The sequence below is a fragment of the Pinus tabuliformis genome, chromosome 7 (genome assembly GCF_031772625.1).
Source record: "Pinus tabuliformis cultivar Carrire ecotype Pingquan chromosome 7, CPIR1, whole genome shotgun sequence".
Lineage (NCBI taxonomy): Eukaryota > Viridiplantae > Streptophyta > Pinopsida > Pinales > Pinaceae > Pinus > Pinus tabuliformis.
This window is the reverse complement of record NC_142293.1, coordinates 957,327,804-957,573,289: the sequence shown is the minus strand read 5'-3', so window position 1 is coordinate 957,573,289 and position 245,486 is coordinate 957,327,804. Positions and strand designations below refer to the sequence as shown.

The window sequence follows — 245,486 nt, the reverse complement described above, 5'->3', positions numbered from 1 at the left end:
AATATTATATTTTTGGGTGAAATTATGTTTTGGCATATGGAGATGGCTTTATGAAATTAATACAAATGTAAGTGCACAAAAATTCTAAGAAAAGGAAAAGGAAATGGGTGCCAAGGTAATTTTGGACTCATCATTGGGGTATCTTCACTTCTAAGCCATCAACTTTGTGGAAGACAAGTGTTTAAGAGAGGGAGTTAGTGTAGTCACTTATTATTTGTAAAGTGAGTTGAGTGAAATTTAAGTCCAAGTTCAAGAAAAGTTTGTATTGTAACAAAAAGGGTGCATTCCCAGTTGAACCTGACACCCAAGCCATGAATCATTAAGTGAGAATTGACAGTGGATTGAGTTTTCTTTTAAAGTCAAACAAGAAGTCATATACTTATTCCATTGTAAAACTTATTAAATTGGGAGCATTTTCGGTGGTAGATCACACCCTAAGCTTGTTAAAACAAACTCAAGCAAGCATGTTAAAGACCAAAATGGGTAAAGGAGGAAAATGTCTTCAAAGTGCAAAGCTAGAAATTAAAGAATTTTAAGGGTGAAATCATGAATTGCGCAAATTGAAGTACTTGAGTGGAATATAAAGTAAAATCAAAACATAATTTATCAAATGATTATCACGTTAGAAGCAACAAAATATCTTCAAAATGAACTAGATATGAAAGAACAACTCATTAATGCACTCTAAATAAAATTGAGGCAAAAACAAGATCTACTTGATGCAAGATGTACAGAAAAGATAGATGCAACCAATGAAATAGAATACCTCATCCAAACAACAAATGAAATTTATGAAATAGGTGACCTCATTCAGCGTGCTAATGAAATTTGTGACACAAATGATCTAATCCACTAGGTTGATGAAATTTGTGACACAGGTGATCTCATCTAGAAAGTTGTGATACTAAATAAAAATGATGCAACTAGTTATATTGAAGATCTAATTGAAAAGTTTGATGCAGCATGCGATACAAATGAATTGTTAATAAATATGATTGATACTCAATGTGGTATAAATGACTTAATGAATTAAACACAAAATATCAACAACAGTAGCAGGTGTGAAGAACAACATGTAGCAACCCAAAATAAACATATAATTAATCAAGTAATTTATATTCAACATGCAATTCAACTAATTAACTTCAAGTTCAAAATTATGATTAGAGCACTTATCTGTGATTTCGGTTGAAGTCTGCTATCTGCAACAAGGTTTTGGGGACGACTCTCCACCCAACCATAGGCTCAATTGTGCAACGTCTTGCTACAACTGGCCACCCCCGAGCCCTCAATCAACGTACTACTGTCAGTGCTCCTAAGTCTTAGTATACCATTCTCCCAAGAGAAAGAAAGATAGAATCTCGGAATGATAGAATGCAGGAATGCCTCCCATCTTCCTCACCATCTATTAAATAAAACAACATTGGAAGGGGAACCACATGCACACACTCCATGTGTCTACATGCAACTTTCTTTTGATTTTTAGCTTATTTCTTTACTTTTCTTTTGATTTTTAGCTTTCTTGTTTTATTTCTTTCTTTTTGATAGTTTTCTTGTTTTATTTCTATTTATTCTTATTTAGAGTTTTAGTATAGTTATTACTATTTTTATTTTTATTATTTTTATTTATTTTCTTGTATATTTTTAAATTCATTTATTATTTATGATTTATTATTTTTATTATTTATTATTTGTTATTAAGTGATTTATTATTTATTATTATTATTTATTTGTATTTTTTTATTATTTTTATTATTTATTATTTATTATTTATTATTTATTATTATATTATTATTTATTATGTATTATTAAGGGAAGGGATATTACATACTCTCCCCCTTTAAGGAACTTCGTCCCGAAGTTATGTTGAATTATGTATTATGTATTATTTTTATTATTTATTATTTATTATTTTATTTACTTCCTGTTTCCAACACCCTCTGCTGAACTAGTATAACCAGTAGTCATCGAAAGTCCCCAACACCCCGGGAAATCTCAAGGAATCTCTGTCCTTTTTCCCACTTTCGGCACCAGGCTAAGCCTGACCCGGTCTGTATCCTAGTCCAAGGCTGGCCCCAAGGCTCGCGCCTGACTCAGACCTCATCTGCCCCAAGTCAGGCATCCGGTCCTGTACTCAATGACCCTGGGCATCTCGCAAGGCTGGCCCACTCCCTCCACAACTACTAAGGCGCACAGCCCCAGGCATCGAAGTCCTTTACATCCCTTCCAGACTTCGGCATCCCAATCCAATACTAGGCACCAAGCCTAGAACATCAGGCACTTGGCCTCCTCAAGATGGTCTCATAGCTCTTCAAGAGCTATCCATCAAGAGCTATACACAAGACAAAAGGACCACTGGCATATGTAGTGTTGATTGAGTTTGTCCCCAGCCCATATGGTGTTACTTATTCTCCCTCGTGCGTATGGGCTCACACGAGATCATCAAATAAACCGGCCCTCTCGGCCCATTTGTGGAGTCCTGTGAATCCTCACATCTCCACATGCATCCAATGCATTAACCATATCATCAAATAAACAGGCCCTCTCGGCCCATTTGTGGAGTCCTATCAATCATCACACCTCAACATGCAACCAATGGATTAGCTATACCATCATAGTATCATAAAAAAAATAATCCACATGCCAAGTTTTGCATGTCATCATGAGAACATTCATCCTTGTTAATCGCAACATTATGAATAATGACGAACTGCATGCTCATGCATGTCATAAATTTGTATGCATATCACATGCTTCACCTCATGAAATACCCTCATAAGTTAGCACATCAACATATTTGCATCGGAGACATATCATGACTTCACATAATAAATGAACCACATGTCAATAAACCTCATATTACAGCATCACATTATGCATACCATATCCATCATGAGTATTCAACATCAAATACCTATCATCACTTAGTAAATGAATGTGTCAATATACATAATACCTATGCATATCGCTATTATCATATGGATACATTATCACTATAAGAACCATATGTAAATCATTATCTTCCTACCATGGAACATCGTCAATATGAGAACATCTCAATACTTTAGAATAATACTCTATAAGCATTCTTATCATGGCTCATCAAAAAATCAATTTCATTTACTTTACAAACATTCAACTATGAATTACGATTATTGAACATCCATCTAGGATCCATGTTATCTCATCAGTGTTATTAGTGTTATGTTTTCATCAAGATACCAACTACTTTTTCAATAATCATTTCCACTTTTTTTTCAACTAGGAAGTTTACCATTTACACCATAGGTATAATAATCTAAGTGCATCGTTAAATTTCACATGAGCCTCATCATCTTGAGTCTTAATCTCTCGTCATATATTCTTCCTTTCCCAAGGAAATTCTGGTGAAATTCATTGTTAAGATATTACTAGCTAAAATCCCTTGGTTTTACATCCACTCATCAATACCCTTAAAAGAACTTTCTTCTTGATAGAACATCCCTTCATTTCTTCCTACCCGATATTCATAGATATATTTTATTTTTCTCCTAGTCTTAATTTCCTAATGTTACTAGCTTCAAAAATGGAAACTTCTTCTCTTCATTCTATTTTATTAAATTGACTTTAATTGCTCACCTCCAGTCATTGTGGTTTCTTTTCCTCCTCTCTTAGAAGCATAGCATTGATACACTTTGGAAATGTTGTTACTATTTTCCAACTTGGGTAATACCCTATAAATAAATTCATTAAAATGGCTACCAAATGTAATCCACTTATCATTTCTCGTTTTAAGACATCAACATAATAAAATCGTCTGATCATACATCTTGTTATCCATAATTAATCCATATAATTAGTCACCTATGGAAAACTTTACAATGTAACCCTCCCATTAGAGGGAAGAACTATTATAAATATTCATGGTGGATATCTTACAATTCAAAAATTATCCTCTTTAAAACAAATTAATAATAAAATTCATTTATAACCATCACACATGTTAAGCATTCAACCAACAGTATAATAATAATTCTTTACGATCTAATTAAATTTATATAATACATCTTCTTTAATCTTCCCTTATCATGGTTGTTCAATCACCTCAATACGTATAAGAGTAAGTAAGAGAGTAAGTAAGACATGGACTTTAATTTATCTTCTATTGTATTCGTGGTCTTTTATATGCTCTCCATAAGATATGTCACACTTAAATATAGTTTTCCCTCACAAGTGAAATATTAATATAATATTAATATTATAATTTTTGAAAGCTAACTAATAATTTATATTAATATTAGTCAATACTAAAATATTCTCAACATACAAATTTATTGAAATGATAGCCCAAGGACTAAAAGTTTTGGTACTTACCACTAATGAAATGTTTAAACATCATGGTATAAATATTATAATTGAATCTATGAATTATAACAAAAAATCAATTAAATAGTTATTCACAAAGCATTACATTCTGCGAATGATGCAATATTAAGACTTTCAAGTTATAACTTACTTAAATGTTAGTAAATATTTATTTTCAGCCTTAAACATAATAACACAGTAATATAAATATATCTAACATTTAACAGTGAAAAGAATATAACAACACACTAATTTATGAAGTTAATAGAATGGTTTTCACATATAACTAGGAGAATTACATACTCGAACCATCAATAAGATATTTGATAAAATTCTGTTTCTTAAGTTTATCAGTTTTATAGGAAAAGCTTTTTATAACCTGAATGTTTTTGTTAGATGTTTTATGGGAAAAGCGATTTATAATCTGAATGCTTTAATGCCTTGCAAACAATGTTATCAGTTTTCAAAAGGTATAGTAAGCACACAGTTCAGTTATATATATAGTTTGCAAAAGGGTTTCGATAATCGATTTTCCTTCTTTTAACAAATATTCAAAAATTGTTCATCGGACTTGATTTAACCGTCATGATTTACATGTGTAAATTGAGATGCATTGGTTTTGTAAGAAAGATAATATGGTCAATTATATATCTAAACTTTACCATGTTGCAAAGAAGCAATGTCTCATTAAAATAATTCACCAGTTACATAGAGGTTTATATCCTAGAAAACCTAACTATGTGTATGTAGCATGCAATGATTTCAGAGTTATCATAATCTCTATTGTCTGTTTATCGAATAATTTCCATGAAATATTTAAGGAACTCGAGTTTGTTAGATTGGTCGCCGATAGCATGTTGAACTCTGCAAACACGTCCAACCCTTGTTGCATGTATTCTGAATTATCTAGGGCCACACCTGAGTTATATTTTAATTAGTGCGCACTATATATGGGTTTCCTTTCCCTCACGAGCATTGAATATCCTTGAGCAATGCCTCTTCTCTCCCGTAGATGGCAATGGTTTGGAATTAATTATCACCCAATCCAGATTGTTGAGTGCGGTATTTTTCCTTGTGTGTTTGCAGAGATTTACCGTTTAGAAATTTTGGATTACGTTTATATTACATAATTAAAACTTCCGAAATTCACACAACCACCAATCTGGGGTGCGCAGGCCTGAACGACTATCTCTGGTATAAGAATCAACGCGACCGACGCATTAATTAACATACTATTGCTTCAGTTGAATGAGGGAAGAGGTTTCCTCATACCGCTAATGGTTTAGGATTAACGGAAGTTTACTAATACGTTATCGATGGGGAAAAAACCGGGCTTGTAAGTTTAAGGGAAGCTTTAAAAGCATCCAAACAATAGTGTAGTTAAAAGCTGATTTTCTACTTAAGGATAAGTACGCATTATCCACGAATATGTTGGTAAAAGCGGTTAGAAAGGAAATTAAACGGAAATGGTAAGAGGATCTAAATAAGATCTATCTACAACCATTGTTTAACCACCATTGGTGTATAATCCATACCGATGAGAAGGCGGTTGTTTTTATTCTGAGTTTTATGAGTAAAAGCAGCAATGCATACCGAAAATTGCATCCTCACAGTCTATTAGATTATCCTAGCTTCGTCGGTTGCAGACATACTTACGATGATTGTGGGAAGCCTTACGACATTGGGATCTAGACATGCGTGTCTTCAGATTACCTGGAGGATGTGCATTGGAATGATTTTTACGAAATTACATCTGTAGAATTTGATAAAAAAGAATTGAGCTTTGTTCTGACGACATTGCTCAAGCTTCGAGCAAGTGTTGGGGCACTTGCTGGGCCACTGGGGAAAGTAGCTTTTCTTTCAAATATGATCATAAAGTTCTCAATCAGGATGTACCTGGGGTCGAATCCCATGGACTCCATAAAATTTAAGAACCATCCAGGCGCATGCATCTTTTCATCAGATCCATCTGAAAATAGCTTAAGAATTCCTCTGAAGCATTGCCCAATTGATCGATTTGGCTTCAGAATCACAGCAGTTACTCATAGATAAATTTATATTGAAGTGGTTGAATATTCTCTCAGGAATGATGTATGGCCAAGCAGTCACAACAGCAAACCAGAAGTACCATTATAGTGAAATTTGAATTTTGCGTATGATATATATGATATTGTACGAGCCGAATGTTACAAAGTTGAAGTGTCACCTATATCTCAGCGCTGGATTTTTATAGCTAATACTACCAAAATCAATGGGCTGTACCAAGAAAATTACCTATTATGGCGGCATACCTTAAGTAAAAAAAAAACAAGTAAAAATATCCCTTGGTGAGGCAGGCAAATACTTGAAACTTGATTTGACCTCGGGGTTCAGTCGTTCTACATATTAAATTGTGAGAATTGCATATTGTTTTGGTTAAATGCCTCAAACATCTTTTCTTGCGTGAAATCTGCAGATTTAGACGTTTAAAACCAGAAAAGCAGCATTATAGCGGCTTTTTGAAACAGTGAAAAACGCAGTCTGCGTTGATTTCCGCGTACAGAAGTTGGGATCGTATTGATTTAAGGGTTAACAAAGCTATTTATGGTTAATCTAATGGGGAGCAAAATATTAAGAGAGGCGCTTCTAGATTTGAAGCGGCGAACTACTCGTATAACCCTTTGATTATTAAATATGAACCTAATGCCATATAAGACATAGGATCCTTTTCTCTTCAGGCTGAAACCTAAAGAAATCCGTAAAGAAATCCTTTTCTCTTGCATCTTGGAAATTCTGCAAAAATCAGATCTCGAGGATATGCGTGGTTATTTTCTTTTACCTAATAAGTTAAAGTTTCCCCAGTCACACTCACTTAAAGAAGAGAGAACAGTATGCACTAAAATTTGAATACGTACTAAAAATTTCAAAATCGCCAGGCTTTAACTGCTCTTTATCAGATCTGATAACTATTCAAATATTCCAAAACAAGATACCCCAGTGTATTTTTGAATCTATCCTGTGTGTGGTGTATGTCCTCGTCAATATAAGTTTTGTCTTAATGATTATTAAATAATCTTAATTACTAAATTAAATCGGCACTCTGAGAGAGGATAAACTATTTATTTGAACGGAATAAATGAGAATAATGACATTTTGCGAGCCAGCTTAGCAAAATTATTTCTTATTAGTTCAAGAGGGTTTTGTAGGGGGATAACACATTTTTTTTTTCTTCTTTTGGGGCGAACCACTAAATACATGTTAGAAAATGAAGATAAGAAAGGCAGTAAACAGCGGAAACTTGGTATCAGTGGTTGAAGAGATATAGGGCAGACTCCCACATCTGTATAACGCTACTAACCTTAGCAAGATTGTTGAGGCGAATTGATCAACCATACTTAATACTCTCATCTGGGTAAAAATAAGTGGCTAATGCAAGGTTGACATAGGTTTAATAGCATACTAGCAAATTCAACCGAGACAGTGAAATACATATATCCCAATTCTTCTCTATCACCAAAAGGAATTCGGCACATAGTAACTGACAGCCGATTAAACTACTACATTGATAATTCTGCTCTACCATTTTCAAATGTTCAACAAATACAAAACATGCAGCACATACCTTAACATAGAGACAGACCAAAGCAAGATCCGCAGTGAAGTTGAAGCTTGCCAACACAATAATCGCACAAGTAGTTCAAATTGAACCCTACCAAAAAATAGTATTATATATATCAACGTGAAGGATATAATTGTTAGAAATGGCTAACGAATTAATGAAAACAAATTAGAATTGCGGAAATTTAGAAATCTCAATTCCAAAGTTCATTGACCGTAGAAATTAACTTGTAGGAAAATAAGCAACCTGTAACTTCAAAAAAACAAGTCAAGTTAAATATTCCGACAAGATAAAAAAAAAAAATTCTTTTAAATGCCCATAGGCCCTAAGGTTTGAGCCCTGCCTCTGATACCATATGTAGCAACCCAAAATAAACATGTAATTAATCAAGTAATTTATATTCAACATGCAATTCAACTAATTAACTTCAAGTTCAAAATTATGATTAGAGAACTTATCTGTGATTTCGGTTGAAGTCTGTTATCTGCAACAAGGTTTTGGGGACGACTCTCCACTCAACCATAGGCTCAATTGTGCAACGTCTTGCTACAACTGGCCACCCCCGAGCCCTCAATCAACGTACTACTGCCAGTGCTCCTAAGTCTTAGTATACCATTCTCCCAAGAGAATGAAAGATAGAATCTCGGAATGATAGAATGCACGAATGCCTCCCATCTTCCTCACCATCTATTAAATAGAACAACATTGGAAGGGGAACCACATGCACACACTCCATGTGTCTACATGCAACTTTCTTTTGATTTTTAGCTTTCTTGTTTTATTTCTTTACTTTTCTTTTGATTTTTAGCTTTCTTGTTTTATTTCTTTCTTTTTGATAGTTTTCTTGTTTTATTTCTATTTATTCTTATTTAGAGTTTTAGTATAGTTATCACTATTTTTATTTTTATTATTTTTATTTATTTTCTTGTATATTTTTAAATTCATTTATTATTTATGATTTATTATTTTTATTATTTATTATTTGTTATTAAGTGATTTATTATTTATTATTATTATTTATTTGTATTTTTTATTATTTTTATTATTTATTATTTATTATTTATTATTATATTATTATATTATTATTTATTATGTATTATTAAGGGAAGGGATATTACACAACAAGAAAATTGTCTTTCCAAGATGGTGATCAGACCTTGGGAATAAATTTTAGTCAACAAAGATCGACATGGCTTGGGATACAACAAAGAAAACAATTTTTATGTTCCAGATTTCTCAAAACCAATTCAGTTTATAAGTGCAAGTTTTTTAGAAAATACCCAGAATCTTGTTAAGTGTAACCATTGTAAAAGGAATGGTCATATGGAGAGTAAATATTTCAACCTCCATCCTTGTCTTCATTGTGGGAAGACAAATCATCTATTAGAGAAATATCGAATGCAGAAGAAGGCTAAAATGACAGTTAATTATGGATGGATAAACCCTTGGAAATGGAATCTAGAAGTAAAGAAGTTCATAAGTCCTACAATCTACTCAATAGAAAGGTAAATATAAATTAGTTGCCTGAGGAATTGAACAAAATTAAAAAGAGGAACTCTCCTACATCTTAAGGTGAGGATATTAAAAAAAATGCAGATGGTTATGGTCTCTCCTTTCAGTTGAAAACGAGGGGAATTGATGATGAAATTGAAATTGAATTGATGATGATGGTTTCGAGTCTAAAAGTTTCGATAACAACACAAATTTCCAGTGGCAATCAAAAATTTTCAATGGAGAAGCGATTAGGATGTTGATTAAGAGTGCATTTGTGGGCATTTTTTGTTCACTTAGGTGGTCATTGGACCCAGCAAAGGATATATATATCCTTTTTAATTGTAGCTTGGCATTAGATTGAGTTGTCAATCATTCTCAAGGATGTGTCAAACTTGCAGTTGATTCACTTCTCTTGGTTCGCTTTCTTCATATTGGAGTTTTTAGCATCCAGTTTTGGTGGTTTTTCAAGCAGTTTTTCATTGAGGCTCAGCTCAATAGTTTCAGCATGAAGACTTGGAGATGGTACCAAGTTCTTACTTTGGACTTATGATTGATGTGGGGAATGTTAGCCTCATACTCACAATCAATAAGCCCAAAATAATAAAATTATGAAATTTGGAAAATATAATTCCTATTTCTCTTTGATGTGCTCATCAATTCTAGAATGAGTCTGTTCCTAATACTTGGGATTTTGGTGAGGTCTACCTGGTTGAGAGATTCTCTCCAACTAGTTAGCCTCATAGATTAGTGTGTGGTTGAGATATTCATTCAACCAAGATATTGCATGTCCAAGATAAACTAACTATCTTGAGACATATCTTGATGTATTTATATTGTATCATCATTCTTTGTGAAAATACATTCAGGCTTAAAAGCCTTTTCTGCCATGTTTTTGTCTCTCTGATATTTATTTATTTATTTTCATTTATTATTCTTCATCATATCGCTACAAATAACCTCTTTCCCTTGACTACTACCCATTTTTCGCTTGCAACAAAAGAACACTCTATCACTAAATAACGTATTCAAATCTTGTTTCATTTTATAATTCTTTGTTTTCTTCACAAACGCCAGTTATTACTATTACTCATGTGAAAAGTGTTACACACAACACTCTAAATAAATAGCAATTAAAGATCGCAAAACCAATTTTTACGAACAGTAATAAGAAAAAAATTCGAAATTCCAAAAACATCATGCGCATTTACTTTGCACTTTGCTCCCACTTCAAGATAATTGATATATGTGTCATAAGAAATAGAAATTTACAAGATACAATAATAGATGTTGTCTACTAAACTGATAAGTTCACCCACACAGCTAAAAATCACCACAATATGGTCATTTTTTGTTTGTTTAATGAAAACCTAATAGCACGAGTGTTTAACAATGAAAATGGATTCAACGTCATCAAAAACCCCATCGGAAAATTTGTCGATACTACCAAAAAATCACTACAACCTGATTGTAATGCCCCACTTAAATCTTATCCTGTAAATTTTGTTAATGTTTACATTATCTGAAAATATTGATAAATATTGGTCTAATACAAAATTCATTATTTCCATTATTCAAATTCCCCACTTACCTTCTCAAATTGAATATTAGGTAGGATATGGTTTCCTTTCATTATTTCAAATAATATATGTATTTATCTCACATTCCCCAATGTACTCTCACATTTACTTAGAAGAAGACATGGTCCTCTCCAACTCATTATCAATATATATATTCATTTCACATTCCCCAATGTACCCTCACATTTACTAGTGTGAAGACATGGTCCTCTCCATGTAATTACATCTCACATTCCCCAATGTACCCTCACATTTACTTGGGAGAAGACATAATCCTCTCCAACTCATTATCAATATATATATTCATTTCACATTCCCCAATGTACCCTTACATTTACTAGGGTGAAGACATGGTCCTCTCCATGTAATTACATATCACATTCTCCAATGTACCCTCACATTTACTTGGGAGAAGACATAGTCCTCTCCATTTAATTATCAATATATATATTCATCTCACATTCCCAAATGTACTTTTCAGATTTACTTGGGAGAAGACATAGTCCTTTCCCATTAAATTCCCAATTTTATATTCATGTCACATTTCCAAATGTACCCCCAGCTTTATTTGAGAGAAGCGAAGTCAACTGTAAGGATGGATGAGAATTGAATGACATTAATGAGAGGTGGTTGAGATGGAGAAGGGAAGGAGGGTATAAAAAGGGAAGGAGGAAGGGAGAAAGGGGGATGTTGGGTCTTGCTTATGATAGTGGGGTTGGTTGTGATTGTTTGGACTTGTTGTGTTTTTTGGAGACCTTAGGAACCTGTGGAGCTTTCTTGGGTTGTTGAGAGGAGGGAAGTATTGTTATCTTGGGTATGGATCATGCATCCTGGACACACACACAGTACATCTAGTTGGACTTGGGCTCGGAGGGCTAGGGAACCGGTGGAGTTTCCTGGACTAGGGATTATTTCCTAGTTGGCTGGGAGGTAAATCCATTTGGGTCCGTCAAGAGGAACGTTTAGCAGGAGCAACAGGACAAAAGTATCTCCATCAGCCACTGGTATAGGTATTCCTCCATAGACTACTCTTGTAAATTTTATCATAATGAAATATTCACCTTAATTTATGTTGTTTAGAATGAAATGATAAAATTGTATTTGTTTAAAAATCGTGTAAGTAAGTTATCGCCTCTGATCGCATTTCATTTCAGAAGAAAGTAGATCTACTAACAGACCCTAGGGTAGGTATCTTACACTGATATTTTTCTGATATTTTGTTTTCTTAATAAAAATACGAAAACACAACTATTGACACCCGATTGACACCCCAGATCATGAAAATTGACATATGTAACCTTGAATTACAAAAAATCGCTATCATATTTTATCAGAAACATGCCTGAATTTCCTTTGTTTTCCAGTCATTTTTTAACACTGTAAAACTATCAATAATGTCATAGTCTAACGAGGCCACAAATTCGCCTAGAAAACAATGGAAATTCCCGCAAGAAATTTTTTTAAATCATTTTTACAGCGATCAAGGTTAATGATTTTTGGTGCCTCGGAGATTCTTCATGGTGTCGAATCCATTTCCATTATAAAAAAACGATTCAAAAACTAACAATGTAAGCTATCAAATGGGAATTGTAAGCTCAAAACAAGAACTCTAGCCAAAAAGCTCCAGGAAAAACATGAAAAAACATCTTGAAAATGAAAAGTGTAGATGTAGGAATATCGTTTTTTTTAGGGGGGTAAAATTTCAATATTTTTTAAAAATGACACTAAAAGTCAACTAAAACCAATTTCTTTTTCAAAAAAGCCATGAAAACAAAAAACATTGATGCTGGAATAATGTCTTTCTTTTTTCGATGTAAATTTTTGGCATTTTTTAGCAATGTCGTTAAGAAAAAAATATCATGACTTTGAAAAGCCTTAAAATTCAAACGATTTTCAAGCATGACATTAAAGATAAAATATAACGTCTCTAAAAAACCTTAAAATTCAAACAATTTTTAGCCACGGTGTTAAAAATAAAATACTTATAATTGTTTTCAACCATAGCATTAAAAATCAAATATCATGACTCAGAAAAACCTTAAAATTTTAACAATTTTTCAACCATAGAATTAAAGCCCAACATCAAAACTACAGAAAACCTTAGACTTTCAACATATTTCAACCATGGCATTATGGAATAAATTTATGACTAAAAAAACTTTCAAAATGAACACCTAAATGAAAGAGTCATTGTACCATGACTAATTTCTTTTCTAAATGTTAAAAGTATAACGAGTTTGAAATGTTAGCCTAAGACATCCACAAGGTCTTGGATAGGCGGTGATCGAGTGCTCTATTAAGGCACTCCTTGATGTGAAGTCATCAGTTCAATTCCCAGCCTCGGTCGGGGTGATATATTGGACATGATGAAGATGTAGTCCCACCAAGCTTAAAAAAAAATTCTAAGCCTAAGACAACATGACAAATTGCAACAAAAAGTTAAAAATTAATTATCAAATTGACACGCGTTGTAGGTGAATTCAACCCATTGTAATGAAAACTTAAAGACCAACCATGAAATTGACACGCTGTGAGGGCGGACTTGATCCATTATAACAAAAACTTTAAAATAAATTATCAAATTAACACATAATGGGATCGGGTTGCTAGTCCATGATCAAAATGAATCCTGCAAAGAAATAACAATAATAAATATATAAATAAATAAAAATGAAATATACAAAAGAAAACAAAAATTAAAACATTGAAAAAAAAACAAAAACACAAAAAGTTCAAATAAAAATATGTATTAAAACAAAAAAATAATAAATAAAAAAACACCGGAAAATAAAAACATTGAAATAAATAAAAACTAAAAATAATAATAATAATAATAATAAGTAAATAAAAATATATTAAAACATAAAAAATTAAAAAAACATGACCCAACAAAAAAAACAAATAAATAATTTGATACTTAATTAAAAAACAAACAAGCACACTAACTATAAAACATTAAAATAAATAAATAATATATTAAAATTAAATTAAAAACATACAAACATTAAAAAATCATTAAAAAACAACTTAAAAGCAATTAAAAAAAATAAAACATGTAACCCCACTGGTCTTGCCCGAGGCAAATCCAACCCTCGAAATCAGATTTGCCCTGCCTAGGACCGCCCACGGGCACTGTGCGGGCCAAGTCCGATTGTGGGAATTCGCACCCCTTGCCTCCCCCACCCCTAGGCCCAAAGTCCACGATCCTGGGGACATGGTGTTTTTTTTTTAATTCTATTTTTTAATTATTTTTTGTGTTTTTTTAACGTTTTTTATTTTTATTTTAATGGTTTTTTTTCAATTTATTTTTTTAATTTTATTTTTTAATGTTTCTTTTCCAATGTTCTTTTTTTATTTAATTGTATTTTTTATTTTCTATATTTTTATTTTTTATTTTTAAGGATTTTATCGTTTTTTTTAATTGTATGTTTTATTTTATTTTTACATTTTTTTGTCATTTTTACTTAAAATTTAATCTGAATCATCGTTTTTGGCAAAAAACACACCTTAAATGTCACCATCTTTGTATATAAAATTCATATATATATATATATATATATATATATATATATATATATATTGTTATTTTTCCGGCATTTTTAATTCAATTTTTCATAAAAATATTTTATTTAGCATGTCATTTTAGCAAAAAAAATCATGAAATACGTATTTCTTAATTATATCTAAAATGTGTATTTTTTGTCCAATGTTTAAAATTATTATTTTTTAGTTACAATTATTTTATGTGTATTGAAGTATTACTTAATGGTATATAAATATATAAAAAATCATAACTTCAAAATATTATTGTTATTATTTGTTTTAAACTTCACAACAACAAAAAAAAAATTATTATAAAAAAACATTGCAAAGAAAAACAAAAAAACACATGTTTGGAAAACTCCTATAAAACAAACATCTTACAACGAAAAACAAGAAAGAGGAATAAGAAAACTTGAAAAATAGTAAAATAATCAACATTTAAAAAAAAGTATGCATACTTAGGACATAAGAAAATTTAAAACGTCAAAAATATGCCTTAAAAAAAATGTTGATGTTTTTCAAAATACACGTGAAAATCACCAACATTTAAAAAAAGTATCCACACTTAATACATTAAAAAATTTAAGTGTCAAAAATAATCCCTCTAAAAAAAGGGGTTGATGTTGCATCAACACATTTCAAAATCAGCATGAAAATCACTACCGTTTTAAAAAAAAATGTTCATACTTGATCCATAAGAAAATTTAAAGTGTCAAAAATATGCTCCAAAAAATAAGGTGTATTCTGAATCAGCACCTTTCAAAATCCGATGATTTTTTGCTACCTAAAAAAAACAGGTACTCGGTACGGTTCCCTTTTGATAGTTTACTTTGTTCACTCTCAAGATTGTATTTTTTCCAATTTTTTTCACTCGATATCATAGAGAATTTCGTTATCTGATGAAATTGTGGCATTTGTAGAGAACGTCAACAATAATAGCTACAAATAGTAAACTGTTCAATGACATTCGCAAATAAATATTATGTCAACACGTATTCAGTGTAACATCTCTGGGTTAAAAGTTCATGTAATTAAGTTAATAAAGGTAAAATAAGGTCGAGGTCATGGGACACATATTCCAAGCTAAATGTTGGGAAAAACATCTTAGTGGGTGTTCATTTGGTTATTATGGCTAAAGGGAAATTGGAAAAGGCAATGGCCAAGGTTTTGGAAAGGCAAGAGTCATTAATTGGCATTTTATTTATGAAAATTAAGGAAGTTAGGAGAAAAGGAAGATGAAAGGTCTTAAGTTGCATGTGAGAAGGAAAGTGAAGGAAAATAATGGAAAATGAAGAAAATAGAGGCCTCATTAATAAAAAGGTTTATGAGGATCAGTTCACAAACTTTTGTCAATACAGTTTTAGAGCTCTTTCTCTATTCTATTTATTCTCTCATACTCTTGCACACATAGAACATTCTTGGAGCACTCTCGCATTGGACGAAGGAAGGCAAAGGAAGGAGAAAAAAGCAAAGGGAAGTAAAGATCAAGCAAGGAAGAGTTGGATCAAGCAACTACAATGGGATTACTTGCAGGTATCGAATTGCATGTGTGATTTCCTTGCTAGTTTTGGCATGCATGGCACATGCATGTGGGTATTTGGTTCTCTTGATACCATTGGCATGGGTTTTTCCAGGTGTGACAGTGGGTTTTATCCTTGCCTTGCCATTTTCGAATAGCCATGGTGTGATTGGGTTTCTCTTACTGGGTTGAGTTAGATTACCGGACGGTTTCAGAACTAATTGGGGTGGGCCTAGGAAAAATCACAGGACCTAGGAATCCCTTGACCGGTAATGGCGGGATACACGATAAATCCTATTTGTGATACCCTCGTTGGGCCTAGGAATCCTCAACACATAAATGGTGGGATAAACGGTAAGGCCTAGAGGGTGGATTCAGAAAAATTCCTCACAACTTAGGTGGAGAGATCTAGAGGCAACCATGTTTATACAGACCTACTGATCCCCTGACTAGTATATGGTGGAATTACAGTAAAGGTTGTAGTGTATGTTTATTGATTGGGCCTAGGAACCCCTTGACTAGTAATGACGGGATACATGATAAAGCCTAGTTATATAAATGAGGTTTTCGGTCCTAGGAATTGGCAGGATACACGGTAAAGCCTGCAGAAGCCCTTGTTGGTTTTTTTGTGAGTCCCACATTCATGCTTGGAATATGGCATGGGGGTGATTGACCGAAAGAAAGATTTGGTTCAGCCCAATATATGGTCAGGTGGTACGTGGAATTCCCTGACTTGGTTGGGTTTTACATATGTTAATAAAATCTCTTTTCCTATTGTATTTCTTGAGTAAATGTGCTTGTTATTATGTGGCTTTGATGGTTGTTCTATCATTTTTATTGTTGGTTATATGCTAGTTATAAGCATGGTTTCATGACAGATTGTAATTATGGATCTTAACATGTTTTGGTTGGTAAATGAATAACTAATAGATGTTATTGCAGCTATTATGAGAAGGTATTAAACCTTCTTGGTGATTTTCAAGTAAGAATCAGACCCTTATGTTTAGATATGCATTTATAGCCTATAGATTACATGTTCACAATGTGTTCGACGAAATGTCTATCATGGTTAGGCTTGGTTAGGCCAAGTCCTTGATAAAGTTTTGTGTTAGAAGCTTTTTATTTGTGTCATTTATTGTCTTGGAAAGTCTCATCAAGTTCTAGGCAGTGGTTTGGAGACTAGCCCTGAAAAAGTGGCTCAAATATCGTAGTAGCAGGCATAGAACAGGCTAAAAAAGATTGCAGTCTCTCCATTGCAAGCTTATGGGAGAAACTAGAGGACTACAGTCACATGGATGTCAGATTGTGCATGTGAAAGGGGTTTTTTTTGTGAAAAAACAAATTGACTCAAGGTTTGGGCACCTGGAGTGGTTAATTAGCTCTTGGGGGTCCTATAGCACCTGAGGGAGGTTTGTAAAGTGTTGGTTTATTGGTTCCACTTCCTTAAGGTGACCTAAGAGGTCAAATAATATCATAGTAGCTCTTCATCACATATTTACCCTGGTGGACTGATAAGCTTGGGTAAGTGTGGGAGGAGGGTGTTATAGAGTGGTAATATAGCATGGTTCAACCCTTGGACTGGATGGGCAGAATGTGGTTGTCATGCATGCATGTAGGTTTTATATGTGCTTGTTATGTAGCAGCATGGAGGTGGTCATTTTTACAGTTGTGTTGACATGTAGAAGTTGATGATGTTGTTGTTGGGATGTGCTTCTCATGAATGCATATCGTTTGTATATGCATTTTTTATGCATGTCAGTATTTACATGTTGTTGTGCATGCATTGTTATGGTTATGGTTATGCATGCATAGTAGGTTAGACATGCATCATGGTGGTCATTATGTAGTTTGTGTCATCATGATATGTTGTTATGTTATGATGTTGATATGTTAGCTGAGATAGAGCAGGAGAAGTAGATTATCAAAGTGAGGTTGTAGCATTGGACCTTGGGGTAAGAGTAGATCGTGATATAGGTTTATATGTTTGGCATGTATGTATGTTGGGTAATGGTTGTTATAAGCATTATGGTTATGTATGTGCATGTCATTCTATTTCTATTAAGGTTACATGCATGATAGATGTTGGTTGATCAGTGCGGTCATAAGCATATGTGTCGGATAGTCATGTATGGTAGTAGCTTGTTGTTATATGCATTGTGGTCGTACACATAATGATTATGGTCGTTGCAGCTAAGATCTTGATGTTATATGTATCATGTTAATATGGATTGACCTATGTAGATGGTTATAGTTATGGTATTCAGGGATGAGTCAATATATTTGTGATATTGTGTCATACTAATATGGACTGAATTTAGCAGATGTGATAGCCTCCCGTGAGATACATTTAGGTATGAGTTGATTATAGGCTATTTGGTTTATCTAACATGGTATCTTTACTAGTTGTTTAAATTTTTTATTAATTGCATGATATGAGTATGTGTTTATAAGATTGCATGAAGGAATGATCTTGTTTTAAGATAGTTGTACTAACACATATGTGTTGAGAGAACTTATATGTACTTGAGTGCAAGTGGGTGTTAGTTGTAGTATTATGACTTATGACTGTGATTTGATTATGACATGATTGTTAGTCTTGGTAAATTTTTATTTCAAATTAATAGACCTAATGTCTTGATCTTTGGAGCATGTAACTGATATGTGTGAGAAATTGTAGGGCAACATGCTTGCTATTAGCATGACAAGGTAACAGTTGATTTGTTTATATATAACTAACAATTGGATGATGTGAAAGCACTTAATAAGACTCAATTGCAGCAAGGAAAAAGGTAAAGGAAAGGAAATTGGTGAGATATAATTTGATTACATTTGGAAACCAAAATTCCAAATGAATGGGTGCTTTGCATGAATACAGGAAGTCTTCTTAACCTTGATTTTGTCTAACATTATGTGGATATCTACTATATTCATGAACATGTATTTGATAGGTATATTAGCTAGTTTCTAGTTATAATTGGATTCGTCAAGGGAATTGGAGTCCCTTGAGAGATGGCATGGAGGTGTTCAGTTATAGGCATTGTGCTTGGCACAAGGTAATATAACGGATACATTGTTATATTTACTTATGCACTAAAAATTATGTGTTTATGACAGTAAGATGTAGGGGATTGCATGGCAAAAGAGACTTCCATGAAATCTTGAAGAAGGCTCAGGTTGAGATTTCCCTTGGAGGCATTAGGAACCGATGGGGTTGAGTCATGGTGTTTGTTGCTAGTTTTATGCTTTCGATGTTTTGTGATTTGTTTGCATTTGACTTGTGGTTTTGATTTTGTCTTGTGCATGGCCACGCCACTTTGTTTGTGGTGTCGTATTGCTATTGGTGTTTCATAGTTTTCTTCTTGTTTGTTCCTTGTTCTTCGTTATGAAGCCAGCTCACAAAAAGATAGAAAAGATAGATCAATGCCTTAGAATTCAGCCTCTTCGAGGGGGAAACCTCCTTTACATTACACAAATGAATGATTCTTTGATGATTCAAATGACAAAACCTCCTTTCTATATATAGGAGTCTAAGGAGTCACAATATAACCCAGCCGACCTAACAATAATAATATAAAGCCACAAAAATAACAACAGAGGGATTCTATGGGGCACAATAATAACAATATGGGGACAAATAGGGGCACAACAATATTAATAAGGGATACAACTACAATAGTAATGGGGTAATCACTAGTATTATAGGGACCTAACATGCCCCTCTCCTTCAAAAAAGTGTTGTCCTCAATGCTTGAGTAGTTCTGGATGCTTCTATATAAAATTCTCATCCTCCCATGTGGAATCTTCAGCGGATAAATTTTTCCACTTGATGAGATACTCTGAAATTGATCGATTTCGTAGCTTTCAAGTTCTTGTTTCTGTGACTCCTTCCGGTTCTAATATAATTTATCCTTCCTCGTCAAGTTTTGGCAATATTGTTTGAACTAGGAGCTTGTCACCTATAACCTTCTTTAAACATGAAACATGGAAAACTGGTTGCACTCGAGAAGCTGCAGGAAGCTCCAATTTGTATGCCATAGTACCAATCTTTTGCAACACCTTATACGGACCATAATACTTTGGTGGTAAGTTATTATCCTTCTTAGCTTGCTTGAGGGACATTTTTTTATATGGTTGTAGTCGTAGGAATACCCAATCACGTACATCAAAACTTCTTTCACTGCGATGTTGATCTGCATGTTGTTTCATTCTATTTTGTGCCAACACGAGGTTATCCTTTAAGAGTTGTAGGACTTGTTGTTGATGTTCGATGTGATGTTCCACTGCTTGAACCTTATAATTTTCTCGTAAATATGATGTTATGGATGGTGGCTGATATCCATAAAGTGCCATAAATGGGGTCATTTTTGTTGCTATATGGAAGGAAGTGTTATACCACCATTCGGCCAGAGGCAACCATTTGACCCATTGTGTTTGTTTATCATATACAAAGCAATGAAGATATCCTTCCAAATATTTGTTTACTATCTCAGTTTTCCCATCAGATTGAGGATGATAAGATGAGCTATGAGCTAACTGAGTACCATGACAAGAAAATAATTATGTCCAAAAATTTCCAGTGAAAATGGGATCTCTGTCACTTACAATAATCTTTGGGTTTCCATGTAGCTTTTGAATTGTTTCCATAAATGCAGTAGAAATTGTACTTCTTTAAATGGATGTGATAATGCACAAAAGTGTGCATACTTGGTAATTCTGTCAACTACCACCATGATGACACTCTTTCCCTCAGACTTGCGTAAACCTGTGATAAAATCCATTGAAACCTCCTCCCAACATTGGCTTGAAATGGATAAAGTTTGTAATAGACCCGGGGTCTTAATTGTTTCAACTTTATTTTGTTGGCAAACCAAACATTCCGCCACAAACTTTTGAATATCCGATTTAAGGCCATCCCAAAAAAATTCCTTCTTAACCCTGTGGTAAGTTTTTAAAAATCCTGAGTGCCCTCCTAAGGGAGTAGTGTGCAATTCCATAAGAATCTTTTGTTTGAGTTGGAAATTCTTACAGAGGTATAAGCGATATGTGTACCATAACGAATCATTTTGCTAGCTAAATGTATCAGATGTACTGGAATCTTGTTGTAAATTTCGAATAAGTGCCCACACTTCTTCATCATTCTTCCATTCCTCCCTTGCTTCATTTATCCAATAGAAATGGCTCACAACAATGCTTCCACATCCTCATCCTTTCTTGAGAGTGCATCTGCCACCACATTTTGCTTCCCTTTTTTGTAGATGGTTTCAAAGTCATAACCCAACATCTGTGTGACCCACTTTTGTTGCTCTTCAGAGGATAATATTTGTTCTAAAAAGTATTTAAGGCTATCATGATCTGTTTTTACCTTGAAGTGTCTTCCCATTAGGTAGGGTCGCCATTTCTTAAGCGCATGTAGTATTGCCAACATTTCCTTCTCATAAATAGCTTTGTGTAAAAACTTTCCCTTGATTGGACGACTTTCCAAAGCAATGGGTCTTTCATCTTGCATTAAAACAGCACCAATTCCATTTTCTGAAGCATCACATTCCACAATAAAGGTTTTTGTGAAGTCTGGTGTAGCTAAGACCGGTGCTTGGCACATTGCCTCTTTAAGATGTTCGAAGGCCTTTGTTGCTTCTGGAGTCCATGAAAATGCATCTTTCTTCAATAATGTTGTTATAGGTGCTGCTATTCTCCCATAATTCTTAACAAACTTGCGATAATACCCTGTCAACCCAGGAAATCCTCGCAGATGCTTTATGGATGTGGGGATTTTCCATTCTTTAATGGCTTTAATTTTGCTAGGGTCTACCTTAACTCCTTCATGAGATACAATATGACCCAGATATTCCACCTCTTGGACTCCAAAGAAACATTTGGATCTTTTTTCATATAATTGTTTCTCCTCCAATAGTTTTAGCACCCTGTCAACATGTTCAACATGATCCTTCCAAGACTTGTTGTAGATTAGTATATCATCAAAAAATACTAACACAATTTGTTTAAGGAAGGGTTTGAAAATGGAATCCATCAAACCTTGAAATGTAGAAGGTGCATTGGTAAGGCCAAAAGGCATGACCAAAAATTCATAATGAGCCTCATGAGTTCTAAATGTTGTTTTTGGAATGTCTTCAGTCTTCATTCTTATTTTATGATATCCTGAATGAAGATCCAACTTGGTGAAGTAATTTGATCCATGCAATTCATCCAGTAATTCATCAATGACAGGAATGAGAAACTTATCTTTAATAGTGAGCTTGTTGAGCTCTCGATAATCCAAACACATGCACCATGATCCATCCTTCTTGTGCACCAATACTACTGGAGCAAAGAAAGAACTTTGACTAGGTTGAATTATACCAGCCTCTAGCATTTCTGCAACCATACATTCAATTTCACTCTTTTGGGCATAAGGATATCTGTACGGCTTGATGTTTGGAGGAACACTTCCTGGAATCAGATGAATAGCATGATCATGATCACGAATAGGTGGGAGACCTTTGGGAGTCTCGAATACCTTGGAATGATTGTCCAAGACTTTTTGGAGATCTGGAGAAATAGATGATTCCGATGTGGAAACATCTAGCGAACATAATTGTGCAATTACACCTCTTTGTTCCTTTTTTAGAAGCTTGGTCATACCGTTAGAGCTGATTATCTTTCCCGGTTTCCCTGCAATACCCCAAGGATTGTAGCAATTGGACTCCTAGTACAACATCAGCACCTCCCATTGGAATGGAAAGCATTGGGCTAGTCAATACATATTCTCCCATGGATAGCTTAATATTATGGCACTTTCCAGAGCAATTCATTGTTCCTCCATTTGCAATCATCACTTGACACTCTAGTGCTGGATATAGGAAGCAATTCAATTCTTTTGCTACCTTACAATGAATAAAATTGTGGGTACTTCCTGATTCAATCAACACTATTACCTTTTCCTTCTTGATTTGTCCTTCTATCTTGATGGTTTGAGGAGTGGTAATTCCAGCCAATGCATTACAAGATATGGTCGGATTCATTTCTTCTTTATCTAAGCTTTGTTCATGGAGTATGTACTCTTCTTTTGACCTTTCTTGCTCATTTTCTTCTTCCTCTTCACAATCTATGTAGAATAATTTCTTCTCAACACACTTATGACCTTTAGTGTATTTGCTATCACAACTATAACAAAGCCATTTTTCTCTTTTTTCTTCCAATTGTTGTGGTGTCAACCTTATAGGTTGTGGAAGACTAGGGGCAACAACACTTCCATCTTTATAGTTGTGAGTGGTATGATTCCTGGTTGCTATAATTTTGCTTTCCATTTTTCTTGCTAACTTGAATGCCTTCTCTAATGAATCAGGTTCCCAAAGGCAAACATCATGTTGGATATTATCCTTTAAAGTCCTTATGAACACATCAATCCTATGCTCCTATGGAATATTTTTTACCCTTGTGTTCAATTTTTGGAACTCCTCAATGTGCTCCATTATTGAACCCTTTTGTTTGAGACTTATCAATTGGCTAAAAAAAGTGTTGCTTTTTGTATCCTCATAATGTGTTGTCAATTCTTCCGTAAAAATTTCCCAAGTGATAATTTGTTTACGAGAGCAAAGTCATTGATACCATACAAAGTGATTTGGTTCCAAATATAAAGTTGCAATACGTACCTTTTGTGTGTTTTCCACATTATTGAGATCGAAAAATTGCTCCATCTGTAATATCCATGTTGCAGGATCCTTACCATCAAACTTCCTCATATTGATTTTTGGAATATGGTGGGTCTTTGATCCAACATTAGAGTCTATGAACTCATGATTAACATTTCTTTTGTTCGCATAATGAGTTTCCTTTACTACCCTTTCACCATTAGTAAGTATTTCTTGTAGGAAATTTATCAAATCTGTCTTCAAATCTGCCATGCCTGTCATCAAATTTTCTTCAAATCTATCTTCAAATCGTCCATCTTAGCTTCCATGCCCTTTATATTAGATTCCACACCATTTATATTAGCTTCTGTTAGATTTTGTGAGAATGACATTTGTTGCACTTGGTCTTGTAATTTTGATATATCATGTAGCATTTCTTCTTCTTCTTCATGAGTCATGCTAGAGCTTTCAGGTTGCTTACTAGGTGTTTGCATTTTCTTTCCTCGGGGCATCAGTTACCAATAATAGTGCTCTACTATGCCCTTTGAATTCCTTCAAAATAATTTTTTAAACCAAGATTAAGCAAAAAATTTAAAAAAATCTACACATCTTTTTTCACTTTGTAGGAGCTCGATATTGCCTCTGATGTATCTCTGTAATTTTGAATCATCCAGTTTTGAAATTGTGACCTGCAGTGGCCCTTTATGTCCTCTTTCCAAGCCCACCAGTCTCATCCAAATTGGATTCTCCAAGGAAGATTTATGCCAAATCTCCCACAGTGACCTAATTATAGACTAGTTCAGTAGAGCGAAATTGTACGATGTGCCACGTGTCCCTCTTTCAACCTTTGGCTCTGGATAATATATATAATAAACTAAAATCCATCCTATTTTTGTACCTTCTTATGAAATTTCAATCTGATGCTCAGAGAGAAAGTTATGATGATTTTCCCTCGGTCACCTGTTTGGAATGTAATTTAGGAGTCTGCAAAAAGACCAACTTCCTCAGATCATATCTCCGCAAATATAGCACGAAAAGCTCTGAAATTCGGACCCAAGGTTCAGTGTGATTTCGTCTCAAATGGGTTTTTGTTTCCGCTTCTGAAACGTTGCAAAAAAAAAAAACAAAAAACAAAAAACAAAAAACAAAACAAAACAAAAAAAGAAAAACAAAAAAAAAAAACAAAAAACAAAAAACAAAAAAAAACAAAAAACAAAACAAAAAACAAAACAAAAAACAAAAAACAAAAAACAAAAAACAAAAAACAAAAAACAAAAAACAAAAACAAAAAACAAAAAAACAAAAAAACAAAAAAAAAGTTATAGCAACAATGCCACGATGACCTATTTGGAGCAGCGAAACCCTAGAATCCAAAGCTCTGATACCAAATTTTATGAAGCCAGCTCACAAAAAGATAGAAAAGATAGATCAATGCCTTAGAATTCAGCCTCTTCTAGGGGGAAACCTCCTTTACATTACACAAATGAATGATTCTTTGATGGTTCAAATGACAAAACCTCCTTTCTATATCTAGGAGTCTAAGGAGTCACAATATAACCCAGCCGACCTAACAATAATAATATAAAGCCACAAAAATAACAACAGAAGGATTCTATGGGGCACAGTAATAACAATATGGGGACAAATAGGGGCACAACAATATTAATAAGGGATACAAGTACAATAGTAATGGGTTAATCACTAGTATTATATGGACCTAACATTCTTGCCTTTATGTTTTGAGTGCCTTGGGAATTGGTTGGGGAAGGTCGAAAGTTAATGGAGCTTGGGGAGAGTTGAATGAAACCCAACACGTAATGCAAGGCTCAGATGAAGCTTAGTGCATGAATATAGGGTGGTTGAAGGCAAGAGTATGACAACTGGTTGGATTGGATGGTTCCATTGGTGTAAATGGACGGTGGTGGGACAATCATGAGAAAGGTAATGGAAAGGTAAAGTATATGGATCTGAAGTGTCAGATTCTTTGGCTATGTTTGGAACTTTTCTCCTCAATGTTGTGCATGCGGTGCACGCATAAAGGGAGTTTTGTTAACCTTGACCTTATGGTATTTGGTAATTGTATTGTGATTGTGATTATGTCGATGTCTATATATGTATATATGCATGTACATATGTCATTTCTAACAAGGATGTTAGGGGTCATGATAATTTTATGCTAATGTTTATATGTGTGTGTGTGTGTTGTCTGATAGGGTTGTCAGGAATCATGCTTGTGGAGGAATGATTGCTTATGCAGGTGAATGGCATGAAGAGGTTCTTGTTCTTATGAGGAATCAAGTAGGAAGAGTAGCCCTGACAAATCTATGAGGTCAGTATCATGTGGATATAAATTGATATTATTTGTTTATACTATGCATGTGTTTATGCTTTAGTAGGTAACGTTGAGGAATAAAATAATGGAATGAAAGTAGTGTGATTTGCAGCATGTTGGACAAGCATAGATAGTGGAAAGACACTAGAAGCGAGGTTTCCTGGTAGAGACAGTGTGGTCTCTAGATGTGTGGTACTACTATTGTGCATATGTTGTACATGTTGTACCTGTGATGTTGTGTACATGTAGTGTTGTGTACAGATGGTGTTGTGTACATGTTTTTTATGCAATGTTGCATACAGATGGTGTTATGTACATGTTTTTTATGCAGTGTTATGTACAATTGGTGTTGTGTACATGTTGATTATGCAGTGATGTGTATAAATGGTGTTGTGTGCATGTTGGATATGCGATGTTGTGTACATGTTGTTTATGCAGTGTTGCATACAGACGGTGTTATGTACATGTTGTTTATGCAGTGTTATGTACAAATGGTGTTGTGTATATGTTGATTATGTAGTGTTGTGTATAGATGGTTTTGTGTGCATGTTGGATATACAGTGTTGTGTACATATGGTGCCTTTTGCATGTTGCATATGCGGTGTTGTGTACATACGGCATGGTGTGCATGTTGTACATATGGTGATATGTACATGTGGTGTTGTGTGCATGATTGTACATGTGGTGTTGTGTGCATGTTGTACATGGGGTGTTGTGTGCAGGTGGTGTTGTATACAAGTCATGCATGTGGTGTTGTGTACACATTATGTAGGTGGTGTTGTGTACATGTGGTGTCGTGTACATTTTGTGCAAGTGGTGTTGTGTACACGTTGTGCAGGTGGTCGTGTCTACAAGTGGTACATGTTTCACATGTGGTATTGTGTGCATGTTGTACATGATGTGTTGTGTACGTGCGGCACTATGTATGTGTATTGTGTAGTCATGGTATCATGACATGTGTATTCATTATGTTGTACTTTTATATGTATATGTATTGTGTTTTGATGTACATTGGGTGTAGGTGTATGTATTGTGTTGTATTGTACGTCGGGTTTAGGTGTATTTGTAAATACTGCAACGAGTTGTGTTATAAAGCTCCATGGACAGTATGTTTTGTTTTCAGTGGTTTTTTGGTTTATAGGTGTCATTGAAAACCGAGGATGGTGTTCCCCTAAGGGGAAGGGGTCTGTAACAGCCTCAGGTTAAAATTTCATGTAATAAAATTAATAAAGGTAAAATAAGACCAAGGTCATGTGACAAGTATTCCAAGCTGAATGTTGGGAAAAACATTCTAGTGGGTGTTCATTTGGTAGTTATGGCTAAGGGGAAATTGACAAAGGCAAAAACTAAGGCTTTGGAAAGGCAATAGGCATTAATTGGAATTTTATTTATGAAAATTAAGGAAATTATGAGAAAAGGAATGTGAAAGGTCACAAGTTGCATGTGAGAAGGAAAATGGAGGAAAATAAAGGAAAATGAAGAAAATAGAGGCCTCATTAATAAAAAGGATTTTAAGGATCAGTTCAAGACCTTTTGTCAGTTTAGTTTGGGAGATCTCTCTCTATTCTCCAATACTCTTGCACACTTAGAGCATTCTTGGAGGACTCTAGCATTGGAGGAAGGAAGGCAAAGGAAGGACAAGAAAGCAAAGGGAAGCAAATATCAAGCAAGGAAGAGTTGGATCAAGTGGCTACAACGAGATTACTTGCAGGTATCAAGTTGCATGTATGATTTCCTTGCTAGTTTTTGCATGCATTGTACATGCATGTGGGTATTTGGTTCTCTTGTTGTCATTAGCATGGGTTTTTCTAGGTGTGAAAATGGTTTCCAGCCTTGCCTTTCCATTTCTGGATAGTCATGGTGTGATGGGGTTTCTCTTACTTGGTTGAGATGGATTGTCGAATGGTTTCAAAATTGAGTGGGGTGGTCTTGGGAAAAACCACAAGGCCTAGGAATCCCTTGACCGGTAATGGCAGGATACATGGTAAAGCTTGGTCATGATACCTTCGTTGGGCCTAGGAATCCTCGACCGGTAAATGGTGGGATACACGACAAAGCCTAGAGGATGGAGACGAACAAATTATTCACAGTTTAGGTGGAGAGATCTAGAGGCATTCATGCTTGTATAGGCCTAGTGATCCCTTCACCAGTATATGGTGGGATTGCAGTAAATCTTGTAGTCTGTGTTTATTGTTTGGACCTAGGAATCCCTTGGCCAGTAATGGTGAAATACATGGTAAAGTCTGGTTGTACAGATGAGGGTTTCAGGCCTAGGAATCCTTTGATCGGTAATGGCAGCATATACAGTAAAGCCTTAGGAATCCCTGGTTGGTTTTGTTTTGAGTTCCACATTTATGCTTGGAATATGACACGGGGGTGATTGGCGAAAAGAAAGATTTGGTTTAGCCCAATCTATGTTCGGGTGGTATGTGGAAGTCCCTAACTTGGTTGGATTTTACATATGTTAATAAAATATTTTTTCTTATTGTATTTCATGAGTAAATGTGCTTGTTATTATGTGCATTTTATGGTTGTTCTATCATTTTTATTCTGTTGGTTATATGTTGGTTATAAGCATGGTTTCATGACAAATTCTAGTTATGGCTCTTAACATGTTTTAATTGGTAAATAAATAGCTATTGAAAGCATGATCTAATAGATGTTATTGCAGCTATTATGAGAAGGTATTAGACCTTCTTGGTGATTTTCAGGTAAGAATCAGATCCTTATGTTCATATATGCATTTATAGCCTGTAGATTACATGTTCACAATGTGTTCGACGAAATGTTTTTCATGGTTAGGCTTGGTTAGGCATAGTCCTTGATCAAGTTTTATATTACAATATTTACCTTTGTGTCATTTATTGTCTTGGAAAGTCTCATCAAGTTTTGGGCAATGGTTTGGAGACTAGGCTTGAAAAAGTGGCTCAAATCTCGGGGTAGCAGGCACAGAACTGGTTGAAAAATACTGCATTCTCTCCCTTGCAGGCTTATGGGAGTGACTGGAGGCATATAGTTGCATGGATGCAGGCTTGTACATGCGACTGGGTTTTTTTTGTTGTGAAAACGCAAGTTGACTTAGGGTTTTAGCACCTAGAGTGGTTGATTATCTCCTGGGGTCCTGTAGCACCTGAGGGAGGTCTATAAATTTTTGGTTTGTTGGTTCCACTTCCTTAAGGTGATCTAGGAGGTCGAATCATATCACAGTAACTCTCTGTCACATATTTATCCTGGTGGACTGGTAAGCTTGGGTAAGTGTGGGAGGAGGGTGTCACATTCAGCTACTCTCTGTGGCAAATCGACTTGACAGTTGATCCCACTACTTTGTAAAACCAAAACAAATTTGATTTACGAATAACTTGACACAGTTATTTCTTGCAAGATTTGACATGCAGTTATGATACAGTGCAAACCTTATTCCACACAAACGCATTTAATTTTAAACTCTTTGATTTTTGTAGATGCGAAAATAATTTAATTATTGAAAGTTAACAATTGTAACTTCGAGTTACTTTCGGTCAAATTTAGAGACTCATAAAACTATCAATAATGGCCACAAATAGTAAATTTACCTTATATGATGAATCGACTTGAAAACTCCCCACTACTTTGTAAAAGTGAACCAAATTGATTTACAAATAACTTGACACAATCTTTTCTTCTAGTATTGTAGAGAAAAGCTTGCAGGGTATTGTAGAGCAAACCAAATATAATCACAATCCACTTAGTTAATAGCAAAGTTATATGTTTCCTAAGAAACATAAATTTACCATACAAAACAAGTTTGAACTAACTGCAATCATGATAATTATCTAAGAAAGTAAAGAATACAAACAGGAAGTAGGCAAAGGTGAATTAGTTTAGAAGCCCGCAGTGTTTTCCAACTTTTGTATCTCTACACTATTGTTATCGTCTAAGCTCAACTTCACAGATAATATTTTGTGTAAGGGAACAAAAATTTTGGACAATACTTCAAGCTCTTAAATTCAATTTGCAAAGAAAAAGCACTACATGCCCCATTGTTTTTCTATCACTGTAAATAGCGTTTTTCCCCTCACCGTACTAGATATTTTAAATGTTTGTAGTCTCGTTTCCCTAGAAATCACCACCTGCCACTATTTTTGCGTATGAAACACGCTACAAAGATAAAGTCGCCATCCAGATTTTTCATCATCCCAATGTTTGTCCTCGGATTAATAAAAAAATAGAGCTACAGGTAAATACAAGTCATCTCAGCATTCAATTCACTAACTACACACCTGCTCACGCATTCAAAAAACCACATAAGCACCAAAACATCAAATGTAGAAACAAGATTATCGTATACTTTCAACATAACACAAATGCATGTGTGTGGAACCGTAGAGAAAATCTATTTATGCACAAAAATATATCACGCACAACCACTTCCACACTTAACAATTCCCTTCCACCAATCATTGACATTTAAAACTGATATTAATAAAAGTGGGTCCTGGATATTGTGGATAGGAAGCGTCTGTTCTGAAATAAAAGTTGGACAAAGCATTTGTTCTTCGCACACGCTACCTCCAAACAACACAGTCTGTTGTGTGCAAAATTCTTTCAAACTTTCATTGTATGCACTTCCACATTCCACAAAATTTATTAATAACAAAATAAGCAATGCTCTTGTGCACAATCTACCAATATCAAAACGCATTAAATTAAAAAATTTCCCTACACTTCCCTCATTTTGCACAAATTTTGCACGTGAATTTGTTCTATGCATAACCTCTGCACATGCATAACCACCTCCGCACAACTACTTCCGTAGTCAGTAACGCCCTCAGTCATTGACATTCAAAACTGATATTAAATCACCACCTGCCACTATTTTGTGTTTGAAACTTGCGACAAAGATAATGTCACCATCCAGATTTTTCACCATCCCAATGTCTATCCACCAATTAGTAGAAAACAAAGCTACAAATAAATACAATTCATCTCAACATTCAATTCCCCAACTACACACCTACTCACGCATTCATAAAACCACATAAGCACCAAAACATCAATTCTTAGAAACACGATTTTCATATACTTTCAACATAACACAAATGCATATGTCTAGAACTGCAGAGCATATCCATTTATGTGCAAAAATATCTCACGCACAACCACCCCCACACAACTTCATCCGCACAACCACTGTCGGACTAAACAACGCCCTTTTGTCAATCATTGACATTTGAAACTGATATTAATAAACGTGGGTCCCATTTATCATGGGCAAAAAGTATTCATTCCAAAATAAATGTTGGACAAAGCATTTGTTCTCAGCACACGCTACCTCTGAACAACATAGTCCATTATGTGGAAAAATCGCTTAAGCATTCATTGTATGCACTTTCGCATTCTAAAAAATCTATTAATAATAAAATAAGCACTACTCTTTTGCACAATATACTAATATCAAAACACATTACAATTAAAAGATCCCTTTGCACTTCCCTCATTCTGCACAAATTCCGCACATGCATTTATTCTCCGCATAACTTCTACACACGTACAACCACCTCTACAAAACTTCATCCCCACAACTACTTTTGCACCTAGTAACACCCTAAGTAATTGACATTCGAAACTGATATTAATTAATGATCATACATTCTGAAATATGTCCCTAAATAAGAATTAAAAAAAAGGATTTGTATATTTATTATTTTAAAAAAAATTGTACAATACTTTCGCATAACATCCGCACATGCACAACCACCTCCGCACAACTACTTCGATGCTCAATAATGCCCTCTGATTAGTCATTGGCATTCAAAACTCCACACATGCTACCTCCGAACAACCAGTTTCACACAACTACTTCTGTAGTTGCGAAAAACATTCCTGGATAATAACCTACAATCGCATTACTTCTCACATCAATCACAATAGCATTAATATAACAGTGTGCTACAACCGCATCAATCCTCGCATCATTGAGAAAAAGGCTAACATAATAGTGACACTGTCAGAGCACTCACCAACGCAATGGCCACTCAAAAAATTACCTTTATTTTAATTTTAAAATGAATTGTCAGGCACTGGAAAAAAACGATAATAAAAGGCCCTCCACCAAGGGAATTATGTCCCATCAAAGCTTCCTCATCCAATCTAAAATTAGAAATAACATTTACTAAAAATTCAAAAATTATTATTGAATTTATGCAAAAATAGAAATATTAAGCATTTTTCCTGAAATTTTGGTTAAAACTTCAAAACCACATTCAAATAATGAACAGCCAATGCAACCTACGCAACCTGACCGCAAAGCGGATGCTATAGTCCATGATGAGGCAGGGACTAATAATGGACTTTTTTCATTTTCTTTATTCACGTCCATAGAATAAATTCTAGCAATAACTCCAATACAACCTTACTTTAGGATGATTTCCAATCCATGTGAGTTAAGAGGGTGGAGATTTTAACTCATTTAATTCATATTCAATTCACTCTTCTTTAAATCTCATAAATGAATCATTATAGCTTCTAAAAACAATACGCAATGTACTTTGCCAAAGAATCCTTATAACCACATCTACTCCTCCAATAAGAATGGCATACAAGGCACTTGATATGTTGTAATATCTCATTCTAGGTTTTATGTTATGGAATTTTACATCACAATCAATACTTCTCCCATTAATATCTCATAATTGAAATTTAACATAGAGTACATAAAACAATTGATAAACTTTGTTAATCATTTATCAATAAAATTATAGATACTACCTAAATGAACAAAAACTAAAATTATAAACACTACCTAAATGAACAAAAACTACAATGTTTTTTCTTTTTCGGTTAATCTATCATCCCTTTCTTTCTATGATATTTAGGTAAATTGAGAAGTTTTCCTTAAGAGAAACTAATTTAGCTTTTCTTCTTAAATCTATTCCACTAATAAACTTCTAAATAACCTAAATTCATAACTTAGATAAATAAATAAATTAAAATAATTATAATTTGAAAAAAAACATATTTGAAATGCCCCATGAAAATATGTGATCTCAACTAAATTTAATAATTGAATTTAATTTAATTTAATTTGTATTGCCTTGTCTTCTACACCTCTTTAAAATGGGGCTACCTCCACATTGTTGCGATTGCGTTTTTCATTAGTTAATCACAAGCCTCTTTAAAATTAAGCAATATTGGCATGGTTGAGATTATTTTTTTCATTTTTTAATCATAACATATTTATACATCTATTTTTACTTAAATTTACAATTTGTGAGGGGAGATTTCACTTTGTGTTTTAGGTGATTGCGCACTACTCTAACCAAATATGAATTCAATGAGAAATAGAATGAATATCCCTGGAATCTCCTACCACATGACATTTCATTGTCACTACCATCACCAATCAATCAGCCTCCCCATGGGTTGGAATATTTCACTTTTTTTAAAACAAATGTTGCACTATAATTTAGTCTTTGCAGAAAAGTTAGGAAAAACATGATGAATAGCCAAACATAATATGAGTAAGTAGACTTTGTCAAAAAATAGTTATTTACTTATAATTATCGCAAAAAAAATCCTAAAAGTAAAAGATATTTCAGTATTTTGAAAAGCAAATTTATAGACATAGTTATCAATTGTAAATTAGAAATTGACACCTTTGTGACAAGTAAATATATCCATACTATTCCATATATATTATTGTGTAACTAGTAAAAGGTATAACACACATTTAATGTACATTATGTTGTCAAAAAAGATTACAAGATAATTAATTTTAAGGAATAAAACATTTGAAAAAGGTTTTTCCATTGGTTATAATTATTTTCTTATTTTCAATTTAGTTTTATTATCCTTTAATTATTTTTTTCTATTTTGTTTTTACTCTTGATTTTTCCCTTTTTAATTCAATTTAGTAGGATTGGATTAACAGTTAAAACTTCAGGTCTCTTTACCAATAAAATGATGTAAAAATAAAATTTGAATATATCACAAAAATAAAAAATAATTAACCTATTATTATATATTTACAGAATATCCATTTGTAATTAAATATAACTAATAAAATTAAATAATTAAAATGGTTGGTAAAATCCCGACCAGAAGAGAACAACGATCACTTTCATTAATTTTAATAAATTTCTTAAGTTAAATTAACATTTCAACTCTAAATAACAATTAACCATTCATTATTCATTAATCTCGTCCTGTATAATTATGAAAATATTCCAAACACCTTGGATTGCAAGACAACTTTGCTGTGAAAACCATGTGTTTACTTATGGAATTTGCATGGCACCTCCATTTGGAGAAACAATAAAATAGAGGAAGTATCCACGGATTGAACTTTGGGATAAGTCTGGCTGTGAGAGGAATGACAAAATTGAGACAAGCAGAGAAGCTAGTTGCTTTGGTTGTGTTAAATATTTCACATGAAGCATCCCATTGCTGTACAAACTCCGATATCGGCTAACCAAGCCCGATCAACCAAAATACTATGTTACATTCATATGAAAATACATTGCAGCAGCCCATTAGGCCATTACTTTACAATGACATGCACCGATATGACCTCTTTCTGGTTGCTTCAAAATTCAAATGACCTTGGGAATGGTAGAATCAGAGATCGGTATTAGGTAATCAGAGGTATTTGGATTACTATCAACAATATTTGATTGTGAAGGTGAAGGTGAAGATAAAGATGAATAGGACTGAGGAGGGTTGACATCTACAAAGGGAGGTTGCGTAAGTGGGGGAAGACTGGGGTCCTTGCAGGTGAGCAAGGAAGTAACCTGAGACATGGCAGGACGTAGAGCTGCAGAAGCTTGAGTGCACAGGAGAGCTATACGAGCAACGTTAATTGCCTCACCGTGGTGATGTTTCTCTATGTTGTCATCGATTATCTCTGAAAGTGTATGTGATATATAATGATTCCACACCTGCAAAACATGAAGAGAATTGTTAATTTGTTGTTAAAATTTCTTATTCAGATTCATTTAAATCAATTTTTTAACCTTTTTGAACAAGTGTTGAATTTAATATAAATTTTAGGTTTCAGGACTATTTTAGAATTCAATAGACAAAAGCCAAGTCAATTGTTTCACTTCATGTCCATCCAATTTTGAAATTTCCCAAAACTTGGAATCAAAATAAAATAGTACCCTAAAAGGGTTGGATCCAATGGTGAAAAGAAATGAGTTTTTCACTATTGGGCAAGGTTTGATTCTCACAAGGACTTCCCTAGAGCCATAGAACACCTTAAGGTTGAGGTAGTGGTTGAATGAGTCTTTGCACCTAGAGAAACAATATTAAATGGTTTAGTGACTGGTATACAAAGTCCACTCCCATGTCCTTTCAAAAGTCGAAAGATATTAGCTCAATTAGTGATTTGGTGAACAATTTGTTTGCAAACACCACAGATTCAACTCTCCCAAAACATGTTGTAATTAGTCCATTAAAAATAAAAATTTAAGATAGCTGAGAAGAAGATGGTAATGCAACCACTACCAAGGCTAGAAGAGAATGTGATGTATAAAACTGACTGTGGTTCTTTCTGCCACTAATAATTTCCAGAACTAAGACCCCAAAACTGATTAGTGATTTGGTAAACAATTTGTTTCCAAACACTATAAATTCAACTCTCCCAATTGCAGGGCAGCATTGTTAACGATGTGGGGTGCTCTCCAATGTTCTTATTGGCTTGGGATAGATAAGATTTTGATCATTAGAGATTCCTTTACTATGATCTAGTGGGTGCAGGGTCGTTGCTGCCCTATGTAATTGGATGTTGATTAGGAACATCATCCCCTCTCTCAGCATGTGAAAATTTTGGAGGTTGATGCTCTCTCTAAGCTTGGCCTCTCCCTGTCCAGGCTATATGTTTTTTGAAAAGTTATCTATGGGAAGAGTAGTGGTGTGGGAATTTTTGAGCTATAAATCCCCTATCCAGTTGCTGGTTTTTGGCTCTTCTGTCAGCATGTTTCGTGTGTTTCGTGAGGCTATTGTTTTCTGTAGGACTGCTCTGTTCTTTTATTTCTTCTTTTGTAGAGGAATAGACTTTAGTTTCGGATCTAGTTTGTAATGAAAGTGCTGACATGTATGAATACTTAGGTCAAGTAGCATAAAATTATATAGACATATGATCATATAAAACTTTATCAATTTGAATAAATGTTCTGTTTTTTAGTCTGAAAAAAATTAGCCCGTTAAACATAAAAATAAAAAATTGAAAAAAAATAGTAATGCAACCATTACCAACGCTAGAAGAGATTGTGATGTATAAAACTGACTGTGATTCTTTCTGCCACTAATAATCTCCAAAACTAACACCCCAAAACTGTACACATCAACTTTTTCGGTCAATTGGCCATGCATTACATAGTCTGGAGCTACGTAACCTCTGCACAATCAAAAGCATAAACATCAGAGTTCGATTTTTTATTTTATAACATGGTAGAAATCATAAATAGTTTCATATTCTTACAAAGTTCCAGCAATCCCCGTGCTCAGATGAGATTGATCCTCGGGAATGTCTCTGGCCAATCCAAAATCTGCAATTTTAGGTTTGAAATGTTGGTCTAGTAAAATATTGCTAGGTTTTATATCTCGATGGATGATGCGTATTTCTGATTGTTCATGAAGGTATGTAATCCCAGTAGCTATTCCTAATATAATGTCAAACCTCATCTCCCAATTCAGCAACATCTTTGCGTTTTTGTCTCCTGCCATCCATAAATATTTCACCTTAAATCATTGTCCCTCTTCTGTTACCCATAAAAACTTTACCTCAAACCATTTTCCTATTGAATATTTTGGAAATCTGAATATTTCTAAATCAAGTGAAGATAAAGGTTATCACTGAATAACACTGAAAATAAACCGATTAACTTTGCTCTTATTCATTAAATTTTTGAAAATGTTTCAATGAAAATAGAAATTATCACTAAATAATATTGAAAATAAAAATAATCACGGGGAAACAACAATGGCAGCGAGCTGAATACTAGTTATAATGAATATCATTCCCTTAACACAGAAAGCTTACCAAACAGAAAATGGTCAAGGCTCTTGTTGGGAACGAATTCATAGACTAAAAGTCTGTCTGGCCCATCGACGCTACACCCAAACAGTTGGACTAGATTTTTGTGTTGAACACGACTGACAAGATTCACCTCATTGAAGAATTCCTTAACCCCTTGCTCTTTGTGTGAAAACATTCTTTTCACTGCAATTTCCCTGCCTTGTGTCAAAACTCCCTGCTAAAAAGGAATGTCCCATCTATATTGCTCAGTGATGGAGATAAATATGATAATGGCCTTTCAAAACTTAGTAAATATATATATGAATATGGAGATAACCTTATAAACCGAACCAGAGCCTCCTTGCCCAACCTTGTTTGCATCGTTGAAATTCTGAGTAGCGACTTTCAGAGTGTGAAATTTGTAATTCAATTTTGATTTGGACATAGCTGTAGAAAATCCAAATGATGGGTTTGACAAACCTACAAAATAAATCACAAGTTCTTGTTTGTAAACATAAATAACAGGTTTATTGTTTGTCATTAACTATATGCTAAACACTCACAACACATCCTAAAACAAAGGACAATCATTGTTGCAAGACCTGGAGAAAAGCAAGATTCCAAAAATGGTAGGAATTTCTTATGAAAAACCTAACAAGAAAGACGAAAGCCAGGTTTTCTTGGATAAAAAAAGCAGTATTGCATTACATTGACAGATATGGTAACACAGCAATTTGTGATGAACAATAAGAAAGAACACATGGCAAGGTAGATTCCAGGCATGAAGAAGACAAGTCTGATAAAAACATTCTAAAGGCGAGAAGCTAGGAGAGTGAAGTTAGAAAAACAACTCTCTTCCTTCAACTTCCAATATGAAGTTTAAATTTCAAGTGAAGTTAATGTTAACATATTAAATAGTTGGTTAATATTAAAATAGTTGGTCTTCCTTGTTAAAACCTAACAAGGAAGACATGATATGGTAACACAGCAATTTGTGATGAACAATAAGAAAGAACACATGGCAAGGTAGATTCCAGGCATGAAGAAGACAAGTCTGATAAAAACATTCTAAAGGCGAGAAGCTAGGAGAGTGAAGTTAGAAAAACAACTCTCTTCCTTCAACTTCCAATATGAAGTTTAAATTTCAAGTGAAGTTAATGTTAACATATTAAATAGTTGGTTAATATTAAAATAGTTGGTCTTCCTTGTTAAAACCTAACAAGGAAGACATGAAAGCCAGGTTTTTCTGGATAAAGGAAAAAGGTAGCTCATTGATAGAAATGGCAACACAACAATTTATGATGAACAATAAGAAATAACACATGGTAGATGCCAAGCATGAAGAAGACAAAACTGAACCAGACATTCTAAAGGCAAGAAGCTTGGAGAGTAGGTTAGAAAAACAACTCTCTTCCTTCAATTTCCAATATTATGTTTAAATTTGAAAGTTGAAATAACAAAATATGATGGTAAAGTTAATGTTGAAAAGATTAGAGGATTATTTTAGATTTTATCAAATAAAAAAGGCAGGGTAGATTTCTTTTGCTTGTTTGAAGATGTCCAAACATGTTGTTGTGGTTGGAGAACTACATAGAGCATGAAAATGCTACCCAATTTTGTTGCAACAAGATTCTGTGTATATTTTCAGAAATGCAAGCAGGTTCTTTTTCTCGGCTTTGGCCTTTGTCGAACATGGATAGTTCAGAAATGTGCAAACATTATTTAAAAAATAACACTCTTTCTTAATAATAGACACGCATTCTTTAAAAAAAAATAACACGTGCTCACTCCTCTCTGCATAAAAAGAAAAATGGGCCATGGGGTTTTTATTGTTGCCCTTACGAAACCATGGTGATTTCTCGTTTTCCAGTATCTAGCCTCAGAGGCAGACCGTATCACTTTAAAGTAAGTCATTTTTCTTTTTTTCTTTTTTTCGTGGAAGAAAAAATTTAAGGAAATTTGCAATTATATATAACAGGGATGCTAAAAATCTAGAACCAAATCAAGAAACTATTCTAACACCCAGAAAACATTTAAAAAAATAAATTACAGAAGATTTAAAGATATTAGAAATATTGATTCAAGAGCTTAGGAACATAAGGGAACCCTCAAGAGTTTCATTAGCCACATCCTTTGATAGCATCACTACCTACATCATGCCCGTGGTTAATTGACAAATATAATTGAATATAGGGCCAAGATGAGAGAATTCTACTCCATTGGTATCATGACAAGTATAATTGGATATAGGGCCAAGATGGGAGAATTCTACTCCATTAATATCAGTAAAGAGCAAACTAAAGATTCGAATATCTCCAAATTGTGGGGTATTGAATGATGCTAGATCTATCCAACCCCCTAATTGGAGGAAGAGATATATTTCCAGTGATTTGTGCACATTTGATCCATGGAAAGTGAATTGGATGACTCAATGGTTTATGGTTTAAGAAGGTGCCACTATATTCTTTGCAAATTGTGGGTCATTTTTATGATTGGTCTTGATGTGAACTATTTTGATACTAGTGAGTTCTAGGGGGTTGGTCTTAGGTCTACCTAGGATCAACCAAATGCTAAGTGTAATCCATTGAGAGGTTCACCTACTCTTAGGCATATTCCTACCCTCCTATGGGCGCCTTAGCGTTTGGATCACCTTAATGACACTAACACTACAATAACATGTCTCATACATAGTCTAGTGCAACAAATTTCATTTCTAGTAGCCTATAGAAAATATCTATCATGAGTGTGTCTAAGACATCCAAATGTAGGTCCTTTGGGTGACACTAATTATAGACCATTGACTCCATGTAGCTAGGGTGGTGTTTCTAGTTTGATTTAGGTAGCACCATATTTATGCTCTCATTGCAATCATATTTTCCATGCCTCAATGGAAGATCCTATCCACAAGAGTTTTAATTGTAGAATTGACAAATATTCAATAAATATAACACTAAAGTACTTCTTTTTTACTAAATTGTTCTTTTGGCATGTACAGATGCAACAAGAGAATGCTTTACCATTGAGGTGAAAAGATGTTAGTTATCCCAATCTCAATGTAGCCATGGTTGTAGCATTTGGTATTGTGGCACCTCAGACATAGGTGTTTAAATGATTTTATGCTTATCCTTTTGCAAATATTCAAGTTATTTCGGAGTAATCAATCTTAATGTCGTTTTGTTTCCACATATTTCTACTAAAGAATTTAAACATCCATCTTCATTTGGGACCAACAAATCACATCAAACTCAAGTAGCGTGTGTTAGATAAAATCTACTTTTAATGTGAAATTCACTATCTTAGTCTAGTTCAATTTGATGTTTCTATACTAATCAAACAAATTACAAATGTTTATGCAAGTGTCATCATTCCCATTCGCTTCCTCTTGTATACCCCCCTAGTTTCATTCTCCACCCAACCCATTTATTTTGCATTACATGCCAAGTTTGACCATTGAGCAGCCACCCTCCTCCCACCCCCAAGTCCTTGGTATTCCCAATTTCTCCCCTAGGGTGTTCCCCCCATTGTACAGCCACTGGGGGCATATTGCCTCCAATTCCCATTACATTTTCCTTTAGACCCTTCCACCATACCCACATCCATTCACCCTGCACCACTCCATCATCAAACCCCTTTTTGTTAGTGCATCCATTGTTGTAGCAATAAGTATTGCATCTATTGTAGCTACATCTATAATGGATGAATCTACAATTACCGCAACTACATCTTCCCCAACCCCCATTGTTGTCTTGAAGTAGGTTGTCCAACTAAGTGCCGCATAATCCACTATTGTAGCAACTAGTATTGTATCTATTGTAGCTACATCTATAGTGGATGAATCTATAGTTGCTACAACTACATCCTCCCCAACTCCCTTCAAAATAGGTTATTTAGCCAATTTCTTCACCTCCAAGTCAGGAAGGGGAATCTTCTCCATTGCCTCAAATATTCATGATGAGACTAATTATTTTATCAAAATCTTATCAAGTGTAAGTGACGTTGATTTTACACATTTTGGTTTTTTCAATTAATTGATTGTTGTAATTGTTGCAGGGAGGCATTTCTAAGAGGCTTGGATCATAGAGGATAACAACCCCCCAACAATTTGCAATCTTGTCTAAGTTTAATTTCTTAATATTTGAATTTATTAAGTGTGTTAACTTATTGAACCATGGGAAAATGTCGATATGTTGTTTTTTCCCTTTTAGAGCTCAAAAATACATAGTACTTTGAGGCAAAAGTACCAAGGAGTTCCAAGGGTGGCAGTGGTGACTAAGAAATTATGTACATTAACCACAATATGGCATTTTGGGAACACAATGGCATTTGGTGTCTAGGGCACTAAATTCTATTCTCTTATTTTTGGGCATGAACTATTGTTATGTATGTTACGAATGAGATTCCATGATTTTTTATGAAAATGTTTAGTTGGACCAATTTAAATATAAATATATGGCTTTGGACTTATGTATATGACAATGTCTTTATCATTTTTTGTGTTCATTATATAGATTTCAAATGATATACTATGAATGTTACTTTGATTAAATGGTGAATGTGGAGAAATAGGGGTGGCAAGAGAGGAAGAGATAGGAAAGGATAGAGAAAGGGGTAGATAGAGAGAAGGGATTAGAGGGGGGGGTGAGGGGGGGAGAGAGAGAGAGAGATGGGGAAAGGAAGAGAGAGATACAAGCGATAGGAGGGAGAGAGAATGGAAACATAGAGAGAGTGAGAGAGAGAAAGAGGAAGGTGGGGAGAGAGGGAGAAAGAGAAAGAGGGAGAGGGGAGGGAGGGAGAGGGGGAGGTAAAAGGAGGGAGGAAGAGATAGGGGGACCTTGGTTCTAGGAACTTCGTCTTTCTGATATTTTTATTGGTTTTGTTGAAAAACACTAGGGTTCTTATTGAGAGGCCCTCATGTGCCAATGAAGGTTCACATAACCTAGACACAAAGAAGGGAAATAATGACAGACCCATGCACTAAAGTAATCATAATCATATGTAAACACATTAGAAATAATTTATTCATATTTCATATATATGCATTTAAAGTAATATCATAGCAATCCACCATCTCAATATAGAAGATAACGTTGAACATGCCATTCTACCTCTTCTATATAACTACCTAGTTTCACTCAAGTATACCATCTAAATCATCTATGTTGCTAATGGTACCCATTAGTCTCTCACATTCTAAATGAGGTAGGAACTGTAGCACCTTATGCTATCTCTTGATAGACATTGTTTGTAATTGGATGTTTGTACCAATGACTAAGTTTGTAATGTGGTATAACATTGAAACTGGTTTATATTCCATGAATACATAACCACCAAAGTTTCTTGAACTTCCATCTGGTGTTAATATATCCACCTTTAAAACCATTGAGACAATTGGAAATTTGTTTCCTTTATCGTCATTTGATGATGTATTGAGGGTTTGCTTCCCTTATAAGCATCATTCCAAAAAATAATCAATGCCCCATTCATTGCCTTTTGGGACAACAATTGCATATATGTGTCCTAAAAAAATGAAATGTATGGTCAAATGAAAATCTTAGGAGTTTGATAACATAGTTAAATCAACAACAAAAATGAAACCGAGATACGATATGAGATATCTGTAATTGGTTGTACAAGATCAGAGATACAATCATTTTCTATTGAAATCATTGATTGGCCCTCCTTTAGCTAGGTTATTTAAAATACACGTGGGTCAACTGTAAGTGGTACATGATAACATTCATTGACCCATTCTATTGATTCAAAATCATCCCATTCACCACTACTATATGCTCCACCCAAGCAAGTCAGTTTTCCTCTCCATATTTCAAACAAATGGTTATTCAAGCTTTGAAATAAATGAAATCCATGAGTTCCTTGTAATATGTTGCAATGATATGAATGTGATTGATCTATATTGACCACTTCCCAAAAATTTGTTAGCACTTGAACTCTCCCTATTGATGTATGTTTCTCATTTGCTCCATCTAAGAATATTGTAGAGCACCATTGGTCTATCTATTTTTCATCCTAGATATGAGTATTTCTCATAAACATCATCTCCTTGCACTATAGTGTAGTTTTGATGCATGCCCAAACCCCATCATGCTCATCTTTCCCATGCCTAATCTCAAAATAGTTCCAAATATGAGACACATTGTATGTTTTGTGCAATATACTCAACCATTGGAATACAAGGAAATTTTTTAACGATCCTACACAACCATATGACCAAATCCAATGTTGGTATGTTTGTATAATTCTATCCTTCAAGTGATCATAGAACATTTGGAAGAAGTGTTACACATAATATAGGTCGTGGCACCTATCATCACTTATGTAGAAGTTTGTATCTTTCACTATTATCCTCTTGCCATTGTTGATATATGGCCCATGGGCCATGCCTATATGTGATATGTACCATTATGCTAACTTGATATGAATGATAATATTGGCTCTGGATATCATTTTATGGTTGAAGGGTGTATTTCTCAACAAAATCCACAATTGACAATATAATTCCTAGGGAAAAGGTGTTCCTACATATTCTAAATTGTTCATCTTGCCATTGTGCTACATGCACATGTTGAACAATGTTAATTTTCCAATGTTCTATGCTATAACAATCACTTAGAAAAATTCTTCTTCTTTAGAAAGCACTTTATCCAATTATTTTCAATCACCTAATAACAATAAGAAATTGTAAATGGAACAGTACACCATATGCACAATAGAAGACAACCAAGAACAATAAAAACACAAAGATGTTTGGTCAAAGACTAGGGAAGAACCCCACAAGGGGGAAAACACTAGCCAGATTATTCTTCTATTAGATTTCCATCACATGTTCAGTAGAGAGATACATAATCTAAGAACATCAACAACTAGTGAAAGGTCAAAGCCTTGACCAACCAAGTCAACCAATCAATATCCAATCCAATATAGGCATAAAATTCAAATCTGGTCAAATACCAATTCTACAATTTTCTGTCAAAATCAATAGCAGTCAACGCAGCCCTAACCAGTCCTTGGTCAATTGTCAAATCAATTCCAAAAGATTCGATCAACTAGTGAAATAATGTGGCCTCTTTCTTTCAATCAAACTCAGTCAAAATAGTCAGAAAATTTTGCCCACAAAATTTCTGGTCAAAGTCAAAGTCAACCTTCATAAACCCTAGTTGTACTTCTACAGTCAACACTAGTCAAAGTGTCCAAAAAAGTTTTATCTTCTCTCTCTTGAATTCGGCCTTCCAAACAGATACAAAACCAAGTCAAAAACAAGTCAAACCATCTAAAGTCAACACTAGGCAAAGGTGCCAAAATTAAAAAAAAAAAAAGTCAACATTGCCATAAAATTCTCTCTCTCCTCTTCACGTGTGTGAGCTCGAACCGTGCAATTTTTAGACCAAATCGAACCAATGAAGAAGAATGAATGATGCGATGTGATGCCTCCAAGTGATGTGACCTTAGGTGTATTTATATGAGGTTTTGGTCGATGAATTTCCTCTTCCAAGCTGACTTGTACTTTTATGTTGACTTCGTCTAGCAACAAAAATAATATTTTCCCATGTGTAACTTTAATTCTTTCAAGGGAAAGTGGGGTTCCTTTAGGGGATTTTGGGCTTCTCCAGGGAGGGAATTACTCCCTTAGCTACCAATTTTCAACACTCCCTCTTAGTTAAGGAGGAATTTTTTACTGCATCATAAGTCTCATCTCAGATGTACTGGAATCGCCATCATCATTGTTGCATATGCTCATATTTTATCATCTATTGAACATTCTTGATCTAAATAAGAAGAGCCATCATAGGGGAGATCAATCTACCACCCTATATCGAATGAAAATAGGTGAGATACCACTTACTACGAGAGATAAGGATTAGAACCATCCTATTGTCCAATAACAATAGGCGAGATACCACTTACCATGAGAGATAAGGATCACAATCATCCTATTGTCCAATGAAAATAGGGGAGATACCACTTACCATGAGAGGTAAGGATCACAACCATCCTATTGTCCTTTATCTTCCCCTCTTTATCCTCAAGAATCAAGTGGTAGAACACTTGCATCCTCTACCTTTGGGGGAGATACCCAACTTACCAGTGGTAAGGATTACGCACACCCAAGTCTCCTCACCCATTGGCCAGATGGGTTGCAATCCCAACAATCCTAGCTTGTGGGTAGGACGCATACCGAGGTATACACTGTCAAGTCTTGAACTTGATAGTAGGGGGAGATACCCAACTTGCCACAAGTGACAAGGATCACACACACCTTATTTTGACGATAGGGGAGATAACCAACCTACCACAAAGGGTAGGGATCACACACACCTAATGTCTAGAGTTCCCTAAACCATAAGATCTCTTTGGCTCCATTCCAGTCAAGAAGGGGGGAAGAGCATAACCCAGTGTTCTTAATCAGTTATGACCCTTTCCTGGGAGGCTCATATCCACCAGTCCAAGCTTGTATCTGAAGACTAAGAATTTCCCTTTCAGTGAAGGTTTGGTAAGAATGTTTGTTATCCACTCATTAGTTGAGATGTGATGGAGTCTTACAGCTCCTTTCTACACCATATCTCAGATATAGTGATATCTAATCTCTATATGCTTGGACCTGTCATGGAACTCGAGATTCTCTTAAAGTCGGATCCCTCTCTTGTTGTTGCAGTATATCATAGTCGTATCTAGTAACTTCTCAAATAGATCTCCAAAGAGTTTCCTTAACCATATTGCCTCGCGATTATCCATGCTAGCAGCAATGTACTCAGCCTTGGTCATACTAAGGGCAATGAACTTTTGCTTTCTGCTCATCCAAGATAACATGGTAGATCCCAGGCTAAAACAACACCCTGATGTGCTCTTCCTATCAACAACATTTCCAGACCAATCAGCATTATTGTGTCCATGAAGTCTCACATCTTCAGCGGTGTGTCTTAATCTAAGATTAATAGCTCCTTGTAAGTATCTCAGCACATGCTTAGAAGCAACCCACTGTGCATGTAGAGGATCTGCCATAAATTGACGTAGAGTGTTGACTACAAAACATATGTTTGGTCTAGTGTTCACAAAGAACATCAGTGCCCCAATCATTTGTATATACTCAAAGGGATTTGCCGAATCAGGTCCCACAACATCACCACATAACATTTTGAAATTCATCTCCATCAGTGTGGCCATGGACTTGCTCTCCACCCTACCAAATCTCTCCAACATCTCGACAACATATTTCCCTTGAAAAAGGAAAATCTTACCAAGTCTTTGTCACACCTCTAAGCCTAGGAAGTAGTGCATCACACTAAGGTCCTTCATCTCAAACTCAAAGGCCATCTCCCTATTACATTGGAGAATAAGAGGCTCTACATCTATCAAGAATAAATCATCAACATATAATACCAAAATCAGGGGCATACCTTGGACAACTGTGAAGTAGAGATTCGGGTCTGCATTTCTTCTCATAAATCCAAACTTCATCGGGTAGCTATCAATGCGGGCATACCAAGCCCTGGGGCTTGTTTCAATCCATAAAGTGATTTCTTCAGCTTGTACACATGAGTCTTATTTTCATGCTCCTCAAAGCCTTTTGGTTGTTCTACATATACTTCTTCCTAGAGAAAGCTATGTAGAAATGTGGTCTTCACATCCACTTGATGAAGTGTCCATCCCTCGCTAGTAGCAAGAGAAATGATAGATCAAATGGTAGTATAGCAAGAAACTAGTGCAAAAAGGTCATCATAGTCCTCTTCCTATTTTTGGGAGAAACTTCTAGCCATAAATCTCACCTTTTATTTCTCGATACATCCATTTGCGCCATACTTAATTTTTTACAACCATTTAAAAGTCACAACAGACTTTCCTTCAGGTCTCGGAGCCACTTCCCATACATTATTCTTCATGATAGATTCATATTCTTCAGCTATAACATCCTTCCATACGCGTTCTTTCACCGCTTCTTCAAAAGTGTGTGGTTCAGCTTGTATAATTTTGCTCATTGCTACAACATATCCCTGATATCGGAATGGCTTCTTACCATCCTTGAAGGTTCCTCTTACAACAACATGTCTCTCAACATCTTGTAAAGTGTCACAAATCCATAGTGATCTCTCCTGGTGGGAGGATCACATGGAGGGGGATCCAAGGGGTCCATGGGTTCCAAGGGATCATAAGCAAGATCAGTCTCTAGTTATTCATAGGAGGGCCTTCCTGTACATCCATGGCATCATCCTTTCTCTCAACATTGGTAGAGAGAGGAGTGTCCCTTGCTTTCCTAGGGGCAACATCTTCATCACATGTCACATCCTTGCTAAACTCTATATTCCTTTGACCATGTACATATATTCTATAAGCTTTATATTTTTCACAATAACCAATAAACGTACCTTTCTTCCCTAAAGCTTCCAACTTATTCCTCTTGTCCTTCAGGCACAAGAAAGTAGGCAAGGCAACCAAAGATCCTCAAATGTCCAACTTCGGGCTTTACACCTGTAAAAACTTCTTCAAGAGTCTTGTCACCCAAGGCTTGATGAGGAATCCTATTTTGAAGATAAAAAGCAGCATTGGAAGCTTCTCCCCATAGAAACTTTGACAACTTTTGATCATGCAACGTAGCTAGGGTAGATTCCCTAATAGTCTTGTTTTTTCTTTTAGCTATACCATTTTTCTCTGGGTTATAGGGTAGGATGGTCTCCCTTTTTATTCCTACCTTATTGCAAAATTCAATGAATTCATTTGAAATGAATTCTCCTCCATTAGCAGACCTGAATATTTTGATCATCTTTCTTGTTTGATTCTCCACCAAGGCCTTGAAGTCCTTGAACATGTCAAATGCTTGGTCCTTGTTCTTCAAGAATAGAATCCATGTCTTGCAGGAGAAGTCATCCACAAATATTATATAATACAGGTAGCCACCAAGAGAATTCACTAGCATGGGTCCACATAGATTAGAACATATTAGTTGAAGTATTCCATTGGTCATGCTTCTACTTGAAGGGAATGGTCCCCTCACATGTTTTTCACTGTCACAACCTCGACAAACTCCATCATGATCAACTTGAATCACAAGCATTCCAAAAACCATCTTTCTCACATGAGGCAAGGCTTTGTAATGAAGGTGTGTGAATCTATGATGCCATAGCTCACACTGATGACTACTATCATGGATCAATGTTCAGGTTGGTCTTCCATTAACTTTGTAAAGGCATTCAATTCTTGAACCGAAGGTGAAGGCATCCCTTAAGCTAGATTCCATTGGCCAAGTGAGGACCTTTACATTTATAAAAGAAACCTTCATTCCTTGTCCTATAAGGCAAATATAGACACAAGATTCTTTTTTCAATCCCAGCACATATAGAACGTCTTGTAGATGTATAGTTTGACCAAAATCTAAATGAAGTGAAACAGAACCAAACCCCTTCATAGGATAAGTAGAATTGTCCCCAAGAATGATCTTCAAATCTATCTCAATCAGGTTTGGGAGGACTTCACGATAACCAGTGAAGTGTCTAGAAGCCCTACTATCTACTAACCAACTATCAAACAAATCCAGAGGAGAATAACTAGTAAGAGCATAAATGAGAAAATATTCAAATTGAGTCGCAATTGTATTATTATCATACCTTGAATTCATTGATCTCTTAGGAGGACAATGACCTTCTTCATGAGTAGCGAGAGCTTCTCTTATTCTATTATTGAACATGTTGTTGTTGTAGCCACGGTTGTTATCGTAGGACCTGGAAGCATTCCCATTTTCCGTACAGACTTAGGCATAGTGACCGCGCTGGTAGCAATTGTAGCATTGAACTTTTGACATGTTCCTGTCCCTTTTCACTCATCTATTGGAATCCCTGGATGCTAGTGTGGTCTTTCTTGAATTACATGGTACTCCTCTTCCTTTCCTCTTCTTGTCTTGAGAAGAAAATGTAAAGGGTTCTCCTTCTTCATTCTTTTGAATTATTCCTCTAGAAATCATCCATGTCTCTTCGTGAGTGCACTTGCCCAACAGCTTATCAAATGAAGGAAACTTGTCCTTGTTTCTAATGGTGGTGATAAATGTCTCCCAAATTGGATAAAGACCTCCAAGTGCAATTATTACTAGCTCTCTATCAGATGTAATTTCTCCAACAGACAACAATTGATCCTTGATATGGGATATCCTCATGAAATATGACTGCACAGTCTCCCCCTTGTTCATATTAATGTCCTTGAGTTTATTCTTTAAAGAAATAATATGGCTCAAGTTGTTGACTTCATACATCCTGACCATCTTATCATATATTTCCCTTGACTTCTTCAATTTCAAAACATAAGTGATCAAATGGTCTCTCAAGAATCAATAATAATTTTCTTAGCTTTTACCTCACCTTTCTTGTACTTGGACTTGGCAGTTACAATTGAATTATCTGGAGGGTCAAGTACCTTGCCTTCAAAATATTCCATGACATCATTCTCCTCCAAACCCTGGCTCTCCAAACAACATAGTTAAATAATTCATTCAACTTCTCTTCAATCTTGAAGTATGAGGTAGTCAAATTAACTTCAACAACGGATAAGATATCTTCAAAGGGTGATTGCTCTCGTCTCCTTGGGCTTGTCTTCACCTCAGCTCTAATACCATGTTAATTTTCCAATGTTCTACGTTGTGACAATCACTTAGACAATTCCTTCTTCTTTAGCAATCATTTTATCTAATTATCTTCAATCACCCAATAAGAATAACAAATGTAGATATAACAGTAAACCATATGCATAATAGAAGATAGCCAAGAACAATAGAGATATAGAGATTTTTGGTCAATGACCAAGGAAAAACCCCACAAGGGGGAAACCCTTAACCATATTCTTCTTCTATTAGATTGTCATAAAATGTTTAGCAGAGAGATACATAGTCCAAGTACATCAATAACTAGTCAAAGGTAAAAGCCTTGACCAACCAAGTCAAACAATCAATATCCAATCCAATATGAGCATAAAAGTTAAATCTGGTCAAATATTAATTCTACATTTTTTTTTCAAAGTCAATAACAGTCAATGCAACCCTAACCAGTCCTTGGTCAACGATCAAACCAGTTCCACAAGATTTGGTCAACTAGTCAAAGAATGTGGCCCCCTCTTAGTCAAACTCAGTCAAAATAGTCACAAAATTATGCCCACTAAATTTATGTTCAAAGTCAAAGTTAACTTGCAGAAACCCTAGTTGTACTTTTGTAATCAACAATAGTCAAAGTGTCCAAAAAAGTTCAATATTCTCTCCCTTGAATTCGGCCTTCCAAATAGATCCAGAACCAAGTAAAAAACAAGTCAAACCATCCAAAGTCAACGTTGGTCAAAGGTGCCAAAACAAAAAAGTCAACATTGCCACAATATTCTCTCTCTTCTTTACACATGTGAGCTCGGACCTTGCAATTTTCAAACCAGGTCGAATTAATGTAGAAGAATGAATGATGTGATGTGATGCTTCCAAGTGATGTGACATTAGGTGTATTTATATGAGGATTTGGTGGGTGAATTTCCTCTTCGAGGGTGACTTGTACTTTTGTGTTAACTTGGTCCAGCAACAAAAATAATATTTTCACATGTGCAACTTTAATTCTTTCAAGGGAAAGTGGGGTTGTTGGGCTTCTCCAGGGAGGGAATTACTCCCTCAGCTACTAATTTTCAAAAAATAAATGCTTTAGCTTTTATAAAAATTTCCTTCATGAAATCACATACTCATAGCTACTAACACAAAATTAAAGTGATAAGAAAAAAATGTGTTTAATTTGAAGGTACAATTAAAAAAAAAAGGTACCTTGAATTACTTGGAACTTCATCAACGCAATCATTTTTCTCTCTTTCCCACTATCTAGATAATATGCAACATATTTGAACCTCTACATATCTATTATCATCCTCCTTCTAGCTTCCATTAATGCATCGGCGTAGTAACGCACATCCACTACATAGAGCATGTCCCATATAAACAATAATATTCATAAAAAAATTGCTTTTAGGGTCTTGGACACATGATGCTATGGATGAATACTGTCGATAAAATTGGTGGTATTATGGATGACTAATCTTGCACAATGTTACTATGCAAAACATGATGGATGTGTACATGTGTCATAAAAATAACCAATTCTACATGGTATTTACAACATGTGTTACAATCTATGCATATTCTAATATATCGAGGTTTATATTTCTCAAAAGATATTTGATATAGGTTCAATTCCATGTGCTCATTCTTGAATCTCTCATAGAATTTTGCATGTGTCATATCAAGGAATTTATTAATGTGGGGTTGATCATCTTTATAACCTTTTGTCAACTTTAACACAATTTTTTATTGGATGAAATATTGGTATTTTTGTTCTAGAACTTTTGTAGTAGCTTGCAACAACAATTAAATTCATAGTTGAATGAGGAAACCTACCAATGAAGGACCAATAATCTATTTGACCTAGGTTGTCAAGGTTTTCTCTTACAATAGAATAATTTTGAAGAGTTTTTCTATTTACTTCAAAAAATATTGATGTGGGTGACATCAAATAATGTTGCCTTATGTACTTGTTTACAATAGAATCTAATAGTACATGATGAGCTATTTTACAATACTTTGAATACGTAGTCTTTCCAATTGTATTAAAATCAACTTGAAGATTTCTAACAACATGGCATTACTAGTGTCTAAGATAATAGCTCGCTTTATGCCTAAAATTCTCTTAAAAATAGCTAAACAATATGATTTTAACAAAGCCAAAAACAATTGACATTTTGTTGAATCAGTTTTTTATTAAAAAATGTGTTGCATTTCCAATAAATAATTTTCCTATGTAACTTCACTTCAAATCCCGCCAAATAATTTTCATCCACATGAATATGTCTAGAATTTCATCGTGCACTAGATAGCCAAGGTAAGGAAGATGGATACAAAGTGTGGATCCCTTCAACAATAGATTGTAGCACTTAATTCACTTGATAGTTGAGATTGGGAGTGCAATGGAAAGTTATCTAGGTTATATGTTTAAAATCTAATTATTTAAATTCAACTTACAGATGAGAAGCCTCTCCATCAAAAGGTTGCAAATCATTCAATTCTTTAATTTCTGCCTCTGGATACTCAACATTTCAAAAAAATTGAATGTCTTCTTCAACTATGTTATTGCATGTTGAAGGAATTTTGGCTAGAAATTTAATTGATGTTGAAATTTCAAGGGCACCCACTGAATGTACATGCTTCACTTGTGGCAACAAACTAGATTCCAACGTGGAATTCATTGTGCAAGGATTTGAGCTAGTGATTGGTGGATGTCTAAGTTTATCCATACCCAATATTTCCTCTTCTCTTAGATCTTAGACTTTTCTTAGGGGGGTAGTTATTACCTACTATATTTTTTTGATCAATTGCGTCAAGTTTCCCATCTCCAAAAGGTTCTAATACAACAAAATATGACAAAAAAAATCAAAGCAATCACTAAAAAAAGGCATGTACAACAAATTATTTTTTGCAATGTTTGCGTGATTGAACTAGCATGCGAGTGTTGTTAGAATACCAAACGATATGCAACAAAAAAGTATATGTTTGTTTTATACATACAAGAACATGCAACATGCTAATAATGTGTGTGCGATAATAATGTGTATGCATTATTACTGCAATGTTTACATCGAGGGAAAATGAGAGGGAGGAATGAAAAATAATAAAAGAGAGGGAGAATAAGGAGACAGAGAGATAGAGAGACGAGTGGTTAAAGAGAGGTGGGGAAGACAAAGGGAAAGGGATGGGGAGGGGGAGGGGGAGAGAGAGAGGGGAAAAGACAAACATAAAGGAATATAGGAGGGAAAGTGAGAGAGAGAGGAGGGAAACATAAGGGGGGTGAGAGGGAGAGAAAGAGGGAGTGGGGAAGTTAGGGAGAAAGAGAGGGAGGGAGAGGAGAGGCTTAGGGAAGGAAAAAGGAAAGGAAGGAGGGGGGTGGAGGGGGGGGAGAGAAAGTGATGGGTAAATGAAGAGAGATGGGGAATAGGGAAACCAAGATTGAGATAGAAAGATGGATGAGGATAAGAGAAATATAAAAGGATAAGAAAGGGGATACAGAGAGAGGAAGGCTTAGGGAAAGAGAGAGAGAGAGGGATATAGGAGAGACACATACAGAAAGGGGGGAGAAAGGTGGGGGGTGAAGGAGGGAGAAAAAGAGATGGGAAAGGGGGAGATAGAAATGGGGAAATAGGGAAATGAGGAGAGAGAGATGGGGAAGGAAGAGATAAAGAGACAATGGAATAGAGAAAGGGAGAGAGAGATAAAAAGATAGAAACATAGGGAGAGAGATAAAAATATGGAAATATAGGGGTGTTGAATTTTTACATGGTATTTCACACTGATAATTATTTTTTATCTTTTCAACTCTTATTAACATTCATCATTCAATCATTACATAAAAAGACATCAACAATATAACATATTAGTACAATAAGATCATAAAGAAATATCCACACAAGAACACAAGAAATTTACCCTGGGAAAAACCCAACAACCCTTTCATTAGGGAATTATTTAGACCAACAGAGATACATCTAATTCAATTATGTCAAACTTGGTCCATCCTTCTAGTCAAGTCAATTGGTTCATGCTCTTCTTCTTCATTAAGAAAAATCATCATTAGAATCTTGCCTCAGAAATGTGAGCCTTTGTGCCTCAGACTTTTCTTTTCTACTCTCTATGCTACCATATGAAACACTGAGATATTACATATTATTTCACATAGATGTTCCATACGTTGCCACAGAGATCATGTATTCACTGCCCCAGATCAACTCTTCACATGCCTCAGAACGTAGGCCTTAGAATAGGCTGAACCACAGAGAAAGGAGACCCAAAAATGATCTATGAGTTGCCTCGAGACAGTTATGCAAACTGTCTCAAAAGTTCCATATAAACTACCTCAGATACACCTTCTGAACTGCCTCAGATACACCCTACGAACTACCTCAAATGCACCCTATGAACTGCGTCAAATGCACAAGCTTACTTGGCCGAAGAGGTGCCTTTTTATAGGATTTCATGAAACCAAATAGGTGTCTCTATTTTGGAGCTGACTTGAGCTAATTGCATGGTCGACTTGATCTCATGGAGCCTACTAGAACATTTGAGAAGGTTCACTTGACTAGGATGAGACCAACCTTACATTTTGGAGCCAAAACTTTGATTCAAAAATTCAAATTTCTTATTTTGAAAGTCACAATGGGGCTTTGACTCAAAAAAAAATTCTTTTGACTCTTAGCATTTAAAATATGCTTTACAAATTCATAATGACTAAAACATACATTATGAAGACCAATCATAGTTACGAAAATCAACAAGGGGGAGAGATAGGTGGGAGAGCGAGAGATAAATGGAGAGAGAGAGGTATAAATGGGGGGAGAGAGAGAGAGATGGGTTGAATGTGTGGGGTTTGAGAAAGAAATGGGGTGAGAGTGTGGAGGATGAGAGAGAGATGGGGTGAGAGTGTGGGAGAGGGAATAAGGAAAGGGAGAAAGAGATGGAAATATGGATAGGAAGAAGGGGAGAGATAACAAAGCATAGATAAAGAGGGGACGCTGAGAGAGAGAGAAAGAAAGAGAGAGAGAGAGAGAGAGAGAGAGGAGGAGATATGGAAAGGGGGAGAGAGAGAGAAAGTGAATTATGTGGAAAGGAAAAGAGAGAGAGGAGTGGAATAGGGAAAATGATTAAAATATAGAAGGATGGATGGCAAGAGGGAGAGATAGAAAGGGATAAGAAAATCGGTAGAGAGAGAGAGAGAAGGTTGACATTAGAGGAGAGCGGGGGGAAGGGATAGGGAAAGACAAGGGAGAGATCGAGGGGGAGGCTAGAAAAGAGAGAGGGAGAGATTGAGAGAGCGATGGGGAAAATAAGAGAGAGGGGGGATAGGGAAAGGGAGAAAGAGATAGAATGAGGGATATGGAGAGGGGTAGAGATAGAGAGGGATATTAAAAGTGGTAGATAGAGATGAGAGCTTAGGGAAAGATTGGGAGAGGGATATAAGAGGGAGACATGTGGAGAGAGAGAGAGAGATAAATAGATAGGAAAAGGGAGAGAGATAGAAATAGAGATACATAGAACAAGAGAGAGAGAAAAGCATAACGTAAGGAGAGTGAGAGAGAAAGGGAGATGGAGAGATAGAGGGGGGAGTGTGGGGGTTAGGGAGAGAAAATCAAGAGATGGAGAGATGGGAGGCTTGGAAAAGAAGAGAGAGAGAAGGGGAACACACACACACACATAGGGGGGGAGTGGGGGGGTTAGGAAGAGAAAGCAAGAGATGGAGAGAGTGGATGCTTGGGAAATAAGAGAGAGAACAATATCGAAGGGAGACATAACGAGGGGGGGGGGAAGAGAAGGGGATTAGACAAAGGGGGAGATAGAATGAGAACATGATGGGGAAAGAAAGAGAAGGGGGGAGGATAAGGAAAGGGAGAGAGATGTATAAAGAGGGATAAGGATGGGGGTAGAGAGAGAGGGATATTTATGAAAAAATAGAGGGATATAGAGAAAGTGGGAAAGAGATAGCAAGGGATAGGGAAAGGGGTAGAGAGACAAGTTGAGGGCTTAGCGAAAAAAGAAAGAGAGTGGGATATTAGAGGGAGATAATGGGAGAAGAGATAGAAGGATAGGGAAAGGAGTAGAGAGATAGAGCATGGGAGATAAATATAGAGAGGGAAAGAGGGAGAGAGATAGAGAAATAAAGAGATACAAATATAGATGGAGTGATGGGGAAAGGAAAAAATAGAGAGGTGGGAGATAAAATATGGTTACCGTTAAACAAGGAAAGACTACATGGTCCTGGTAAGAAATCCAATGCTCTATGGTACGGTCCCTTTGAGATCTTGAAAAAGGTGGGAGATAACGTTTATAGACTTATTCTACCCCCATGCATATGCATTTACTTAGTTGTGAATGTACAAAATATAAAAATCTATGAGCCTTCCATGATAGATTAGGAAGGGAAACAAGTCCTACCTTCTGTAGTGTTGAAAATTGGCAGCTCGGGGATGAATTTCCTTAAATAAAATCTCGCTTCTAACAATTTTTGAGTGACTTTATAAAAATAGAAATTCATGTATAACATATCAAGTATGACTTTCCAAAAACAGTAAATCACCTTGCATCAATTGGTAATCAAGTATAGTTGAAGGAAAATCACTTAACTTATCATTAATCAATCCTAATAGTTCAATCTCAACTTAATCACCAATATTATTATTATTATCCTTTATGATACTATGATATTATTATTAAAAGGAATTACAGGTCACCTTACCTTCATCACCTCAATCACATCGTGCCTCTCTCTATGACTCACATGGCACTATGTAACTCTTAATGATATGTTACACTCTCTCGTATGCACTCGTTAAAGACATGGCATATTCCTCTTACACTCATTAAAGGCATGTCATAAAAGATTCATCTTATGCTCTCTTTAATGCATATGTTACACTCTCCTTTACTAAGGCATGTGTAACTCTCCTTAATACCATAAGTTACTAAGGCATGTGTTTCTCTCCTTAATGGCATGAGTTACACTCCCCTAAATGGAATATGTTACTCTTTTTCAAGGTATGAATATTGCTCCTTCTTTATGCCAAGAATTCATTGTTCCTCCTATATATGTGTCTCATGTCTTCTCACATAACTACTATTATTTGTGCATCATGAAAGAAGGATTTGAACTTGAGAGAGAGAGTTGGAGAGACTTGAAGGTTGTGAGAGAGAGAGACTTGGAGAGTAAGAGTAGAAATTGATGAGCCAAGGTTGATTGAGTGCTTCAATGTTTCAGTGTTGATTCAATTGAAGGGAAGGTTGATTTAGTGTTTGCATCTATTGTTGCTACCAATGATCATCATGCTACAACTTGTTCAAATTTGGGTGAACTTATTCATTCTCTTAGTCTCTCATTGTACTTTATATCTCTATTGAACAATTGATATCTAATAGAAGAAGAATCTGGTTTGGTTTTTCCCTTACAGATTTTCCCTAGTCATTCGACTTAAATTCTCTATGTCTCATTTTGTTCTTGGGTTCTTGGTTGTCTTCTATTGTGCATTTGGTTTATGTCCTATCAACAATTTCTTAACTAATATTGCAACCTAAAGAATAAGTAATTGTTTTAGCATAGAACATCATAATTTCAACATGGTATCAAAGATTTGGTGAATACAAGCCCAGGAAGATAAGAGTAATCACTCCTTTGTATATATCTTACTCACTGCTGAAATTTCTTGCCTAAGAAGATAATATTTATTACTCCTTTTTCAGAAATTTTACTTCAAAGAGATCTTACTTTCTGTTGAAATTTTTTGCCCAAGAAGATAAGAGTTATTGCTCCTTTTGTAGAAATTTTACTTCAAATAGATCCTACTTGTTGCTGAAATTTGTTTGGCTTGATCAAGATGTCTTCTTCTTACTTCAAGAATGAAGATAAGTTGAATGATGCTTCGAATTTTGGTCCATGGAAGGAAAGATTGGATACTACCCTTGAAGAACATGATGTACTGGAATATATGGAAGGAGAGGTAGCAGAGCCACCAGCAAATTTGAATGTTGTTGTCAAGGCTAGAGTCAAGAAGGGATAAGTCAAGGCTAAGAAGATTATCCTTGATTCTCTTAGAGACCATCTCATCAACTATGTCTCTAAGTGAAAGAAATATAAGGAAATGCATGACAAGCTAATTGGAATGTATCAAGTAAACAACGTGAGTCAAATCTTTGCTTTGAAGAATAAACTCAAGGACATTAAGATGAACAGAGGAAAGACAATTCAAGCATACTTCATGAGGATAAAAAAAATCAAGGATCGGTTATCAACCGTTGGTGAAATTGTATCTAATAAAGAGTTGGTGTTGATTAGGCTTAGAGGTTTTTCTCCAACTTGGGAAAATTTTATTACTACCATCAACAACAATAATAATTTTCCCACATTTGATGAGCCTCTAAGAAAGTGCAGTCAAGAAGAGGCCAGAATGATTTCCAGAGGAAGAATTCCCAAGCATGAAGAGGGATAACCTACTACCTTGGTTGTCCAAGGAAAGAAGCAAAAAGGAAAAAGAGGTCGCACATTTCAAGAAATCATGCTCCTATATCCAATGATTCCTATAAATAGAACATGGACTTTGTTGTCACTCACTGCTAAACGTGTTTTTAGCTATGAAAAGGGTGAGAAAGATAAATGAAGTGTGAATCCATTTCTCAAGCCATAGAATCTCTCAAATCTTAATCGAACCCTCTTCATTGGATACTTCTGAAAATAAGCTTTTCGACGGTATATGGAAGTCCAAAAATGGACTTTTGGGTCAGAAATTAGCGCAGATTGAAGCTGCCCTTTGAAAGCTAGAAAACCAAGAGGAAAAGACCAAGGTGAGGCTAATCGTAATCACAATTTCCTAAAGGCTGCAGCAGGGGAAGGACAGGGCAAACCTACTATTAGCGATCACTGATATCGGAGATCGCAAAAATCAAAGGTCCAAGGCGCGTATATCGGCGATCGGAGGCCCAAAGTCCCACAACATCGGCAAATTGTCGATCCAGCATATCGAGGGTCCCGCATATTGGAGATCCTACAATATCGGAGGTCATGGAATATCGGCGATCAGCGATTCAGGACAGGACAGAGTCCGAAAAGTTTCGAAATGGAAAATTCATGATATATTATTAAAGCATCAAGAGGGGCAGATTTCATTTAACAAAGAAATTCAGCGAAAAACCAAGGGCAATCGGACCCTTTTCTCTCTCCTCCAGGGGGCATGTGGTGGAATACCATTGGTCCCTAAGAATCCACATGGCAGCTAACATCATCATGACATGGTTGTACGCAAGATGTGTGGCATGCTAATCTGGCATTTTCAAGGGTCCTATGGGGGCTCCGATAAGGGGGTTGGACCACGATCACATGGAGGGTCGAATGACCAAGGGATAAGCACAAAAGGGGCCAATCTTGCACATCGGCAATCTCACAGGTCAAAGTTCCTCCTCCAACGAAGTCCCTTCTGGCTTGCAATTGTGATATGCGGGAACTCTCTCGAATGCGATAGTTTATGCATCCTGCTTTCTTGAAGTCTCGCATCCGGGCAATCGGCAGGCTCTATGTAATGTGATAGGAAGGTCCTCTCTTATACTCCGATTGTGATATCCTGGGTGGACCCAATCCCGCACATCAGTAGTCGCAGGTGTCAAGGGGAGATAACAAAGGTGACCACTAGAAACCACCAATATGTGGGATTCTATGCAACAAAGGAAAAAGCTCCTAGAAGGGATTCCAAAGGCCCTATCACCGGAGGAATAAGCCCCAAGTCACATCCCTCAGTCCTATGATGCAAAAACACTTATAGGAGGCTAATTCAGAGGGGGCTAAAGGCGATTGGGACCCACTATTCTGTGACGCCTTTTAGCGCAAAAGTCTCGATACAGTGATGCTTCTATAGCAAGGTACAGAGCTTTAAAGGTAGATGGGTCAACATCTGAGACTTTGAATAAAGGTATGGGGCAGTGGTAGAGTGATATGGGCTAATCCTATATAAGCCCCTGCAACAAGAAACCAAGGACTACACAGACCACTGAAATGAATTTGACTGCTTCGTCGTAGGACTTCAGACAGTAAATGGAGGCATGGGGCTCCACGCCAACACACAACAAAGGACTGTCAGGACATTCTCCATTTCTACTCCACAACAAGCATTCACAGTTGACCCACTCCCAACTCCGAAGAATGAGCTACTCAAGCAGTTAAGGCGAAAGTGACAGGAACCGGCCAAGCAACAGGAGAAGCGCATTATGGCAGAGATGTGGCTTGATCAAAGGCCTTCACAGGAATAGCAGAGGGGTAATTCCTCCCATCATCTTTTAGTTTTCTTTATTTCTGATTATTATGTGATTTTTGTTTGTTTCCAAGAAGGGATCAAATCTTGATTATAATCATTTTAGGCAGCAGAGCCTTGAACATCAAGAGAGCTAGTCTGTGATACAACTGGAGCTCAAGCGAAGATATTTTTGTAATTATAACCCAAGCTCCCCCCTCTTCTTATAAATGGGGGCAAGAAACACATTCACTAGGTTACGGAATTCTACACCTGAGGGTCTGAATTCTATGATTCCACTTTTGGTTCTACTTGCTTGTTCAGGAGGGACTTGAACGATACACATGCTGAATGTAATGGACTGGTTATTGGGACCCTTCAAGTATTAATGAAATTATTCTGGTGATTCCAAGCAGATCAATGCGCAGTATGTTTCCTCTTATGTTTATCACTTCATGTATGTTTTTCTCCCTTTGAAATAATGTAGTCAAGCTATCAGTTTCTCCCCTTATTCATGATTGTATATTTGTTACCAAGTAGCAACAGTACCTATGCTAGTTACAGATTTACTTAAGTACCTGTAATATGCCCATATTTGCTTGAGCTTTTGGATACAAATGTGCCCATGAGGTATATGGCCTGAAAACCTTCATTTGCACTCCATTGTTTCTACCATTCCACCTCTTCAATCTTCCATACCTCTGTCAGGACATTGGAGCTTAGGATTTTGTTACAACCTATGCATCGAATATCCCCCTTTCTCTCTTCCTCTTCACCTTTACTACAACTGCAATATTAAGCTGCGTGACTAGTCTATGTCGACCACCTGAACCAGACATTTCTCTTTAAGGTTGGCCCGATTTACCCCCTACATTTGGATACATGTATTGGCTTGAGTCTACCTTAATGAAGGCCTATTGAACCAAGCCCTTTTTATTATATTTTAACTATGTGGCAATTGGAGTGCTGCAAAAACCCCTCACTGGTAATCTCCTATGCACTCCGCTCTTTAAGATGTCGTAGACACTGGTCTACAATCAACCAGGAGGTTGTCTCTAGGAAGCTTTCTATGTCTCTCGAAGCACTCGTGTTGCAGGTGACATTAAAAGCGACAACAGACTTATCAAAAGTTCAATGCTACAATTTCCATAAGCATGGCCACTATGCTTATGACTGTATAGAAAATAGAAGAGCACCAAGATCCAACTACAACAATTGTAGCAACAATTTCATATCTGATTATAGAAGAATAAGAAATCTATAGTACTTCCAAGAGTTCAAGGAACCCAAGGTATGATAACAATGCAGCTTAAACACAATCACAGTACTTTCTTGTTTCTTTTCTTTCTAGTTCCTCTCCTATAGATTCTTGTGACAACGGGTTGGTTGATAGTGGTGCTTAATGACACTTTACTAGTCATAAATAAGTTCTCTCAAATTCGTTTGAGAAGGAGAAAGATCTGAAAATCATTCTTGGAGGTAACTCTACATATCCTATAAAGGGATCTTATTCTATTCATTTTCATATAGATCAAGGTAAAACTATATCTCTTCAAGAATTTCTGTGTGTGCCTGGTTTGAAAAATAATCTTGTAGCTATATCTGCCTTAGAATACAAAGGAATGAAATTTTCTTTCATAAATGGGAAATTTCTCACTTTTCCAATGAGATCTAGCATGAGATGCCTTCACTCTATGATCAATATTTGAAGGTATTTATAAATTCAATGGAAGACCAATCCATGTGTTGATTCATGACATCAATCATCAATGTGAACTTTGGAACTGAAGGTTCCCTCATTTGCACTATAAAACATTGCCTCATGTGAGAAAGATGGTTTTCAGAATGCCTAAGATTAGAGTGGATCTGGATGGGGTTTGCCCAAGGTGTGTAAGTGGAAAGCATGTAAAGGGACCATTCCCTTCAAGCAAAAGAAAAACTAGTTAGGTACTTCATCTCATACATTCTAATTTATGTGGACCTATTTTTGTAACTTCTCTTGGTGGCTACTTGTATTATATAATCTTTGTGGATGATTCCTCTTGAAAGATATGGATTTTCTTTTTGAAAAAAAAAAGTCAAGAATTTAACATGTTCAACGACTTGAAAGCGCTGGTAGAAAAACAAATTGGAAAGCAGATCAAAATCTTCAGATCGGACAATGGAGGAGAGTTCACTTCAAATGATTTTATTGACTTCTGCAAAGAACATGGAATTAAGAAAGAGACCATTGTACCATATAAACCAAAACAAAATGGTGTGGCTGAAACAAAGAATAGAACTATCATGGAAGCAGTCAAAGCTATGTTGCATTATTAAAAGCTACCAAAGTTTCTAAGGGAATAAATTGTTAACGTTGTTGTCTATTCTCAAAATAGATCTCCACACTAAGCCTTAAACAACAAGACTCCTGAGGAAGTATTCACTGGTGAAAAGCCCAAGATTTGGAACTTGAGGATTTTTGGTTGCCCTGTCTACTTTCATGTGCCAAAGGAAAAGAGGAACAAGTTGGAAGCTTCAAGTAAGAAAGGTATGTTTGTTGGTTATTATGAAAATTCTAAAGCTTACAGAATATACGTATCTGGTCAAAAAACTATAGAGTTTAGTAGCATATAACATTTGATGAAGATGCAGCTTTTGGAAAGGAAAGAGACACTCCTCTTCCTCCATCAAATGTTGATAAACAGGATGATGCCTTTGAAATTCAAGAAGATCCTGAGCTTGAGCCTAATCTTGTTGATGAAACCATGGAGCCCATGGACCCCTTGGATCCTCCTCTGTATGATTCTCCTGCTAGATAGAGACTATTATGGCTTTCTGACACTCTACAAGATGTTGCTAGACATGTTTCCCCCAGAGGAACCTTCAGAGAAAGAAAGAAACTATGTTGGTTCCAGGGTTATGTTGTAGCCATGAATAACATTATTCAAGTTTAACCATGCATTTTTTAAGAAGTAGTGAAAGATAAAGTATGGAAATATGCAATAGCCAAAGAGTATGAGTGCATCATACATAATTATGTATGGGAAGTAGTTCCAAGACCCGAAGGAAAGTTTGTTGTGACTTATAAATCGTTGTATAAAATTAGACATGGTGTGGATTGCAATATTGAACATTATGAAACTATATTTGTGGCTAGGGTTTCTCTTAGAAAGAGGGAATAGACTATGATGATATTTTTGCACCTGTTTCCCAATATACTACCATCCAATCTATTGTGGCTCTAGTTGTTATCCAGGGATGGACTCTTCACCAAATGGATGTGAAAATTGCTTTTCTACATGGCTTCCTCAAGGAAAAAGTATTTATGGAGCAAAAACAAGGATTTGAAGTACATAACCAGAAAACTGATGGGTGTAGACTGAAGAAAGATCTTTATGGATTAAAGCAAGCCCCAAGAGCTTGGTATGCCCGCATTCATAGCTTCTTGATGAAGCTTGGTTTTACCAAAAGCAATGTTGATCCAAATCTCTACTTTTAAAAGGTTCAAGGTATGCCTTTGATTTTGATATTATATGTTGATGACTTATTCTTAACAGATGGAGAACTTGTTATCCTCCAGTGTAAGAGGGAGTTAGATTTTGAGTTGAAATGAAAGATCTTCATTTGATGCACTACTTTATGGGCCTAGAGGTATGGCAAAGACCTAGTGAGAATTTATTTTCTCAAGTAAAATATGTTGTCAAACTATTGGAAATATTTGGTATGACAAAATGTAAGTCCATGAATACACCAATGGAAATGAGTTTCAATAAGTAATGTGTTGAAGTTGCAAGTCTTGATTTGACAAATCCTTCTGAGTATCGATAATTGATTGGGTAATTGATGTTCTTAGTGAACACTAGACTAGACATATGTTTTGTGGTCAATACTCTGAGCCAACATATGATTAATCCATCACATTCACACTAGATTATTGCAAAGCATGAGCTCAGATACCTATATGGGACCATCAATCTTGGATTGAGATATACTGTTGGAGATGTGAGACTACATGGGTACTCTAATGTTAATTGGGATGGTAACTATGTTGACAAAAAGAGCATATATGGATGTTGCTTTAGCTTGGGATCTTCCATGATATCTTAGATGAGTAGAAAACATAAGTTTGTAGCCCTTAGCATGACTGAAGTCGAGTAAATTATTGCTAGCATGGCTAGTTGTGAGGAAACATGGTTGAGGAATCTATTTAGAGAGCTATTTGAACATGTACTAGATATAATAGTAATTTACTGTGACAATAAGAGTGGGATTCAACTTGCAGAAAATCTCATGTTCCATGACAAGTCCATGCACATTGACATTAAATGTCACTATATCCGGGATATGGTGTAGAGAGGAGTAGTGAGACTCCATCATATTGCAATTGATGATCAAATAGTTGACATAATTACCAATTCTTTGTTGAAAGGGAATCTCTTGGTGTTCAAAGAGAAACTTGGACTAATGGATGTGACCCTTCCTGGTGGGGATGGTCATGGATGATCGAGAACACTAAGTTATGCTCTTCCCTCGTGTTTGAGCTCACAAGTTCAAAATGGAGCTAGGAGAGCTCCTAAGGTTGAGAGAAATCTTGACTATAGGTTGTGCACGATCCTTGTCATGTGTTAAAAAGTGGTAATCCCCCGTACCATCAAGTATCGAACTTGCTAAGTATACATCCTACCCACAAGTTGGGCTTGTTGGGATTTCCACCCATCTATCCAATGGGTGTGGTAAAGATTGGTTGTGCATGATCCTTGTCATGTGTTGACAAGTGGTGATCCCCCCAAACAAATATGAGACTTGGTTGTGCACGATCCTTATCATGTATTGACAAGCGGTAATCCCCCCAAAGTCTGTGGATGCAGGTGATCTACCACTTGACTCTTGAGGTGAGACTTGGTTGTGTGTGACACTTTTCATGTGTTGACAAGTGGTAATCCCCCCAAGTATGTATCAAGGTGGGAAGATCTGTGGATATAGGGTGATAGACGAATCTCCCTTATGATGATCCTTCTTCATTAGATTGATACATCATTGTTCCAGAGCAGAGATAAACAAAGATGAACAAAGAAAGAAGAGATATTTGTTGTAGAAAGAAATTCCTCCCTATCTAAGAGGGAATGTTGAAAATTGAAAGCTCGGCGATGAATTTCCTTAAATAAAATCTCATTTATGACAATTTTGGAGTTACTTTCTAAAAATATAAAGTCATGTCTAGCATCTCAAGTATGACTTTCCAAAAAATAGTAAACCACCTTGTATCAATTGGTAATCAAGTATAGTTAAAGGAAAATCACTTAAATTATCATTAATTAATCCTAATAGTTCAATATCGACTTAATCAAAAATATTATTATTATTGTCCTTTATGATAGTATGATATTATTATTAAAAGGAATTACAAGTCACCTTACCTTCATCACCTCAATCACATCGCGCCTCTCTCCTTTATGACTCACATGGCACTGTGTAACTCTCTCTCTCTCTCTTAATGATATGTTACACTCTCTTATGCACTCGTTGAAGACATGGAATATTACTCTTACACTCATTAAAGGCATGTCATAAAATATTCCTCTTACACTCTCTTTAATGCATATGTTACGCTCTCCTTTACTAAGGCATGTGTAACTCTCCTTAATGCCATAAGTTACTAAGGCATGTGTTTCTCTCCTTAATGGCATGAGTTACACTCCCCTAAATGGAATATGTTACTCTTTTTCAAGGCATGCATATTTCTCCTCCTTTATGACAAGAACTCATTGCTCCTCCTATATATGTGTCTCGTGTCTTCTCACCTAACTACTACTATTTGTGCATTGTGAAAGAAGAATTTGAACTTGAGGGAGAGAGTTGGAGAGACTTGAAGAAGTTTGTGAGAGAGAGAGACTTGGAGAGTAAGAGAAAAACTTGGTGATCCAAGGTTGATTCAGTGATTGCATCTACTACTACTATTGATGATCTTCATGCCACAAATTTTTCAGATTTGGGTGAACTTATTCTCTTGATCTCTCATTGTACTCTGTATCTCTACTAAAAAAAATTATATCTAATAAAAGAAGAATCTAATTGGGTTTTTCCATTGTGGATTTTTCCCTGTTCATTGGACCTAAATTCTATGTGTCTCATTTTTTTCTCGTTTGTCTTCTATTATGAATTTGTTTTATGTTCTATCTACAATTGTTTAACTAATATTATAGCAGAAAGAATAAATAATTGTTTCATCATAGAACATCAAAATTTCAACATGCAGAGGATTTGGTGTCAGAGGCTCGAGTAGAGTTGACAGAGAATATTATTTTTCAAAAGAAATCAAGAACTACAAGACAAGGAGAACATGACCTTTGGAATATTGGGTTGAAAGGACAACTTCCAGGAAAGGCTAAATGGTACACCCAAGAGAAGGTAGAGGAAAATTTTCCTCACCTCATTTAGTAGAAGATTTTGGGGACCAAAATCCTCCCAAAATGGGGAGATGTGATCCATATTTGATCATTATATTGTTTTCCATCCATCTCGATGTTTTTAGATTAGAAAATGGAGGAATCCTCTCATAGGACCATTTTTATCAGCAAAACTCATTTCGGGATCTAAAACCTTTCAAGAGAATTTTGAGACACCAATTGGTTTTCTTGGGGGTAAAACTTTGCTTCTTTAGTTTTCACCTCTTTTACCTATTCTAAACACAAATACCTTTCTATCAGTTGAATAATTGCCTCAATCAGAGTCTATATGCAAAAGTTATTCCACTTGTAAGTTGACCTTCTTGTTTTAAACCACCAAAATTCGAGAGGATGCCATGTCAACCCCCATTACTCATGGAAAAGGGGATAGCCACATGATCATGATGAAGATGACTCTAAAAGAGTCAATATTTTAACTCTAGCTAAGAGTTGAAGGAGTCAAACTTAACCACTAGTAGGCTTTTGGGTTGTGTTATAACTGGGCCACTAAGAGGAAAAGGGGTTCCATTCTTTTTTTAGTGCATTTTGTTAGCCGAGAGGAATAGTAAATGAGAGCATAAGGAGGATTTATACATCATAGTAGCCCATAGGCCATAGGCCTTACTTCTTTGTACTTGCATCAAATTTCTATTCAGAGAAAGAGAGTAGAGTGACATCACCTTCAAGCTGGGTTTTCTCCCAAAATGGTTTACCAAGATATATCTTGTGCCAATTAAGGTTTGTGATGTTTTATTTTACTTTTCTATATTTTTTGCATAATTATAATTTTCATGCATATGCAATAAACAATAATTTATAGATCCAAAAATCTAAAGAGAAGTAAAGCCTCATATTGTAGATTTCATATTTTTAAGTACAATTTTATCAAAGTCTAGTGGAATATCCATGATAGTTTATGGATCAAATCCACCAGAATGGGCATCTATTTGGAAGAGCCAATGGTGGTTGTAAAGTACCTCAAAGACCTATTTATTCATATTTAAAGAGGTCAAGAAGAAAGTTGTCTATGTGAGCTACAATCAAAGAAAGAGAAACAACAAATGTGCCAAGCAGAGACTAACAAAACAAATAGTAAGAAGATTGTAGCCATCATCCAAAAAGAAGATTTTGATAGGTGTTGCAATCATTCTAACATGGATGGGCACGTCGATTAAAAGTGTTAGAAACTTCATTTGGAACTGCTTCATGGTGGCACAAGTTCAAGGAAGGAGTGAAAGCAACTACAAGGATAAAATAAATAGTGGAAGACATCACCTTTAATGTGGATGAGTGTTACAAACAACAACAAATTAATTGAGCACACAATGTCAAAATCCATAGCAATGTGACAAATATTTAGAACAATGGAGCATGTAGAATACCCATGGTAAGGTGAAATTCTAATAAATATGGATTCAAGAATAATATGTGTTATTATCATTAATTCATTTAATGCAATGCGGTGGATCCTTTTTTATAATAGTTTTTGTGTATTTGTGATCCTGGTACATTTAAAAGCATTTGTTTCCCCCTTAGAGGCCACTGTTATCGGGAAATCTAGTGTCTATGCAGAGCTGCTAGTCCCACTAAGACTGGTAGCTATCTTAGAAACAAACAAACTAAAACTACTTTCGTTTTCCTTTATGAGAAGTAGATAAGAGGGGAACAAAGGAGACCAACCTCTGTCTTGCACTTGGTTCCTTGCTTGATTCCTCTCCCTTCTGATAGATCTTTGCCACTTGCTTCCTCATCTACCTAGCTTCAAAGAGCACCTGTGGAATCAAAGAAGCATAACACTATCCAAGAACAGAGATCTACTATCACAAACAATATAGGACCATATATATATTGACCACACAAATGCATATATCATCAATCATACAAGAATGTGGAGGAAAACTTGAATAGCTTTATTAATATCAAGAATAGCAAAGAGGATTACAACCAATTGTTCTGACCCAGTGTCATCCTCTCAGCAAGAAATCCCTTCTTCACCTCATGAAAAGCTTAGACCACCCAACACTATGATGTTACACCAAGAAACCAGCAGCACTTCCTTACAAGATACAAAATTCCAGCCCCTGGATCTCTAGGATGAGGGATCCATATATAGATGATTGCAAGGAGGTGAGTCAGCTTTTGAGATTTGATTAGTGTCCTCTCTCTGATAGTTCTTGATTCCACTTGGAGATTGATGATCTCTTACTCATCCCTGGGCGAATTCAGAGAGGCAAGTGTCATAGGAGAAGTTTCTGGAAGATTCCATGTCGAACCACCTTGCAAATTGTCTCTGCCATTTGTCCACTCTCTCTCATCGCACCCTGCAGAAGAGCTATCCAGTATGCATTGCACTTTTTACTCTGGGCAGGTGGGATGCATCGCACCTTCTGCACTTGGCAGTCTGTATGATCCAGATTTGACCAGTTCTGAGCAGTTTTCTATGGAGAACTTCTGGGAGATGATGTAATCAACTGACCTTGTTCCTTTAGGGTGTGAAACAACACTTTTAGGGACTTAGGAGCCCTTGGTTTATGGACATATATGATTGGGGTTGCAGTGCCCAAAAATGTCTATAACAGCCACAAGTTCAAAACCAAAGGGGGGTTAGAGTATATACACCTTTGTAGACTTTAGTATTAAAATCATTCCATGGAGGTGGATCCCTTATCACACAAACAAGGGTGTCTCGTACACCAATTTGGTGATTGACTTGGTCGTGACCTTAAAAATAGATTATTATTATTATTATTATTAGATTAACTAATTATATGAATGTGACTTTCTACATCAAGTAAACATTACATTCTAACAGCCCCTCTTAAGGCTTACAATACAATTAAAAGCATCAACTCAAACATTCAACATGTGCTTCTTTTTGACAAATATTACTTGGACTAAGTAACACTCAATCAATCTATTTCATAATCATAAAAAAGGCTTCTTGGATTCGAACTCCCGAATTATGAATCTTCCAAATTAAATCATTGGATAAAAATTCACGAGCATATCTGATATTTCATCATTGAGGGGTAGTTGTTAAGATCAACAAGTTCTTGAACTATCTCCACAACAATCCATATTGATTATCACCTAGATTCAATCCATTTCTTAACTACTAGGTGTGATTCACTTAAATCATGGAAGCATCATCAATTTTTGCTATCCTTTGCTTTAATCAAACACAATGATAAAGACTTTTCTTCTACTATACAATGTTGAACATCAAATTCCACTATGGAAATATCTCCATTTGTCCAATTACCAAAGTACCTATCTAGAGTGCTCACATAGTTCTCTATAAAGATATTATAGATATGAGGTTTATTCGTGTTAATCTTGCATCTACTAAAAATATATATTGCAGGTAATAAAAATAAAAATATTTATATTTTTCTACCCATTTCTAGAGAAATTTAAATAATTAAAAATATCGATTCAATAAACATGAAAATCGAGTATTTGCATAAATTTCCTAACATAGATCAAGTGGCTCTTCTAGTGAAAAACAAAATACCAATTTGTTATTTATTTCCTATGGGTAGTGATCTCCTCTTTTTGGTTATTATGACTAGTTATTCTCTCAGCGGCTTATTCAAAATACACTACTCAATGGAAGGTTTCAATTTTTGATCTCAAGGCTTGATACAACAAGGATAATTGATGTAGTGTATTTCTCCTTCCTCAGAGTGTAAGAAATTATGGATGGAAATTACTATATAAATAGTGATTTCGTGTCACTGAATGTTAGCTTCTCTTCACTCTGGCAATTGTGGCAAACTAAATCCCAGATTTAGGAAAGCATGTGAACCTTTGCAATAATAATACAAGTTCCAAAAGTAAATATAGCACTAGAATAATTCTAAAATGGTATCTGTTTAATCATATGATCATGCAATTTCATTTCATGATTCTGCTCCTAAAGAAGGTTTATAGTTCCTTATTCACACCTTCATGATCCATACGAATTTTCTTTTCAAATTCAACATCTAAATCTTTCTACTTTCATACCATGTTACAACAACAACAATTTAACCTAGTACACAATGCCAAAAACCCTAGGTTAATGTGATGGGTAGATAAAATAATGAAGCATGCAAAAAAGCATCAGCAAATTGAAACCCAAATATAGATGTACTTATTAATGATATTCTTTATTATCTTCAAGTCCTCTCATACAATGTGGTTGATTCCCTTTTATGTTAATTACTAGGTAGTTGTGCTCCTAATACAACCTAACTATGTTATTGTATAGTCTACAATTATTATTATATTATTCACCAATATGAATGTGCTTTTAGTACATCAAGTAAGCCTTACATTCGAATAGTGAATCCATGACCTACACCAAATTTCAATGACCAAGAACAAGTGGAGACAAGAACACACTATTCTAAATCAAAGTCCAAGTGAAGGATTGAAAGGTAAATGTTTTGTTTGGCAATTCTTTTCAACATAATCTAACTTTTGAATCTTTCATAGATGTGATTGGTTTAGAAACTCCTGATCCAATAAAACTATGTTCATTGATTTTCACCCAAGAGAATTTTTTATGAGAATCACAAAAAGATGTAAAATGAGGTTTGCAAATTATCATTAATGTTGATTATGTTAAATAGAATGCAAATTTGCATCACTAGATGCATGTAAAGTGATTTTAGCAGCCCATAGTTGTGGGATGGGGACGCAACTTTCTACAAGAAATAGAATAAATATCACTAAGAAAAATGATCAGGCCTACCTCATCAAAGCGCATATAGAGGGAGGAAGACATTGGTGATAACAACAAAACAAGTGTAGACTAACGACTTGATGGAGAAAACAAGAAGTAGGTATACTTCATAATTGGTAGAGTAATGGACTTGGACAAAAAAGTGGAGACCATGTTCTTCCATTTCCTCCATGGATCAGCTTTTGGAAACCAAAAGCCTCCCAATGGGAAGGTGTGATTTGAAATTGGATCTACACAAACAAAGTTGAATGGACTTAATGCTTGGTAATGAAAAAACTCTGTAAAATGAACATGTTGGCTATGGAAGTGAAGCTTTGGGCTATGATGTTGATAACCAAGTTGGATGATGTGATTGATAGTGAAAATGACCCCATGCTTATCAAATCCTCTATGACTTGCCTCCAATTGTTGCATTTCTAATGAAAGCACAATAATTGAATAATTGAAAGAAGAAAAAGGAAAATGACAAATGAACCATGAACTAGAATGTTTCCAGCAAGAGTAAAATAAAAAGAGGTACAAGGCTAGAGTTAGGAAGCTAAAAATTTGAGGATTCTTGGCCTTCCAACTAACCCAACAAGATAATTCGACCTATAAACTTTTTCCTGGTGTTAGAAATGAGTTCCTTCATACAAAACAGAAAAATTTCCTAAGAACTTTATGAGTTTGTAATCTGTAAAAGCTCTAGTGAGCCTAAACGTTGTTGTAATCTTAAAAATTTGAAGAAATGAATGCTATGCAAAGCCATTTGATATTATATTTCCATTTGGGTTTATAAGATAAATTATGTTGTCTTATGGTGTGTTAATTATTATGTTTTCATTAGTAGTTGTGTTTTTTCTTTACTTTTGGGGTATGTTGTGTTTATTCTAGATTACATAAATGTTTGTTGCACCTTGAAATCAACTTGTACAAGCTACTTGATGGCCAAAATGGTCAATTACTTCTATATAGCTCATCTAAGAGCTGGACAAAATAAATGGTGGAATGATTAAAACAATTGGCCAATGATTTCCTTTTCCAGTGGATATTCTGATTGATTTTATAGAAATAAAGGATTTATTTCTTCCTTGGCTATTGGTATTGTTAGTGGGAGGTCATACACACGTTTATATACTCAAATTAAAAAGGGAAGAAAAGAAACAATGTGTCTTGTCTATCACAAGAATGAACGAAACTACCAAATTTGATTGATACTAGATGTAATTGGTCTTGTAATTGTTATGGATGAAAATATGGTAGTGTGTAGTTGTAAGAAACTTGTTAAAAGTGCCAAAGAAATCGATTGTATGAAGGAAGTGAAATTCCTTATGTGTAATCATGGATCAACCTATCTGAAAACTAATGTGTGAGAGATTTTGTATCTTCATATTAGCATGCTCAGATGTGTGATGTGTGAATAGCCTATTGTTAATTTGTGTGTGTCAATTAGTGAATGATCTATTACCAAGCAAGTTAATTGGTGTGATAATTGTTTCTAGAAGAAAATACAAAACCTTATATGGTTAATATTGTTTCCATTACTTGATGCATAAGATATCCACCTTCTTCTTGCATATGAGTATTATTCATGTCATCTATGTCCAATGGTGTTACACCCAATGTCCATGTGACCTTCATGACTCATCTTCTGAATACCTAATGTTGTGCCCATCCAATGCATGCCCAAATGTGTATGTCAACGTGTAGCCAACTAATATGTGTTCAAGTATCCTCAAACAAGTGTTCCTCTCATTTTCTTCAATGTGATGGTCACTTGTGTCTAATGTCATCATTCCCGTCATTCACCAATTTGATGGGGCTTGGAGTGTTTGAGCCCCTTGGGTCCATATAGCATGGCGTCCACCTAGGGCCTCCAAGTCTATATAGGAAAATCAATTATTTTTCCAAACAATTCACCACTTTGCTCAACTTTCCCAACTTTTCACCAAGTCTATGACCCATTGTCTAAAATTTGTGACCTTTGGATAAAGGTCATAGTTTGTTGTGTATGCCAAACCAATTGTGCAATAGTGCAAATAACTACCCAAGCACCTATCCACTTATATTTTCTAAGTTTTTGGTGCTCCTTCCCTTTATTCAAGGTCATTGATCTATGTGCAATGTGACCAACTTCCATACAGGGAGTGTCCAATGCCACTATGTTGTGTCCCACCACCATGCAAGCACACTATAAGTAACTTGTCCAACTATACCACCATCTATTGCATCCATCTATAGTGAATGACCATTGAGACAATTGTGCAACATGTAGGATTTTAAACACAAGCTCAAGATCTATGTGTGAAAAAATACTAGGCTAGCTATTGCAAAACAAGAGAGAAAAGATAGAAAAATTGCTTAGCAAATTGACTAAGTAACAAAAGAGGAAATTCGAATTACACAAGAGAAATGATATGAAAATACAATATTATTGTTGCTAAACATGATTCAAGTGTATAGAATCTCTAGGACGAAGAACCAATTCGAATTAGGTTGGGATTCCATTGTGCATTCACTCAGATAACTAGAGTAGTTTTTTAGAATTGACTTGAAAGCCAAAATTGGAGTGGGATACCCTTAAATTAGAAAAATATCTAATAAAAGAGTTAATTGAAAGTAAATTAAGTTATAAATTAGTTAGAATTGATGTAGTAACTCGCACATGCAATTAGTACCCATGTAAACTTCAAAAACAGAACTGGAAGTCAACAAAAAGCTAGTAGGTGAGTGGATAAGGTAGTTTCCAAAACTAAGAGAGGGAATTCTTATTAGGGACCTTAGGGATGAAATAATGTAGAGGTAATTTCCATGCCATATCCCTATCACCACCTAGTCACTGGAAAATGTCATACTAGGTTTCACCACAACTAAAAATAGACTTACTAAAAATAGAAAATGCTAAAAATAGGAGATGATCCCAAATGGTATAGAATATTTAGTAGTGAAACAAAAGAGGTCATATGTGCCCCTAATAATTTATGGAAGAGGTTCAAATGATGTCCAAAGTGTAGGCCCTAATAAGGTCATGATGAAGTACTAAATGCAATATACCCCAACACAATGGAGGCACCCAAAACCATTCAAGACTATGGCCTTTCATCCTTCCTCACTTAAATTCATTATTGTCCCTCATGACATCCTTGAGAACCTATTGTATTGCAAGTATGTTTCTCATACTCATGCATCTGTTCATGATTGTTCCTTCAACCACTCCATCTGTCACTGCCAAAATTACTTGTGCATTTGTCAGTTGTTCATTCTTCCCTTCAACAAATTTCCTTTACCCATAATCAACAAAGTAAACTACCAAACGAGAATTGTACCAAATAACCATTTTTTTGAGGTAGCAAAGAGTCATTTGATTTTGAAAAGCATTGATTCAGAATACACCCTTCTTTTTAAGCATATTTTTTACACTTTAAATTTTCTTATATATCAAGTATGAACATTTTTTTTAAATGTTAGTGATTTTCAAGCTGATTTTGAAAAATGTTGATGCAGCATCAACCCCTTTTTCAGAGGGCTTATTTTTGACACTTTATATTTTTTTGATATAATTAAGTATGGATAATTTTTTTAAATGCTGGTGATTTTCATGCAGGGTCATGCAGACTTTCAAAATGATCAACCTTTTTTTAAGACATATTTTTTACACTTAAAATTTTCTTATGTCCTAACTATGCACAATTTGTTTTAAATGTTGATTATTTAACCATTTTCCAAGTTGTCTTATTCATATTCTTGTTTTTTGTGCTAAGATGTTTGTTTTTTAAGGTTTCCAAACTTGTGTTTTTTGTTTTTCTTTACAATATTTTTTTATAATCAAATTTTTAATTGTTTTTTGTAATTAATATTTTGAGGTTAGGATTTTTTATAAATTTATATATCGTTAATTAATGCTTCAATACATCCCGGATGCGGGTGAAAATGGTGGACGATGAAGTGGTCGCCAACTGGGTTGGCATGTGGAGAGCACACATGGCCTCCCACAGGGCGGCACAGAGATCCATACATGGAATTAAATGTGCCTCGAGTGAATACTGCCATTGCTCTGATAACCGACTTCACCCTCGGCTCATAGTAATGATGGGCTCTTTAGAAAACACCACCTCTGCTCCTGCCATTCCTCCTCTGCAACCTTGGCCCCTGCAATGCCTCTGCCTGCATGCAGTGGCGGCACCCAGCTCCTGCACCACCACTGGACGACGCTGTAGTCTTTATTTCTGCATCGACTTTGGCTCGGGCATCCATTTCACCCACACCTTGAATTTTCAAATCCTCATCCCCTCAGCCCTGGTAGTTCATCCCTCTGCAGAATTGCCTGGTAGCTCCGCTGCAACGCAGCAGCCCATTGCGCCTAATTTGGACCAAAACTCGCCTCCAATTGTAGAAAGCATGGTGCGCCATAGAATGCACAGCCTAAGAGGTGGGAACCGAGGGAGCCTAAGTTTCTCCAGGCACTCTTCTGCTTCGGAGACCACCTCCTCTCTAGCTGAGCAGAACATTGGCCGCTACCCCAACATGCGTAGTGGCAGAGGTCGTTTCCACATGGGAGCCTCTGCTATGCCTCCTTCCACTTCTGGCCCTTCTCCCAACAACAATCCGCCTGCTCCTCAGACTCAGTCCCAAAACGCTCAATTTACCTTTCGTTCGACCCTGAACCAGCCCCTCTACCATTAGCTTTCATGAGGAGAAGCAGAACTCGGAGGCACAAGACTCTGAGGTTGGCGGTCGATTCATGGCAGCTGAGAAAAAGAGAGCAATGGATGAAGGCTGCACTGAAGCAATGAGGCTCTCAGGCATTGATGTGGGAGGGCAAACCACTGCAAGAAGCAGTCAACACAAAGCCAAAATTGAACTGGCACAATCGAGTCTTCAGGGTGTAGGGGAGCGAAGCACAGAGTTTCCAACCAGACGCGTAGGGAAGGAAGTGGAAACAGCTCAGCAGAGGAGTTGGGTATTCGATGAATATTGCTGCATCATCGAAGAAGAGAAACTGGAGTTGCAGACGGGCGACACGGAGGCTACGCCACTGGCAAGTGGTGCCATGGACAAGTACAGATGCTTCATCATGGAGGAGCACCCTCTGTCGCCGCCACGTCCCTAGCGCCACCTCGCTGCCATGTGTTCGCCGCCTGGTTTGCCACCCTGATGTCATTCAACATGCCACGTGCCTGCCTCGTAGACCGCCACGTGCCTCAGGTTCACTGAGATTTTGTTCATTCAGTTTCTGGTTTTCACTGTTTTTTTCTTGAGGAATACTAAAATATTAGGCTCTACTGTTGGGTTTATTTTTAGTCTCCTCAGATACAATGTTGCAAAACTTGTTAATTTGTTGGTTTCCCTTGCGTGGGCAGCAAGACAATATTTTTGAAAAACCTCGGTTAAGAACTGGTTTCCCTTCTAGGCAGTTCAAATCTAGTTTTTTTGCTAGTTGATGCCTCTTCTCTGGCATAGCTAGGTACAGGCTTCGACTTCTGTGTATAATATTTTTCTTACCTTAATAGAATTAGCATAACTTAGAAAAAAATACTTCAATACATAGAAAATAATTGTCACTACAATTTAATAATTTTAAACACTTGACAAAAAATACACATTTTGCATATAGATATAATTAAAATAAAATACATATTTCGGGACCTTTTCGCTAAAAATAGCAAGCTAAATAAAAGATTTTTGTGAAAAGTTTGAATTAAAAATGTTGGAAAAATAGCAAATTTTATGAAAAATGATGAAACTTCATTAAATTATTCAAATACAATTTTAAGTAAAAATAATAAAATAAAACATACTATTTAAAAAAACGTAAAAACAAAAAAACAAAACAAAACAAAAAAAGAACAAAAAAAACAAAAAAAACATTAAAAAAAATAAAAATAAAAATAAAAAACAATTATAAATAACATTTTAAAAAATAAAATAAAATAAACGTTAAAAAATTTGTGTCATTGTGAGCTTGTTAGCTATGAACCAGCCAGCCCAGCTCAACCCCCTGAAACATTAAAAAATATATATCAAAAGAAAAATCGGCCATTAGGGAACCTTTTTTTTCAATTTTTTTTAATCTTTAATTATAATAAAAAATAAATGTTTTTTTATTTTTATTTTTTTAATGTTTTCTTTTAATTCATTTTTTTAATATTTTTAATGGTTAACATCTGATGATGATGGTCAACGGACGTTAACCACCGCCATCATCATCATCATATATATATTTGATTTTAATGTTTTTATTTATTTATTTATTTATTAATTTTTAATGTTTGTTTTAATGTTTTTTATTTTGTTTGCTTGCTTTTTCTTTTTTGTAATTCTCCCATTAGGTTTTTTTTTGTGTTAGTTTTCTAAAATTTTTCTTAAATTATGAAATATTTTCTTATTTTTTCATTTATTTATTTATTTATTGTTTTTTTTCTTATATTTGATTTTTTTTCTTGAGTCTTTTTTTATGTTTTAATATATATTTTTTATTTACTAGTTATTATTTTTCTATTATTTTTGTTTTTTTTGTTTGTTTTAGTTTTAATTTTTTTCAATGTTTTAATTTTTGTTTTGTTTTGTATGTTCATTTTAATTAATTAATTAATTTATTTATTTTTGTAAGGTCTATGTCGATCATCGACTAGCAACCCAATCCCATTATGTATCAATTTGATAGTTGATTTTAAGGTTTTCGTTATAATAAATTGAGTCCTCCCCCACAATATGTCAATTTCAGGGTTGGTTTTTAACTTTTCATTGCAATGGGTTGAGTTCGCCTACACTACGTGTCAATTTGATGATTGATTTTTAAATTTTTGTTGCAGTGCGTCAAGTTGTCTTAAACTAAGATTTTAAAATAGCTATACTTTTAGCATTTAAAAAATAAATTACTCTTGGCATAATGACTCTTTCATTCCCGTGTTCATTTTTTAAAAAAATGGTCATATATTTTTTCCATAACGTCATGGTTGAAATATATCAAAACTTAAGGTTTTCTATAGTCATGATCTTTGGTTTTAATTCCATGATTGAAAAATTGTCAAAGTTTTAAGATTTTTCTAAGTCTTGATATTTTATCTTTATCACCATGGCTGAAAATTGTTGGAATTTTAAGGATTTTCAAAGACGTGATATTTTATCTTTAATTCCATGCTTGAAAATCTTTGGAATTTTAAGGTTTTTCAAGTACTTGTATTTTATCTTTAACGAAATTGCTAAAAAGTGTTGAGAAATTATCTCAAGGGAAAAAAAGGGTGTTATTCCAACACCAACACTCTTTGTTTTCAAGGTGTTTTTTGCACACAAAAAATTTACTTTTATTGGATTTTACTACCATTTTTAAAAAGATATTGAAAATTACCCCCAACAAAATGTTGATGCAACATCGACACTTTTTGTTTTCGGGTTGTTTTTTCATGTTTTTTTTTTGGGTTTTTTGGCTAGAGTTCTCGTTTTGAATTTACAGTTTTCGTTTGATAGTTTACAATGTTAATCTATCTATAATGCCTCTTATTTTATGTTGTTTCTATAGTAGCAATATAATTCCAACATTGGAAACTCAAGTATCCAACACTACTATAGTTACCCACTACGAAAGCTACAACTCAAGTGTCAACACTACTGCAGCTATCTACTATTGTTATTGTAACTCAAGCACCATTGTTGTTGCAACTACCTCATGTTGCAACCTAACACTCATTAGGAAGGTCATGTAATAGTTTAAGAATTTCACCTCTCTAAACCTACTATGCCTTCAATACTTTAAACCATTCATCCATTCCTCTAAGCAATGAATTCTCCATGTCTTGAACTAGTTGGGTGATCAAACCAACGGTCACACATAACCTATGAGAATGCACTTCTTCATGCCCAAACAATCTTTACCTTCCAAATTCCAATCACTTTGTACAACCCTCTAGATAATGGAAAGGTCTCCAACCCTTTAGCAATTATCAAGTCACCTCTTATAACTTAACAAAATTTTCCAACGAAATTTTTCCACAAGTGCTCTAGGGTTCACTACCTAGACCTAGTCAATAAACCAACTTGTGAGATATCATTGAAAAGGATATGGCAAGTGGATACCATAGACACCACCAATCAAATTATCTAATTCATGCTTTGCATTGAAGTATTTCAAAACTTCATCCTTTTTCCAATGATTTGCAATCCAATTCTTCTAACCTATCTATCATCAACTAGAAATCATAGATCCCCATGGTTGATTTACAAAAATCTACAATGTCCACTACATTATGACCAAGGAAATACTTATCTCCTAGTTTTGCATCCAATTAGGAATATTGAACTACCTCTCCTATCAACAAAGGTACCTCAATCACCTTTTCCTGTTAAGTTATGGTATGTTCTATGCTTATAACAGTTTACTTCTTTTTCTTATTATATTCCACCGATTAGCAATCACGTGTACGTAAAGTAAAGTGCAGATAGAACATTAAACGATCGACAGAAAACAAGCCAAGACAAGAGACACAAGATGTGGCGGCTAGACAGGGACAAACCCCACAATGTGTGGGGAAACCCTTTGATCAAATCTTCTTTTATCTTTAATAATTCAGCAGAGAGAAATAGTACAATAAATCTGATTCATATCAGCAGTAGCAAACCCTAGATCAGTAGCATCAGCATTAGCGACTTCATTATCAAACTAGGGCAGACCATATCTCACAAACCGACAGTCGGATTGACTTCATTCCACCACCAAAAGTTTCGGCTTCCAGAGGAGGTTCAGATGAACCTACAGCGCAGTTCAGATGAGGAGATCTTCTAGGCCACGCAAGTCAATCTTTACTTCTGCAGTTGTAGCTTCAGTTTCAGCAGTTTCCGGCTTCAAGCTAGGGCAGTCGATATCTTGCAAACCGTTCATCGGATTGACTTCATTCCACCACCAAAAGTTGCGGCTTTTAAAGGAGGTTCATATGAACCTACAACACAATTCCAAAGAGGAGATATTCTAGGCCACGCAAGTCAATATTTACTTCTGCAGTTGCAGCTTCAGTTTCAGTAGTTTCCGGCTTCAAAGTAGGGCAGTCGATATCTTGCAAACCGTTTGTCGGATTGACTTCATTCCACCACCAAAAGTTGCGGCTTTCAAAGGAGGTTCAGATGAACCTATAGCGCAGTTCCAAAGAGGAGATATTCTAGGCCACGCAAGTCAATCTTTACTTCTGCAATTGCAGCTTCAAATTCAACAGCTTCCGGCTTCACATGTGTGAGAGAGAGAGACCCATTTTAGCGCAGTAGAGAAGAGACTCATATCTGCGCAGTAGAGAGAGAGAGATGTGATGAGATGAGTGAGTCTAAATGAAGAAAAGTCCTCTTATATTTATACACAACGTTGGTGGGTGAATAGATGCGATTGTTGGGCTTCTGAGCCTACATGAGTTGTAGGTCGGCTTGATAATAATTCCATAATCAAAGTAAATTCATATCTCCATGAATACTTATCGGAATTGGATGATCTTTATATCAATCTTACACCTCTCAACGAGAGGAATCTAATAAAAATATTATCAGCCATGAATAAGATGACCCACATGAAGTTTTGCCCTGGTTGCCAATTTTAACACTCCCTCTCAACCATGGAGAACTTCATCTGCAATCTGTCTATCGGTCATTACTATTCATCCATCAAATGCACTGTCTTATACAGCCTGGCCCTTGCCCTGCTCTGCTCTATTTTGCCTGTTCTACTTTGTCTTGTTCTGCCCTGCACTGATCTATACTGTTTTGTTTTGTTCTACTCTGCTCTTGCATTGTTCTGTTCTACTCTGCTTTTGTCCGAATTATGAAGAAGAAGAAATGATCGAGGATGTATCATACTGACTCAAAGTCAGTCTCAGAGTATGTACCACTGGTCCCAGACCAGTCTCAACCAACCCAAAGTCAGCGTCATAGTGAGTACAACTCCAATGGTCCCAGACCAATATCATCCTCCACTGACTCAAAGTCAGTCTCAGAGTATGTACCACTGATCCCAGACCAGTCTCAACCGACTCGAAGTCAGCGTCATAGTATGGTACAACTCCTACCACTGGTCCCAGACCAGTATCATTGATCCCAGATCAATGGAGGTCATCCTAGCGTAGGGAGTACGGTAGTTACAACGATGCGTCCATCGGTACTACTATGGTCACTAACTTCATTTCCCTGCTCATTGATCAGATGAGAGGTACTTCCCATGAGTCCCAGACTGCATGGGTAGGATGCCTCGACAGGAGAACTAATCAATCCTGTCCTCACAGGAGAACACATCAATCCTGCTACAATTGCCATGGGGAACACATCAATCCAGGCTGCCATGGAGAACACATCAATCCAGGCCTCACAGGAGAACTAATCATCCTGCTACACAGGAAAGCGAATCATCCTGTTCCACAAGAGAGCGAATCATCTTGTCCCACAAGAGAGTGAATCATCTTGTTCCAGTGTGCACCACCAGGGGAGGGTGAGTCACCCTGTGGTCATATGATGCTCCAGTAGGAACCGCAAGCCCTCAGAGCTCCCAGAGCTCAATGTATGCAACATGCAGGACCCTTGTACAAGGGTTTCTTGCCGACTCCAAGTCGTTTGGGAAAATCACAGATTAGATCTTTCCTCGGGGCTTTGACAAGGTGTATCAACCTGTACATAATCTTAATGTGATGGAGCTTCCTTGCTCATCGACTTACCATATCCCAGATGATGTCTATCTGCTGGAGCAATTGACGAATACAGGATTCCTCAATAATCGAATCCCACCTCTGGTTGTTACAGAGAATCACAGTGGTATCCAATGTAAATCCAAACAGCTCACTGAAGAGCTTTCGCAACCAGACTGCCTCACACGAGGTTATGCTAGCAACAATATATCCTGCTTCGGCAATGCTCAAAGCCACCGACTTCTGCTTCCTGCTCATCCAGGATATCGAAGCAGATCCCAAGGTGAAATAGTACCCGGAAGTGCTCTTACGGTCCACCACACTGCCTGCCCAATCAACATCAGTATATCAAGTAGTCTCACATCTCCAGCAGTGTATCTTAATCCATGAGAGATTGTGTTTTGAAGACATCTCAGAAGATTCCAGGCATCAATCCAGTGAGGCTCAACCAAATATGAGCTCACAATGCTAACTGCAAAACATATGTTCGGATGGAGGTTCACCAAGAACATCAATGCGAATGAGTTTTTGAAACTCAGAGGCATTTCCCAAGTCTGGTCCGACATCACTACCATATAACTTCTAAAAGTTAAGATCCTCGAGGTAGTCACAGGCTTGCAGTCCATCATACCGAATCTTTCCAATATATTTACCACATATTTTCCTTGAGATAGGAAAATTTCACTTGGCTTCTGCCACACTTCAAGTCCTTGGTCCTTCATTTCACATTCAGAAGCCATCTCCCTCTTACATTTGTGAATGAGAGGGTTTGCACCTGTTAGAAAGAGGTCATCCAAATATAGCACCAGTATGAGAGGCTTGTCATCTTCAACCTTAAAGTAAAGGTTAGGATCGGCTTCACTCCTAGTGAATCCCAGCGTCATCAAGTAGCTATCGATCCTCTCATACCATGCTCGAGGTGCTTGCTTCAGCCCATAGAGAGCCTTCTTCAACCTGCATACATGAGATTTTCAATCATAAATCTAAAATCCTTCAGGTTGCTCCACATAGACCTCTTCTTTGATAGAACCATGCAAGAACGCGGTCTTGACATCCACCTGATGTAGGTTCCATCCTTGTGAAGCCACAAGGGCTATGATCAAGCGGATGGTCATATATCTGGCAACAGCTGCAAATATCACATCACAGTCTATACCTTCCTTTTGGGAGAAACGACGAGCAACAAAACGATCCTTATACTTTTCCGTACTTCCATCTGCTGCATGCTTTATCTTGTAAAGCCATTCGGAAGTAACAACTGTCTTGTCCAGGGTCTGGGAACTACTTCCCAAACATCATTCTCCATAATAGACTCATATTCTATGGTCATAGCACCCTTCCATAGTTAATGCTTGATGACATCTGAGAATGATGAAGGCTCATTTTGTATGATCGTGCTCATGATGGTCAGGTATCCCTGATACCTGTTAGGTTTCTTACTTTGATGGAAGGTTCCTCAGGGTGCAGCATGTCCTTCAACATCATCAAGTATCCCCCTAAGCCATGAAGGCCTCTTCCTAGAAGAGGAAGGCTCATGTGGAGGAGGATCAATCAGATCCATGGGTTCTTCTACATCAGGCATTGATTCATCATCCTTTTCTTTCGGTTCCCTGGTGTCGGCTTCTTGAGAGCTCCTCAAAGTCAGAAGATTGATCACCTTGCTGAGAGCCATATCTTCATCAAAGGTGACATCATGACTAATTATGACTTCCCTTTGACCGACTACATAGATTCTATAGCCTTTAGTATTTTCACCATAGCCCACGAAAATTCCCTTCTTTCCAGATGCTCCCAATTTATTTGTTTTCTCTTTCGGCACATGAAAGTATACAGGGCTTCCAAAAATTTTAAAATGAGAAACATCAGGTTCCTTACTGGTGAATTTTTCTTCAGGAGTCTTGGAACCCAATGCTTGATGAGGGCATCGATTTTGTACATATACGGCAGTGTTTGCAGCTTCAGCCCATAGAAACTTTGGAAGTCTTTGATCATGTAGCATGGCCCGGACAGCTTCCATCATCATGTGGTTCTTCCTTCCCACCACACCATTCTTCTCAGGAGTATGTGGTGTAGTAGTCTCCCTCTTAATGCTAGCCTCAGATGTGCCTAAGTGAACCAACTGTAATATATCAGAGGTCTTGCTTTGGCTTGAGGGGAATGATCCCCTTTTGAGCTTTCCTTCAGCACATCCCGGACATACACCTTCTTTCTCTACTTGGAATTCGGGCATCCCTATTACCATTTGTCTTACATCGAGTATAGCTTTATAATGAAGGTGGGCAAACCTCTGATGCCAAAATTCGGACTAAAGAGTTGTGTCACAAGACATGACACCTAGCGGACTTCCATCGACCTGATATAATGAATCAACACTAAACCCAAGAGTAAAGGCATCTTTAACATTATTTTTCCATATACATACCTTGCCATTGCTGAAGGTTACCTTGTAGCCTCTGTCTTCCATTGCCAAGATGGACACTAGGTTCCTTTTGAGGTCAGGTGCATTTAATACATCCTAGAATTTCTAGCCTTCTTGAATGCTTGTCCTCTTCCTTGATTCCCAGCTCTTCTCTTACTTTTGTTGTTGAATTTTTCATTCCTTTGGTTGCCATCAGAGGGACTTCGAGTTGCACCACCGCATACTGTACCATGCTTCTCTAGTCATGATTATCATCATGCTGCCCATGTCCATGATTTTATCCATCATAATGCTGCTCAAACTAGTGTGCATCATCATCATGCTATCCTATATGTCCATGATCTCATGTTGCCCTTTATGTCCACGATCTCATTCATCATGATGCTCATGATCTCATACATAGTGACTTGCTTTATCGCAAATGTAACATCGTCATTTTCTTCTAGCCTTAGGTCCAGCCTTTCCTTTTGATTTAGTCCCGGAATTATTTCTTTTCTTTGCATGAGAAGAAAAGGCAACATGAGGACCTTTAGGCATGGGCATTTCTTGCACTTCTTCCCTTGTTTCTTCTTGAATGCATCTAGCCATTAATTCCTCGAAACCAGGAATTACATTATAGTTCAAAAGAGTAGTCCTGAACACATACCATTCAAATGGCAATCCTCCAAGAGTTGTGAGTGCCATTTCTCTGTTAGTAATAGTTTCCCCAATAGATAGGAGATCGTTCTTGATCTCGGTGATTCTTAAAGTATGCTTGCATACTTTCATCTTTACCCTTCTTGATTTCCCTTAGCTTATTTCTAAGAAACAAAACTTGATTTGCATCATTAACTTTAAATAAACTCACCAGTCTATCGTAGATTTCCTTGGAGGTGTCCAGTTTAGAGATGTAGGCCACCAAGTGCTTGTCGATAGAGTCCCGGATGATCTTCTATTGTTTTGACTTCTCCATTTTTTCATTTGTTCCAGGCAGCAGCGGATGCATTTGATGGAGGCTCAACAATATTGCCTCTCACATGATCCAACACTCCTTGATTCTCAAGGGTTAGATCGATAGACATCTTCCATCCGTGATAGTCAGCTTTCTCACGGAGCTTGTCTTCGGTAGAAAAGAGTGTTGAGGACCCCATAGTTCTTTTAGGATAGCCTTGCCAATCTTCTCTTCAATGATTGCTCTTGCTCTTGCTCGGGCTTTGTCTTCACCTCAGCTCTGATACCATGTTAAGTTATGGTATGTTCTATGCTTATAACAGTTTACTTCTTTTTCTTATTATATTCCACCGATTAGCAATCACATGTACGTAAAGTAAAGTGCAGATAGAACATTAAACGATCGACAGAAAACAAGCCAAGACAAGAGACACAAGATGTGGCGGCTAGCCAGGGACAAACCCCACAATGTGTGAGGAAACCCTTTGATCAAATCTTCTTTTATCTTCAATAATTCAGCAGAGAGAAATAGTACAATAAATCTGATTCATATCAACAGTAGCAAACCCTAGATCAGTAGCATCAGCATTAGCGACTTCATTATCAAACTAGGGCAGACCATATCTGACAAACCGACAGTCGGATTGACTTCATCCCACCACCAAAAGTTTCGGCTTCCAGAGGAGGTTCAGATGAACCTACAACGTAGTTCAAATGAGGAGATCTTCTAGGCCACGCAAGTCAATCTTTACTTCTGCAGTTGCAGCTTCAGTTTCAGCAGTTTCTGGCTTCAAACTAGGGCAGTCGATATCTTGCAAACCATTCGTCGGATTGACTTCATTCCACCACCAAAAGTTGCGGCTTTCAAAGGAGGTTCAGATTAACCTACAACGCAGTTCCAAAGAGGAGATATTCTAGGCCACACAAGTCAATCTTTACTTCTGCAGTTGCAGCTTCAGTTTCAGCAGTTTCCGGCTTCAAACTAGGGCAGTCGATATCTTGCAAACCGTTCGTCGGATTGACTTCATTCCACCACCAAAAGTTGCGGCTTTCAAAGGAGGTTCAGATGAACCTATAGCGCAGTTCCAAAGAAGAGATCTTCTAGGCCACGCAAGTCAATCTTTACTTCTGCAGTTGCAGCTTCAAATTCAACAGCTTCCGGCTTCACATGTGTGAGAGAGAGAGACCCATTTCAGCGCGGTAGAGAAGAGACTCATATCTGCGCAGTAGAGAGAGAGAGCTGTGATGAGATGAGTGAGTCTAAATGAGAAAAAGTCCTCTTATATTTATACACAACGTTGGTGGGTGAATAGATGCGACTGTTGGGCTTCTGAGCCTACATGAGTTGTAGGTCGGCTTGATAATAATTCCATAATTAAAGTAAATTCATATCTCCATGAATACTTATCGGAATTGGATGATCTTTATATCAATCTTACACCTCTCGACGAGAGGAATCTAATAAAAATATTATCAGCCATGAATAAGATGACCCACATGAAGTTTTGCCCTGGTTTCCAATTTTAACATTTCCCAATAACGAGTTTACATCTTAGCATACACAATCAACCCCTTACCAGTGGTTGAACCTCCTTAATTTCTTATTCTAACCTCTACAAGCCCTTTGAAACAATTAATATGACAGTCTCAATTTGGCATCTTCATGAAGTTGAAGTGCTCTTAACTCATGCCTAGTTTTGCAAACCTTTTCTTCAATCATTCCACCATCTTGCAATTAAATCTTTTTGGGTGAGTACCTACTTGCACTACCCAAACCCAATACTTAGATTATTTTTCATTGAAAATGAGACATCCATTTGACCTACCTCCTCTTTTGAACAATTTTGCACGTAATAGATCATGTCTTAGTGAATTCTTTTCTAGTGACCTCCATAACTACTGCTAGTACAAATTTAGCATTGCCTCCAACATCTTGGTTCTAGTTCTTCAAAGTGCATAATAGTTCAATCTTTTTCGAGAATAACTCCATTGATGTCTAAAATACTACCAAACTAATCTATATATGGTCTTCACCGTGTTGGGCACGCAAGGTTGTCAACTTCACCTTCAAAATTGGTTGCATTTGTATTTCTTCCAAATCTACCATCTTCTTCTTCAAATGTCAGTCTATGGAAAAATTATTCTTGTAACAAAGGAAACAAGAAACATTCCTACCTCAATACTTAGGAAATTTCAGTTACTTCCTTGCTATGACATTGGCATCCTTCCTTATGAATGATTGCAACTTTGGTTACAACCACAAGTATCCACCAACTTCATCACATGTCTTTGGTACAACTCACATATACCTTGATCCTAATGTTCCAAGGCCATAGTCGTGAATTACATATTGTTCTTCCATGACTCTTTATTTGTGCTTTCCATGTCACCAAAAGTGGATGAACCCTCTAGGAACATTTGAAAAACTTGTTCAAGGCTCAAATACTTGGATCACCTTATTACCTCAAGCCTACAATTTTAGCCAACATACCTAAAACAACAAGAGAACTTCTCTATGCAAATAAATTACCTTGGCTACTTGGTACAATAAGGCACTAAGTTTGTGATATTAGTCTTTGAGTTTACTCTTTTCCACCTACTTAAATTGTCACCAAATCTTGTTGCTCCCTTCCAAATAATAATGAGGAGAATTTGATCTTGCTTGAACCCACTTTTCATGGTAGGGATAATGGTGAAGATAATTGTTTTGAACCAAATATTCTATTTGGATACCAACTATCACACACCTATAGTTTGCTTAAATATTTCTTTGCAAACTTGGCATTTCCCCAAGTTTGTTTTGATACCTAAGGTCATGCAACATTACCTTTTCTTGAGCTTGGCCAATGTGCACCTACTACAACCACACTATGCATCTTCACTTAAGGTCCTCCCATAACTTTGTCCTAAGCTACAATATGTCAAATGCAGTCGTCCTACTCAACCAAGTTCATTCAATAATAGGCACAAGGTCAACCATAGCCTTTAAAACATCCCATCAATTCTTAGAATTAGCCAATATTCCAATACTTAGTCAACACAAAGCAATGCAAGAAACATAAAATTTTGTCCAAGCAACCACAATACATGAGTATGGGCAACACCCAAGGTGTATTCATTAACTTTATTTATGTGAAAAACGTTACAATATACAATAGAGGACCCAAGCCAACTACCTTCAATTTTTTTACAAACTACAACTACATAAGGCACTATGTACAAGATTTAGCAATCCAATCCCTCAAGCAACTACATGTCGACCTTTTGCACAACATATCTTCTTCTTCTCTTCACTCAACCAGTGCCAAGTTCATCCCATTGTGTCAACCCTGAGCTTAGCACAATTGCATAGAATTTTTCATTATTGTGCGAATGAATTTCTGAATTCCTTAGCAATCTTGAGACATCCTCCTTTTATAGTGAAATTTTCTTGCTCTTTCCTTCTCCTTAGGCATCATGCAAGCCCCTTCAATTCCAAGTGGATCTACATTTCTAATGGTTCCTTTGCACACTTCTTGACCTGTACACTAATGTTCATGCCCAATAATGTTACATCCAATGTGCACACACCCTACATGACTCGTGCACCAACTACTCAAAAATGTACACAACCAATATGCACCCATTTGAAATATGCCCAAGTGTTCCCTTTAAGTGCATTGTTACCGATTACCGATTACCCTAGATTCAAAAAAAAAAAAAAACATAATAGTAAATCAATTAATTAAAAATGAATAGTCAAAGGGCGCATACCCGTTAACTTCGTGACTAATCAATGTTATATAGCAAATCGTCATGAGGATTATTATATTAGAAATTCTCATTCTTATACAATAATAATAATTTACTTGCAAGTATTCCCTTGTAACATTAGTATCAAAGCCAACCTGGGTTGTCTATTTTATTGGTGTACTTGTGTGTCATTGTTGTACATGCCACTTCATATCTCTGTAGTCGTCTTTCGTCATTGTCCTTTGTATCACTCATGTTATGTTGTCAGCACCCTCCATGTCACTACCTATACTGCCATTATTGCACTCCGTGTCATTGTCTGTTCCCCATTGATGTGTTAGACCCACTATCCATTGCATTAGATGTTTCCCCTGTCATCGTGTCATATTTGGTAGTCATTGTTGGCACAAACCCTATCCCGCTACGTCACATTTTCTAGCCATTGTTACCAACCTATACGCGGAAGATCGTAAGGATGTCATACTGCAATTTAATTTTTTTAATTATTAAAATTTAGCTTTTATTAATTATTAATTAATTAATTGGTTTATAAATTAATTAATTAAAAAATTAATGTTTTATTAAAAAAAATTGAAGCAGGGTTCGTGAGAAAAAATTGGTTCACATCAAAGAAGTTCGTGTAGATCTTAATCAATACAGAGATGAATTCAATTGTGTAAGACATCATCTCGATAATGTTGAAAGAAATTTAGGTGAAGTTCGTGGAAGGACAAAAGGTGTTGATTGAGAAAATGAATCAGTCAATAGAACAAAGAAAAAAAACCAATAATCTACTGGTAGAGTATGAGGATCAATGGAAAACCACATTAATAATGGTGAACAATTAAAAATATGAAATGATTAGGACACTTAACTACCATGACAAACAAATTAATCAACTAACCAAAATAGTAGATGTACTAATGGCACAACCCTTAGTTTATAAAAGGTCGACACCTAGTCCACAAAATACAAGTGAATAGGACCATCAATAACCTTCTAAATTAGTTTTTTCAAATAGTTATTATCTCACAAGAATTCCAAATAGAAATTAATGAATTGAGAAGGAATTACAGAAGTATGATGGTAAGGACCATAAATGAGCAATTTTATCGGTCAACAAGATGGAAGGGATTTTTTAATCAAAACTCCCCGTTAAGTGAAGGGAAAAATAATGGTAGCTTCCAACAATTTAGAAGGGGAAGCTTATGATTGGTTCCTATGGTGGACAAAAAATGTGATGTTCATTCCTTTCATTGGCAAAGACTCACAACCTTATTAAAAAGGTTTCATGATGAAGAAGACGATGATTTGTATAACAAATTTGTACATCTCAAATAGAAGGGAAATTTAAATGGTTATACACACGAATGGGAAGTTTTGGAAACTAGACAAAATAGATTCATAGAGGAACAATCGCTAAAAATGTACATATGTGAACTAAAATATTATATTCGTAGTCAAATAAAGCTATGTAATGCTAAAACAATTGAGGGTGTCAGGCACACAACAAAATTGATCAAACAAAAGAACAAGTTCAATAATCCGTCTTTTACAAATATAGAAAAAACAAACAGATAATTGAATAAAAGTTCAAAAAAGTTCCCCACAAACAAGTCTAACAAGTATATACCTCCTCCCTTAGGAGAATAAGAGAAGTAACATTAGGGCTCAAACAAGAAATGGGTCAACAAATGTAGGTATTGTGGAGACAACTTGACACCCAAGCATGGATGCAACAAAAAAAAAACATATATGTGTGCAGGAAAGGTAGAATATGACACGTCTAGTTGCAGCTCAAAAGTAGAATGTAAGGAAGAAAATAATACTGAAAATATAAAAGATGAAGAGGCCATGCCTAAGATTTCGCTTGCTACAATACAGGAATAGCACAACCACGAAAATTGAAACTACAAGAGAATGTAAAAAAATAAAATGATACTATACTCATAAACATAGTGAGAACCCATAATTTTATAGATATAATTGTCACAAAAAATACTAAATCTATTTGTATATCCAATCGCAGACATAACAATGATGGTAACAAATGGAAAAAGAATTAGAGTCAGAAAATGCCACAAAGACAAACAACAAATAGAAGATTACAAATTAGAATCCAAATTCTACACCATGTCCCTCGAAGGAGTAGACGTCGTATTGGGAATTCAATGGTTGCAAAACCTGGTAACCTATTATGCAAATCACCAGAAACTATTTATCAAATTCAAATGGGAAAGAAGAAAATTTAAATTGTTTGGATTCCAGCCTCCACCAACTCAAATTGTATCATCTCGACAAATGACAAAACTAATTAGAAAGGGGGCACCAGTCTACATTGAACAATGCCATAAAATGGAGATAGTAGCACCAAAAATAGTGCATCCTCAACACCCAAATATTAAAGCATTAATACACAAATATGATAAGGTATTCCAAGACGTATACATGAAGCTACCCGCAAAAATAAGGATAGAACATATAATCAAAGTTAGACTAGATGTAGCGCCAGTGAATATCAAGCCATATCAATATCCTCACCGCCATAAAACATAAATAAGAATATTATTTCAAGTCCTACTATGATGTGGAGTTATTACAACGAGTAGGAGCCCATATGCAGCCCAAGTAGTATTGGTTCAGAAAAAGGATGGATCTTTCAAACTATGCATAAATTATCGAGGTTTAAACAAGATAATTAAAAAAAACAAGTTTATTATCCCATTTATAGATGAAATGGTGTACAAGCTCCATGGAGAAAAAAAAATCTCCAAATTATATCTAAGATCAAGATATTATCAAATTTGTGTAAGGATAGAAGATGTGGCAAATATCGCTTTCAGAACTCATGAAGGTCACTATGAATTTAAGGTGGTGTCATTTGGGTGAACCAATGCCCCTACCACCTTCCGAATAACTATGAATGAGCTCTTTAAACCCTACCTAAGAATGTGATTACTAGTCTTTTTTATGACAACAAGATGTGGAATAAACATCTTAAGCACCTGGAGCAAGTACTTTCACTCTTAGAAGAAAACCAGATCTTGACAAAATATTGAAATGTATTTTTGGTAAGGAAGAAGTTGAATGCCTTGGTAATATCATATCCATGGAAGGAGTTAAGGTGGATTCAAATAAAATCAAAGCAACCATGGAATGGCCAACACCAAATAACATATCAAAACTAAGAGGATTCCCAGGATTAGTAGGTTATTATCGAAGGTTCATCAAGGACTATGCTCAGTTAACAACACAATTATATAAATTGTTGAAGAGAAATTCCTTCCAATGGAATAAACCATAAAAAGAAGTGTTTTGAAGCATTGAAAAAAAATGTCTTCTATCTATATTAACAACACTGGATTTCATAAAACCCTTTGTGGTAGAATGTGATGCTTCAGGGGTTGGGATAGGTGTAGTATTAATGCAAAATGACCATCCAATAGCTTTTGAGAGCCAAGCCAAAAACTCAATAAAAGGGAAAGCTTAAAATCTACATATGATAAAGAGATGTTAACCATTATCCATATGTTAGCCAAGTGGCAATAATACCTCTTAGGTAGTGAATTATCAATACGTATGGATCACAACAATCTTCAATTCTTATTACAATAAAAAAACATTATCAACTAAACAACAAAAATGGATGGAAAAACTTTCCACCTTTGATATGGAAATATTACACAAAGAGAGGAAAGATAATGTAGTTGTTGATGCATTGCCATGAAAAGGATGATGAAATAACAACATGTGCAACAACAATGGTGATTCCCAATTGGTTAGATGAAATTCAGATTGAATATGCCAAGGATCTTGAATCTTATTCCATAATCAACAATTTGGACCAAAATCCAAAATTTGAATGGAAAAATGACATTTTATGGTACAAGAATAGAATTTACCTAATTTCACCTTCAAAGTTTAAAACAATAGTTTTAAGGGAGTCATATAATTTCCCAATGGTAAGACACGTTGAATTTTTTAAAACGTAATGTAATGCATGACAATCCTTTTATTGAAAGGGGGTGAGTAAAGATATTCAAAAGTTTGTTACTGAATGTGACATATGTCAAAGAAATAAAAATGAAAATATCATGACATCGGGATTGCTTCACCCCTTACACATTCATAACCAAAAATGTGAAGACATATCAATGGAATTCATCAAATGATTATTCATGTCCGATGGAAAAGATAAGAATCTTGTCATGGTCGAAAAATTAACTAATATGCACATTTTATGGCAATCAAAAAAACATATTCAATAAAATAGATTGTTGATGTCTTTTGTAAAAACATCTATAAATTACATGGTTTTCTAAAGGTCATTGTGAGTGATAGGGATCCAAAATTTAAAGGGAACTTTTGGAAATAATTTTGCAAACAAATCAAAATATCCCTTAATATGAGTTCAGCTTACCATCCGCAAATATATGGACAAACAAAAATTGTTAATAAATTCTTGGAAACTTACCTTTGTTGTTTTATGACAGATAAGCAGAACAAGTGTTTCCAATGGTTGCATTTAGTCAAATGGTGGTATAATTATACCTACCACACATCTGCCAAAATGACACCCTTTCAAGTCTTATATGGTTATGAATCACCAAAATGGAGATAATTTGGAAAACTTGACACTAAGGTCCATGCAGTGAAGAATCGCCTTAACAAAGTGAAAAAGATCATCAAAATATTAAAAGAAAATTTAGCTACAACTTGTAATAGAATGAAACAACAAGTAGACCAACATAGGTTAGAAGGTTCAAAGAAGGAAATTGGGTGTTTGTAAGACTCCAACCTTACAAGTAGTTATCACTTAAAAAACAAGGGAAAAACAAATTGGCTCCAAAATTCTATGGGTCTTTTCAAATCAACAAAAAAATTAGTGAAGTAACCTATAGATTGAAGTTACCGGACAACTGTCGCATCCATAATGTCTTCCATGTGTCTTTCCTCAAGAAGGTGTTGGGACAAGCCCAACTTGTTCAAACAGAGATTCCCGACTTTGATGACGAAGGAAGAATTATTTTAGAACCAGAAGGAATTCTTACAACTAATAAAAAAGTGTTACATTCCAAAAGCATCAAAGAATACCTTGTCAAATGGAAAAACCTTCTAGAAGAAGATGCATCATGGGAAATGGAGAATTTTTTACAACAATACCCCTCATTTCCCTTGCTTTGAGAACAAAGCAATTTAAAGGAGGCATAAATGTTATCAACATAATAATAAATTAATCAATTAAGAATGAATAGTCAAAGGGCACTTACCCCTTCACCTCATGCCCAATCAATGTTATATATAAAATGATCACGAGGGTTATTATTTCATCAATCCTCACTCTTATTCAATAATAGGAATTTACCGACAAGTATTCCCTTGTAAGATGCACTAATTTTATGTGCATCCAACCCATGTGCATGCCAACAAAGCACTCCCCTTGGTTTCTTTTCTCCTATTGCCACTTATATTCAATGCCATCATTCTCATACCTTGCCAAGTAGATGAGGCTTTGAGCATTTTAGCTTCTTGGGTCAACATAGCAATACATTCACCCAAGGCACTCCAAGTTTAACTAAGCCAACCAAATCTCTTGCAAAATTATTCACCATTCAATTCAACATTACCGAATTTTCACTAAGTCTATCATCCAGTGTTTAGCTCCATTGCCTTTGCTTAGTCTATTATTCATGCCAAAGTAATCATGCAAGGGTTCCAATCACTACCCAAGAATTTTCTCTCTCATGTTTTTGAATTCTTTGGTGTGCCTTTCCTTTATGCAAGGTAATTGGTTTATGTGTGACACATCCCACACCCATATGGGGAGTGTCCCATGCCATTAGGTTGCATCTTGCCACCATGGAAGATCACTCTAACCAACTTGTCCAACCATGCCACTATCTATCACATTTGTTTGCATTATTTAGTGACCACCAAGGTGATCATGTAATGGAGGTGCTTGAAACCATTCAAGGCTATGACCTTGCATTCATGTTCTTTACGAAATTATTTAAAGTTGAAGGTAGAGGGGGGTTTTTAATGAAATTCACCCAATTTTGAGAAAAAGGGGGAGTAATATCTGAAAGGGAGGAAGATGCGCTCATGAAAGGAAGGAAATGGACAACTGGAAAAAGGAGAGTAAACTTTGGTGGAGAGGGGGATGACCATCTCACGAAAGAGAGAAGGGGTAGTTCTAATTTTTGGAGTATAATTATTTATTCTAGTATTCAGTTTTGAATATTGAATCAAGTGTATCACAATCATTCAATTGATAGGTGATGAAGGTTTATTGAACCATCCAGTGTTGTCAAAATCGTGATTTAGTTGCGATTTTTTCATCAAACCGATTAATCATTTTTTTATTTTGAAAACATTGTGATTTAATCACTACTTTTACGAAAAAAAATCATGATCCAATATGAAAAAATTGTGGCCCATGGAAACAACGACTTTTAAAATGTTAATTTGGGTTTTTTTTAATTTCATTTTGCGATCAGAGGGCAAGGGTGAGAACTCTAGAAGAGGAGAACTAATATACAATTGATCATAGAAAGCCGAAGGAATTTAGGATCCCAAGCAAAGAAATTATGAATTTGGACTGAGTTTCTTCAGCAAAGCATGGATTTCAAGTATGGGCATCAAATTTGGCCCTATTGTTTTTGTTTCTTCTTAATTTTCCTTGGGTCTCAGACACCCATATATTTTCCATGACTTTTGCTTTAGTTTGAGTGTGTTTTTTTTCCATTTTTGTTGCATTTAGTAGAGGGGATTTTCTTTGGTAAAAAATTCAAAATGTTTATTGTTAATTTTATTTGTTTAAATTCTTTTTGTGCCCTAGGTCGTTTCCATTTTTGCTTGGGTTTGAGTGTGTTTTTTTCCCTTATTGTTGCATTGAGTGGAGGGTTTTCTTTTTGTCAAATTTCAAAATGTTGTTTGTTAATTTGATTTGTTTAACTTTAAATTATTCTTGTTCCCTAGGTTCAATCTTACATTAAGAACTCAACAAAGTTACAAACATGCCAATAAAATTGGACCCTATGTGAATGGGGCATTTAACAGATTAAATTTGACTTGCAAGTTATGTGGGTAGCATATGATAGGGGGAGTATACCGATTGAAATTCCACTCTACATAAATTCTAGGACATGAAGTAAGGATTTGCACAAATACAAAGATCATTCGTAGAGCCCTCAAATCATTGGAAGATACAGAGACAACCAAACTGACCAAGGCAGCTTCGAAGAATCAAACGGAAGGGGGTGTAGTGGTGGGAGGTGACCATGAGAGTGGTTCTTCTTCAGCATCAATTTCTAAACTCAAGCCCACAACTACCTCATCAGTTTTTGTTCCTAGAACCACACTAGGTGCACAACCATTTATCAAGTCAACACTTAAAAAAAAGGAGAAAGAATAAGTTGACAAGTTGTTGGGAAGGTGTCTGCTATGGAGCGGTGTTCCCTTTAGCATTGCCAAGAATAATCCATTTTTCCAATCTAAGATTGATGATAGTGTTATTATTGGCTCGGGGTACAAAGCCCCTTCTTATGATGACATTAGAGGGCGTATTCTTCAAAATGAAAAGGAAAAATGCACTGCAAGGTTAGAGGAGTTTAGGGCATCATGGGCATAGACAAGATGCATTGTGATGTCAGATGATTGGATTGATCAAAAGGGTGGAACCCTTATTATCTTCTTGATTAGTTGTCCCAAGGGGACAATGTTTATGAAATTTTTTGATGCATCTACGCATATCAAAGATGCATCATTATTATGTGATTTTATGGATGTGTTCATTCAAGAGGCGGGTCTACAACATGTTGTCCAGGTCACAACAGACAATGTTGCAAATTATGTTGTTGTTGGAAGGATGTTTATTGAGAGGCATCCTAACTTATTTTGAACATCTTGTGTTCCGCACTACATTGACTTCATGTTGGAGGACATAGGAAAAATTCCTTTTATCAAGGATATTGTTGAATCATCAACAAACATTACAAATTTTATATATAACCATGCATTTGTTCTTTATTTGATGAGAAAATTCACCGACAATAAGGAGTTGGTGCGCCTTGTTATTACACGATTTGCTTCTAGCTTCATATCTCTTCAATATCTCTTGAATTCTATGTGGGATGTGAAGAGAATGTTTCTTTCACATGAGTGGCGTTCTTTGTCATTTAGATGCAAACCAAAGGGAGAGGCCATATGCAGGATAGTTTCATACCAGGAAATCTTATGGGTGAGAGTGCAGGAGGTGTGTAGCATTATTGAACCTTTGGTAAAGGTTCTTTGATTAGTTGATGGAGACAAGCCCATAATTGGCTACTTGTATCAGGCCATGGATAGGGCCAAAGAATCCATTCACAGTTATTATGATGATAAGGGGGATGAGGGGTTTGAGAAACAACAACTGATATGGACAATGATTGATGAGAAATGGAACATTACACTCAATCGTCCCATTCGTTCTACAAGGATCTACCTGAACCCCACATTTTCTTACTCCTATTGTTTCATATTTTATGTTGAGGTCATTGATGGATTCTTCACTTGTGTTCAAAAGATGGTGTCCTCTCTAGCAGAACGCATAGAAATTTCTAAATAAATGGAGATATACAGCATGGAAGGTGGCACATTTAGCTTTGACATGGCTATTCATGATAGGACAACCAAAATGCCAGGTAAGATTTAGTTTGTTTCAATTTTAAAATTTCGTTGTCTCTTCATAATTTGCTTCAACTTTCAAATTTCAATTTTTTTCGTATGTTTCTCTTATTTTTTGTCGACGCATGGTGGAGAAGCTATGGTGACAGAGTACCCAATCTCCAAAATATTGTCATTCAAGTGCTCACCCAAACATTTAGCTCCTTTGGATGTGAGCGCAACTGCGTTGTATTTGGAAAAATACACACCAAGAAGCACAACAGGTTAAAAAAAATCCCATTAATTTTTTGAATTTATTAAATAATAATAAATACAATTTATTATTTTTATATTTATTAATTTATAATGTATGACCTTCGTAGAGGTTGGAGTCCCAGTGCATTAACGACATGGTCTACATCAACTACAATCTTTGATTATGGGTGAGGCAACTTGAGAGGATACCTAACGTGGAGGCCATCTCATGGGATGGGATTCACACCACTTTTGCATGGAGGGTTGAGGCCAAGAGGCCTATCATGGAATCAACCTCTGATTGGTTAGAGGAGGAGGTAGTGGAGGGAGTAACAACTATAGAGGAGGAGGAGGAGGAGGAGGTGACACCACCTACCATGGTCACCAATAGAGGACATAGTCTACCTCCTCCACCTCCTAGTTCTTTAGCTTCTATAAGACATTAGAGTTCAATGCTAGCCCTGGGGCCTTCCTCATATAGAGGGAAAGTTGTTACATTTTCTTGCCAGAATGATAGAGGGAATCATTAGTTACTTGGTTCATTTCATTGTATATGACTCATGAAATGAGATACATTATTATATTTTTTGTTGATATTTTGAGGCTGAGTCGAGACTCACGATTCAGGACATGATTCATTGTTATGTGTGATGTAACACTAGACATATTACAAATCTTATATATTAGTTTTGTTTTCATATTTATGTGTCAATGCATTTATTTTATTTTGTGGATGCTTTAGATACTAAAAAATTTGAAGAAAAAAATTTTCTTTTGTATTTTTTTTTAATTTTCCGATATTTACCGATTTTATCCTGATTTTTACATTTTTTCCTTTTTTGGACTCCAATTTAATCTCTATCATGATTATCGCAACATTGGAACCATCACATTGTACGTCTTAGCTTTTGGTAACTAGACTTAATGCACACACACACACCAGATTTGGTAACATTCTCAAATTAACTAATTAATTGAAATACACTAATGTGCCTAACCATAAACAAAGTTAGCACAAGTGAACTTATAAAACTAACAATTAGATCATGCACAGTAAACACATTACACACAAGTGTTTCACAATCAATAGTGCTTCATTAAATTCTTCTGAGAACCTACTCGGGATCCCTTAATGGGATAATGGCTATTGAGGAAACTACATATACAACAATTACCCTGGATCTAATCCAGTGGATCGATCCCTTGATACATCCTCAATCTAGATGATTTGGATCTCCTTTACTACTCCATGCTCCTTCCTCGGACCCAACACAACTAAGTAACTCACTCATAGAAAACCTACAATATTATTCATGAAGATTTCTTGCTTACTTGAAAGAATATCTCTCTTAATGTCTCATTCTCTTACATTTCTATGTTCCCTGCTAAGCCCTCTCAACCCTCCTGGCCCCGCTCATCCCTACCACCTCTCAAGCACAAGAATGAATCACTCACCCTTGTACTTGTACTTTTCCAAAGGGTGCACTACCATTGGTCTATACCATGGGTTATCAAAATACCACGGGTCTATGGGTGCAAGGCTCCATCACTTATCCCACTTGCTCCACAAGTGAGAATACTATTGATGCTACCCCAAACACCAACAATACATTGTCTCTAATCACTTGAAATGGGGTAAATGAAATCTAAGTTGCAATAGAAGCTAGGTTGTGAATAAGTCCTCAACCATCAATCCTCATTTACATCCATCAGGCATCAAACACTCATGCAGATTTTACAAATTGTGGTAGAATTGGGGTTGAGCCTTTAATCGCATTCTGTATAACCATTTGAATCATTCCACACAAATTTTCAAGCATTTGGGTTGACAGTTCATTGCTTTGCATGGGCTCCCTCACCATTGGATTCTCCATGCCTAGTACAATCGTGTGTGCCTTCCCTTGGCATCTATTATTATCACCTTGATGTTCATTCGGTTTCCAAAGCCCAAGGCTTAAGGTATATGCTCTCTTAGCTTTCATTGACAATTACAAGGTTGTTAGAAGGATGTCACTTCACATTGGTTAAGATGTTGAGCCTCACATTATTTATGAGGGGTTACTTGAAGTTAAAGGTGGAGGGGCCTTTGAAACATATTCACCAAGTTTCGAGAAAGGGGGGAGGAATATGTAGAAAGGATGAGAACATGTTCATGAAAAGAAGAGAATGAAGAGGTGGAAAATAGAGAGGAAGCTTTGGTGGAGAGGGAGATGACTTTATCTATGAGAGGGGGTAATTCAAGGAGGGAAAGGGTGGCTATAAAATAAAGAAGGAGATAAACATGAAAAGAAGGATAAGAGAAGAGAGAAAGAAGGACAAGCAGAACAATCATAAAAGTGAAGTAAGAAAATAAGAGAAGAACAAAGAGGAGAGGGAAATTCTAGCAATGTGTTGGGTAGAATTGTAGAGAAAGAAGAAACATAAAATAGAGAAAGAGAAGTATAAAAAAAAAGGGAAAGAAAAAGGAAGAAGAAGCTAAACAAGAGGAAAATCTCATAGTGACAAAATACCAAAAACCTAAATAAGATAAAATTATGTTTATAGATTCTTCTTGAAAAATATTGTAAGTCTCATTGAGACCTAGACCAATAGCCCTCCCAATTTTCTTTTTCTAGAGAAAAGAGCATTTGGCTCTATAATTTTATAGTAGTTGAATAACATTGAGGCATAAACACGTAAATTCATAAAATTGCAATTAATACAAGTGTTGGTTATGAAAATTTGGGTTTTCCACTTGTATGCTTGTGTCTTTTAAATAAATCTATGTGTGTGATCCCTACAATTTGTCTTATGAGTGTAGATTGGAAACTTGGTGTGGCTATATTTGGCATGCCATATTGAGATGTGTTAATTAGTATGACAACAAGAATATTTATGTTGTAATTTGCAACTCCAACAAAAGAAGAAAGACTAGTTAGACAAGATTTTTAGAATAACTCCAATTTTGTTGGATAGAGTTGTAGGGGAAGGAAAAAGCATACTCCAATTGGTAGTTTGGTATATGTTGTTAAGAAGTTTTTTAAGCCCTACATAAGCCTCATGTTAACCCTAAAACTCCTAATTAAGCCCTGGATATTGAGGTATTACATTTATATTGTTATATTGTTATGTTGGCTAGAACCTTTCATTGTACCATTTCATTATAATTGTACCTTTTGTCCCCTATATATATATATATATATATATATATATATATATATAGATATATATATATATATATATATATACATGAAGGAGGCCTAGTCTTTCATAAAATCTTATCTTATACATTGTATTCATTATAGAAGGAGTTTCCCCCCTTGAAGTGGACTGTAATTACAAGTTTCTTATCATTTTTAATGGCACAACATTCATAACATTTGGTATCAAAGTTATAATCCTAGGGTAATGCTACTTCTCATCTTGACATTTTAGCTATAAATTTTTCTTGGGAATGTTTCAAGCATAAAATTTTAAGAATATCAAGAAGACATATCAAGGTATTTCCAAAAGAAAAAGAAAATAGACTTTGGTTTGATATACTTTCAAAAATATGCCCTATGGAATTTATGGTTTGTGAATGGTCTTGAAATCAATTTCGAACAAGTGGTCTTGGAAATTTTGCTATAATTCTTTTTCTAGGAAGATTTGGATCATGAAATTTCGAGCATATAGAGAAAACATCTCAAAGTACATCTCATAAAAATTCATCCTGGTTCACTTTAACTTCAAACATATACTCTATGGAATTTAGGGTTTGTAAATGGTCCTTAAATCAGTTTCAAACAAGCGATCATGGAATTTTTGCTATGATATTTTTTATGGTAAAATATAGACTATTAAATTTTCAAAGATCGGAGGAGACATATCAAAATTACCTCAAGAAAAAAATTTAGAATCATATTTGAAAAATTGGACACATAGCACACCATACAAGTTTGCTCATGGGAAAAGGTAAAAAAATCAGAAAGTTTTGGTAAAGTTACCATAGCTTTCACTTGGCAGGTCAGATTATGGTTAGACCCATGGAATTGCAGAGAAGACATATCAAAGAATTATAGGCCAAAATTTCAAATACAGAAGGGCTCAAATTTCAGATTTATATCAGGAAAAATGTCAACCATCTAGGTATTCTACAAATTATGGTTTTGAAAGGTAAGTAACTTACAATTGGCATAACTTTTGATTAGAAGATCTACTTTTGGTGATTCAAAGTTTGCGATAAAGAGGAAAAGAAAGAGAAGCAATATTTTCTTACATGGCTCCTAAGGGTGATTCAAAAGTTATTTCACCACTTAACATGTAGAAAGTTCATTCATGACTCATAAAGAAACAAAATATGTCTAGTATCAAGTATCCAAGTTGGAAGGTTAGTTGTCACGTATGGAACAAAGTATGAAGGGAAACAAGGAAGAAATGAAAATTTCAAAGAAAGAAATATAAAAGTTCATAACGGAAAGTAAAGAGGAAATATAAAAATCCATGAATTCTACAAAAAGGCTTCTCTAGGAGATGCTTCCCAAAAGGGATATTGAGATCCAAAGAAATCATGAAAATAAGAAGAACAATTTTGTTGTAACTCAATCATATATGGGGAGTATTTTATCACAATTAAAGAGCACAAATAGTGAACCACATACCCATAATCATGATTTTTCACTTCAAGTTAAATATCATCAAGGCTTCAAGTCAACACCAAGGAACTACTACATTCTCAATATCAATATGAGCAAGTTTGATGACAATGATCCTATATCATGGATAATTCTAGATGGAGCAATTCTTTGATCTACACCAAGTATCAACGGCTTCATGTAATTAAAAGGATTTGGTTGTATCTTGGTTCATTTTTATAGATGAATTGATACCATATTATGGTGACACTAAGAGAAACACATTCTTTATTCAATTGGTAAATCTTTAGCAAAAAGGTCCAATTATAAAACATATAAAATAATTCCAAAAGTTGAGTCTCAAGTGAAAGAACATATAAAGGGATAATTTGTTAGACATATTTATGGGAACTTTAAAGTAGAGCATACCTTTAGTATAGCAAGGAAAGTTGAAAATAACAATATGGCTACTAGAAAATTGGTCACTAATAAGTATAGAGAACACCATGCTCCCTCTCCTCAAACGACAAGGTTAACACCTCAACAAATGGATTAAAGAAGAGAAAAGGGACTATGTTTCAATTGTGATAGCAAGTATAGTAAGGGGCATAAATGCAATGAGAAGAAATTATTCTACATAGATTGAGAAGATGAAAAAGATCAACAGTTGGAACCATCAAAAGATATAGAGCTAGAAGAGACTACTCCAACAACATATTATCATGCATTGGCTAACATTAATACTCTACAAACCCTCAAGATAGAAGAATTGTCAAAAAGAAAGAGGTAATAGTGTTGATTGATTCAGGTAGTACCCATAACTTCATCAATTACATTAGCAAAACTTCTTAATTTATTTGCATCCAACACAAAAATTTCAAGTAATGATTGCAAATGGAGGTACCATAAATTGTTCAGGGAAGTGCCATAGTATTAAGCTGAATATGAGAGAGTATATATTAGATAGCCCCATGATTGCAATTCAAATGGGTGGTGTTGATGTTGTATTAGGGGTCCAATTGTTACAATCATTGGGAAAAATGGGCCTTAATTTTGAAGATAGTTTCATGACATTTTCCTTTGAAAGAAAGGAAATTGAGCTTAGAGGTATCCAAAGGAAACTCAAGTGATAAGCTCTAATAACCTGGCAAAATTGCTAGAAAAAGAACAACATGGTGTAATTGCACATTTGTGTTCATTATATGTTCAAACACATATATCCTCTACTCTAATGGATCTATGAAAAGATATCAACAATCATTCCAAGGTATTTGGAGAGATACCTAAGGGTTCCCCCCTGCCCAAGATCATGACCATGATATTCATTTGTAACCTAGAAGTGTACCATCTAATATTAAGCCTTACAAGTATCCATATGCAAAGAAGAGTGAGAATGAGCATATATTTCAAGAAATGTTAGAGGTTGATACTATTTAACCTAACCAGAGTTCTTTCTCTTCACTAGTGGTGATGGTTATAAAAAAGGATGGTTCATGGCACATGTGTCGAGATTATAGAGAACTCAACAAAATGACAATCAAAGATAAGTTTCTTATTGTCGTCAGTTATGAATTATTAGATGAATTGCATGGATCAGTTTTATTTATTAAGTTGGATATCTATTTTGGATATCATCAAATCAAAGTGAGGCAAGAAGACATTCTGAAAATAGCCTTTAGAAGACTTGAAGGTCATTATGAATTTATGGTTATGCCAATTGGACTTACTAATGCACCTTCAACATTTCAAAGATTGATGAATTCTATTTCCAAACCCACCATTGGAAATTGTGTGTTAGTATTATTTGATAACATACTAATCTACAACAATTCTTGGGAATAGCATGTACAAGATATTGACAAGGTCTTAACACTATTGGAAGAGAAACATCTATATATAAATCCTTCCAAGTGTTCCTTTGGGGTTCAAGAATTGGAATATTTGGGTCATATTGTATCCCATGAAGGTGTCAAAGTGAACCCTGATATGAAATTTATTAGGGAATGGCCAGTCTCCAAGACTTTGAAGAAACTCAAAGGATTCTTAGGTTTGATAGGATATTTTTGCAATTTTTTTGAGAACTATGGTCAAATGGCACCACCTCTAACAAAATTATTGTAGAAGGAATAATTTTCTTGGAATAAAGAAGCAACCAAAACTTTTGTAGGACTTAAAGAGGAAATGTGTAAAACTCCCATTCTAGCCCCACCAAACTTCACAGAAACCCTCATGGCCATGGAATTCGTACAATTTTTGTGTAAAAAGGAAATCCCCTTACCTTTGAAAGTAGTGAACTTAAAGGAAAGAAATTAATCAGACCCGTCTATGAAAAATAAATGTTGGTAATACTACATGCAATTGAAAAGTAGCATCCATACCTAATTGAAAACACTTCAAGGACAAAACAAATTATGATAGTTTGAATTATTTCTTAGAGAAAAAATGATACTAGGTTATGACACTAAAATGATAGGTGAAATGATTACAAGGATGCTAGTTTATGACACTGAAATTATCTACAAAAAGGGTAAATCAAATGTCATGACAAATTCACTTTTAAGGAAACAAGAAGACACAAAGGGTTTACTATGTGTTGTCTCCATTCCACAATCTAATTGGGTGGAAGAGGCAAGGATAGAATGGAAGAAAAATGAGAAGGTATGTAAGATAATTTAGCAACTACAGGGGGACCCAATGTAGTAGAAAAATGTATGGGGAAGAATGGTTCATTGTGGTATCAAGATAACTTATACTTATGTAAGAATTATCAACTCAAATAGAAGTTCCGTTTGGAATTACACACTTCTCATGTACGAGGACATTTAGGGTTCTTGAAAACATACCATAGGATCAACAAATATTTCTATTGGGAGGATCTGAAAGTATATGTGCAAAAGTTTGTAGTTGAATGTGTGGTATTCCAACAGAATAAGGGAGAGACAATCAATACCCTAAGGATCCTACAACCATTAGCTATACCAAGCCAGTGTTGGGAAGAAGTTTCGATGAATGAGGTTTACCCAAATTTTAAGGAAACAATGTTATTATGGTAGTGATAGATCGAATAACAAAGTATGCCATTTTTTTCTTTCTTTCTCATCCTTTTAAAGCAAGTAAAATGGTAAAATAATTCATGGAAATAGTCCAAGACCTACATGGAATACTGAAGATTATTATAAGTGACAGAGATCCAATTTTCACAGGAAATTTTTAGACTAAATTATTTTCTTATTTGGGTACTCAGTTGACTCTCAACTCGTCTTATCATCCTCAATCTACTGGGAAAACCAAGATTGTGAATAAATGTTTAGTTCAGTATTTTCCTTGCTTTGCATTTGATAAATATACATAATGAGTCAAGTGGTTTCCCTTAGAAAAGTGGTGGTACAACACATCCTTCCATACTTAATCAAGATTCCCCATTTATGAGACTTTATGGATATCATCCTCCACCCATCACATCACCGTTAAAATGGACTATAAATACTTTATCAATATCATCCTCCATCCATCACATCAGCGTTGAAATGGACTATAAAGGGCCAAGCAATGGAGGACCACATAAGACACCAATAACAGGTTCTCAAACTATTGAAGGGCAACTTCGTTATAACACAAAATAGGATGAAACAACAAGCATATAAACATTGTAGTGAAAGAGAATTTGAAGTGGGGGATTGGATATTTGTGCGACTACAATTATATAAATAGATGTCCCTCAAGCAACCAAAAAAGGATATTAAATTAACATCGAGGCATGAGGGTCCATATAAGGTGTTGTAGAGGATTGGAAGTATGAATTAAAAATTGGAATTTACTCCATCTTCACATGTACATCCATTCTTCCATGTTTATTGCTTAAAGAAGGTAATTAGTGACAATATCCCAGTCCAAAATATTTTACCAAAGATTAATGAAGAAGGGAAAATCATACTAGAACCAAAAACAATGCTAGAAAAAAGGATTAAGTAGTTGAAAAATCAAATAATTATTGTTATGAGCCTTGCACCTTAGATATGATAAGAAACCAATAATTGCAATCCTCTTTGAAGTGGGGACCTCCTTTACAATGAATACAATGTACAAGACAAGATTTGATGATCCTAAGACTAGGTCTCCTTAGTATATATAGGAGATAAATGGTACAATTATAATGAAATGGGACCATGACAGGTTCTAGCTTACATAAAAATATAAAAATAGAAATGTAATCACTCAAAATTTAGGGCTTAACATGCCCCTCCCCTTCAAAGAAGTGATTTCCTCAACACTTGACTATCTCCAGGGGTTTCTACATGAAAAAAGCATCTTCCCATGTCACTTCTTCCACTTGTAGGTTATTCCATTTTATGAGGTACTCAATAATTGCTCAATTTGTCAATTGTTCAATCCTTGTTTCCAAGATTGTTTCTAGTTATAGTATTATTTTCCCTTCTTCATTAATATCTAGTAGAATAGTTTTGATTGGGATCTTGCCATTGATTACCTTCTTTAAACAAGAAACATGGAAGACTATATGTACACGTGAAGATGGAGGCAACTCCAATTTGTAAGCCATACCTCCAATCCTTTGCAACACATTATAGGGGAAATAATACCTATGTGCTAATTTATTGTCCTTTTTTTGCTTGAGGGACATATGTTTATATGGTTGTAGTCTCACAAATACCCAATCCCCTACTTAAAATTCCCTTTCACTGTGATTATGATATACTTGTTGTTTCATCCTATTTTGTGTCATAACCAAGTTGTCATTCAATAGTTTAAGAACCTCTTATTGGTTATGTATGTGGTCCTCTACTGCTTGAGCCTTTATATTCCTTTTCAAAAGTGATGCGATGGATGGAAGACGATATCCATAAAGTTCCATAAATGGAGACATTTTTTATTAAGAATGGAAGGATGTGTTATACCACCATTCTATCAAGGGAAACCATATGATCCATTTTTAAATAAGTATGGAAGGATGTGTTGTACCACCATTCTATCAAGGGAAACCATTTGACCTTTTCTGATGAATTATGAAAGAATGTGTTGTACCACAAATTTTCCAAGGGCAACCATTTAGCTATTAATTTTACAATGTTCTATGCTTTACATAATCGCTTATAACAATTCTTCTTCAATTAGCAAACAATTTCCAATTTAATTTCAATCCTCCATCAACAATAAGAAATTGTAGATAGAACAATAAACCAAATGCACAATAGAAGACAACCAAGAACAAGAGATAGCAATTTGGTCAAAGACCAGGGAAAAATCCCACAAGGGGGAAAACCCTTTCCAAATATTTCTTCTATTAGATTGTCATCAAATGTTTAGCAGAGAGATACATAATCCAAATACATCAATAATGATTCAAAGTCAAACCTTTGACCAAGAAATATCCAATCAAAGATTACCCCAAAAGTCAAATTTGGTCAACAAGTCATATCTACAAATTTTGTCAAAGTCAACAACAGTCAATGCTACCTGAACTAATCAACAGTCAATGGTTAAAGTCCTCCAAAGAGTTTGGTCAAAGAAGCAACAGACTCTGCCTTCCAAGCTTGGTCAAACCCAGTCAAAAAATTCAAAAATATCCCACATAATTATGTCAAATTCAAATGGTTGACTTATGAAATCCCTAGCCCATAATCTAAAGTCAACATAGGTCAAAATGCTCAGAAAATCTCATTCAAATCAGTAGTCAACTTGGCCTCCCAAACAATCCAAGAATTTGGTCAACCTAAGTCAAAATATCCAAGTCAAATGTTGGTCAAAAATATCAAAAACATAAGTCAAAGTTGATCAACAAATTCTCCCTCTCTCTCCAACCTATTGAAATTTGATGACTAAAATGTTTCCTGCAACCCCAACCCGGTTTTAATTTCACCTTATCACTCCCATTTAATTAAATTCCCTTTCCCATAAACATACATTCAACATATAGAATTCTGGAAATGAAATTTTCAAATTAAAACACATGGGACTGTCAACCCATGCTGAAAATAAATATGGACATAAACAGACCAACAACGCACATAACAATACACATTGATTTTTGGTCAACTTATACCCAGGCAAAACCCCTTCAATCTTCTCCGAGGAAAACATGTTAGATAGCTCTTCAAAATTATTTATCTTTCAAGTTCAGGAAAAATACATTTGCAAACAAAACAAAACAACAAAACACAATTTATCTCTTTAGCCCAAAACTCCTTGAAAAGCGTGCCCACTTTGCCTTGATTTTTGTGCCCACTTGAAGCTGAAAATATGTATTGTACGAATGCAGCTGTATAGACTGTACTGTGTGGATTCTATACGAACTATACGGATTTCCGTACCACTGTACGGACTATACATATTGTTTCCAATTTTTTTCTCAAAAACTTCTCTCGAACGACGTGCAGCTCACAACATTAAATGTTGTTCGTACTATATCTTATGTTGTCTTCTATGCCTTGATTTTTGTGCCCAGCTTTGCCTAGAAATCACTCATTCAGCTTGCTGCAACAAATTTCTCCTTTAGAACTTTTCTCTAGCTCTCAGCCTCTTTTCTCAAATCTGCTCATGAAGAATGAATTCAATCACTCTTTTCTTTCCCCCCTTTTGTTTCCCTAAATGACTTTTGGGCAACCCTAAGATCTAATGGCTCCAATTCATTTAGATCAAGGTATGAGAATAAATGTGCATTTAATTCTCACTTTCTATTTTTTAACTCGCCCATTAAATAAAGTACCCACATTGTACTTTATGTCTAAAGTCACTTTTCACTTTATAATTTAACATTGACTTTACCACTTATAAAGTCACTTTCACTTTATAAAGTCACACTTAGGAAAAGAATTATTTTGGACACTTTCCCCAGGTAGAGACTAACCCATGGGAAACCACTTGTCCAAGGTAATTTAAAAATCAACACTCCCTCTTACCGAGAAAAGTGTTTCTCAGCACACCCATCTTGTGCATGAAATGAACATGCTTGCCTCTTGGCAAGGACTTCATGAGAACATCGGCCACTTGTTCATTTGTTGATATATACTCCAGCTTCACTGCCCCCTTCCGAACATAGTCCCTGATGAAATGGTATCTGATGTCAATGTGTTTTGACATGTCATGAAACACTGGATTCTCTGTGAGTTTAATGCAACTCTGATTATCACGGTGAATAACTGTCACTCTCAACTCTTGATCAAATAGGCCATACAACAACTTGCGAAGCCAAATGGCCTCACAACTAGGCTGGCTATCAGCGATATACTTGACCTCATTAGAGCTCAAAGCAACTGGCTTTTTCTTTCGATTGAACCATGACACAACAACTGAACCCAATCGGAAGCAACACCCTGAAGTGTTTTTCCTGTCAGAAGCACAGCTTGCCCAATCTGAATATGTGTAACCTGCCAACCTCACTCCATCTCCCCGCCTATAGTCTAGACCATAATCAACAGTCCTCTGCGCATAGAGAAGAATGTGCTTTGCAGCTACCCAGTGCACCCACCTGGGCTCAACCATGAGCTGGCTAAGTGTATTCACTGCAAAGCATATATCTGGCCTAGCGTTGACCAGATACATCAAGGACCTAATAAGTTGCCTATACAATGTGGGATTCACCAAACTCGAATGTGAAGCATGAAGCTTCTTCCAGTTGGTGATCATAGGTGTAGACATGGGTCTACAGTCTTCCATGTGAAATCTGCTCAACACATCCATAGCATACTGCCCTTACCCCAAAATGATATGCCCCTCCTCCTGCCACACCTCGAGCCCCAAAAAGTAATGCATTAGCCCAATGTCCTTCATCTTGAGCTCCATAGCAAGATCCTCCTTGCAACCACTAATCAGTGTATTTTCCCCAGTAATGAACAAGTCCTCAACATACAACAAAAGAATGAGTGGATCATCCCTTACAACAATGTAGTATAGGTTCGGATCTGCATCACTCTTCGTGAAAACCATATGCTGCAAGTATCAATCCTTGAATACCAAGTTCTCGGAGCTTGCTTAATTTTGTAGAGTGCTCACCTCAATCGGCATACATGGGTCTCCAACCCAAGTACCTCAAAGCCCTGTGGCTCCTCAACATACACCTTCGCCTCTATAACTTCCTTCAGAAATGCAGTTTTCACATCCATCTGATGGATCTACAAACCCATTTCTGCAACAATAGAAATAAGGGACCAGATAGAAGTGTATTGAGCTACGGGAGCGAAGGTCTCATCATAGTCAACTCCCTCTATCTATGAGAACCCTCTAGCCACAAACCTCTCCTTGAACTTCTCAATGCTGCCATCCACAACATGCTTGATCTTGTAGAGCCACATGGAAGTCACAACTGACTTGCCCTCATGCCTAGGCACCACTTCCTAAACATTCTTCTTAATGATAGAGGCATACTTCTCCACCATAGACTCTCTCCATACCTCTTGGCTTATAGCCTCCTCATAGATAGTAGGCTCAGAGTCAACAATGTTTGTAGCCTTGGCTACATAACTGCAAAACCACTCAAGTGGCACACTCTCCCTGTTCACCCTCTTTGAAGGACCAATGGACTCTGCTTCCTTCAAGGTGTCTTGAAGCCACTTGGGCCTCCTCTTCCCTGAAGAAGCTTCCCCATAGGGAAACTCATCCTCTGCCCCCCAGTTTGGTGAACCTGAAGGTCTGCCAACTGACCCTGGTGTGCCTGTACCAGCACATGTCCTCGAAGAACCTATACTAGCACATGTTCTTGTGTCAGCTGAAGTTCCATGTGAACCCTATACCAGTGGACTCCCCAAATAAGCGCTTAGTGAACTCACTCCTAGTGCCCCAGATGCCACTGACACTAAAGTACCTCCTATACCAGTCGATCCAGAACCCTGAGGTCCTTCTCCCGGTACCCAACCTCCCTGCTGAGGAGAAGTTTGTGACTCTCTCTCATCATACTCCCGTGATCTCCTTAGGTCCTCTCCTCCTTGAACTTCACATCCCTCCTAATCACCACTCTCCATTTAGAAGGAATGAAGATTTGATAGGCCTTCGAAGTCTCGTTGTAACCCATAAAGATAGCCTTCTCTTCCATCGGTTCCAGCTTCGTCCTCTGCTCCTTGGGGATATACGAATATGTGAGACATCTAAAGATACGAAGATGTCCTACATTAGGCTTCTCTCCAGCGAAAGCCTCCTCTGGAGTCATATTCCCCAAGAATATGTGAGGACTCATGTTTGAAGATAAACAATAGTAATGCAGGCCTTAGCCCACAAAAATAAAGGCAACCCTTGATCATGAATCATCGCTCTAGAAGCCCCAAATATCTTTATTCTTCCTTTCAGACACCCCATTCTGCTGGGGGCTGTAAGGAACTGTGAACTCTCTCCTAATGCCCTCCTATGCACAGAAGTCAGAAAACCCACCATCGGTGTACTCACCACCATTGTTTGACCTCAAGACCCGAATCTTCCTACCTATCTGCTTTTCCACAAGAGATTTGAACTCTTTAAAGTGAATAAAGACCTCACCCTTGGTCTTCAGGAAATATATCCAAGACCTCCTAGAGTAGTCATCAATGAATATAACATAATACTCATACCACCCAAAGGCACATGAGACATATGACCACTAACATCAGTATGAATCAAGTCTAGTATACCTGTAGATCTATTGTCGCTCGCTGGGAATGGTAACTTGGTACACTTGCCCAAAGCACACCCTCTATAGACCTCATAATGCTCGACACTGAAATTAGGAACTCCAGTAGTGATCTTCCTCAGTACTCTCAAAGCTCCATGATGCATATGTGCCATCCTCTGGTGCCATAACTCGCACAAGTCTCTACTGCTGGTGGTACTAGTGTGAGTGCTACTAGATGTGCTACTCACCAATGCTCTTGTCGACTGAAAACTGAACCTGTATAGTTTCCTAGAGCAGACTCCAATCATTTTGGCCGAAGTTATGGAAGCTCCCCTTGGATGCATCAATACCTGCCCTCCTGAGAAAGTGGCGTCAAACCCCTTCTCCTCCATAGCAAACACTAAAATCAAGTTCCTTTTCATCTCCGGAACATACAAAACATCCATGACCTTCAAAGGAGGCAAAGACTCCCTCTCAAAGGTCACAATCCCCACACCAACAGAACTCACAGTGTAGTCATCTCCTAGTACAATCTCAACATCAAGTGCCCTATTTGCAAGCTTGAAAAGAACTCTCGTGCACAACCTTTCATATGGCGGGAAGCCCCGCTGTGTATGCACCACACATCAGATGATGTACTCCTACTAGATGTAGAAGTAATAAATGCAAAGTACTGGTCAAACTGTGAAGAAAACTACTCCAACTCTGTTGAAGTTGTAGTACCCTTCTTCCCCTTGTTCTTCCTCTCAGGACATGTAGCAACATATCTTCTGACATGCCCAACATTTTACTTTGGACATATCTGTATCTTTCTTCTTCTTCTCCTCTTTTCCCGTAGCCCAATCTGATGAGGCCCCTTTCTTGGCCTTTCCTTTGTTCTTCCCCCTCACTGTCAAGGCTACATCCTCCTCATTTGTTATCTTCACCCCACCATTGTCAGTCTTATGTATCTCATGCTGCACACAATCATCCCAGAATTTGTCCCAGTTGGGAAGATTCTCCCTAGTGGTAACAACATCTCCAAAGACCTCCCAAGACTTAGGAAGTCCCGCTACAACTATCCTGACTAACTCTGTGGGTGCAGCTTCCTCACCAATAGTAGTCAAATCATCACTTACATGTTCGACCCTCCCAAGATAATGAACTACACTTTCAGGTTTTGTCATCCTCATGTTCTTCAATTGTTCTTTGAGTACCATCTTCTTGCTCTCATTGGTACTCTGATAGAGAGTAGTTGGAGTTGTCCACAACTAATATGCATATGTGTTTCCTCTCACCTGAGGAACCATGTGATCCTTCAGACTGTCCATCAAATCCTTTTTTCCTTTGCATTATTTTTTGTGAATTCAGCAAGTTCATTTGCAGCAGTAGGAGGTACAACCACTTGCCACACTATGTCCCAAATTGTTGCCTCCTCAAACACTGTCTAAATTTTGTCCTTCCAAATGGCATAGTTGGATATCCCATCTAGTTTGTCCTCTATCCTTAAGAACATGGCCATGACTGTTGTCCAAAATTTACAAAACCAAGAAAATGGAGAAATGAACTTTCCAGCACACCTTGTTGTCCCAAAATTTTAGTCTGTGTGAAATTTCACCTTGTTGTCCCAAAATATCAGTTTGTTGTCCAAACTGAGTTTGTTGTCCAAAAATTCAGTTTGTTGTCCAAACCACTGTTTGTTGTCCCAAACTATTGTCTGTTGTTCAAACTGCAATTTTCAGCCTATAGCATTGATACCATGTTGAAATTTGATGACTAAAATGTTTCCTGCAACCCCAACCTGGTTTTAATTTCACCTTATCACTCCCATTCAGTTAAATTCCCTTTCCCATGAACATACATTCAACATATAGAATTCTAGAAATGAAATTTTCAGATTAAAAAACATGGGATTGTCAACAGATGCTGAAAAAATATGGACATAAACAAACCAGAAACACACATAAAAATACACATAGATTTTTGGTCAACTTAGTCCCAGGCAAAACCCCTTCAATCTTCTCCGAGGAAAACCTATTAGAGAGCTCTTCAAATTTATTTATCTTTCAAGTTCAGGAAAAATACATTTGCAAACAAAACAAAACAACAAAATAAAACTTATCTCTTCAACCCAAACTTCCTTGAAAACCGTGCGCACTTTGCCTCAATTTCCTTGAAGCTAAAAATATGTACTGTATAGATACAAATGTATGGACTGTATTGTGCAGATTCCATACGGACTGTACATATTTCCTACTATTGTACGGACTATAAGGATTTTTTTCTCAAAAACTTCTCTCGAAAGGTGTGCAGCTCACAACATTAAATATTGTTCATACTATACCTTTTGATGTCTTCTATGCTTTGATTTCTATGCCCATCTTTGCCCAGAAATCACTCATTCATCTTGCTGCAACAAATTTCTCCTTCATAACTTTTCTCCAGCTCTCAGTCTCCTTTCTCCAATCTGCTCATGAATAATGAATTCAGTCACTCTTTTCTTTCCCCCTTTTGTTTCCCTAAATGACTTTTGGGCAACCCTAAGATCTAATGGCTCAAATTCATTTAGATCAAGGGATAAGAATAAATGTGCATTTAATTCTCACTTTCTATTTTTTAATTCACCCATTAAATAAAGTACCCACATTGTACTTTATGTCTAGTGTCACTTTTCACTTTATAATTTAACATTGACTTTACCACTTATAAAGTCACTTTCACTTTATAAAGTCACACTTAGGAAAAGAATTATTTTTGACACTTTTCCCTAGGTAAAGACTAACCCATGGGAAACCACGTGTTCAAGGTACTTTAAAAATCAACAAGACCTGCAATTTCAGAGCTATATGAACCAATCAATAGAAAAATGTGATGTGTGATGATGCATCCAAGTGATGTGGCATGAAGTCTATTTATATGTGACTAAGGGGGGTTGAATTTCCTTGCCTAGGCTGACTTGTACTTTTGTGCACATGTGGGTTTCACATTAAAAATAATATTTTTCCTTGTGCAATTTAAATTCTTTCAAGGGCGGGAGGAAGATTCTTAGGGTGGGGAACGCTTCCCAAAAGAGGGAATTTCTCCTTGAGCTACCAAATTTCAACATTGACCCATCATAACAATAAAACCCTAGGATTGTGAGCTCTAATACCAAATGTTATGAACCTTGTGCCTTAAAAATGATAAAATACCAATTATTTTTGTCTTCTTCAAGGGGAGGACTTATTTTAACAATGAATACAATGTACAAGACAATATTTGATGATCTTGAAAGTAGGTCTCCTTAGTATATATATAGGAGACAAAGGGTACAATTATAACAAAATGGGATTATGAGAGGTTCTAGCCTACATAAGAAATATAACACTAGAAATGTAATCATCAATATCTAGGGCTTAACAATCATTGAGTACATCATCAAACAAAAGAACCTACCAGTGGAAGAACATGCTAAACCCTATGTAGCCCTCTCGTTAACCCTAAAACCCCTTATTAAGCCCTAGATATTGAGTTATTACATTTCTATTGTTATAGTTTTATGTTATATATAATGATATATATATATATATATATATATATATATATATATATATATATATATATCATTATATATAACATAAAACTATAACAATAGAAATGTAATAACTCAATATCTAGGGCTTAATATACATACATATATATATATATATATATATATATATATATATATATATATATATGGGTAGATCGACCCAAAGGGCTCACATCTCGTCGACTTATTAGTAGGGCCTAACCCTGAGGGAATCAAGTAGAATTGAGCTTGTGACCTCCCATTAGCAATGCGCTTTAGCAACTTGAACTTGACAAATTGAGGTATTTCACTATAATTGTACCCCTCATCTCATATAAATATGCTAAGGAGAACTAACCTTAGGATCATCAGATCTTGTCTTATACATTGTATTTATTGTAAAAGGAAGTTCCCCCCTTGGCAGTTTTTTTATTTTCTAAGTGCAATAGGAACTAACACAATATTCTGAAAGCTGATAATTAATTTTGATGTTGATCTTATTTTAAGTTATTCCAATACATCATTCAACCATTATACTTTAGAAATTCAACCATACAAGAATAGTAGAACAATAGAGATCAAAATGTGCAAAAAGAGAACAAGACTTACCTTAGGAAGACCCTCTAAGGGGAAAAACCCAACGATCTTTTCAATAGAGAAATTATTTTTTCAACAAGAGACACGCCTAGACCTTCTAGTCATTAACTAGGTCAAACTTAGTCAAACCCTTCAAGTCAAGCCTCCCAACTTGATCCAACACTTCGCTCTACTTGATCTGGCCCAGAAATTTCAGCCCCTACAACAAAAAATGCCCAAATATATGTGAACTGTAGAGAGGGAGAGAGAGAGTCTATCCACATGTGCAAGCTTGAAAGAGAGAGAACAAGATCCAATTCATCCTTTTGCCTATCCTTCTTGTCCTTCTTGATCTTCGCTAGGATGCCCAGAAACTATCTTCTTGAGAGAGTGTGAATTGGTGCCTTGAGGAGGAGGTCGAGATGCCTTTATATAGTGTTCTGCCTGGGTCGAATGGGTGTGACTCTACCCTAGGCCTGCTTGAAATGGAGGTAGGCTGACTTGACAAACTTGGAGCCAAAAATTTCAATTTCAAAAATTCAAATTTTCTTCTTTTAAAAGTTCAAATGGGACTTGACTCAAAATATAATTTTCTTTTGACTCTAGCATTTAAAATATGCTTTACAATAATTAATATAAATACATCAAGGGCCAAATATACATTATGAAGACCAACCATAGTTACAAAATTAAACACTCCCTCTTAACTAGGGAGGTATCCATAATGACTGTCATAGATGTTCTCAAGTTGACAAATTTCTGTAAGAAAAGGTTATATCAAATCATCATCAGCATCATTATCATCTACTATCAACATCTACTAGTAGCCATATCCTGGTTGGTACCTAACCCACAGCTTATCATTAGCATATCAAGGCTCACTCCTCCAGAGTGACCGGTCTTCAAATCCCAAGGCCACTCACTAGGCCAAAATGTTGAGATAATAACTCAACTAGCAAGCACTCAGTCACCCTTCTTGGTGAGCACATTGTTGGCATTATGAGACAAGTATTGTCCTTGATGGCAAATCACACTGATAACAAATCATAGTGCAGAAGGATAGTAGCAAGGAATTGATGATTAGTCTACAAGTATGAAGAAAAATATATACACGCCGGTTCTGTAAAGTTTTGTAGATGTTCTATGCTACGTGCAATTTCACTTTTCTCACAGCAATCATACAAGTAGATAAGCAAAATGCAGATAGAACATATAAGCAGATCTTACAGAAGACAAATCAGAAACAAGAAAAATGAATGTGTTCGTTTCGGCGGTCAACAGGATGCTTCAACCAGCAAAGTCTCCTTTGGTCAGCCAGCCCAGCATGTGTCACAACAACCCTCCTGGTAGCTCGTACTTTTAGGATGAGAGAGGAAGATGTGAGTTGAGTTATATTCAAATTCTCTCCAACTTTTCCTGAATATATATCCATCAATGAGGGTGTGTGACACATCTGTTGGGCATGTGAGCCTACATTACAAAACTGGCTGACCTTGCACATATAATTTATTAAGAATAATAAATTCAAAATATAAGTTCTGCTCATCGGATTAAGACTATTTTTATATTGATTTTACACCTCTCAGAAAGAGGAATCCAACAAAAATATTAGCCTCTTAATCTGAGCATCAGAACATGGAGTTTGGACCTAGTTGTCCAATTTTAACACTCCCTCTCAACTAGGGAGAACTCCATCTATTAGTGCAATTAACATCGTGAGTCATCCCGCCGAAACATACTTCATTAATCTGGTTATGCTGAGACAGTAATATATATGAAATAGAGATAATATTCAAAATGACCTTCGTTGATCCGAGAGAGTAGATCCATCACTGCTCCCTTGGAGTATACGGAGACTGCAGCTCTTGATTTGATTGTCACTGCTCAGATTGCAGTAGACACAGTCATTATTGAAATTCTCTTCAACGAGATTATATGCCGAGATTGATACAGGAATCTCTCTGAAAGAGCGGAGATATCTTTATGCTGATATTGTCATATCAATCTATTCATGTAATGCAGAGACTTTCATTATAAGGATGTTGAGAATCTATATAGCTCAGACCTCATTGCAGTGTCCTTATCCGAGATCTTCATTTCCTTATCCATCCGAGTTTTGTGCCTTTAATTCATAGGTATGCCGAGAGAATATTTAGCCCAGTTCATGGATCAATTCTGCGTCCTCATCATACCTTCGAGTTCTGGTCATGAATGCACCTCATACCCTAACCGAGGTGCAGTCAGATCCAGCTTCTCCATGCGAGATCTAGCATGTGTGATTTCTGCGTTCTAGACTGCGGCTCCACTACTGCTTCATTCCCTTAATAGTATGATTATTATAGTGGACAGAGTTCCGACATTTATCATGTAACTGTTCTTCAAAATATCAGAAGTATCGGAGTTCATATGACTGTCTCCGTGACTGCACATAGGTTTTCACTGCGACTTCATTAACTGTGCGTATATATGTATGGACTACGTCTTCATTCCAAAGATTGCGGCTTTATTAACTGTGCGTATATATATATATACTGCAGCTTCATTAATTGTGCGTATATATATATAGACTGCGGCTTCATTAACTGTGCGTATATATATATAGACTGCGGCTTCATTATTCCAGCGTATATATGTATAACCATTCCCAGCGTATAAAGTGGTTCCATATTGCGTATACAACATAAACAATATTGGATATATGAACAGCGTATCATAACTGTTCTTTATGTCCTGTGTTTACTTATATGCGGCTTCATTATTTCTTCAACTGCGTATTAGTACTCCTCTTGACAGCTACAGGTCTCCTTTTGCACTGCGTCCAGACCTCCTTGTAAGACATGACTGCGGCTTGACTGCAGCTACGTTAGCCTTACTGCGGTTGTCCCTTATATGAACACACGTTAACCTTTAACCTTACTGCGGTTTTTCCTTATATGACTGCGGCTTCCTGCGGTTAGGGCATCACCCTTGGGCCAGCGTATCTGTTGGTTCTCTCCTTCCAAAAACCCAGACGTGGAGAGGAGATCACCTCAAGAATACCTGTTCTTCGATGATGATGCTATAGATAGAGTTTGTCTTCACCTCAGCTCCGATACCATGTAAAGTTTTGTAGATGTTCTATGCTACGTGCAATTTCACTTTTCTCACAACAATCATACAAGTAGATAAGCAAAATGCAGATAGAACATATAAGCAGATCTTACAGAAGACAAATCAGAAACAAGAAAAATGAATGTGTTCGTTTCAACGGTCAACAGGATGCTTCAACCAGCAAAGTCTCCTTTGGTCAGCCAGCCCAGCATGTGTCACAACAACCCTCCTGGTAGCTCGTACTTTTAGGATGAGAGAGGAAGATGTGAGTTGAGTTATATTCAAATTCTCTCCAACTTTTCCTGAATATATATCCATCAATGAGGGTGTGTGACACATCTGTTGGGCATGTGAGCCTACATTACAAAACTGGCTGACCTTGCACATATAATTTATTAAGAATAATAAATTCAAAATATAAGTTCTGCTCATCGGATTAAGACTATTTTTATATGGATTTTACACCTCTCAGAAAGAGGAATCCAACAAAAATATTAGCCTCTTAATCTGAGCATCAGAACATGGAGTTTGGACCTAGTTGTCTAATTTTAACAGGTTCACTATATACCAAGTCGCGTATACAAGCAGGTTCACTATATACCAAGTCGCGTATATGCAGGTTCGCTATATACCAAGTCGCGTGTACACGCTGGTTGGCTTCAGTAAAAGCGCGTGTAAGTGGAAAATTTATCTTTGGTCCATGGCGGTTATTCCTTGGAAGTTGTGCCTATGGTTTTGGACCTTGGTGTCTCGACGAACGTGTTGATCCCTAGTTTTGAGGATGATGGTATTGGATTTCTATGGTTTTGGCTCTTGGTATTGAACAAGGCCTAAGGCTATATAAGGAGAAGGAAATCATTAGGCAAGTGTATCTGAAAAGTCTTGAATATCTGATGAAGTATTAGATCCAGTATGCAGGTTATTGGTTGATGATGTATTGCTTGATCTGAGCTAAGGAGAGATCTCATCGGTTGATGGAGAACAAGATCTAAGGAGAGATCGGGATCAAATGGTTTGAAATGAACTATCTTTATATGGTTGATTATGCGTATTTCTAGATCTGCATACTGACGCAATGTTATATTCTGGGTATAACTGATATCTGGTACAGCTGCAAGTTATGAAAAGTTATTTTTAGATCTGTGCGCAGGTTGTCTTCGGTAAAACCGCGTGTATACGCGGGTTGCCTTCATTGAAGTAGCGTATATCTTTTGAAGCATGATTTTTGGGTTTGCAGTTGGGTCTGACTGATATTACAGAGTTCTGTAGTCTGCTCTGTGTTCTGGTGACAGGTGTTGACAGGGTTTCAGTGGTTCAATGATTCAAAGATTGATGATGCTAGTATTGGTTGTTTTATGCTTCAATGATTTGTGAATGAATCATAGTCTTCAGATTGTAATGTTGTGCTTCAGGAATATCCAGTCTGAAAATTGATGAAAAGTGGTACCTGAAGGAAAGAAGATTGTAGGCCAGCACCTACGTACTAGTATCTTAGCTAGTACAAGAGCAAAGGGGGTTGGAGCTCCCTTCCAAGGAAGTTTGGAGAACGAGAGAAGGTTGAAGCCTTCTACATGTTGTAGCCTGCATACTGGTATAAGGCTGCACCAATACAAAAGATTGTAAATTGAAGTTCTTATTAAAGAAATATAGAGACGACTTGCAGCAGGTGGTTTTCATCCACATTGGGTTTCCACCTTATATCATGGTGTTCATGTGTGTGGCTTTTGTGTGATGATCTGTTCTGTTATACTGCATCTGTTTACTCTTAATATGGTGAATAATGACCTGATGCACTTAACTGAAGATAAACTAACAGAATTATAAGTTTTCTGGTTATACGCTGTTTTCTTTAGACACAGTAGCGTGTACACGCTGGTTCACTTAACTGAAGTAGCGTATATGTTTCTGAGCATTGAAAAAGTTTTATTGATCTGATAATACTGATTCACCCCCCCCCCTCTCAGTATTATTTCCAACAATTGGTATCAGAGCAGGTCCTTTAGAGAAGCTTGATCGCTTGAAGGTAGATCGTTCATCATGAGCAACTACGAGAGAGAAGCATCAATCAGGCCACCGGTTTTTGATGGGACAAACTTCAATTATTGGAAGGTAAGAGTTACTGCATATCTTCAATCTCTTGGTACAGAAGTTTGGGACATCGTAGAAACAGTCTACGCTTTTCCTTCAGCTACTCCTACAGATGCAGCTGAGAAAAAGAAGTATGAAACAAATGCGAAAGCAGTCAGTACCCTATTAGGATGTATATCCCAAACGGAATTCATGAAGGTAATGCACTACAAATCTGCAAAAGAGATATGGGACAAAATTGTCACGAGCTATGAAGGAGATGAACAGGTAAAGCGTGCTAAACTTCAAACTCTCAGGATTCAGTATGAGACTCTCAAGATGTATAATGATGAAAGTGTGGCTAACTATTTTCTTCGGGTAGATGAGATTGTTAACTGTATGAAAAATTTGGGTGAAGAAATAAAAGAGGCTATAGTGGTTGAAAAGGTTCTAAGATCATTGTCCCCCAAATTTGAATCTAAAGTATCTGCAATAGAAGAAAAGGAAAATCTACGAATTCTTACTATGTCTCAGCTACATGGAATTCTAACTGCTTATGAAATGAGAAAGGGAGGTCCATCAGACAGAAGAGAAGCCGCTTTCAAGGCATCAGGCAAAGAAGATTATTATGAAGCAAACCACGTCCCGGAAGAAGAGGAAGAAGAATCAAATTTTGTCAGAAATCTTCAAAGGGGTTCTGGAAGGTTCAGAGGTAAGTTACCTTTTAAATGCTTTGCTTGTGGAAGAGTAGGTCATTATGCTGCAAAATGTCCTTATAAGGATAAAGGAAAGGAACCTGCTAGATGGAACAAGAAACAGAGTGCAAATAAGAAAAGCTACTACACTCATGAAGATAGTGATGGTCTATCGAATAGTGATGAAGATGAACGAGGTAATGAATATAAGTTGTTAATGGCATTTGAAGATGATGATTATATGGATGCTATAGATGTGGATAACCTTTATGATGAAATTACTAGACTCAAGAGATGTATAGAAGAAAAGAATATGATCATTGATACTCTACAATTTCAAATTGATGAAAAGGAAAAACATCTTGAAAAACTAGAAGGTGAAATTGTTGGTCTTAGAAAAGAGATTGAGAAAACAAAAGCTATTAATCTTAAATTTGTTAAAGGATCTGAAACCTTGGATGAGATTATCAATGTGCAGCGATCTCCTCTGATCAAGACAGGTCTGGATATAATGGAGAAACATCTCAAGCCTCTACCTTTAAAAGTTATCTTGATGCAGCAAGGAAAAGCGAGCAAAGGCCAAATAAAAGTAATCAGGTGAATCAGGGACAGTTTACCTCAAGAACAAATAAAGACCATCAAGAAATTTGGGGACAAACTGCCTTAAGGACAAACAGAAGCTACAATCAGCCACAGGTAAAATCTTCCCAATTTGCTCCAACAATAAATAGAAGCTACAATCGGTTGGATGATGGATCTGATTATCGCAGAAGTTTCTTTAATGGCCAATGCTTTTCTTGCCATAACTTCGGTCACAAAGCAGCTCAATGTGTTGCATACAAGACAATCATGACTAGAGAAGCTCAAAAGCAAGGGAGAATGAGTGAAACCATGAAAAGGACTTATAACAACTTTTCGGTTCTTGAAAATGAAGTTGAATGCTCTATTTGTAATAACTTTGGTCATGAAGACTCTGAATGCAGGAGCAGGTTCCGGAAGACAATTTAGAAGGAGCAAAACTCAAATGTCAGAACATGGAGAATAAAGGAACCACAACCAGAAAGATGTGGGATAGCCTTTTATGCAGAAGGTCAAGAAAGTCTATGGTACATTGACAGCGGATGTTCGAAGCATATGACAGGGGACAAAGAAAAGCTTGAGTCATATACCGCATTAGAAAAGGGGAAGAAAGTTTCTTTTGGAAACGATATCTCTGCAGCCATAAAAGGAAAAGGTGTGGCTCCATTGAAAGAGAAGGTCAAAGCTGGAAATGTTTTGTATGTTGATGGATTGAAGCATAATCTTCTGAGTGTCAGTCAGATGTGCGATCAAGGAACAGAGATAATATTTAGATCAAATGGATGTTGTGTTCGTGATCTTGATACAGGTAAAACAGTGATCAAAGGAAGAAGGACTCCAAATAATCTATACATATTTGAAGAAGGACCACAACAATGCTATTTGAGCAAGGATGATGAACACTGGCTATGGCATCGAAGATTGGGGCATCTAAGCTTTTCACAAATAAGGAAAGCATGCAAATATCAGGCAGTTCGTGGTCTTCCAGATATCAAAATTCCAGACAACACTATATGCAAATCTTGTCGGTTTGGAAAGCAAACCAGAACTAACTTTCCAGAGAAGGAAGGATCAGCTAGCATGCCTCTTGAGCTAGTACATACAGATACATGTGGTCCATTCAGAAAAAGAACACCTCGAGGAGAAGAATACTTGATATTATTCATTGACGATTTCTCCAGGTTTGTCTGGTTAGGACTTATGAAGCACAAAGATGAAGCATTCGAAAAATTCAAATCCTTCAAAGCCCTGGTTGAAAATGAATCAGGACACAAAATTAAGTGCCTCAGATCTGACAGAGGTGGGGAATTTACCTCAAACGAATTTTTCGATTTCTGTGAAGAACATGGGATAAGAAGAGAATTCTCTACAGCTAGAACTCCTCAGCAAAATGGGGTGGTGGAAAGAATGAACAGAACAATCCAACAAATGGCTCGTGCTATGCTTGATGAATCAGGTACTCCCGCAACTTTCTGGGGTGAAGCTGCACATGCTGCGTTTATTATTCTTAACAAAACAAATGTCCGAGTAAACAGCACTCAAACACCTCATGAGCTCTGGAGTGGTGAGACTCCTTCGGTGAAGCACTTCAAAATATTTGGGAGCAAATGTTATATTAAGAATACTGATGAGCAACTTGGAAAACTTGAACCAAGAGCAGATGAAGGCATTCTTCTTGGTTATTCTCCATATAGCAAAGCATACAAGTGCTACAATAAAAGACTTGGCAGAATTGTTGACAGCATTGATGTAGTGGTTGATGAGAAGGGATATATTCCTAGGCAAGTTCATCATGAAGACATTGAAGAAGATGAAGGCTACACTCAAAGGCAGAATGATGAAGAAGAAGAACCTCAAGAAGAACCAGAGGAGCAGGCAAGAATAGAAGAGAAGACTCCATCCAGATATGTTCAAAAGAATCATCCAGAATCTCAGATTGTGGGGCAGAAAGAAGCAGGAATACAAACAAGAAGAAGAATTGCAGAAGCTTCAAGCTATTTGGCATTACTCTCTTCCACTGAACCACAAAATGTGAAAGAGGCATGCAAAGATGAATGTTGGGTCAAAGCAATGGATGAAGAACTTGAGCAGATCAAAAAGAACAACACTTGGGAACTGGTTCCTAGACCAAAAGATAAGAATGTCATAGGGACAAAATGGGTCTTCAAGAATAAATTGAATGAAAATGGAGAAGTAATTAGAAACAAGGCCATACTTGTTTGTAAAGGGTATGCGCAGCAAGAAGGGATAGATTTTGAAGAGACCTTTGCTCCTGTAGCAAGACTTGAGGCCATCCGAATGTTCCTTGCTCTCTCAAGCTTTCAAAACTTCAAGGTATTTCAAATGGACGTGAAATCAGCCTTTCTGAATGGAGACTTAGAAGAAGAAGTATATATTGAGCAGCCAGATGGTTTCATTCTTGGGAATGATCCAAACCTTGTATGCAAATTAAAAAAGGCTCTCTATGGTCTCAAACAAGCTCCAAGGGCTTGGTACTATCGATTGGACAAATATCTTCACCAACAAGGCTTTTCAAAAGGATCAGCAGATAGCAATCTCTATATAAAAATTGAAAATAACAAATTGCTAATACTTGTTGTTTATGTAGATGATATTATCTTTGGCAGCAATGAAGAGACTATGAGTCAAAACTTTGCCTTGGTTATGCAGAAAGAATTCGAAATGTCACTACTTGGAGAATTGACATACTTTCTTGGATTGCAAATCCAACAAAATGAAGGAGGCATCTTCTTGTCTCAAACCAAGTACCTCAAGCAGATCTTGAAGAAATATGGCATGAAAGATTCAAAGCCAGTATGTACATCTATGGTTACAGGATGCAGCCTCAGTGCAAATGATGAATCAGCAGCAGTTCATCAACCAACTTATAGATCCATGATTGGGAGTTTGCTTTATTTGACAGGTACCCGACCAGACATCATGCATGCAGTCGGAATAGTTGGGAGATTTCAGGCAAATCCAAAGGAGACTCATCTTCAGGCAGTGAAGAGAATCTTCAAATATCTTCAAGGGACACAAAATTATGGATTATGGTATCCTAGAGATACAGATCTCACACTTCATGCTTATACAGATGCAGATTGGGCCGGAAGCGTGGATGACAGGAAGAGCACAAGTGGTGGTGCATTCTTTATGGGCTCCAGATTAGTATCTTGGTTCAGCAAGAAACAGAGTTCGATTGCCTTATCTACAGCTGAAGCAGAATATGTGGCTGCGGCATCTTGTTGCACACAACTTCTTTGGATGATGCAGACCTTGCAGGATTTTCAAATCACTTGCACTTCACCAGTCTCTATCTTATGTGATAATACAAGTGCAATTAGCATTTCAAAGAATCCAGTCATGCACTCAAAGACCAAGCACATACCAATCAAGTACCATTTTCTTCGGGAACAAGTGCTTGAGCGGAAGATCAAGTTGGAGTATGTTCCTTCTAAGGAACAAGTTGCTGATATTCTCACAAAACCACTGCCCAGGGAAACTTTTGAATATCTCAGACAAAAGCTGGGAGTAGTTGATGCTTCATCCTGCTGTTGAAGCTTGTCTGTTCTACAGAAAATTTGGTATACGCAAGTTACGTAAGGGATATCCGCGTATATACGCCGATTTATGCTGGGAAAGTCGCGTGTATGATGTACGCGTGTTGCAGAAAGCATATCCGCGTGCACACGCCGTTTTCTGCAGGAGAAGTCGCGTATATGGAGTTCTGAACAGCAAGGGCAGACTCTGGTCGGAGAAGGTCTGAGATGGGCATGCCAGAATTCTTCAGGCACAGGTTCAGGGGGAGCAGCAGGCACAGGTTCAGGGGGAGCAAATTAAAGTCTCATAAAGCATTGTTGGCATTTAGATGCTTTTGGTTCTAGTACACAACTGTTGTTGGTTTCAGGAGAAGGAGCTCAGAAGGAAATCTTGGTTGCTGATCTAAAAGATGTGTATCAGATGCTGCTTGTGACTTTCATAAGTCTTGGTCTAGATTTGTTGTCTCTATGTCATGTATCTCTCTTGTGATATCTCTTTTATGGTGTCAAGGTCATGTAACGGCTTATGTTGGTTTCCCCACTATGCCTGGGATGAATGATGTAATATAATTGGTTGTTTCTGATGTATCCCCTCTTGGTTGGGAGTATGGATGTATGTATTGAGTCTTTTGGTAATAGGAAGGTCCCTTATGGTGTATAAGTCTTGGTTCCTTTGAAGAACATCTTTTGCAGATCTTGCCTACAGTCAGAGGAAGCATGTTTCAGCACAGCCAAGCAAAGATATCAGCATGTACTCAGGGGGAGCACAACCCTTTGCCCTTGATGACAAAGGGGGAGAGTGATTTGATTTGGTGTTGTTGCCATCAAGTCCAAAGGGGGAGATTGTTGGCATTATGAGACAAGTATTGTCCTTGATGGCAAATCACACTGATAACAAATCATAGTGCAGAAGGATAGCAGCAAGGAATTGATGATTAGTCTACAAGTATGAAGAAAAATATATACACGCCGGTTCACTATATACCAAGTCGCGTATACAAGCAGGTTCACTATATACCAAGTCGCGTATATGCAGGTTCGCTATATACCAAGTCGCGTGTACACGCTGGTTGGCTTCAGTAAAAGCGCGTGTAAGTGGAAAACTTATCTTTGGTCCATGGCGGTTATTCCTTGGAAGTTGTGCCTATGGTTTTGGACCTTGGTGTCTCGACGAACGTGTTGATCCCTAGTTTTGAGGATGATGGTATTGGATTTCTATGGTTTTGGCTCTTGGTATTGAACAAGGCCTAAGGCTATATAAGGAGAAGGAAATCATTAGGCAAGTGTATCTGAAAAGTCTTGAATATCTGATGAAGTATTAGATCCAGTATGCAGGTTATTGGTTGATGATGTATTGCTTGATCTGAGCTAAGGAGAGATCTCATCGGTTGATGGAGAACAAGATCTAAGGAGAGATCGGGATCAAATGGTTTGAAATGAACTATCTTTATATGGTTGATTATGCGTATTTCTAGATCTGCATACTGACGCAATGTTATATTCTGGGTATAACTGATATCTGGTACAGCTGCAAGTTATGAAAAGTTATTTTTAGATCTGTACGCAGGTTGTCTTCGGTAAAACCGCGTGTATACGCGGGTTGCCTTCATTGAAGTAACGTATATCTTTTGAAGCATGATTTTTGGGTTTGCAGTTGGGTCTGACTGATATTACAGAGTTCTGTAGTCTGCTCTGTGTTCTGGTGACAGGTGTTGACAGGGTTTCAGTGGTTCAGTGATTCAAAGATTGATGATGCTAGTATTGGTTGTTTTATGCTTCAATGATTTGTGAATGAATCATAGTCTTCAGATTGTAATGTTGTGCTTCAGGAATATCCAGTCTGAAAATTGATGAAAAGTGGTACCTGAAGGAAAGAAGATTGTAGGCCAGCACCTACGTACTAGTATCTTAGCTAGTACAAGAGCAAAGGGGGTTGGAGCTCCCTTCCAAGGAAGTTTGGAGAACGAGAGAAGGTTGAAGCCTTCTGCATGTTGTAGCCTGCGTACTGGTATAAGGCTGCACCAGTACAAAAGATTGTAAATTGAAGTTCTTATTAAAGAAAGATAGAGACGACTTGCAGCAGGTGGTTTTCACCCACATTGGGTTTCCACCTTATATCATGGTGTTCATGTGTGTGGCTTTTGTGTGATGATCTGTTCTGTTATACTGCATCTGTTTACTCTTAATATGGTGAATAATGACCTGATGCACTTAACTGAAGATAAACTAACAGAATTATAAGTTTTCTGGTTATACGATGTTTTCTTTAGACACAGTAGCGTGTACACGCTGGTTCACTTAACTGAAGTAGCGTATATGTTTCTGAGCATTGAAAAAGTTTTATTGATCTGATAATACTGATTCACCCCCCCCCCCCTCTCAGTATTATTTCCAACACACATTGGGCCAGACCTCACTCAACCCTTCCTTCGTTATTGATTGGGTCTATATGTTGAAAGACCTCACTCAAACCATCCATGGTTAGCTAAGTCACCTGACACAGTGACACATGAAACTCAAGACACGAAAGTACGAGAGTCTAAGACGGGATACGAAGACCCCCCAGAACAGGACACATATGACACGTTATAATATTAAAAAAATTAATAGATACATCATACTATGATATTACACAAATTCTCATGACGATACAAGTAAAAAACTCAATCATAGATTCATACATGTAAATTGTAAGTTTGTAACATTATGCATACGATCATGATTCATCAATGATACAAGTTTACAACTAGAAATTAACCATAAACACAAGCAATTAACTATAAATTGCAGTTTTCTCATTAGGCATTAAAATTAAAATGTATTACATAGGTATTGAGCCCTGAGAACTCCTTACTAGGAATTCCAATGGAAAATAGAAAATGCAAAACAAGGTAGACACTATAACCCAGAACCGTAGAATAGGAAAGAAGAATCTCATAGGCTCCTACTAGCAAAATCAACAACAGTACCAATATTCCTCTATTTTGCATCCTCCTCCTTTGTATCCAATGTAATATATGCATCTACTGGTGTAGAGAATGACCCCTTAAGAGTATCACCATCATCAAAAGTGACAAGATCTAGCACTGGGTCATTAAGATCCAATTTCGTTGATGCCAACCCAACACTATTGTCCAAACCCATATCATCAGGAAACACATCCCACATCTTTGTCTTTCCCTTCAACCACTTCTCCCTTTGACTATAAATAAGACAAAGGTCAGTGTGCACATACACCTTTGTCTCTGCCTTGGACTGCTCAAGCATGCTCTTCTTCAAACTATACAAATTCTCATATGTGATCTAATTCATCTCACAATAAGAGGATGATGTAACTTGAGAGAGGAGCCTCATGGCTAATTTTTGTAGAGGAGGGCATGTTGCCCATCAAGAATAGGGCTTCTTAGCCCCCCTGTCTCTAATAACATCATAGCCTACAAATCGCCCAGTGCCAATGGAAAACTCTACAAAGGCATCCTCCACCTCATCAAAGGATGCTCTATCATAAAATATTTTTCTCAATGCATCCTTCCTCCCTTGTGAACCTCACAATCCATGTGAGGAAGGAATCTGCGTGAAGGTCCACCATTTAGCCACTCATGGTTGTAGTATTTTGGATTCAATGAGTGAGTCAAGCAATGCAAAGGTGTGCAATTCTAGTCCCACCTCCTAAAAAGAATATCATGTATGATGGTGAAGAATTCCTCTAATTATGTCTTGTTAGGATATTAGGATATTCTGACATAGGAAATAGTTAAGTATAACTTGGTCTAGTGTAGAGTTAGGTAAAGTGTGTTACTTTACTATGTACTTTTATAACTTACAACCTGATGGTAACGATATGTTCTAAACATGAAGTGATCTGACGATCCATTCTCTCCTCGGTATTACCGACACTTGATCTGTGGCTTAACACCCGATTGGTCCATGATCTCTTTTTAAAGAGCACGGAGGATCATTTGTAAGGTGATCGTTCATGAGAGAAGCTTATGTAAATTTTCTTTCTTTTACATTAATAAATTGCATGAAGTGGTTGCGTTGGCTCAAGCCCTGGACTGTTTCCCTCTTTGAGGGTTTTAACTGTGTCAAGAATACTGGTGTATTGATCAATCATCTGTTTGTGAGCGGTGTCCTTGTTGGCATTATGACACAGATTTGGCACTATGACATAGGTGTTGTCCTTGATGGCAACTCACTCAGATGACAGATCACAGTTCAGACTCACAGAATGAAGAAAGAGAGGTATATGCAAGTTCCCCATTAACCAAGCCGCGTGTACACGCGGGTTCACAAACCAAAAAGCGCGTATAGCGTACACACGCACTTTCACGGAAGGAAAGGCGCGTACATGTTGGAAAACTTAGTTTTGGTCTGTGGTATTTGATCCATGGTATTTTGATCCTTGGTATTGGTCCAAGGTATCTTGTCCGAAGTGTTGACCCCAGGTATTTGGTCCAAGGTATTGGTTCTAAGTGGTTTTGGTCCATGGTATTGAGTAAGGCCTAAGACTATAAAAGGAGGAGAAGATCATTAGGCAAATGCACTCAAGTATTGAATATCTAATGAAGAGCAAGATCTAGAATACAGGTTATTGGGTTATGGTGCACAACTGGATCTAAATCAAGGATGAACCTTAGCACTTGATGAAGGATAAGATCTAATGATGGGTCAAGATCTTAAGGCTTGAAGTGAAGTATCTTTGTGTGTTTTGATCTTTTATCTGAATAACTGGCGCATGTTGTAGACTATAAATATGATGATCTGGGTATAACTGAAGTCTGGAATTGTTGTAAAGATTAAATCATCATTTATAGATCTGTACGCAGGTTCACCTTAGAAAAGGCATGTATACACACTAGTTCTGCATATCAAAACAACGTATACATCTTAAATTTGATTTGCAGATCTGTATGCAGGTTCACCTTGAGAAACGTGTGTATGTATGCAGGTTCGAAACATTGAAGTAGCGTATACCTCATAAAATATGCTTTAGCTACTTCTGGTTGCTGCTACAATGTTCTAGATTCTAGTTACTATTTTCTGGTTACTGTATTCTGGTTACAGCATTCTGAAAAGTGATTGATTGATTCAATTGTGGTTGGTGCAAAGGAGGTTGATTAATGCGGATATATTTGATGTTTGAATGATGTTATTGATGGATCCAGTCTGAAAAATTTATGAAACGTGGTCCCTGGAAGAAAATAGAAGGTTGTAGCCTTCTGTAGGCTGGCACCTATGTACTAGTAAACATATCAGCTAGTACAAGAGCTAGGGGGTTGCAGCTCCCTTCCAGGAGAAGCTGCAGAACGAGAGAAGGTTGTAGCCTTCTGCAGGTAGAAGCCTACGTACTGGTATAAGACTATACCAGTACAAAAATTGTAAAAAGAAATTTCTTATTAAAAAGAAGATAGAGACGATTGCAACAAGTGGTTTCCACCTTATATCTTGTGTTCATGTGTGTGCGATTGATTGTTCTGTTTTACTGCACCTGGTTACTATTTATATGGTTCTGATGCATTGAGTAAAGATCAACATATGATAAATTAATTGAATCATAAGTTTGCAGGATATATGCTAGTTGCCTTAAATATAGTTGCGTATACATGCAAGTTCCATTAACTAAAGTAGTGTATATGAATCTGATTATGGAAATGAAATATTATTGACTTGCTAATATTGATTCACCCCCCCTCTTAGTATTATTTCCAACAGTCCTTTGGTGTTCTATCTAAGGAACTTACCCTGTAAATTCCTACATCGTATCAGATCTATTAGAGGGTCGCATCCATTAGTGATCCAAATCCGAAGTCAGTATAACTGCATCTGACTGTTGTTTCCTATATCTACTGTTTCTGACCGCTTTCGGGCCGAGATGACTGCTCTATTGTTTTAGGAGCATATGTTCTAGTGAGGAACCCCCTTCGTTTCACGTGAAAAGGTTTTTAGTAGCCCTAACTACGTCATTTTTAAGATCTGGAGGTATACAGTCTTTATTTGTAGTTTTAGTTATTTATCTCTCTGTTTATTTCGGTTTATTTATCTCTTTGTTATTTTATTACCAGATCCATACCTTTCATTTCTGCTTATGCTCTTTGCCCCGTGACTCTATGCGATCTAGGCAAATCAAAAACAGAAAGGAAGGATTTTTCTCATACGTATGCTCTTTTTTGCCGCGCCTTAGTGTGATCTCGGAAAATCAAAAATATTAAGGAAAATATTTGGTTTCCAGCGAAATCTAACTTCAAGTCGTAAGGTTTGGTTTTTTTTTCATGTGCGTTTTTGGTTGTGTGGTTTTTTGTTTTGTGGGAAAAAATGGCTTTCTGAAGTAAGCACGCACTCCAAAGCTTCAGTGACTAAAAAAAACCCTTCCTCTTTTCCAAAAATTACTAATTTTTAAACTAGCTCACTTGGTCCACAGTTACTTTATGAGAATAGAGGTCTTGGGTTCAAGTCTTTCTTTTTGTTGAGTTATTTTTTCAAAAAGCACATTTAGCTTATGTTTTAAAGTTACTTTATGTAAAAGTGTTCTCACCCATTATAAAAAGTGAGTCACTTATAAATCAAAAGTCTCTTTATCTTTTATTTAAGTTACAATTTAGTGGGTAGTTCATAAAGTACTATTGTAAAATTACTTTCACTTATTTATAAAAGTGGATCACATTAATTTTTTTTTTTAAGTGAGCTAATTAGATTAAGTTTGGAAAGGGAGGGGTTGGAAAGGATTTTTAAAAAAATATAACATTATCATTCACTTCCACACATTCATGTACTTCGTCGGCATCTTCAACAACTTTTCTATAAAAAGCCATAACTTCTTCATCCGGAAGCCGTTTTCAAAGCCATTTTTTTTAATGGGCCTAATTTTTCGAGATCTTTCCATTGGAACACTTAGTTTCAGCATCTACAACTTCAGTTTCTGTTAAAATGGAAAGTCCATGCCAAGTTATTCTTGACAACACCAACTACTTCCAATGGGTGTCCTACATGGAGGATTTACTTAAAAGTAAAGGTCTTTATAGAATAGCCTTAGGCCAAGAGTCTAAATCTAAAGACGAAGATAAGCAAACCAAATGGGAAAATAGAAAAGATCAAGCACGTGGGTTGAGAGGAATGTCTATTTCTCCAGACCTTAGATTCCATATCGCAGAACTTGATACCCCTAATGAAGCAATGAAACAATTCAATAATGTTTTTGGTATTAAAAATGAAATTAGAACCCATCAACTCAAAAATGAGTTGCTTACGTTGGACCCCAATAATTTTTCTTCCATTGAAGATTTTTTGTCCAAGTTCAAAACCCTTAGACTTCTATTGGAAGGTGTTAAGGTTAAGAAAGAAGATGGTAGCCTTATCTATTTCATTCTTACTAAGTTGGGACTAGCCTACTCTGTGTTTGTTTCCACCTTCCATTCTACTAGATAAGCCTTCATTTCTCAAGGACAAACCTACAAGTCCCACTCTTTTGATTCCTTTTGTGATTCTTTAATAAGAGAACAAGAAAAACTCTTACATCTTGGTCTTCTTAACTTTGGAAACTCTTCTAAGAAAGCCTTAGCCACTTAGCAGCAACCAAGTTCAAATAATCCTAAGAAGCAGCATCGTAAAAAGAATGGTCCTAAACCAACCAAGGGTCCTAAGCACTTTCACTCTCAAAATGAAAAATCAATTCAACGAAATGATAAGGCAAATAAAAACAAAGGGAAGAAGACTTATAGACATTGCAACTTTTGTAATTGAGATGGCCACTTAGAATCCAAATGCTTTAAGAAGATGGAAGCCTTGGAAGCAGCAATGAAGAAGCATAACATCCATTTGGAGCACTCTTCAACTTCAACTTCATCTTCATCTTCTAGAATAGCACTTTCTACATATGGTTGTCAAACATCTCAGTTTGGTTATGCACTAAATGTATCTTCTTCTTCTCATTCTCATGAGTGGCTCATTGATGATGGAGCTTCTTATCACATGGCCAAAAACAAAGACATGTTTTATTCTTTAAATGATTGTAACACCAAAAATATATATGTTGGTGATGATAGATCTCTTAGTGTTATAGGGACTGGAACTATTCAACTAGACAATGGTCAATTTGATGATGTATTATGTGTTCCTACCTTATCCTGCAACCTTCCATCTGTATATCATAAAACTCATTCAGGTGAAAGTAAAACCGTTGAATTTTCACCTCATGATGTTGTAATTAAGGACCTAAGAGATCTTAGACAGATTTTAGCTACTGGCATTGCTGATGATTCTACAAGGTTGTATAAGTTTAACAACTTTGGGTCATCAACTCTTCCCTCGGTCTTTGTTGCTCATAATGATGAAGTGAGCAAACTTTGGCATGAGCGATTTGGTCACTTAAATTATCGCTCCCTTCAAAATCTATGTAAGGAAAATATGGTGATAGGTCTTCCTATGGTATCCTACAGAAATGGTGTTTGTTCCGGATGTGTACTCGGAAAACATCATCGAGATAGTTTTGAAAAACGTGTCTCTTGACATGCCTCAGCCCCTTTACAGCTTGTACACAGTGATTTATGTGGTCCACTTCCAGTTGTTTCATTCTCTGGCTACATGTATTTCTTAACTTTCATTGATGATTTCTCCAGGCGCACTTGGGTATACTTCTTAAAACTCAAGAGTGAAGTCTTTAACATGTTCTTGGCCTTTAAGGCCTTTGTTGAGAAATAATCTGGACATCAAATTCTTAAGCTAAGATCTGATAATGGAGGAGAATACGTTAACAACAAATTCATCAACTTTTGCACTGAGCATGGAATTCAAATGCAACATATTGTTCCATATACTCCACAACAAAATGGTGTAGCTGAAAGGAAGAATCACACCTTAAAGGAAATGGTTAATTGTATGCTTCAATCTAAAGGACTTAGTCTTAATTTGTCGGCAAACGCAATTAACTGTGCAAATTACGTAGTAAATCACACTCCTACTAAGGTTTTAAAGAATATCACTCCAGAAGAAGCATGGAGCTCAATTAAACCATATGTAAGTCACTTTCATGTTTTTGGAAGTGAAGCATGGGCCCATATTATAGATAAGAAACATAAAGCCTTAGAACCTGAGAGTGAAAAATGTATTTTTGTTGGATATGTTGAAGATGTCAAAGGATATAGACTTCTTCCACCTAAATCCAAAAATGTTATCATTAGAAGAGATGTAAAGTTTGTTGAAAATATATCGGCCTACGAGCCTAGTTCGACGGATGTGCCACCTCCCTCTATCCCTTCTACTTCTAAAAATATTTCTTCTTCAGATGATGACAACGAGGATGACAATCCTCCCTCGCCTTCTCGACATCCTCCTTTAGCTCTTCAGCTTCCAAAATGGGTCTGTGCTACTCGGGATGCAACAGGTACTCTTGTAGGTGATCCCACAAATCAACGACGTACACCTTCTCAATTTGATAGAGCCTCTTCTTTACTGGTTCAAGCTTCAGTGAATTATGATCCTGACACCTTGGCAGACGCTTCAGGCCATCCAAATTGGGACACAGATATGAATGAAGAATATCGTTCATTATTGGCAAATGATACATGGGATCTTGTTCCTCTTCCAAAGGGACGAAAACTTGTTAGATGCAAATGGGTTTACAAAACCAAGTTTGGACCAAATGGAAAAGTTGATAAACATAAAGCTCATCTTGTTGCTAAGGATTTTTCACAAGTTGAAGGCATTGACTATACTGAAACCTTCTCCCCTGTTGTCAAAATGAACTTTATCTGCCTTATTCTTTCCCTTGCTGCCTCTATCAAATGGGAAGTACATCAGATGGATGTTAAATTTGCCTTCTTGCATGGGGACTTTCATGAAGAAATCTATATGGAACAACCTCCTGGCTTTATACAAACAAACTCCAGCCTTGTATGTCGGCTTAAGAAATCCCTTTATGGTCTCATGCAAGCCCCTCGGGCTTGGTATGCCAAAATGGATAACTTTCCTTTAGATACTAGCTTTTCTAGGTGCCATTCTGACAATAGTGTCTACACCAAGAAAGTGGGTAAATATCTTCTCATTCTTGTTCTTTATGTTGATGATCTTATCCTTACTAGTAGTGATCCCAACCTTATAAACCATGTGAAGTCTAGCCTTAAAAAGCAGTTTGAAATGACAACCTTAGGACACTTGCATTATTTTCTTGGTCTTCAAGTCTTGCAATCCAAGGAAGGTATTTCCCTTTCCCAGTCCAAGTATGCATGTGATCTTCTATGAAACTTTCACATGGAAGACTATAAGCCATCCCCTTCTCCCTTTCAGTCTAGAGCCAAACTTTCAGTCACTTGTACTTCCCCTGAAGTTGATGCTACCTTATACCGCTAGCTTGTAGGAAAACTTTTGTATTTGACCCATACTCGTCCTGACATTTCCTTTATTGTTGGCCTTATTGCTCGGTTTATGCAAAAGCCACATGAAATTCATTAAGAAGCAGCTAAAAGAATACTTCATTATGTTCGAGGTACAGCTCAGTTTTGGATTCATTACAGTGCAGAAGCATCTCCTCTATTGGTTGGTTTCATTGATTTTGATTAGGCTAGTGACTCTGATGATCGAAAGTATACTGCAGGTTATGTCTTCACTCTTGGTTTTGGACCTATTACATGGGCTTGAAAGAAACAAAGTGCCATTTCTCTTTCTTCAGCAGAAACAGAGTATCGTGGTGCCGTAGAAGCTAGTAAGGAAGCCATGTGGCTTCATCAGATCTTGTTAGAGTTTGGCTTTTAGCAGCAACATCTGACTACACTTTGGTGTGATAATCAAAGTGCCATTCAACTATGCAAATATCCAGTCCAACATCAGTGCAACAAACAAATTGAACTACACATGCACTTCATCAAAAAGCTCATTCATGACCATGTTCTTGAAGTGCAATATTGTTCAACCGATGATCAAGTTGCAGACATCTTTACAAAGGTTCTCACAGAGGCGAAGTTTACTAGACTTTGATTTATGGTTGGAGTTTAGGAAGTTGTCACTTAGGGGTGATAGGCTCTAATGCCTCCTTCCTTCTCCTACTGTGTCATATTTGTACATCCTTTAATCCTATCCCAAGTTGTTCTCAAGGGGGGATGTTAGGATATTCTCACACATAAGAAATAGTTAAGTATAACTTGGTCTAGTCTAGAGTTAGGTAAAGTGTGTTTCTTTACCATGTACTTTTCTAACTTACAATCTGATGGTCACAATATGTTCTAGAAATGAAGTGATCCACAGTTCATTCTCTCCTCGGTATTGCCGACACTTGATCCGTGGCTTAACACCATATTGGTCCATGAACTCTATTTAAAGAGCATGGAGGGTCATTTGTAAGGTAACTGTTCATGAGAGAAGCTTATGTATTTTTTCTTTCTTTTACATTAATAAATTGCCTGAAGTGGCCACGTTGGCTCAAGCGGTGGATTGTTTCCCTCTTTGAGGGTTTTAACACCGTCAATAATACTGGTGTATTGATCTGTGATCTATTTATGAGTGGTGTCCTTTGGTGTTGTAACTGAGGAACTTACCCTATAAATTCCTACATGTCTCATACTCAGGGCACTCACTCTGAAAAAAATGGTCCTCAGATACGCAATCATGGAATCCCATCCCTCATAAACCTCTCCCAAAATGGGTTGGTCTGTATTCGCAAATCACAAGAAAACAACAATAGGGTCTATGATATTAATAGTAAGATCTAAACTCTCCTACCAATCATCATCTAATACAATGTCCTTAACTATTTTTGAGGTTGATTGATCTGTCTTTCTCCAAAAAGACCAAAACTCTGAAATAACCATGGACCCAAGAGCAGTATTGACCTCCCTCAACCTTTTCAGCATGATGAATGTCGAGACAAACCATGTATTTGTAAGCATCAACAATGATAGATGTGTGTAATCTTTGTAGATTGTGAGGGCATAGGTATGATTTTGTACAAAGTTGAGGATATGTCATGCATCCTCAATAAGAGTTCCAAAACAAGGCACATCAAAGGCAATAGATTTAAGTGCTAAATTCAAGGAATGAAAAATCCAAGGTGTCCAAAATACTTATGGATATTTAACTTCCACAATCATGCCAACGACCTTGCAAATAGGTGCATTGTCTGTAATGATTTGCACACAAGAATCAACACCTACATCTTTAATAAATTTAATGAACAACTCACCCATATATTGTGCATCCCTATATTTTCCAAGAGCGCCCCCTAATTTCAAGAAAACTTGTCCATTCAAGGAAGACACCATGAAGTTGATGAGTGGATTGCATGCTGCATTTTTCCATCCGTCAAAAACAATACTAACCCTAGTTGTTGGCCATGTTGATTTAATAGGCTCAAGCATTTTATCCAGCTCCTTCTTCGCCTTACTCAACAACGTAGTTCTAAGCCTCTTTGACTTAGGAGGCACATACCCCTATGGAGCCCCTTGAGTTAGAGCTCGACACATCTCAATAAATAAAGGTGAGCATGCAACATTAAATGATATTAAGTTGAGATAGAAAAAGAAGGCAATGGTAATATCAATCTCTTCTCGACTCTCTTGCTAAAATATCTTGTCCATTGGACCAAGTGTCCTCCTTTTTCTTGCTTGACCTACACCCCCACTGAAACTCCCAAATGGATAACTGGCACTGATTTTCCTCAAGAATGGAAGGGGATCCTCATCCTTGTTTTTCTTAGATGATGCAACCACCATTGCCACACCAACATTGGCCTCTCTTTCTAATTCTTTCCTCTTAGATGTAATCACTCCTAAACATGCTCCAATTCCACAAGATGGTATGCTCAACAAATGTGCTTTCACATGGAAATAGGTGCTCTTGAATTGAGTGTTGCAAAAGTTGCATTTCCAAAGAACATTGCCTCCTCCCTTTAACTTTTTGTTTGGCCTTTGATCTCTTGCAACGTATTTCCACAAGGGATATTTAATTTCTTGAGCTTGTTGTCTTTCTAAATTAATGTTTCTCTCAACATTTGAAGTTATTGTTGTAGCCCCACTTCCAACAAATGGAACACTAGTAGCACCCTAATGAAATTGAAAGAGGGGCAGGGGCATTACCAATGGGGATATTCCTCCCCTTTTTTCCCCTTCCCTGTTGTCCTTGATTGAGCCATGACTACTGTAAAAATAAATAAATAAAAGTAAACAAAATGGATAGGTAGACTATTGTAGCAAAACTAGAAAAAAATGGAAGGGAAATCCACATACTTGTAGCTTGAATCACCTCCAAAACACACCTATCTCCTTTGTTGGTCGCTCCCACGGTACCACAACTCCCAAACCATGATTGAAAATGAGAAAAAGTGGCCCAATTTAAGCTTTTATCAAGCTCATGTGTTGCCTTTTGGGAAACATGTGTCTACAAATCGTGATTCTTCGTGGGTGCAAATCGAACTCCTATAGGGCACAAATCCTGATTTTGTGACACGCTCCAAGTTCAAATCAAACATGTGTCCCTTCATAATTATGTTTGACACGATGGATTCGTGACACGTGGTGGGGGGAGTGAATCCGATGACTTCGAATTTGTTAGTGATTGGGTCCAAATGCTGAAAGATCTCACTCAACCCTTCCTTGTTTAATGATCGGGTCTAGATGTTGAATGACCTAACTCCACCCTTCCCTGGTGTGTGATCAGGTCCAAATGCTAAAATAACTCACTCCACCCTTCCCTGGTGTGTGATTCGGTCCAAATACTAAAATACCTCACATAGCCCTTCTCTGGTGTGTGATCGAGTCTAGACCTTACTCAACCCTTCATGGTGAGTAATCAGGTCTCCTCATAGAGAGGCACTCACTCAACCCTATCTGGTGAGCACTCTGGGCCTATCAGACCATTCTCCTAATTGGGATAATGTCCAACCATGGTGGTATCAAATTAGAACTCCCTCTCAATGAGAGGGGTAATATCCACAAGCCCTAACTTTTCTCTTAAGTTCATGAACTTCTCTCTGGGCAATAGGCTTATCAAAACATCATTTGTCTGCTCATCGGTGGAGATGTACTCGAGCCTTATCGCTCTCCTCTTTACCATGTCACATATATAGTGGTACTTTATTTCAATATGCTTTGACCTTTCATGGAACAAGGGATTATTTGAAAGATTCACACAACTTGGATTATCATAGTGTATTATGATCGGTTTTAGCTCTTGGTCGAACAACCCTTTAAACAACTTTCGAACCAAGATATCAACTTTCTGCTTTTGCAATGCTAAGTGCAACAGATCTTTGCTTCCTGCTCATCCAAGATATCACAGTGGAACCCATGGTGAAGCATACCCACAAAGTCTTCTTCCTATCATCAACACTTCATGCCTAGTCAACATCGGCATATCCCTAAAGCTATACATCCTTGTTTGCTACAAATATCAAACCATAGTTCACGGTATCACATAGATATCTCACAATGTGCTTTGCTACAATAAGACTCAAGGCAATGATGTCATCCTCCTTAAACTTCTCCTTTCCTGCAATATATGTTGGTTCTACAACCTTCCATGTCACAATATTCAAAACTTTGCTCTTTGTGAGAATAAGATCAATTCTAAGTTTCCAAATTTCAAAGTTTGAGGCTTCTTCCAACTTGTTCTCGGATTTCACGGAAGATGGCATAGATGCATATCAATAAGAAGAACTCCAACAATGATTATCTCAATGTAAGTTTTCTTCAAAGGTGATCGCAATGTTCCTTCCTTCACCAAAGCTCTGATACCATGTTGATTTCTAAGTGCAAGAGGAACTAACACAATAATTATGAAAAACAGATAATTACTTTTGATGTTGATATTCTTTTAAATTATTCCAATATATCATTTAGCAATTATACTTTAAAAATTCAACCATATAAGAACTATAAAATAGTAGAGATCACAATGCATAAAGAGAGGACAATATTTATCCAGGGAAAACCCACTAAGGGGAAAAACCCTACAACATTTTCAATGGAGAATTTTTTTTTTTCAACAAGAGAAACACCTAAACCTTCCAGTCATTAACTAGGTCACACCTGGTCAAACCATCCAACACAAGCCTCCCAACCTAATCCAACACTTCGATCTACTTGATTTGACCCTTAATTTCAACCCTCTTACAACTACAAGAATCCCATAATTTCGGTCCCCAGAAGTTGCCCAGAAATTTTGACCCTTGCAACAGAAACTATCCAAAATTATGCAAACTGCGGAGAGAGAGAGTATATCCACACGTGCGAGCTCAAGAGAGAGACAACGATCCAATTCATCCTTCTTTTCATCCTTCTTGTCCTTCTTGATCTTCGCTAGGATACCCAAAGATTGTCTTCTTGAGAGAGTGTGAACTGGTGCCTTGAGGAGGAGGTTGAGTTGCCTTTATATAGTGTTCTCCTTGGGTCAAATGGGTGTGACTCTACCTTGAGTTGACTTGACAAACTTGGAGCCAAACATTTCAATTTCAAAAATTCAAATTTTCTTCTTTTAAAAGTCCAAGTGGGACTTGACCCTAAATATAATTTTCTTTTGTCTCCAGCATTTAAAATATTCTTTACAATAATCAATATAAATACATCAAGGGCCAAATATATATTATGAAGGCTGAACATAGTTACAAAATCCAACACACTGGACTATAATTATTGGTTCCTTGTAATTTTTTAAGGTGCAAGCTTCATAACAAAGTCAAAGATTCACATAGTAAAAAGAGAAATATGCATTGTGAGGTGGGGAAATGGTGGGAAGACTTGGAATTTGCTTGTGATTGTTAAAGAGATTATAAGATTGGATTCCTCTATGCATGAAGGAATCCATTGAAGTTTTGAAGATTAAAGGGTGGATTTAAATCTGCATGTTGTTAAAAGTATCTCCAACAAGCATAGTTGTTAGATAGAGTTGTCATGAAATTCCTTAAAATAACTACTCTAGCAAAGTATTAGCTGGGAAGAACTATTGAAAGGGTTTGAGTGAAGAAAATATAATGAAAGGAAATGACTAATGGGACCATTTCTTAGGAATGGATATGGATTTAAAAATGGAGCTAAGCAAGTTGCATAAATATCTAGAGGCCATGGGGGAGGCCCAAGGAGTTAAGCCATTGAAGAGAAAGCCCAAGGAAAATACCAAAACAAATCAATTCAAAGTTGAAAAGGCCCTATAAGGGGAAGTGCAATGGTGGTTCAAATGAATTATGTATTTGGAGAAGACCTGGAAAGAAGGTGCAAAAGGGAAGGAGGTGCCAAAAACAAAGGAACATCAATGAGAGGATAAATTTTGAAGGAATTGAGGAACCCTACCATTTAGAGAAAGTGTGCTTTCTCATAGAGTTGGTGTTGAAAATTGTAGCAAGTGGAAGGTCTTCTCTAGCTTGTGCCTTGGCCAGAAAGACCATGAGTTGTCTTTCTTTGACCATGGAGCGAGTTCAAGGAGATGGTGAGCTTATTTCTAGTTTGCGGGATAACTTCATGAGTTCATGCGTAGTGTTGGAGGATCAGTTACATGATCCTTTATTCAATTAACTACATGATAGAGTGGCAGTTACGAGTTCATTTCAAGACGAGTTGAGACTTCAATCTTTGATTGAAGGAAGGATGAGTTATAACTTCAATGATGATTAGAGAGAGAACCAGTTCAACTCAGTTAACTAGTCAATCACCACTCAAGTTATAAATTTGTAACTCGCCTAATTTAACATGGATCGAATCTATAAAAGGAGGATGAAGGCACAAAGCTTTTTCATTGTTGAGTGCATGAGTTTGAGTGAGATCTATTTGTTTGTGGTGTGCGTATCTTTGAGGAGCTAATTCACATGTTTTTAGGAGCTTCCTTGTGCTAAATAATAGGGCAAAATTGTGCTAGGAAATAGGAGGCAATTCTACATTAGGATTTAGGAGTTGTGTCCTAAAGAATAGGAGGCCCTATTCACTAGGAAATAGGAGGTTAGGGCGCAAGGAAATAGGGTCAGGCAGAGTGCAAGGAAGGAGGAGCAGTGTCAAGGGATTGCAGAGTAGAGTCAGGCTTATATAACAGTAGAACAAGTGTGTTCTCAAGAAGTCAGATTGCCTTATAATCGTTCTATTTACTCAATCAATAAAATACCACAACAAAGAAGGAAGATTTCCCTTTTGGGTTTCATGGGTAAACAAGCATGATAATTTGTGTGTTGTGTTTTTATCTCTGTGATTATATTATGCTGCCTACCAATTAAGAAACTTTGTATCTTGGTGAAAGTAAATTTGGTTTCAGTATTTGTTTCCCTGTTTTCAATTATTCATTGCAGCGTTTCATGGAAAATTAATAGTTGGAGAAGATAATAGGTGAAAAACTCCCAAAACTGATAATTTGGGGGCCAAAAACTTATAATTTTCTTGTGGATGAATGTACATTTAGAGCTGCTCATAGAAAGCTTGAGGTTGCAAGTGAGGAGCACACTATTGAGTTAGTAGTAGTAAAAGATGAGGAATGTGTCTATGTTGAGATAGAAAGACATGAAAGAAGAAGCCTAAGAAGGATTTAGCCAAGTTGACAGTGACATTGCAATGTTAGTAGCAGTGAAGGGAAGAACGGTTCATGAGGACACTACTAAAGATGGGTCAAACATTGAGGCAACAATTATAACAAGTGCTTAATAAGAAAACAAGGATGAGGGTACCTAATACAAACTCAATGTTGAAGTTGAAGGCTCCCAAGTGCAAAAGGGGATGAAAATTTAAGAAACCTTCTATAAAAATGAGGTGACAACAAACTTCCATGTAATGGAGCTAAGAGAAAATGATGAGTAGTTGATCTTTAAATGTGTGCTAGAGTCAGAAGAAGAGGATGACTTGGAGCAGGGTTGTGGTGGAGTGTTGCACCCCCCCCCCCCCTTCTCGAATCAGCTCTTGAAGCGTGCTCCGAGCAGGAGCACATCGAGAGAAACCTAGGGGTGTGCTCCCGCAAAAAGAAATTCGCTCCCAGGCTTTCTTCGCAAAAACAATTCACAAAGATGTTCCAAACAATTTTTTTTTCCTTCAAAGAAACAAGAGTTGAGTGGGGCAACCTAGTATTCTAGCCTATGACCCTAGTACTGATATGCAATTCATGGTAATGTTAAATTCTTAAAGTAAAAGGATGAAAATGAAAGATAAATCATCCTTTTACTTAAATTTTTAACATTACCATTATTAGGAAAAATACTTGTAGGGGGGCGGGGGTGAATCAATATTTTACACACTCCAGTTTTTTCAATTTCTTATTTTGATTTATGTATGCTACTGTCATTAAGGAAACAAGCGTACGTACGCAACTGTGGTTAATGCAACCTGCGTATATCAAAATAACTAATTTATCATTAATTTCATCATCTGTTCATCCTTAAATCATTACTTCATTATTCATCAATTAAAAAGTAACCATGAGCATTAAGAAGCAGCTACATAAGAAACATATCAACACACATGAACACCAAGATTTTAGGTGGAAGCCCAATGTGGGAGAAAACCACCGTTGTCATCGTCTCTATCTTCTTTTTTTGTTATAAAGGAAAACTTCTTACAATCTTGTATTGGCACAGACTCTAACCAATACATAGGTACCCACCTGTAGAAGGCTACAACCTTCTCTCGTTTTCCAGCACCTACTAGAAGGGAGCTACAAACCCCTTTCTGAAGACTGCTACCCTCAGCTCCTTGTGGACCACTTTTCAGAATGTTTCAAACTGGATCCACCTGTCAAACAATCATCAAACCAACCTGTAGGCCACCTGGACCCATATCAACCATAAACCCAAACAAACTGAAGCACTAAATCTGAGACATTGTCACACTGTAAATCAACTGAAATTTTGAAGTATCGAGACATAGAATGCATAACCCAACCAGAAACGATAAATATCAAATTGTGTATGCGACTGTACTGAATAACACCCACGTATATATATGCTTTCTCTGTATAATACCTGCATACAGTTCTCAAAATACTGAACACTGAAATCATTAATCATTGAATCATTCACAATCCATTTCACTAGCTGCAAATCATAGAATCAATCACAAATTTATGAACCAATTATAGATCATATACTTTTGTTCCATTAAACTTGAACAATTCAACCAAGTCACTTCAATCATAATAAAGACATCAACAGGTAAACTAATCATCAACTGTAAACATCAATCATCAGATATGTAAACATCTATTAGCATATCAAACCCTGGTTTATGTATGCGACCTTCATAAGGCATATCCGCGTATGTACACACTTACCATGCACAACACCCACATACAAATATGCACATATTGAAAGAATTATTTCACAAAATATATACACAACCCTTCAAAGGTGGATCCATGTATGCACACGACTATATCCAAGCATACTTGCGTATAGATCTGAAATTTTTTGCTGCAAACACAGTTTCACTTTCTGCAACCCTGACTATTAATGCTACAGACTTATGAATAAATGTTTTAGATCATACCATCACAGTTTCATCAATATAAAACATTTGTAGCAAGTGAATCAACTAAACATACGTGTCAATATATTTCAGATCTTTCAGATTTGAGTCTTCTCCTTTCTCCTTGGTGCATGTCTGTTTCAAATCAAATCAGTCATAGACAACACAATACTTGCATACTAACACTTTGATCTCCATGTAACTTTGTCCATATCGAGAAGGCACATACATTGACAAATCAGTGGCAGATTTTTAGCAAGAGCTTGTGGCCTCAACATGAGGTCATGTTTTTCTCTTGCCTAGGTAATTTGATGCTGGCACATCGAAACATCCCTCTGTCCGTTGACTGTCATCACTTGAAATTGTTGTGGAGGAGTTCCGAGCTGTTGTGGAAGTCGGGTCGTCATTGAAACATGAAACATCGATCCTCGTTTTCATCCAATGGTCATCAAACATTCGTGATATTTTAGGCATTGTAGCAAAGTGGGGGTTGAGCCACCGATTCGGTTTGAGTCATCAATCTCATTCCACTCAATGACTTTGATCCTTACATGCATGTTTTGAAATTTTTGGGTCCACTGCTCAATGCTTTGCAGGGGGTTTCCCTGGCCATTGGATCCTCCATGACTAATCCAACGTGTGCACCTTCCCTGGGCTTCTCTTGTCATGGCCTTGATGTTTGATGGGATCCGTGGTCAGACATTCACATGGTTTGGTTTAAAAGCCGAAGGATTAGAACTAGCACTCTCGTGGCCTTTATTGGCAATCAAAAGATTGGCGGCCGTGCCGCTAGACAATTACTTTCTAATAGAAGCTGGGCCTCATGATTGTGGCATGTTGTTATCAGGATTGTGTGAATGTTGTCACCCACATTGTGTGAGGTTCAATAGAGTGTGGATGTTTTTTGAGACATTTTATCTCTTCACAGGTGGTTTCTGCTCTCAATCCCACCATAATATTTGAACCAGTAACTTGATAAATGTTTAATTCCACACAAACGAACTAATCTACAATTTATAAGTATAGATAACTTTTGTTTATACTCAATTAAAATACATAATAGTTGATAAAAAAGGGAAGCTTTGGTGGCAAGGGACATGACTTTTGGGGCAACTCATGAAAACTAAAAACTACCTCAAAATAAAGAAGGAAAGAGACCACGGGGAGGAAAAAGAATGAAAAGGAAAAGTAGAAAAGCAATAAGAAAAAAAGACAATAGAGAGGAGAGCACAATTGTTATTGGCTATAGGATGGAATTGTAGAGTTAAGGAAGGAGACAACTCTATTACAAAAGAGATTTGTTTTTGCAAGGGAAATAAATAAGACAAAGAAAAAGAAGAGAACACACACACACACACATATAAAATGAAGAAACTGAACATAGAGAAAAACTCAAGCGACATAAAGTTATATTTGAATATTCTTCTAAGAGTTATTATAGGCCAAGCCAAGACTTAGAAGCACCGACCTTCCCCATCTAGGTTTTGATAAAAAAAGCATTTGGCTTTGTAATTTTATGGTAGTTGAAGCCCATTGAAACATACACATGCAAATTCTTGTAAATTCATAAAATCATACTTTAACAAGGCCGCATAGCTAACGTTCCCTGCTGCTTAGTTTAATTATTGAACATTAAAAGGTATAAACCAATTTAATTATTGAACATTGAAAGGTATAAACCAATTTTTACATTTGAATACGAGTCTAATGTTTTGGTTTAGGATCCATTTCAATTAGAAAATTTTTGTGTTTGATTCTCCAAGCAATGTATCGAGTGTATGTATCATGACAACAATGTATTGTCCTACAAAACCAATGGAAGCTTTTTTTCTTTCTTTTTTTAAATGTCATTATCTAAACTTTTAATTAGGGATCCTTATCCATTAAAAAAATATTTTACATTTGATTCTCCAAGTGGCATATCTTTATGTCACAAAACTACTTGAGTAGGCTTAATGGTTAAGAACATGTGCTTTCCTCGTAAGAGGTTGCAAGTTCAAATTTAGAGTGGTTAGGTATGTACACCTTCCTAGATTTAGTAGTCAAATCATTGCACAAGAAGTAGGTCCCTTGTCTCACACATAAGAGAGTCTCATAAGCCAATTTGATGTAGGCTTGGCTATAACCTTAAAATCAACTTATTATTATTAATACTACTATATTACCATACAAATAAATAAAAATGGATACCTTGTTGAACTTTTTCATTTATTTTTGAATAAATCTTTATATCTATTTTTTTTTTTCTGAAAGAAAAATCGTAATTTTATTAATGAAAACAAAATTACATGTTGTAGATGTGAGACGCATTCATCAGCAAGTCAAAGACTACTGATTAGATGTTCATAGAAAGCAAAAAAAATATTGTACAGATGGGGAGAAAGGTCATGCTTTTCTCCCTTTTTTCTTCTCAACCTTTCTCCACTCCCCTTGAGTCGGCATCGAAGATACAAGTGCAAGCGAAGTGTCAGCCACAGGTTGAGGGTTGTCCTTATCAGAATCAGAATTGTCTGATGTATGTAGTCTCTTTGAGCCACTGGTATCCATTGTATCTGGTATTTTTGCTGGTTGTGAGTCCATCGGATCTTGTGGATTTGTTACCTGTACTTCTGGGTCTTTGTCCATCTGATTGTTCTCATTGGATATGGGATGTTCCACATCAGCTTCCTCCTCCTCATCTGACAATGGTGGGGGAAATTGCCATCCCTTGAATTGCTTCCCTGTTTTTTTCTTTCTTCGAGTATCTTTTTTGGCTTCAGGGCACGTATTTTGTAGGTGTCCTGTTTGCCGGCAAATTCTGCATCTAAATGTTGTATTTTCATAATCTAGTATCTGTGTCCAACACCTCTGTTTGTGTTTCAATTGTATGCGGTCTGGTAGGCCTTTGCTGAGATCTACTTCCACACAAATTCGTGCGAAAGTGAAAATTCTTTCCTCAAGTCTTTGTGAGTCCATTTTAATGTATCTCCCAATGGTGTTGCCAATACCTGCAAGGACTTGTTGGTTCCAAAGATGTAATGGGAGATTGTGTAAATGGACCCATACAGGCATCCTGGATACAACCATAGTATTTGCTTCAAATTCTGGAAACCATGGTGTGATGAAGAGGCCTGTGGATCCCCAGAACCATGGTCCTTCCTGTAATATAATGTCTCTAGCCTCTGTTGAAGGGAAATTTACAATGAAGAAACCCTTGGAACAAAGATGAATTTCACAGTGAGTAGTCTAGTTTGTGAAAATCCATTGGAAGAGCTCGATAGGTTTTGGCCAAAAACAATTGAATCTACAGATAATAGCTTGTTTTTCAAAAATATTACAATGTTCATCTGTTTCTAGTATATCTATGTTTAATTCTGGGGTATAATTCAATTGCTCCACAATATATGGCTAGGTTCAGTTCCAGCTTGCTTTGGTGTTGCTGTAGGAGTATTTTTCCCTTGGAGGATGTTCTTGAAAGAAAGCCCTGCATTTTTGTGCTTCTGTTGTGTTTCTATATTTTTTGTTGAACTGCTCTCTACGTTGCATCCTGTTTGTTTTGTTTTATTGTAGGTTGCTGCTGCACCACCTCTCAGTCTCATATTGAGTATTATTGTAGATGTAGATATAATATTATAGTCCATGAGAGGTCTGGTGTCCTGGAGAGCTCTGCCCCCATATATCAGATGTTGAGATCCTATAGGATATCCAATATGGTGGAAAATGCGACTATTCAAACGTAAAACAGAGTCTGTTGCAAGAACCCAAACCAAGATAGATATCCCCAAAGGGATTTTAATAAAAATTTGATATCGCTAAGAGTTTACCAGGTGTTCTACTTTCGTTTGGAGGTTTCTAGGTCGTGCAATGGATGTCTCCGCAGACAGTCCATATAGCGGGACTCGTCGATGCACGTCCATGCACTTGTTCATGAATCGCTGGACTGTTGAGCAATGCTAGTAGCCGATGGTTGCAGAGGGTTCAGGGAAATAATCGTTGGATGTGCTTCCTTGGCCGCCAGATGCTGAAGGTGTAGAGGGGTATGAGGCGGCACTGTTGGGCTTGAATGAAGATCTAGCCTGTGTGCCATCAGGAACGCCACCTGACAATCCATGGCGACAGATAGAACACGTATTGTGTTGAGCCAGCCAGGGAAGTATGCAATCTGAATGGTAAATGTGCTTGCAGGGCATCTCCCTGGCTTCATCGCCAACCTTGAACCGATCCTTGCAGACAAGGCAGTGAGAATTGTTAACCAGATGCTGGGTATTGATCTTAATCGTGGGCATTGCATCCACGGCTACACTTGGGGCAGGAGGAGGGCTGCATCTATCATTCTGAGACAGTTGTTCTATGAGTTGTTCTAACCCAGAGCCCATGAAATAATCCCCAAAGTTTGTAGGCAAGGCCCTAGGTTCTTTTTCTGTATCGCCACCCAAAATTAACTCCATGTGGCCCTTAGCCCCCATCGGGCCCCGTCTGAGAATCAGAAGGGGACTATAGAACATCTGGTCATGGACGTGGTCATGGCCTTCATTGATTCCTCGGTTGTTTAGCCGGTTGAGCAAGGCGGCCATGAGGTCAGCCCCAGAAGGCCTCTCTCTGTCCTCCATTAAGAAGCCCTCAAAGGGGTTTGTTCGAGAGATCGAAACGCCATCGCTTACTTCCTCTATAAACCCTCCGCCACAGGTGGGACAAAGGGTAGGGTCTCTGGCCGATAATCTTGACATACGATTGCAAGCATGGCACCAGTAGGGAGAACTACTTCTAGAACCCATCTCGATAAACCCTGAAAATTCAGAGAGGCGACCTCGCACCTGCCTCGGCTCATTTTGTTTCTTCCATCCTGGGGGAGCTGGAAGCTCGATGGAAACAACTTCAACGGAGTCTGGTTGTGCTTCCATCTCAGGTTCCTTCTCAGAATGTTGCTGCTCCTTCTCAGCTGGGCTCGACATGTTGCGAGTTCGAATTGCAGAAGCTCCAACTTCTTTCTCTCTTGTTATGAACTATTCCATATCTATTAATAAAAGATTTCATCATTATAACAAGTTACACTGAATTATAATATATTTAATATGTTACATTGAATTGTAATATTTTTAATATGTTAGAGAGGGAAATTAGGTTTGTAACTTGAATAATGTTTCTATCAATAAATGAAATTGTGAAATTAATTAAATTTTATTTTTATAAACAAGTTAATAAACTTACACTTTTTCTTATGAATTATTTTTGGCAAATTATAATGTATAAATTTTGATTTGATTTTTTCACCTATTTTAAAGTAATTAAAATAATGAAAATTTTAAAATGTTGATAAATTATTAAAATATAATTTTATCTTACCCCAAAAACCATTAAAAATTTAAATTGATTTAATATATTATAAATAATCTAAATTATATAATATATTATAAATAATTTAAATTTAATTTTCAACATATCTATATTTGAGAAATTTGGATCATTCTCAGAGCAGTTAAACCTTGGGCTAATATAACATTCACCTATGTGATCTACGCGTGGCCATGTGAAATGACCTTTTGTTTGTACGTGGGGGTTGGCAAGTTGACCAAGAAAATAGAGATCACATGCGGTGAGATTTGGAGGCACATGGGGATATGACATGAAATTCACTTGAACAAATGGGTAACATTTAAGTCTTTTGTACTATACAAAACCCAAACCTCACAAACTTGACATTAGCTTGTCACTAATCAATATATGATGATATATAGTCATCATTACACAATAAGACTATAAAAACTACAACCAATCAAAATGGAAAAAAATAATTAAATATTTGAAAAATAAATTAAAATAGTTTATAAAGTAAAATGTTGTTAATTTTTTTCAAATTTGGATTAATTAATAATCAAACACATATCCAATGCGTTATGCCGCACGAATGATAAAAGCAACGATCATGCAAATTTGAGTTTTCAGATGATGTGTTTGTGTCTTCAAATGAATCTATGTATATGGTTACAATTTGCTGTGTCTTTTGAGTGTAGATTGGCAGCTCAACGTGGTTGTATTTTCCTATATTGGACTATTTGTAGTTTAATATGAGTGCTAGTTATGCAAATTTGAATTTTCTCGTTGTGTATTTGTGTCTTTTAAACAAATCTATGTGCACTTCTTACAATTTGCTATGTCTTCTGAGTGTAGATTGGCAACTCAGTGTGCCTGTGGCTCTATTAATAGGTCAATACACTAATGGAGATCTTTGTGCAGTCTTGATGCAACCTTGTTGCTTGTGATAGGGCTTTGGTACACTAATGCAGATCTCTATGCGGTCTTGATGCAACCTTGTTGCTCGTGATATGGCTTTGGTGTACGTGTTGATGATGCTTTTAGAAGCTGTAGAGTATGCCTCTAGAGACGACATAGTAAAAAGATGGTTCCTTGTACTCTTAAGAGTATCATGATTCTCCACAATTTTGTAATACAAGAGGATTTTGACCTGCAATCCGACTCTAGGGTTTAAAACAAGAGTTTGGGTGGAGTTAGGGTTAATAGGTATTTAAATGGTTATATAAAATAATAAAAAGAGATGTACTATATTTGCACATCACTGTGCAAAGGAACATAGATGGAGTTAAATGGAAGGGGAGGGACACCTGTTCAAGATTCTGTCAGAGACCACAAATCTTAACAATATCACAAGGATAAATCTCACAATAAAAAACATCTTCTGTGTAATTAAATTTACGAATAAATAGAAATATTATATTATAGATAAATGTTATAATAATACAAATAAAAAGTAAAATAAACAAAAACAACCAACCAAATTATAATAGAGGAAACTATGGTAAACCAAAACAGTGAAATGCTAGCCCAAATTATCAACTTGGACATAAAAACTATTGTAGCATACTAAAACAGAAATTGGCGACAAAGTAAGCCAAAGCTTTCCATATTAAGAAGAGAGCTTCCATGCAATGAAGTATACATCTAGTAGATCTTGTTGTAAGACGGATATATTCTTTTCCCAAAATATGAAGATTGTAAAGTAATGCCTTAGATTTTGTTGAGAATCTGTTCAAGGGTTCTTTCCTAAACATGACCATCATTTTTCCCTAAGTTATTATTATATATAATAGACAATCTTTTATATTTTTTCAGAGCAGATTTAATAAATTATTTTGTATTTTCTCTTTAAAACGTTTTGTTCTTTTGCAATAGTTTCCCCCCACAAAATATTATTTTAATATTATCATGGTATCAAAACAACAATTTTTACAAGTCATGGTATCAAAACAACAATTTTTACAAGTTGTGTGATGCCTTTTTCTAACGGCTCTGTTTATTTGTCTGTTTTTGGATCACTCTGGTTACAACAGCGTTTGTTGTCCCAATGGAGTCACTCCACGAACCAACCAAGTAGGAGATCTCTCCTTCCAATCAGCATAAGAAAAACAGATCCTTGGTGAATCTAGTATGATATAATTGTTTTATATTACGTTTTTTTTGTTTACTTTGTGAATTTTGTAATTTTGGAATATTCTAAAATGTTTTGGAATAACACTAACTTTTTATATATTTAAAAATACAATTTTATGAAAAATGTTTTGGAATTGTCTGAAGTGTCATTTTACATAAAATTTTGAGGTGGATTTTTGATTTGTATTATTTAAACTGGTTTTTTGATTGTATATATAAATTAGCACTTTGAAAAGCTCTAAGGCACTTTATTTGAACAAGAGTTACCCATTAAAATTGTGATTTCAATAAATTCCTACAATATTTTAAAAAAAACCCACCAAAAAAACTTCTAAAAAATCACACTAAAACAATTTCAAATACCTTCACTTTAATTTTATTAAAATTAAAACAGAGTTAGAACTTAAAACAATTAAATTATTTTAAAATTTACTTCTCTAATGTGGGGCACACATCGACTTTGCAAGGAAACCTAAACATGCATTTGCATTTGTTCCGGTCCTGTGGCCTTGGTACAAACACATGGGTGGAAATCACTGCACTGCGGGGATTATTACACTGCGCCAAAATGATAGGGTTCAAGACTTAAAAGTTTCTATTGTATGGATGAATGATCGCTCTACTTTCACGCCAGTACGCAATAAAATGCGTCGGATTAATGAAAGAAATTCGTTTTTCTCACATTTACCGGTCTCAGAATACCGTGGCAGACAACCTTTCCAAGCAGACATTCTCTCCAAGCAGGGACTTCCATGCAAAGTGGGTATGTGGATTAAAGGATTTGCAGTTTGGGTTCAAAGAAATTCGTTTTTCTCACATTTACAGGTTTCAGAATACCGTGGCAGACAATTTTTCCAAGCAGACAATTTCTCCAAGCAGGGACTTCAATGCAAAGTGGGTATCATGCATTTTAAAGTTATGGTTCTGAAGGCGGTTCACAGCTCTGGCACCTTTCCAATTTTTTTTTTTTTTTCTGATGACATGTCTAGAATAATTTTGGTTTTTTTGATTTTTCAGCAGAATTACGAGTTTTAGTCTTATTTATCAAACTCTGTGACTCTCCTACAGTGAACCTACTTCACTATAATTTCGATTCATGGTCTTTGTATTTTGAAGATGGAGATCTTCTTAGTTTCTTTTTCTCAACATATAGTACTTAATTATTTGCCTGTAGGTATTTACAGACACATGTAATCAGTTTTTCGTTTTAATAGAAATCTGGTCCTTTTTTTCATTCCCTGAATTTTTTTTTTTACTTCTCGTCCCTCCGTTCTCAGTTGAATCTTTGAACAGCTCTGCATCCCAATCGGGGCAAAGACACTGTAATTTGTTGCCTTTGGCAGTGCAGAAACTATTTAATGTGCATAATTACACGGTCTTTACCTTCGGCAGGGTTTGTTATTTATTTATCAAACTCTCGGTCGACCATATGACAAATTCTGCATCCCGAGAATTGTAGTTCGTGTGAAGATCGAGAGTAGGGTGGACCTTTTCTGTGCTTTTGATTCGACTATGCCTAGGTTTTAACTCTGACCAACTCACGGGAACTTTGTTGGGGACATAAGCTCCTGGATCTGAATTGATAGCAAACAATCGGCAATGTTCCTTTTGCTAAGGGTAGAGGTGGCAGGTCGATTCCATCCACTACTTGGTAGCTTGGTGTAGATGTTTTCAGATGAATGCACGGCATCTTCCCCGATTAGTATTTTTCAGCCATCTACCGCAATAGCCACGGAAATTTGCTACTCTTACACTAAACAATTACACGCTAACAGTCACACCTACTAACCTCCTTGAGGTGAGACACGCAACACTTCATTTCAAATATAAGTGATACTTCAGTTAGACATGTTTTGGGGGAAGGGTTTTTGTTTTTTTATTGGTATATATTACAACAATAACTAAAACAAGTCAATTGAGTATATTAATGATAACTTCTCCATTCAGATTCAAGTTTCATTGCGACATGATGTTCCATTGGGAGTCATTTTTGAACTGATTATCCTGAAAAGCCTTTGGGCCAAGTTGGCTTCCTTATTTGGCAAAGCCACTAAATTTAAACCCCTACAATCGAAAACAAAATTGTCATTACTTATACTTTACTTTGATGAACATGCATCCATTGAAGATTATCTTGTCAAATTTAGGTTAATAGTGGTTATTAGGGGTCCAAAAACCAATTAAATAAAGAGTGCATTTTCTTGATTTTATCCAGTATCAGGTATTTTTTCTACATTTTATTCTACTATGTATTCATTCGGAAACAAGTTTTAAGTAAATGGCTTATCAGGGAAAGGTCTAAGCTTATACAACTATATGCTCTTTTTGGCTCTAAAAGTCAAGCTCTTGTGGCTCAAAGGCTCAAACGTCCAAAGGTAAGCATAAAACTTAGTATAAATAGAATAGAAGTCAAGTGAAACTTGTAGTTTTGATGACATACATAGACATGTTAGATCCAAACACTAGTTGAAACTAGAAGCCTTGAATGAAACCATTCAAAAAAAATTTCAATGCCCAAATCTTCTTCATTTGGTAAGGACATGCTTTATCTACTCAAGCCTTTTCATGCATCTTTGGATGGTTGGATTTTTTTTACTGTAGTACATAACAACAAATGATTCATTCTCACAAATTGTTTCCTTCCACATCTATTTGTAGCATTTTGCAAGTTACAATTGGAGACTCTACATAGTATGATGTTCTAAGATCAGGGACCATGTAGTTAGACAATGGGGGCACCAATAATGTTCTCCTTGTTACTAACATTTTTGCCAATCTACTCTCTATAAATCAAATTTGTCGTTCTAGTGATGGGAAAATAGTAGAGTTTTTCCCAAGGATGTAGTCATTTAAGAACTACAAACTCTAAACATTATTGTAATTTCTAGAAGAGTTGATCATAGTTTTGATTGTATAGTTATGATCGTTTGGAGCCTTCTTCCAATTCCTCTTTCATTGCACATTCTAATTCTTTGAGTCATCTTTGGCACGAAAGATTTGACCATCTAAATTACAAGTATTTGTAGTAGTTCCACACAAAAAATTTGGTATGTGGCCTTCTCAAAGTTTCTTGCCCTAATGGAGTTTGTGTATGTTGTGTTCTTGGAAAACAACATCAAGATTCTTTTCCTAAAGGCAAATCCTTGCATGCAATTACACCTCTTGAGTTGGTACATGGTGATCTCATGTCGTTTCTGACTCCTTCATTTCCAAGGGCTAAGTATGCACCCACACTTATTAAGGAATTCTTACGAATTCTCACGTCCCTCTTAAGACCTTCAAGGATATTGTTGAGAAGCAAGCCCCTTTTTCTATCAAAAAACTATGAATCGACAATGGGGGGATATGCCAATCAAACATTCAAGGATTTTTGCAAAGAACGTGCCATTCTATACCTTCAAGGCTTTTACTTTTACAAAAAGAGTGGAGAACATTTAATTTAGATCTTCAAGGGTTTTGTTGAGAAGCAGTTCTCTCTTTCTCCCAAAATACTATGTGTAGATAACGTGGGTATTTTTGCAAAGAACATGTAATTCAAGACCTTCAAGTCGTTTTACTGTAACATTTACTTTTAAGACCTTCAAGGCTTTTGTTGAGCAGCAATCCTCTCTTTATATCCAAAAGCTATGCAAAAATAAGGGGGGGATATGTCAATTAAGCATTTAAGGATTTTTGCAAAAGAACATGTCATTCAACATCAACATTCTATTCCCTACACCCCTTACCAAAATGGCACTGCTAAAATAAACAACGAGACATTAAAAGAGATGGAAAACTACATGGTGTAGTCCAAGAACATGGCATTTTCTTTATGGGATGAAATAATGAATTGTGCCAATTACATTCAGAAATCAAATGCCTCATAGGGCAATGTTGCATATGACTCTAGAGGAAGCTTGGAGCCATGTAAAGCTCGATTTCTCTACTTTTAGAGTATTTGGTAGTCCATCGTGGGCCTTAATTCCAAATGGAAAGCGTAAAGCTAAGGAGATGCAGGACCAACCATTCATATTTGCTAGTTACTGTGAGGATATTAAGGCATATGGGTTATTTGATCCCATTTCAAAAGATGTTTTGTTTCAAATGGATGTCTATTTTGACAAGTGCTCTGTGATATTTTCAACTATTGCAGCAACTAGAAATTATTCTCCTAACTGAATATTATTATGTGCAGTTTATTTGCTATTATGGCAAACAACGAATAAAATAACTGCTGCAATTTTCACCAAAAATAAAATGCATTTCGGAAGGAAAACTGGAACTGAGAAAATAGAGCACACACAATAAAAACGACCATTATTTTTGGACAAAAGTCCTTTGAAAAATCGGTGCAACAGATGAGGGTTTTATTATTACTATTCAGTAGAAAAGTTTGAGTGCAAAATCTGGATGCCAAACTGGCAATTTTCTCTTGATAAATCACTGGCAAAATTTGTAAGAGATTTCTCTCTCTCTCTCTCTCCACAAGCAATCTTGGCCTGATCTGGCCTCACAATCAACTCCCAATATGCCTCTGCGCCAACCACTATGCGGGCTAAAACTCACATTGCTTGGAATAATTGTTATCTACCTTTGTTGACTGTCTCTGCCATTGAGAAGGATTCACTAGCCCTCTGGAAGAATTTTCCCAGCAATTTGCTATTGAATTGATCTCTCCTTTGGCTAAATTGAAATGCCTCCTTGTTAAATTTAGGTATGTTCTATGCTTAGAGCATTTTACTTCAATTTTTCATATTAGCCCAATGACAATATTCAGATTAGCAATCACATCAACATGATAGTTAAGTGTAGATAGAACATAAACATAAACAACAGAAGATAAGCCAAGACAAAAGGACACAAGATGTGGCACCAGCCAGGGACAAACCCCAATGTGGGGAAACCCTTGATCAATTCTTCTTATATTCTTCAATAGTTCAGCAGAGAGAAAGAGATAGAGTACAATGATTTGAAGTCAATACTTGACTTGCCAAATAGGAGATCAAAGATCTTCTTCGTAATGATGACACAATGAGGTTGCAGATCTGATACCAAGGACTGAAGATATGCAGCAGATGATAGGCCTAGAACAGCTCAACCAATTACCCAAAATACTGAAGCTTTCCTTCCATAAAACTCTCCTTCCTTTGCTGCTTCACTGATCATGTCAAGGTTGCCCATCTGGCATCTTATATATGTTGTAAGGACTGAAGCATATCTTGGCAAACCTGATCACTGGTTAGGGCACAAGCTCTGAGTGCCACAACACCCTAAACATATCCAACAGTCCACCTATTGACTGCGGTTAGCCTTCATACAGTTCCTCCTTCTGTATGCTGCCTTGAGGGGTTGTTATCCTTCTGAACGCAACACTTAAATGCCTCCAACTGTTGGCTATGGCCTGCGGCCTAGCCCAGCAGTGGACTGAGACTTAGGTCTCCTCGATTAGTGCCTCAATCAACCCTTAAGCAACCAGACTTAGGCTCCTCTTTACAGCGGATTCTTCTGTCCAACAAACTGAGTTCAAGTACAGCTTGATCATGCTCAAACAACCCTGAAATGGGCCACGCTGTCACCTACATCAATGAGGTTTTATTCATTATGATAGTGGCTAGGTGACTGCAGTTAGGTTGCGTATTAGGCCTCCTTCTGGACTGCAACTAAGCCTTCTTATGACTGCTGTTAGGACTGCCTTTGACCAACGGATTATGTCTCCTCCTGTAGCTGCGTATTAGGGTCTAGTTGCTGCGGAATAGGATCACTCTCTAGCTGTGAATTAGGGCTCAATAGACTGCGGATTTAGGGCACCTTAGGACAACGTATAAGGGCCTCTTTGAACAGCGAATAAGGGTCACCCTTAACTGCGGATTTAGGGCACCTCTTGACCTGCGGTTAGGGCACTTTGGAATAGCGGATAGGGCTCTTTAGAACTGTGGATAGGAGCCTCTTTAGGACAGTAGCTAGCTCCCTCCTTGACTGCGTATGGGAGCCTTCTCTTGACTGCGTCTAGGGCTAGGGTTAGATCTCCTTTAGGGCAGCGTATAGGTCTCTCCTTGGGTCTGCAATTAGGGCTCCTTCCTTCACTGCGTCTAGGGCTTCTACCTCTTGATCTCTTTAGCCACCAAAACCCAAACGAGTGGAGAGTGGTCTTAGGAGAAGTGTGTGTGTACAAAATGACTTGAAGACCTCTTCTGTTAGGTCCCTATACTACTAGTGTAACCCCTTATTGTTATTAGTGCAACCCCCTTATTGTATTATTGTGCCTATATAGTCCCCATGTTGTTATTATTATGCCCCATAGAAGTCCACTACTGTTATTGTTGTGCCCCTACAATATTATTGTTATATAGGCTCTGATCATATTGGGACCCCTTAGACTCCTATATATAGAAATGAGGTCTTGTCATTTGTATCATCCAAGAATTGTTCATTTGTGTAATGTAAAGGAGGTTGCCCCCTTGAAGAGGCTGATTTTGAAGTCGTTGATCTATCTTTTCTATCTTTTTGTGAGCTGGTTTCATAACATTTGGTATCAGAGCTTTGGATTCTAGGGTTTCATTGCTCCAAATAGGTCATCGTGGCATTTTCGCTATAACGTTTTCTCTACGAAGTTTTAGAAGCTAAAAACAAAACCCGTTTGAATCGAAATAGTTCTGAACCTCGAATCTGAATTTAAGATCTTGTCTCGCTATATTTACAGAGATATGATCTGAGGAAGTTAGGGTTTTTGCAAGCTCTAGAATTCCATCTCAAACAGGGCATCGTGGAATTTTCGCTATAATTTTTTTTTCTACGAAGGTTCTAGCTCTGAAATTAAAACCCATTTGAATCGAAATCTTGGTGAAGCTCGGGCCCGGATTTTAGATCTTGTTTCGCTATATTTTCGGAGATACGATCCCAGACATTTAGGGTTTTTGCAGTCTCCCAAATTACATCCCAAACATGTGACCTTGGGAAAATCATCATAACTTTCTCTCTAAGCATCAAATTGAAATTTCATAAGAAGTTACAGAAAGATGACAGACTGTACTTTTATGTGCATTGTTTTCAAGTCCGAAGGTCAAAACAGTGACACGTGACAGGTCGTACAAGTTTGCTCTACTGAACCAATCTATAATCAGGTCATCGTAGGAGATTTGGCATAACTCTTTATTGAAGAATCCAATATTGATCAGACTAGTGGGGTTAGAAAGAGGACTCAGAGGGCTACCACAGGGCAAAATTTCAGAACTTGAAGATCTGAAATTATAAAGTTACAGCTATTTAAATATCAAGCTCCTAAAAGCAAGAAAAATAATGACTCGAATAAAAAAAGTAGAAACACCTACTAAGGAAAATTGGATGGATGATTTGAAGAATGCAATCAAAGCTAAGATAAATAGTTTTAGATGTGCCATGGAAACTAATATTGATGGTATGGAAGCAAATTTGAAGAAACGCATGGAAGATTTGAAAAAAGACATGGAAGGTTTGAAGGAATGTGGGACAAAGCTGCTACAAGAAAGGCCTCCTAATGATGAAAAGGTAGTAGAAGAAACTCATGATGAGAAAAAAATAATTGTTAATGATGATTTCGTAGAATCTAACATTGGATTGAAGACCCACCATATTCAAAATATTGATATGAGGAAGTTTGATGGTAAGGATCCCATAACATGGATACTAAAGATGGAGAAATATTTTCATCTACATGATGTGCAACTATTACAAAAGGTACATATTGCATCTTTATATTTAGAACTGAATCAATTTTTATGGTATAAAGGGCTTTGTTCTCATAAACCACTTATCACCTAGTCAATTTTCACGGAGGAAATGATAGCACATTATGAGGATACAAAGAGCAACACTTTCTTTAGCCAATTGATAAATCTCAAACAAAAGGGTTCAATGGCAGAGCACATTGAGGACTTAAAAAAATTGAATATAAGGGTAAATGATATTCCAGAGAAGCAGATGATGGATGTCTTCATAGGGACTTTAAAGGATAACATTCAACATGAGGTTCGTCTTTGGGAACCTGATTCATTGGAGAAGGCATTCAGGCTGGAAATAAAAATTGAAAGAAAAATTATGGCAACAAGAAATCCTACCACTCACAATTATAAAGATGGAAGTGTTATTGCTCCTAGCCTTCCACAATCTACAAAGCTGACACCACAACAATTGGAAGAAAAAGGAGAAAATTTGTTACAGTTGTGATAGCAAATACACTAAAGGTCATAAGTGTGCTGAGAATAAATTATTTTACATTGATTGTGAAGAGGAGGAAGAAAATAATCAAGAAACGTCAAAAGAAGAGGATATACACCAAGAACCAACCCTAGAGAAAAAAGATATGAATCCGACCATATCTTGTAATGCACTGGCAGGAATTACCACTCTTCAAACTCTTATGATAGAAGGACATATCAAGAAGAAAAAGGATAACCTCACTTTCACGCAGAATTGAATGAAACAACAGGCAGATCAACATCGCAGCGTAAGAAGTTTTGATATAGGCGACTCAGTATTTTTACGAATACAACCATACAAAAAAATGTCTCTCAAGCAAGCTAAGAAGGATAATAAATTATCACCAAAGTACTATGGTCCTTACAAGGTGCTGTAAAAGATTGGTACTATGGCATACAAATTGGGGATTCCTGTATCTTCCCGAATGCCCCCAGTTTTCCATGTTTCATGCTTAAAGAAGGTCATAGGTGACAAGCTCCCAGTTCAAACAATATTGTCAAAACTTGACGAGGAAGGAAAAATCATATTGGAACTTGAAGAGTATCTCATCAAGTGGAAGAACTTACCCGTTGAAGATTCCACATGGGAGGACGAGAATTTTATACAGAAGCATCCAGAACTACTCAAGCGTTGAGGACAACACTTTTTGAAGGAGAGGGGCATGTTAGGTCCCTATACTACTAGTGTAACCCCTTATTGTTATTAGTGTAATCCCCTTATTGTATTATTGTGCCCATATAGTCCCCATGTTGTTATTATTATGCCCCATAGCTACTGTTATTGTTGTGCCCCTACAATAGTATTGTTATATAGCCTCTGATTGTATTGGGACCCCTTAGACTCCTATATATAGAAAGGAAGTCTTGTCATTTGTATCATCCAAGAATTGTTCATTGGTGTAATGTAAAGGAGGTTTCCCCCTCAAAGAGACTGGTTTTGAAGTCGTTGATTTATCTTTTCTATCTTTTTGTGAGCTGGTTTCATAACATCTTCTATTTATAATAAAACGTTGAGGATAAGTTGGGGTAATTTGGTTGCTGGCGACCTTGACAAATTGTCAAATAGCATAAATAAATTCATATCTCCATGAATACATGTCGGAATTGGATGATCTTTAGATCAATCCTACACCTCTCGACGAGAGGAATCCAAGAAAAATATCAGCTGCCATAAATATGAAGCCCACATGGAGTTTGGCCCTAGTTGCCAATTTTAACACTCCTTGAGGCTTTGCATAGCCCCTACGCAACCTCTCAGTGGAATAATTTAGCCTCTCTTTGTTGACTCTTTCGGAACTGGAAAATCCTTCGGAATCACTCTGTTGCTACTCAATCTCTGTTGCTCGATCACTAGCTCGAATTCTTCCCTAGATAGATCTTTGCTCTCTGGGAAATTTGATTTGCCTTGATCTTCTTCTCACTTGATGTGTCTCTGGTGTGTTTATCTCCAACCCCATCGACCTGCTCTTATAATTTCTCATTGGTGAACCAATGACCATGATTAGATTTCTATCGACGGTTAAGATCATCTCAAACTCAATTCGTGTGAGTTTCTAGAGCATTTTCACCATTCTTTAATTAATTGCTATCAATTAACCAGTTTTCCTAAGTTAGACTTAGGAAAAATTTAAATGATGGCTAATTAATTTAATTAAGGTGTTTCGCAAGTTTCTCTTGTGAAACATTTTCTAGGTTTTGAAGATCTCGTGTTCTTAGCCTCTTTGACACAAATCGAGACTAGAACACCTGTCCAATGCTACAAAAAACTAACATGCTCCAACCCCACATTGTCTTCTTCTCCTCTAATATATTTTCATGATAATGATGGTACCGATCATGCTAATTTAGATTTTCTTTTGTAGAACAAGAAAATGCTGAAAATTTTGAAGATGAAAATCAACCAAAAGAAATTTGTCATCAACACCAACAAAACATGAGTAGCCTAAACAAGAACAACACGATTAAGAACAACATTTGAGAAGGGGATTTCATAATTGAAAGAGGCCTAACAAGTATGGCTATGAGACAATTGCTTTCAACTATTCTACATCTAACGCTCACCATACTTGGTCACAAAAACGCTTGTGTCTCCCTTTGGAATCATTCCATTTCAGATAATTCACAGTAGCTTTTTAATGCTACTGGGATACCTATATGGGATGTTTCCATGAAAGAGGAGTGTTTTTCCTTGATGAATAATCACACATGTGATCTCGTTCCTCTTCATGAGGGACAAAAGTTGGTTCATTGTAAAGGGGTCTAGAAAACGAAATATGAAATAGATGGATTTGTTGACAAGTATCAGGGACGTCTTATAGCAAAGGGATTTTCATAGGTTGAAGGGATTGACTATTCTAAGACCTTTGCCCCCTTTGTTGAGATGCATTCTATATGCCTTATGCTTTCTTTTGCTACCCCCCAAGGTTGTCAATCCACTAGATGGATGCGAAAAACACATTTTTGTATGGTGATTTATATGAGAAAATCCATATGGAGCAACCTTGTGGTTTTGTGCAAGATTCTTCTCTTATTTGTAGACTTCGACATTTATTGTATGGTCTTAACAAAGCTCCTTGAGCTTGGTATGCACAGATGGATAATCTTTTGCTTACTCCATGGTTCAATCATTGTCATTCTAATCCTATTGTTTACATTTAGAGGCAAGCACTAATATCCTTATTCTAGCACTATATGTCGATGATTTAATTCTCACAAGGAATTCTTCATCTATGATTTATAGTGTTTATAAAGCATTGATGGGACAATTTGATATGATAGATCTCAAACTTCTCAATTATTTTCTCAGTTTGTAGTTTCTTCACTCTTCAAAAGGGATCTCCATTTTCCAATAGAATTATACACTTTATTGACTTCAATGTTTTGGCGTGGCTAATTGTAATCTTGTACCTACTCCATTTCAATCAAGTGTTACCCTTTATGCCAGTTGCTTTTTGCAACCCATTAATCCTTTGTTGTATTGATAACTGGTTGCGAGTCTACCATATTAGACTCATATATTGTTAAAATTTGACAGCTCAGGGATGAATTTCACTTAGAAGAAATCATATCTTTCACTTTTGTTTGAACCACCTATAATAAAGTTTCATTTCTAACAATTATAATATGACTTTCCAAAAATAGTAAGTCACATCTTAATTTGGAAGTGACTTTCCAAAAATAGAAAGTCATGTCTAAATGATCAAGAATGATCTTGACATATGGAATCCACTTTAAAATCAAATCAATCATGATTATACAAGTCAAGAATTAATGTATTTATCCTTATTAGTATTATTATATTATTATTCGAATTGTAACTCTTCAAGACAAGTGTACCTCTCTCTCTATTCTTGGGATGAATTACACTTCTCCTCAAGTAACTCCTCCCTCATGGAATTCGATTCTCCTATTATTGGTTCAAGACATGAATTCATTTTGTAACTCCTCTCCTTTCTCATCTATTTAAGCAAAAGCAAGTGAGAGTTGAGAGTAGCATGTTCATTGTGAAAAAAGAGAGCTAGTGTTGAGTGTGTGCAAAAGAAACGTGAGAGCAAGTGAAGAGTAAGAGCAAGGGAAGAGCTAGATCAAGTGTAAAGGACAAGATCTGATCAAGAGAAGGAGATCTTCAAGCAAATAGCAAGAGCACTTCAGCTACAAGTTGATTAGGCATTGATGACTTTATTCATTTTCATTCTCTCTTTCTCTGTACTCTGCGGAACAATTGAAGAAATCTAATAGAAGAATAATCATTTGGGTTTTCCCTTGGTCATTGGACCTAACTCTCTGTCTTATATTTGTGCTTTAGCTATCTTTAGACAATGCTTAAGTTTATGTTCTATTTACAATTGTTGATTTGAAAAGTTTTAAACAAGAAATATGCATTCTAAGTAATTGCAACAACATAGAAAATTCAGTTTTATGAAAAGTAAATTCAGTTTTCTACAAAGTACATTCAACTTTCTGCAAAGTACATTAGTTCCATTCAAATTTTTGCAAAGTACATTCTTCAAGTTTTTGCAAAGAATTTTTAAATTTCTGCATAGAATTTTCAGATTTTAACATGGTATCAAACCCTTGGTGAAGACACGTCCAAGGAGACCAGAGATCACCTGAAGAGACCCTACTTGTTGCCAAAGTTTTTTGATCAAGTTGACTTCATCCTACTTCAAGGTAGAAGAGAAACTAAATGATGCTTCAAACTTTGGTCCATGGAAAGCAAGGTTAGATATCACTCTTGAAGAAAACGAAGTTTTGGAGTATGTTGAGGGCTCAGTCGCTGATCCACCAAAGAATTCAAGTGTTGCTGTCAAATCCAAACATAAAAAGGGTGAAATCAAAGCTAGGAAAATTATCCTTGATTCTCTTAGTGATCATCTCATTACTTATGTTTCTGGTTTGAAAAAAGCTAAAGAAATGTATGACAAACTAATTGACATGTTTGCAATTAGTAACTTGAACCAGATTATTGCCTTGAAGAATCAACTGAAGGACATCAAGATGAATAGAGGAGAGACGGTTCAAGCATACTTCCTAAGAATGACTAAAATCATGAATCAACTATCAACAATTGGTGAAGTTGTACCCAACAAAGAAATGGTGTTGATTGCACTTGGAGGCCTTTCTCATGTTTGGGAGACTTTTATCACCACCATCAGCAACATCAACACTATTCTCACATTTGATGAGCTCCTGGAAAAGTGTATCCAAGAGGAGGCCAAAATGATCTCCAGAGGGAGAATTTCACATCATGCAGGACAACCTACTGCTTTTACAACCTATGACAAGAGAAATAAAGTTAATAAAAATAAATTTGTTTTCAAATCAAATAAAGAGAATCTAGACATGGCAAAAGTTAGATGCTTTAACTGTCAAAGCATGGTCACTTTGTTCGTGACTGTAAAGAAAGAAGAACACCTAGATTCAGTTTTTTTTATAGAAAAGACTCTTCTAAAAATCAAAGAAAAAGGTATCCTAAGAAAACAAGAAATCCAAGATATTGAAATAATATAATAGAAACTCAATTGTAATATTTTCTTGTTTTTGCGCTTTTCAGTGCTTTTTATATAGATTCATTTGATAATTGATGAGTTGATAGTGGTGCTTCCAAACATTTTACTGGTTACAAAGAAACACTCTCTAATCTAGTTGAAAGGGAGACTAATTGAAATGTTATCCTTGGAGATAATTCTACACACCAAGTTAAAGGTTATGGTTAAGTTTCATTTCAGTTAGATGATGGCAAATCTATTTTTCTACAAGAAGTTTTGTATGTACCTGGTTTGAAAAAGAATCTTCTATACATATCTGCTCTAGAAGACAAAGGAATGAAAGTTGTTTTTATTAATGGAAACCTGACATTTGAACTCAAGTATGAGAGAAACCTTCACTCTTGGATCAAGATGTGAAGGGATTTACAATGTCAATGGTAAACCCATTCATGCATTGGTCCATGATACTGATCTTCAGTGTCAGCTATGGCACAAAAGATTCTCTCACCTACACTACAAAGCCTTACCTCATGTAAGGAAGATGGTCTTTGTAATCCCTAAGATCAATATGGATCATGAAGGAGTTTGCCTATGATTTGCGAGTGGAAAGCATATAAAGGGACCATTCCCTTCAAGTAGAACAAAATCTAGTGTGGTACTTCAGCTCATACATTCTAATTTATGTGGACCTATGCCTATTTCTTCTCTTGGTGGCTACTTGTATTTCATGATTTTTGTTGATAATTTTTCTCGCAAGACATGGATATTTTTTTGAAAAAGAAAGGGGAAGCATTTGAAAGAGATTTCAAGGCTCTAATTGAAAATCAAACTAGAAAGTTGATCATAACTTTCAGATCTGATAATGGGGGAGAGTTCACCTCCAATGATTTTAATGATCTTTGCAAAGATGTCGTAATCAAGAAAGAAAGCATTGTGTCATACAATCCACAACAAAATGGTGTGGCTGAGAGGAAAAATAGAACCATTATGGAAGCATTTAAAGCCATGCTGCATGTTCAAAAACTACCAAAGTTTCTGTGGGGAGAAGCTGCGAATTTCGTTGTTTATGTGCAAAACGAAACTCCTGATTGGACCTTAAACAATAAGACTCCTCAAGAAGTCTTCACTGGTAAAAGGTTTGAGGTGAGTCATTTGAGAATCTTTGGTTGTCCTGTATGTTGAGAAATTTAGGGCATCAAGGTTAAGTGATTTTTCTTTTTTTTAGATAGCTGCTTGTGAATGCATTTTACTTCTTAGATTAGGATCTTCTTTTACTTATGTTAGTATAGTGTTATTTTTCATCAAACAACTACCAATCCATAAACCATAAAGAGACGAGAGACACAGAATGCATAAACCATAAAGAGGCAAGAGACAGAAAATATAGGCTATTAGCCAGCGCCAAAGTCTCTCCCACTTGAGAGGAAAACCCTAACAATTTCTTCTTCTTATAGAGACTTCAACTGATGAATACCAAGACCAAGACCCTTGACCTATTTGCCACTCTAAGACCAAGACACAAAATTTTCTTGATGAAATCCTTATTCAACGATAGTCAACCTTTTGCTCCTTCCTCCTTCTCAGCTTCTCTTCAACTTCGGCTTCTTTCTGCTTCAGACCTTCACTTATTTCGGCCTCCTTGAATTAGGCCTGCAATCTTTGACCCTAACTTAGAAACCCTAGTTTCTTCTTCTAGAAAAATATTCTTGATACCTTCGCTTGGTATAGGATCTCCTTCTAGCTTGTCTCGGCTTCCTCTTTGACTTTCCCTGCTTCCAATTCGACTACCTAGGATGACTACAATTCCTGTCAGCTTCTTCTATAGCAACTGAACTCTTTCTTCTTCGCACATGTGGAGAAGATCAACCCAAAATAGATCAGAAAAGACCTTGGCTTGTGTTCTCCCTTCCTTCGCTTGGTTATAGGCCTTCTTGATGAACTTAGCACCTCTTATTGCAGAGTTGATGATGATCGAAATTCTTGCCCTGAATGAGGTCACGCTGCCATATTTATAGTTGTTGGAGCCTCCATAATAAGCTGACTTGAGAGAGGGTGAGTCGACATGTCCTTTTGAAAAGATTAGTTATTCCATCTTGTAGCCGACTTGTAGGAGGAGCTTTTGCTTGGTCTTGGAGGGCCTTCTTATACATTTAATGACTCATACAAATATGTAACATGCCCAAGAAGGGTCCTTCATATATGACATTGACTCAATTTGACTTTTATGACTAGATGACAAAAACCTAAAGGTTCACAATGGGGACCTTAACTAAAATAAAATTTCTTGATCATGAAACCCATGATTCAAGTACTACAAGAATAATTTTATTTTCTTATTTTCATCAATTACATAAAACCACAATTACACATTTCATTACGAAGACCGAACCTAGTTACACTTTTCAACATTGTATACTTCCATGGGCGAAAAGAGAAAATGAACAAGTTGGAAGTTTCAGGTAAGAAAGATAAGTTTGTTGGTTATTGTGATAATTCAAAAGCTTATAGAATTTATGTACCTAGTAAAAAAACTATAGAGTTTAGCAGAGATGTAACATTTGACGAAGATGTAGCTCTTAGAAAAGCAAGAGACTCTCCTCTTCCTACCATTGTTGAAAGACAAGTTGTTAATGAAAAAGAGGTTGCATATGAGTTTGAATCGGAACCTGAGAATGAGCTTGCTGATAATCCAATGAGTTCCATGGATCCTCTAGAACCTCCACCACATGATCCTCCCACCAGAAAGAGACCACTATGGCTGTGAGATACATTGCAAGATGCTGAACAACATGCTGCCCCAATAGGAACGTTCAAAGAAAGTAAAAAGCCAAGTTGGTTTCCAGGGTATGTTGCTTTCATGAGCAACATCATTCAGGCAAAACCATGCACCTTTGAAGAAGCTGCAAAAGAGCAAGTCTAGAAAGATGCCATGGCTGAAGAATACGAGTCCATCATCCATAATGATGTTTGGTGAAGTGGGATGGACTCTTCACCAAATTGATGTGAAAACTGCTTTCTTGCATGGCTTCTTCAAGGAAGATGTATTTGTGGAACAACCACAAGGCTTTGAAGAGCATGACATGGAAACTCATGTATGCCCACTGAAGAAAGCCTTATGTGGGCTGAAGCAAGAGCTTGGTATGCTCGCATTGATAGCAACCTGATAAAGTTTGGTTTCACAAGAAGCAGTGCAGACCCAAACCTCTACTTCAAGACAATCCAAGATATACCTTTGATTTTGGTATTGTATGTTGATGATTTATTTTTGACAGGAGGAGAACCTCTTATCCTCTAGTGTAAGAGGGAGTTAACTTCTAAATTTGAAATGAAAATCCTTGGTTTGATGCATTACTTTCTGGGTCTAGAGGTCTAGCAAAGACCTGGTGAAATTTATCTTTCTCAAGGAAAATATGTTGTTAAGCTTCTTGAAAGATTTTCTATGGTAGAATTTAAGTCCATGCATAATCCCATGGAAATGAACTTTAAGAAATTATGTGGCAAAGCTACAGGACCTAGTCTAGCAAATCCCACAGAGTATAAACAACTCATTGGTGCTTTGATGTTTTTGGTAAACACTAGGCCTGACATATGCTTTGTTGTAAACACTTTAAGTCAGCATATGATTGATCTCTTTCATGCCCAATGCTGCAAGACATGTACTCAGATACTTGCATGGAACTATCAATCTAGGATTGAAATATACTGCTAAAAATGTAAGACTTCATGGTTATACTGATGCTGATTGGGCTAGTAACTATGCTGATAGAAAGAGCACTTCTGGGTGTTGCTTTAGCTTGGGATCTGACATGATCTCTTGGATGAGCAGAAAGCAGAAATTTGTTGCACTGAGTATAACTGAAGTTGAGTACATTGTTGCTAGTGTGGCTAGTTGTGATGCACTTTGGTTGAGAAAGCTTTTTGGGAAACTATTTGAGCAAGTTCTAGACACAACAATTATATATTGTGACAATTAGAGTGGGATTCGTCTGGCAGAAAGTCTCTTGTTTCATGATAAGTCCAAGCATATTGAGATCAAGTATCACTATATCCGGGATATGGTGCAGAGAGGAGCAGTGAGGCTCCATCACATCTCCATTTATGATCAAATAACTAACATTCTTACCAAGCCTTTACCAAAAGGAAAGTTCTTGGTTTTTAGAGAGCAGCGTGGACTTATGGACGTGAACCTTTCGGGAAGCAGTCACAGCTGATCGAGAACACTGAGCTGCCTTTCCCTCCTGTCAGAGCTCATAGGATAGGGAATGATGTTGAAAAGCTCATGAGGATGGGGACCTCTTGTGTAGTGTATGCCGCAAGAGTAAGCCTGAGTATGCATCTAATCCATAGTCTGAGACATGGGAAGAGCCACCTATCTGACCAATAGGTGTAGTGAGACTTGTCTAGGATGTAGGTGTTCCACCACTTGACACTTGGTTGTGTTTGATTCTTGTCTGTGTGATTTGTTTGACCCTTATCTATGTGATGTCTGTGTTCTATCACCTAATTTTTTTAGATAAAAAATCGTTGTGTAATCCTTGTCTATGTGAGATGTGATGATCCTTTCCTTTCCAAATGTGTCAAGTGGATGATTCTTCTTTAGATTGCGCCTTCATTGTTACAGATTTTGCAAAGCAGAGTTGAACTGAGATGAATGAAAGAGATCAAAGGAAGCATAGATCTTTGATGCGGAAAGAAATTCCTCCCTAGTTGAGAGGGAGTGTTAAAATTTGATAGCTCAGGGATGAATTTCTCCTAGAAGAAATCATATCTTTCAGTTCTGTTTGAAACACCTATAATAAAGTTTTATTTCTAACAATTCTAATATGACTTTCCCAAAATAGTAAGTCACACTTCAATTTGGAAGTGACTTTCCAAAAATAGAAAGTCATGTCTAAATGATCAAGGATGAATTTGACATATGGAATCCACTTTAAAATCAATCAATCATGTTTATACAAGTCAAGAATTAACATATGTATCATTTCTAGTATTATTATTATTACGATGCTATTATGTATAAAATAGTCTTAAGTCATTACCTTTAATGGATTAATAAAAAACAAATTCTCATGGAATATATAAATTAAATTGAGAACCTCTTACTTGGAAAATCGAACCTCTCTCTTGGAATAAAATAATAACTCCACACTTAAGAGAATGTAACTCTCCCTCACTAATTCAATGTATGACAAGAGTGTAACTCTTCATTAAATGCACTTGTAACTCCCTCATTCAATTCGATTTGTAACTCTCACCAACTATTCTCTCATGTCTAAGTGTAACTCTCTCTCTCTCCCTAATTCGAATTGTAACTCCTCAAGACAAGTGCTCTCTATTCTTGGGATGAGTTACGCTTCTTCTCAAGTAACTCCTCCTTTATGGAATTCGATTCTCCTATTATTGACTCAAGGCATGAATTCATTTTGTAACTTTTCTCCCGTCTCATCTATTTAAGCAAGAACAAGTGGAGTTGAGAGTAGCATGTCCATTGTGAAGAATGAGAGCTAGTGTTTAGTGTGTGCAAGAGAGTGTGATAGCAAATGAAGAGTAATAACAAGGGAAGAGCTAGAGCTAGCGTGAAGGACAAGCCCTGATCAAGAAAAGGAGATCTTCAAACAAATAGCAAGAGCACTTCAGCTACAAGTAGATTGGGCATTGGTAACTTTATTCATTCTCATTCTCTCTGCACTCTGCTGAACAATTGAAGAAATATAATAGAAGAAAAATCATTTGGGTTTTCCCCTTGTGGGTTTTGCCCTGGTCATTGGACCTAACTCTTTGTCATATATTTGTGCTTCACTATCTTCATATGATCCTTAAGTTTATGTTTTATCTACAATTGTTGATCTGAAAAGTTTTAAAGAAGAAATATGCATTCTAAGTAATTGCAACAATATAGAATATTGAGTTTTCTGCAAAGTACATTCAGTTCCATTCAAATTTTTGCAAAGTACATTCAGTTTTCTGCATAGAACATTCAAGTTTATGCAAAGAATTTTTAAATTTTTGCATAGTACTTTCAGATTTTAACATATATGTCTTGACCACTATTTTGTAGGGCTTATCTCTCGATTTTCTCAAGACCCCCATGAGAGTCATTAGAAGAATGCAAAGCACATCTTGAAGTACATTGAAGGAACTACCAATTGTAGAAATTAATGTGTAGATTCGAAACTGCTCATGAAATTTACTAAAACACAAGACTCAAAGCTACTCTATTGATCTTCGAAAGTTAATTCACCATCTAGAACACAAATCATAAACATGCAAAATGAAATATCACACATGCACAAAGATTTATCTAGGGGAAAGAAACTGCTCAAAACCCCTTCCTATCTATATTGCATTAATCAGAGAATATAGATAAAATACACATGCTTGTTTCAAGCCTGAGCACAACCTGCGAGTGTATAGTCTATCCCTCTGCTTGACTCACTGACTCCGACTAACACGTAGTCAATTTTCAAGCCCTCCAAGCTCCTATTTCCTTGCGCTGTTCCTTGAGGAATTAGCCTCTATTATTTAGGAAATTCCCTCTATTAAATTGCGCAATTCCTCTAGGCCCTCCCTTTCACTGCATGCACCACCTGTACACATGGGAATAGTCTACAACTGATAATACATTGCCTTGGAATCTCCATCTCAACTGAGTAACTCGGATTCTTTGTATGCATCAATTATTTTTGGCTGATTGATCAAGTAACTGGTTGATCACTGAGTGTGGTTGAAGTTCCACTTCCACAACTTGACCTCTACTAGTTCTTTTGGCAGTTAGAACTAGTTTAACTGATAATAACTCAATTTAATTGAAATAGATTGCTACAAATTAGCAATCAATCATACTGAATTGAAATCAAGTTTTCCCAACTTGAATTAACTGAGTTAACTGAGTGACAAGTGCCATGTCACCTCAGTCAACTACCTCCAAGTTTTCTGTTGAAATAGAAATTCGAATTTTCTCTAGTTTTACCAAGTCAAAGTCAAATTGAGATTTTCTTGCTGCATTTTCAACACTCCCTCTCAGTAAGAAAGAGATTATCAACCACTTGTATCCTGCACCTGTGGAACTCGAACTTCCCTCTTGACAAGGCCTTTGTCAAAATGTCAGCATCCTTTTCCTCAGTCGGAGTGTACTACAACAACATAATCTGCCTCTGCACACAATCCTGTAGATGGTGATGTTGGATATAATATGCTTGGATTGATCGTGAAAAACAAGATTTTCAGAGAGTTTGATGCAACTCTGATTATCACAGTAAATCACAGTTGGATCCATCATCTGACCAAACAATCCAACAAGTATCTTTCTCATCCAGATCGCCTCACATGCTGCTTGACTTGCAGCCATGTATTATGCTTTTACCGAGCTGAGTGCCATAGATCTTTGCTTCTTGTTGTACCAAGAAACTGCTGCAGACCTAACACTGAAAATTCCACCTAATGTACTATTCCGGTCTGATGGACTTCCCGCCCAATCTGCATTTGTGAAGCCACGCAACTTCACTCCCTTTGTCCGTCTGTATCGAAGTCCAAACTGGGTAGTGCCTCTGAGTTACTGTAGAACATGCTTAGCTGCCCTCCAAAACAGTTTGGCTGGCCTAACCATAGCTTGACTCAGCTGGTTGACTGCATAGCACATATCTGGTTGTGTTCACAAGATACATGAGTGAACCCACCAACTGTCGGTAAACAGTCGCATCCACTTCCTCACCTGAAGTGGCATCCTCTTTCCTCTAGTTGGTCGCTAGAGGAGTCTCCATGGGTTTGCACCTGTCCATGCGGAACTTCTTAAGTATCTCGTTGGCATATTTGCCCTGAGAGACAAATAGTTCCCCATCACCTTGCCATACTTCCAATTCGAGGAAGTAGTGCATGAGACCCATGTCCTTCATCTCAAACTCTCTTGCAAGGTCCTCCTTGCAAGATCTGATCAGTTGCTCATCACTAGTCAAAATGAAGTCATCAACATATAAGATAATAATCAACAATTTAGCTTCAACATAAGTATGATAGAGGTTTGCATCCGCTTCACTTTTGGTGAAGCCCAAATCAGTGAGATAGCTATCGATCCTGGTGTACCAAGCACGAGGTGCTTACTTGAGACCGTACAATGCTTGTTTGAGTCTGCACACATGAGACTCTCGATCAAAAGTCTTGAAGCCTTCTGGTTGCTTGATATACACCTCCTCAATAACTCCATTGAGGAATGTTGTTTTCACATCCATCTGGTGGATCTTCCACCCCATCTGTGCAGCCAGAGAAAGGATTGATCTGATGGATGAGTACCTTGCTACCTGAGAGTACCCCTCGGCCATAAATTTGGCCTTATACTTTTTTATGCTTTCGTCTACTGCATGCTTCACCTTGAAGATCCATCTCGAACCCACAACTGATTTGTCTGCTGGTCTTGGGACCACTTCCCAAACACTGTTCTTTACAATGGATTCATACTCCTCCACCATTGCATCAACCCATATTGGTTGCTCTACTGCTTCCTCGAAAGAGGATGGCTCAGTCTCTACAAGCTTAGTCATTAGAGCCATGTAGCCAGTGTATCGATCTGGTGACCTTCTCTGCCTGCGTTGATTTGAAGGAGCACCCACATTCTCCCTTGCATCCTGCACAAGTCTCTCAGCTTCCCTGGTCCTTTTCCTGCCTTCTCTGGATGGTTCTGCTTGAGTGGTTGTCTCCACTCTCTGCTCCTCAACTTGTGGCTGCTCCACAACATCCTAAGGCTCCTCCTTTGGAGCTAAAAGCTCCTCCTCTGGTGGGATCTGAAGCTCCCTCTCAAGAGAGCACCGCATGGCTTTGTCTTCATCAAATTTTACATCCCTTTGCACAACTGTCATTTTGAGGGATGGCAAGTACACACAGTAGTTGTGGGGAGTTTCTATGTAACCCACAAATACCCCCAATTCTGTTGTCGGCTCTAGCTTCTTCCTTGATTATTTGGAGACATGGCAGTAAACAGAGGCTCCAAAAATCCTGAAGTGTGACACATCTGACTTCCTCCCTGAGAAAGCCTCCTCCAGTGTAATCATGCCAAGAATCCGATGAGGACTCTTGTTCTGCAAATAGACTGTTGTGTTGCATGCTTCAGCCCACAAGTGCAGAGGTAGGATTTGGTCATGTAACATTGCCCTCGCTGCTCCCACAATGTTGCGGTTCTTTCTCTCAGCCACCCCATTCTGCTATGGGTTGTGGGGTGCTGTTAACTCTCATCGAATGCTTTCTTTGCACAAAAAAATTTAAACTCATTCGACACGTACTCGCCTCCATTATCGCTCCTGAGAGCCTGCACTTTCTTGCCCGTTTCTTACTCAACCAATGCTTTGAATTCTACGAACTTGGAGAAAGTCCCATCCTTCTTCTGCATAAAGAAGATCTAGCACTTCCGTGAGAAGTCATCAATAAAAATGACAAAATATTTGTGCCTAGTAGTGGAGGCTGTCGAGAAAGGTCCACAAACATCAGAGTGGATCCTTTCAAGGACTGCATGTGCTCTGTTGTCCCGATCATGGAAAGTGGCTTTTGTGTACTTCCCCAAGGTACACCCTTTGCATGTATCCTGCTTCTCTAGTGCTCCTTTGGGGAGGCCTGTGGTTATCTGTTGCATGATCTTCAAAGCACCATGATGCAAATGGCCAAGTCTTCTATGCCAAAGTTCATCGACATTGCGGCTCTGCACCTTCTCCACCTTTGTGCTCAATGCAACACAATCCTCCACATCTAGCTTGTATAGGTTTTTCACTCCGCTTCACTTTTCCCATGGCTATGTGTCTCAGGAATGCCTTTCCTTTGCTAAAGATCACATCATAACTACGGTCTTCCAAAACTGTAACGGAGACGAGATTTTTCTTTAGACTCGGAACAAACATCACATCCTTGAGTCTGAGAGAGAAGCCCGACTCCCTCTGAAAGGTGACTATACCAATCTCGGTTGCGATGTACCTTCCATCATCTTCCATCTCGATATGCATCTGGAGATCTTTCTCTAAATCACTGAAAAAATCTCTATTCCCCGTCATATGGAATGAGGCACCGTTGTCCAAGTACCACACGCTCCCTATCACTGTGCTAGCCATGCATGCAATGAGAGTAAAGTCAAGCTCGAATTGTGAAGCCAAAGCTTCACCTGCTACTCCTCCCGAGGTCTTCTTGCTTGTATTCTTGTTTGGGCACTTCGTGGCATAGTGCCTGAATTCATGACAGTGAAAGCACTTTATTCTGGACAAGTCTTTCTTCTTGCTCCCTTGACTAGATTCTGCTTTGGATTGGGATTTCTTCCTTTTTCCCTTCTTTTCCTTTCCAGCCAAGGCACAATTTTCTTCATCCTCACCCTTGGATGAGGTCCCGTCTTTGGTATTCTACCTTATCTCCTCCTGTACCAAATTACCCTTCTTTTCCTTTCCAGCCAAGGCACAATTTTCTTCATCCTCACCCTTGGATGAGGTCCCGTCTCTGGTATTCTACCTTATCTCCTCCTGTACCAAATTAGACCATAGGCGTTCCCAATTTGGTAGTTTCTCCCTCCCATTCACCGAATCTTGGTAGTTGTGCCAACTCTTGGGAAGGCCTAGAAGGGCTAGGCTTACCAAATCATCCTTTGCTACAGTAACACCAACTTGACCAAGTTCATCACAACATTATGTGAACCTGCTCAGGTACTGTGGAATGGTCTCGTTCTTCTACATCTTGATATTTCGAAGTTTGTCCTTGAGCGCCAACTTCCTGTGGTCACTACTATTATGGAACAGATCTGTTAATGCTTGCCACATTACATACGGAGTCTCTTTCCTGTGGAGATTTGAGACAATATGGTCTCATACTCCCTCCAATATGATTCTTCTCGCCTTGGCTACACACTTCTTTCATTCTCGCTAAATCCTGTGCATAAGATGTTGTTGGTTTTGGGATATCATTATCAATGAATTCCTTCAATCCGTTATCTTCCATCACTTCCTCCATGCGGTCCTTCCAAGCAACATAATTCGAGCTTCCCTCAAGGGCATACTCGAGTCTTAGTCCATAGAAAGCCATCCTTCTAGCTCTGAAGAATTGATCCTGCAAATCCGATCCTCTTGCAATGACAACTTCGAAATCTCTGCTCTACAGTGAATCCTGCTCTGATACCATGTAGAAATTAATTTGTAGATTCGAAACTGCTCATGAAATTTACTAAAACACAAGACTCAAAGCTACTCTACTGATCTACGAAAGTTAATTCACCATCTAGAACACAAATCATAGACATGCAAAAGGAAACATCACTCATGCACAAAGATTTATCTAGGGGAAAACAATTGCTCAAAATCCCTTCCTATTTGTATTGCATTAATTAGCGAATAGAGATGAAATACATATGTTTGCTCAAGCCTTAGTACAACTTGCAAGTGTATAGTCTATCCCTCTGCTTGACTGACTGTCTCTGGCCAACACAACCAATTTTCAAGCCCTCCAAGTTCCTATTTCCTTGCGTTGTTTCGTGGGGAAATTAGCCCCTATTATTTAGGAAATTCTTGAATTGTGCAATTCCTCTAGGTCCTTCCTCTGACTGCATGCACCACCTGTACACATGGGAATAGTCTACCACTAATAGTACACTTCCTTGGAATCTCCATCTCAACTGGGTAACTCGAATTTTCTGCATGCATCAATTATTTTGGGTTGATTGATCAGTTCATTGGTTGATCACTGAGTGTAGTTGAAGTTCCACTTCCACAACTTGACCTCCACTAGTTCTTCTTACAATTTGAACTAGTTTAACTGACAACAACTCAATTTAACTAAAATAGATTGCTACAAATTAGCAATCAATCATATTGAACTGAACTCAAGCTTTCCCAACTCAAATTAACTAAGTTATCTGAGTGACAAGTGCCATGTCACCTCAGTTAACTACCTCCAAGATTTTTGCTGAAATAGAAATTCAATTTTTCTCTAGTTTGACCAAGGCAAAGTCAAACTGAGATTTTCTTGTTGCATTTTCAACACCAATTTTGGTATTCAATACCCCCCTGGTGCTTCTCAGCTCGTGGGCCTCACTGAATTTGATTGGGTTGGTTCAATTCATGATCGAAAGTCCACATAAAGCTTCGTCTATATCATTGACTTTGTCCTATTGCCCGGTCTTGCAAGAAGTGATCAATAATTGCATTAGCTTCTACAAAAATTGAGTATTTTGCTATAGTTTTTACTAGTTAGAAAGTTCTTTGGCTTCAATAGTTAATAATGGAGTTTGGCATTCAACAAAATTATCCTATTGCTCTTTTGTGTGATAATTAAAGAGCCATACACACTTCTCACAATCCAATGGAGCGTAAAAGGAAAAAAGTTAAAAACACTTTTAGATCCACAAGCACTTTATTAGACAAGTCCTCTAGGATGGTGTTCTCAACTTGTAGTATTTTTCCACTAAAGAGTAAGTTGTAGATGTCTTCACTAAACTTCTAGCATCGCCTCATTTTCTGTAGCTACAATCAGTGTCTGGGTTGAAGGAAGCTGTCGTTTGGGGTCTTGTGGAGTCCTCCTACCTTCACTTTTTATTTTTTATTTTTTCTCTTTTGGGGAGGAGTTTTTTCCTATGGGTTTTTTCTCATTTTCTCGACTTATGGGAGTTTGTATTTGGGTATTATTACCCACCAAAATGAATAACCCCATAAGAGAATAAATTTCTCCTACGTTTGACAACCAACCGGTGAACTAGACAACCCCTACTAACCACCTTAGTTGATGATATGCCATATGTCTTCGCCATTTGCATCAACCGCTTGCTTCTCACCTATCCAACCTGAGTGCATGGAGGAAGGTGGGTTGCTACTCAAATGGTACTTTGATCATTTTGCAATCGAGTGCTTATACTTGTTTGTTTTTGGGAATTTAGAATGGATTATGGGGTGATCTGAAAGACTGACAGACTCTGGTCGTGATCTTGTTTTCTCACCTTACTCAGGGGCATAATCTTTGATCTTAGTCCAGTGGGACCTCCCTTAAGGCCCTTTGGGTATGGGGGGGGGGCACTACATGGGAAGCCATGATTGAGATAACATACTTTCATCTTCCCTTATGTAATAATTAACACCTTTCATTTTACATTACAAACCCATATCTCACTTCCATTCTTCAAGTTCAACTTGTCATTGGTTATCTGGATTTGGCACTCATATGTCCACATACCTTGGTAGGGCCATTAAACTTTGCCCTGGGAGGTTGATGCAACTAAAAGAAACATAAAGAGCATATCATGGCCACAAAAAAATAAAAGGTTAAAATGCAAAAGATGGCTAGGGACAAAAGATTAGCACGTGGGCAAAATCCTAGCATGAGCTCAACCTCACTCATATGGCCATCACCTAGTTTCTGAGTACATGTTGCTCCATTACATCAAAGGAAGGAACCCTTGCATGTTCCAACCCTGATGAGCGATAAACCAACTCATCTTAAAGGGGTAATACAACTGTTACATCATTCAACAAGCTCTAACCCTTGAGCTATAAGTAATAATACAAAGAAAGATCAAGAAGAAGTAAAAGGCACACAACATGGGTGGAAAAACAAACGCTGAGCTGGTAACTCATACCTCCATAAATGCTCCCTCCTCACATCTATACACTCAGGATGTTGACACCCCCATTAGTTGGCCCCTTTGGACATGGCACCTAGACATGAAGTCTTGTCCCCTCCATTACCATCGTTACTATTCACTAAAACCTATCAATTAAAGGGTGGACCAGGGAAATGTTACTTCCCCTCAGGGGTTGGAAACACCTAATAGGGTTGACCTTTAGCCACCATTGCGGGATTAGGGTCTTGATTTTGGAAAGGGATCCTTGTTTGAAGTACTAAATTTCCCATAACAATCAAGTTGGGTTCAATTAGATGCATTAATGATCTTAGTCCCTGTTGACTGGTTGCTTTCACTAGAATCTGTGTTGTTCTTGTTAGGTGATCTAGTAGTCCAGGTCTTGGGCACCTACTCTATAGGTACCCAAGTCCCCTAGAGAAGTATAGCGGCACAAACAGGGGAAGCATTGAGACTCTTGGGCCTCCTAGCAACATCACTGGATGACACATGTCCTAGATCACCTCCAACACCTAGGATGTTGGTTGAGTTTGTCCCATATTCAATGATTCTTCAGGATGCCACAGTTGGACCCAACCTGCCCCCAAGTCAACCTTGATCCAAATTGTAGGGTAACAACTGATTCAGAGCCCAGATGAGGACAACCTCACCATGAGTGACAAGGAGGGCTTGTTGCACTAAAGAAGCCCTTAACGCTAGAGTAGAGGAGGCCACCTTTTGCAATTGGAGACACATAGGGACCACTTTGTGGTGCCCCCTGGATCTTGGGACCCCGCAGGAGGCAATGAGGTGAATTTGAGGACCAACCCTCAAATCATGGACTTGACATGCTTCTACGCCACCTTGGACACCTCATCACCCTTGGATATGACATTTGGAGCACTTCCCTTGGGTGACGTTAGCGCTAGAGAGCTTACAACTCACACATGTGGGCTAATTAGGGCACCTTTTCATAAAGCTAATGGGTTGGCTTGTAACCCAAGTATTTTTAATCATCAAACTTGTTTTTAGGGGCTTTGTAGGCTAATTAGTAGTCATAATCCTCATATAAATAGAGGATAGGTTCATTTGTATTGGATCATCATCACTTGTGACTATTTAGGCCCTCTTAGAGATATTCGGCCTTCTTGAATTCTTGTGGAGATGTGACTTTATGATGTACTTTGCTATTTGGAGCTATTTCTTTGGTCTTGAAGATGTTACTTTGAATCAATAAAGGATTTTACATGCATTCTTTTTTTTAAGCCTTGGGTTTGATAAATTCTTGTGTCTGATGTATGAAATGATTTGTTATCTAGGGTTTTTGTTGTGCTAGTTATTGTTGAAAATCAATGTATGGAATCTAGATGATGACATTGTATCCATTACTCATTAGTGGAATATGAATGGCAATCCCCTTGGTGCATCTTCAAACAAGAGTAACTTTGATCCCTTACAAAAGTAATAGTTAGGGTTTTGAACTAGAGTTTCAATATTCTCTTATTCCTTGCCAATACTTAGCAAAATTTTCACTCCCATAGACTTCATCATCCCAAGGACTAGGCATTATCCATGTCACTTGATTGATCACATATAGATTTTACCATAAAACTCACCTTGTCTCTCCTACTCTCATTTTCGGCATTTTAAAGGTCAAGCCGCTAGCTAGGGCACAAATTGACCTAGAGGGGGAATTTGGGCTTCTACAAGGATTCAACATTTGAAGGAGTATTGGTTGCCTCAAAATCAACTCCCTTTAGTGGCCAATCTAACCATTCTAAGGTTGAATTCTCTTGCCCCAGGTAGATTTTGCCCTAAGAAACCCTAGTTTTCCCTAGGCTTCAACTTGGGGGCTTATTGAAGGTTTCTTGTTCCATTTGATTGCTGATATTCATGTTTGGAAATGTTTTCTTGGCCTTCAATTTGAGGTTAATCCATTTGGCTTGTTATCTCACAAACCCTAGATCATTTGTGCCCTAAATAGGCCCTATTAGAGGATGTGAATTGCCCTTCACTTGTTGAGCCTTGTTCTTAGAAAGAGTTGTCCTCTATAAGCCTATCTTGGTACATCCTTAGATGACCTATCTAAACCGAGAAGTCTCCCTTGTGGTGAGAATCCACAGAAGAGCAGAAAAGAGCAAGGAGGAGTGGTTGTGGTGACAGTGGGCCACACCTCATTGTTGTCCTTTAGTCTAGTTTTTGCCATGTAGGTCACCCCTTACAGGGCCTGCTAGACTTTGAGGCAATAGGTACCTTAGTAGGCCTAGTTGCAAGGACCCATTTTTGTCTTCTCTGTTTACTCCCTACATTTCACTTAAGTCAGGGATGTTGCTCTTGTTTTTCAGTACATTCTTTTTCAATACAGCCAACTATTATTAGTCATAAGCTCACATACGCATCATTATCTACCTAGGTGTGACAACGATCCTTTGTTAAACTCTGAGTCTCTTCCATTGCTTTGTATAAGAGACATTCTTTTGTATTTTATTTACAACAAATCTAATAAATCATTATACATTCTCTTTAGCTTTTGAAATCTCATCATTGTTCTTTTTCTTAGATGATCAATGATCATCCTCAATCTGTAAAATTTATGGGGAGGTTCCGTTTGCTTGATGTTGATGTTATGTCTCACTCTAAGTGGTGTGGGATTGTATCGAAGTTTGTTTTGCCATGTTTATTTGTTGGTTGTAACGGAGTTTTTTGGTTTCGGTTCTTTGGTTTTTTGGGGTTCCATTGTTACCCATCAATTGCTTTGGAAGGACATTGGGAGTAGAGAATATTGCAGAGATTAAACCTCGTTGTCTTTTTCTTCCATACGAAAAAGAATTATAATTCAACAGGTATTTGAGCACTGAGTACCTGCTTACAGGAAAGTAATTTGCTAAACCTGATTACACATTCGCAAAAGACGGAGAACCAATACAAAGGTCCCTTAGAAAGATTAAGATGGACGCTGAAAAAGCGCCAGAGTAGGACTTTACAGGTCACTTTGTCACAATGGACGCTGGAGTGAAATATAGGTGACATCTAGATGACACCTAATCTAATCGTGAAACCATGCTGGAACTGCCTTGTTGATGTGAGGGAACTAGGTTAACGGTGGAAACAATTTCAAATATAGTTCTGTTGTAATGTTCTTGGACCATGAATTGTGGATTATTTCACTGGCCTCACTATGAATGGGCAGGGCTTTTCTAGACACTCTAGAAAGTAGAGAATCCTCAGTCACAAATTAACTAGGTAATTGGTTGAAACATCTTGAAGTATACTTTTTGTTATAATGATCTTGGACATTGAATTATGAAGTTATTTCACTTAACTTCAACATGAGTGGGCATGCTTTTCCAGACACACTAGAAAAGTACAGATTCCCTATTCGCAAGTTTCCTTTGTGAAGGAAACAGTTTTATTCCTTGGGAGATGAAATAGCCTAAGATATAATTTGCAACACCTTAGCCAAATGAAGGTGAATAATGAGTGTAAAAGGCCTGAGATTAATTTGATTGCAGATTTTGGAATATTTTGAAAATATGATGGACATGAGTAAAATCAAATAATTGACTTCAGTTACATTTTATTAAATATTCAAAATATTCCAAATTCCGTCATGAATATGCTAAAAAATACACTTACAATTATAAGCACCAAGTAATTCAAAATACATTGTTGCCTTTCATCATTATCTGCAAGACGATTTGGTTCAATTTGACGTGTACATTGATGAAGCTAGTGTAAAAGCTTTATATTGAGGCAAGAAGCAAGAAAGTTACTCACAATGAAATATCAAAGTCCATTGAACCTACCAGTCCAAAGCCCAACCTTCACAAAAATAAATCAGAAGGAAAGTTGCATGCAAATAGAGCCCAAAAGAATTTTGATAATCCAAGTGCAACCATTGTCACAAATATGAATGCTTTAAAGGAACAGAGTTGGAAATCACATCCATAGCTCATTTCACAGAATCGATTAGGCAAGAAGTTTCTACAGGTAATGGAAATTCCAGGCTGAATCTTGAGAAAATACTTAACTGACGGAAATTAGTAACCTTTTTTCAGAAATAATCAAGTAACATGTCCTACCATGAGAAGTTAGAAGCTAGATAAGAGAATTTCTTCCAAATAAAGTCCAGATAAAGAGAATACTAGTTAATTTTCTTTCTGATTGTGGAAGTTAGGAAAACAAAACAGAAGCACTATTCGACATATGTACATTGGAAAACCTTAGTGTAAAAGATCTTTCTATTGAGACCAGAAGTAAGAAAGGTGCTCTGAGTAAGAGTTCAAAGTCCATCGAACTTATAAGTTCAAAAACCAAACTTTCACATGAACAAACTAGAAGGAAAGTTGCATGTTCATAATCCATCCAGCTGTAACTATTGTCACAAGTATGGAGAGTTAGAAGAACACTGTTGGAAATTGCATGGAAAGCACAGTTTTCAAACTCGACCCAGCAAGAAGTTTCTATAGACAGCAGAAATCCCATGCTGAACTATAAGAAATTGCACAATTGATAGAGAGCCTAATTCCAAAGTTGTGTTTTCCAAAAACCAATGAGTGAAATGTCCTACTTTGAAAAGTTGGAACCTAGACAAGAGAGTTCTTCAAAATAAAATGAATGCTAGTTAGTTTTCCTTTTGGTTGCATGAGGTCAGGGAAATCCTGATTTGAGCTTATGTCGATTGCATTATCTAATGGGCATGGAGCAAAGTCAGTTGGACAGTTGGAATTTGCAATCTAGGATACCCAAAATTCCGTTTCCATAATTAAGATTGAGATTCCAACCTTTGCACATCTGAGGCCATGCCCCTTAAGATGGTTATATAGGGAAACTAAAATTTTGGTCTTTGAAGTGTATATTGATAATTGCACCACTGAGACCATGCCCTTAGGACGGTTACATAGGGAAACTAAAATCTTATTCTTTTAAGTGTATATTTAAGTGTGCCTTATGTAAGTAAAATTGTATTTCTTTTTACCCCTTAATTATCTGACAATATTTCAAGGAGGGCAAACAAATACAAGCTCATAAAGGATGTGAAGAATACATTGCTAAAGCTGGTAAGGGCAAGGAGAAATCTGTGTGTTGCACCAACTGAAAGGCAAAAGACATCACTTTCAGTGAAAAGTTAGTATTGTTAGTTGTGACATTGAAAGTTGGCAATAGCCAGACATATGAGACTCAGTTAGACAGACAGCATGTTTTGAAGTATTGATATATTTACAGGAAACTTCGTAAAATATCAAAGTTCTACATATATTTATAAGTATGACAAGTTTGTGTAGTGTTTAAGATTGGTTGATGTTTCCAAGTTTCTTAATTAAATAATTTAAAAGTAAGATGAAATGATCTTTCTCCTGTCGATATTTAAAAGCTTTAAAATTCCTAGAAAGCCTCCTAAGAACTCATCAGTAGTCGGATGGACGGGGAAAATTGAAAAAATCAAACAGGGGTTAACTCTAATGACCTGCCAAGCTGTCACCTTGCTGGTAACCCTTACTGCCAGTGGAAAGGAATTGGGGTTTCTTTCTATGGAGGGAAAAAGAGGCAGCGAAGGGATGGTCGATGGAGGAGGCTGTTCTAGCATTCTTCGAGGACAGATCCCTGTAGAAGAGCAAACACCATTAGACAAGAACAATCGAGGGAAATCCCATCCAAGTACCTGGATTGGACTGCAAAGTCACTTCAGTATTCCAAAACATAAGATGGAGGTGCGGTAACTTGCGAGTGTTTTTAAGTGTAGCTATTGCTGTAGATAAATTTGCAGAGGAGGTCAGGCCCTTTCAGATGAGTCGATCTCTGTCCGAGCTTAAGTATAAATCTGATGAATCTTGCTGTAAACTGCAGAGATTGTATTCTAACATCTGAGTTTTTGTTGATAATCTATTCCTGGAGTTTCTACTCTAACTACCATGTAGAGATTGTACTGTAACTACAACCGCCCAGGACTGCCCAATTATGATGGATTTGAATTTGGAGGGAATATTTACAACTAGGTCAAGTTTGATTGCAAGACAGAAGTGAGGCACTGAGGTGTATTTTGTAGTGGGAGATATGTAATGTTGTCTGGTTATGTAATTTTTTTTAAATACTAAATACCAACATCTCAGAGAGCTATTTCGGGTTAAAGAAGATTTCTGGGTTCCATCCTTTTATTCTCTTCCTGATGTTTAATGAATCTACACTAGCTTTTTACTGAGAGGAATGGCTGAACATACATGTCCCGGGTAGTAAATTTGGAGTGGTTTTGGTTAGTTTTGTAAAAAGGAAATTCTATTTGAAGAATATTAAAAGGAAAACACTCTGCTAAAATTGTTATAGACTCACCTGAGCCAGACAGAAGAAAGATTTTGTTATACCAGTGTCTAATAACTCTTGCTTTCCAGAGCGTCACTCCCACAGACATCACAATAATGGCCAGAGCAATTGTTGATCCCACTATTTCTGGTACATGGTGATTCTTTCCTGTAAATAATGGGCGTTACTGAATTAGCAAAAAGATGTTCAGATAATTTTGTTGGGCTAGTTTAGATGAGAAAATTAACAGAGATCCATGAACATAGGAATATGAATTAAATTTGTTTAGTTAACTTCCTCATGAACTACAATAAATTAATATAACCTTGTTTGGTGAATGTTTTTCTATAAACCAGTAAATTAGTATAGACCTCTTTTTAAAGTAAATATAGAAAACAAATTTAAACTTATTATATAAAAATATTTGAAATTATATATTATTTATCATTAACATCTTCTCCAAATTGTCTACTGAGTGTAGAACAATCGGTGAATGGGTACGTTGTTTAAGACGCTTCTTCCTTAATCATCACCAGTGTGTTTCACCTGCCTAACCCTCCACTAGAAGTTGAAATGGCAGTGGTTGGAATTCTTGCTTAATCGTTACCAGTGCATCCCCCCTGCCTAATCCTAAGTAGAAGTTGTAGTGGCAGTGGCCGGAATTGAGACTGGCCTATTTACTGATTCTTCTAGTGAAAAACATAAAAATTAAAATTAAAACAAGATTTTCCCAAATCTAAAATAAATTTCGTAATTATATTTAAAAACATAGAAGCTAAATACCAAAAATGTACATTGAAACGAAGCTAAATGCCAAAAACGTCTATTCTATAATTTTTTTTTCCTTTGAAATGATCAATATTCTTAGAATCTAAATGTCAAAATTATCAATTCTATGGATTTTTTTGTCAAAATCTTTTGAAGGGCCATTATTCCTTCCAAACTTTGAGATAGATACACTAACTTACTCAGGTCTCCAATAAGAGAAACCAAATTCCCTCTCTCAAAAGGGATTTGGCCTGGACAGAGAGAATTGGGTTAAAACTAGATGAGTGGTTTCTATGATTTGGCCTGGACAGAAAGAGAGAATTGGGCTAAAACTAGATGAGTGGTTTCTATGAGGAAGGTGCAGAAAGGGTCAGAGATTAAGGTTAAAACTAGATGAGTGGTTTTTGTAGGGAGGATGCAGAAAAGGTCAGGATATAGGGTTATCTTACCCTGAATTCAAAGGTAAAGCTCCCTTAACAGTTGAAAGTTTAACCCGAGGAAGATGGAAGCTGGCTGAATTTTTTCCAAGCCATTTATATTATGTTTTTAAATTCTGTTTCATATTATTGGATAAATCTATTGTAAACTGAGTTGAAGATGCATCTATGCAATAGAGCATAACAAAACCAGAAAAATGATACCTTTTCTTGGTTGCATGGGAGGCTTACTGTTATTCAGAACGGAATCACCATAAAACTTGTATCTGTCATAACGGATAATGCAACTCTTATATAAGACCCAGTTTGCCAGGGATCCTTGTGGACAATCTATTAATTCTTGGTAGGCAGCGTTCAGACAGAGTCTACAATCAGTCATACTGAGTTCTTTCCAGCACTGAGCCAGAGAATAAATCCCATTGCCACTCAGTGTACTGTAACCCATGTTGCTGGCATTGACGGTATTGACTACAAGCTGGGTCAAAAGAGAGGCAATGGACCAATCTAAACTCCTTGCATTTGTGCTGTTTGTATTGGTGCTGTTTGTATTATTGCAGACGAGGCCATTCAAGAAAACGACTCTGGTGTGGAAGTCATAAAATTGATATAAGAGAAAGCATCGGTACAAATAAACATATGCCAAGAAATTGTGGCAGCTCTGGAGCAGAACTTTTCTTGCTTGCTCAACGCATATACCACAGGCTGAGGCATCCAGGTCTCCCCTGCACTGAGCCACACCGTAGACCCTGTCTCTATTCTTTCCAAACGTTGAAGCATTGTAGCCCGTCTCACCGACATTCCGAACCAGTGAATTCATAACCATGTTCAAGTTTCTCTCGAATGGACTGCCATGCCTGTATACACCAGATCCGCAGGTTGGAGACGCTATAGAATCATTATACGGATCAGCCAGTGTTGATGCTAGAAGCAGCAGCAAGGAGAGAATTGATATAAATTTTTCTGTCAGCTGGATCATTCTCCTTTCCTAGTCGTGAAGAAGATGTAGAGGCTTTTGCAATGCATGCCGCCGCATAATCGAAACAACCGTCCAGATAATCGTCGGAGAAAATTCTATTTTTATAACCTTGTCAAAGTTTTGACTGTTCTAGATCCCCAAAATTTCTATTGCACTTAGTCTTCGGAGAAAAATTGAAGATCCATGTGTCCTCATCAGCCAAAAAGTTGCATAATTTCACTGATTGCATTTATACTTCGAAATGAACTTAAAAGAGTTTGAAAATTTACGTAGGCAGATGTCAAAAAAGTTAACAACCAATGAAGAAACGGTCATCATTTACTAATTTATATATCAAAATATTAAAATGGTAAATAAACATTTGCAATTTATCAATTTATACATCAAAATATATTTATTATATAAATTTAAATCTAAAAAATATAATAAGATGTATATTTTAATTAGTTTTCGTTGAAAATTCAAATTAGAACTTTAGATTTATCGTTCATCATTAATTAATTATCTTTTACTGCACATATTTTAAATTATCCCATCTCGTAATCAGTTTTTTATAATATTTCATTTATTTTGCTAATCATAATCATGATTTTATAATATTTAAACAAAATTTTATTCCTAAGTTTATATTATTTTTGGAGTTTATCAAACTTTTAAATCTGTTTCATCATAAGTTAATCATAAATTATTAATGGTATTTTTTTTGCTAAAATTGCAAATTTTTATTGTTTAAAATGCAATTTTAAATATATAAATAAATTTATTACTCTAAAAAAACCCAACTTCTTATGATTTTTAAAAGTTTTATAAAAACTTGTGATTTTTAAAAATCTTTACAAAATTTTGAACAAAATTAAGCAGTAAAAGTGTTCAAAAAATGATCATTTCCTTTATATATTAGATTATACCTATAAACCATCAGTAATAAATTTTAGTAACGACTTAGCCAAAATGAACTCATTCTAGTATTTTCTCATTCTTTGATACCATATGATTTTATTTAATATATATATGAAAAAGTAACGGATGAACATTGTAAAATTTAATATAGGTCATTTAATTATTATTAGAACTTTTGTGGAATTAATTAATATTACATTTCTAATATAATATTATAAAAAATATTTCTATATTCAATAATTTTAAGATAAATTAAATCTATAATATTAATTATTAAAAATATATTCAACTTCCTATTAATAACCATATATATAATCAAATTTAATTATATTTACTATTAAAAATAAATAATTAATATGTATTCAACTTTACATCAGTGATAATTCTAACATTAATAATAATCATCCCACATCAAATACATAAATAGTTTATGTATTAATCTGATTTAAATAGTTAATCTTTGACTTATGTGTTTGCAAGCAAAGATCCTCTCTAATATACATGTATTTGTACTTTGCAAATAATCTTTTACAAGTCAATAAGTCAATGCAAGGCTTTTTTGCAGTCACAACATTATTGTATTCATATTTGTTAAGCTATTAATTGATTTTATATTTTATTTTTAATATTACATATAAAAATTATATATATATATATATATATATATATATCTTAAAATAATGAAATTACCTCAAATTAAAGTTAAAAAATAAAATTTCTACTAATTATAGAATATTATATCTATAATAAAGTGGGTATGTCAATGCCTTAAGAAAAAGATCGTACATATTATATAATTCAATTTGTAATTTCAACTAATTTTCACAAAATTTTAGACTAAAAAACAAATCCAATAAAAAAAATAATATATATTATATTTAAACTTAATTAAATTTTTTTCCAATTCATTTATATTATATTTTTAAATTCTATTCATAAATTTTGACAAATATTATCTTCAATGTAAAATATTGGTTATTTCATAATTTGTGCAGTTACTTACTACTTTTAACTCGAGAATATATTTTATTAAGCCAATCCGTGTGATAATTTTTAAATTATATTGATATATTTTATTATAATTAAACATGTTTAAAGATAATTATATAATATTTTTAATATATTCTATAATTAATTCTAACTATTTTATGGTAAATTTGAAATGAGAAAGTTTGCTCCTATAATTTTAAAATTTAAATTATCTTTCTAAAATCTTTTATTAATAATATGAGTAATAAAATTTATGAACATCTTTTCATAATATAATTCTATTGATTATTTATTTAAAAATGATCTTTCTAAACATTTTTCTTAATATTATGATTATTAAAATAAAATTTGAAAAATTCCCATGTATTCATTGTAATAAATATATATTTTCTATAATTAGTATTTTATTTATTTAAAAATAAAAAATAATTTGTTTTCAACTATATAAAAAAGTGGTTTGTTTAATTGGTCAAGTTCTAGTTGTTAAAAGCACTTTGCTAATGGGAAGTCACGCGGTTAATTCTCCTAGAACATAACAACCACCAACCACCACCAATCTCTGATATACATAAACCAAAAAACAAAAAAACTATGCTTTTAAAAATTATAATTATAATTTTAACATACCATATTAAAATTTAATCATTCAATAAAGTACATTATTTAAATTATACTATCATAAAAATTCCTTCTTTGCTTCACAATATGTTTTTAAACCGAAAAATTTGATACAATATGTGCCTCCCCATCTTGCGAAGAGGCCAAATAAGAAGTCGAAATTATTGATTGGTTGCCTAAAGGTAGTGTCAATATTTAATAGGGCAGACAAAAAAACAATTGTATTAAAACTTTAGGTTTGATGTGTTTTGGTATCTTGGTTTATGTGCATGGATTAATATAAAAGAGCATTTCGATTACTATAGCCCTATGGCAAGGACTAATAAAATATGAAATTTAATTTTATGAATATTAATTTTATAATAGAAGTTGAATAATACACTCACAAATCAATCTTTACATAAAATAATGTAATAAAAAGTTTGAACATGCTCAGTTCGGTAACACGCCCTTCACTAATTGAAAGTAAGAAAGTATATTATTATTTGTCTTTAAAAATTAAGATTCTTAGTTGAGAGTCCATCCATGAGTTCTTTACCATGTAAATAAACATATCAAATTATTGTGTGACCTAGCTTTGAGCTCCTACTGCGCTTTTTTTCTTGTTGCCTCGACCTCCAGCCGATATCATGGCCCCTCCGGAGCCTCCTTGGGATGACGCTCAACCTCTTGCTTCTGCCCTTTCAAATAAGGCTGGAGAATCTACCTCTCCTTTTGCCTCCCTGATCTCTTCTTTGGAACCTCCTCGCTCAAGGCCTGCTATCTCCAAGTTTGTCAAGAAACTCAATGACATTCCTGAAATCGTATTACCTCCAACTCTTCCCCGTCGAGTTGCCCTCTCCCTTTCTGAGCATGGCTTGGTTGGACAATTTACAGGCCTTTGGCCTTCTCCCAAATTAGTGCAGAAGTGGGTCGAGCGGAACTGGTCACATTCAATCAGTGGGAAAATCTCCATACGCTTCTATGGAAGGGGATACTACACATTCCATTTCAAAACCAAAGAAGACAGAGACTTGATCTTCAGGAACAGACCATATTTCATGGACACAAGGGGACTTTATCTTAACTGTTGGATGCCAGACTTCGATCCTGAGTTGGATGTCCCAAATGTTGTTCCAGTATGGGTGTGCTTCCCCACCTCCCACTCCACTACTGGGGAGATGAGTCAGTTAAAGCTATTGGAAATGCAGTTGGAAAATACATAGATAGAAGTGAACCAAAGGAGAATATGCATGCTTGTGCTCGTATCTGCATGGAATTTGACCTGGGAAAAGGCCTTCTAAAAGCAATAAAGATCAGAGTCGATAGCTGGATGCACATACAACAACTAGACTACGAACAAATCCCGTTTAAATGCAAGGTATGTCACAAATATGACCATTTTTCTAATAGATGTCCAAAAAAGCAAGAAACTAATGAAGTAGAAGTTCTAGAATCAAAATGGGAACCTGTTAAAAAAATAAGATAGCCAACAAATCCTCCTCTCAGCAAGCTCCTCCCCATTCAACTCCTAATCCCTCTCCCTCTCTTTCAGCCATTCCCCATCCTCCCCTCTCTGATCCCAATCCCTTCGGTCCTCTTGACTCCTCCCTCAATCCTCCTCTGGCCCCTAATGAACCCCTCATCCCCTCCCCCTCTCCCCCTTCCTCCCCTCTTGGTCAAACCTCCCTGCCCCCCTTCACCCTCTCTTCTCCCTCTAACTTTCGTCTTAGCCCTCCTCCCCCATCGTATGAAAGAATTCTTACAAGAAACCAATCCAAAGATTACGTCTCCTCCTTAGATCTTGACAAAAGACAAGGAAGAAAGACAAATAAGGAACTAAGAGATGAAGTTTTAGCAAAGTAAATGGCATTGGGAACAAAACAACCGATTGACTCTTTCCTCGAAAAAGGAACTGGAAACAAGGAGAAAGCTCACCACTCTATTCGAGGGAAAGGTCCCTCGACATCAACCCAAAATAAATAATGATCTCGGTCTCTTGGAATTGCAGAGGATTGGGACACTCCTTCAAATTCAACACAGTCAAAGACATCCTAACATCTGAGAATCTAGACATATTCATGATCCAAGAGACCAAGATAAATGAAAAAGAAATGGAGAAAATTATTCAAAAAACAAGGAAATATGATGGAACAACTCTCCAAGCTATAGGGACCTCTAGAGGAATTTTCACTTTATGGAGGAAGGACATATGAGATCTACAACACCAACAAAAAGATCTACACTGGATAAAAACTGAATTAAGAAATAAAACGAATGAATATCAAATTTGCCTCTTCAATATATATGCACCAAATCACTACAAAGAGGAAGAGATATGCTGGAATTCTCTCAAAAACATTATACTTCAGGAACACAACAAGAACATTATTTTAGGAGGCGACCTAAATCTGATAATGAATGCAGAAAAGAAATCTGAGGCACCTTCCACGCTGATCCACGCTGATCCTTCTCGTGATATGATGGAAAGCATAATCGAAACTCAAAATCTTATGGACATTCCTCCATGCAATGGGGTGTATAGATGGATCAACAAAAGAATAGGACAAAGCAACATTAAAGAAAGGTAGGATCGAATTCTAATTCAGGACAACATAACAGCCAATTACTGTTCAGTCATATAAAAAATTATCCATACCTCTGCATCCTATCACAAGCATGTTGCAATAAGCTTATGAACCTTGGGAAATATGGGACCCCTCCCATTCCGTTATTGTCCATCATGGAACAAAAATGAAGTAGCAAAGCAAATAATCGCTAAGGCATGGTCGCAGGAAATCATTGGATCCCCAAACTTTATTTGGAAACAAAATTAAAAGCAGTGAAAAAAGATCTAAAATCTTGGGCCAAGCTCAATCACAAAGAAACAAACAAGAAGAAAAAAAATGCGCAAAAAGAAATGGATTTATTATAGAAAAGGAAAGAGCGCACAAAAGAAACAAAAGAAAGCCAGATTAAGGAGAAATAATTGTTCTGGGAACTTTACAGGAATAACATAAAGGAGGAAGGGGAATGGAGACTAAAATTTAGAAGCCTTTGCATTCAAGCAGGGGACAAGATCCACAAGACAACAAGGATGAGAAGAATAACAAACAAGATTGACAATCTAAAGGGAGAGGGAGGCCATGAAAATCAAGTGCAAGAAGTTCTCTGAAAAAAAAATTAAAAAAATAGCATTCACCCACTTCAGAAATCTTTTAAGTGTAAGAAGATCTGGAAAAAAAAAGAAGCATTCACCCACTTTAGAAATCTTTTAAGTGTAAGAAGATCTGGAAAAAAAAAGAAGCAGCATTCACCCACTTCATAAATCTTTCAAGTGTAAGAAGATCTGGAAAAAAAAAAAATCATTCACCCACTTCAGAAATCTTTCGAGTGTAAGAAGATCTAGAAAAAAGAAGAAGCATTCGCCCACTTCATAAATCTTTTAACTATTGATCCAACCACTCCTGATTTCGAAAAATTCATCATGCACATCCCAAAAAGAATAATTGGAAAATTAAACTTATATCTTTTGAAGGTGGTTAATGAAATCGAAATCCAAAACGTTGTCTGGAACCTTCATCTTGACAAAGGCCCCTGGTTCAGATGGTTTCTCAATATCGACACAATTGGGTTATCATTAAAAAATACCTTATTAGAATGATTAGAAACTTCCTCATGAAAAAAAGATAGGGGGTTATAGAAACTCAACTTACCTAGCCCTCATACAAAAAGAATCAAATCCTTTTTCCTTTAGTCGCTTTCTCCCTATTTCCTTGTGCAACACCTCATACAAAATTATTACCAAAATTCTTGCTAACCGCCTAAAGCCTTTGCTACCCAACCTTATCTGTGAAAATCAAGGTAGATTTGTTCCAAATAGACAAATCATGGACAATATCATGATTGTCCAAGAAGCGTTGCATTCAAGTATAAGGAAAAATGAGTAGGGCATCATCATTAAGCTCAACATGGAAAATGCCTTTGATTGAGTTAATTTATCCTACCTTGTAGCTGTTCTAAAAAACTTTGGCTTCTCTAAAGAGTTTATAGAAGTCATAAAACCCTGTACTGTTGGACCATGGATCGCACCACTCATCAATGGAAGACCAAGTGAATTTTTCCAAAGCTCCCAAGGGCTAAGACAAGGCTACCTTTTGTCCCCCTTCCTCTACATTTTGTGTAGAAATTTTGACTATAGATCAACCTGATAATGCAATATAACTAAAGAAAAATACTTAATTTACTTCTACAATCAAAATTGTTGAAGCTTAATAGATTTGAGCAAGATCAAGCGGAACACATATAACAGAGAAGAGGAAACAATACACATGAATCACAAAAGAATACTCTAGGGAAAGCCTCAGCTAAAAACCCCGCTATATGTATTATCATACAAGTGGAAATATATTAGGATTACACACAGCTTTAGCTCTCACAGCTATCCAACTCTTAGTACAATCCCTCACTGCTGCTCATAGACAAAATAGACTGCTCATATGCCTTCTCCTCTGCCCTCCAAGCCTCCTATTTCCTTGCGCAGTTTCTCCTGGGTGCTCCAGCTGTCACCAAGTGTGACACTGATCACTCACACTGATCTTACACCCTGTAAAACTGCGCAAATCTCAAGGAATGAATTCCTTCTACATGCAAGAGTTTTCCTTATAGGAAAATTCTTGCAACTGATAGTACACTGTCCCTGTCATTAATCTCAACTGGGTCTTTCTCTGAACTAACATGCATGAGTTATCGATGAGAGAATCTTCAGTTATCTGGAGTACACTAGTTTGATGCATGCATGCATTAACTAACTGAACTCACAATTAGTTCCTCAAATTGTTTGGAACTAATTTAACTGGACTTAACTCAATTAACTGAGCTAACTAATTACAACTCAAATACAACTCACTCTTATCTCCTTAATCAAGGGATAATCTCCTTAATTTAAGGGATAACTCTTGCATGACTTCACAAAGACTCTAGCTTGAATTTATCCAACTAATTAACTCAAGATGAATTAATTAATTATTTTTCAAGCAGCTGGTGAGACTGAATTCGAATTTTAATTCTCAATTTTAATTCAAGGACAAATTAAAATTGGAATATTCTTGTTACCACATTTCAACATTTTGATGATAGAATTATTGAGCATATATCTTGAAAATTGCAGAGTTAATCAAACCTTAACTAGTTTGAAAATAAGCCCTACCATCAAAAGCATAAACCACTCCTTTTTTGCAGATGACACCCTCCTAACGGGAGGAGCATCTTCCATTGTTGCAAGAAGATTCAAAAAAATTCTTGACAATTTCATGGAGGTCTCAGGAGGTCTTCTCAACAATAAAAAATGTCGGATCTATGGCTGGAATGCACCATCTCGAACTCTTCAAAGAATTGCCCAAATTTTGGAAATTCCCCTTCAAATTCGATGGAGCCACTTCTTATATCTTGGCCTCCCTGTTTCCAAAGAAAATCTGAAATCAGAATTATGGATCAAATTCATTGAGAAAATGAAAAAAAAGATCCAAAACTGGGGAATGATTTGGCTAAATCTAGCAGGCAGAGTAACTTTAATTAAATCATTGCTGACAACTTTGCCTATTTACCAATTTGTTGCAATATTAGCTCCAACAAGCATTCACAAACAAATAGAACTAATCATCAAGAGTTTTCTGTGGCAAGGAGGAAAATCAGATACAAAAAAGTTTAGTTTAGTTAAATGGGACCAAGTAACCTCTCCCTATGAGAATGGAGGACTTTCAATCAAACTTCCGGGTCTTATGAACCTAGCCCTTGGAGCCAAAATTGCCTGGAGATTCATTACTGGAGATCATTGCTGGTGGAAGCAAGTTTTGGAGTCCAAATATCTAAATCATTCTTGATTCTCCCTCCTTTCAGAAAGAACTCCAATTAGGCCTTGTACTCAAGTGTGGAAGTTAATAAAAAAAGTCCTCCCTCTCCTCAAGGAAAACACCTCAAGGCTGCCAAGGAATGGTCGAGAGATAAATGTTTGGAATGACAACCTATTGGGAAACCCTCCATTAGCTGATCTCCCAAAAATTCAACGGTTAAGAAGATGGGTGAATATAAAAGGACTCACCTCTATTGAGTCAATTTTACAATGGCATCAAAATGATAAAACATGGAAAAATTGGAATGCTCCCAACCTACCCCACAAGCTTAGAAATCAATGGGATGTATTAACTTCACACCTCAAAGGAGCTGCCCCCATTAGCCAAGACAGTCAGGACTCATTTATTTGGGATTCTTCTGGAGCTTATTACATAGTGAAGTTTGGATACATGACTCTTCAACAACAACAAGGGAATCAAGATTGGATCCCTTGGAAATCGGTGTGGGAAGTTGAAAGCTTGCCTAAAATCAAAATATTTATTTGGACCCTTCTCAAAGGGAAAATCCTCACTGCTAATAACTTGAAAAAAAAGGAATCTCCGGACCATCTTGGTGTCCTATGTGCCACAAGGCCGAAGAGAAAATTCAACATCTCTTCCTTGAATGCCCATTTGCAAAAGAGTGTTGGACTTTGTTAGCAAGTCCTCTGGAACTAGATCTGAATTTCTCTCGTCCGTTCAATGAGTTCTACCTTGCTTGGGGAAAAGATTATCCATATTCTCTAAAAAATAAACTCACTATCAAAAGATACTGGACAAGCATCCCCTCTTTCCTTTGCTGGAAAATATGGCTTGCAAGGAATCATAATATTTTCAACAATCAAACCTATGAAATAGGTAAAGTTCTCTCCAAATCTTGGGCCTTAATTTCTAAGTTTTTATCAGCCAAAGGCATGAAATCAATTGATTTTAATCAGCTACAACAAGAGGAACGTGTCTGGATCTCCAATGCAAACAACAGACCCAATCTTTCATCCACTCCAAACAAGAAAGACACTTGCACAAAGTGGAAAATCAGACTAAAAAGGGATGATTTCATTCTATGGTTGAATTCCCTCAAAAGACTGTGTTTCTTTTCATCGATGGGGCATCAAAATCAAATCCCAAGAATTCAGGAGTAGGAGGTGTATTATATGAACAATGTAGGCAAAATCCCATAACCTTCGAATGGGGATTGGGTACAACTACAAATAACAAGGTTGAGGCCTACAACCTCCTATTGGGTGCAAAAATCTTAAGAAGGAGGAACATTTTGAATCCAATCATCCTTGGAGACCTAGCCATTCTAATTCAAGCTATGATCAAGAATACGAATCTAAAGAATTCTGCATTGAGTCAAATAACTAAAAGGATTAGACACCACCTAATCAACCAAGGACATGTCACCTTCGTGCATATTCTAAGGGAGAATAACAAAGAAGCTGATATTCAAGCCAACAAGGCTATGGCACAACCTTCTGGAGAAGTTTATATAGTACATGAATCTTTCCACCTCCCAATACCATAATTCCTCCAACTTCCAGCCAATCCAATTAATTTATTTTCATAATCTGGGTTGGCATGCCATTATATCTCCTCCCATCTTATAAATTATGAATCATAATCCTCCCCAAATCCTCTTTGATCTTTTCCTTTAGATTTGTTTGATCCCCAATACTGACACCTTCTCCCATTTTCCCTGTGACTCCCCTTCCTTCCCTCTCTCCATTCTATCTCCCTCCATCTATCTCGACTATTTAGTCTCTTTCTCCCTCACTTATTTCCTCACTCTCCTCTGCAGCGCTCACACTTCTATCTCCCTGATTTCCTTCTTGGCTCTCCTTGATTGAACTCCCCGTGGTATCAGTCTTCCCCTCTCTCTTATCCTGCTCTCCCCTGCATTGATCGGGTTTGGCTCCCCTGTTCTATACGTGCCCATTCTATCTCTCCCATTCTATTTCTGCTACCTCTTCCAATCACCTCCTCACTTCTATGTTTTTCTCAGTCGCTCACCTACAGCCTCTCATCCCTCTGTTACTCCTCCTCCTTCGCTGAGATCCATTTCCCTCATCAGATCATTGGATCTCTTCGATCAGCCCACTATTTCAAAGGCAACATCAAAGGCAACTCACAACATCAAATATCACCACCAGCATCAAAGGCAGTCCATTGCTTCAATGATCATCAACAACATCAAAGGAATTATGGATCCATTGGAGACAACATCTAAAAACGACAAGTGTGTTTATTGTAGAGCGAAAAAATTCATGATCGATCAACTTTGAGAAACTGTCAAAGACATCAAGCACTAGGCAAAGAGTGAAAATGCTCTCCTCCTCATCAAACTCGCCAACCAGAATTTTGAAATTGAATCTCTCAAAAATTGTTGCACCCACTTGGAGGAGACCATTAACTATCTGAAAGGAATTCTCCTCAATCAGTATGGAGAGAATTATGGACACCAAAGTAGTAGAAATAAGTCAAAGAAAGAACCTTCAGTAAATCAAATCTAGGAGCCTCCAACAATCCTTCTTATGTTTTGTTTATCTCTAATATTTTCCTATGAAATGCAAATGTAATGTTTTACTGTTTCAGTTTGTAAGGCTTTATAAGCAGTCTGTTGTAGGTAAATTAGGAACATACAACCTCAGCCTCCATGCTGACTAGGTATGTCTCCTCCTTGTCTCCCTTCTCAGCTTGATTGATGCCAAAATCATTGTAATGGGAGTTCATCTCCACATATTTTTTTGAATGAAAAATAGTAATTGATTGTGTTAAAAAAATTAAATATTTAGATTCTTAAGTTGTTAAATGTTTCTTTTTAAAGGAAAATAATTACTTCTTGTTTAAATATTATTTTTAGATTTAATTATAAATTTTTCAATATATTTATTTCATGTTTCTAAATTGTGCTTGTAAATTTGTGGACAATGATAGATATTATGAGGAGCATTCAATGGGGTGAGATTTGACATGATTTCGTCACTACTCCCTGTATATTTTTACCAACTCAAGGTATATTTATAGGACCTTGTATCCCAAGTAGGGAGGTCGAGGCTAGTTTGAAATCTTAAATTTCCTATGTGTTCTAGTATGTTCTTCATCTCTGGCTATTGACTTGAACTTTTCTTCCTCCTCAATCACCTCTTATTGTACTTGTGCTTGCCCATCATGCACCTAGAATCTCACTTGGATGCTTGGATGGGTTGTCTCCTATCCATATTATTGAGTTTCCTCCCTTCGTTGTCAATTTTTTCTAATGGAGAAGGTATGTTCTTGAGTGCGTTGCCAATGCAACCTACTTGGAAAGTTCTCATCGCCTCTCTCTTTCATGGCCCTCTCATGTAGCGCCCATCACATCTCAGTCGTGGTCCCTATGACATATTGCTTCCTATAGTAGCCATGATGCAAAAGAGAGCTTGTTGTCAGTGTGGTAGTAGTTATTGTGGCACTTCAGGGGAATCCGGTGCATGCTTATGAGTAGATTCTTTATCCCATGATTTCCATGCCAGCACATCCTCAAACATTTAGGAGGAAATCCATCTCATGGAGGACGAAATTCATCGTGAATGGCAGTTCACTCTTGATTAAGACGTTATGGCTGCCATTGCACCTTAGGTTCTAGATATAGGTAATTGTTTATTTTTATTAGCATGTCAAGTTGTTGCTAGGAAAAATTTTGGTTGATAGGAGAAAGTCCTAGGTCAATCTATTGCACATGATTGATGAGCTCAAAGATCTTATTCTTGACATGGAAGGCTAGATAGCCAAGCTTGATATGAGTTATTAGCCTAACTCTTCAATCCCTCCACCATGTAAGGTAGAGGAACAACCTATCAACCTTGATACTTCATTGTCATCCTAATGCTTAGGTTCCATACAATTTTGTTTCAATTCTTGCTATTTTAGTTGGCCCTTGAGGCTATATATATGTTTTTCTCTAAGTCTCTGGTTAGTATATTTTTCTTGTTGTCTCAAACTTTGCAGTCCACAAAGGCTTCTCATTTTGTCTATTGCTCTTGGTTTTCCCCATGGCGGGGCAACAACTACGTCGGGTCTATGCTAGTCTTGGATAGTAAACGAATCTTGTTAGTTTTTGACTCTTTTCTTTACTGTATCTGATATGGTTTCCAAGATGGCAGTCCAAAGAAATAAATTTTTCGTATTTGATGTAAATATTGTTTATCTCAATGTAAAGATAGCTTACAAAAAAAAATGTGTTCATGAATTTTAATTAAATATTATTTTAAATAAAAAATATTTATTTCTTCTTAGATCCTATCAAAGCAATGATCAATTTACTTTTTAATTGTTATTAGTTTCCCTTTAACTTATATAATGTTTAATTTAATATATGTATAATAGAAGTCATATTGTAATCTTCTCAAAATATAATTCCAGATGTATTTAAAAGTACTTATCGTTGATAAATCTAAGGTAGCTAGATTAGGTGATTTTTCTTACTTTGATAATTGCTTTTGATGTATTTTACTTAACTTGATTAGCTTCTTCTTTCACTTGATTATAATTAGTGTTATTATCATCAAATAACTATCAAAACAATAAATAGTAATGAGACAAGAGGACACATGATATAGGGTATTAGCCAAGGCCAAAACCTTTCCTCTTGAGAGGAAAATCCACAAGAACTCTTATGTTCTTATAGAACTTGAAATGATGAATTCCAAGACCTATGACCCTTAGCCAAGACCCCTCCAAGAATAAGTCTAACTTTCTTCTTGAAGCACTTTCTTAACCCAAGTCAAACTTGCCTTCCAATAGCTTCCACTTCTCCTTTGAACAAGATTTCAGACCTGCAACTTTGACTGCAATTTCAACCTCTTTTACCTGCAACTTTCTGCTTCTATGTTATCCCTGCAATTTCACATGTGTGACCAAACTAGGGAAAATTGAAGTGATTCTCGTCTTCACTTGTCTTGAGCTTATCTCCTTGGAACTTCGGCTTGAAAGAATGATCCTTCACATGCTTGATTTTGACTTCTTTAAGGTCTGCAATATTCCACTTCAGAAACCCTAATTACAATCACACATGTGAGATATGCTATCCAAAATAGTCATCCAAAACCTTCATTTTTTCTCCTCGTATTCTCCTCTTCTTCGCTCCTTCTAGGTCTTGCACTCCTTTTAGATTGAACTTCTTGTGAGCTAAATTGATGATCCTCCAAATGAAGTCGAGCTCTCTTATTTATAGTCTTTCTGGCAGGTCAAATAGCCCCTTCATAAGGATGACTTGTCAACTTGTATGATAACTTGTTCTTTCTTGTTTGACAAGGTCTTGAAGGGTCTTGGACTCTAATTTGGCTCAAATAAATTTTGTTTACAATATGTAACATGCCCAAAAGGGTCTTCCATACATGACGATGACTCTTATGACTTGTCGACTCAACAACAAGCACTATAAGCACTCAATGGGTGCTTGACCTATAAATCAAATAACCTTGTGTACGAAACCCATGCCTCAAGAATAACAATAATACTTTTATTTTTCTCTTTACATCAAATACATAAAATCATGCTTAAATATGCCATTATGAAGACCGAACCTAGTTACATATTTCAACACTCCCTCTTAACTAGGGAGGTATTCATAATCCATACAAGGTACTTGGACATTCTCAAACTGAAGAATTCTCATCAGAAGAGTCAGATTGGTAAGCCATCTCATAAGCTACTTCCTTAGCTTATGCTAGAGCATCTGATCATACCAACATTGTCACATAACAAGGCCTTGACTAACAACTTGTTGTAGCAGCTGCAGCACCCTCCAAAATTTTGGCCTTTATCCAAATTTCAAAGCTTTCCTTGGTTTTCCCCTTGACGATCGCAAACACTCAGGCTCATCCCATGAGCTCTTGTCGAGTCTTCACACCCTTTTTGCTTGATTGACCACCGGTCATATTTTGGCATGTTGACCGTTATGTCATGTTGGCAAATTTATTTTGACAATTTTGAAGGTTTGCCTTTGTGTGCATGAGTTGTTTTCGCTTTGTCGACATAGGTCACACTCACACACAAAGGTGTAAACATTGTCGCACAAGTGTCGTCGCGGTCATTCGAAGACATATCTCAACTGTCGCACTTGTTGCTCTTAACCTTTGAGTCAGTCTCATTGAGCACATATTTGTCTTGTTGGTTTGAGGTCTCTTGTCGTTGAGTCATGATAAGTGTGTGATCAAAATGTCATGTATGCACAAGTTCACTTGCTTTCACACTTAGTCATTTCTCCTGAAAATCTATCGATCGAACAACCCTCCTTCAACCGTACCCCGATCTTAGTGACCTTGCACTACTGCCCAGAACTGCACAGAGCTTGAGGTTGTCCTCCAGGTAGCCTGCACTGTGCAATTATGGAAAATGAGCCAGACGACTATCTCCCAGAATAACGTAGTTGTACCAGAAGCCAATCCAGTCTGCGCTTCCTGCAAGATCACCCATCAAGCCTCCAGCCGGTCAACTGGAAAAAATGACTTGAGATGTGACCCAGGGATGCACTGATCTCTAAAGCTGTGCAGAACATGTCCAGCCTAATTGCCTTGCACTGCTTGTAGAAACTATGTAGACATGTGGGACAGGCCTCTCTTGCCTGTCACTGCACTATCCCGAGAAATTGCGCAGATTTGACAGATAAGATTCCCTGCTGGCATGCTCTGTTCTCCCTTAGAAAATTATGCAAATTTGTCTGTCACCTACCCTTCTTCCTCGCTTTGCAATCAGCCCAAAAAATGTGGAGTTATGTCCAGGAGCACCGCTGCCTGTCCCTAACTGTCTCCCAAAATTGCGCAATATTGATCAACAACTGTTGTAGCCCGATCTTGTCCTCCTCTGGAAAACAATGCATATTTTTTCGCCAATGCCTCCTACTTCCCGCTCTATCTTCCCTAGAGAAACTGCGCAGATCCCAATTGGATGACCTGCATAGTTCTCCCCTTGAAAATTATGCAGATTAGCCTAGCAGTTTCTCGACACCCTGCCTGGTCTTCCTCTTGAAAACTGCACAATTCTACCTCCCAGCTGGGTTTTACCTCGTAGTTGTCATTGTTGTGCCGGATTGTACGAATTTGCCTCCTAGGGACATCTGCACAGTATTTCCTGACAGTGCCCCAGAGCCTCGCATCCTGGCCTCAGCTGTGCTCTGCGCAGTTTCAGTGCCTTGTCCCTCTCCCACTCACTTGCACCGAAACATAAAACAATGCATCATGTTAGACTAGGATATTTATGGATTTGATGTTGTCTTGTCATGAGTGATTATAGGAACAGGTATATCGATGAAACATGGTACGATGACAAATTGGATGGAGAAGGAGCACATGCTAGAAGACTTTCTTGCATTTGAACGAACACATGAAGCACATCGAGCAGTGAGCGAAAGGGACACATACACATGCACCATCAAGCAAAGACCAAGACCATCGAAGACCCCGCGCACTTTGCCATGCGGAGGTGAAGACATGTTACACCGAGAGCATACCATCACTCAACAACATAACAACTCGACACAGACACCACAGTCATCCAATACATGTCAGCAGTGTCATGAGTTGTCTCAACCACATCACTACTATGGCCATACTTGTTGTAATCAATGTAATGTAAAGTGGAAGTCCAAGAGACCCACATATGAAGTTGAAGAGTCATGTAAAGTCAAAAAGTCATAGGAAGTCAAACAGTCATGAGGGAAGTCGAAGAGTCACAAGGGTCAGTTATCCCCCCTTGGCTATATATACCCCCTCATTGTATGAGCAAAGGAATTTTCACCTTGGCTCCTCCCACATAGCCTTGAGAGTCTGTAGTCTATTCTTTGAGGAGCGAGGAGTGGCTCCAATGTCCCACTACTGGGGCTAGTGATGTATGGTGTACATATGTGTCTTGGAACTTTTGCTTAATTCATAAGCCTATCTCAGGCCAACACGTTTTCACACATGTTTTGTATCCGTTTGTAAGACTATTTTTTAAACGTTTGTAATGCATGTTTTCTTAACCTGTACTAAGATAGTTGAACTACTTCAGTTATTTTAGTACTTACATTGTTGAAGATGTGTTGTATTTTTTATCACTGTTGTCTCGCCCATGTGGACTACTTTGCCAGACACTAGATAGACCATCTTTATGTTTTCTTGGTTTTAACAACTGTCACCCCCATGTGGACTACTCCGCTGGATGGTGCACGTTTTTTCCCTTGAACTTTGGTTTTCACTACTGTCACATCTGTTGTGGATTATTCCATTGGATGTTGGACAAACCCTTGCTATTATTTGCATGTGTTTCTTCCTGGGTTGAGACTATTCCCTCTCATCAAGAGGCTCGATTCACTTTCCCCTTTGATAGTAAGAGAACCTAGACACAAATTTACATTACACACTCACCATGCATACTCACCTCGCTTTCTTGAAGTTACAAGTACAACACTCTCATGTGCTGAACAACAAGAGCTAAGGAAAATCTATAAGATAATGGCAACTGGGCCATCATACCGAATGAGACTCCTACACCAAACGGTGTGAGGTCTAGTTGGGACTTCATACCGAGGAGATCCCCTAAATGTTGGTGGGTCCAGTACCGTCAACATTTGGTGCTAGAAGGAGGGTCCCCAGTAGTTTATGGTTGAATTTCCTCTCAACCCCACGTATCCATCATTTGGTCAAGGCAGTAACACGAACTCCCTCTCTCCCACGCATAACTCTGAAGTTGTTTACTCCTCACCTCCCAGACCCGAACAAGAAATTTCATATCACCACCTTTTCTTTATCTGTCCCATCACCCGTTAGTTTTCCAAACCTATTGGACTGATTCCAGGAGTACATAATCTTCCCTCTTCAGGAAGCAAATGACTACACCCACAAGAGTGGTAGTCTCATCCGTTGAGACCCTCGCCACTCTTGAAGAGCTGGAAGAAGTTTTTGAGAATGAAGAGGAACCTGTTGTTTTCCTACAAGGAGAATAAGTTAATAACACACTCTTAGGCTCAGGTTTCGACGGAGATAGCGGATGGAAGGCAGGGGAGGAGGCAGAGGTGGAGACGAAACAAATTATTTGTAGATTGAACCATCTGATTCAGAAGAAGAGGAGGAGTACGAAGAAGAAGACAATATGGTTGATCAAAATCTGGAATGGATGATACAGGGCCCATTGACACTCTTGGGTGCCTTGCACGAGATGCCAAGGCATGCAGAGAATTTGTTAACAAAGTATGAACCTGATAGAGCAGTGAAGGCAGAAGACCATCTATACATGTTCTACCTACATCTGTAGACACTCGAGGTACGTTATGACAATGTTTCATGTAGACTATTTCCATGTACCCTTGATGGTAGAGCAACTGTATAGTACCATAACTTTCTTGTCAACTCCATTCAGAACTGGGGATGTTCAAGAGAATTTTTCTTGAGAAATTTGCTAAGGACAAAACTCCCACCATGTTGTTAAAAGAATTAGGTAGTCTAACGATGGAGCAGAAAGAAAAAGTGAAAGACTTTAACCAGAGGTTTAACCATATTTTCAACAAGTTCATTGCATACACTAAACCTCATGACTCCATCACAGTTGACTACTACACGTCTGCACTGCCGACCAACATTGTGCAGTTCGTCAAGCGAGCTGCAAACCCAACACTTTCAGAAAATTGCCAAGAAGCAATTGATGCAGAGAAATACCTGTGCATGATTGGAGTCATTGTATATGATGAACCAACTAAGGACTCCAAAGATGAGGGAAGGAGGTCTCAGACTGCCGTGAGTAAGGTAAAGGAAAAACAAACAAGTGAAATTAAGACCCTTACTCATTTCCTTAAGTCCTTGACAACTAAAGTAGCATAACTCAAGCAACGAACAACCGAGACAACAGTGAGCAACAGACCTCCAAATTTTACGCCTAGGAAGAATGTGACATTAGGTAGCAGCAATAGCCACCCAGCTAAACCTGTGCAAAGTTCAAATTTTGTGTTCCAAATGGACCTGTTTGCGAAGGATAGCTTCTGTGAGTTCCACCAAGAACTACATTCAAAGAAGACCTATCCATATTGGAACCGAGTTATGGGCACCGTGGATTCAAGGATGAATGATCATTTTAACGCCAATGATGATCCAGATTTAAGCAGGAATGCAATAAAATACAGAGATAACCATAAACACAAAGATGCAGCGGAAATAATACTTCATTTCATTACTGTAAAATACTGAAATATGCTTACAACCAAAAATGGAAATAAACCAGCTAGGGCGATGGTAGCTTATCTCTGAGAAGAGATGTGGTGGCTACATGCCTCTGAACTATTCTAAACTCCATTACAATGAGGCTCAAAGGCCTATTTATTGTTGAGAAACAATGGAAAACCCTTCACATCCCGAAACCTAACCCTAGAAGATGAAACGCCAAATCGTGGGCCTCGTTCGGGTAAATTGGTACATCAATTTCCCAGGGTCGTAACTTTGTCATACGATCTCTGTTTGACGCGTACGATAGCTCGTTAGAAAGATCTATCCGAGTACTACCACTTTGGGAGGAAACATTGCCCCAGATTCCCCAAAAAACGTCGTTTATGGCCTCAAAACGTCTCTGGAAGTTCAGGACCCGAAAAACTGCTAAAAATAGTAAACTGCGCTATAATTAAGGAAACTGAAAAACTGAAAGAGATAGTTGTGGGGGTCCAAGTGGGATAGGTGGGTGGCCACCAAAATCCACCTGGATCATTCCTCCCTCCTTAGGAAGCAATGGCCCCCATTGCGTTGAGTTCCTCCTTGAAATGAGGAAGCTTCGGCTGAGCTGGGTCTCTGGTGAGCTGTTCTTCAATCTCTGATGTGTCCAGAAATGGTGGGAAGCATGGTCGAGGGTGATACACATTGAACACTTGGTGCAGGTGACAGAATGGAGGAATGTTGTGCTCCAAAGAATTATTTCCCACAACCTTGGTAATGGTGTAAGGACCATGTCGACGTGGTCGGAGCTTCTGATGGGCTCTTGTAAGGCGTTCTTTCTGCAGATGCAACCAGACTTTGTTGCCCACCTGAAGCTTGTGTGGTACCCCTGTGGGTGAGGAGAAGTTGTTCCTATGTTCTTTTGTGATCGTATCACTTTGTTGCTACTGCTGCATGGAGGAACCCTTTGCAGAGGTCATGGATGTAGCAACGATCTTCCCCTTACTTTGGGAGTGAACCAGACAGATAAATTTCCTGGTCTGTGATATGAGCTTGCTGCCTTTCTTGGTAGTAATCAAGGATGTGGCAGTAGGTGGGGCTACCTCTGGTATCCTGTATAATGAATTATTCAAAGAAATAATGACAGCACGAGGCCTGGACTCATACACAGCATGTCGCCTCCACAAGTATGGTTGGCCTAATAATACATCACAAACATCCAGAGGTGTAACATCACACAATACCTCGTTTGTGAAGGGCTTGATGCTGTAGGGAAGGTGACACTGCTGGCGAACTTTGAGATCTTGTCCTTCATGAAGCCACCCGATACTGTACGGCTGTGGGTGTGGTGTAGTCGGTAGGCCCAACCGCTTCACGACCTTTGCTGAAACGAGGTTCTTTTGGCTGCCACTGTCGACAAGGAATTGCAGCGATGAACCCTTCACCCACATCTGTGAGTGGAAAAGACGCTCCCCCTCTTCTGGATTTTCGGGCTCATCTTTCTGGATCTTGGCGGTGGCAACAGTGGCGCTGGGATCCGCATCAATGATCTGCTTCCCTTTTCCATTCCCCTTGTCGAGTTCTGGCTCAGGGTCAGAACATGCATCTGATTTGGAAGCCTTCACCTCGGCCACCAGCGACTGCTTGGTCCGACACTCACTTGTTTTATGAGTGGGACTCTTGTGGAACTCACACCACTTTCCTATGTCCTTCTTTGGCTTCATGGTGTTGTTCTTTTCTTGCGGCTTCGACGGGTTGTCTTGGGTCACCCCGCCTTGGCTTTGTCCTTTGGGCTTCGGATTATCCAAAGTCTCGCTTCTTCTGTTTGAACTTTTGCTCGATTTTGACAGCGTATCGGTATGCTGTGCCGAGTGAGGGGATGTTCAAGAACACCATCTCTTCTTGGATGTATTTGTGTAGGCAGCCACGGTATTTGAGTACCAGATGCAGCTCAGAATCTTCGATACCCAACTGTGTACGAAGGGTATGAAAAATGTTTGTGAACTCCGGCACATCTTGGTCTCGTCCCTGCCGCAGTGTGGTCCATTTGATGTATTTGTCCTCATAGGTTCCGACAGGGTAGTACTGCTCCTTGATGGCATCCCAGAAGTCATTCCAAGTGGGTGCGGCTGAAAATAGTGAGCTTGTACTTTCATCCTTCTTCTCGCAGTAGGTTTCCCACCAGTCCTTGACGTGGGGGGCTGCTTTGAGAAGAGCAAAAACAATCTTTTCCTGACTTGAAAATTCGTGAACAGAAAAATACCCATCTAGCAGATATAACCATTTATCTACGGCATCTGTGTCTATTTGACCCTCAAAGATGGGGATTTCAAAATTAACTTGTACCTTGAAGGGTGTGGCATTTCTAGAGTCGCTGTTGGAAGCCGATGCGTCGCCTCTGGGTAGTTGCTGAAGGATCTGCGCAAAGCTATCCATCATCGCGTTCCTTTGCCGCTCGAGCGCTTCTTCGAGCAAGATTTTGATAGGATCTCCTGCCCCCTTGTCTTTCTTCTCATCCGCCATGAGAGGCCGTCGGGATTTGCGAGGCTGTTCTTGCAAAGGTTCGACCAGTTCAAGCCCTAACTCCTTATATCCCGACCTCGTTGGGGACATGCAAAGAAAAATAGAGAAAAAAACAGACTGCTCTGATACCACTGATCCAGATTTAAGCAGGAACGCAATAAAATACAGAGATAACCATAAACACAAAGATGCAGCGGAAATAATACTTCATTTCATTACTGTAAAATACTGAAATATGCTTACAACCAGAAATGGAAATAAACCAGCTAGGGCGATGGTAGCTTATCTCTGAGAAGAGATGTGGTGGCTACATGCCTCTGAACTGTTCTAAACTCCGTTACAATGAGGCTCAAAGGCCTATTTATTGTTGAGAAACAATGGAAAACCCTTCACATCCCGAAACCTAACCCTAGAAGATGAAACGCCAAATTGCGGGCCCCATTCGGGTAAATTGGTACATCAATTTCCCGGGGTCGTAACTTTGGCATACGATCTCCGTTTGACGCGTACGATAGCTCGTTAGAAAGATCTATCCGAGTACTACCACTTTGGGAGGCAACATGGGTCCATGGACCCATGTTGCCCCAGATTCCCCAAAAAACGTCGTTTAGGGCCTCAAAACGGCTCCGGAAGTTCAGGACCTGAAAAACTACTAAAAATAGTAAACTGCGCTATAATTAAGGAAACTGAAAAACTGAAAGAGACAGTTGTGGGGGTCCAAGTGGGATAGGTGGGTGGCCACCAACATCCACCTGGATCAAGTGAACAGGTTCATCTGGAAGATGAAGATGATGAAGAGGATGTTGCATCTGATGAAGCTCCAAGTTCTAGGCATGTGGTTAACATGTATCAATGTCTAAATGTTGCCTAGAAGAAAGAAATCACCGAGAAGGAGTTCCAAAAACAAAATAGTTGATATAACTTGAGAAGTCAACGGGATCCTATTGTGATTGAGATACCGAAAGAGAAATTCATGAAAATGCTCAGAAAAGTTGATCCACCGACATCCTCAACACAGAAAAAACAAAGCAAGTCTGGAAAGACAACTACAAAGAAAGATAATTCCATGAGCATCACACTTCAAAACACTCCACCAGACAGTAAAAACACAAGTCTTCCCCTAAACAAATGGGTGAGTCTTCTCGTTTTGGATTACAATATTGTGGAAGACATGAAGAAGACCAGTGCGAACATCTCTCTGTACGAGCTTACCAAAATCACAGGTCAACAGGATATTATTTTGCGCGCACTAGGGCAAACCTCCATCGACAATGTTGCCTCTTCCAACAAGGGACCAAGTAAGTCTCCTAGATCACTCGCATCTCTACTCAACGTGCTTCGCATGGAAGAAGCGAAATCGTTCTTCCCACCATTTTTGTTGTCATTTGAAATATTCAACTTCAATGTCTGCAACTGTTTGGTTGACTTTGGCGCATCAGTCAATGTCATGCCACTCTCCATTGCTAAATAGATCAATGTGCAATGGAGCTATACAACCACATAGATCATCCAACTTGACTGAACATGTGTACTAGTCATTGGTGAACTCCGAGATGTGATCATTCGGTTATCGTTCGATGGGTGAGTTCACTAGTGCTTCAACATTGCGATCGTGGACATCCCGAAAGCATATGGTTTACTACTCAGCTGAGACTGGTCCAACAAGTTGCAAGGATATTTTGCTATAGATTGGTCACACATATGGCTTCCGTACCAAGGTAAAAACAACCAGATTCAAGTTTTGTTGGAGAGATACATGAAACAAAACATTACTCCCTTGAATGGTTAGAATGAACTGTTGGCTTTCATAGAACTTCTATTTGGCAATTGCTTTATGGAAACACAACCGGGGTGTTATCTTGCATAGTCGAGCCCCACCCCACTAGATACACAGCTGGGTCTCCTTCCTTGCCCAAGTGTTGAAAATAAAACTTGTATAATACTTTGTAACATTAGTAGCAATAGTATTAGCATTACTAGCGTGGCAAGTGGTCCTTGTACAGATGACTTGTGGACCTTGTATTTTGATTGATCCAAAACATAGGATGGCTCTAGAGCTAGGTGTGTTTTGATCGACCCAAAGAAAAGAAAACATTTAGTCTCAAGGCACTTGGAGTTCGAGTGCACAAACAACACTGCTGAATATGAAGCACTTGTCTTGGATTTTCATAAAGCCCTTAGCCTCAACTTTGTTATGCTGAAAGTGGTAGGTGATTAAGAGATTGTTGTACGATAGGTACATCACACCATACACTGTGTTTCACCTCATCTTAAGAGTTACTAGCAAGAGGTATGGTGACTTATTTATAATTTCTAAGCTTTTAATATAATATTAGTACCAAGAATGCACAATGCAACTACTAGCATGACACTAATTAGGGATAGATTTAATCTTGGAATTTTGTATAAGCCATCTATCCATGACAGCATCACTAGTTTGCGTGTTTTTGATGATGATGAACATATACTGCATTTCATGGCCAACGCTGACATCTTCAAAGATGCATCGATAGATGAAGACATGCACGAGTAGTCTTTAAAAGACACAACTGATGACAACAAAGGCAACCCCATCCCCAAGGGTGTGGTTTCACTTGAGAAACTTTATGACTTGCACAACCTTTTTAAAGGGCCCAGGAACACTAAAACCCACATTTCTACACTGATGCACAAACAGATTAACTTAGGAACAGAAAGAGATCTGAAGTACGTAAATCTTGGTACGTGTTGCACACCAAAGGAGAGTCAAGACTTTGTTTGCCTATTCAGACAATACCGTGATGTATTCACATGGACATACGATGACTTGAAAATGTATGACACGTGAATAATCCAACACATCATTCTGATCAAAGAAGGGGTCAAGTTGTTTAAGGGAAAGCTCAAAAAAGTCCATTTGTCACTTGAACCCCTCATACAAAAAGAATTGAATAAGTTGTTGGATGCTTAGATCATTTATAAGGTTCGTCATTCTACTTGGGTTTCAAACTTAGTTCCTGTATGGAAGAAGTCGGGGGAGATATGCCTGTGCGTAGATTTCTGAAATCTGAATTGAGCCTCAGACAAAGACAACTACCCTATTTTTTCTATGGAGCACATCTTACAGACACTATTTGGAGAATAAATGTTCTCTCTCCTTGACGAAATTTCTGGATATAACCAGGTTCTAGTAGTAGAAGATGATAAACTTAAAACTACTTTCTGTACCAAGTGGGATACGTTCGCTTATTGAAGAATGTCATTTGGGTTAGTAAACACAAGCACAACTTTTCAACATGCTATGAACATTGCCTTCCGTGGGCTCATCAGACAGAGCGTGGTGGTCTACCTTGATGACATGACAATCTTTTCCAGAAAGCGGTTAGACCACCTATGCTATCTTAAGAAGATCTTTGAGTGATGTCGAAAGTATGAGATATCCTTGAATCCCAAGAAGAGCGTATTTTCAGTATTTGAGGGGAACCTCCTTGGGCATATCATTGCCAAGAGTGGGATCAAGGTTTGTCTCTATCACGTAGATTCCTCACCTAGTCAACAAGAAAGCTATGCAGTCCTTCTTGGGGAAGATCAACTTCCTCTAGAAGTTTATCCCAAATTATGCGTGGTTTGTCAAACCTATCCAAGACATGATCAAGAAAGATGTAGTCTACAATTGGGGGAAGCAGGAAAAGGATGTGTTTTCCCGTATCAAGCAGGCAATAGTAGATGCGCCTGTGTTGTACAACCTAGATTTCAACCAAGATTTCTTGCTTTATACATTCACTTCCAAAAATTCACTCGTTGCAATGATCACACATAAGGATGAGCTGAACAATGAACATCCCATCTCCTTCATGAGCGTGAGTATGTAAGGACGCGAGCTCAAATATCCCACCGTGGATAAACAAGCATATGCTATATACAAGGTGGTGAAAATTTTTATACCCTACCTTTGAAAAATAATTGCATAGTCTTTATGCCACACCCAACAGTCAAAGAACTACTTGTTCAACAAGAGCTGGGTGAAAGACATGCGAACTGGATGACAGGAATGCAAGAGTATGATATTGATATCAATCCAATTCATACTATCAATGGACACGATCTCTACAGACTCGCTGTAGAAGCAATACACACAAAAGAGGAAGAAGAAGAGCTCGCCGGTTAGAAGTAAGAAATCGTCATGTACAATGTAGAGGGAGCACCACCCACTTCGCATGTTGAAAAATCATGGTACAAAGAAGTGCGCTAGTAACTTGAGCATGGCACCATGCCCTCTCACTTTTCTATGCGACTGAAAATGACACTTCACCTCAGAGCCTTATCTTACCAGTTGGTGCACGAAGTGCTTTACAGAAAGCATAAAAATGGAATTTTGCTCAGGTTCCTGGAGGCACAAGATTTAGAGAGAGTGTTATGTGACATGCATGACGGACCAGCCGGAGGTCACTTCACGGGTAATGCGACTGCACACAAAGTCATGAGATCTGGTTTCTACTAACCCAAATTGTTTAAAGATGCGCATGCTTATGCCCGCAAGTGCTCGGTCTGTCTGTTGGCTTAAGGGGGCCTGATCCAAGTTCAGAGTTGTTCACGCCAACCAAAAAACCCTAATTGCTAGCCCTTTCAGCGACCCTATCCCAACACTGTTAGTGATGCACCGACAAAACTCGAAGGTCAGTAGCCTCATTGTAGCCTGTTGCAGTGGACGAACCATTCCTACAGTGGGGCTTAGACATCATTGGGGAAATATTCCCACATTCATAAAAGCACCACTGCTACATTGTGACTGCTACAGATTACTTCACGCGATGGACAGAAGCAATTCCGCTCAAACAAGTGAATGACCAAGAATTATTAGCTTCCTTCAGCATAACATCATTTCAAGGTTTGGCATTCCTGTATCACTTGTTTTCGACAATGAAAATTACTTCTCTTCATTGAAACTGTATGATTTTTCATTTCAATATGGTATTGTGCTTAAACTTTCAACTAACTACTACTTGTAGGGAAATAGTCTTGCGAAATCAACAAACAAGAATCTCATTCGCATCATCAAAAAGACCATTTACTTTGAGCATCGAAACTGGAATTCCGCTCTAGTGAATGCACTTTGGGATGAATGAGTTACACCCAAGCCCTCTATGAACACATCTCCATACTTCTTTTTATATGAAAAATAAGCCATCCTTCCACCCAATATCTACTTTCCAACTCTCCAGTTATCCCAAGAATCCCAAGGCAAGTCATGTCTATTGATTCAACATAGGATGGACACATTGCATGAGTTATAGGAAGAACAAAAATAAAAAGAAAAATTTTCACTCCACCAGAATCGTATCAAGAGATGGTTTGATCGAAAGTGTGCAGGGAGCGCTAACTTCACTGTGGGTGACTTAGTCTTGAAGTGGGATAAAACCCACGAAGACAAAGGCAAACACATGAAGTTCTAGTCCTTGTGGATTGGCTCGTACACAGTTCACGAAAAACTTGGCCAACACACATATCGCTTGCAATCACTTGAAGGGAGGATAGACAACCTTCCTTTCAAGGGCCAAGATTTAAAGTGTTATTTTAAATGATTTGTGGTTGCACCCCACCTATATACATAGCATGCTTATTATTGCTTTGTTGCTTTTCTTTGTTGTTTTTTCTTTGTTTTGGTTATCTATCATTTTGTTTTGTATATAAGTGTTGTCCTATACTATGTTCTGGCTATTGAATAAGTATGTGGCTGATTTTAAGAGTCTTGTGACACTACAACACTTGGCCAATCATATGTCCATGTTGTTTGTGCTTGGTTGTAACTTTTTGCCAATAAAGCCTTGACGGAAAATACGATCCATTTGTAAGGGAAGCTCTGGTCAAACGATGAAATTGTGTCCAAGCTGGGAAACCCCATGCCTGTAGTCAGTCCTCTACTTTGTGTTCAAGCTTAATCCAACTAGTAGAAACAGAGACGGGAGAAAATCTAAATGAGAAAACTTAAATCAGAGGTCTTACACGCTTCTTTGAAGGAATGATCTCTTCTGCTCTCAATAATTCAGGATCCCTCTTCTGCCCCAAAAATAAAAAGTTCCTATGCATAGTCCTCTTTCAAAAAATACAAAGGCAAAAGAAGAGAAAGGCTTCCTGCGCAGAGAGGTGAAGCAGGCAACTCCATCGGGGTACTGACTAGTTTTGGTTTTCACAACTATTGGATCCATTGTGGACTATTTCACTGGATGCTGGACAAACCCTTGTTGTTGTTCGGATGTGTTTCTTCCTAGGTTGGGACTATTATCTCTCATCAAGAGGCTCACTTCACTTTCCCCTTTGAAAATAAGAGAACCTAGACACAAAGTTACATTACGCACTCACCAGGCATACTCACCTCGCTTTCTTGAAGTTACAAGCATAACACTCTCATGTGCTGAACAATAAGGGCTAAGGAAAATCTCTAAGATAATGGCAACCGGGCCATCGTATCGGATGGGACTCTTACACCAAACAGTGTGAGGTCTAATTGGGACTTCATACAGGGGAGATCCCCTTAATGTTGGTGGGTCCAGTAATGTCAACACAACTCTATCTCTCCACAAGATCATAACACAATGTTGGCAAGACCAATGACTGATAACACCATTATCATTGCCTTTGAAGCCATATACCCCACCCAAGTGTTCACAAAGTATGTCCTTTTAGGAAAATTCCTATCTTGGAATAACACATCCTCAAGGAATTTTCTCTTCGACTACTCTTACCTATTGGATGCCCTACCACATCCTCAAAGAATATTAGAATCAATATCAGATGCTCACCCAATTCTCCATTCTTTCTTCACAACATGAAGACAATAATGATGTGTCTATTTATTCCTCTCAACTAGGGAAGATACACTCATTCCTATAAAATGAATATATCTGAGATCCCTCCTACCCAGGTACTTTTCCAAGCTCCCTCTAGGGACTTGTTACCAACAACAACTATCTGCTCTTTGGTGGAGATCATGGCACTATCAACTGCTTGTAGGGCTCCTCCTTTTGATGTCATGAACTTCATTTTCTTCATTATGGAGAGTTCATCTTCTAGATTTTCTTCGCAAGGCATTGACCATCCATCACTTTATTTTCAACGAACCATAGAGTTGAACCAATAGTCATGTCATCCTTATTTGCATTGGAAAGTGAACATAACTACCTCTTCTAAGTCATGTTTCTTTCAGGATCTTCCATCCATTCCCACGAGTACTAGTTGTAGGTGGCATCTACAAATTTATTTTGCTAGCCATGTTTCAACCCTACTAGATGTTGTTCAAAAATTAAAACACATAAAATCAAAATTACCTTTTGTGATGGTCTTTCATCATGACATTTTATTCTTGCAATGCCAACATCCCGCGTATTCATAAACAAATCTCCAAGGCATTCAATGTCAAGGGTCTCCCTCCTTTACAGACTTTATCAGAGTCTTCATACCTTCTCCATGGATATGTCATAGCCAATTATTTTAGTCATCAAATGTTTATCAGTTATATTTATGTGTCCTTAGTTGCATTTCTCATGAATTCTTCTTTCTTTCTATACATATTGTTCCCCAGGAACTTCTATACATAGTTTTTTCATCTTGTCAACTACCTCATATTCCATATGAGGTCATATTATGTTTATTTCATCTTGTCAATATGTGAACAAGTTCAAGACATATTCCTTCATGCATATTTCCAAAGGAAGAGATCGTTCTTCTTTGATCATGCTCATGAGATAGAGCATTCAACCATGCTATCTCCAAATATATGATGACATGACTTAATCTATCAAATATATACATACTTCTTTTCTCCCTTTGGTCATCTAGACTTCCTTTGGCAACATCCTTTCTTTGCTTGAAAGTACTTCTATGTCATCATACCATCATCCTTCTAAACAATGGATGCACACAAGGTGGAATGCAGACTATCAACAAGACACTTGCTTCTTCTAAGTAGAGGTGAATCTTCTTATAAGTATTCTAGTGAAGGGTCTCGATGATCCTCATTCTACAAATGCTCCTTAACAATGGTGATGTATGATGACCTTTCTATCTTATATTATGCTAGATGACTTTCTTCCAACTGTTTTGGTTGACCTTTTCATGCTTTCAATGAGGTTACCATGAGCTACTTTCTTTCTATCATGATGATTGCTACAACCATGTAGACCTCTACTTCAACTATCCTTTCAATTTTTTATGATAATGTCATGAGATCTTATCTACTTCATTTGTATGCTTCCAATATGATTCCATCTTCTTAATATGATGCATCTTATCATACTTACAATGTTTCCTACCATGATAGCTATATTTTACAAAATCGAAAAGAAGTAGATGAAGGAGATTATCTTAGTCATAATAGAGATATTTCACTTCCTCCTTGTTTGATTTATTCTTCTCAAGTTCTTCCACTTCTTCGGTGACATGGGCTCCATTCCAATATTTCATTTTCTTGTTGTCCTTATTGAGTATCGAATAATCTCTCTTGAAATGTCCATATTCTTGACATCCATAGCATGGAATCTTTGACATATCTATCTTCTTCTTTTTTCCGAGGACCAAACTTTCCAAACTTTCCCTTTCTCCTAGCCATGGAAACAAATGCTTGAACTTGTTCATTTGATCCTACATCACTCTTTGCCTTCAACCTAGTTTCTTCAATCTTGCATAATGACCAGAGTTCACTGAATGGGGTGGCTTCCTTCTTTCCATAGATGCTTGATACAAAGTTTCCCCATTCATCATGTATTGAATTTAGCACAATGGTGGTAATTTCTTTGTCGGACGTTATTTCCCCCAACTCTCGCAGTTGGTCTCGTATTTGTGACACCCTCATAAGATATGAGGATATCCCTTATTTCTTTGATACCTTCATCTTATATAACTCGGTTCTCAAATATATCACTTCTCCTGCAATGCTTATAGAGAATAATTCTACCACCTTGTCATAGATGTCTTTTGACTTTTCCAAATTTTCTACATAAAGCATGAGAGGATCCTTGATTAATTCTAGAAGGATTCTTTGAGCCCTTATCTCCCCCTTCATATACTTCGCTATAGCTTGAGCTTCTTCTTTTGGTGGTTCAGTGATTGAACCCTTATGTCCAATGACTTGATTTTCTATGAGGATCAAATATGTTCTCTTCTTCTATGCAAGGTAAACTTTGATGACCCAACCAATTTATTGCTTTCGTTGAAAAATGAAGTCATTTTGATAGTAGATTCAGTAATATATATAAGGATACTTACTTGTCAAGTGAAGATGCTCCTTTGATGGTGATATATTCAACTTGATTCCTTCTTGATTTTGATGATGATGTTTGTTTCCTTGAAGATGAAAATACTTCTTCTTGTAGAGATGTCTTTCTTCAAATATGCTTGAGATTCCTTTCTTCAATGAGAGGGAGACCACCTTGATGTATTTCATGATGATGGAAATGTTTCTTCTTTATTTCCATGGAATGTGGACACTTAAAGATGCTTCCAATGTGAAGTCCTTTTTGGAGGTAGGGTCCTTCTTGAAAGTAGAGTCTTTGTGGTCTTCTTGTTGATGTTGCTTCTCGATGGTATGATCCTTATGATGAGATGGGTAGTATTTCTTGATTATCCTTAGATCATTCTTTATGTTTCGATGTCCTCTTTGATATCTTGAATTTCTTGATGGTCCTTATTCAAGTTGCCTTTCCTTGTCTTGTCACCTTAGCTCTGATACCATGTTGAGAAATATAGAGAAACTAGATTAGGTGATTTCTCTTACTTTGATAACTTCTTGTGATGTATTTTACTTAACTTTATTAATTTCTTCTTTCAATTGATTTTAATTAGTGTTCTTATAATCAAATAGCTATCAAAACAATAAATAACAATGAGAGAATAGGAGACAAGATATAGGCTATCATCCAGGGCCAAAACCTCTCCTCTTGAGAAGAAAACCCACAAGAAATCTTCTCTTCTTATAGAACTTCAAATGATGAATTCAAAGACGTATAATCCTTGACCAAGACCCCTCCAATACCAAGTCAAACTTTCTTCTTGAAGCACTTTCTTAACCCAAGTCAAACTTGCCTTCTAGTAGCTTCCACTTCTCCTTTGACCAAGATTTCAAACTTGTAACTTTAATTGCAATTTCAACCTTTTTACCTGCAAATTTCGGCCTCCCTGTAATCCCTACAATTTCGCACGTGTGAGAAAACTAGGGAAAATGGAAGAGATTCTCTTCTTCACTTGTCTTGATATTATCTCCTTGGAACTTCAACTTGAAAGAATGATCCTTCACATGCTATATTTAAACTTATTTAAGGTATGCAATATTCCACTTGATAAACCCTAATTACAGTCACACATGTGAGAGATATTGTCCAAAACATTCATCCAAAACCTTCAATTTCTCTCCTCTTATTCACTCCTAGGCCTTTTTCTCCTTTTAGATCAAACTTCTTGTGAGATGAATTGATGATCCTCCAAATGAATTCGAGCTCTCTTATATATAGTCTTTCTGGTAGGTCGAATAGACCCTTCATAACGCTGACTTGTCACCTTGTAGGATGACTTGTTATTTCTTGTTTGACAAGGTCTTGGAGGGTCTTTGACTCTTATTTGACTCAAATAAATTTTCTTTACAATATGTAACATGCCCAAATGGGTATTCCATACATGACAATGACTCTTATGACTTGTAGAATCAATGATAAGCCCTAGAAGCACTCAATGGGTGCTCGACCGATAAATCAAATAACCTTGAGCATGAAATCCATGCCTCAAGAATAACAATGATAATTTTATTTTTCTCTTTACATCAAATACATAAAATCATGATTACATATGTCATTATGAAGATTGAACCTAGTTACATATTTCAACACTTACCACTTCCCATTTCAATATTTGCACTATGATTTATAAAAAGTATTCTAATATTCATGCCATAATTTTTAGATTTTGTTTTAAACTAACAATTAATATTTTTTATTGTCATAATTATTATAATTTTTGTAATTAATAATATCAGGGTATATTATATTAGCAAAAAAAAAGTATAGAAGCATAAATGAGATAGATCTATAAGTTCACGAGATAAAACATTGCAAAGGGTTTTAAGATTGAACTAGTATGTCTAGACTTGCTTATCTTGGTTCTAATACTAAGTTCCAAAAAAGCCATAAGGATAAATCTATAGAAAATTCCATTGAAAATAACAACATTTAAATATAACCAAAATATGAAAGGAATTGATTCCTAGTCATCTACAATGATCAAGTTTTCATCAATAACTATCTAATTGAGATCACACAATTCAACCGGGGAAGATTAAATTGAGTTTACAAAAGAGATCTCGTGCTCACTTCCTTGCTTGTCTCCCGGTCGCATTGCCTAGAGCTACTACATTTTTTTTTTAAATTTGGAATTCATCATCATATTTTTATGGTAACATTACCTTTTTCAGGGTTCCATTGACCCTCAAAGTTCGAGTATGGAGTGATAATGATTCATTTTTCAACTTGTTTGTTCCCCTATTCATGTCTCTTAAAACATGTTTGAGTTGAATGTGAGGAATCTAGATGAGTGATAATAAAATTATTGTGTAAACATGGAAATCGGAGTGGAGTCCAAAGGAAACGTTCCCAAAGGAAAATGTCACATGGAATTATTAGATATCTAACTAGATAAAATTGAGTTAGGATAATGCCTTGGAAAGGAGTATACGTTTCAGCCTAATCCTTAGAGGTTATCCATAAGCTCCATGAGTATTCTATTTCTATCTCTCCCTTGGGGTCAAAGAGAAATCCCCACACTTCCTAACCCTTATCAATTAATATTATTCTTAGTTAATATATAATAACTACTTAATATTATTTAATGAAATTGTTGGCAGTATGGCTGATATGTTGTCCTTGATAACAACCTGCATGACAAGTATGTCCTTGATGCAAACTTGGTTATAATATAATGTGTTATAGAATTGCTGCTGATGACATTAATGATGGTTCACAAAGGATAAGGAAGAGGATTGTCTGCTTAGTCACATTAGGGGAATTTTGAAGTCTAAAATGGGCCTCCTAAGGAAATTATAAAATAATAGTGGAAATAATAAAATAAGATTAGATTACATCATCAAATTTTAGAGGGAAAAAAGAAAAAACTATTTTTTCAACTCATATTTTCAAGTTATCTCCCTATGGGTTTACTCACATTTCAAGCGAAAACACTCATTGGATGAAAAATTTTATTCCTCATCCAAGGAGTACCCATGTTGCATACTTTTGATGGACCCTACTACAGGAAAACTGAGAAATACATGAAAAATGTTATTGCAATCACATTTTTTTCATGTATTTCTCATATTTCGTGTAGCAGGGTTCATCAAAAGTATGCAACATGGTTACTCCTTGGCTGCGGAATAAAATTTTACATCCAACAAGTACTCCCCCTCAATTCTTTAGTAAAACCTTAGGGAGATGAGTTGAAAAAGTAGTTTGATTATTTATCGTTATTTAATCTTTTTACTTTTTTACTCCAAAAATGGTGAATCATCCCCCATGGTTAACATCATCATCTTGAATCCTATTTGTCCTTATAAATTTTATTTTGGTTGTACATTTTTCTTAGGAGGCCCATTTTAGACCTCAAAATTCCCCTAATGAAGGATGCATGGAAATTGTGAAGTTTGAAAAGTATACACAAACCTTGTGAAGAAGAGTTATGTACATACACAAGTTCAATGAAAAAAATCGTGTACATGATCCTACCCATGGAAAATAGAAATCTGGGAGGTTTTCCCATGGTAATCGCCCATAATATTGTGATAACAACACCTATTTGATCCCATCAACAATTACTGACAACATTACCAAAGGATTTGCCTATGGTATTGGAAAGATAAAAAGATAAAAAAGGAGAAGGATATCAAGGAGTTACACATGCATTGTAATGATGTATTCATGTGTGATCTGATCTGAAATAGGTGTGCACTATGGAGTAAGAATACGGATCATATCTGAGAGTTTTGAAGATCTGTTGAAAGATATGCTTCATTGATTTCCTTGTTGCATAATGTTTGGATTGCTAACAATGCAAGATCTAAGGTTATAATAGAACTATGATCTAGATTTATGTGCAGAGATCTATGTTTTTGACAAAGGTTGTATGTAGGACAAAGGTAATGCTTGCGGAGAGGGTTTGATGTATGTTGAGATCTGTATGTTTTTTGTTTTTCGGAACATTGTGTACATACACGGATCTGCTTCTAAATAGTCGCTTATATTGCTTGAGTAGTTGTGGTTTGATTAATGTTTTTATTTATATATGAATATGGGCTTTACTATTATTGATTGATGATTTCCAGAGGTTGATGAAGTCATTGTGATGGATGATTTTCTGCCAAGGTTTTGATTTAAGATATGTACATAGTTTCCATGAATAAGTAATGCGTATATATGCAGGTCCATACTATAACAGTCGCATATATATTCTAAATTAATAAGCCTTTAATTTTGTTGCTTGATCTGGGTTGTTGATAATTGTGTTGCTGTTGATTGATTCTAATGATGATGGTAGATAAAGTTTGATTTGAACAGATAGAATGGCTTTGCAATGTTATTCATTCAACTGAGATCTATACGCAGATATTTTGCATAAAATATGTGTATACACGCATATCTTCTTAATGAAAATCACATATATGTTCTAAAGTTGATTAGGGTTTGCAGTGGTGCTCTAGCTATGACATTAAATGAGTCTTCTGTTGTTTGCTGCTATTTGTCAAGGATATCTAGCATTTGACAGTGTGGTTATAAGTCTGATTAATCAGTGTTTGATTGATGTTTGGTCTTGGTTTGATCAGTGATTGGTTGATTGGTATCTTGGTTTAATCAATGATTGGTTGTAGAGAAAATATTGGTGTTTAGTATTCAGTGTTTGGTTTTAGAATGGTTAATTGGTGTTGAGCATAATGTTGGGTGTGGGTCAATTTTGAAAATTTAATGAAAGATGACCTGCATGTTGATCCAGGTGGATATTGGTGTCCGCCTGCCTATTCCACTTGGACCCCCAACACTATCTCTTTTAGTTTTTCGGTTTCCTTAATTGTAGCACATTTTACGATTTTTGGCAGTTTTTCGAGTCCTGAACTTTCAGAGCTATTTTGAGGCCCTAAACGACATTTTTAGGGAAAACAAAGAGACCAAAACTTTATCAAATTAGGCAACAAGTTTGTTTTCAACCTTTTCTTTGAGATCTTCAAAACGAGGTATTATGATAGCCAAACAGAGATCATATGCCAAAGTTATGACCCCGGGAAGTTGATGTACCAATTTACCCAAACGGGGCCCACAGTTTTGGCGCTTCATCTCCTAGGGTTAGGTTTTTGGATGTTTAGGGTTTTCTGTTGTTTCTCAATAATAAATAGGCCTTTGAGCCTCATTGGAACACAATTCAGAGGCATGTAACTGCCACATCTCTTCTCAGAGATAAGCTACCATGTTATAGACATTTTTGTGCCTAACAGCATGGAGCATGAAATGTCAATAATCTGAGGGATCCAAAGTCCCTAAACATGTTGTTCTTACCCTTAGAGGAACAAGGTCTGCAAACCACAGCACTGAAAATCAGTTCTCCACCTGAAAACACTCAAAAACAGGCTATTTCTGGATCATGCCAGCTGCTCCACTGAGCATCTGCGCTGAATGTCAACTGCTCCTCCTTGTACCTGCGCTGAAGGTAAAAATCAATGAAGGCTACCTGCGCTGGGCGAGATTGGCCAAGTGGCACAGTCATTCTGCAAGGTGTCAACTGCCCAGGAAGCTTCCAAACTGACACTTGGTTCAAGGAATTCGCCCTATGATGAGTAAGAGGGTCTTGATCTCCAAGTGGAAGCAAGATTCTCCAAGTGGACTCAAGAACTGAAGATTAACTAAAGTGGGAGAGGACACTAGTCAGCTTTATGCCAGCCTCAAGCTGACTCATCCTTTCTCCAAATCTCCTATATATAGAGCTCTCTCATGAGGTCTAGGGAGGCTGGAATTTTGTGCAAGTAAGGAAGTGCTGTTGGTTTGTGTATAGAGCTATTGGGTGTTTTTCTTGAAGGAGGTGAAGAGGAGATTTCTTTCAGCTGGGAGGTGTTGCTGGATTGGGCCCATTGTGGTTGTAACTCTCTCAGAACTTTACTTCTATTATCAATAAAGTATTTGAGGTTCTTCTATATGCATGTGTCTTTATGATGAATAGATGCTTGTATATTTGATTTATGCTAATCCTATAATCGATTATAGATGTATGCTTCTTGTAGTTTCCTCTTCTTGTGCTTTTACAGGATCTGTGTGTAGCTGGGCCGGTGAAAGGGCAAGGAGCTAGGAGCAAGCAGCAAGGAGTGAAGACTGGATCGACTATTAGCGCAAGATAACGGTTAGTAGATCATCCTTTTCTTCCCTCTCTCATCTCATAAAGAAGAAACTTTGAATAGCTTTGCATTCAGTTGTTGCTGAAGTACTATCACCTTCAGAGTGGGATAGAGGCATTCTGCATTAGATACTTTTCCCCCCAACAAATTGGCGACTCCACTGGGGATCGTATCTTGTTGGTTGTTTGTGGTTTTTTGCTATTCATTTCATAAACAAAGGGAGTACCGAATCGAACTGTGTTTGAATCCATCAAACACAAAGTAGAGGGCAGCTACTCTAGATCAGTTTCTGGGCAAGTTTATGATTTGAAGAGCTGATCCACAAGGACTCTAATAAGCTCTTAGTGATAGCTTTTCATCCTCCTTTACATCCCTTAGTGTGTCCTTGACTGATAGCTTCTGATTTGAGCAAAAACTGTGAATTTTTGAGCAATCTGTGACCTGGAAACCAAGACGGACGAAAGTCTCGTTCTTCATTGTAGGCTGTACAAAGGCAGTCTGCATTTCAGCGCAGTTCCCGAAGGGGCTACCTGCGCTGAAGGTCAAACAGGCAGTGTTACACCTGCGCTAGACCAGTCTTGGCTTGAACTACTGAGGTTTCCTGCTGTGTCTTGCCTTGTTTTCACTATTGTTTTTGCTGTTTGTTGCCAGTCAGTGGGCCTATCTGAAACCATCTTCCTTTGTCATTATTCCGCCTCAGTTGTATAAAGAAACTGTGTTTGTTCTTTGTGTATTTCTTATACATTTACAGTTTCCCATAACGAAAGTGAATTAGTCTTGCTGTGGCCTCTTAGATCTAGACCTGTGATAAAGTGTCGTTCTGATCTTAAGAGTTAGTTTATTTGCTGTTCATAGCTGATTGAGTTTGTCGCTTTCGTTATATGGTTTGAATTGATATATTTCTAAGTGTCGAAACAAGTGAATCGTAAGGTGTCTTTAGATTTTGGACAAACTTGTTTGCTTTCGCTTGAAATTGAATTCGAAATTATACAACAGCTTTCTTTTTTGTATTTCATCAAACATTAAGGAAGAGAAAAGAAATACTTGCATCTTTGCATTTTGCATTAAGTTTGTATGTTGATTTAGGGAAAAAGTGCATTAGCGAGTGCTCTTTGATCTGTGTGAAAATATTTTGTCTCTCTTTTCCCTCAGTAGTTAAGATTTTCATAAGTCGAAAAGATTTGAAAAGCTTGCTTCTCATCTTACACTGCATTTAGGAATTTGTATCAATACATCTCGTGGTGAACCTTGAAAGGCAAACTTTAAAAAGATCAACTTAAAATATATTGAATTAACCTAACAACGCTTTGAAACATAACGCAAACATCTAGAGGTCTAAGCTAGAGACGTGTTCCGGCGTCGTTAAACATAGTGACTGTCGATCTCGACGAAGGTGGGTGATTCCTCCTGAGAGTCGGTGGCACTAATACGGACTTGTGCTCCCACGTACCGTCGCGTATATATTGGGAGACCCCTATAGGAATAAAGCCTTTATCCAATAGGAAACCGTGTCGGCCGCCCTACTGATCGCAATGCAGTGAACACAGCATTCACGAAGATCGACCACCCGTACCGTAAAACGTATTCTGTGGTTTTGCGAAAGGTTTGGCACACCCTCTGCCTAGATCTCCAGAGCAGTTTCTTTTGGCCTTTTTCAAACTCTATAACTGAAAAAGTCCAACCGAGCATTTGTCACTTCGGGCTCGTTAATACATCGAAGGAGACTAGAGTCATCTTTAGCTTTTTCTCGACTCTTAAAAAGTGAAAAAGCAAGTTGTGTCTAAAAGCGTCTAATAAAATTCATTCAATTCGGAAACACAAATTTCCCCTTTTAATATTTTAGTTGATCGAGTAATCCGCAATCGTGGAAGAAAGTCAATTGAAAATCCGTCGTTCGCGGAGGCTTGCGAGTCAACCGTCTTTGTCCCCGGAATCGAAAACAGTACGGGCAAAGCGAACTCGTTTAACCGGTTCAAAATCTCCTTTGAAAGTTAGAACAAGTGTTCCAACTGCATCCGAGGTTCCGGTTACTCCTAACATTTATGGAAACCCTGCCTCTATAGAAGAAGTTCAACAGCCACAGAAGGACAGTAATACTGATCCTAGTCTGGGGGCAAATACTTGTGTAACTGAACCAGTTCCATCTGTAACCGGTCCAGAAAGTTTTGTTCCCCAAACAACTGTCGCTGTCGAAACAACCACTTCTTCGGCACCAGAAATATTTTACGGACCTGACGGTCTTCCTCTTCCACCGGGTTTGATTGCGATAGAGGAAATTGCAGAGGATCCGCAAGCAAGTACTCCAACTCATTTTGGAGTAGGGGTCACTCTCTTTCCTTCATCAGAAGTTAATACACCACAAGTGGAAGTCCCTGTAGAATCGCTAGGCAATCTATTGGATAGACTTAAAATGTCTGAACAACCGTCATCATCTAGGACTGTGTCAAATGACACAGCGACAGCAGAAGCCCCTGCCGTCACTCCAACGATGTTTGCCGGCATACCAGCTGTCCCAACTAGCTCCCAACAGCTAGAAGGAGTCCACCAAGGGACTATTTCGACAGTATGGTCTGTTCCAGTTTGTTCATCCGGAGTAATACCCGGTAATTCTTATGTTGAAACTCGACAGATTGATCCTCATGGAGGTCAATTTGGGCCATCTAGTCCTCAAAGATTAACAATCCCTCTGAGTTCCGGATTGCTACCATATGGGGGGCAGTACGCCCTTTCATTACCTCCTCCGGGAGGATATCCATATGGCAGTTCTCAACAGTATTCTGGTTATACTGGAATTGCATCAAGTAGTTGGGTACCTATGCTACCTCAACAACCAAGGATTGTATATTCTATGCAACAGTGTGTACCTGTGACAAACATCCCAACCACCCCGGCTATTGTAACCGTGTCGCAAGTTCAAGCGATGCCTATTACATGTCAACCTCAGGTTGTAATGCAACAGTCGCTTGACCATGGGTCGCAACCACAATCGCCAACTGGTGGGATGACACAAGTACAAACGGGTACAATTACCCCACACCTTGGTCCAATGGTTAGCATGGCACAACAGAACGTGGCGTCACAACCATGGCTTGTACAATACCAACAACCGCAGTTCCAGCAAGTGTACCAAGGTTCTGAACAGCAGATCTTTGCGAATAGTGGACAACCGTATATCCAAAACGGTCAAAACCAACCACTTTACAGTGGTCAAGTCCACCAACCGTATCAATCATACCAACATCAATTACATTATGCTGGTATGCAAAGACCTACTGCTCAAGCGATTCCATCGTACGCTGGTTACGCTTCGCCTAACCTGAATCAACAGTTACCATTCGTGGCAACTTTAGAGTTACCTGATTTACACCGTTTAACCAACGATCCGATTGCTTATGCCCCTTGGTGGCCAGCGATTCCTCATAAACTTCCATCTGACATTCCTAAATTCAATGGAAATCCAGGTGAAGACCCGTCGAATCACGTGATGACTTTTCATCTGTGGTGTTCGTCAAACACCCTTAACGACGATTCGATAAGACTTCGCCTTTTTCAGAGGACATTGACAGGTCCAGCGGCTAAATGGTATATTGAATTTCCAAGAGCCTCTTTCAACAACTTTAGTTCCCTAGCCACGACTTTCTTAACCCACTTTCAATTACCAATAAGGTATGAAACGGGAACAGAAATATTAACCAACTTCAAACAAACGACTGCTACCCATATATCTGATCATATACATGAGTGGCGTCGTCATCGTAGGATGGTGAAAACATATGTTCCCGATCAGCTATTAGCTGAATGGTTTATAAAGTCGTTACTTCCGGCTATTACGGAAGATGTGGCCAAGGGGGGAGTCGTAACAGAGGAGCAAGTTATTGCTCGTGCACAATATTTGGACTTAGTTTATACTCAATCCGGCACGCTCTATGACAAAATACCTGATGCCCCTAGACCAGAGTTTTCAATTCCTCCCCCTCCTAAATCAAATAGTGACTCTCATGCCGGTGACGGCGTGATTGGCACAGCAAACGCGAAATCGATAAAGGCTTCGTCAAAGAAAGCCCGTAAGAATTCTGATCAAAATGAAAAAGAAGAAATTCTTGCTTCGGAAGTAAATGCCGTATCGGAAGATAAGGGCAAAGAAACCAATCAACCAGGAAGCAAGAAGAAACAAAACAAAGGGAAGAAGAAGAAACAGGGTGAGTCATCCCCTGGGAAAAATTCTTCAAACCCTCCAGGCAAAGGGAAACAAAATTATCCATGTCTAATATGTGATGATAAGGATCATAACACAAAGAATTGCCCATTCAAAGCTGAGTTAAAGAGGTTCTTTAAAAGTTCACAAAGATCAGCTGTGTTAACTGATCCATTTCCCAACCCAGGTCAAAATCTGGTTGATAGTGGAAATGCTTCCCCGTCGCAAGTCCTTATGTTGTCGGTTTCGAAACAGCAGAATGATGCTTTGATTTCGACAAGGAACAAAGATTATGGGAATCCTCAGGTGTCGAACGAAAAAGGTAAAGATCAACCAAGTAGTTCGACAACAACTTCGACGGAAGTTGTAACGCCCACCATCCCTGAATTAACAATAAAACCGCCAAAGGGTGTAGCACATAAGTCGACATTTAATCCTCGCGCCAGAGCAGCGCAGCATTATAATATAGTGGAAGATTTGGCCCAATCGCCATCCGCTATGTCGACTCTTGAAGTGCTACAAAATTGTCCGACCCAAAGGCAGACGTTGTTATCGGAAATTGGTGGGGTTGATCCTAAAGACTCCAATCTTGTATCCTTTGATCACAAGGGATATGATCCTCAGTTACCAGCTCAGCTAGCTTTCCTTATTCAAGTGAAAGCACTCAACAAAACTGTTCACAGAACGATAATTGATGAGGGAGCCTCGACATGTATTATGTCAATGAGTTGCTGGAAAACATTAGGATCTCCGACCTTGTCGCGATCTTCGACGACATTAAAAGCTTTCGACGGAAGGACTTATACCCCATACGGTATCCTTAATAACTTGAAAGTTGAACTAGGAGGAAAAACAGTGGAAATTGATGTAGAAGTCATTGATGGAAATCTTGACTATAACATCCTACTGGGTAGACCATGGATTTATGCCATGGCAGCTGTCGTGTCGACTTATTTTAGGAAGATCGCATTCCCGTTTCAAGGAGGGATTACGATCGTCGACCAACATAATTTCCTCCCTAATGGTTCACAAGTTACAGGAAGCATTCCCATGATCCATGAGAGCAACCATTCAATTCAAGATATCGGAGTAGGATTATCGAAAGACCCCACATTGATGGGAACTTTCGCGTTACCACCTCCTATTTATATAGGAAATGTACCGTTTGTAGCGAACTGCAACATGATATCTTCCACGAAGGTCAACATGGATCATTCAATGGTTTTGCCCCCAAGCCCTTTAGAAATATTGTAGCAATCAATGTTTCAAGCATGGGAGGCGAGCCCAAATCAACGCTCGTCAAGCGTTTGGGTAGATAGATCTAGAGAATATGGAACCCCATTAGATCCTTGGTCAAAAGTACATGGGACTGACGAAGGAATCTTACAATCAATGATGATTGAGGGGGCACCATGGAATGATCACCACCATCGTTCCCTTCTTCCGGAATGTGAAGAAGATACTCAAAGTGACCTTTATCACCCTTCAGTATTTGAATTCCTAACGAATACTGTAAATACGGTGGATTCCGAGCAGTTTTAGCGTCATAGTTCATGCTCATTAAAAAATAAACATAAGATTTTGAGCAAAGAGTTTCCTCCAGAGTTCAAGCTCATTAAAAAATGAACCTATTCCGGTAAATAACCATTGTGATCGTAAATTTATTAGCCATAAAAGCCTTGGTCGTGTTTGCACCTGCCACCTCCATTTCATTTGGCCAATCGTTCACCTCCATATGATTGTTTACCCATTTTGAGGAACAGCTGCGAAGAGTGATTTCACTTAGCCATCCTTGTGACACTGCCGTGATTGGAGAATTCCAACCTGTACCTGGAATCTGCTGCTATCCCTATTTATCACTCGTTCCTCAAAAGACGAGTCTTCTTTGAGCTCTTTTCATCTGACTCGTAAAATATGAAAAGTTTGCCGAGTTTTGGCCTTCCAGCTCGTTAAACGACCGGAAGAGCTATCCCTCTTCTAGATTTTAATCTTTTTGGACCTGAGGGATTATTGCACAAAAAGGTCGAGCGCTTGTTTTATTCGGCTCGTTAAAGTTATCGAAAATTCATCCCTTTTGTATTGTTTTATACTTTTTCAGACTTAAGGGATTAGATGACGAAAAAGGAATTTTGGAGTTAACTTTTTGTACCTTTTCAGACTCTCTAAAAATGAAAAGGACCGAGTTTTCCTTGTCGTTAGACTCGTTAAAATGATTAAATAGCGACAAACTTGTCTTTAGACGAGAACGAGTTTCCCTATCGCTAGGCTCGTTAAAACATAGCGATGGGCTTGCCCGAAGGGCAGGTTATAGAACAAGCATATGTTATCCTCCTCAAGCTTGACAAAAATAAAGAGGTACTGGTCAGAAATGACTGGGGAAAAATTGGGAGAACCTCAAAGCTTTGATGGTAGCAAGTCGCTCTTGAACATGACACTTTGTCCTCCGTATCACATCGGGTTGGGTTGTTTCATTTACCGGTCTCATCACCATGGTCTTCGCCAAACCATCCGTATTTGGGGTAATGCTACCGATCCATCACATCAGTGTCGTTATATGTTCAAGAGATGTGTTCAGAAAGAGTCAACCGTGTCCCATCCACTGCCATACATTATCCTTCATCCACCCATGATCGCCGCCCTGAATCATATTTCACAGATTGTTTTCACCTCCACTAAAGTCATTAGCTCCGTTCCGTGTCACTGATGTGGGATTCATTAAGGCCCTCCTTTGACGGATCGCTTCTTGTCGACTTCAGCTCATCATCCAGGAAGTTGATCTAGGAACAAACCCCCCTGTACTTTGAAGCTTGCATGCCTCAATGGCAAGTTTCTCACTTCCGGCGACAGGTATACATCAATGACCTTCGACCAGAAGATTTTGCGTGGTGTTCGACGCCAAGTCCTTTATTCACACCACGTGAATTGTACTGCAGTACCTTGAGGGTCATTGTCATTATTGGTGATTCCTCTCGCGCTTGTTAACGGTTTACATTATTGACCGGTAATCAGGCGATGTCTTTCCATGTTCGACTTCAGCGTAATTCTCACATGGATCGACTTGTACTTAGAGTGAAGATCGAACGAGATTGAAGACCCCGGATCTAGTTTCATCCATCTGGGCTGCGATATATATTCAGGAAATATAAAGACATTTGTTATGTACATCATTGCAGCAGATGATCATCCTACTCAAAGGATGATAATTTCAGCAGAGAATTATCAGTCTACCATCAAACGATCGTCTGTTCTATGTACCAAAATGAATTTATAAAGCTGAGCATGGGAATGCCCGCCTCAGCTAGATCATGAAAGCAGAATGAAAAATAATGTATTGTATTGTATTTTATTACAGGGCACCTCTCAGCGATTGAATGAACTTCGGATCCTCCTAATAAAGCATTTCACCCGGTAAACGACCTCATACTTTAGGGGGCAACTGTTATAGACATTTTTGTGCCTAACAGCATGGAGCATGAAATGTCAATAATCTGAGGGATCCAAAGTCCCTAAACATGTTGTTCTTACCCTTAGAGGAACAAGGTCTGCAAACCACAGCACTGAAAATCAGTTCTCCACCTGAAAACACTCAAAAACAGGCTATTTCTGGATCATGTCAGCTGCTCCACTGAGCATCTGCGCTGAATGTCAACTGCTCCTCCTTGTACCTGCGCTGAAGGTAAAAATCAATGAAGGCTACCTGCGCTGGGCGAGATTGGCCAAGTGGCACAGTCATTCTGCAAGGTGTCAACTGCCCAGGAAGCTTCCAAACTGACACTTGGTTCAAGGAATTCGCCCTATGATGAGTAAGAGGGTCTTGATCTCCAAGTGGAAGCAAGATTCTCCAAGTGGACTCAAGAACTGAAGATTAACTAAAGTGGGAGAGGACACTAGTCAACTTTATGCCAGCCTCAAGCTGACTCATCCTTTCTCCAAATCTCCTATATATAGAGCTCTCTCATGAGGTCTAGGGAGGCTGGAATTTTGTGCAAGTAAGGAAGTGCTGTTGGTTTGTGTATAGAGCTATTGGGTGTTTTTCTTGAAGGAGGTGAAGAGGAGATTTCTTTTAGCTGGGAGGTGTTGCTGGATTGGGCCCATTGTGGTTGTAACTCTCTCAGAACTTTACTTCTATTATCAATAAAGTATTTGAGGTTCTTCTATATGCATGTGTCTTTATGATGAATAGATGCTTGTATATTTGATTTATGCTAATCCTATAATCGATTATAGATGTATGCTTCTTGTAGTTTCCTCTTCTTGTGCTTTTACAGGATCTGTGTGTAGCTGGGCCGGTGAAAGGGCAAGGAGCTAGGAGCAAGCAGCAAGGAGTGAAGACTGGATCGACTATTAGCGCAAGATAACGGTTAGTAGATCATCCTTTTCTTCCCTCTCTCATCTCATAAAGAAGAAACTTTGAATAGCTTTGCATTCAGTTGTTGCTGAAGTACTATCACCTTCAGAGTGGGATAGAGGCATTCTGCATTAGATACTTTTCCCCCCAACATACCATCGCCTGAGCTATCTTATTTCCATTATGTTTTGTAAGCATAGTTTAGTATTTTTCTATTAATGAAATGAAGTGTTTTTCTGCTGCATCTCTGTATTCATGATTATATCTGCAAGTTGTTACGTTCCTATTTAAGTTCGGATCAGTGGTATCAGAGCAGCTTGCTCTTTCTCTATTTTTCTTTGCATGTCCCCAACGAGGTTAGGGTATAAGGAGTTAGGGCTCGATCTGGTTGAATCGTTGCAAGATCAACCTCGGAAAACCCGATGACCTCCCATGGCGGAAGAAAACAAAGATGAGGGGGCAGGATATCTTTTCAAAATGTTGCTCGAGGAAGCCCTCGAGTGACAGAGGGGTGCGATGATGGACAACTTTGCCTAGATCCTTCGATGGCTACCCACAAGTGATGCATCTTCATCCAACAGCCACTTTGGAGGCTCCACTCCTTTTAACATACAAGTTAACTTTGATATTCCCATATTTGAAGGCCTGATAGACGTAGATGTCATAGATAAATGGTTAAATATTTTGTAAGGATATTTTTCAGTTCATGACTTTTCCAATCGGGAAAAGATTACTTTTGCACTTATCAAAGCTGCCCCACACATCAAGGATTGGTGGGAAACATACGGTGAACAAAAGGATGGGAGTGAGCCCTCACTGTTTTCAGCTGCACCACTTGGGATTCTTTCCGAGGCGTCATCAAGGAACAATATTATTGTGTCGAGAGTGTTAGCCTCCTGCTGCAGCAGGTATTCATCTTTCATGATCGACATTTTTACATGCCAAATATGTCATACTTTGCATGCTGCAACGCTCCATATTTGCTACAGAGGCCAGAGAATTTCCCATGAGAGTGTGCTAGTGTAAGTGCCACTGCTATGTTCCATTTTTATGAGTTGATCCATTTTTGATGAGTTTTCAGTTAAGAGAGGTCCAAACAGCTTAATCTTGGTCTCCCTAGGTTTCAATTTCCTGTTGTAGAATATAGAGAATAATTATATGTCCAAACAGCTTAATCTTGGCAGATTTGTAGATAGGTAGAGAAACAAGGGTGCTCAATTGCTTAATCTGAGCCCCTGGATGAAATAAGTGTAGATGTAGATAGGAGGATAGCAAGAAGAAAAGAATGAAAAGCTGTGTATGCTAGTTCAAGTGCACCCAAACCAAAAGAAGAGAAAATGCTAGGTGAGTAGGATGGGTAAGTAGTTTGCGGTTGCAGAATCAAGCTGTGTGATCCATTTCATGCTTTCAAGTGTTATACCTTTTTAGATCACAAATTCAAAGCAATTTTCCCTTGGAGGACTTCAAGCGAGGCATGAATAACTCCCCCTTCTTCATATTCCCCAAATCATTCACTAACCTCCCCAAAGAGGTCAAGATCTGCTTGATATCTCTTGAGTTTCATCATTTTGTCATATCATTGCCTAAGCAAAGATCTGCTTTTCTTAAAGATGCTTGTGTTTCTTATACAAGTCATTTCCCCCTTAATAGCCTAAGATTTGCATACTTAGCGCTCTCTCATCGCATTTCATATTAACTACTAACTTTATTATGTAACTCCCTATCTATCTCCCCTCCCCCTACTAAAAGTATGGTAGTAACTCCCCTATATACTTATCCCTTCCTCTGGTTGAAAAATAACCATAAAGATCGTTTGGGAATTTCTATGTTTACTTAAAACTTAGTAAGAACCCTTATTTCGCTCAAAAAACCATCTTCCTAAAGTGTTTGGACTCCTTCCAAAACACAAAAACCCCCTTCAAATGCCATCGGACTCACTCCGATGCATCAAGAACCCTTCCAAAACTTTAAAAAAGCCTCTTCCGATCGCATTAACCCTCCTCTGATGAGTTTTCCTCTCCTCTGACGCGATATCACTGTCGGAAGTTGCAACATTCATTCATCGGCCCGCCCCTTTATATCTTCCCGATATCACTTCGCCGATGCGATTTCGCAGTCGGCAATCACAAGGTTTTTTCTACCTATATACATACGCCCCCCTCTCATTCACCGATGCGATATTGCTATCGCATTCGAAAGTATATCGCATCGTGATCCATTCATTTTCGCAATATTTTCCATTATTGCACAGCCACATGCCTGGTCGCCTTTCCGAAATCGGCGATCGCTCCCATCGCATCACATATATAAAAGCCATTGGCCCCTGTCCCGGCCGATTGCTGATCTCCAAGTTAATCCCTGTCGTACTGCCACGTCACCCTGCCACATCACCCTGCCACGTCACTACCGTACTGAGACCCCCCGCTGACGTCATGCTGACGTCATCACTAAAGGAAGGCGCGAAGGGCGCAAATCACAGCAAAGAGAGCTCGGAATGAAAAACTGAGGTAGTTTTCGATGCGCGATTAGCGCTTAGCGCTAATCGCGCATCGCTAAGAAAAAATGACCAAAATGGAAAGCATCATATCGCTCAGATTCCAAGATGCCTGAAAATTCACAGTTTTGACAGGATTTCTTCATTTATGATTCCTATTCAAATCGGCCAGCGCCAGTAGCATTCCAGAAGCCACGAAAATCATTTGCAGCAGCTATTCTTGCCTTGAAAGGGCAGAAAAGGGGCGATTTGACAGTTTCAAACACACCGAGGGAGAGAAAATGGCCCAATTCAAGTATCAAAGAGTATCAGAGGAAAGATGAAGCCTTGATTAAATTAAAGAGTATCAGTGAAGCGGAAAATAGTATCAGATCGAAGCGGGCGAACATTAAAAGCCCCCAAGCAAAGTCAAAGAAAGTGGTACAGCCATTTAAAGGCTCTCAGATCACAGTTAATACACATCAAAGCCACTCAAGAGCGGGGGATCAAATCCCAAAGCACAGTTATGGCTGAATGAACCGCACAGAGCCATAAGGACAGATTTCAAATCATTTTTTTTGAGGCAGCTGCCCTAGTGCAGCACTTAGATATCTTCTTGCATTTATTTCACGACAAGATTAGATTAAAAAACTCATTTCCCTCAGATCTGTTTAAGATCTGCTGTAATGGATATTTTTAGATATTTTCCCTATATAAACCACCCTAATTCGTTGTTTAAAGGGTTGGTTGGTTGAGTTGCTCTACGAGAGACTCGCTCTGTATATCTGATATGTTTTCTTTAATCAAAGACTGTTGAAAATCTTGGAGGATGGACTGTCTGATGTGTTGTTACTGTTCTGAAGAATGAATATGGAATTCTTGTGCTGCAACATGATCCAATAAGTGTCTCTTATCTCTGTTTTAAATTCATACACGTTTTTATCATACGTATATCACCATCTAAGTTACAGAAAGAAATATTAGCTTAGAATTTGCGTGGCTGCACTCTATGCTTAGTTTCTATGACTTCTATATGATTTCTTCTGATTCAGGCATAAATATGAATTCCTCATGGCTCGTATTTGCTCTGTTTAATTCATGTTTGATGGTTATCTAGGGATTCTTTACTGCTCCTGGATAGAGCTCATTCACCCTCCCTCTGTTAAGCTGAAAGAGAGATTCTTAATTGTCTCTCTTTCCTTAGCATTCAATCCATCTCCATTTAGATTGAAAATTGTTTCATGTATAGCTATCTTGCTCCATATTCCACTTGTGACCAAGAAAATGCACCAGCAGTCCCACTCCTTGACTCCATGCCCAATGGTTTGAAACTCTCACACTATACTTACCTCTCTACTTGGAAGCCTCATCCATCCCACCAAAACTCAAACAAAACCCCTTGAACTCAACAACTAGCCTAAAATCATCAACAAAGATAAATCATTAAGAGAGAACCCTCTTTGATTGCAGGTGGGCTAGAACCTGCAGTCCAAAGATTGGTTTGTGGTTACCTCGGTCGTATCCCTTAAGGAGCTTTTAGGACAACCTGAGTGATAACATAATGGCGACTTCACTGGGGACTTGTTCAGATAATTTCACAAATCAAGTTGGAAAGCTCCACTGGGAAAGAATCTGACCTCCAAAAGTTTCTTTCTAACCCACATTCTTAGAAAAATCTCCCAAAAACAAGTTAGAAGCTGGCTCCTAAGAAGAAATTACATAATACCAGGTCAAACCCAGACCCAAATCCACCAGCTATTTTTGAAAATCCGAATTTAATCCCAAGAAACCTCAGGAAATTTGAGCGAAAAGAAGATTTTGCTGATTCTAGTCCTGAGATAGTTCGGCCAAGCGGTGTTCCCACCCCTGTCAAAGTTTTATTTCGTTCAACTCCTAGTTCCCCTTGTTCTTTATCCACCTCTCCAAGCACCTTTACCACACCTTCGTTCACTGCGCACACTACCACTACTACTCTTGTTATCCCAGTTGTTCCAGCTGTTCCATTTATCCCTGTTGCCCCACTTATACCTGTTAATATGGCTAATAGATATGCATCCCTACAGTTGCCTGCTAACCTCGAGGCTATGCCTCAGGATTACCAGACTAAAATAACTTATTTTGATGGCACGAATTCCTGCATAGCCCTTCAGCATACAAAGAAAATGCAGGATTACTTTGAAAGCTATGAGATTGATGATGATGGGGTGAGAATGAAGATTTTTGTCCAAAGTTTGACAGGCGATGTCAGGACTTGGTTCAGAGCACTCCCAGCTAATTCCATAGCAGACCCAAAAGCCTTGTACCAGTCATTTATCAACAGATGGAAGAAAAAGAAAGACCCCTTTCACATACTAGCCGAATACGATACAATTAAAAGAGGCCCTCAAGAGACTGTTTTGGACTATTGTGCAAGATTCAATAATGTCTACAATGAAATACCACAGAACTTAAGACCTCCACCTGACCTTGCCTTGTATAAATTCCCTGATGGTTTCGACCCAGATATGGCCTACCAGTTAAAAGAAAGAGCCCCTAACAGCCTTGCCGAAATGCAAAATGTGGCTGTCACTGTGGAGGCAAATTTAATTGCCAAAAGAAACAGAGCCAGAACAGAGAGAAGAACAACCTTTAAGGAAGAACCCTCAGCCATAGACCAAAAGCTGGATGCCCTTATCAGTGGCATGCATAGGCTAATAGACAAAGTAGACAATGTTGAGAAAAAATCATCTTGGGACGGGCAGCAAACCAACGCTGTTAGGAACCCGAACTTCAGAAGGAATCAAAACCCAAATGCTGGAAGGGCGAGCCCAGACCGTGAAATAAGGCCTCCTTTCCAAGAAAATTACGCTGAGACATCAACAGCTAATGAGCCCATGGAAGACACTCACATAAACCTAATGGGTTTGAAGAATGAGCAACACGTCTTCTTAACCAAAGAAGACCAAAATAACGATAACATGCATCAATGCCAAACTCAAACCCAAGAATATTTCGACTTTGAACAAGCCTATGACCCAGCCGTTTATGAGCTAAACAAGTAGTATAAGCTAAGAACCAGAACGATTGATGTGCCCAAGCCCATCAAACCAAAGGAAAAACAACATCCCGATAAAATCAAAGGCAAGGCCGTTATAACAGAACACGTTGAACAATCTGTCCCAAACCCACAACACGTAACCATAGGTGATATAACTATTGAACAACCTTCTAAAAAATAGCCTGTCGTGCCTTTTTACTCAGAGGAAGATGTGCACAACGTTCCAAAAAGCCTTCCCATAACTGAAAAAACGCAAGTGATCACTCTCCATGACGCTGGCAAACGAGCGCAAATCGCTGATAATTCAAATGAAAAAGAAAAATATTCCATCATCAACACCAAGACTCCACTGGAAAAGCCATTTAATTTAGAGGCAGAGATCAGAAAAATTAAGATATCCATCCCCCTCTCAGAGCTTGCCAAGCATGATGTTTATAGGCAGCAAATACAAAGATCGTTACAAATGCCAGAGGTTAAGGATGATGTAAATGTTTTAGATGATACCCCAGAGCTGCTCTTTGGCCCAGAAGTCAATGGAAAAACAGTCAATGGAGCAGTTTTGCCATTTTATATCAGTTTGCATATCCATGATAAAATTTTACATAATGCAATGTTTGACTCAGGTGCATCACACAATCTTATGCCCAAAGCGGTAATGGAAAGACTAAACCTTGACGTAACCAGGCCATACAAAGATTTATTCTCCTTTGACTCAAGTCAAGTCAAGTGTTTAGGCCTAATCAAAGACTTGTGTGTCTCCTTAGTCCAATATCCTAACAAGACAATCCTCATGGATGTGGTGGTTGCTGACATTCCACCGAAGTACGACATGCTCCTATCAAGATCTTGGGGAGAAAAACTCCAAGGATCCCTCCAATTAGACCTCTCTTACGCCACTATATCAGTATTTGGGCAACCAAAAAGACTATATAGAGAAACACTCATGAAATATATGGTGAGTAGCAAGGATGAGCCACAAAACTTCCCCATCTACTCAATCCATACTGATATGGATTCATTTATTTAATAATGATAGCCGCCCTTTAACTGATGTCAAGCCTTAAGCTTTAGAACAACAAGCACACATCAATGAGGAATTGGTTGCACATACCCATAAGACTGTCACAACAGCCAATGCAACTAGCACACAAGAAGAACCTCACCAAACACAAGACTTAGTTCTGGCCAATCCTAAAATGACTGAAACTCTCAATACTAACCACAAGCAAGAAATCACATGGTATTTAGAGTTTGACGGTTCAATAAACAAGTTAGGAGTTGGAATATGGATTCACAACACACATAACAATCATGCACAAGGTCATGCATATAGACTAAATTTCAAATTCACCAACAACATGGCTGGGTATGAGGCACTCCTTTTAGGCCTTAGGCTGCTCAGAGCTTTAGGAGCTGCCAAAGTGTCTATTCTAGGTGACTCTGACCAAGTAATACAACAAATGAAAGGCAACTTTGTTACTAATGACAATAGAATGAGGGCCTATAGGACTGCTGCCACTAATATACTCAATACATTCACTGAATCCACGCTTGCCAAGATCTCAAGAGATCATAACATTCACGCACACAGTCTAGCCACTTTTGCTAGTACATGCAAGCTTCCCTTTGAGCCAAATCACCATTTCACTGCCGAGATAAAACATAGGCCTACTATCCCAAATAATGTTAAAAATTGGCAGGTGTTTGAAAGCGATGAACAAATTAACAATTTCCTTACTCTGGAGCATGAGTTTTCAAATATAAACATTGACACGGATGCCACGAACGACTCCCAACAACAAACAAATGAAAATCAACAGGCTGTAACAGCTGTAACAGCCAAACAAATCCTAAACCCAACTGTTTTCGACAATGCAAACATAGAAGAGCTGAAACAGATGCATTTGGAGGAAATAGCCGAAACAGAGGCCGAATCGTTGATCTAAAAGATAATTTTTTCCCTACTGGCCTCACTCCGTTAGAAGATATGTTTGATGCAAATTATGTGCCCAAAAAACCAAAAATGCAACCGTTAAACGCCGCTATAGAAGAACATAACATTGGGACAGTAGAGAAGCCCAAAATGATCAAACTATCTCAATCTTTGCCACCCGATCAAAAGCCCAAATATGTTGATTTGTTCAAAGAATTCCAAGATGTATTTGCTTGGAGTTATGAGGACTTGAAGTCCTATGACACCTCAGTGATCCAACACACCATTCCCTTAAAACCAAATCAAAAGCCCTTCAAACAGAAACTAAGGAGAATCAATCCTGTGCTTCTCCCTTTGATTGAAAAGGAAGTGAAAAGAATGTTTGAAGCAGGTATCATAGCACCCATCAGATTTTCTGAATGGGTATCCAATCTTGTTCCCACAAGAAAGAAGACAGGTGAGATTAGGCTATGTGTAGATCTAAGAAATTTAAACCAAGTCTCCCTAAAAGACCACTACCCCTTGCCAAAAATGGACCACATCCTACAAAGAGTAGTGGGGTCATCAAGAATCTCTTTGCTAGATGGCTTTTCAGGTTCCAATCAAATACTGGTTCACCCGGATGACCAAGACAAGACAACCTTTACCACACCGTGGGGAACATTTAAATATGTGAAGATGCCTTTTGGACTTAAAAACGCTGGTGCTACCTTTCAAAGGGCAATGGATATTGCATTTTTCAAGGAAATACATGATTTCCTAGTTGTCTACCTCGATGACTTAACCCCTTTCTCCAAATCTGATCAAGAGCACCTAAAACATTTGAGGCAAATATTCATGACGTGTAGGAAATATGGCATTTCCTTGAACCCCAAGAAGTCTCTCTTTGGCCTTGAAGAAGGTAAACTACTAGGCCATATCATCTCAAAAGATGGGATTAGAATAGATCCTGAAAGAATCCAAGCCATCCTCCAAATCCCATATCCAAGAAATATAAAAGAATTGCAAGCATTTCTTGGAAAGATCAATTTCCTAAGGAGATTTATCCCAAATCTAGCCGAGCTAATAAGACTGTTAAGCAACATGTTAAAAAAGGATGCCAAGGTAAAATGATCTCTTGAAACCAAACAAGCCTTTGAGAGTATCAAATCTGCCTTAACCCAAGCCCCAGTCCTCACAAGTCCTCAATTTGATAGGGACTTCACCATATTCTCATTTGCATCTGAACACACCATAGCTGCTGTCCTTTTGCAAAAGGATGATCAAGGAGCTGAAAAGCCAATTGCATTTTTCAGCCGAGCCTTAAGAGATGCCCCTTTGAAGTACCAAATCATGGAGAAGCAGGCCTACGCCCTTGTTAAAGCAATCAAAGATTTCCGAGTTTACATTTTATATTCACATGTAATTGCTTATGTCCCAAATGCTATTCTAAAAGACATATTAACCCAAGAGGGGTTAGAAGGCAAAAGAGGCAAGTGGATTGCTAGCATCCTTGAGTATGACATAGAAATAAAACCAACCAAGCTCATAAAGGGACAAGGTTTAGCCAAACTGATATCCGAAACAAACTTTCAAGCCCTAGACATTAACCAACTGGACAATGAACATGAGCTGGCGACTCCACAGATCAGTGAAACCTTTTTGCAATCTCCATGGTATGCTGATATGTGCTTTGTATTGTTAAACCTGTTTGCTCCCTCGGGATTGTCCAGAACCAAGAAAAGATTTTTATAGATGAAGCCTTGAAAGTTTTGTGTCATAGATGGTGCTTTATTTTGGAAAAATCATGAAGGCATACTGCTTAATTGTTTAACTATGAATGAAACTAACAATGTCATGAAAGAATTCCATGCAGGGGACTGTGGAGGACATCTATATTGGAAGTCCACTGCTGATAAAATTCTAAGGGCTGGTTTCTATTGGCCCTCCTTGTTTACAGATGTAAAGAAGTTTACTACCTCGTGCCATATATGCCAAATCTTTGAGGGAAAAAGAAAGTTGTTGCCTTTGCCTCTTAAGCCCATTTAAACCGAAAATCCTTTTCAACAATGGGGTCTCAACTTCATTGGAGAAATCCATCCCTCTTCCTCAGGCCAACACAAATGGATTCTAACAGCCACAGACTATTTCACCAAGTGGATTGAAGCAATCCCATGTAGGCAAGCTAATGATACCACCATTATCCAATTCCTTGAGTGAAATATCCTTTCTAGATTAGGCTGCCCTGAGAAGATCATCACTGACAAAGCTACTGCCTTCAAATCCAAAAACATGATCAATTTTTGCCACAAATTTCACATCACCTTGGGCCACTCCACAGCCTATTACCCTCAAGGTAATGGCTTGGCTGAGTCATCTAACAAGATCCTGATTCGTATTATCAAGAAGATCTTAGATGAAAACAAGAAGAACTGGCATAGGAGGCTCACAAATGCCCTATGGGCAGATAGACTTTCAACAAAGAAATCCATTCGGATGAGCCCTTATGAGCTGGTATATGGCATGGAGGCCAGATTTCCATCTTCCTTGGGCATTCCTATCATCAAGTTGTTACAAGAGATCCAAGAAGAACCAAATAATATTCAAAGAAGAATAAATCAGACCATTCATCTCTAGCAAACCAGAGAGCATGTGTATGGCAGAGCTCAAATTGTGCAAGAAAGGCTAAAAAAGTTGTTTGATAAAAGGACCAAGGCTGAGGATTTCTGCATTGGCGATAAAGTTCTAAGGTGGGACTCACGAAGAGAAGACAAGGGAAAGCATGCAAAATTTGATTTTTTATGGAAAGGCCCATTGGTTATCAGCGCTGTGCTAGGCAATAACACGTATTTTCTCAAATCTATAGATGACAACACAGTGGAAGACGACCCTGTAAATGGCCGAATGTTGAAACATTATCGAGACCCCTTTTAAGGGATGCAATTCCCCTGTGTATATATTTGTATATTAGTATTTGTATATATGTTAGCACTTTCTTTTTTGTGTTTGTATAAGCAATCCGATTTCTTGGAACGAAGCAACGCTGTTATATCAAATCAATTCAGTTAGAAGTGCTATAATCAAACTTTCCACTTCAGTCAATAGTATCAAAACAGAGGAGCGTTTTTTAGGTTTTGTATCAGCACCCCGATCAAAGAAAAAACAAAGGAAATACATCAGTTTTGATCCATGTTTTGAGACTATTTCAGAAGGCAGGTCCCAAGCAAAAATGTAGATAATATCAAGCACGCAGAAGAAAGCAGGCGGCGCTATATAGGGCACAATATTTCAGTTGAGGAGAATGTTGTTCAGATCTCAAAACTCTAGCCTTTTAGCAGCCAACGAAGAAGTGTTTCTAGTCCACAACAACAATAGAAGATCAAGGGAGTCTGACCTGCTGTTCTTGGCTTTTCACAAAGGAAAAGCCATCCCCAAGTGGAGCCACTACTAGCCTCCTACTGCAGCAGGTATTCATCTTTCATGATCGACATTTTTACATGCCAAATATTTCATAATTTGCATGCTGCAACGCTCCATATTTGCTACAGAGGCCAGAGAATTGCCCATGAGAGTGTGCTAGTCTAAGTGCCACTGCTATGTTCCATTTTGATGAGTTGATCCATTTTTGATGAGTTTTCAGTTAAGGGAGGGCCAAATAGCTTAATCTTGGTCTCCCTAGGTTTCAATTTCCTGTTGTAGAATATAGAGAATAATTATCTGTCCAAACAGCTTAATCTTGGCAGATTTGTAGATAGGTAGAGAAACAAGGGTGCTCAACTGCTTAATCTGAGCCCCTGGATGAAATAAGTGTAGATGTAGATAGGAGGACAGCAACAAGAAAATAATGAAAAGCTGGGTATGCTAGTTCAAGTGCACCCAAACCAAAAGAAGAGAAAATGCTAGGTGAGTAGGCTGGGTAAGTAGTTTTGTGGTTGCAGAATCAAGCTGTGTGATCCATTTCATGTTTTCAAGTGTTATACCTTTTCAGATCACAAATGCAAAGCAATTTTCCCTTGGAGGACTTCAAGCGAGGCATGACTAACTCCCCCTTCTTCTTATTCCCCAAATCATTCACTAAACTCCCCAAAGAGGTCAAGATCTGGTTGATATCTCTTGAGTTTCATCATTTTCCATATCATTGCCTAAGCAAAGATCTGCTTTGCTTAAAGATGCTTGTATTTCTTATACAAGTCATTTTCCCCCTTAATAGCCTAATATTTGCATACTTAGCGCTCTCTCATCACATTTCATATTAACTACTAACTTTATTATGTAACTCCCTATCTATCTCCCCTCCCCCTACTAAAACTATGGTAGTAACTCCCCTATATACTTATCCCTTCCTCTGGTTGAAAAATAACCATAAAGATCGTTTGGGAATTTCTAATTTTACTTGAAACTTAGTAAGAACCCTTATTTCGCTCAAAAAACCATCTTCCTAAAGTGTTTGGACTCCTTCCAAAACACAAAAACCCCCTTCAAATGCCATCGGACTCACTCCGATGCATCAAGAACCCTTCCAAAACTTTAAAAAAGCCTCTTCCGATCGCATTAACCCTCCTCCGATGAGTTTTCCTCTCCTCTGACGCGATATCACTGTCAGAGGTTGCAGCATTCATTCATCTGCCCACCCCTTTATATCTTCCCGATATCACTTCGCTGATGCAATTTCGCGGTCGACAATCGCAAGGTTTTTCTACCTATATACATACGCCCCCCTCTCATCCGCTGATGCGATATTGCTATCGCATCCGAAAGCATATCGCATCGTGATCCATTCATTTTCGCGATATTTTCCATTATCGTACAGTCACATGCCTGGTCCCCTTTCCGAAATCGGCGATCGCTCCCATCACATCACATATATAAAAGCCATGGCCCCCTGTCCCGACCGATTGTCGATCTCCGAGTTAATCCCCGCCGTACTGCCACGTCACCCTGCCACATCACCCTGCCACGTCACTACCGTACTGAGACCCCCCGCTGACATCATGCTGACGTCATCACTAAAGGAAGGTGCGAAGGGTGCAAATCGCAGCAAAGAGAGCTCGGAATGAAAAACTGAGGCTGTTTTCGATGTGCTATTAGCGCTTAGCGCTAATCACACATCGCTAAGAAAAAATGACCAAAATGGA

The 245,486-nt window shown here is 37.3% G+C and overlaps 2 protein-coding genes across 3 annotated transcripts; both read right to left on the bottom strand.

The window, feature by feature from the left end:
- Nucleotides 1-34,230: 34,230 nt before the first annotated feature.
- Nucleotides 34,231-188,137, bottom strand: LOC149250802 (cysteine-rich receptor-like protein kinase 1). Of its 2 annotated transcripts, XM_089456477.1 has the most exons (7): nucleotides 187,178-188,137; nucleotides 185,799-185,936; nucleotides 37,369-37,511; nucleotides 37,056-37,266; nucleotides 36,495-36,732; nucleotides 36,266-36,410; nucleotides 34,231-34,950 (listed from the first exon to the last, which is right to left on the bottom strand). In XM_089456477.1, exons 1-7 carry the CDS (start codon nucleotides 187,947-187,949, stop codon nucleotides 34,606-34,608), a joined length of 1,992 nt encoding a protein of 663 aa, XP_089312603.1. In that variant the 5' UTR covers nucleotides 187,950-188,137; the 3' UTR covers nucleotides 34,231-34,605. The 2 variants fall into 2 exon arrangements, with proteins under 2 accessions (XP_089312603.1, XP_089312604.1); XM_089456478.1 differs by lacking the exons at nucleotides 37,056-37,266; nucleotides 37,369-37,511.
- LOC149250803 (putative E3 ubiquitin-protein ligase RHC1A) lies at nucleotides 149,217-150,051 on the bottom strand. The gene has a single exon (XM_089458283.1). It carries the CDS (start codon nucleotides 150,036-150,038, stop codon nucleotides 149,217-149,219), a length of 822 nt encoding a protein of 273 aa, XP_089314409.1. The 5' UTR covers nucleotides 150,039-150,051.
- Nucleotides 188,138-245,486: the final 57,349 nt, after the last annotated feature.

Excerpts from the sequence above, each read along its gene's own strand:
- LOC149250803 (XM_089458283.1), bottom strand. The coding sequence starts at position 150,038 with ATGGGTTCTAGAAGTAGTTCTCCCTACTGGTGCCATGCTTGCAATCGT.
- LOC149250802 (XM_089456477.1), bottom strand. The coding sequence starts at position 187,949 with ATGATCCAGCTGACAGAAAAATTTATATCAATTCTCTCCTTGCTGCTG. Across the intron at positions 37,267-37,368 it reads GCTCTGGTTCGGTTTATAAG|GGAGTTTTGACACAAGGCAG; the intron begins GTTATCTCCATA and ends CCTTTTTAGCAG. Across the intron at positions 36,733-37,055 it reads CCTTGACCATTTTCTGTTTG|GAGACAAAAACGCAAAGATG; the intron begins GTAAGCTTTCTG and ends TATGGATGGCAG.